This window comes from Aedes albopictus, chromosome 3, assembly GCF_035046485.1.
Source record: "Aedes albopictus strain Foshan chromosome 3, AalbF5, whole genome shotgun sequence".
NCBI lineage: Eukaryota > Metazoa > Arthropoda > Insecta > Diptera > Culicidae > Aedes > Aedes albopictus.
The window spans coordinates 151,581,807-151,870,164 of NC_085138.1; the positions used below are offsets into that span (position 1 = coordinate 151,581,807).

Below are 288,358 nucleotides of genomic sequence, written 5' to 3' on the forward strand. Positions count from 1 at the left end.
AGAGCAAGCAACAAAAAAGAAAAGCAAACCCATTACAAACTTACTTGCGTTACTGATTGAATTTAGCCGCGTAATGAAGTGACCCCAGAGGGCGACACACACGGCACGGCACGGCGGTTGTACTACTCAAAACCCGTAGCCGTCCAGTTGTCTGGCCTGTCTGATAATGGCTTCCGTGGCTGATCCTTGACTGACCCCGCACTGATTGAGGTGGTGCCCCTCGCAGCCGCCAAGAAGCGAGCCCGCCGTAGGCGGGAAGATCCAACCGCCGTCAAGTAGCACGCGATTATTACTCGCGCTGCTGCTAAACCAAATCGCTCGCAACGCACAGACAGGTATGGGTCGACCGGCAGGCTGAGGGCACCTACTATTATGATTATGCAGATTTCGGTTCGTTCTGAGCTGGCTGAGGATACCAAACTAAATTGCTAGTTTGGTGTGCGATCCAGGTAGCCGGTGTCGGAACTTGTTTTGGGTGGGCTTTGATTTATTTATTTTATACATTTTCCGCGCGGCAGCGCTCTTCTGATTTGAATATAGTGCGCACACAGGTGGTCGCCAGAGCTGCAAACGGTGGCCAGAAATGATTATAACTCAATTTATCACCCATAGCGACCGTGCTTGGGCAGGCGCAGGCCGCCTACCGTATGTAGGGGAGGCTGGGAAGATAATTTCATGATGTGATCCCTTGAGGAATGGTTTCTTATTGTTTCGGCAGATAATTGAATATTAAATGCTGATTGTAAGTTGCAGTTCTTAACTTAATCACCTTTGTCATACATGCTGAATTTTATTTTCCAAATTAATTTTGTCAAAATCCGTAAAAAAAACTCACCCAATTTCCAATGAAATTTCCTGCTGTATTTTTAAAACAATTCCTGAGAAAATCAGAAAGAGAATCTCCGCTAATGTAACTTATAGGCGCCACAATTCCCAAACAAGTTTCTGCCAACAATCCACCAGAAATGTTTTAAGATATCTCAAAAATGCTAGAAGATATTTTATGAGGTTTGTGGGATTAAAACGTTTCAATCAAATTGGAACTTTTGACTTTAGGGTATTATCCAGAATTCACAATAAAACAACAGTATGGAACGAGCTCACCAATGTGTATGCATCCTACAGGGGGTGCCCAAAATGTTTGGGATAGGCAACTTTTTTCTCTCACAAAACAAGTTCAACATGCTGTAACTTTTCATAGAGTGCATCAAAAATTCTCAAATTTAGACTGTTTAGTGATTATCACCCTATTATATGAGCATCATTAGTACAAAGTTGAGCTCGGTTGATTAATATTTCGCGAAGCCAGAACCGTTCTCGTAAAACTCAACGTTTTAGACAACTAATTTTTTGACTGTCATATCTCGGAAAGCAGTGAACCAAATTGAGTTAAATTTTGAACGTTTATCGCCATGTTTTTTTCACCCCTTCACTTTTTGAAGGAGGGTAACATAAAACTAATTGAATATTTGCTCCGGCCTAAATTGGATTAAACACAAACTGAAGTTCTAATGAAAGATTTTTGCACAGTATAATTAAAGTTTTTTGAGCCCCTACTAAACGCTTTTCTTTGGAATACCTTTGGAAAATAGTTAAGAAAACTTGTTAAAAACAATGGGAATCCTTCCACATTTCAGAATAAGCTAAATCTCTCATTCTCTTGCCCTAGCATTTTTTTTCCTCGAACCGATTTACCGATACGGTTCAATATTTCTGCCAAAATGTGCCCCTGGAACGTATATGTTCAATTCAGTCGTGAATACCACATTGATTCCTCATAGCTAAACGCGTGCGGAACTTTCAACAATAACAACAATGTTTGCAATTTTCTTAATTCAATCACTTCTGCCCGATATTTTGCTAGAGATTCCTTTCCAAATTCATTAAAGTTATTCCTTCATGACTCTGCCAACAAAGGCCTCTTGATTTTTTTTTTTTTTCAAAATTACTTCTAACGTCTCTCAGGAACGTAGAATTCTTCGGGGACTCAAAAACTTTGAGAAGTTAAGAAAAAAAATCATTAGAGTAACAAAATCCCAACTGTGGATATCTTCAAAGAACTCTGTCACTTGTTTTTTTAAAAACTGTTTTGAAAGTTCTGCCATCTACAGTAGACATTCGTTGACCCGACGCCAAAAATTTTTCAAAAAAGTGTCAGGAAACTCATACAAAAGATTTTATGATAAAACTTTTTTATCGTAGTGATAGTATATCTAGTACTGTTTTATAAAAATGTGGTACATCACACTTACATATACACTGAAACAAAAACGAGAGTAAAAACCCTTCAAATGTCATTTTTTGTCTAGACATTCGTTTAGCCGTGGTGAATGAAAAATTGGTTTTCAATAGATTTTTTTGCAATTTCGTGAGTATATTTCGAGAGTATACCCCAAGGCATTTAGTTTATGATGTGTTAGCAAGAAAATTGACCTTACAGTTTATTTATTTGTGAAATACAGAGAAATATTATAAAAAATGTCCCAATAAGGAGAAGCGATGATGAACAAATTTATTTAATAAAAATGATTTCTGTAAATACTCAAACGTAAGCTTGATTAGCCGTTTTGAAAATATGGCACAGAATTATTGTTAGAAATGTTCAAATTATTGCATAAAAAGTCATGAAAAAATAAGTATATTGGGTTTTGGTTTGTTTAACCTTAAAATGGGATTGATAGAAGCTAAAATAAATAGTTCTGCGTTGAAATAAAAACGTGCCCTAATGCCTGTGGAGTATACCTGTTTGATTACCTAACATTACCAAATGAGTTAGAAGACTGCTAGGGGTATTAGGGGCATAATGGACACCCGGGGCGAAATGGACACCCCTGTTTTTGCCGAAACCGTAGACTTTTATGTAAAACTTTGAATGCATAAGTGTAAAGGAACAAGTCATTGTTCTATTTTTCAAAAATACCATTTATATTGCTCCAAAATAACCTAAATATCATGGAAATTGAAATATGTTTTTCATATGGTGAAATTCTTATAATTTCGAAGCAGCATCAAATAAGGTATTGTGAGTATTGGAGTGTGTCCACCATAAGAACAAGTGAATTGTTACCTTATCTACATGTATACGAAGATTTAGCATTGGATGAAGTATTTTATTTTTGATCAGAATTTACTTAAAATAGCAATTTTAATGTTGTAGTCGATTCGGGGCGAAATGAACACTGGCAATTACGAATGGATTTACGCGCATTGCATACTGTTAGGCGTTTTCTAGAGTTTGGAAAAAATCAATCCAACTATTTTAGCCAAAAGTTTATTTAATTAACTTTGATGCTATGTAAACTCATCTAAGATGGAGTATTATATCTGTGGTATTGATCTCCGTAGGCAAATTACTTAACTGGTCGATGTAACCAAAGAATTAGCATAAAATATGCAGGGGTGTTCATTATGCCCCGATGGGTCTCCATTTCGCCCCGTACCTTTCCTGCCAGCCCTGAAAAACACACGGTTTACAATTCATTATTTCTTCACAATAAATACATCCTACCTGCTGTTAATGATTGAAAGGCGTAGGAAACAAGTTGAAGTTGAAAGCCAACTGATAATATGATTAGTTTTACTCTGCTTTACAGGCCTAACGTACACATTTGCTTAGGGTGTCCATTATGCCCCTAATACCCCTAAGTGAAAGAACTGCAAGAAGTGTCAGAATGTTTGTACCCTGTTTATATAAAAGCAGATGATCATACAAAAATGCAAGATATGGTCAAACAATTGGCTTATTTCATTCAATCTAAAGAAATAAATTATAAATGAGTCTTAGTTTTGAAGCACATTCATTTTTAACATGATTTATTTGAAAAGAACGTCTAAATTATGAAACAAGTAGTTCATGCTAGAAATTTGAATACTTTCGGTGCCATTTCTCGAAATGTGAGCTGTCCAATGTATATTACTTCAGCCACAATATAGTCTAGAAGATATTTGGAGCTATGAGAAGACGTAATAGTAGGAAACGCTGTGATTTATGCAAGTGAAACCATCATATTTCATCAAAACAATCCTTAAATACGTGATTTTTTATGGTTTGCGTTATATTTTCTAGTAAAAAACACTGTTTTTCGTAAATTTTCAACCCGCACACGTCATGAAACTTTCATTGGATTCTTTTTAAATACTTTCCATAAAAATAAATACATCAAATCTCAATTTGGAAACATTTACATACATGACATATTATATGAGATGCATGTAAAATTAATATGGCAACACTTCCGAAAACGATCAAATTTATGATTTACAAGCCGATCTATAATGCAGGTTGCCATGCAAAATGATTTTGTTGGATATTTTTCGAAATTTGTTAGTTTTTTATTATGGAATTCTAAAAATTGTACAATTCGTCTAAACGAATGTCTAGGCAAAAAATGACATTTGAAGGATTTCTACCCTCGTTTTTGTTTCAGTGTATATGTAAATGTGAAGTATCACATTTTTATTAAACAGTACTAGATATACTATCACTACGATAAAAAAGTTTTACCATAAAATCTTTTGTATGAGTTTCCTGACACTTTTTTGAAATTTTTTTGGCCTCGGCTAAACGAATTTCTATCACTGTATACCACTGTGAAGCTCTCAAGAAACTACAACAAGAATATCCGCAACATCCAACACTTTCAGAGATTCCTTCATATTCCATTCTCCTAAACATGTGTCCACGGCTGATTGACCTCTACCACAAATGTCTCTTGAAGCTCAGCTTTAAACATATCCTCAAGCTACTAATACATTGTGCTAATGATTGCTATAGGTATTACCTGAGAGATTTCTTCAGGAGTTCTTACATGAATTAAATCAGGATTTTTATTAAAAAAAATATAAAGATTTTTAAAAATTGTCTGTTTGGTTTATTTCTATTGTTTTGCTAAAAAAACATTTCTACAATTTTATAAACTTTATAAATGTATATTTTAAATGAAAATTACCCTAAAGATCATATTTTTGTACCCATATTATTTAACATATAAAAAAATGTAAGATCATACATAAGTGAAATTCATAGCATGCCTGTTTATATCTAGTTATTCACACCAATATCAAACAAGGCAAGATGCTTCGTCTTCATTACAGTACGTGGCGCTGTGTATCATTTTATTTGCTGCTGTGGAGTTCCTGATGAAATTCCTTTTCCTCATGAAACACCTCTTGTTATTTATCCAGGAATTCTCAAATGATGTCTTCATTTCCAGAGATTTTTTCCAAGCATTCATACTGTGCTTCTCCTAATAATTTCTACTGGGATTCTTCTAGACATTCCTGCTAGGATCCCTTCAAAAATATGTCAGCTATTCCTACTCAAAGTGTATTTGCTAAGATTCAGTCAGAAAATCCTGCAGGAGCTTATGCAGCACATTTTGATGGAATTTCTACAGGAGGTATTCCTCAGACTTTTGCAGAAAAACTCGTGTGATTTCTCAAAAAAAAAATCTTGAAAATTTCCTTCTGAGATTTTTGGAGGAATTTGTTGGCAATTCTTCCAAAAACTCTTACTAGGATTTGTCCAGAAATACCGAATCAGGTTCCACCAGAATTTTCTTCAGATATTCCTCCAGAAATTTCCCTGTTTAATTTTTCCAAGAGTTCTTTCTGGGATGCCTACAGGATTTTTCCAAAACGATTTTTCAATGATTTCTGCAGGAATTCTCTGGATTCCCCCCAATATCTTTCTAGATTTTTTTACTAGAATTTCTACAATTATTCCAAGTGATTAGAGATTCCGTTGAGGATATCTAATGGATTTTCAACATAGATTTATCCAGGAATTTCTTCAAACTGTATCCAGAGTTGATTCTAGGAGGGGAATAACTACTATTCTATAAATCATGCTTATTATTTGAATGGCTAAAAGTTGTTACCAAAAAATAAGTTTCGCTAGATCGTGGTAAACATTACGTTATATCGAGTTACGTTATATCGAGGAACTACTGTACCTGAAATTATAATATATACCTAAAGTTGTGTTCATAAAAAGGCAGTGAAAGCCGATTTTCATACAACATGAAAAACTTTGGCGTGTAGTTACTTTTTTCTTTTTTTTTTTTTTTTTGTTAAGAGAGTCGTTACCTCTACGGCATTTATTTCTGATTAATTTTTTTCTTCTATTGATTGATTGAGCTAAAAGTTTGACAGCGACCTACAAATGTGTTGAATATTGTTAAAGCAAAATTTAGAATTCTCGAAATACGTGAAAAAAGTTAAAACTTTGTGGAACCAAATAATTACATTGTAAATAAATTAAATTAAAACTCAATGTTCCGGTAGGAACAAATATTTTCGAACGTTATTCGAACACTTTCCACATAGATAACAAGTATATGGACGTGTAAGGATCATAATTATAAACATATTTGTAGACTAAAATAATTTAAAACAAACACTACTATTACTTTCAACAATTACGCATACCGTCAAACGGGGTTACTTGCAACAGCGGTGTAACTTGCAACACAATGACATACATTAAATGTAAACTATTTTCTCATAATAATGAAAGCTAATATGATTTACTATTTCCGTTATCGAGATTATGTATACCGAAGATTGGCTTAGTACAGAAATCAGTTTTGTTTCTTTGTTTATTGTTTAGCTACACTGTTGAAACGGTTTGCTCATTTTATGCTATAAAAACAAGTACGAAAATCATGCTTTACCTCTCTCCTATGGTAAGTGCGATGAGTCTGATGACTTTACTCGTAGTTAGGGTCTCTAATAGTAAGCTAAGCAAAACGATAAAAGTTTGATAAACTTATCGACTAAGTAATGTAAAAATTCATTATAATATTCAACAACCACTATGGGGTAACTTGCAACAGTTGAAATTGACAAAACTTTCTAATATTTATTTTCATTTCACGATATTTCTGAAAGAAATAATCGAAAATGATCATTCATTCATTACGTAACGCGCTCGTTTTCTAATGTCGGCACATTTTTTACATTTTTTGCACGTGACCTTCAAACATTTTTCAAGCATTTTCCATGCTTTGCATCAAAAACTCATAATATGAATAAGTACTTGAATATTAGTGCAGTTTAATGGTAGCTAAATTAGGTTCATGTCATGTGTTGCAAGTTACCCCACAGATGGTGTAGATGGCATGTATTTCACATCTCTTGATTAGGTGTCAACGTATTTTGGTAAATCAAATTCTGCACAGTATTCTACTCGTGGTAATTAGTGTACACGATGCTTTACAGTATGTTTCAAATGTTTAGATTTCCAATGATATTGCTTCAAAGTCGAAAAGTGTTGCAAGTTACCCCATTTGACGGTAGTGTTTAACATTTTCCACGCGCTGTGAAAATAAAAAAAAATCTATAACAAAATTCAACATATTTATTGTTTGCTGTCAAATGTTCAGCACAAACGGTCATAGGAGAACATTACAACACGTCAATATTGGCCATCTTGTATGGATATCAGTTTTCACTGAACATAGCAGAACAACATACCTAGAAATGTTTTTTTTTTTTTCATTTTTTATAGACAGTTGTAACCAAATTCCTGGGAGGTTTGTTGACATTAACAAGTCAGATTGTACCGATGTTAATATATTTTTTCTTTTATTTCCAAGACCTCTCACGAGGGGGACAAAAATGAAAAAAAAAAAACAAAAAAAAAAATTTAAAGAAAACTGTTGACAATTGAAAATTGTACTCTAATACGTATTGGTGGAATAGTTTTCTAAAATTGCAAAAAATGTAATTTTACCCTAGTAGGATGTTGGGGTCAATATAACCCAGAAAGGCACACTGAACGTGCACTACGCCATTGTGGTGCGAAAATATTAACATCTTAGCAGGGTTAATTTGATGATTCTAAAGTAATTTCCAACTAATTCCAAGCTATCTTGCATGAATAATTAGAAAATTTAAGCTTGTTGAACAGTTGGTTTTGAGGTCAGGATGTCAACGTTTACCTTAGGAATACTTGTGGAATCAATACATCAAAATCCATTCTGTGGATTAATCCCGGGGCGTTTTGGGATATTTTTTTAAGAATAGTTCATGGATATAGTACATGCATTCAACCGATTTGTTTTGCACAGGTCTGGTTTTTGCTATGAAATTTTGTACACTGATAGTTCTAACCGTGCCTGAATGTACAAAACTTCATGAAAATCGGTTAAAAATTGACTGAGTTATAGCGAAAACCAGACCCGTGCAAAAAAGAATTTGGTGTATTCCTGAAGGAATCTTTCGGCATAATTTAAAAAATCAGAAAAAGGAACTTGTAGACAAGCCTTAATAAAATTTTGATTTATTTCCGGAAAACTGCTATTTGAAAACTGCTTTGGTGAGTGTCTGGTAGAAATATTTCACATTGCGGTTTGAAAAAAAAAAAAGAAATACATTTTTTAACATTTCAAAGAAAATATTTTCAAAGAATTTTTAGAAAAAGAAATCCAAGAACTACGGTAAGTGTACCAGTTATCGCCATAGTGGAAATTAAGAAAGTTTTCAAGATTTGACCTATTATGCAAGTTTTAATTGCCGAAATTTAATTGTATCTTATTATTAAAACTCTTAAAATGATGCAAAATTTTGAATTATTTCAAATAACCACTATGGCCAAATAGGGAACCATTATGGCGGGTCAGGTAAGAGTACCCTTCTTCAGCCTATGCCCCTATGTTCATTATATTTCCAAAACAGGCGATTAAGTCACCAATTCATACCATTATTTTTCTAAGTGAGCATGCAACTACCAACAAAAAACACAAAAATTTGAAAAAAAAAACAAAACAAAACGCTTATTGCATATATATTTTGTTTTTGGTAGAATGTAAATGGGAGCACTTTGCTTAAGATGGGTTCCGTTCCTCTACCAATAACATTTTAGAAAATTCTTGGGGAAAACATTCAGAAATATAATATGTATGTAGATTTGGAATTGTTTTGAAAAAAAAATCTTAGAATTATGAAAAACCTGAGGGATAAAAATAGTATTCTATACGAGCGGATACATTGGATAGACTTTATCAAAACTTGCTCATTAAAAACATTTAGTACAAAAGTGAAGATACCAAAAGTAGAATGTTTTTCTTGGAAATAATAAATAAATTTAAAAAAAATATATACTAAAAAGAAAATTTCACACAAATGTCAAGAAGAATCTATAAAGACACTCTTTCAGACATAATATTCTTGAAGTCATTTTACCATAATAGGGTATTGGTTCCCTTATTAAGCATGTGGCTCCCATTTTCATACCACGAAAAACGAAGGGTTGAAGCGTTGTTTGTTTTGTTTCATATTTTTTGTATTTTTTGATAGAAGTGAGCACGCATGAAAACAAAAAGAACGGAATCAATCGGTGCCGTAATCGCTTGTTGTCGAATAGGACGACTATGAGAGCGTGAGATTACTGATAGCATACATACCCTACTTTTGTTCGTTTTTTTTTTTCTAAAAATCTGAACCCAAATTTTGAAAATGTAATTTTTAGAATATTTTAGAATTTCGCTCTGACTTTTTTTTTAAATTGGAGGTATGACTTCACATATGGTACTATACTATTTCCAGTTATAGTTTTAGTTATTTTTGTTTCAACTGTTCCAGTCGACGTGCTTATAGAAACTCTAATTTTTTCAGCACATCCTGAATGACCCAAGTCGCCACAATCTCCCCTATAATTTCGGATCGGATCCGCCCCTCCGAGCGATCCGGTAGGTCCAATTTTCTTTGCTTTATGTGTGTTTATTTAACGCTCACGTCCCGCAATGAAATGACCGCCGCTCGCCGACGACTCTAATTCGTGGATGAATGATGCAGATGCGCCGGCGAGAGCTTCTGGGCTTCTCCTTCGAAATCGCCAACGTCTGTGTGGTCAAAGTTTCGTTTCGGTAGCGGACGTGAGGTTGAAAAATGAATTTCCTGGCGTCGAACTTTGTTGGCGGTGGTGGTGATGCATCCTTCGTTCGTCCTCGTCTACACCCAAAAGGACAGGTAACATTATGCAAATTGAAATTTGCTAAAAGCATCCTAATAGTCGTACTTTTGTTGAGCCCATTGAGCCTGGGACGGAGAACAAAAAGGAGTATACAAAGAATAATCGCATTCACCGCTATTGTGTCGCAGGACGTCGAATATTGTTACTGTCACCGCTGCTGCTGCCAGGGTCTTTCTCAGGACGACGTCTGCGCTGCATGTCCTTTCCATTCATGCCTCTTCTCACTCACTACTGATCTGATGATGCATATGCCACAAACGGCGCAAAGGATAATGAATGAAAAGTCCTCGACTGGTCCTGACTCTACCGTTGCGTACCCTCGTGTGCAAGATCATACACTCCGGGTTCGGGTCGCAAAAGAAAAGAACCAGCAGGAGGTCCCCATTGACTAACAGCAGAAAGAGAGACTGTGTCCCTTTCATCCCGAGCCCAACAAAACCCAAAACACACACAAAAAATATCCTAATTATTAAAAACTTTTCCCCCCGTAGGGCTACTACACTACACACAGTACACAGTCAGCAGTCAGTGGTGCAACCAAAACATTCGGCACAAAAGTGCACACACGAACCATAGGTATAGAAACGGCCGACGACTGACGACTGCTGCTGGTGTGACACAATGTTTCCAATTGTTTGACATTTTATCGGGACCAGCCTCCGGTCCTTCCCTGCGCGCACCCGAGAGCAATTGATTCAATTACTTGCCAGCCCTCTGGCTGGGTCGCTGGGTGCTCCTTTTCGAGCGAGGTCTCCTGGTATGGCGCCTTTTCCGTCATCTTGGGAGACGGAATCCTGCAGATTCCCGAGATCAAAATATTGCTCCCGCGTAGTACAATGGGATCGATAGCCTTCGAGAATAGCGAGTTCTAACGAGTTCCATTCCCATCGACGGGAGATTTCCGACTTTTTTCCGTTGAATATCTTTGCATCAGAGGTGATTGTAACTGTAGTGTTACGGAATGCATCATTCCAATCGAAGAATAATTAACAACTTTTCTATTTTGACCCCCGGTGAACGGCGTTGGTTCCCAGAGGAAACGGTTTGCAGACCAAGCTCTTGAGCTTGGTTGTCCACCTATTGCTACTTCTCCAGTACTTCGCCAGATCAGTTACACTGCCAACACTCCCGCAAAGAGCTAATGAGGTAGCTACTTGTGGTCTGGCTTGGAGCTAACAATCATCGTCTTTTGAAGCAGAAATTTTTCCAAGCATATAATAAAGCTTTTTTCTACGTATTTCTATGGTTTTGATGCTCAACAGCATAAGAATGGTCAAATATGATGCAAATTACTTTTTTTCTGGATACCCTAGGTTATTCAAACTGTTCTTGAGTTTAGATCCAAAAGTCTACGGGTGTAACGGTAACTTCTCCCATTATATAAAGCTACGATTTGTAATCCATCATGTTCAGTAAGTCTTCTGAAAGTTCAATAGATAGTATCAGATCGGTCAGGATATCCTAGGTCACCCAAACTGTTCTTGAGTTTAGATCTTAAAGTCTACGGGTGTAACGGTAACTTGTGTCATTATACAAAGCTACGATTTATAGACTATCATGTTCAATAAGTCTTCTGAAAGTTCAAAAACGGTATCAGAGCAGTCAGGATACCCTAGGTCATCCAAATTGTTCTTGAGTTTAGATCCTAAAGTCTATGGGTGTAACAGTAACTTCTTTTATTATACAAAGTTTCGATTTTTATTCTATCATGTCCAGTAAGTCTTCTGAAAGTTCAATAGACAGTATCAGAGCAATCGGGATATACTAGGTCATCCAAACAGTTCTTAAGTTTAGATCCTAAAGTCTACGGGTGTAACGGTAATTTCTTTCATTATACAAAAGCTACGATGTATAATCTATCATGTTCAGTAAGTCTTCTGAAAGTTCAAAAAACAGTATCAGAGCAATCGGGATATACTAGGTCATCCAAACTGTTCTTAAGTTTAGCTCCTGAAGTCTACGGGTGTAACAGCAACTTTTTTCATTATACAAAGCTTCGATTTGTATTCTATCATAACCAGTAAGCTTTCTGAAAGTTCAAAAGACATCAGATCAGTCAGGATATCCTACTGGTTATTCTGGGATATCCTAGGTCATCCAAACCGTAAGTATTCATAAATCCAAGATGGCTGTCAAAACATTTTCAACTTCAAATGAAAGGTGTATACTTTGTATTCATAGAAATGTAAAGTTTTGTACATAATATAACATGATTTTTCGAGATATGATGCGATAAATTAGGTGAAATTTGATGAACAATCGTAATTTTTGTCACCTTATCAGCCCTTTGCTAAGCGAGGGGTCCATCAATTCAACCACTTGGTTTTCATCCTTTTTTATCATTTTCTAGCGAATAAGTAATAAAACTTTGAAATCCCAGACTTTATGTAAATGGCCGCCTGGTTTCAGCGAGAATTACCCATGTATAGCTTTGGTTCTATTTTGCATTTGAATCGAAAGTTGTGACACCCAGAACCTGTTCCGGAACAATATCGGTAGTTTCGAATGTAGTCTGAGCCAATTTTCTTAATAATTAATTGTTCACCAGTAAAGGTGCCATTTGATGTGTTGAAAGCATGGGTTTGGCTGACGTTTATATTTGACCACTTCCGGTGGGACACCCGGAACCAGTTCCGGAACTCCACTGGTTGAGATAAAGTCTGAGACTACTTTCCTGCTAACCGTTCATCAGGCTATCGAAAAACACGCGGTTTGATGTGTCGCATGTATGGATTTGATTTACTTTTATATTTGGCCACTTCCGGCGGGACACCCGGAATCGATTCTAGAACACTACCGCTTCGGATATGGTCTGAGACTATTTTCCTGCTTATTATTCATCAGGTTATCGAAAATACCGCAGTTTGATGTGCCGCATGCTAGGCCGCATGCATGGATTTGTGTAGCATTTTCATATCAGGCCCCTTCCTGGGGTACCGGTCCGGAACATCTAAATAGCCATAACTCCGGAACGGCAGGACTGATCCGAACCATTTTCAATAGGAAACAATGAGACCTGATTCCGCGTCGAATGAACCGTCGGTCATTAAAATCGGTTGACGTTTACGGATAAAAAGTGATATGAGTTTGTTTTGTACACACACACACACACACACACACACACACACAGACACACACACATACATACACCCACACATACATGCACACAGACATCACCTCAATTTGTCAAGCTGAGTTGATTGGTACATGTGACTCGACCTTCCGTGCCTTCTATCAAAAAGTCATTTTTGGAGGGAACATATAGCCTTTCCAGTACACTTAATGTACGAGAAAGGCAAAAAATATCAACTGGGGTCATCCAAACTATTATGATGTAAAAATTTTAGCATCAACAGCAATTGAAGTTTCTGTTATTGTGTTATCTATTATACTTACTGGAGCTCACAGAACACAATCAGAGACTATGGCATAGCTGTAGATTCAGAATTGTACACTACCCTGCAATATACTACAAGGAATCTAAAGCCGTAATAATATCTTGTTTGCTATTTTTAGTTACATAACATTAGAAACCGTATTGATTTAAATATTTCATAATTTAGCGTTGATTACAATTAAAATAAAACTGAATCAACAATTCATCACCACAACACTCGATTCGTGGCTAAAGCTGTAATGCTTATCCTTGGTCGCGTCCCACATTTGTGATTTGTGCTCGAGATTTGGTGCTGGTTCTTAGTTATAGAGAAGTTTAGTAATCCTGAAATATCTCAAAGGTATTGTAGAATGTCTCTGAGTTTCACAGAAGTTCAGGGCTTGTTGTTCCTCGAACTACTTTGGTAAGTAAAGTAGATTATGTAACAATAAACGAAGTGGCAAAAGCTTTTATCACAAGTGTAGTTACTATTATGCTGTGGTCTCCGGAGTAGTGTGGTTAATCTGGAATATTTCAGAACTATCTTGGAATGACTCATGAAATGCCAGGGGAATTACAAATTACAGTTGGATATGTATTGTTAAAGTTATGTATTGTTAAAGTTCATTGTGCGAATAACTACTGTTACTGTCGAGAGCTAAACTTAAGGATAGTTTGGACGACCCTCAATGTCCCAGAGGTTCATAATAATATCTAGTAGACTTCAGGTTGGTTCAGCCACCGCGATTCATTATGCAACGTTACACAGATATGGCTGCTGTTACGAGTGTAGACCTGAAGTTCTAAATTATTATTAGACAGTTCGGCTGACCTGTAATATCCCTATAGTGTCTATAAGTGACATTGTAGATGGCAAAAGCTTCACGGATCCCAGCAGATTATGCAATGCTATTATTTATGACTTCAGATGGCTCCAGTAACCGCGGTTGATTATGCAACGTTATTCAGTATAACCGATATGGCTGTGGCTACGAGTGTAGATCTGAAGTTCTGAACTCCAAGGTAGTATGGCTGACCTGGAATATCTCTATTGTTTCTATAAATGTCTATGTAGATATCAAGAGCTTCACGGATCCCAGTAGATTATGCAGTGCCATTAGTTATGGCGAAAACACATAAAACTATTTTTGTAGATTTGAAGGCCTTCACTCCAGGACAGCTAGGAACACCTACAACATCCCAGAATATAAAACACCTCTTGATATTCTTGACGAAGGTTTAATGAATACATATGGACGTAACCCATATTCAAATTCAGGTTTCAGAACAACTGGTATGCCAAATGTTTCGTTTTTCCAAATTCCATGGTAATCAGGATGTTCTAGGTTGTCAATAAGTCTCAAATACAAATATTTCAATTTTTCCTTAATAGAGGACTCAACTTGCAACAACTTTGACGAAGACAGTATTCTGGTTTATTGAATGGGTGAATCTATGCAGCCCTTTCTATGTTGAGGTCATATATGACCCCTCCGGCTTTGGGTTTTAGCATTATTTTTTATCGTTCTTGGATCATTTCCGAACTAGCGCTTAACTTCGATTTTTCCCCTCTTTCTTTCCATTTTCTAGGTTGCAAATCGTTCTTCAAGCGATCGGTCCGGCGGAACCTCACCTACTCGTGTCGGGGCAACCGGAACTGCCCGATCGACCAGCACCACCGGAATCAGTGTCAATTCTGTCGTCTACGAAAGTGCCTCAAAATGGGAATGCGACGCGAAGGTAAGTCCCATCCAACAAATACCTATCACTATATGTACCTTGTCATTTTTGTTTACGTCACTTGATACCTACCGACCGCCAGTGGAAAGGTGCCAAACGAGTAGGTCACAGGGCGAGAAAAGTGCTGTACGCCCCGCGAGGTCAGGTTATATACGAAGATTGACGCGAAAAGCTACTGGGGCTGTCATTATTGTTTTCCACATTGCGAACAAGGTGTCTAAAAGACTAGGTACACCAATCACTTGAGATATTCTAAGATTTAAGACATCCCACCCACATTCTTATCAATGCAAACATGTCAGTCAACGTTTCTGTAATCCAATATGGCGAACCACCTGACCTGACGTATCGACCGACCTACCTTTCTACTCACCTTGATTGCCACACACAATTGACACGTCAACGCGCGACAAACACCAAAGCCAATTTGCCAATAACCTCCCGTTGTGTCGTATCTGTTGTCCATTTTTTTTGTTGGAGGAAAACCGCAAAAAAGGCGAATAAGTATCGGCGGGCTCACTTGCAATCGCTGCTTCGATTGATTGTCATCAACTGCGCCTACATACGATGGGGGCAAAACAGAAGAAAAGGTAACAAACGATGTCAAATGATATTGACAAAATGACAACCACCTGATTGCCGGCGGTCGGTGACGTGCGTTGCGATGGTTCGATGATTTCAAATCACTGGAGTGTGCGAAACAAAACAAAAGGTGGAAAATACGTTCCCGCTTTATTATGTAGAAAGGTGACGAAACAAGGTCGACCTTGTTGAAGGCGTGTGATGTGTTCGATGCAAGAAAACGTCAAAGTGGGCAATCATTCGAAACATTAATTCTCTCCCGAAGCTGAATAAAACGTCGACGACGACGATCAACGACGCCAGTCAGAGTCAGGGAGAGAGATGACACCTTGATGAAGCGGAATAATTGTGATTGCTTGCTTCGCGGTGTCGAGAATGCGAAACAAGTTATTATGCCTAAGCCATGAATCGGGATGAAGTCATTATTCATTGTGGCTCTTCTGGGTCTGTGGTTCTGGTTGTTGTTGTTGGCTGTTTGGTAGAGGTATGTAAATCATAATGTTATTACTGCCGCTGAGTCTTAACGTGGTTCCAATTGGAGAATAATGCATGCGCATTAATAACGCCCCATTCAAGCCAGAGCTCGACGTATGAGGCAGGGACTGCTGCGTGGTTGAAACGGATGGGATTGCATTTGTCAACGAGGTGGTGACAACTTTTCACTACTGGCAGCACTGTTTTGTTTGCTAAGAGGTGTTTTGTTCACTGATAGCTGTTGTTGATGTTTGAAAATAGTACTCATGAAACTTAAAACTTTTTTTTACAAAAATTTCGAGTTTTTAATCTTTATTAATCTGTTTTGAGACTTTTAGGCTTATAAGATGAATTTCAAGATTCTTTCTCTCAACCACTGAACATATTTTTTTGTTAATCCTTATGTGGCTTCTGAATATCAGTCAAGATTGTTGTTGAATCTTTTCCACGAACTTCAGGCATTCCTGAAATGAGTTTTTGGAAGATTCTTAGTGAAAGCTCTGATCAACTCATGAAGAGTTCTGTAGATAATAACTGTCAAGTTAATCAGTGATTTTTCCTATTCTTGAGACTCTTACCATTAGAATTTTGATTAACTCCACCCAACAATCTGACAATTCCAGTGGAGCCTTTTTTTGAGATTTTCAACGATTTTTTTTAAATGTAAAAATAAATAAAAATAAACGCTGGAACGAGTCAAACGAGGAACTCGTCAGATTTTGAAAACAATTTTCTCAGAAATTGACCATAAACGTTATTCTGATTATCAAAGAAGTATTCCTCCGACTTTTTATGAGTATGCCAGGAACTCTAAGATAAATCTATGTGGAAATACCAGTTATGTGTAAAAAAATTGAAAAAAAAAAACATTCATTATGGTTGTCGAGCCGAGGTTACTACCAAACTATCCAACAGAAATCACTGACTATACTTTCACTTTAATTGCCATAGTAATGTCAATTTTCAGCCTTTTTGCATGGTTTTTCTTTATAATTCTAGACGAACATTTGAAAAGGGCCTATCTGCTTTTTGTAAACAAACATGTTTCTGTCTCTGTAGGGCCCATCTCCATCCACCCACGCACATCAACACCCTTATCAGAAAGAGTGTTCTTCAAGCTATCTGTTAAGGGTGTTGATGTTCGTGGATGGATGGAGATGGGCCCTACAGAGACAGAAACATGTTTGTTTACAAAAAGCAGATAGGCCCTTTTCAAATGTTCATCTAGAATTGATGTCTGGAACTGGAAATTTTTCCAAAATCGCAAAAAAACGTTTTTTTTCTTTTATTTTTTTTTTTTGTTTTGCCCATCATTTTAACTTAAAGGCTCGATAATTTTTTACCAATTTTGGAAATTTTAGGATGCAAACTTCTTTACTATCTAAAAATATCTGAAAATATAAATAATTTCATTTAAAATATGTATTTTTATTATGGTTTTCACCAAAAACTGTCAAAACATACTTAAAACATGATTTTTGGTAAATAACAATGTCGAAACATTTTTGATAAAGGAACTGTTTATTTGCAACATTCTAGGACAACAAGAATATCTTTAAAAACATGCTCAAATATTTTTAATTGGTCAAGCCATTGAAATGTTATAGTGCATTTTTTTACGGTTTTTAGTAGAAATAGGTGAAATATTTTTTTTTAATCTCATATACTAATATTTTACGAAATTTCGGAAAAAAAACTTTGAGATGTTAGCGCCACCACTAAATCTCAATATCTTTGTCTCAAACACGAAGGTTTCTCCTTTGATGTAATGTGAATCTAGAAAGGTTCACGAATATTAATTTTCAAAAAGTTTTGAAAAATTGGCCTCACCCTGAGGTCTACCGCAAATTTACTAGAAGGTACTCCGGTCGAGAGAAAGATTTTTATAATCTATGCAGGATAGTCCTTTTTGATTCAAAATGGAATCCAGCAAGAATCCTTCCAGATACTTACGAAAAATAATGAAAGATATTCAAAATTCCATAATCATGTGAAAATGTTTTCCCCAACATCCGACAAGAAATCAGCAAAGTCTGTATCATCAATGACTTCGCTAAAACAAAATCTAAGAGTAACCCAACTTGTATTTCTGAGGTTCTGCGAAGGTCCTGAGAAAGGATCTATCACTCGAAATCAGTAGACCAAGAATTCTACCGATACGTGGTCATATGATATTCCAAGGGTCTTGCATGGAATGCTTTCATAGTTCTTTCCAGAAGTCCTGCAACGGTCATGTGAAAATGGAGATCAAAAACAATGCTAGCGTTCCTCCAGGCATTTCTCCAGAAAAGCATTTAGGGTCGATTTCTTCACCTCGGCTTAACCGGTAAGCCAAGCTTACCCATATAGTTAAGCCTGGTTTAACGCTTAAGCCAGGGTGAAGAAATCGGCCATTAGAGATTAATTCCTTAATGAAGTATCTATGGAATCTCACAGGTACACATTAAGATATTTCTTCAGAAATTCCTGTAGGCACTTCTCCAAAGATTCCTGTTGGGGTTTGTTGTGAAATTTCTCTAGGCGTTACTCCAGTTATTCCTCAAGGAATTCTGCCCGGGATTTGTTTAGGAATTTCACTAGGGATTCTTTTATGGATTTATTCCCAGGGATTCCTCTAGAAATTTCTTAAATTTAGGAGTTCATTTACAGAGTTTTCCCACGGATTCCTCTGGAGATTTCTATATGAATACTTAAAGTGAAACTGGATGCATTTCCCCTTTTTTTGGAGGAATATTTTTAAATTCTGTTTCCATACGTATTCAAAGGATGATTTTTTTCCAGGAGGAAAAAGTTTATCAGTTTTCCTGGAGCCCTTTTTTTTTTAATTTTATTTTAAAATGATTTCCGTAAAACTGAAATAGTTATTTTTGTAACGAGTTGCAAAAAGTTGATTTTTTCAGCACGAGACGTACATTTATCCAACGAGGCTTGTCGAGTTGGATAAATACGAAGAGTGCTGAAAAAATCGAGTTTTGCAACGAGTTCCATACAAAACTTTATGCAATGATTTTTTTCATAATGCAACCCATTTGAGTTGCATAATGTTCATAATGCAACTCAAATTAGTTGCATTATGAACATTATACAACTATTTTTCATTATGCAACTCGTTTCAGTTCGGAAAAAATGGTCATTATAATACCAAAATGAGTTATAGTAAATGTAAATTATGATACTGAATTGCATAAAACATTTTTCATCGGTATGTAAAAAAATAAGGAAATGCATCCAGTTTCACCTTAAGAGACTCTTCCAGTGTTTTCTAAAGAAATTCCTCCAGGGATGACATTTAGAATAGTTTTTAGCGTTGCAGTCTTTTCGAGGTCAAAAACAACTAAATGTGTTCTTCTTCCAACATTTAGTTGTTTTTGACCTCGAAAAGACTGAAACGCCAAAAACTATTTAAAAGTTTTCAAAGCAGTCGTCGTAAATATCGTCGTCGTAAATATAGTCGTCGTAAGATATTTACCTTGACATTTCTCCAGAATTTTTTCTATGGAATTGTTCAGGTGTTTCGGTAAAAATTTCAAGAATTTCTCCAGTGATTTCTCACGAAACTCCTCCAGGGGTTTTGCCAAGAATTCCTTCCAGCATTTCAAAAGGGATTCCTCTACTGCCGTAATTCTGCAAAGTGACGTAAGCGGCATTGATACTTTTGGCCCATTTTTTGGTTATTATGCATAAAATTCTTGGTCATCCTCTAAGTTTCTTTCCATAGATGATAGATTAGGACTAGATCTTGCATTCTAAAACAGCAGGCATGCATCAGTGTTATTGTTACAACAGATATTATACATAATATACCAAAAAATATCGACATTTTGAATGGCGCTTACGTCACCCTGCAGAATTACGGCAGTCTAGAGGTTTATATTGAATCTCCCTGGGATTATATTAAGAACTGCTCCAGCTATTCTTAAAGGAATTCTGTTAGGCATTTTTTTTAGAAATCTCATTAGAGAAACCTCCAGCATTTTTTTTGGGGATTATTCCTGGAATTCCTTTAGGGATTCTTCTTTGATCTTGAAAATCGTCTAAGGATTTTATCAGGGATTTCTCAAGATAGTTCTCATGAGGCTTGTCTAAGCACGCTCTAGCGATTCTTCCAGTGAATCTTCTAGAAATTCCTGCAGCGATTTTTTCCAAGAATCCTTTGTAGTTTAGCTCAAGAGATTCCTTTAGAGGGTTTCTTCAGGAATGCCTCCAGTGATTTCTCAAGGAATCCCACGAACTCCTCTGTGTATTTCTTCAAGGAATTCTCTAAAGATTAATCCAGGAGTTTCTGAAGAGATTTCTCCAGAAACTGCTTCAGTTATCCTCAAGGTACTCCGCTCAAGATTTATTTAGGAATGTCTCTGAGCATTGCGTCAAGAGTTTCTACACGATTTAATTTAGGAATTTGTTTAGATTTTTCCCCAGAGATTCCCAGAGAAATTGTGCTTTATGTTGATGTTTTAGGCTTAGAAAACTGTGAAAATAAAATCGGATCTGCTCATGCTCCCGATGAAGTTTAATCGTTTAATCCTTTAGGGCCGGAAGGGTCATATACGACTGCAAAACAAAATCGTTGAATTAAATTACCCACTCGATAAGGGAAACTATATTTGCGGCAAAATTATTGCAAATCTACTTTTCTATTAGGTAAAAATATGAATTATTTGGTTTTGGACATCATTGACATCCTAGAACACCTTGAATGCAACGAAATTTAAAAAATGGTACTTCGACTGGAAGTTCTTAAGAAATTACTCCTTAGATTTCTTCAAAAGTTTCCCTGGGTTTTTTCAGATTTTGTTCCAGAGATTCATTTAAGAGCACTTCCGTAGATTGCTACGGTGATTCCACTGAAGATTTCTTCCATAAATTCATTTTGGGATTCGTTCTGAAATTCATTTGAGGAGATGCTTTTATTTATTTATTAGTTTCAACAAATGATTTGTACAAATTTTTTTCCATGGAGTTTTCCATAAATCCATTTAAAAATTTTTTACAAGTTCTACAGAAATTTCTTCGGAAGGAATCCTAAATACCTCTAGTGATTCTGACAGAGATTCCTGGAAGGATTTTTTTTTAGAAATTGCTTCTGCGGTTTCATCAGAAAATTTGCTGAATTTTTCAGATATTCTTTCAGAGGTTTTCCAAAAGTACTTCCAGAATTTTCACCAAAAATTCCTTCAGGAACATATGTCGGAATATTTAAGAATTCTTTGGAAAATTGTCTCAAGAAATTTAAAAAAAAAACTGAATATATGTACATTTAGAAATTCCTAGAGAAAATATTTGAAATTTTTCTAGAGCAATTCCTGGACAAAAAATCCTGAAATAATTTTTGAAGTTATCTCCAGAGCAATCCCTAGACGAATGCCTAGGATAAAACCTAGAAGAATAGCTGAAAATGACGTTATGGTACTCCTCTTTATTCTCAGAGAGTCTTTTGCAGAAACAATGCAAGTAATTCCAAGGAGACAATTTTTGAGAAATTTCTGGAGGGATTCCTAGAAAAATCCGTGGTGGTAGTTCTGAAGGTATTTCTCAAAATGTCTTGTATGTATCGCAAAAAAAAGTACTGTTGAAAATCATGAAAATTTCCTTCAATAAATTTTTGAGGGATCGCTGGCGGATATTCCGAAGGAATCCTTGGAAGAACTCCTGGGAACACCTCTGAAGAAATACTGAAAATAATTTCTTATACAATTATTAAGGGGATTCGAGCGCAAAAATCCCTAAACTACTATGTATCAGAAGTTTCTGAATTAAGTCCTACAGAAACAAAAAAAAAACATGGAGGGATTCTTTGGAGAATCACTAAAGAAATTTAAAAAAAACAAAATTGAAGAAATTTTTAAAATAATACTTGGAAAAACTGTATCCATTTAAATTTTTCTTTTTGAAAAATTTCTTGAAAAATGCAAATAAATAGATTCTGCCCAGCCAACACGAAGTCGCATATGGTGTAGGATAGGATGCTAAAGTGGAGGCCATAGGAGTACATGCTCCCATTTAACCGCGTGTAAAGTATACGCATATCGCATCCACTTTTGCATCCTATTCAACAGCGTATGCGATCGTGTGTTAGCTGGGTGAAGCTGAAGGTGCTGTAAAAGTAAACCTGAAAGAAAGTCTTGAAGAATCTAAAGCAATGTCCTGAGAAATACCTCGAACTAATGAAGAAACCTCTAGTGAGATTTCCTGAAGAATCTCTTAAGAGTTATCTAGGCTAGATAAATTTCCAAAAAGAAAATGCCCGGGAAAAACTCTCCATAAATTTAGAGTTATACCCAAAGGAACCTTTGGAGAAAATAAAACAATAATTTCTGAAAAAGTTTTCTTTGAGAAATTTCTAAGAGAATCTTAGAATCTTTGTGAGAGAAAAATCTCCTGGAATTGCATCTTCTGAAGCAATATGTGGAAGAATTCGTGGAGAAACCCCTATCGAAATTCATAGAAAGCTTTCTTGAGAAATTTCAAGAAAAATATTTCAAGAAATACTAAATACAAATTTCTGTAAAAAAAATCTGAGAATTATTCTGGAGGAATTCCAGAAATGTTTGAAGAAATACATGAAGGAGTGCAAGCACGAACTTATGCAGCAATCCTGGATGGAATTCCATATATAATTCCTAATGGAATCCCAGGAGGAATCTTTAGAGAAATTATTGCTAAAACCATTCTAAGAAATCCTGCTAGAAACTCCTATCTCTAAAATACAGTATTTTTTATGAATCCTGAAAGAATCGCCAAAGAAATTTCTGGTGATGTCCCTAAGGGATAATCCTTGAGAATTTTCTAGAAATTTTAAGAACAAATCTTGCCAAACTCTTAAAAGGAATTTCAGCAAAAAAGTCCCTTCCGCAAAATTTATAGAAAATTTCGCGATATAATAATGCATGGAAGGATTGCGCAGTAATGACAGCATTGATCTGTTGTAATCCACGAATTTCTTGAAAACTCGGAAGACACACATTGACACTATATTTCAGGTCATCCAAACTAACTGGGAGTTTCGCACCTCAAATATATACTCGTAACATTAATCGTATCCGCTATAGAAAGTAAGGTCAGCTCATCAGCTATGGTTACTGAACCTGCCTGAAGAAAAGGTTGTCCAAACTATCCTGTAGTTTAGCTCTGGACATCTACAGCCGTTACTGTAATTATATTCGCTATGAAATGCTGTCCAAATATAACCTGTAACCGCCTTGGAATTGTTTGGCCCCTTCTAAAATTCATTTGGGGTGTTCCAGATCAATCAAACTACTTTCTTCGAACAGCATAACTACTCGTAGCAGTTATCAAATCCGCCTCACAGAGTAATGTTCCATAATTAACTATGGCTACTGGACCTATTAGAAGACGGAATTATATTATCATATTATTTTGAGACATTCAGGCTCATCCAAACTGTCCTGGAGTTTAGTCCTTGACATAACCAGCTTTACAGTACTAATTTTCGCTATGAACTGTTGTGCAAATATAATCTATAGCTTCCTTGTGATTGTACGAACCAATACAACGTTAATCTGGAATGTTCCAGATCAACCAAACTACTCCGAAGAGCAGAAATTCAGATCTACACTCGTAACTAGCAGAAGTCATATCAGATTCACATGTTTCACAATGTTTCAATGGGCTCAGCAATTCGTTTCTGATAGTTTCCAGGCGGCTCTTCTCAACTCCCTGCCCTGAGAATTGTTTACATTCCCGAAAATCAACCCAGCTATCCGCAACAAACAAAAACGGTAAAACCGTAATCCTCACACCGCAGCGCATTGTGTGTGTCACTCTCGTGGCTCACACGTCCTGAAGGAATCTCCCAAGGAAACGTCCATCAGCCGGTTGATCCTTCCACCTCATGCACACATCCGCAGTAAAAACCGAGCGTAGGTACGGCACATCATCCATAATCGGTGTGAAGCATCAAGCGTCCGAATAATGTCCTTCAGCTCCCTAGGAAATCCACCGCCACCGCCACTCGCCAGGAGACCTCCGGAGGTCGTGTCCCTTTAACCATATCTTGCTCCTTTATTAATTTATTCCAACGGTCAGTTTTGCTTCTTGACCGCTGCTGGCTAGCATAAGAGGAAGGAAACCGGTTCCCACCAGGCTCTTCTCGAAGAAGAAAGCCGGTTCCGTTGTTGTAGTAAAGATTCACCCCTTTCACCCTCCGGATTAGATCGCTGCTATACTTCGCGAGACTGACTGACTGACCAATGGTCAGTCCTTTTTCGTGTCTTTTAATTTTCCAGATTATGGGTGATGGATCGGAGGCAGGGAGAGAAGAGCGGAGACACCCGACCATAAATCTTCCTTCGGGAACAATAGAAAATAGTTCCCGTCGGTATTGTTCTTCCTCGCGCTCTGCGCCCGGATGAGTTTCCACCCAAGCACCCAAGCAAAAAAAGGAGTCCCATTTTACGACGGTCCTTTCCGTTCGCGTAAGGAAAACGGGATTAAATCCGTCCTCGCCTCACTCTTCTATGTCTCAGGAGGAATCGTCCGTCATCAATTGTCTGTCTATATTTGCTTTACATATTTAAAATCACAACGATTCGAGAAGGGTTCCCCCACGGCAATCCATTAGGCAAGGATAATTTTTGCGTCGACACAGACGGCCATTGAACCGCGCGGCCCGTATTTGCCTAAAATATTAAAAATCATAACGATTTCATAAATCACGGATCCTGGGAAAACCGGTGTACCGGCTCTGGATGATGGAACATGCATATCATTCTACTGTCCGACCTGACGGCAGCGTTCCGCTAGATACGTTCTACGACGATGGTACAACTTCCGAAGCGGAGCAGCAGAACGAAGAACCGCTCGTATTGCGTTTCACATGCAAACTTCTCGTCGTCGTTGTTGGGGAAGTCCACTTTAAAACAACTACCGTGGTAATAGGTAACTGTTGCACTTCCACACGTGCTCTCGACTGGCGCTGCGCGCCTTGTCGTAGATGCTTATCGCTTTCGGGATCACTCGACCCAAACCCAAGTAGGCCGTTCGTTGTTGTGATTACACCCCGTGAGATTTTTTAATATTTACTATCCAATGAATACTTGATGTCTCCATTGGGAGTGTCACGCTCGGTCTCAACTGTTGACATTTCGCTCCGCGACACCCAACCAATTGACAGTTGCACCTCATCGACCGACCACTTCCAGGTGCACCGTTCGTCCGTCCCCGATGTAATCTGACCTCAAAATGGAACCTTCCACTTTTTATCGATTTTCACACCGGCGGCGGAGTGTGTGTACCTATATTACTGTGATTGGGTATTGTGCTTAGGGCCCATATAGCCGAGGCGGTAAACGCACGGGTATTCAGCATGACCATGCTGAGGGTGACGGGTTCGATTCCCGGTCGGTCCAGGATCTTTTCGTAAAGGAAATTTCCTTGACTTCCTTGGGCATAGAGTATCTTCGTGCCTGCCACACGATATACGCATGCAAAATGGTCATTGGCAGAGGAAGCTCTCAGTTAATAACTGTGGAAGTGCTCATAGAACACTAAGCTGAGAAGCAGGCTTTGTCCCAGTGAGGACGTTACGCCAAGAAGAGGAGAGGAGAGGAGGGTATTGTGCTTCTTCCGAGAACAATCGAAATCGGAAACAGTGTTGCCTTTCTTCCTTCCATTCCAGAGTTCATATTCTTGTTGCACAGGCCCAAGGAGGTCCCCCGGCAGGAGGTCACTTGTGCGCGCATGGGAATTTTCCTACTTGCGAGCTCATGCTGGGCCCATACTCAGGAGAAGTCACGTGAAGTTTTGTGACTTAATAACGATATTGGTGTTACATGGGACTTTTCTTTTTCGCCTGTGTTTGGGAATTGTTGCGCTGAAAGGACCCCGTGCCAGGAAAGAATTCTGCGAAATGACTAGTTTCGGATCTGAAGGGGTTAATTGACGGGATTCTCACACCGTTTCGATAAAATACAGCGCTAATTGGTACGGTGGCATGCGAACTGGTGCGCTTTTGTTTGACAGTTTGGAAGAATCACTCTTGTAATGGAAGTTTGAACATTATTCTAACTTTTTTCAATCTATTTAATGGCGAGGTTCTCCTGGAATCTACAAATTTTAGTCATACGCTTAGGTGTTCTGGCGGAAAACTGAAAATTTGGAGGAACAGTGTTGGCGTAGCTATCTTTTTCCTTTTTTTCACTCATTCTCCTTGATAAACAAAAGGAAGAGCTGGATGAGAAAGATGCCTCTATTTTATCCTTCTATTTTTCGTGTTTGTTTAGGAGAGTGAGTCAGAGAAAAGCTAGATATGCCAAAGGAAAAATTACCCCTTGTTTCTGATGGGATTCGAACTCTCGACTCCATATCGCGAGACCTGTGCATTAGCCAAACAAGCCACAGAACAAGTTACGATTCTGTGCAATAGAGATTCAATCGTTGTTCGAAGTGTCACCTGAAAAACCTTAAGGTTTACTTTTCGCAACTCCGTTATCTCTTCCGGCTTAGATGTCTATTTTTTGACTGCGCAACCGTTCAAATCTATTTTTGTTTATTTCCTTATATACATCGTATTGATAATTTGTTCTTGAATACCGTCCTTATAAATTCATGGTTACACTGCCAAAAACTAAGCAAGTTATCAGATCGTTTGATGCTCGCTGTAAACCATTTCTAGTTATGGTGATTTGATCGCAACTAAACCTTCATATGAAGGGCCATATCGGTGAGGTCGAACTCTACATACGCCTCTGCTCAAAGCGTGGACGGCACTTGATAGCCATGTAGTAGAAAGTATGTACCAACAAGCGAAAAAAGAGGTGATAAAACAAAACTCAGTCCTGCAGCAAACATTCCCCGAACAGTGGAAAGGAACCCGTCGTCGTGTCGTGTCGCGTCGTAATCCGCACCGCATCTCCGTCTCATCCCAGCCAGGCTGGGCTTCCAAACGAGAACGAGAGTATCAAATATCGTGTTGAGTTTATAATATTAACATTATTATGTATCAGATTAAAAATAAATTATAATATTTTCCTTTATCCGTGGTGAACGCGCTTTTGCCGCGACCATTTCGGCTGTTGGCTTCATTTTTGCGGGATTTCACACACATAACGCACGCCGCGCCGCGCCGCTTCGCGCTGCGTCGCGTCGCCGCACTTCGTGAATCTCCGCGCGCGAGTTCCATTCATTGTTGTGCTTCGACAGCTCGAAAGCTGGGCTCGGCGCGAACGCTTTTGTTTTGTGCGGTCAGTTCCGAGAAATATGCGGGGAGATTCGTCGACTTTTCACCGCTGCGCTGCGGTGCGAAACCATTGTGAATAATTGCGTGTGAAAATTTATGAATAATTCAACCGATTCCGGAAACTGCGACCGATTCGTTTTCGGCGGAAAAACTATTCATCCAGTCCAATTGATTCCGGTTCTTGTCCACTCCACAGGCACAGCCCGCAGGTACGTAAATTGGCAATGTGTAAACAAACAGATTCATTAGATTGACCCTAACCGGGCCAGCAGGCGAATGCCATTAATCATTCGGAGTGTGCGATAACCCGCAAAATCATAATTATGATTAAGGCCGCACGGGACGACGTGTAATTTTTCCTATCTTTCCTCTCTTTCTAACAATTTGCCTCGCGATTTTGAAGAAGCAAATATCAATTTCCACTGCACTGACGTAGCTGAAACTTTAGTCGATTGTGCATCACAAGTGAGCAAATGAACGATCAAATTTCTAGTCAATAATATGAAGTAGAAGTTGAGATTTGCATCTTACTAGCAACAGAGCAATGGCGGACGATTCAACCACCGTCCCGTCCGGCCTTAAGCCATTTCGACGCACCTTCCGGTAACTCTTCTCCTCGAAAACCAATCGCCGTTTGTTTACTCCTAACCTAGCATAAACGTATGTCGACACCGCGCATATATCGACGCATCGACCATCGGTCGAGTCCAGTCGCGCTGGATATCAAACTGAAAGCCTGCTTGGATTCGATTGGCATTTACGCTAAGCATATCCAAGCGGGCTTAGGATCCGCGTTATAGGGAAGCTTAGGATTTACAACCGAACGATAAATAAACTCGCGCAAACCCGCTAGATGGTGCGCGGAGTAATAAAGAAAAATAACAATATCGTTTGTTTTCCTCCGCTCCGCTCTGAGTACCTACTGGAGGATGCTGCTGGGATTGCGAAAGGAACAGGCAAACCCAGTTTGTTCGCTTGGGATGATTCTATGCAAATTAAATTTAAATTTATACATTTTTCACACCGGGTGCAGTAGTGTGAAGGCGCAAAGGCACTTCTCGAAGGGTATATTTTTCTAGGAAAATACGGAATACCGAACGTATTGCCACATGCCGAGGAGTTTTCTTCAAGTGTTCTGATGTGTGTACTCAGAGCGGGTACTCACGAGGGATGGATTGACAAATCGGTGATCATTTTTATCCGCAACTGACGTACACACACACACACACACACACACGACTAATAAATTGAGCAACGGGAAAGAAATGGGGAAGGCGTGATTTCAATGAGTGATTACTCCTCGCATGCAATTGCGAGTGTAAATCAGTTGTTTCTAACTCTGAAACAACCATTCAGATTCCCACAAGATTTGGGCTTGGTATGTTAAAACGTCGACTGTCGAACGTCGACAAGGCATATAGCTACGTTACGTCACGTAAACTTCATCTTAGTCATGTAAACTTACTGTTATGATAGTTTACATGATATATCATGTAAATTTGTGATATATGTCATTTAAATACTCAGAGTCATGCTGGATCACATGACATATAATGGAAGTTTACATGAAATCTCATTACTTTTACATGATATGTTATGTAAACTTCTGTCACAGACAAACAGACGTAACTCTTAGAGGAAATTCATCAAAAACTTTTGCCCGGTGTCATTTTCATGAGCACACTGCCACCTGTTGGTAGAGCCGCGCACGACTCTGTCGGCCATGATGAATTTCGATTATTGACGTTTGCTGACACGCACACTACTACATAAATTGCCTGTAAATTTCGTTTGCATCATTCAGCAACGTGTACACTGGCAAACGTCAAAGCGATCAAACACTAGCGCATCTGGTGGAACGATCGCGCAAATCAAATGAAATTTGAATTGACCGTTAAATGCATGTGCCAAGCCGTTTTGCAGAGTGTTACGTCTGTTTGTCTGTGCTTCTGTGATATCTCACGCTCCAATTATGTGCATCATATGTCACAGAAATTTACACCCTTTTGTCGATCTGTGTAGTGTTGCCGCATTTTTATCTGTACTGAAGGCTTAAAAATCTTTTTTATCTGAACCAGATATTTGAAAAATCTGATTTTAAAATATTTTAAAAATCTAATTTTGATAAATGTTTCCTAAATTTCAAAAATCTGTACCAATCTGTACCTTTTCCTGAAAATCTGTAATCCGTACCAAAATTTTTGAAAAAAAATCTTCACGTTTCCAGATAAATCTGTACCTGTGGCAACACTGCATATAGGCATTGTGGTACAGATCAAACTCGATTATCCAGAGTCGCATTCTGCAGCTTCCCAAACATGTATCTGGCAAACGAAATGCTGTATAAATCTGTATTTTTTACGTTTTATCAATTCAACTCAATTAACAGATTCGTGCAGTTATTTATGCTTGGGAAATTTCAAAACAAGACTCCGGATCAGTCCTGCAAAATATCAGTCTCAGTGCCTGTTTTTCAGCCGAAAATGAATGACTGCGGCGGTCGTTTTCAGTTCCTCGATGTGAGAACTGGCAGAGTCCGAGAGCTCCATTCGTGAGCGACCCAACAATTCCCAATCATCCACACACTACTTATGCTGGAAGGCCATTCGTCTCAAGCGGTGGCTTGTGAGAGTGAGTGCCCTATACGCTACCACAGGTGAAAACATTCAACTACAGAAAATTGAATGGAAATTTAACCCTGTCAGCTCTCGCTTTCAACACGCTGCGTGCGAGTGTGAGTACCTATTTCATTTCACTCCCGTGTTGCTGATCGGAAAACAACAATGACAGGAAAACTAAAACGGAGAAATTGAAAAAAAGCTAAATAGCGCTATCATAAAGGCCTGTCGAAAAATTGCAGCACTGCTCCGGATAATTGAGTCCGACCTGTAGGAATAGGGCAACACTTGTAATCTTTCTCAGTGTCAGTTATCCACAGTGGGTTACACTCATTCAAAGAAGGTTTCCTGCTTAGAGGGTTTTAAATGTCGGCACAAGATTGAGTTGATTTTATTGTGCACTGAAAACAGATCAAGCTTATTATAAGGCAGGGTTGAAACCCAACCAGGAGTTTCGGGAGATCCAGGAGTTAATCGTGAATTATGACTCACTTGAAGTGCAAATTTTCGGTAATACCAATCCGTGTGGTCAAATTATGAAATTCAAATAACTCAACGTACATATGTACAGATGTGGATTTTTTCCCAATTTAACCAATAATTTACCCATCTGTACATATGTACGTTGAGTTATTTGAATTTCGTGAATTATGGTTAGGTTTGGTATTATGTTTGGTGTATGTATGTATCTTACTTTTGAAAAGCTTGACTCGTTTACTATCATATGAACCTCTGTTGGCTTGCTTTATATTATCCGATAGACAACTTTATTTTGTGTATACAATGTTTGTGACATTATAAACGAAGTATAAGGATTCATTCCCATAGTGTGCTTCCGATCCGAAAGACGTGAATGCAGCGTTCTGGAAACGGTGCTGCAAGAAAATACGGAAAATCAAAGCTCAAGAGAATCAAGTACTGGCTCGAAAAACTAGCCTGAAAATCTAACATTTGTCTTTCTATACTGGTGTATTGCTATAAATTACATTAAATGGTTTGCGAATGGTTCTCTTTTGTTATGTTGTGTTGTTTTACATTACATAAGTTATGCTTTGTTACATTGTTTTGTTATTTTGTTGTTTATTTCATCTGAGGTCTACCAGTGAAACGAGCATAAAAGCCATGTTAAAATTTGGGTAATCTCCGATTGCATTAGCAGTCAAAGCTTAGGCTCCCTGTCAGATAACTGGATTTAGCAAACATACCATTATTTGTGGCAACACTTTGAGCGGCATGATGGAACTTTGCCGAGCACTCTAAGTGCAACTCATCTAACTGAAGCTTGGAATGCATAACAAACATCAGCGTTGAATTATATAGGTAACTCAGAATCCAGGCTAACAGAACGAGTTCCTGTTGGTACGCTAAAATGGCTCTATGTCAAAGATGATTTTCATCAATCGTAATTGAAATGACTGTGTCCAAAAGAGCCAAGAGGAGTATATTCCGCTGAATAGAAATAAAAACGTATAAACACATTTCGTGATGAATCCTATTCTTTGATTCACGTTAATCTGACGTATGTGTCTATCCGGATCGACCTACATTGGCATTCCTTTTCTCACATTGTACATACCTAACCCGCCTTAAGTATAAGAGAAAACCCGTACGAAGGAGGGGAGGTGGGCTCGAAATTTCTTATTTTTAGCGTGACGTACTAAATGGATGCCCTCTAACTCTTAAAGTATCCTAGGTTATTGCCTTGGTTATCGTTGATTGGCGTCCAGCAGCAGTTTCTTTGGCACCTACTTTGTTTCCTTTTTCATGATTTTATGCCATTTTTTACGTTTAAATGATTTGACGTTCAAATTGAACTTTTCTATTGTTTTTCCCTCATTGGAAATTAATCACAAACATAAACAAAACAACACACGGATAAAATCCGAAATTGAAAACAAAACATAAAATGCACGGAAAAATATATTATGGAAATGTAAATGTACGCAATCATTGCATTACGATACATTTTATTGTAGCTGATACAATGTATGGTACACGAATGGTATCTTAAAATATCCTATGGATGATTTTTATCCGGCCAGAGTTTCCTATATGACACATGCTCTGAGTCAGTCATTGGATTCGACTGATGAGAAGTTATACAAGATATCCCAGTGGCAACAAATGGGTATCAGTGTGAGCTACTGACACGAAAACAAAGCAACTGTGGACAGCAGTTATCTAGGGTCCACGTTACTAAGGTCTTCACGTGTGATAGATCTTCTAATAGTGATAAAACCGTGTTGCGAATCCGGCTCTCCTTAGTGATGTCGTCCAACTAAGTGTGGACGGTCCAAATATAAATTGGAAACTGCTGAAGGATTTCCGTGGCGTTATTCGATTTGCTGAGTATTGTTAGTTGTGATCTACATGCTGTCCTTAATGCCTTTAAAGATGACGTGAAGCACTCCGAGTGGCGAACTCAAGAGTTCAGCAACTGTTGCCTTTCAATATCCAGCGCTTCTCGGCCGGAAGTGCAACAAATGAGTATCGCCAGAACCTTGATGGGCGGATGAAAAGAATCAACGTAGACGATAACCTTAACAATCTGTGGAAATTTATCAAATAAGCAGTGAAAACGACACCGCAAAATTCTAGCAAGTGACGGATGAGAAGAACATTTCCAGAAGCGTCTGGTACCTGACAGAATATGAAGCGATACAATGAAAGAATAAGCGGTATAAGAACAATAGGGGGATTCACTTAACAGCGTAAACTGATTAAACTGATTAAACGTCGCGATCACCAAGGCAATCTTTGATTATTTCATTCGCAAAGTCATGAAACATTTCAAATAAGCAGAAAATCATGGCTTACGCAGCAATTTAATCTGTTTAGTGAGTACCCCTAATGTCATTGCTGAGAACTTGAACAATGCTGTATGGAATAGAATAACATGTGGTAATTTTACAAAATCGTTAATGCCGTGCGAAGAAAAACATCATCCTCTCTAGGCGAAGATAACTGTAAACATACATTTTACCGACTCGAAAAAGCTAGTGATTTGAATAATTGAAAAGCTTTTGCTACATTCTGCAGCATTGAAATCCGTCTTTGAAGTACCACATAGCTTTTGTGGGATGTGAATTGAGGGTTGGCTCAACAAGTGAATCTGACAAAGTGAAAATTCGATGGTGATCATGAATAATTCCTCTTCCTTTGTTGCGGTTGCCTTCGTCATATGCAAAACGAGCAAAATTTCTATTGCCAGTGCTGGTTATTGATAGTCTACATCTTTTTGCTTCCATCCGATGAGCCTTTGGCAAAGGTAAGTTGGACTATCTGTTATTATCGGTTAGTTTCCGCCTGATATGACAGGAATTAGTGCGTATGACGAAGTAAATTTCTACTCTAGCTTCTTTCAGTACCAACACATGAGCTGTTTACCACACTTTTCGGGACAATAATTGCCCAAAAAGCATGTCATTTCAATAAATTTCATAATGGTTCAGATTAAGATTACAATTTGATTAAATCAAACGAAAATTTATGTAACTTCCTTGGGCATAAAGAATGTCCATACCTGCATAGTGGTCCAGATTTGAAAATACCTGGTAAAAATTGTCAAATCATAGCAGTCTGCTAGTTTTAGCCTATATGAGTGTATTGGAACATGATTAAGCGCTCAATTTCATTTTAAAGGCATTTTAATTTTTGGTCGGTTTCTTCGACCAAAATCCGAACAAAATTGATGTTTTTTATACAATTTTACTATACACATATCATCATGGCGCTATTGTTTTGGCAGCTCTTAGCAGTTGCATTTTTTTTCTAACCGATTCTGCATACATAAACGAGCATTTGAACGGAATCTCCCCGCGGGGAGTAGCGGGGAGCGATTTGTAAGACAGTTTAAAGTCTAACTGTAAGAATTTCTCGTACTAATGACATGTAATGCCAATTTTGAAGCCAAAAGTGTTATTTTGATCTCTTGCTTCATTGCAGATGTATGATACACACAAGAACTTACAAATAAACTTTTGAAAGCAATTGTATTACTTATATCAATAGACTTTTGTAGTGGTTGAACTTGTTTTATTATTATTATCTTTATTATCGAGATTTTCAGCCAGGGGCTGGTTCATCTCCGAACTTGAACTTGTTTGTGTTTTTTATCAAAAATTCAGCACTTTTTCATCAGCAGCTATTCAGTGCTGTAACAAGATACCAAATCAACATTTCCGAATTTTTTAAATGCCAGTAATTGCTCCTGGTATTATGGATGAATGCTCAATGTACTGTATCCCATATAAGTCATGTTCAAACATTTAGTTTCTGCCAGCTTTTCTCAGAATTGGACCTCTGTGACCTGTCACACGATGTAAATACATGAAACAAGCTCTCAGTACATAACTGTGAAGGCACCGAGAAGCAGATTTCGTACCAGTTTGGACGTTACGCCAAGTAGAAGAAGTATCATATAGTTTTACAAGGTCTTACATCTACATATATCTTCCGTCCTTCCTGTCGGCCCGATCGACCATTTGAGGCATGACGGAGAATCGTTTACCCATCCGTATTTCACCTTTTATCATACCTTTTATCCAGTTTACCAACTCAACGCGTTGCGAACCGAGAAGATCCGCGCGAAAAAATCACATCATTAATCACTCAATAAATCAACAAACGACCTGAGAGCGAAACCCTGCCCTGCTCTGTGCCTCGAAGAAAAATCCAACACCCCGTTCTTCGGTCCGTCCATCCGCCAGGACGTTCGAATCGAATAGTTAAGATTGTAAGTCTGTTACTTTTCACACAGTCTCCGCCACCAGAAGATCATTAGACACATTACACACTGGAATTATGTAGGCACCGTCGTCAGTCAGACCGTCGTCGCACATCGAACCAAACACACCCTTTGGCTGATGGGACCGAACCGAACCGAAGTCAACAACTTCTCTCAGCTGAGCAAAGATTCCGGCTCAACGAAGACGACGACGTTGAGGGGGCATTTAATTGATTCAATTACTCGCTATGATTAATTATTCCGAAAACTGTCGTTCAGCTCTAAGGGATACACAGACTATACAGTACGGAGTGCCTTTGGTGCCTGCATCAAGCTTCCAATAATGGGTGGAACGAACTCTCCGCTACATTTCTACGCACATTCAAATGTGGGACTTTCTCTGGAACAGGCGAGAACTTCCAAATACCATCTGACGATGATGACGACGATGACGACGACGGCCAGCAGCCAGCGGTGAAAATTGCATCGCTTCTCGTTGAGAATGAAACTCTTACCAGCGTCGTCGTCGTCGTCGTCATCGTCGTCAGCATCGGCAGCCAACTGGCAGTTCAACAGCAACATAAACCACCGACGACCGACCGTCCGTTGCACTGGGACTGAAGAAGCACCGAAAAGTAGTGGGCGATGCAGGAAGACGCGGGAAGAGCGCACACTCACACACCAACCGGCACCGGGATGCACACCGTGAGAAAATTCCTCGGCTTTTATGATGTACAATCTTTCGTGATGTACGCGAAATATCCGAGTTGCACTTTTCTGGAACTGTTGAGGGTCGGCGAACGATCGGTGAAGAGCATTCCCTCGTATCTTCTCTGAACCGCACCGTTTTGAAACGCTCATCGCGAAGGAACAGATGAGGAAACGAAATCGCGAGCGATCGTGCAAATCTGGACGACCCGCCACCACCACACCGGAATGTGCGGTGGGTGGTGGAACTGGGAGGATGCCGGTTGGTCCCGGTAAATGATTTGTTAAGCAAGACGCGCAATTGGGCGCTACACTGCTGGCTGAATCGACAGGGACGAATCTGGTGCAACTTCGCGGTAGGAACTTAAGAGAAACTCTTCCGAGTATCCGAGTACGAATTCGATCAGCTCTGAAACCGATACCGGTAATTCGATCACAGGGGAGCATCCCCCTTCCCTTGCTTACATCCTGATCTACAACGTAGTTGTAGATCGTCCAACTGTCTAGCCGAGTTAACCCCACCGCTGCGCTGCCAGCTCCCAACAGGGCAGACGACCAGCGCGCTGCTAGCGCTACTGATCGCCAATCTGCGATACCGTGCGACGCGATGCGACGGCTGCTCAGCTTATCCACTTCGGTAGTGGCGTGATATCCAGTGTTCAGGAAATTCAATTTATGACCCCAGCAGCCAGCCAGATTTACACGAACTTGTCCGGGCGGCTGGAAATGAAACTGCCTTTACCTGCCACACTGATTTTTGACGTAGGACTACGTCTTTATTTTCTACACCGGGGTACACTTTGCAAAAACCAGAAATCGAGCATGTAACGAAATTATGAAAGATTTCAAACGTTAATAACTCAAAAAGTAATCGATGGATTTTTCGGATTATAGCTCGAAACGATAGGAAAACTGCACAACAATTTTCTACAATACTTGAAAGTTACTATTTTCAATCATAAACTATTGAAAAATTGAAAATTGTTGACCCATCTTTTCACTGACCAATCACGTGCAAGCAGAATTTTGGATTTTTCCTTGCGGTATAAAAGCATTCTGCTTCTTCTCATCTTCCATCAGTCTTCTTCGATGCCTCGACGAGAGCGCATCAGCGAAGCGCCCGTGGAGTATAAATTAAAATCTTCTTCTCCTTTTCGCTCAGTGTTCTTCCGTGCGTCGTCGAGTGCGGAGGGTCGGCGAGAGCGCTTTTGCGTTTCGCTTGCCCATTCTTCACCAGACTGTCGAGCGTGGCAGACGGACGGACGCTGCCAACCGAGCAGTAGCGGCGCCGGTGAAATCAAATTTTCGTCGTCGGAGCGTGCGTCATTTGCACTTGCAACAACGGAGCCAGCACCATCGTCGAAGAAAGTGATCAAGCAGATTTGATTTTGCGAAATCAAATTTAAACAGTCCTTCTAAGGGCTAGAAATCGAATTTTCCACAGGAGTTGATAACGAATTTTCAACAAGTGCCGACATTTTAACAAACAACTGCAAAAGCGCCGCTGGGCGCGGTAGACTCACCGCCGGCTACCGAGCAGGTAGCAGTGGCTCATTCGCCTTTTCCCAGTGCAGCAGCGGAAGGGTAAGACTGCAACTGGGAATAATTATTTACTTCATCGGAGCTAACCCGGTCCCGCGTGAGTTACAATTTCGACAGGAGCCAGCATCTTCGATGACCAAATTCCTTCTGAAAGTGGACCACATTTGAAATCAAATGTAAACAGTCCTTATAAGGGCTACAATTCTGAATTTTCTGCAAGAGTTGTTACCGAATTTTCCTAGAAAGTGCCAACATTTCAAAACCAACTTGTACGAAGGCGTCGTGTGGAAATTAAATCGCGCTTTCTCGCATCTATGATAGATTTTAAATTGAATCTACCGAAGCTGAGTTATATGAAATAATTAAAATAAATTAAATTATATAAAGAACATTAAAAATCATCAATTTTCTTCAACTCAGAACATTTGAAGAAATGAAAATCATTGACCGGTGTTGCCAAACTTCAATATAATTTTCCACCGCAATAATTTGAATTAATTTTTACTGATTTGGCCAATAAGCCTTCAAGAAAATCGTATAAAACATAAACAGTCAAAGATAATTTATGAATAATGCGCTGTCTAGATATTAGAATTAGTTTAATAATGTTAAATAATTATTAACTTGTGCTACATCTCTTTGATTGCAGGTAAAACTGCATGGCATCACTGATTTTGACCCCTCTCTCATCTAGCCAATCACGTAAGAGAGGGGAATCCAAAATTTTTGCGGCGTATAAAAGCTAACTGCTTCTTCTCATCTTCCATCAGTCTTCTTCGATGCCTCGAGGAGAACGCTTCAGCGGAGCGCGCTCGCGGAGTATAAATTAAAATCTTCTTCCTCGTTTTCGATCAGTATTCTTCCGTGCGTCGTCGTGTGCGGTGGGGTCGGCGAAAGCGCTTTTGCGTTTCGCTTGCCCATTCTTCGTCACACTGTCGAGCGCGGAAGATGGTCGTTCGGACGGACGGACGGACGCATCGCTACAAACCGAGCAGTAGCGGTGGTTCCGGTGGTGGTGAAATTTTCATCATCGGAGCGCGTCATTTGCACTTCCACCATCGTTGAAGCAAGTGATCTCCAAGATTTCGAGTAGATTTGATTTTGCGAAATCAAATTTAAACAGTCCTTCTAAGGGCTATAAATCCAATTTTCCACAAGAGTTAATACCGAATTTTCCTAGCAAGTGCCAACATTTTGAAACAAACTACTGCAAAAGCGCCGCTGGGCGCGGTGGACGCACCGCCGGCAACCAACAGATGGCGGTGGTTCATTCGCATTTTCCCAGTGCAGTAGCGGATGGGTAAGACAGCAACTGGGAATAATTATTTACTTCATCGAAGCTAACCCGGTTCCGCGTGAATTGAAATTTCGACATCGCAGCCAGCACCATAGTCGAACAAATATCTTCAGCAAGTTGATCACACTTTGGTTTCGCGAAATCAAATTTAAACAGTCCTTGTGAGGGCTACAATTCTGAATTTTCTGCAATAGTTATTACCGAATTCCCCTAGAAACCAACTACTACGAAGTCGCAGTGCGGAAAATAATGATTAACTTTTGAGTGATATTTCTAGGTAGGAGACTTGGCAGCAGTCTTCGAAAATTGAAGGTACTGCCTTTCTTCTCGCCAGTCGGTTTCTAACTACTTTCTTCTTATTCTTCTATCTTTTGACCAACCAACGTGCCCTTCTCGCCGAACGCCGTTCTTCAGGCCCTTCTTGACGAACCGTGCCAGTATAGCAGCAACAATAATATCGTTTACCGAAGAATGGGCCTCCGATTGCCCCAGTCCTTTGGAGACCCACGGCCTCTTGGTCTTAGCATGGGAGCAGCAACAGCAGCGGCATCGGCTTCACTTTGCCATTGGAAAACCACCATCTGAGTCAACGCCACCGATGCCGTTCTGGATTTGGTTAACATAAATAGCAGACATTTTACTACTCTGAAAAATTGCAAATTTAATGAAGTAATGAGCATTATTTTCCAGCCAAACTTCAATGTATATTGTGTCCGCAAAAATCAAAATATTCGAAAAATCTAAACGAAATGTGTAAGGTTTATAGAAATACTTAGTTCAATATTTAAACATTGGCAATCCAATCCACCAATAAGCTAAAGCTTATCGATATACATGTTCGAATGTTTTGTGCATCTCTTGATTTCTTATAAAATTCACGGTATCAAGGCAATTATTTAACGGGAAAGATTATCAAATTGACAAGTTCGCTTATTAAAACATTTTAAAATTAACTACTTATTGGTCCGCGTTTTGTCGCATCTATTTATTACTGTATAAACCTGCAAAAGCAGAGATATTGTGCGTATGGATGTGACATCTACATCAATTTTATTTGCAAACTATTAGCGCCAATAAAACTTGAAGGTCTCGAAAACTACGGTTGGCCCACTGAAATTCTTCTAGAAAATTCACTCACTGTAGTTTCGAGGACAACAACATAGTTCAATAAAAGAGAAACTAGCGATTACCTGGCGGGCCGCTGCCGATAGATGACGAACCAAGAAAACCCAGAGCTGGGTTAGTATGCAGGTTTAAATAGTTGATATGGAATGAATCGGTTCGAAAATAATTAAATTCTTACCGTTTCAAACAAAATGTTCTATACTTGATCAGAATTTGATTTAATATAATGTTTCATCTTGTGTAGGGATTAATATACTGTTCTACAGTTTCGTAACCAACTTTGGTGAAATTTCTATCGGTAGTTCTGAAAGGAATTTTTGGAAAATCAGATAGGGTATTGGTTCCCTTCTTAAGCATGTGGCTCCCATTTTCATCCTACGAAAAACAAAGGATTGAAGCGCTGTTTGTTTTGTTTCTTATTTTTGTATTTTTTGTTAGAAGTGAGCACGCAGGAAAACAAAAAGAACGGAATCAATCGGTGCCGTGGGTGAATATGGGAGCGTGAGATTACTGATGGCACTCGTACCCTATATTCTCCCTGGTGCAAAAGTTACAAGAGCAATATTTATAGTACGCAGTTCTATCATATACTGTTCTAGGATATAATATCTCTTCAGCATGATTCATCACGCTATTCAAATCATAGTAGTCCTACGTCACCCTTCCGTACAACCCCTAGGGCTATACCCTTGTAGTTTTTTGCGTTCTTTCGGTCTTCTTCGGCGAATCAAGCTAGGACCATGCTGGCTGCTGCTCCAAATGATAACAACACAGCAGCGGAAGAATCCCAACACCAACACCCCGTTGTAGTACTGACCTTCTGTTGGAGTGAGGCGTTGCTGGAGAATTGGAGCGCGCGATGTCTGGACTGTGGGGGGGGGGGGAAGGTTTGCGATTTTCGTCGCTGATAAGCGATTGTGTGGCAAAGGGGGCGAGATTTACCGAGAAGTGGGTACTTTTTCAAGTGAAATGGAAGCCTGAATTGCACAGTAGTTCAAGTTTGAAAATAACTGGCAAAAATTACCAAATCATAGTGGCTAACTTAGTATTAGCCCTAGTTAATGTGTAAGAATCATGTTTGGGCATACGCGTCATATTTATGGTATATCTGGTATTTCTGGTTTGCTTACACCATAATTTGGAGAAAATTGCTGTTTTTTAACATTTTGACTATGAAAAAACTCATCATTGTGCTATAGTTCTGGCAACTATTGGTAGCTATAATCTTTCTTAACACGTTCTTAGCGAAGTAGCTCTTCGATGTAAACTGTTTTTCCTTATCTGTTTACTCAATCATTTCCAGTTTTACTATCTAAAAGAAATCCTGGGAGACGTTACGACCCATATAAATATTTTAGGGTGTCCATAAATATCGATATAGACCGCCTGAAACGCCTCTGCTCCCCCGGAACTCCCTAAGAACCCATGAAATGGCACTGAAACCCCCTAAGTGCCACTGATGCCTCTTGGTTGCCCCTGAGAACCCCTGAAACCACCTGAAACCTCCTGAAAGTCTAAAAAAATCGCGTGGCCCGTGGCCATACATTGAAAAGCACTTATACAGTGTCGGACAAAACAATAAGACCACCGGTCCTATTTCATACAAAATGCTTAAGTTTGACGATATGGTACTCGGTTTCTAGTGAACCAATTTGGCTGAAATTTTGGCAGCCGACTTCGATTTGTGGGAATTTTGATTTGTAATTAATTGATTGAGTTCTGTTCACTACCTCCAAAGTTACAGATATACGGTACGACAAAACTCTGACACCAAATTTTTAAGCTGAATATTTGTGGTCCATTAAATAAAAATGTCCCCAAGTTTGAATGGCATCCTTAATTTTAGTACTTTTTTATCGATCATAAAGTATCAGATACTCTCATATATCCTTTGATAATGGCAATCTGAAAGTGGTCCTATTATTTTGTCGTTTCGTATATCTGTAACTTTTGATGTAGTGAGCAGAACACTTCCAATTAAATACAAATCATAATTCACGTAAGTCCAAAATTTCAGCCAAATCGGTTCACTAGAAACCGAGCATCAAATCGTCAAACTTGGCCATTTTGTATGAAAAATGGCTGGTGGTCTTATTGTTTTGTCCGACACTGTATATGCAACACATCGATATTGAAGGTTCTCTTTCTTTAGATGATCACTCTGAAAAACATGTTCACTTCTTCCTAGCACTTTTGGTTCTTGCGAAATTCTTGTGGCCCGTGAACACAGATTGGAGACCACCGAGTTTTGCAACACAACTATATTGTAATCAGTGCTCCGTGAGGCGTGAATCGACAAAAAAATCATTTTATCTTCCATTTCTTTTTTTTTGCGTGGTCCGTGACCATGGAGTGGAAACCACTGATCTTTGACATGCATCTGTATTAAGGATACTGCTCTTTTAGACGACATTTGCAGTACTTTCTAGCACTGCCGATGCTTTAGAAATTCTCGTGGCCCGTTACCATAGGTTGGAAACCAGTGATTTTTTCAACATTTCTATATTACAGATACTGATCCTTGAGATGATCAATCTGAAAAACATTTGCACTTCTTAGTACTTCCGGGTCTAGAGAAATTTTTCCGGCCCGTGACCCCAGATTGGTAACCACTGATCTTTGCAATACAACCACATTGTGATAAGCACTCGCTGAAGTGCAGAATCCGAAAAACCTTTCTACTTTATCCTCTTCGATTCATGAGAAATTCGCTTGGCCCATAACCGTAGGTTGGGAACCTCGGAACATAGCAAAACTGCTGAATTATTGATTGTAACTCAATAACTTATAACCTTTTCAGAGGTTAGAAACTAAGTTCCCTTCGTTTTGAGTGTAAATTGGGGTTTAAGTGTAGTTATTTTACGGACCATTTAAAAAAAATGACTGAAGAATTCTAAAATGAACAGTAAAATTTTTAATATATTTTCTTCACGATTTTTTATATTTTTACGTAGGGTTTTTTATCTTATGCCCGTCTAACTATGCACCGGCCAATAATGATCGATTTTGTTGTTGCATCTCACCTATTAATGTCTTACGACCAATTTGGTATCAATTACTTTTTTTTGAATCAGCTTCCATTTCACGAAAAAAAATATTGTAAAAGAACTACTATTTCACTGTAATTCAAAATGACCCTCGAATTCTCTTTCCGTCAAGTCCACATCTATTTTGGGCACAACCCGAATTCAATTCCCGGCATACCTACTAGGGAATCGCGCCACTTGGACGGTGGCTTCTATATTCGTCTGTTTTCCACTATAACTCAGTCAAATTTGAACCGATTGACACAACTTTTGGAATGTGGTGAGATAGATATAGTATCTACCCGTGTACAACATTTCAAGTCAATTGGTTCAAAATTGACTGAGTTATAGTAGAAAACAGACGAATATAGAAGCCACCGCCCAAGTGGCGCGATACCCTACGTGACACTATGGTCAAAAATAATGATTTTACCGTAGATGTTTATTCGAAAAGTCGGTCAAATTTTTCGCAATCGAAATCAAATCTATACTGGAAAAACTTGTAATTAGAAGGCACGAAATGTTGCTAATCGACAAATTTAGAGATGAAATTTGTGAAAAAAAAATATCGCGGTCTGGTGGGATTCAAATCATATGCGTAAAGTACGTTTGGACAATAATAATACGCCATCACAGTGCAAGGAGGAAATCTTTCTCAGTGGTTGTGAAATAAGATGTTTCGTATCCACGCACACAACGAAGACATATTGTTGTTTACATTTGGCGACGGAGAAAAAACGATTTATTTAATTAATTTAACAGCTTCTCCTGCATTCTGCAGCAGTGAAATCCAACTTCGAAGCGCCACAGAACTTTTTTGGGGGTTTGAATTGAAGGTTGGTTCAACAAGTGAATCTAGCAAAGTTAAAATTTGACGATGATGAAGAACAATTGGTGTGGTTGTCTTCGTCGTACGCAAAACGAGACAAATTTTCAACTCGTGTAGCAGCTGACTATAGATAGTCTACACCATTTTGTTTCCATCTGGTGAACCATTGGCAAAGGTAAGTTGGAATATCTGTGATTATTGGCCATTTCCCGTCTGATATGACGGAAATTAGCGCATATAATGGGGAAGGTATCTACCCTACTTGAATATTATGAGTATTTTCTGCTCTGTGGCCCAATGACAACCAAGTAGTTATTATACAGTTGAGGTTGAAATGCGTATCTGTCGTAGGATGCAAGCTCATCGTTGGAATTAAACCTTGAATTAAACGAAACAGTATTTAACTCGATTTTTTCAGTTACCTAAGCATGCTTGGCCATCATACATACAGACAAAATGGTATTTCTAAATATTTTTAGCAGAGTTCTTGAAAAAAAAAGACACGGAAACCGTCTTCAGCCAGAGGCTGTACAGACTGGACGAAACTTAAGACTAGACAAGGGACACACGGAGCATGCACCAGTGGATATGGTGGAGAAACTATTCTCACGAAAAGTTTCATTGGCCGGAGCGGGAATCGAACTCTCACCCCACAGCATGGTGCGATTAGAAGCTTGATGACCCTAACCGCACGGCTATGAGGCTCTACAAACAAACACAAAAACATTTTTTTTAAATTTTTGCCCGAAATTTTATCAAATTTTTGGCTAATTTTTGACTGTTTTTCAAAATTTTCTACGAGCTATGCTCTTCAGCCCTAATAATAGAGTAATAAAAAGAAGTAGAAAGATAGAAGCTATTTGCCATAAGAAAGAAGATAGAAATTATAGGAAAGGTGGAAAAAGCAGTTAGAATACACAATATAGATAAGGCAAAGATAGTAGATAGCGGAAATTAAAAGGATAGAAAAGATAAATGTAGCAGAGATGAAAGAGAAGGCAACAAGATAGAGACTATAGAGAAAGATATTGAAGGGATAAAAGTTAGTAAAGGAATATAATTTAAAAAAAAAAAAGAAAAGACAGAGAAGGTAGAAAATATAGAAAATAAACAGAAGATAAAGAAGAGAGAAAAGATAGAGAAATAAATAAAGTAGAGAAGATGAGCAAAATAGACAAAGTGATAATTAATGATAGAATTTAGTAGATGGAGTATGGAAAGGTTAAGTAAGAGTTGGAAAAATATTATATGAGCAACTGAAATGGAGGAGAGACAGTTCCCTGTAATATAATTACTGTAGACGAAACCAGATGCATGAGGATAACTCTCGCCATCCCCAAAGGTCGCCAGGCGTAGAATTGTTCCACATTTTTCCCATGCTGAAATCTCCCTCCCATCAAGGTACCAACCTTCGCATCATCACCGGCATCCTTCATAAATCGAGGGTAATCGCTTTCGTATACACATTTCGCCGAAGACGAACACCAGAAATTGATGATTATATTGTTAACAAGACTACACACGGTCGCATCGGTCGGTACGACACCGAAGAGGGAGCCTCCTCCATACAAGGTAGATGTATCGCATCTCCCCTCTTTCGATGTGAGCGCAGTACTTTCCCGGCCAAGTCACGGCGGCGATGCTGTACGCGGAAACATTGTAAAACAATTATTGTGTGGGTGATCAATGATGATTATGATGTTCATCATATCTTGACTGTTGTTCCCTGCTCGCTCAGGCTTGCCCCGTTGTTGGCCCGTTTGTGATGACAGCCCGGCTAGGGCCAGGCCAGGCCAGGCGGGGGAATCTCTCCACGCCCGAAGAAAACGAACTCGCGGTAAAAGCCCCATTCAATAACCAACATTATCTCGATGTCAATCATAAGTGATCTTTTTCGCTCGCTCGTTGTTGGTTGTATGTAAAAATGTTTTCCATCCGCGTGCTTGGAAGTCTCCCACCACCACCGCCACCATCAGAGTTATTATCATCCAGGCTCATCACTCTTTTCGTAGATAGCTGTCAACTTCAACCTTTCCACTGGCTGGCGTCGTCGTCATCGTCGTCGGCGATAACGCAACGCACACATGACTCGCTTTGAACACCGTTTGAAGAGCCCTCTCCACGCAATCTCCGGGGACCCGGAGCCGGAGTGTCCGCGTGTGAAAGATTGACAGGCCCCTGTCCCATCCGCAACCCGGATCACCGAATCTCGAGTGCGCCACCGCATCGGTGTAAACGATGATGTTTGCATCTTCTATTGTCCGGCCTGAGTCCGGAACTTCACACCGACGACGACGACGACGACGACGACGACGACGACGGGACATGGGATGACTTATCGCCGCAAACGGGCACGCATCTGTCCCATCGCATCGTCCGGCGCGGGAACAAAAGGCCGAAACCGTTACGTCCGGATAAGGCTCTTGTCTGGTCGCCGTCACCGCCATAGGTACTCCTCGTGAGATGCAACGACGACGAAAAGGTGTCAAAACTGACCAGCGCGGACCAGACCGGGCCCATTAAATGTTTTGACCACTGGCCATCATTACCGGGTATTGTGCGATCCAAGGCCGAACCGTCTACCTCGGGAAGCAGCAGGAGAAAAAAACTTAATTAAAATAAAATGTCCATTTTTAAAGTGACAAAACAGCGCAATAAATACCGTACACATTCCCGAGGAAGGGTTGCCTTAAAGGGGTCGAAGGGATCATCATCGAGGCGCGCAGGTAGCTAGCTGCAAGTGACCCCTTTTCATCCGGACACGCATACACGCATCATCCCGAACGCAGCCGAGAATAACAGTTGTACCTTGGTTAGATTAGGCCTTTGTGCGCCGACACCTGAAACTAATAGATGATGTTCATCAATTTGACCTTCGGGGATTCGACCGGCTCAGGGATTTACATGGGAATTTGTGCAATTAAGAGGCTACGGATGCACAACGCTCTCGGAGTTGGTCATGCAGAAACACTACGCGTTCACCATTGTGCATGTGCGATGAAGAGTTATGAGCAGTAATTAATCTGGAGCGACTGCGGACCCTGATTTCTGAACAATCCGACGGACGGGCAACGGTTTTTCTGAAGAAGTTTCTCATTCCACAGACATTCCTCAAAGCCTCAATCCGCAGCTGGAGGCTGCCGAATTTTGCACCGTCGAACACACTCGTGCCACGCCGTATCGATCACCATATGATTAATGACGTACTATTCAAATCATTCAAGAACCATCAATAGCAGACGCGCGCGGGGCAGCCCAAAATTGAAAGGTGAAGAAAAATTAAGGGACTTGAAAATCCAAACACCCCAAACGAGCTGAAAAGCGAAAAAAAGAATCCATTGACTGCGTTGTTCCCCCCCTTCGTCAAATCGAATCGTTGTGGCATGATCTCATCATCATCGTCTTCATCTAAGACTCTCGGTGTGTGCCGGTGAAGTGGGTATGTTTACATCAAGCGAAAAATAGCTCTGGTTTGGTCACCTAGAGGTGCAACCCAGCTTTTCCTACAGTGAAAGTGGCAGATAAAAGGTCCTAGCGGTCCTAGAATCTTCCCTAGCACACTCTGTTGAGACGCGCAACGCCACCTCAAGCGTCGCAGAGTTCGAGTCCCGTCATGACACACTGCTTTGACATTTTCTTTTTTCTTGATTCAATCATAATCCATTCCATATCCGCCACAGCGAAAGGTAAACAGAGGATCTGTGCCAGACGGATCCACATCTCGCCACAGTCCACACATGCTATAGGCAGTCAAAGATGCCCAATCATCATTGCGCGCACATTCCAAATTCCAATAGGCCACTCGTTTGTTGTGTTCTTCTTTTCTTTCTCGAACGCGGAGCAAGAGAAAAATTCAATGAATTTTGTCTACAAACGCCCATGCATGGGTGGAACTGGACGTGGTGGTGGCGCATGCCTGCTGGTCGTCGTCGATTAACCGTTTTTTTTGTGTACCCCGGTCAAGAGCAGACATCCAAACCTTTAATTTGTTTTGTAGTAGAAACTACGGGGCACGAGGCTCTTTATGGATTGAAAATTTTCTTTAATTCAACGCCACCGCCACACGTTTAGCTGCAGAGTGGCCTATGCTAGTTACTGTTGGATGAATAAGCGATTGATTTTGTCGATTTCTTGCACGGATGATATTCGAGATCGGTTGGGGGTCGGTTTTTGACGTATTTCTTCAACTAGCAGGGTGATGTGACATCGCTTCCTAGCGCTCAGCGCAGGCAATTCGCAAACCAAAGCGAATCTGTGAGGCAGCAATCCTTTCCTCTACAATCAATAAACACACGAACTCGCGCGCAAGTGAATTTCACGGTGTTCAGTGGGCGAGCGACTGTATCATCAATTCGTTACTGTTCCTCTCAATTATTTGCATTTTGACGTAGTAGACGCCATTATTGACAGGTAACAACAAATCGTCAGTACTCTCACATACACACGGAAATGCCTGTTAGTCCTTAGCACCAGGGATATGATTTTCTTAATAAGCTTAAGGATTTTGTTTCAGAATTGCATTATCGATTTCAGGATTGTGGCGAGAATAAAGTTGCTATCTTGTTGATAATTTCTGAAATTTCGGGATTTCCAGTTACTATATGGCAACGCAGTTTGTGAGCCAGCCTTAAAAATCACTAATTCATAGAATCTCATGACGAAAGGATTCATGGAGATACGATTATGATATCTTTCAGAAGAATATCTGAAAAAAGCTTAAAACCCAAATCGGAAGTTAAAAAAAAATATATTGTCTCAGTAGTTTTTATGATTATGAAGAACAATCATCAAAATATAGCATGTACAGTAGTAATGTTTTTCAAAAAAAATCATACTTTCAGAACCTCAAGCAGCATTCTGTTTACTACAGATATTCTCTTTCTCTCACTCTCGTTCTGTCATTCTCATTCTCATTCTCATTCTCTCATTCTTATTCTCCTATTCTCATTCTCTTATTCCCATTCTCTCATTCTCATTCTCTCATTCTCGTTCTCTCATTCTTATTCTCTCATTCTCGTTCTCTCATTCTTATTCTCTCATTCTCATTCTCTCATTCTCATTCTGTCATTCTCATTCTCTCATTCTCTCATTCTCATTATCTCATTCTCATAATCTCATTCTCATTATCTCATTCTCATTGTCTCATTCTCATTCTCTCATTCTTATAATCTCATTCTCATTTTCTCATATTCTACAATGGTCGGTAAAAGATAAAGTTCGACCAAAACTCTTTTTATGTGTTTAATCGAAGTTATAGGTTGCCTAGATATGTTATACACTGAAGTTTTTTTTTACGACGGTAATGGTTCCGCGTAAAAAAAAACCGCGTAAAAAAACCGCGTTATTTCAAGACCCGTCGTAAAAACCGCGTTATTTCAAGACCCGTCGTAAAAAAAACCGCGTTATTTCAAAAAACGTCGTAAAAAAAGTCAAGTCACGAGGTTTTTTTTTTACGACGGGTCTTGAAATAACGCGGTTTTTTTTAGGACGGACCGCGTAAAAAAAACCGCGTAAAAAAACCGCGTAAAAAAACTTCAGTGTATAGTATTTTTAGTGTTTAAAAAGGGGTATTCAAAAATAACGTAATTTCAATAATTTCAAAAACGGTGAAAATCAGTAAACCCCATATTTTTTGCGTTTTTTGTTAGAAAATCAATTCGAATTTAATTAAATGATCATCTTTCGATCAAATCCAATCGAGTTTGTTCAAAACGTGTGAAAAATGTGGAAAGATAAATTTTATTTCAGTAAAAAATGGAAAAATAACGTAAAATATATGAAAAAACATGACTTTTTTAAATAGCTCTAATTTGAAAAACTGCAAATTTCTGCAACATATTTAAACGTTTTTATGCAGCCCTAAGCATGATGTTTAAGATGTACTATTCGAAATTGCGGCGACACGTGACGACACGAACCGTTTTTAACTTAAAAATTACCAAAATTTGTAAGGTACAACATATGCAAATTTGAAAGGTTTTGTGACATATTAATTTTGCACCACACGTGCATTCAAACAGTCCAATAACAAGCTTTCATATGCTGGATAATCCAAAAATATATTCCATTCTCAAAATATATTATTTTACTTTTTTCGATTAATTCTTTTTTCAATTTTATGACTTAGGCCACTTTGACAGTGAAAATGTCATTGAAATACAAAAGCTGGTATGCTTTTAATTAAGAATCATAAAAGTACAATACAATAACTTTGTTATAAGGTGAAATAAAGTTTAAAAAATCAATATCGTTTTTTGAGAGTTTTGGCCGCCCCTTTGTATGGAGCCCGACTAATGTGTATTCATCTCATTCTCATTCATTTGCTCGGAATTTCTGCAAGATTTTCTTCCACGATCTCTGACAGGGTATTTTCCAGGATGTGTTCTCCTACCTGGGATCTTTTCCCCGAAAATTCCAGAATTCTTCTTGAGAATCGTCTAGGAAATCGTCTTGAAACTTCTCCAAAAGTTCCCCCGGAATTTTTACCGTAGTTCGTCGTGAGACTTCTCTGGGAGTTCCTTCTGAGATATTTAAGAGTTTTCCCGATATTTCTTCTAGTACTCTTTAACAGAACTTTTTTACTGCAGTCTCTCTTCCTGGAATACCTTCTGAAATAACTTCTGGAGTTCCTTGTGTGATATTAGAGTAGAGGAAGAGGTAGTGCTGCAGAAATCTATGATGAGCTGCAGTGGAAATTCCTGAAGGAACTCGGTGATTCGAGAGAATCTCTGGGGAAATCCACAAGAACACATCCCAAGAAATCTTCTGGAAGTTATCCCGGGAGGAAATTTCTTGAAGAACAATGTAAGCAATTCCAGGAAAATCAATGGAGGAACTCTGAGAGGAATTACATCAAGAAATATCGCGGGAAGTTCCCATGGGAATCTTCTGTACAAGTCTCTATAGAAACTCCTGCAATAATCCCGCTGATGTTACAACGAAAGAATGGCTGAGAGAAAGTCCTTTAGAAATCTCAGGATAATCCCAGTGATCTCGGAGGATCTCTTAGATATATCCCACGTGAAACTCTGATCCCAAGGTAATCACCTCTGGCAGAATTCCTGAAAGAATCTCTTGGCTTGGTCCCGGAAGTAACTCCTCGTGATCAATTCAAGGAAGAACTTATGGAAGAATTCTGAGCTAAAGTTGAATCGTCTTGACAAGCTCTAATTGAAATCCCGCAAAAATACCTGACATAGATTCCTGGAGGTACTCCTGGAAAAAATACGGAGAGAAACTTCGGAAGGAATCACGAATTACCTCGAAAAAGTTCTTTGGGAGAAATCTCACGATGAACTGTGGGAGCAAATCTGGGAAAACCCAAGGAATGAAATCTCGGCTACTAGAGAAACTTTGGGTAAACCATCTACAACCGGGGAAGAATTATTTAAGAAACATCGAACAGATTGAAATGATGAAATAGTCCTGTACATGGTTCCGAGAGAAATCATTTGATGAATTTCAGTAAGAATTTAAAAAAAAATCTTTAAAAAAAACCTAAGAGTTCGTTCGAGTATTCCATAACGTTTAAGAGGAGGGAGAGGGTCTACTGCGTTGTTACGGTTCATACAAAATTTTCTTTGGTGTTTTTGACAACCTCGAATCATTGTGAAGCATTGTAATTCGTCCGCGAATAGGTTGTCCAATATTCACCACCCTACGAAGGAGTCTGGTACCATGTCGCTCGCTGGCATCCAGTATCCCGTAGATGGCGCAGACGTACTCTCGTGAGGTATTGCTGGAATGTCATTCTCTTTGGCTAACCGGTCCTGTCAGGCCACGTTAGGTTGGAAATCACGACCGGAGGACTGAAGTCGACGTTGAACAGCTAGATTATGCTTTCCTCGATGGACGAAAGTCCGTAGCCTCATAGCTTCAGGCAGCAGTTTCCAACGAAATCTTTGTGTTAAGCTAATTGCAACAGTCGTCTAGAAAATCATCACTAAATCCTAAACAACGAGAATACTATTGAATTGATATTCCTTGTTGGCGGTCAGCTCCCGATCGAATCAGTTTCTGAAATTCGGGAACATCCAATGATCATTGGTCACCGTCATGCCCTTGTCACATGAGTAGTTCATCATTACCACGTGAAGATGTTTTATTCAACAACAAGTCGTCCGGCATGAGTGTACAACTTACCACGTTAAGTGCAACGTAGTGATTTTTGTCTATCTTGTCACCACGTCGAGTTGATCAACGATCGTACCACGATCGCGTTTCTTGTGGCTCTCTGACGTTTCGCGGTCCGACGAGGTCGTCCAGGCGTAATCATGTGCGACCATGCCAAGAACTTTGTTGGAGCCAAGCGGAAACTTCGGCAGCTATTGCATTTGTTCTAGCAGTTCCAAATCTAAAACACTTTAGCCAGAAATTATCGATCAAGCAGGAATCACCAACATTGGATGAGATCAAGAGGGCCTGTAAAGATCTAAAAAAGCACGAGATCCTGGTCAAACGTCTTGAGTGCGGAAGCGAGCAGGTACATCGATCAATCCTGCAGATCTTATGAAGAAATGGAAGGATGAATAAGGGTCCACCAACTGGTTAGATGGCGTCAAATGCTCAACCTAAAAGAAAGGACACAGACTACAGTGTGCTAATCACAGCAGGATTTCCCTTTTAAATACAGTGTACAAGTTACCGTCGCGTGTCCTGGCCAGCTGACTGAGACCACTTGAGGAGTCTTTCGTCGGCGAATTCCAGGCTGGTTATCACGAGGGCCTAAACAACGACGAATCAGATGTTTAAATCGAAGGAATAATTAGGACGTCTGTCGTGCGAAGGAATTCCCATCAAGTCCTTCAATCACGCATCAAATCAATCGATGAATAGAAAATATGCATGCAAATACCTCGCCGCATTCAACGCATTCCACGGAATTCCGCGCAGGCAAGGAATGCACTCTCTTTGACCTCTCGGACACCGAGATGTACATCTGCTTCTGCTGGCGCGTATTCCTCTCATCACTGTTGCTGCTGTTACTGGTTGGGTGGCAAAAGAAAAGATCCTTACCCTCCATCGAACAAAAGGGCGATGATGACGACGGAGGAACCGCACACGCAATAAGATGCAACAGTTTCCACCTTGGTTTCCACCGTAAATCGGCCAAATCACCGTGCACCGGGCGATGAGTATGCAGAATTCGGAAACGAGAGAGCGCGCGGCGAGACGAGCCCAGCAACCAGGAATGTATCTAATTAGCCTCGCTTCACACGTTTCCCTGTCGGTGTGGTACTCGGTGGCCGGCGCCCATATGGATCTATTCGGTCGGCCACCGAGCCTTTACATATTTAATGCGAAAAACCCGAAATCAGTCATGCAAAATATTTCCCCTGCGCCACCGGGGTCCCTTCTGGGCCCTTCGATTTTGGCAATAACGTTATGGGAAAACATGGAATAACATTTTTGCATAACCTTGTATTGTTTTCCGTCCCGTCGACGACGGGACTCCGTCGGGTCCGGGCCGGACAGAGGCTCTTAATGCGCTTACACTGCTGCACCTAGTCAGTCGGTAGTGGTCGGATGCCACACCGCTCGCGCATCCTACTTCCAGGAGACAGAAAAGGTCACATTTTGGCAGGTAATCTATATGCTTGCTTGCTGGCAGGCTACACGTTGAGTCCTCTCGTCTTCCTCGTCATCCGACGATGACGCGCCAGGGAGATTTATTTCCGTCATAATTCTTTCGCTCGCTCTGTGTAGCGTCTCCGTCGTACGCGTCATGCTATATTAAAGCCTCGGAGTCCTAGGAACTTGCCGAAGAGAACCTCGAAAATATTATCCAGAAAAATATCCCTTGACCGGGACCGAGCGCAGAGACAAGATACGAACGCGAAGATGTTCCCAAGCGACGCGGCGAGGTCATTAATGCGAGCTAATAACACGGTCCGACAAAAAATCAACTTTTGTTCTGCCCAGCTCTAAATTTCACCTTTTCTGATTGCTCCCGACTAGAAACTCATAAATCCGAAGTTTTGACCCTCCCCCTCCTGGGAGAGGGGAGGGGCATGGATTTGAAATTTTGAAAAATCGAAAAATTTCGATGTTTTTCGATCGCCATTTCAGCTAAATGCACGACATCAAAAAAGGAAAAGGTTGACCACGGAGCTTTAGGGTTTGTGCAACTACCAACAAAATTTCACGAAGATCCATCAAGTCATTCTCGAGAAACGATGTTTTTACGAAATGATGTTTTAAAGATTTCTTATATTGCACGCAAAGAATCCAACTACTATATGGCACAATTGTTGATTTAACCATGTCGTTTAGCATCATGGTGTCTTCGAGGAAGTTTTTCACTACAATAACGTGCTTCTTTTAACCTGTGGGTAAAAATGATCAATCCCCCTAAAAGTGAGATAGAAAATTTACTTTTTGAATTTTTCAAGATACAAGGTTGATGTCTTCACAAGAGTTGTAGAAAATGCTGTTCTGAATAACATTGTCGAAGACGCCAAATTCGTAACTCCGTTAGTTTTCAAGATACGTTACGTTTTTATTACCGGCGGTCTCTTGAAAGTGTTTTTTCCTCAATAACTTCTTTCACTTTTGATTCCACAATTCTATTCTCACAGTCTCCAATAGGTCAATCATTTTGACTTTCTAAAGGAGACAATTACTTGTACTTTCGCATTTGTATGAGGTAATTTGCTTACAATTGCCTATAAAGTAGTGCGGGGCAAAAGTTCGCACCTAACAGTCTCCACAAAATAACTATTAAGCGGAAAGACAATAATTTAGTTTTTCATTGCTTAACGATTCCCTATCATGTAACCTTCAAAAAATAGCACTAGATTTTATCGAGGTCTTTCTGTAGCTCTAGTAATAAAACTTTTAATGCAAGTACTTCAATGCGAACATTTGGCACATACTTGGGGAAAAAGTTCGCACATGATAAAAGATAGTTTAATGGTACAAAGTTCCAAGTTAATTCATGTTTATCCTCTCACTATAGCCACGAAATGTGTTTATTTCTATTTATAGCATACAGGAATACGGCTTGGTTTTCAGTTTTTGTATACAATGTATTTAATGAATACTTCCAAATACTATAATATAATAGTTGTTACCCAGACAACCAGTCATCGTATAAGGTGATAAAGTGGAGGCCATATGCGTGCATGTCTCCATTTAGGCACATGTAAAATGTACGCATATCGCCTCCATTTTAACATCGTATACAACATCTTATACGATGACTGGTTGACTGGGTAATAGCCCTAGTGTGGCCAACATGATCCTGGCTAGCTTTTTCGACTTCATTCAATTTTTTTGATGATTAATCTAAAAAAACGTAAATATATACTAGAGTGCTTGACCAAATATCAAAGCGAGGAGGTGCGGGAAAAGAGATATTCTAAACATAATACCCTACATATCATACCCATTGACACATGGGCCGGGACGAACTGCTAGACATTCCTTCCAAAGTAAGACGTGATAAGAAATTTTTGTCTCACCGACTGAGGTGAGAGGTAACCAACCATGCTCACCACTATACGCGACGGCCAAATTATAAGTTTTTGATCAAGTTTTTGATTTATGCAAGAATGTAGAAGTTTCTTCAAATTTTTAATGCTTTTTTAATATTGGAGGTCTAAGTTTTTCTTAAGATCAAATTATCAACTTGTTATTTTTTTATATAAAGCAATGAATGTCCACAAATCTCTGAATACTTTTTTTTACTTGTAATATCATACATTTGTGTTTAAGACTAAAATCTCGTATCCTTTTATTTTTTCGTAATTATGGCCGTTTTTATATGAAAATAAGAGGCGAATGAACCTAGGTTTAAAACCTCTATAATAAAAAAAAATATGAAAATACCATATTTTCAAAATTTACTTAATCACCTTAAACAAAAAAAATCATTTTTTAGTTTCTTCGTCATTAAAAAATGAAAATTAGAAATTTTGAACAATGCTAATAAATTGAAAATCAACTTGAACCATCATAAGATAAGAAGTGCCAAAAAGAAAAAAGCCATTTTTAGAAGAAACCCAAGGATAACTTTCTTAAATTGGATTATTAAAAACTCTCTTATTTTACATAATATTGACAACATAGCTAAATCTAATAGTTTAGATGTAAAGCTTTTAGTTAAGCTATAGATACGGCACTGGACCATGGTGTAGTGGTTCAATGTTCCATGGTAAAAAAAGAAGAAGAATGTGGATTAATGCCACGTGTTCAATCGATTGACTTTTGTGCGGAGCCGTGTTATCTAGGTGGCCATGAAAACAAGTACATTCTGTGTAAACATGGCACCGCCCAAACGCCAAATAAGTGAACTTGTGCAAAAGTTCATATTTTTTTGAAATTCAGCCATTTCATAGGAAACCACGTGGACGTTATATTTAATGGGTTTGTCGTTCTTTGGAAAATATAGGATATATTTTATTTTTATGTTGACATAACAGTTATTAATTTTAACCCTTTGGTTAGGGAACATTTTTGAACTTTATAGCTAATGGCTACCCGAGCAAAGTCTGATAGCAAATTGAAAACTAATTTTGATGTTGTGATATTGCAAATTTTGATAACTCAGGTTGTTGTCGTGTTGGTCGTTTTAACGGTTAAAACATCAAAAATGAGAGCAGAAAAATGTTCCTGTGACAGCAAATTGAAAACCATTCCTGCTATCGATGATAGCAAATTGATAACTGTTTTTGTTATCAGCGCTAGAAAAATGAAAAATCGACAAATGTAGAGTTTTTCGTTTGATATCAAATCCTAAATGCAATAATACAATTGCACTAATGATATATCCCTAGAATAACTTCACATAATTTACTGAAATATTTAAATACTATCGTAACACTAAATATTTACATCAATTCAAAATGACAGCAAACCGAAAGCAAAATTTGAAATCAAATTAAGTAAAGATATAATGATATCAAAATGTGATATCAATTTGTTGCTGAATACAAATCATGTTTTCGATTTGCTGTAATTTTGTTGTTGGACTTTGCTCGGGTAGGATTGTTTAGCATATCTGAAAATAACTTATAATGTCTTCTAAAGCGTATTTCTTTTTTTATCATCTAAAAATTTATGTTTTCACGACCTCTCAGCCCAACAAACATTTTTGCTCTACAAACCACTTTTAAGTGAACTTTGGCTTAAGAAACTGTTATTCAGCTAGCATTGTTTCTTGGGAGATGTAATTGTTTCTTTTGTATTAAATAACGATTATTTACATGTTACAAAATTTTCCCTAACCATTCTATCATTGTAAAATAGTTTTGCGGAATTGAACACTAGCATTATTTTTCCAAAAGTTATACGAAAAATGAAATTTTCCTGAAGAATATTTAAAAACCAAAACATTTCAACAGTAATCACAAAATCTCAGAATATTTTTGACTCAAACAATGAGAACTTAAATTGGCTTAAAGCAAAAATATAGTAGTGTACGGATGTTAAAAAAAATAGAAAAAAGAGAAATTCATAAAATCACGAATTAAAAAGTATTTTCAACCAAATCACGTTTAAGTCGATTTAAAAAGACGAATAATGATGTTGAGATCCAAATAAAAAAACACATTCCGTTGCTATAGTGAAAATATAAACATGAAATAACTTGAAATAAATGGACTTTGTACCATTAAACTATGTGCGAACTTTTTCCCCAAGTATGTGCCAAATGTTCGCATTGAAGTACTTGCATTAAAAGTTTTATTACTAGAGCTACAGAAAGACCTCGATAAAATCTAGTGCTATTTTTTGAAGGTTACATGATAGGGAATCGTTAAGCAATGAAAAACTAAATTATTGTCTTTCCGCTTAATAGTTATTTTGTGGAGACTGTTAGGTGCGAACTTTTGCCCCGCACTACTTTATAGGCAATTGTAAGCAAATTACCTCATACAAATGCGAAAGTACAAGTAATTGTCTCCTTTAGAAAGTCAAAATGATTGACCTATTGGAGACTGTGAGAATAGAATTGTGGAATCAAAAGTGAAAGAAGTTATTGAGGAAAAAACACTTTCAAGAGACCGCCGGTAATAAAAACGTAACGTATCTTGAAAACTAACGGAGTTACGAATTTGGCGTCTTCGACAATGTTATTCAGAACAGCATTTTCTACAACTCTTGTGAAGACATCAACCTTGTATCTTGAAAAATTCAAAAAGTAAATTTTCTATCTCACTTTTAGGGGGATTGATCATTTTTACCCACAGGTTAAAAGAAGCACGTTATTGTAGTGAAAAACTTCCTCGAAGACACCATGATGCTAAACGACATGGTTAAATCAACAATTGTGCCATATAGTAGTTGGATTCTTTGCGTGCAATATAAGAAATCTTTAAAACATCATTTCGTAAAAACATCGTTTCTCGAGAATGACTTGATGGATCTTCGTGAAATTTTGTTGGTAGTTGCACAAACCCTAAAGCTCCGTGGTCAACCTTTTCCTTTTTTGATGTCGTGCATTTAGCTGAAATGGCGATCGAAAAACATCGAAATTTTTCGATTTTTCAAAATTTCAAATCCATGCCCCTCCCCTCTCCCAGGAGGGGGAGGGTCAAAACTTCGGATTTATGAGTTTCTAGTCGGGAGCAATCAGAAAAGGTGAAATTTAGAGCTGGGCAAAAAAATTGTCGGACCGTGTAATGTTTCACGGAAATTCGAGGGTCCACACACTGTGCGGCGGCCGGACAGGAAAAAAGTATCCGTTTACAATTTATTTAGAAAACCTTGTCTCGTCGGGCTTTTGTTCTGGCGGTTGATGCGAGCCTGCACAGTGAGCGAGAGATGGGTAGGTACAAGTTCGCGGTCTTGTCGTCGTCAGCCAGGACATCCGATACTTTTCTGTTTACGTCTGTCTTCGTCGCCTGTTGTTATCCACGTCCAAGTGGCGTTTGTTCCAGCGTAAGGGTTCTCGATTACGCTGCGGTAATTTTAGTAATTAGAAAAAAGAAGCGATGCCCGGGCAATGATAGGGACCTCTGTGAACCACACGCATGTTAACACACGGTGAACCTCTGTGTGACCCGCTTTTTTTCATTCTCTTGGTGAGAGTCGGCAGAGTGAGTATGGGTCCCGTTATTGGAGGTGCATCGCTGGGTGCAGCGGGAAAAAATGTGACGTATCATGCTGGCACGCTCCACCAAAGTCCACTAGCGTGCGCAGGGTTCTTGCTTAGGGGGGGCACCATAATAATGGTGCAATATATGTATGATCATGGTGCAAAATAGAATTATGGTGTTACACCCAATATGAATTCCCAAGTAGGGGTTTCAACATGTTGTGGTGCTAACATCGCCAAGTACTTCATATTGGGATTCTGGAGAAGGCTTTGGATGGTGATAATTTCAAGGCATTACGAAACTTTAATATGAAGGCATTATCTCGGCTTTTATAAAATTTTATAAACGTACTAGCTGTACCCGGCAAACTTTGTCTTACTGCGTTTTTTGACGTTTCAAGTTTCTAGCCAAGACCCCGGTCAAAATGTATGGAAGATCGATTTTCAAAAACTTTAAATTTTTCCATGTTTTTTGCCTCATAAACCATCCTTCGGTGAAAACTAATATAACAAAACTAAGACGACCATAATCGGACCTTCCGTTCGCAAGTTATGCGCGGTCCCACGTATGCCACTGCATTTTTATATATATAAGATCAAATACAATGGAGAATATCGAGAAAATTATCAATTATAGAAAAACAAAATATTGTTGTTGTGAAAGAATTTTGATCCTGGACAATTAGTGATGCTAGAATTGGAGAATGTCAGAATTCCTAGATAGAACATCTTGATCGGAATCCTTGTTGCAATCTACAGAGGATTTCTTCAAAGATTCGTGCATGATTCCTCCAGGAATTCCCCCAAAAAAATCTTCCAATAATTCCTTCAGAAATTCCTCCAGGATGTCTCAAATATTTCTCCAGGAATTCCTCAAATAATTCCTCCAAGAATTCCTCCAGCAAATACTCTTCCAAAATTACCTCCAGGAATTCCTCCTGAAATTTTTTTCAGGAAAAATCCTCTAGGAATGTCTGCCAGAATTCCCCCAATATTTCCTCCAGGGATTCCTCTAGGAATTGCTTCACGGAATTCCCCAGAAAATTCTAAAGGAATTTCTGCAGTATATCTTCCTGGAATTCCTCGAGAAATTCCTACAGGAGTTCCTTCAGAAAATTATCCAGCAAATTCTCAACGATTTTCTTCAGGAATTCCTGAATCCATGAATTATTTCAAAAAATCCTTCTTGAATTCCTCAACAAATTCCTCTAGAAATTCCTTCAGAAATTTCTCGAAAAATAACGCCAGAAATTCCTACAGGAATTCCTCCCAAAAAAATCCCCCAAGAATTCCTCATGAAATTCCTCCAGGGATTTCTCCAGAAAATCCTCTAGGAATTTCTGCCAGAATTTCTCCAGAGAATCCTAAAAGAATGTCTCCCGGAACTCTTCCAAAAATTTTGCGAGGAATCTCTACAGGAACTCCTCCACAGATTCCTCCAGTAATTTCTCCAGGATTTTTTTTTCAGGAATTCCTCCAGGGATTCAATAATGAATTTCTTCAGAAATTCCTCCAGATATTACTTTAGAAATTCCTCGAGGGGTTCCTTCAGACATTTCTTTAGAAATTCCTCCAATATGCAACTAGTGATTTCTTTCAGGAATTCCTCCACGGTATCCTGCAGAAAATCCTAAAGGAATTTCTTCCAGAACTCTTCCAGGAATACCTCCAGGGAATCCTCCAGGAATTTCTTTAGGATTTTTTCCAGAAATTTCTTCAGGAATTTCTCCAGGGATTCATTACTGAATTTCTTCAGAAATTCCTCAGAAACTTCTTCCAGAAATTCCTTCAGGAATACCTTCAGAAATTCCTGGAGGAGTTCTTTCAGACAGGAAGACTCATATATTTCTCCAGAAATTCCTCAAATAAATCCTCCAGGAATTCCTCCAGTAAATACTCCTAAAATTCCTCCAGAGATCCCTCCTGACATTTTCTAGGAAAAATCCTGAATGTCTGTCTGTCAGAATTCCCCCAATATTTCCTCCACGGATGCCTCCATAAAATGCTAAAGGAATTTCTCACGGAATTCTTCCAGGTATTCCTCAAGAAATTTCTCCAAGAATTCTTCCATGGATTCCTCCAGGAAATTCTCAAACAATTTCATCAGGAATTCCTCCAGGGATCTCTCCATTGATTTCTTCAGAAATTCCACTAAAAATCCTCCAGAAATTCCTAAAATTCCTCCAGCAATTCCTCTAGGAATTTCTGCCTGAGTTCCCCAAGAATGTCTCCCGGAACCCTTCCAAGAATTTCTCGAGAAACTCCGCAAGAAATTTGTCCAGGAAATCCTCCACGGATTCCTTCAGGTATTTCTTCAGGATTTTTTCCAGCAATTTATCCAAGAATTCCTGTAGGAATTCATTCATAAATTTCTTCAGAAATTCCTCAAAAAAATCCTCCAGGTATTCCTTCACAATTTGCTCGAGTAGTTCCTTCAGACATTCCTCCAGAAATTCCTCCGAGATGCCTCCAGGGATTTCTCCCCGAAATTCATCCATGAACTCCAACAGAAAATCCTAAAGTAATTTCACCCGAAACTCTTCCAGGAATTCCTCCAGGAGTTCCTCGAATGATTCCGCCAGAAATTCCACCAGGGAATCCTCCACAGAATCCCCTAGGAATTTCTCCATGCTTTTTTTCCTGAAATTTCTTCAGGAATTCCTACGGGGATGTAATAATAAATGTCTTCAGAAATTTCTCCAGATATTCCTTCAGAAATTCCTCGAGAAGTTCCTTCAGACATTCCTCCATTAATTTTCCAGGAAGCCTCATATATTTCACCAGAAATTCCTCAAATAATTCCTCTGGTAAATACTCCAATAATTCCTCCAGAGATTCCTCCTAAAATTTTCTTTTAGGAATGACTGTCAGAATTCCTACAATATTTCTTCTAGGGATTTCTCTAAGAATTGATCCTCGCATTCCTCCAGATAATCCTAGATGATTTTTTAACGGAACTCTTTCAGGAACTCCTCCTAGAATTCTTTGAAAAATTCCCCATGGATTCTTCCAGGAAATTCTCGAGGCATTTCTTCAGGGATTCCTCCGAGGATTCATCCATGAATTTCTTTAGAAATTCCGCAATAAATCCTCCGGGAATTCTTTCAGAAATTTCTTAAGGAAGAGCGCCAGAAATACTACCAGGAACTCCTCCAGGGATTCCTCTTAAAAATCCTCTGGGAATTTTCACCAAAACTACAGGGATTTCTCATTACATTCCTCCAGAATTTTTTCTAGGAGTTTCCCCAAATGATTTCTCCAGGAATGTCTGCCAGAATTTCTTAAATATTTCCTCCAGGGATTCTTCAAGGAATTGCTCTACAGATTCCTCCAGAAAATCCTAAAGGAATTTCTACCGGAACTCTTCCAGGATTTCCTCCCGGAATTTCTCGAGCAATTCATCCATGGATTCCTCTAGGAAATTCTACAGGAAATTCTCAAGGACTTCTTCAGGGTTTCATTCCTTCAACGATTTATTCATGAATTTCTTCAAAAATTCATCCAGAAATACCTCCAGGAATTACTCCAGAAAATCCTCTAGGAATTTCTGTCAGAATTCCTCCACACAATCTAAAAGGAATGTCTCCCGGAACCCTACCAAGAATTTTGTGGGATACCCCCATGGATTCCTCCAGGAATTTCTCCAGGATTTTTTTCCGGAATTCCTTCAGAAATTCCTCCCTCCATGGATTCCACCACAAATTTCTCAAGGCATTTATTATTATTGACTTTTTATTATGGGGAAATTCAGCCCGAGACTGGTTCATCCCCTCAAGGCATTTTCCAGGAAATCCTTCACGGAATCCTCCACATAATCCTCAATCAATTTCTCCCAGAAGTCTTCTAGGAATACCTCCAGGGATACTTCCATGGAATCCCCATGAAATACCTCCAGGGATTGCTGCCGGGATTCCTACAGAAAAATCTCTAAGAATTTCTGCCAGAATTCCTCCAATATTGTCTCCAGGGATTCTTCCAGAAATTCCTCGACTAATTCCTCCAGAAAACCCTAAAAGAATTTTTCCCGGATCTTTTCCGGGAATTTCTCTAGGAGTTTATCCAGAGATTTCTCCATGGATTCCTCCGAAATTTCTTCGGGAATTCATCCATGAGTTTCTTCAGAAATTGCTTAAAAAAATCCTTTAATAATTCCTCGAGGAGTTCCTCCAGACATTCCTCCAGGAAGCTTTAATTATTTGTCCAGAAATGCCGTAAAGAATTCATCCAGGAATTTCTCTAGTTATTCCTCTAAGAAATCATAAATGAATTCCTCCAAAAAATTCTGGAGGAATTTATCCAGAAATACCTCCCGGAATGCAAACATGGATTCTTCCAGAAATTTCTCCAGAGATTCCTGAAGAAAATCATCCAGGAATTTCTCCAGGAATTCCTCCAGGAATGTTTCGCAAAAAATACCTCAAAGAATTCTTTCAGGAATTCCTCCAGGAATTCCTCCATGCATACCTTCAAAAATTTCTTCACTAATTTCATCTTGAATTTCTACAGAGATTCCTCCAGGAATTTCTGCAAGAATTCCTCGAGAAATTTCTCCAGCGATTTCTACAGACATTTTTTCAGTACTTTTTTTCTGGAATTTTTTAAGGAATCTCCAGAAATTTCTCCTGGAACAACTATAAAAATTTCTCTATTAATTGCTCCAGAAAATCATCTAAAAAATTCTTCATGAATTCCTCCAAGAATTCCTCTAGAATTAATCCATGAATTTCTCCAGAAAAAAAACCTCTCCTGGAACTGTTCCAGGAATTCCTCGAAAAATTTCTTCAGGTATTCCTCCATGGATTTCGCCAGGAATTTCTTCAAGAATTTCTTCAGGAATTCCTCAAAAATCCCTCTAGGAATTCTTTTGCTCGAGGAGTTCGTTTAATCATTCCAGGAAGCCGCAAATATTTTTCCAGATTTTTTTCATAGAATTCCTTCAGGGAATCCTCCAGAAATTCTTCCAGGAATTCCTACATTTTTTTTAGGAATTTCTCAATAAAAACCTCTAGGGATTCTTCCAGAAGTTTCTCTAGTAATTCTGCAGGGATTCATCCTTGAATTCCTTTACGGATTCCTTCAGGAATTCCTCCTAGGATTTCAACAGGGATTTCTCCAGGAATTTTCCAAAGCTTTCTCTAGGATTTCTTCTATGAATGTCTCCAGGGATTCAGCCAAGTATTCCTCCTGAAAATCCTCCAGAAATTCTTCCAATAATTCTCGAAAGAATGCCTCCAGAAATTCCTCCAAGATTTTTTTCACGGATTCTTCCAAAAATTCCTTCAGGAATTCCTCCAGAAATTGCTCCACAAATTCCTCCAGAGATTTCTCCAGTAATTTCTGCAAGGGTTCGTCATAGAATTTCTCGAGTAATTCTTCAACAAATTCATGCAGGAATTTTCCAAAAAATTCTTCAGGAATTCCTCCAGCAACTTTTCCTGGAATTTCTCCATGAATTATTTCATGGATTCCTTCTGTTACCCCTCCAGTGTTTCATCATGTAATTCCTTCTCGGAGTCCTTCAGGAATTCCTCCAGGGATTACATCAGGGATTTCTCCAGGAATTTCTCATAGCTTCTTCCAGGAATTCTTCTAGAAACTCCTCCAAATGTCCCTCCAGAAATTTCCTCAGGGATTCCTGCAGAAATTCCTCCGGACATTCTTCCAGAAGTTCCACCAGGAATTCTTACAAGGAAACCTCCAGGCATTCTTCCAAGGATTCCTCCAGGAATGCCTTCAGAGATTCCTCCAGAAATTCTTCCAGGAATTCCTCCAGGGTTTCTTCCAGGAATGCCTTCGGAGTTTACTCCAGGAAATTCTCCAGGGGTTCGTCAATGACCCCTGCTGGAACTTTTCAAGAAATTTATCCAGGAGTTTTTCGAAATATTTCTCCACAAATTCCTCTATGAATTCTTTCACGAATTCCTCTACGGATTCCCCCAGCAAATTCTTCAAGGATTCCTTTAAGAATGCCTCTAGGGAATTCCTTCAATAATGTTTCCAGCAATTCCTTTAGTAGTTCCTCCTGCAAATTCTACAGGAATTTCTAGACTCCTCTTCCAGTTTTTAAGAGCTTCTTTCAAGAATTCTTTCAAGCACTTCTTTAGTAATGCCTTCTGGGATTCCTCTAGAAAGTCCTTCAAGGATTCCCCCTGAAATTTCTCCAGGGATTTCTCCTAGAATGCCTCCACGGATTACTCCAGATATTTCTCGAGCTGGTAAAGTGATTCTCAAAATGATCCACGGAATGCTATTTTGATGCGCGAATCACAAAATGGTATATAAAATTCAATTGTGGATGATACAATGAACACCAAGAAGGTGTATAGAATTTTAATGAGGTTTGTGATGTGAGTATGCATGCGTGGCAAGTAATTGCATTTTGATTTAAAGAATGCTAAGGTAAAACATGAGATTTGGAGATGGTGTAAACATAAAAATGTTGGTGCTGCATAAAAATCAAATTGCGTGAGGCAATAAAGGTGCATAATGTCACCGTGGTGTATAGGATCTTCTGATAACACTGAGTTCATTGGTATGGTGCATTGAATGCTAATATGGAGCATGTCATTCAAAGATGGTGCTTGATGTCAGTATGATGCATTAGAGTTGACATCGTACAAGAAATGATATTTCGATGTACGAAACTTCATACAATAATAATGGTGCAATAGATGCTTAGATGATATAGTGAACGCCACGATTACGCATTAAAAGCTTTAGTAATGAATGAAATTTAACGATGTTGCATAATTTCGCAATTAGACACATATTTGATTCAAAGATGGTGCGTGAGATGTTGCCTAGATGACTCTGTGAACATCATGGTGGTGCATGATGTTTGTATGGTGCATTAGCTTCACCATGATTCTGTTATACTCGTCATGTTTCATATAAAGGTGCACTTGCAATTCGTGCAAAGGTGCAGGAAACTCAATGTGGCACAGAAATCAACATGTTCCAGGTACGTGGAATACTATTTTGTATGTGAAATGCCAAAATGGTGCATCAAATTCAAATGTAAACCACATCATAATGGTGCATAAGATACCTAGATGGTATAATGAATGCCAAAATGGTGCATGGAAGGCTTGGAAGAAGGCGTATGATGCTTGTGAGCTGCATTAGTTGTTACCGTTATTCAAAGATTATCAACATGTTGCATGGTTAGGTGCACGAATTGCAAAAATGGTGCATAGAATTCAAAATAAAAGTTTTTTATGTGATCCTCACAACATAATGGTGCATCAGATGCCTAGATGATATAATAAACGCTGAAATGGTGCTTGGAAAGCTTTGATGGTGCATGAAATTGAATGATGGTGCATATCAGTATGATGCATTAGATTCCTAGTTGATTAAAAGATGCAATAGTGCATGAGATTAGCATAATGCGTGGATACCTAGATCATTCCGTGGACGCTTTGAAGAAGGTACATGATGTTAGTGTGCTGTATTAGTTGTCACCGTTATTTAGCGACACTCGACATTGTGTATGGCTAGGTGCACGAATTGCAAAAATGGTGCTTGGAATTCAATGTGGTGCCGAAATCACCGTGGTTCACGTACATGGATTACAGTTTTGGAATACGAAATGCCAAAATGCTACATGTTATTCGAATATGGTGCTGACTTCACTGATTAGTTAAAATATGGTGCGTGAAATTAGCCTAAAAATGATTATGAGAACATCATGGTGGTGCATGAGATACTAAGAAATTGTATGTATCAGGGGTGCATGGATCAGGTACATGGAATACAATTGGGTGTACGATATGGCAAAATCGAGCTTATGAAATTCAAATGTGAATTAAATGACGCGTGAGATGGTGCTTAGATATTAATTTGATCATCATGGTGGTACATGGAATGCAAAGGAGCTACATGATGTCTGTATGGTGCATTAGTTTTACCATGATTCAGTTATACTCAACATATTCCATATGTAGGTGCACGAATTGCAAAAATGGTGCAGGAAATTCAATGCGGCACAGAGATCAACATAGTCCAGGTACAAGGAATGCTATTTTGTATGCGAAATGCCAAAATGGTGCATCAAACTCACTATTGAACCACATCATAATGGTTTGTTTGTTTGTTTTATTAACGACCTTTTAACTCAAGTGAGTCATTCAGGTCGACCAAGCATACATATTTTATATAAACTAAAACTACAATTCAATTCTACTTTTATTTTTAACACGTTTGTAATACTTCTGCATCCATGCGAACCACTTGTCTGCATCTTCATCGAAGTCCGGTTCTTCGGGTATTTCAGTGGTATCCATATCGTCGTCATCGGTAGAATTCTCATTCTCATTCTGCACAACGGATTTCACAGCCGGCTCTGCTTTATTGTCTTTTTTCTTCCGTGGTGGCGATCTCTCATTCGACGGTGGTGGTGATCTATCATCGACCCGGGATACTACTCGCTTAGACTGTTGTTGTGGAAGCCTTTGTTGCAAATTTTGGAGCTCATCAGTGCCTTTCTTCTTTACAACCTTGGATGTTACAACGGAGGGGGTGATGGAAACGGTTGGATTGGCCAAGTTGGTTGATGTGATCTTGTTGGACGCTGCTTGTGCCAAGCTTTTTTGTTGGCAGTGCATGATTTGCCAGTGTGTACCAGCTGGGTACAATGCCGACACGTTGCCGGCTGGGATAAATACGAAATATACGTTTGTTCACCCTTTATTGTGACGTAGGATTTCAGGTGGTTTTTTAGAACCATTTGCACAATTCGCACTCCGGAAGGAATGCCTCTGCCAGCGAAGTGCTTACCCCATACCGCTTCGTTCACAGTATGGACTTGACCATATTGTTGGAAGAATGTAGCAATGTCTGCATTTGAGACATTCTCCGACAGGTCGTGAACCTTTATCTCGATTCTATCGTCGTCCATTGACAAACGAACTTTGTACCGCTTACCAGCTACCTCAAGCTCGTGACGGTCGTTATGCTGCTCTACCACCTTTAGAGCAGTCTCCAGATCATTGCATTTCACATGCACACAACACTGAACGTGGTTCATTTGCAAACGTTGAACTTGTGTCGGTCGGAGCGCAAGGCTTCGAAAGATGAAATCATGTACATCTTCAAAACTCGGACGCTTTTCAAAGTTTCGAAGATCTATTTTGAAGGTGTTTTGGCGAAGAGTAACAACCATTGTTACAATAATAACGAGGCAAAACAGATGCCATCCAAACAACACGATAATAGAATCGATAATTCAACGCGCGCGGTGCTTAACGGAAGCACGTCCGAATGCAGCAAAGGCTTCAGCACAACTGATAATGGTGCATAAAATGCCAAGATGATATAGTGAATGCCAAAATGGTGGTTGGAAAGCTTTGAAGAAGGTGCATGATACTAGATGATGCATTAGTTGTCACCGTTTTTCAAAGCTTATGGTTAGGTGCACGAATTGCAAAAATGGTGCATATCATACAAAAAAAATGTATTTTAAGTGATGCTCACGGCTCAGTGATATGACAAACGCTGAAATGGTGTTTGAAGAGCTATGATGGTGCATGAAATTTTATGCCGGTGCATATCAGTATGAGGTATTAGATACTTAATGGATAAAAAGACATTTCATGCGATCATCATAATACGTGGATACCTAGATCATTCTGTGGACATCATGATGGTGCATTGAAAGCTTTGAAGAAGGTGTATGATGTTAGTGTGCTGTATTAGTCGCCACTGTTATTCAGTGATACTCGTTGTTTTGTATGGCTAGGTGCACGAATTGCAAAAATGGTACTTAGAATTCAACGTGGTGCCGAAGTCACCATGGTTCACGTACATGGAATACAGTTTTGGAATACGAAATGCCAAAATGGTGCATGTTTTTCAAAAGTGGTGCTGACATCACTGATTAGTTAGAAGATGGTGCGTGAGTTTAGCCTAGATGATTCTGAGAACATCATGGTTGTGCATGCGATACTAAGAAATTGTATGTGTCAATTGTGCACCATAGCTCAGTGATTCTCAACATTGCGTGGTAAGATCCAAGGTGCGAGAATTGCAAAAATGGTGCATAGATTTTTTTTATAGAAGGGGGGGCAAGTGCCCCCCCTTGCCCCCCCCTGTGCACGCTAGTGCCAAAGTCGGCCGGCCGACCGATTCCGTCGTGACGTGGCATTTTTGGATGGCTTTCTGCCCACTCCCTACCAACCACAACTTTCATCGGACAGGCGCGCGTTGAAGCGGAAGGAAGGGTCTCTTCTTGAATGAGGTTAACAGGCGTCCTCCACCGCCGCCTCAACGATGCCGATCAATAGCCAATCATGTGGGCATAGAGCACTTGCCGCACAACGTGCATGATGAATGAGATTATAGTTTTCTGGCATCGGGTAGATCCACGTGATGTGGTGGATTGTCAAGTACATAATTTCACTGTGTTGGATTATACTCGCAACATATTTAAGAATAATAAGAATGAATATATAAATAAAGTATTATTTTCTTCAAATGTTTGCCTTAACCGGTACTATATTGAAATTTTAAAAATCCAACGAATTCTCGACGTGCTTGATGGTCTAGTGGATACCGTTTCTGATGATTCGTATACAGAAGGTCACGGGTTTAATCCGTGGCCCATCCTTGCCCCAACTTTATATCTTTCTATCTACTACTAGAACATAAGCTGAACAGGCCGGTTATCTTCCTTCCAACTTAACAGCACTGTTTCCATCTATCATATCACGCCCACAAGTTGTGCAACCAGCAACCTTCTCTGCATCATCTTCAGCATGATGATGAGATCATCAGCTAAATAAGACAGCGTATCAATTCTCGATAACGTTTGTCCGTGAATTTCTTGGGTCCTGCCTTTTTTCCAATCTCAGATTTCCAAAGCCTTGCAGTTCTCCATTCCAAAACGCTCCAGAATGCTCTCTGGTCGATCGTCATGATACGCTTCTTTCGCTTCTGTTGTACGTTCAGTCCGATGAAACTTCAGATACCGCATCTCACATTCAGCGGACAGCTTTCTCTACGTGCAGGTGGTAACCTTATCCGAATTATAATATGTTGATGTTGCGGTCAGACTAAGGCCTAAGTGTCCTCTGCTGTACGTAGGAGTCGTCTCCTGTCTACTCGAGCCATGGCTGTGTGCCTACAGTTCCGCATTCTGCGAAGAGTCCGCCGATCTTCCTCCACTTGATCGACCCACCTAACTCGCTGCGCACCACGTCTTCTTGTACCGGTCGGATGACTCTTGAGAACCATTTTAGTCGGGTTGCTATCCGACATCCTGATGACGTGACCCGACCACCGTAGTCTCCCGGTTTTCTCTGCATGGACGATGGTTGGTTCTCTCAGCAGCTGATGCAGCTCGTGGTTCATTCGCCTTCGCCAAGTCCCGTCTTCCATCTGTACTCCGCCGTAGATGGTACGCAACACCTCCCGTTCGAAAACTCCAAAGGCGTGTGGATCCTCTGCACGTAGGGTCGGTGCTTCGTGCCCAAAGAAGACAACCGGTCAAATCAGCGTTTTGTAGATAGTTAACTTCGTGTGACGGCGAACTTTGCTCGATCGTAGAGTTTTGTGGAGTCCAAAGTAAGCTCGATTTCTTGCCACAGGCCGTCTCTGAACTCTCTGCTGGTGTCATTGTCGGCGGTCACCAGTGAGCCCAAGTACACGAATTCTTCAACCGCCTTGATTTCATCACCGTCGATGGAAATTCCGGGTGGCGGGCGCGGTGATTCTTCCCTGGAGCCCTTTGCCATTATGTGCTTTGCCTTCGACACATTAATGACTAATCCGATTCGCCTGGCTTCGATCCTCAGTCCCGATATACGTTTCCGCCATCGTCTCAAATTTAATATCATCAGCGAAACCTAGCAGCTGAACGAACTTCATGAAAATCTTCCCACTCGTGTTTATCTCCGCTCTCCTTATTACATCTTTTAAGGCGATGTTAAACAACAAGCTCGAAAGGCCATTACCTTGCCGTAACCCTCTGCAAGATTTGAAGGGACTCGAGAGTGTCCCTGATACTCGAACTACGCACATCGCTCGATCCATCGTTGCCTTGATCAATCGTATCAGCTTATCCAGGAATTTGTATTCGTGCATAATCTGACATAGCTGTTCTCGATCGATTGTATCATACGCCGATTTGAAATCGATGAACAAGTGATGTGTGGGCACGTTGTATTCGCGGCAGTTCTGCAACACCTGGCGGATGGCAAACATCTGATCCGTTGTAGTGCGTTCACCCATGAATCCAGCCTGGCATTGTCCCACGAACTCTCTTGCAATCGGTGATAGACGGCGGCATAAAATTTGAGAGAATATCTTGTAGACAGCGCTCAGTAGTGTGATGTCGCGATAGTTCCGCAATCCAACTTGTCCTTTCTCTAGATGGGACACACGATACCTTCCATCCATTCCTCCGGTAATACTTCCTCCTCAAAAATCTTGGTAATGACGAAGTGTAATACTCTCACCAGTGTTTCTCCGCCGTATTTTAGAAGCTCGCTTGGTAGTTGATCTGCTCCAGCGGCTTTGTTGTTTTTCAACCGGCCAACCTCCTCCTCAATCTCTTGGCGGTTAGGGGCTGGAAATCCTTCGTCCTGCACACGTACTCCTAGATCTGTTACAACGCCACCTTTGGTGCTTACAACCTCGCCATTGAGGCACTCACCGTGATTCAGCCGCTACCTCTCGACCACCTCACGCTCGCTCGTGAGAAGATTCCCATGATTGTATCGGCATATGTAGGCTTGTGGCACAAAGCCTCTGCGCGAGTGGTACAGCTTCTCGTAGAACTTCCGTGTGTCCTTGGTGTGGTACAGCTCTTCCATCGTTTCGCAATCTCGTTCTTCCTGCTGACGCTTCTTCTTCCGGAACACTGAGTTCTGTCTGTTCCGCGCCTGTCTATAACGTGCCTCATTCGCTCTCGTACGGTGTTGCAGCATTCTCGCCCATGCTGCATTCTCGTCGTTTTTCAACTGTTCACATTCACCGTCGTACCAGTCGTTTCTGTTCTGTTCGGAGTCGCGAAGCCTAGTGCCGCAGCTGAGGTACTACCTATGGCGGATCGGATGTTCCTCCAGCAATCTTCAAGTGTAGCTGCGCCAAGCTGCCCTACCGTTGCACAGTGGGAAAAATCGACCCAAAAAACGGATCTTTTAACGCCGCTGGTTTCGGTACGTGAAGTTGACCATTTCTGGCGTAAAAAAATACGAGAAATCGATTGGTGCTAAATTCATTCACCGCACGGCACGGGAACTGGTCCATTTTGCCCTATTTTGCCTTTGCTTATACAAGAAGAGAGTCAAAATGTACTTTCAAACAACAAGCACGACTGTAGATCGTTGAAAATAGCTGCACGTATAATAAGAGATTCATAGCAATCATAAAAATATATTAAAGATCCTTTCAAATGCTTATTTTGCCCCATATGCCCCCACAATTGCTGGAAATTCACACTTTTACCTAATTATGAATTGATTTTTATGTTACTGATTTGAAGCTGATATTTTTGGCATGAGCAAAAAGCGCTAGATCTATTATTACCAGAATCATCTTCGGGAGTTGTTCAATTTGACCCATTTTGCCCTATTTTCATAGAAAAAGGAGATTTAAAACGTATTTATAAGAAACACATACTGCTAAGGAACGTTAAAATTAGTTTTTGGTGCATTTGGCAGCTAACAGTAATCATACTCGTATATGAAAGATCTTTTCCCTATTTTACCCTACATGCCCCAAAAACTGCTGGATGATAACATTTTTAGTATTGTTTTGTAACATCACTCTACATCATCGTTGCAACATGAAGTCATTTTTGATACATTTATCGATTAGCTTCAGAATCACGGGAGGATACAAACAGCTGTTCATTTTACCCCAATTCGCCCTGATTTTTTGCCATCTCATGAATAAATTGATTTCTCGTGTTTGCTTATATCCGAATCAATCGACTTCTGGTACTGAAACCAATGTAATCAAAAGGACAGTTATAATATATGGCTTTTTCCAATTCTTGCTTTTGGTGGGGAACTGAGAGCATAATAAGCATTAATCTTTATGTTAATATGTGGCAAATATGCTCAGAATTTATTAAATGTAGCATATTTAATATATACATATTGGTACTTTAAGACGGCCCAGTTAATCAGTTTTGTTTATATTTTTGGCACATTTTATAAAATACTTATTTTACCCTAATTCCCCAAGAGAAGCTAAAATTACAAAAAAAAGTCGTATATATGACTGTATTTTAGATTACATCGGTTTCAGCACCAATGAAAATAAGGAAAATTAATATACTTATTTAATTAATTTATTTATTAGCTTATTATTCATTACATCAAAAAGCAGGGTGAATTGGGGTAAAATGGACAGCTGTTTGTACCATTCCGAGAATGAATCTAGTATTAATCGATAAACCGCATTCGCATATATCAAAAATGATCTCATTTATGTTTTGCAATCAGTGACATTGCAAAACCATACAAAATATGTTATCATCTAGCAGGTTTTGGGGAATGTAGGGTAAAATAGGGAAAAGATCTTTCATATATGCGCATAATTACTGTTAGCCAATTGCACCTAAAACTAATGTTAACGTTCCTTAGCAGTATCTGTTTCTTATAAATACATTTGAAATCTCTTTCTATGAAAATAGGGCAAAATGGGGCGAATTGGACAACTCCCGAAGATGATTCTGGCGATAATAGATTTATCGCTTTTTGTTTATGCCAAAAAAATCAACTTCAAATCAGTAACATTTAAAATATATTCATAATTAGGTAAAAGTGTGAATTTCCGGCAGTTGTTGGGGAATATGAGGCAAAATAAGCATTTGAATGGACCTTTATTGCATTTTTATGATTGCTATGAACTCTAATTATATCTGCAGCTATTTTCAACGATCTACAGTCGTGCTTGTTGTTTGAATGTACATTTTGACTCTCTTCTTGTATGAAAAAAGGGCAAAATGGGGCAAAATGGACCACTTCCCGTGCCGTGCGGTGAATGAATTTAGCACCAATCGATTTCTCGTATTTTTTTTACGTCAGAAATGGTCAACTTCACGTACCGAAACCAGCGGCGTTAAAAGATCCGTTTTTTGGGTCGATTTTTCCCACTGTGCGTTGGTAGGGCCACTGCTAACCGATTCTTTAAGCACTGATAAATAGTCGTAGCAAGTTCCCAAATTATCCCCCCCCCCTGATCAAATGATCTCAGACCCTATGTAGAAAATTGAAGAATGGGTAAAGCCTCTAAAATTTCAAAGTGGATCATCTCCACTCAGCCCTTACCTGTAGACGCCATCGTCCGATGTAGTAACTTCTCACTCTCAGTCGAGTGTTTCCACTCTGTTTTGCCTTTGCCCCATGTGCTCGTCCGCACCGACCTGTCCTGCACATGCATATAGGTTAAGCGCATCAGTCGCAGGCTTACGGCAAGGTGAATACAGACTAATTTAACCATAATTATATATCTGTTATGTTGTGCATTTTACAGCGCATCGCCCATGCTGCTGCACTGCACTTCACTCCTCTTTGTCCTCCTTGCAACCTTTTTTGCCGTGATCGACTCGTGGAACACAACCCCGAAAGTTTTGCGCCAGGCTGCGCTTCGGAAAGTGAAGGAGTAACATGCTCACTGACACCGGAGGAATCTCTTCCCCGGTTTCACTGAACAACGCCGTCACTACCGCACCACCAGCAGCCCCACGCCAAACGGGGCCAACAACAACAACAACACCAACCAGAACAACACTGACTGCCGTCAGAAGTCAGCAGTGCAGTGAAAGAAGTGAAACTGAAATTCTTCTTGGCTTCCCTATCTTCTTTCGGTCCAGTACCTAGTAGAAGGAGGGGGAGTGAATCCAGGGGGGCACTCCGGATGGGATAATATCGGTCGAGAAGCGCTCGTCCACAGATAGGACCCGGGTAATAAATAAAATAACAACCAAAACAACAACGTTCCGGGCGGCAGCAACAGCAGTTCAGCGCAGCTCTGCCAGGAGAATCAGCGCAAGTAGGAGTACCGGGGGCCGATTTAATGGATAAAAACACGTTCATCCACGTGCCAAAATGTTGGCGGATAATGTCAATTCGCCTTCCCTAAATGTTCTGCACTTAGGCAACGAGTACTAGTAACCAGTGAAAATGGGCATATCGTCGGTTTCCTGCAATAGGGGCACAACTCAAAATTTGTCATTTTTGAGATTTTGAAGGCAAATGATGAAAAACTATGTAAACTTTCATCTCACAAAGACCCGTTCCGAAATTCGTTGAGAAACGCGAGTTTTTCTCATTTTCACAAATTTTCCGCATTAAAGGCACAACTCAAAATCAGTCAACTTTTTCAATAGTAGATGAAAAATAGTAATCGAAAATTCATGAAACAGAAAGTCCGTCAGTCCTTTTCCATCATACAATAATCAAAATTCGTTTACTTCTGCCAAATGATGAGAGAAATAAGTGAACATGCAGAAGGTGCTTCAACATTGCCAATTTTCAAACGCTCATTCTGAAAATTCACATTTTTTGAGTTGTGCCCCTATTGCAGGAAACCGACGATATCGACTCATAGAGAGAAAATCTAGCATGAGCATGAGCATGAGATGACCATACAATTCGTAGTTGCTACTCCGTTACTGACCAGAACAGTCAACATTGCACAGGGAACCAGAAGGATGGGGCCTGGGTGTAGCTTTCCATCCTCAATGTGCAATTTTGAAGGTTCAAAACTTTATATTGTCAGTACCGGCGCCGGCCACGTCCTTACGGTCATCGGGGAAAAGAAGGAATGTTGGTGTGACATCCGTTGCTACTAAAGACCGTGTGTACCTCCGCATCCCCACGGTTGTCTATCGACTTATAGAGAGAAAATCTAGAACAAAAACGAACGAGATCGCATCGAGATAGGGAGATATCGAGATAAGGAGATATCGCCATGTAAAGAGGAAAAATGTGTGCAGATTGAAGAGACTGATCAAACTTTCGAAAGGGAGAGATATCGAGGTGTAGAACATCGAGATGTGGAGAGTCGACTGTATTAGTAGTGTTTCACTGTTATTACCAAGAAATAATGCGTGTTACTCCAATGTGTTACTCTTGATCAGCAGCTCAGTGCGGTGGTGGTGAGAATGTTTCGAAGGAAATCTTCGGTTACCAGGGCAAACTCACCCCTTACCAACCCGTACCCCGTACGCCCCACCAGGCCACGCGAAGGAAATGAAATATGTGTAGCAGCAGCACACATCTATAGATCTCGCGGATCGGAGAAGGATCGGATCGGCGAGGCGCGACGCGACGCGGGAAGAAAACGGTTTTTGTGTATCGATAACGCGCGCGCCCCGAACGATACTGTTCTTCCAGAAGGCGATATCTGCGCGCGTACAATACTTACGTTTTTTTTTTTTTTGAGTAGCGGGCGGGTGTGAGAGAAAGGAACATGCGAACAACGACGTAATCGTAATCGAACAACTCTCGGTTGAAAGGATGGAGGAAAGTTTTTTTTTTTCGCTTTTCCTCCTCTGACTGCGGAATCTGTTACTGCAGTTGTTGTAAGGCTCGATTTTTTTTTCTCAGGGATTTCGTGGAGATTACGCGCTGCTGCTCGGGGGATGCTGCATGGATCGGATAGGTGTTATCTGCGCTGTGCGATGTTGGTTGCTCTGTACCCAGTCAGTGGGATTATCGGTGAACAGGGCAGTGCGGAGGATAAGAGAATTGTGGGATAGGAAGATTTATATCTGCGGTAATCTGGAGTGGTGATAAGTACACCGGGTGAGCAGTAATTCAATACTGCTGCTGATAGGAATGCTGGATTGGCAGCTACAGTGCACGTATCTGGACATTTGGTGGCAGTGTGCAAGGCTATTTGGCTCTGTACTTAGAACGGGTCTTTATTGCGTTAACCCTAATAGGATGCTGGAGTCAATATGACCTAAACAGGCACGCTGAACGCGCACTACGCCGTCGGTCGTGGTGCGAAAATCCTAACATCTTAGGAGGGTTAAAAGGTCTATACAATCTCTACAAGAATTGCTTCTCAAGCTTTTTGGAATTCCATCCTTTATCTGCGCACATGAGACTACATGCTGACTACAAGTTAGTTGTCAATCAGGATACCAAATAATTATTAACTGGTTTTATTTAAGATTGTGTAAACTTAAAATTGTTCTAAGCAGAAAATTGTTTATAATTTTACTACTTTGATTTGAATTTACCTGAATATGGCATAGCCTAACGATCATAACATTTTAAAAGGATTTTGGGAAGGTTTCAGGGGGGTTTCTAGGAATTTTAGAAGCATTTTAAGGGGGTTTCAAGATGTTTCACGAGGTTATTTAGGGTTTCAGAGACTTTTGGGATTCCACAGGACTTTTGATGGGATAGGGTGAATACAGGAAGATTTTAGAAAAAGGGTGTCAGGATGGCTTCATGGGAACTCCAGACAGTTTTTAGAGTTTCAAGAGAGTTTGTGAAAGTTGTTGGGGTTTCAAACCCTGGAGACCCCTAAAATTCCCCTGAAACCTTCGGATCCCCCTTGAAATCACCCGAAACGCACTCAAACGCCCTGAAGACCCATGAATCCACCCTTAGAGTTACTCGAATGAAGAATAGTGTGTCAAGCTCATCGTCTTACATGATGTGTGGTACAACGAGACACTCTTTTGGCACTTGAGTTTGGATAAAAAAAAATACACATTAGGCAACCATGTGCATATGTCCAAAAGAAAACAAAAAAAAAGGAAAACAAACAAAGCTGGATGCCTTGCTTGTGGCCCATCAACATCTGAAGCATCTCCAGTTTATCAGCAACAGCCATTTTTACTTGGTGGTGCACTGACAATTATTGGTGGCTCCAGTAGAGGCACCTGAACTTCTCTGAAACTTCTCGTAATGCACACATACCTAAAAATCAACCTAAAATCCCATGAAGCCCCATTTGAAACTTGTATGAAATCCCCTTGAAACCACCGGAAATGCTTCGAATCCCAATCTGAAACGCCTTGAGATTTCCGGAAATGCCCGTGAACTTCGCTGAACGTCCTGTAAATCCCCTGGACGTTCTTTGAAACCCAACGATACGTTTCTGAAATTCCCCTGAAACCCTTTGAAATGCCTTGCAATGCCTCCGAAAACTCCTGAATTGCCCTTGAAAACCACCTGAAACGTCCCTAAAGCGGCCCTGGAACCTTTCTGAAGCCCCATGAGGATATCTAGGGCAGTGCACATGGCGGTTGCTATGATATTTCTTTCCTTGTTTCTGTCAAGTCTTTGAAGTTTCGTGACCTTGTTGTTTACGATCTGGATATAGAAAAAAATCGTTGGCTTTCTCGGGTGGGCTGATTTAAAACGACATGAATGGTTCGTGCGCACTTGGTAAATATGTCAATTTTTAACTGTTGAGTGGGTTTCTGAGTAAACCCGAATTGTGAGATTCACGACAAGACATTTCGCTTGTGATCTGGGCAAACTTCTACTGAAATTGTAGGGAATCACGTGAGATTCTGGTAAGGTGATAGTTCGTACTACGCGTTTTTGCCGTCATTTTATTAAACTAAGATAAGATTGCGTGATTAAGTTCATACACGTGGGTTCGTACACGTTAAGACGTATTAACGATTTACTGGTGGGATTTCTCCTGGAGTTCCTTCCGGGTTTCCTCTATGAATACCTACTAAAATTCCCCCAGGAATTCTTCCTAGACTTCTTTCCGATAGTCCTCTGCTCTGGAGCTGCTGTTGGGATTCCTGTAGAATTCCTTCCCGGAATTTCTCCAGGGGAATGTTTTTCCAGGAACTCCGGCATTTCTTCATAATTTCCTTCCTAGACTCATCCAGGAATTCCTTTTGAGATTCTTCCAGGAGCTCGTTCCGCGATTTCTTTCGGATTTCTTCCAGAATTTCTACAGAAGTTCTTTCGGGAATTCCTCAGGGGTGAATCCACAATACCTTCAAAGGCTCAAAGGCTTCGTGATTCCCGTAGAAATTCCTCAAGCAGTCCTTCTGAGATTCCTCTAGAAATTACTTCTAGCATTCCTCAAGCAGTTCCTTCCAGGACTTCTCCATTTGAGGATTACACCTTCTGAGATTTCTCAAAGATGTTCCTTTCAGGTAATCTCCCGGAGTTCTCTCCGGAATTCTTCCAGCATTATTTTCTAAGATTGACCAGGAGTTCCTCCTGGGAGCCCTAATGAGTTTCTTCTTTCATTTCCTAGCACCTTCTAGGATTCCTTAAAAGTTTCTTTACGAAAATGTATTCTTAGAGGCGTCCCGGGACTCTTGAAGTAAGCTCAGTACGAATTCCTGCAGGAATCTCGGTACAAATTCCTAGTAGAATCATGAGCGGAATTCTTAGAGGAATCTCAGACGGATTTTCTATCTCGGAACGAATTTATGGAAGAATCACGAAACGAATTCTTCAAGAAATCCCGGAAAAAAAAACCTTGAAGGAATCTCGGAAAGAATCCTTGAAGAAATCCAGGAAAGAATTCTTGAAAAAAAAATTGAAAAAAAATCTCTGGCGAAACAGAGTTTTCTAACGGTTATCATGAAATTATGTTGCCCGAATAGTTTGAAACCAAGTATCGGAAACTGTCGATTTACTTTTTGAGAATTACAAAAATAGTTTTAGATTATGTATTTCTGAAAAAAATTGGCGGTATGTTTCAATTGTTTTGTGGGACATTTTTAATAAGAAATTCGCAATCAGATTCCAGAAATCGTGGAGTAAATTATCAAGAATCTCTATTATTATTATCGCCAAAAGCATAACCCAAAGTTTCAGAAGATTCCTATTTTTTTTTTTATTAAACTGGAGTTTTAAAATTTGGATTTACCTCAGTTATTGTTAGAGGAATTCTTTTGAAAAAAAATCAAGAACTATATAAGAAAACATTTGAAAAATTCACGATTTCCTTCAAAACGTCTTGAAAACTCCTTCGAAATTCAAGAAAATGCCAGGTTTCACTTATAAAACTACAAATCTGAAATCGCACAAAGCATTTTTTTTTTGAAATTACCCTTGGTATAAAACTGGGTCTCACACTAGCAATTGTATTGGTATTCTTATCTTATCCGCTGGACACGAACACTAATCCACTACTGTCTTTGTATTTACGCTGGTGGATTGCCTGGAAGGCATGGAATATGATCCACAGCTTTAGAAGAATACTCAGTAAATCGGGGTCAAATCAATCATACTGGAAAAACTTGTAATTAGAAGTCACAGAATGTTGCTAAAAACATCGCGTACTGGTGGGATTCGAACCCACGACTCCGTATTCGCTAGACCGTCGCTTTAACCAACTAAACCACAGAACATGTAACGATTCTGCGAAATATGAAGCCACTTTGAGGCCACATCATGAACACTCCATTTTTCACAAATCCATCTCTCTTTCCGCTAAGATGCCAATCCACAACACACTCGCGTTTGTGCTTACTAACTACAAGTGAGAGCGAATAGTTTTTTTTTTTGGAACTAAGACTTACTCTTGCACTCCGCATACCTAGCCACCAAGCAGTCTGTTTGCTGGTGACTAATTTAATATGCGTCTTTACTCAAAGGGTCTTTTCTTCTTCTATAACCACTACTACTACTTCATTTACTTCTTTATCTTCTTCTTCTATGTAGTACTACGTTCCCTCTGGAACTTGGCCTGCCTTTCTTCAACTTAGTGTTCTTTGAGCACTTCCACAGTTATTAATTGAAGGGCTTCCTTTACCTGCCATTGCATTAGTTTGTATATTTCAAGGCAAGTACACAGAAGTGCAAGTGCAGGGAAATCGAGAAAAAATCCCAATTGCAACGGAAATCGAACCCACGGTCTACGGATTGGCAATCCATAGCCTTATCCACAGGGCTGGCTGGAGATCTCAAAGGATTTATAAGCACTGAGTAAAAACTTGCATAAATTTGTAAATTTCAAACTAGGTAATTGAATAAATACTCTGACGCAAGATTACATCAAACTTTGAAATATTGGCTATTTAAAACACGAGGTCACAATCTGTGTCACCTGAAATTAACCTCTTACACGCACTCACAACCCACCCCAGCCCTGCATCCCACCCCGAAGTACACCACTGCCAATACATCGCCAGCGACGAACCCTTCGATTACAGAACATCTCCGCACAGTCAGCATCGAACGAGCCTACCTCACATACATATTGGTACTCAATCCGACCGTGCGAAGCGCAGTGCAGGGTTCAAGTGGATAAAGCAGCATACTCGCGAGGTCTCCAGTCTCCTCTACTCAAGTCCTCCATCCAGCAGCCACAGTGGCATCAAAGCAATCTCGACTCAACTCGCTGCCTACCTAGTGCCTATGCGATGACCCATCGCCGCATCGGACGGAGTATAGGGTCTCGAGATCACGCGGTGAAGAGTGTGCTGCTTGCGCGCACACACACACCGAAGAGACCCCCAGCCGTAGCCCCGTGGTGGAGTCAAGTGGAGTTTTTACGATCATCGGTTCCATCGAATCGCCCGGGTCTTCGTGTAAAGATATGAGCAAGTCGTTTTCCAGTTGCTGTTGTTGTTTTGGTGACCGGCTTGGCACCACAAGCAGCGCAGTCATCTGTGAGATGTGTGTAACTCGAAATCGATTATCCCTCGAGTCCGCAAGAATTGAAGAAGCTGCGCCGTAGCAGTCAGCCAGTCGGCAGTTAGTGTGTGGTGTCTTATTATTGCCTACGCTTGCTGGTTCCTTAGAACAGACGTGGATGATCGCCGCCGCGCCGTCAGAGACACAGGCTGCCGCGGAAGGTAGGCTTTTTACGAGCTACGACGGGTGAACCTTGGTCTAGAAATTGCCAGGCTCGGAGCCCTACGGTGGTGGTGGGCGGTAATCGGCGTAGAATGCTCCATGAGTAATAAAAATGCAACCATGTGTTTCAGTCTTTTCGAAAGGGGTCACTTTTTGCCCCAATGTCCCTACACCCGGGGAACGGGGCGCTGAACACAATGAGGCAAGTGTTTTGATTGATGTTTTTTGTTGTTAGTCGCAAGCGCACTACTCCGCAGCGAGATGCCGAGATTTATTGGATATGACATAGGGCACACAGCGCGGGGAGGTGCTCGGAGGCTCCTCCGCGCAACTTCTTAGAGAGCCTCTCAAACGCTCGTGCTGTGTACTTGATCGTCGCGTAGATATGCTGCGCACGCCAGTGAAAGGTTTCTTTCGTCGTCGCTCGCTACAACCGGACTTCCTTGACCTGAGTAGGTGTTTGAAGCACCCCGCCGATGACGACGCGCGACGATGAATCTTCAAGCACCTGCAGCTCCTCATAACGAACCACTTCAGCGCCTGCCCCAAAAAAAGAAGCAAATCAAATTTGCATACACCAATATTTGTCCCAACTAGATCTCCAAACAAAAAATGAAAATAAACTTTCAGCCTTATTTGAATTTAGTTCATCAAAGCGACTCTCGCTCTCCCCTTACGCGGACGGATCACATATGTTCCGTAGGTCATTCACTCCCACAAGTAAGCTCCTTTCTCACAGCACCACAATCTGCCCCCAAAATCCTTCGCGTTCGCGCGAAAAACACGCAACAGATAAAGAAAATTCGAAATTCAACAACCGTACGGTTGTTACTCGCTCCCACCACGTCGCCGCGTCGTAGGTACGCACGAAAATCGAATTCCTTCTGCTCCTGGCTCGACTGGCTCTGAGGTTGCCTGCCATATGGTGTAAATTCAATTTTGGGCTACTATACCACAGAGCTGCAGAGTCCCAGCAGCTGAGCTGTGGGGTGCCGCACCGTGAGCTGAGCTCCAAATAATCTTCGCGAACGCAAGAGATAAGCCGAAATGGGGTGGTATGTGCAAGAAGACGAGACGGAGCCTGGTATACAGAGTACGAATCAGTTGATGCTTTGTATCTGATTGGTTTCGGGAGATTGTTCTCCAGGTATAGCAATTTGCATCGAATGCCAACCGGAAAATTTAAAGATTTTTTTTTTTTTGAAATTAGACTACAAATTCGTTTTGTTTAGAACGATTCACGCACGGGTTCTTCTTAAAACCATGCATATCTACTCCTTATAAGAGTATGTTATATGCGTTATATGAGTATCTTATAACATACAAAACAGGATTAGGAAACGAAACAAATAGTATTAGTAGGAGTACTATGCCTCAAGCAACACACATGTTATATAAAAGCTACGACAGTGCAAGTTTTGGTTGTATAGAAGTTTATTTGAGGTTATTCCAACATAATGTTAGTATTACGTCTGATTAACTTCTCAACAAACAAAACTTGCGCTATCGTGACTTTTATATAACAAGTATGTTGCTTGAGGCTGAAGATGGGTACCGTTCCGCTTATTTTAGTGATATGTAGTGAACTGCTGAGCGTTCGGCAACGGGGTTTTAACGAAATTCTGTAAAAAATTACCAAATTCCGGTAAAATCTTATCGTTTATCTGTTCAACTCTATCAAAGTTCTTTAAAATTCGAAAGCTTTACCGATTTTTTCCTGTAAAATAAACTTAACGTTTGAGATTTCGGTACAACATTACCGAAGTCGGTAATTTTTTCTAAGTTTGTACCTGAAAATTGAAGGATTGTTTGTAGAGATTTCAGATAGAATCCACTCAGGAATCCTTGGATAAATTTCGGAAGAAACTTCTGGAAGAATCTTCGAATGGAATTCTTGAGAGGACATCCTAAAGGAATAGACTGGAGTTTGGAGGAGTTCCTGGAGAAATTTCCATAAAGAACTTCCAAAGCAGTGCTGTAATGATTTTCAAATTCCAGCGCCCCTATAGCGATACGCCCCCAATGAAATGATTTCACTATCGCGCTGAATTAAGAATTATCCCGGGAAAACTTCTTCATGCATTATTATTTCACGAAACTTTTCTATAATTATCGCAGAAAGGTCATTTTTGCAGGAATTCCTTCTATAAGCTTAGCAACAGTTCTTCTTAATATTACTATAAATTCTCCAGGATTACCTCTACGGACACTGTCAGAAATTCTTCATTTTCTGGAATGTTTACATAAATAACATTCTCGTTTTTGCAAGATTCTTAGAACCATTTTAGCAAAAGCTCATCTTATGGTTCTTCTTAGTATCCCTTCGGAATACATCCCTGTCCATGAGTTTCTTTGCAAGTTCTTCCAAGGATTCCGCCAGAGAATCTTTCCGGAGTCCCTTCAGGAATTTTCACTAGGACTTCTTCAGAAGTTTCTCAAGGAATTTCTCAAAAGATTCATCTTGAACCTGGTCCACGGTTTTCCTCAGAAACTTTTTTTCAGAATTTTTTCTTTCGGGTTTTTCCAGAAATTCATTAACTTTAATAGGATGTTGGTGTCAATATGACCCAGATAGGCACGCTGAACCTGAACCCAACGTTTTAGGAGGGCTAAGGAATTCTCTGGGGGTTGCTTCATAAATTCCTCTAAACGTTTAAAAAAATGCAATTCCAGGAGATTTTTTTTTTCATAAAGATTCGGAGATTCTTTCAGAAATTTCTTTAAGGGTTTTCTTTAGAAATTAAAAATTTTATTCAAAAAACTTTCAGAAATTATACCTTGATATTCTCCAGTGTTTTTTTTTATGTTTTACTCCATATATTCAGGGGTTTTCTTGGGCATTTATTTGGAAATTCCTCTAGAAATTCTGAAGAGATTCTCCTGAAACTTCCTCTAGTGGTTTCTCCAATAGTTCCTTCAAGAATTCATCCGAAAAAAAAACAAAAAAAATCTCAGTTTTTCAAAGGCATCTCCCTCTAGAAGTTTTTTTTCAAGAATTTCTTCAAACAATCCTCCAAGGATTTCTTGAAAATTCCTTCAAGGATTCATCCAATAACTTTTCTTTGCAATTTTGCAATTCTGCAGGTATCTCTCAAAACATCTCAGGAGATATTTCCAACCCAGCAGGAATTTCTGAAAGAAGGCCTGAAACAATGTTTGAAGATATCTTCGGTAGAATCCCTTTATAAATCTTAGGAAGTACTTTTTACTAAGGGTATCCAAAGAAGGATATTTTTAAGAACTTCTTGGATAAATATCAGGAAAAACTTCTTGGGAAGCCCTTGGTGGAATTAATTTAGAAAAATATTGAGGGATTTATGAAAAAAAGTTCTGGATAAATAATTTTATAAAATCTTTGGAGGATTTTCTTAGAGTGTTCCTGAAAAAAAATGTGGACGGATTTCTGTAAAAAAAAATCCTGTAAGAACACCCTTGAAAAAATATTTTAAATTTTTTAATGAATTTCCTGGAGAATCTGTGTAGGAATTTTGGATTTATCCGAGGAGGAAATGCCAGATCATGGAGCAATATCTGGAAAAAGTCCTGTAGAAATCTCAGGAATTTCTGCCTGAATCACTTAAAGTTGTAATGCAAGAATCTCTGAAGTATTCCCTGCAGAATATTTTGGATGATTCCTTGAAGAAACTTTTGAACACTGTGAACTGAATAAATTTCTGGAGAAATTTTCTGAAGATACTACTTGAACAGCTCATCCAAAAATCTTTGAAAGTATTTTCAAGGAAACCCTTGAGGAAAAGTCTGATGGAATCGCTGGAGGGATTTCCAATATTTTTTTTAGACAAATCTCTAGAAGAATTTCCATAGCTGTTCCTGATGGAGTTTCAGAAGGAACTCATAGAAATCTACGTGAAAGAATTCTTGGAGAAATTGCCGGAGAAATTCATCAGGGAATATCTGAAGGAAGACTTGGAGAATCTTTAAAGAATCTCTTGAAGAATTAAAAAAACGCGGGTGAAGTTTCCGAAACAAATCTTGATAGATTTTAAGACCAACTTCCTGGAGGAATTCTTGAATCTACGGATTATTTGTGGAAGAAATCCGTAGAAGATTTCATTGAACTTGGAAACCGTAGACACGTTTGTGGAGCAATCTCATTAGAAATTATTGAAGGAACTGCCTACCCTCGGATACTCAATCAGTAACTTGGAGTAACCTCGATGACACCATTGTTCCAAAGCTATCTCGAGAGCATTTTATATAATAATTCTCGAAAGGCAATTCTGAAGTAATCTCTGCAAGGAACTTCTGGAGAAAACAACTTTTTTAAAAACGTTCAAGAAGAATACACGAGATGAATTACTGGAGGAGTACTCCATTACTTTACAACATGCTGTATCGCATACGTTGCCAGTATGCAAAATAGGAATTGAGAAAGATAGATGCTAATACATTCAAACTACATAGCTTTTTCAAGAGTCATTTGTTACTTAGAGCGTATAGTATATTGCTTACCAGAATATCTGCATCTATTGGCTTCTAGCTTGGTGTACTTCCATTTCATAACTCTCCAAAAACGGAGAAACGCATTGAAAGGTTGAAATAAGCCCAATTCCCTGATAAGTTTAACCCCGTGGATAAGTTTCTACAGGCAGTACCCAGGTTTCTACTATGCTGTATGCCCTGTTGTTGCTTTTACACTACAGTATAGCGCACACATATTTTGCATCATTACTGAGCTTTGAATGATGAACGGGAGATTTCAATAGTAGAGACATAACCTTGTATCCAATAGATCACTAAAATAACTAAAACGGCCGCTATGAAATGAACAGATAGCGCCACCGTAGTCTTGTGTGTTTGATGTAACTCGACTGCTGTCACTGTGTTACAGTCCATATACGGTGGCTCTTTTGTTTTGATGCGGTGAATAGCGGAAAAGTTGGCTTCAATGATCCATTCCGAATGTTTTAAACAATTGATCGCAAAACTTATCAACCTATAGTAACACAGAACGGGGGAGGGGATTACTGCTTCCCCGCGTTTGTTTGTTGCAGGAGGAACTCGCCGAGGAATTCACTCGTGTGCAACATTCGACGCTGGAGGTATGTGTGTTTTTATGTAGATTCATGCAAAACAGAACTAAAATGTTGATATGCAAAAATTCACAATGTCACAATTGAGTTGTCCAAAAAAAAAGTCTCACGAAACCTACTGCAAGCCTATCCATATACGTGAGAACAAAAGATGTTTACAAAGTTCTTACAGATAGATTAACACGGGAAATCTAAACACAAACCACTACCACACAGGAATTTGGATTTGTCAATAATCAGTTTCTGGTAGGGATCAAGGATTCTAACACACACGCGTTTCTGTCGTTTGACAGTTGATCGAGAAGTTCGATCATTAGGTTTCTTCTCGAGCATCCGTCAAACAGCACTTCGCTTGATCTCTACCCGAAACTGCGTCGGTTCCTTCTTCGTTTTCTGGTGAGGCCAAAATGGTCTCATCTATGGTCTGTTCTGTTTGACAGTTAATCGATAAGGTTGATGTCCAAACTGCCAAACGACGTGGGCCAAACGTCAAACTGTCCTATCCCTACCAGAAGAGCATGATTGTGATGCCATTAGAGCTCGTGGAAAGCTGAATAACGACTAAAACTTCAACGCGTTCCTGCAATTCCGCTTATTTTGAAACGTGAACTACGGGAATCTGCCGTCCGTGGTTGTCGTGATGACGAAGATCCCCTCGCCGGAGAGTAGCTGTCAAAGTTAATGAATTCCTCCGCCACCCAGCCCCACTGTTCCCGAAGGGCGCCACCTGTCCGCCAGCGGTAAACCCACGCCAATACCGACCTACTACTGCCTGCCTGGCCGCGTCGTCGTTATCCGATTTGTTCCGACATGAGTACTGCCAAAGTTCGTGTCGTTCGGAAATCAGTTTGCGCGCTTGTTTGAACAAATTAAAAGAAAGGCGAATGGGTTCCGCCCCTCTCCGGTCAGGCCGGCCCATCCCGATTCCGGCCGACCGGCCGGCTTCGTAAATCGAAAAGAAGGGCGAATAAAGTAAATAAAATAAAACACATGAATCTTGATTCCACGCGCCGCGCACTCTGGGAAGCAGCATCCCACCGCACCGAAGTTCAGCAACGTTTCGCAAGGAATGGCCTTCCCAGCAGTCCCAGAGAGATGCAGACCAACAACAACAACACGAGGGACGTCCGTAAGATGAAGATTTCAGCTGTTGTGCTCGGAGCTAATTTCGTGAGTTTCGAGTTTATCCGAACCTCGGAAATAATTAATTATTTGCTGGCGGTACTTGGTGCGCCCGCCAGTAGTGGCCGCGGCCGGCCATCATGGACCCATATCGTTCCGTTTCGTCGCAAGCAGACGAGCGCGGGCAGACGAACAAGCAGGCGTGATTGTCGTGCTCCAGCACTCGAGGTGAATTCTCGGGAAAAAGATGTTAAAAACAAATACCCCTCGGCACGACGAAGACGACGCGACGCGACGGAAGATCCATCGCAGCAACCCGACCGTCCGTCCGTCACGAGCTGTCAAACCGGAGCGCCATCTCGTGGCGTTGGTGGTGTTTGCATGCAGCGTGCAGACCAGGCAGGGGCACCTGTTGTCTGCTAAATGCACACCGTTTGGCACGCACACGGCCAGGGGTCACACCGGAGCGAACGGGATCAATCGCCGGGGTCAACGGAATATATTTTATAAAAGCACAAAGTGTCTCCGCTTATCTAAATCAGCAGCTACCTGTTCGAACAGGGTGGCCGCGGCCACGCGTGGGCTTGTAATTTATTCGTTTTATATTGAGCACACTTTTTGCCAGGGAAATTGTCAGTTATTACAAACTCCGGTTTCCGTCGCCGTTCCAAATTTTGTCGGTTCCGCTGAATTGCGTCCGCAGAACGCCCACTATTGATGGGCCGTTGCCGGGAACTTTTCATCGCGATAAAGCGGCGCTTTTCACGCGTTATTATTTTTCCATCGACGACGCCAATCTGTACCCCCCGAAAGGAAAAAAAAGATGGCGGATCGTGGCACACCCCTGGCAACTAGGGGTGGGCGAATTGTGTAAAACGACGTTTTTTTTGTGGCACTCTTATCTACCGGCGGTGTTCGGGCAGGTGAAAAATCAGCGTTTTTTCGCGGACGAAACAATCACGTTGCGACGGAACAAAGTCCTCCGCCGGACCGCCGGTTATTGGTGCAGTCGGATGTTGCACATTCACTTATCTTGTCGGATGGCACCGCGCCGACCGGTGAACGGAAACGGTAGTTGGTGCTGCCACGCGAACAAAAGGGCTGTGGGCTCGCTTCGCTTAGTTGCATCGGTTCAATGAAATATGGTTGACTTTTTTTCGGAAACTTCAATACTGAAATCCATTAAAGTCAGCTTTAAAGCTACATTAAAGCTCTAATGATCACCACAATCTCACTCGCTTTCAGAAAGAGATGATGAACTGACTTTTCGCTTGTGTCGTTTGACAACTGATCTGCAAAACCGATCATCAATCTTGCAGATTAACTGTCAAACGATAAAGATGCTAAAGATTCAACAGGGCATACAGGTACTGGCAGCCGGTACTCCAGCGGTGTAAGCTGTAAGCGCTGACATGTAAATAATGGAAAATTCATATGTAAACAATGAAACATGTAAATAATGGAAATAGAGCGTGTTTTGGTGGTGGTGACCCCTTCTTATCGTTCGCTATTCGGCTTATTCTGCCAAAACTGCACTGTTTGACAGTTAATCGATAACATTTGCTTAATCATCTGTCAATCGACTCCTTTCCAGAAAACGAACAGTTCGCATCTCTGGTCCATCACCGCAACATTGTATCACCACAGAGTCCCACCTCATTCGTAATTGAGGGGTGATCAAGGGTACCGTTTGTTCGCACCTTTCCGCAGCTCATCTTGTTACTGATTCCAATTTGCATTGGAATGATCATCACCTTCTTCGATGAGCGGCGGAATCGGCCACGGCCAAGCAGTGCGATATCATTATCGACTTTGGGCCATTCCGCTGAGCGAGCTGAGATTGGATTCGTCGGTCCCATTATCCCCGGAGTAGTAATAACTTGGATTATTCCCGACCAGAAATAGGAATCTCGCACTCGGACGTTCCGGCGAGCGACCGCAAACTGACTGGTCCGACTGCTCTGTTCCATCGTAATGGTGATTATGAAATTGATTTTATTTAAACCAATTTGGGACCGGTGCGGTCAGCTTGGCTGACTGGCTGGCTTGTTGCACGTGTTACAACCCGGGTCACGGACGTGATTTCAATCAATTCGATCCGCTCGGATTCGCATCTGCCAGTGCGCAGATTCCTGCGATTGCGGTTTTGTCGATTAGCCTCCGCCGCCGATGACATTAAAACGATAAGTTTATATCGTTTTTCGACTGCGCGGCGTTCACCGCGTTACAGAAGTCGTTACCATTAGGTAGGGGTGGGACACAATGGCAAACATTGTTGAAAACACTACTACCTACTTCCATTACAGAGAAAAGATAAGCTCGACGACTACTCATTATGCCGAAAATAGCAGCACCAGGCAAGCAGAAGAAGAATCTAAAGTACATTAGGTAGTTCCATTATGGGACGCTACAGCCAGCCGGCATAAACGAGGGGTCCTCTTCTTGCCGTTGGTTGCGCGCCGCCTTGAGGAGGAGACATTATCTTAAAAACCTCGTCCACCTGCGCCCACAGAAGTCTCAACTTCTGTGTGGAGTGGGGATTCGGGTAACAACCGGGAAAAGTTTTCCATGACTCTTGAGAAAAAGCATTACAACAAGAATTGTGGATTGTGGGGCGGATGCGAGTCGGGCTGTTATCCAAAGGTGCCTCGGTGCGTCATCGTCGCCGTCGTCGCAAGTCGTGTTCTTTTATGATCTGCTGCATTTAGGTTTGTTTTATTCAACGTGAAACTATGATTCTTTCGAGGAGTATGAGTACTTTTGCTAAAGGAAAATCTACTTTCACGCTCGATAAAGTTGCATTCTTAATGATGGTCGGTGGGTCTTTTAAAGAAACATTTTAAAGGATGGCGTTTTAGACGGAACGTCCAACTACGAGCTGAATAGAAGCTGTACAGTTGGCACCTTACAAGCACTGGTCGACTTAGTAACGTGGGTTATGTCGTTTGACAGTTAATCGATAACATCGATCAACAGTCTTATCGACAGATTTGTTCTGGAATCGATTTGGAGGTGGATTGGATGTGATTGTTTACATCGTCCGGCCCAAGTCCTTCATGCGAAACGTCACTGACCGTTGACGCTTCACCTTATCGAGCTACCCTGGATCGAGACCCTGGATGATTCGTGGACAGTAACAGGTCGTCAACGTCATCGTCATGTAGGATCGTCGCAAGGATCGTTACTAAATCGTTTGCGGACTTATCCGCTTCTGCTCGGTGGCCAGTTTCACATTCCAGACACGACTGGCCTGCTTCAGACCGTACAGCATCTTTCTCAAGCGACAAATCTTTCGTGGATTCTTCTGAACAAACCCCTCGGGCTGTTCCGAGGAAATCTCTTCACCTGGTAGGTCTCCTCCTTAACAAAGGGTGGCAGCATTCGTCTGATGGATCCACATGTCGAACTGACCGACCGTGATCATTATTTTCTTCTTCAGCAATCGCTTGGACTTCAAGGTGTCACCAGGACACAGGTTCGTAAGCTCCCAAGGGATGTTCAACACGGAATTCTTCCTCCATGGAGCGATACTAAATAGAACTACCTCTCCCCGAATTTAATCACCTCCTAGATTTGAGCTATCGCCAGAGAAACGCCTGGAAGAATTTGGAGAGGAAAACCTGAAGGCAATTTTTGGATGAATTTCTAAAAGCAATACCTGGACGGAATCCTGAAGGGATTCCTCGCCAAATTCTAAGAAAAATGTCAAGAAGAATCTATAGAAAAATTCCCCGACAAATTTCCTTGAAAAGTTCTCAATGACAGTCCTCTGGTGTAGTTCTTTGACGAATTCTTGGGGAGCATCGAAAAAAAAACGAAGGAATTTCACAGTTCATCTCAGAGCAACCTCTGGATGAATCCACAGAGAAATTCTTGGATAAAATCCTGAATTCCTAGAAAAACATCCCACGATTTTGATGGAGAAATTCCAGAAGGAATTCGCAACGAAACCTTTGATAATTTCAAGAGTAAATTCTGGTGTCATTTTTTGAGAAACTTCGAAAGAATTTTTGAAAAAATCCTGGAGAAGCTCCCTGTAGAATTCCTATGAATATTCCCAGCAGTATTCCTGGAGCAACTCGCATAGTAATTTCTGGAAGATTTCCCAGAAGAACCGATGAAGAATTCACAAGGAAATTCTTTTCAAAATTCTTGGAAAAGCACCTTGGAATCTTTTAAGATGAATTCCTGAAGAAATACTCAAAGGAATTCCCAGGGGAAAAAATCTAGGTGAATTACTTGCGGTATTCCTGGAGGAGCATGCAGAGTAACTTCTGGAGAAATTCTTGGAAGATTTGCAGAGGAATTCCTGAAATTAATTCTTTACGAATTCCGGAAGGAATTCTTTAGGAATTCCGGAAGGAATTCTTACAGGTATTTCTGGAGTAATTACTGATTAAATTTTCAGAGGAATTCCAGATAAATCTCCCACTGCCTGGTGAAATTTCTAAAGAAATTTCTGAAATAAAAAACAAAAGAAGTCATCGTTGTACTCGGCTTCTGCAGCATCTTCCTTTTCTCCGTCAGCTCCATCAGCTAATTAGATTTCTTTTGGCCCGGTCTTCTACTCTCTCTGAACTCGGCTCATCACTAATCAGCATCTTCTTCATTGTCCGGCTTCCCGAAAACCCATGCTCTGGAACTTCTGCCAAAAACTGTTTCTCTTTCCTTTTAAAAACATCATTGCGAACTATCTGAACTGTATTCGTCCTTCTTATGAACACTCAATTTCTTTGCGACTGGCGTGTAAAGCCAATAAAGATTCCCAACTCAGAATTTGCATCCTACTTCCGCCTACGCTGCTCGGGAACGTAGTACAACATCTTGGAGATAAAACCGGACAGATCCAGCCGTCATCTAGGACTTCTCCAGGAATTCTAGCAAGAACTCTTGTGAGGACTTATCCATTGAATTATCCCAGAAATTCTTCATAGGATTCGTTCAACCAAGAATTATGTCCAGAGCTCCACAAAAATTCTACCAATAATTCTCCTTGAACTACTCATGATTCGTTCTTGAGTTTTTCCAGGATTTTTTTCTAACATTGTTCCAGGCATTATTTCAGGGATTCCTTTAGGGATTGCCTCAATAAAATCTCCAGGAACTTTTGCAAATCCTCTTCTAGTTCTTTTTACAATTCTCGATTAATTCTTTCAAGAATCACCTCTGGATGTTTATAATCCTTTGTTTTTTTTTTCTAAGGACTGCTTCGAAAACTTTTTTTTTCAATATTTTTTTAGGATTCTTTCAGAAATTATTCTAAGGATTCCACTTGCAAATTCTCCAATAATTTCTCAAGATTTTTTTTTCTAGGGTACCCCTCCATAAAAAGTTGGAAATGTTTTCAACGAATCCGCTAAAATTCTTCAAGGGAGTTTTCCTAGAATGCCCTCAAGGATACAAGATGGAAGTCCCCGTGATTTTTCCTAGAATTGCTTGAGGAAAAGTTTCAAGAATACCTCATGGAATTATTTCGAGAGTCTTTTTTTTTTAATTTTTATTTCTGTGTACTGCTATTTCTACACTTATTTCGTTCTTGGAATTCACCCTAGGATTTTTTTCGGAAATGCTTCCAATGATTTATTCTAAAAATTTGCCGTGGAATACACTGCAAATTCATGTTAAGATTCCTCCTGGTATTATTTTAAGAATTTCTTCAGGGTATTATTCTTAGAATTCCTCCAGGCATTCATTTAAGAACCCCTCACGAATACTTCCAATGATCGTTTCTGAAACCATTTCAGGCTTTCCTTTAGTTTTTTTCTAATCCAAAAGATTCTTTGCAAATGTTCTTTCAATAATGTCTCCTGAATTCCCCCAGATTTTGTGCTGGATCACGTCCAGCGGTCAACGGTTTCTCCAAAAATTTGTAAAGGATTTCGATAATTTTTTTTTTTTTTCAAAAATTTCGATTACTTGAAAATTTATTGAAGAACTCTACGAAACATTCTTTGGAAATTCCTTGGAGGAATTCCTGGCGAAAGGCTCGAGGAAAATCTGGTGGTATCTTCGTGATAGCCTTTGGACGAGTTTGGCGACAAATTTTTGGAAAATTCTAAAAAAAATAATTGGAATTGTATGAAAAATACTTGGATGACCCTTTTAAGAGTTTTTGAAAAAAAAACTTGGAAAAAATCCAGAAGGAATCATTGGAAAGCTCCCTAGCAGCATTGCTGAAGGAGTCTTTTGGAGATGTTTAGAGAACTTGGTGGGGAACTCTGTTGATTTTTTTTCAAAGAATTGCAGAAGATTTTTTTAGAAAATCGTGGGGTTTCCTCGGAAGAATTCCTGCAGCAGTCCTTGGAAGCAATCCTACAGGAGCCCCGATTTTTCTCCCTTACTGAAAGATTTCTTGAGAACGTCCTTGAAGGTATTCTCATGGACAAAATCGTGGTAGAGTCATAAGAATAATTCCTGGGAGAATCCATCAAGCTTAGTTATTTTTTTCAAATCCTGGCAAAATAGGTCCTAGTCCTAGAGGAATCTTTGGGAAAATTTCTATAAAATTAATGGTAACAATCGTTGGAGAGACTTCTGAAAAAAAAAATCCTGAAAAAATATTACAGAAATCCTTGGATGAATTCTTGCAGGCATCTTTGAAGATGTTCCTGGAGGAATCCTTGAAAAAAGTTCTGAAGAAATGCTTGTGGAAATTTACCTAGATGATTTCCCGAAGGAACAACTGGAAGTGTTTTTAGTAGAGCTACCGGAAAAATTTTCCGAAAAACCCGCGAGAACTTCTGGCAGAATTCTCGGAGGAACTATTGAAGAAAAATCCGGAAAGTCTTTTGGAAGAACTTTTGGAGGTATTCATCTGAAATCCAAAGGGATCTCTCCAAGTATTCTACCAACGATTTCTCTTGAACTCTCCTAGGTTTCGTACATAATACACCCAGAAATGATGTCACAGTTTCTCCAAGAATTTTTGGAAGGATTTCTCCAGAATTTTATCGAAGAGCTCAATTTCTTGAAAATTTATTAAAGAATCAGAGATTCCTTGGAGAAATTTTTGGTGAAATCTTCGAGGAAATTGTGGTTACCTTTGTGACAATCGTTGAAAGAGTTTGGAGAAGAATTCTGAAAAAATCCTTTGAAAATACTCGGATGACCCTTCTGCGTATTCCCCGAGAAATCCTGGGAAGAATTCCTGAAGGGATCTTTGGAAGTCTCCCCAGAAAAAAATCTGAAGAAGTTTTACCAGATTTTCGGAAGACCTGAAGAGTTTCTCCGGGTAAATTTCTAAAGAATTCCAGATGGAATTTTGGAATTTTTGGAGAAGCCATTGGACACATTTCTAGAGGAGCCCTTTAGAGGATTTCTTTTAGATTTCTTGAAGATTTCCTTGGAAGTATCCATGGAGAAATCCATGGAGGAGTCCTGGGAGAATCCATTAATGCTAGTCATTTTGCTAAGTTTCGGTAAAATATGTCCAAGAAAAAACTTTGCAAAATTTTCAGTAAAATTTATTTCTAAAGTAAAGTAAATTCTGCAATAATTATTATAGAAATTATTGGATAAGCTCCTGAAGAAATCTTTGTAGATGCTGCTGCAGTATCCAGTAAGCGATCCTTAATAAAAGTTCTGAAGAAATCCTTGTAGGAAATTATTAAGTCTTATCTACCTCATTCCCCAAAAGAACAACTGTAAATATTAAAAAAACACTTTCTGGTGAATTTTCTGAAGAATGTTTTCTGGAAAAATTCCCTGAATACCTAGTGTAAGAACTTTTGACGGAACTTCAGGAAGAATTCTCGAATGCGTGCTGCTCGACTGAAAACCGAAAGAACTTTTGAATAAACTCCTAGAGAAACATTGCAGTGAGTTTATGAAGAGTATTTGAGAAATCTGGGATAGTTCTCTGGAAAATGTTTTTAAAAATTCATAAAGGAACTGAATAATTTTCAAAAACTTCTGGAACAATTTTTAGAGTATCATTTTTTGAAAAAATCGCAAGAATTTGTGCAAAATTTCCAAAATTTCCGGGGGAACTTTGGGGAGAATTCGTGAAATAGTTGCTTAAATAATTCCTTGTGGAACTTTCGGTTAAACTTTTCAAAGAATTCAAAAAAAAAATGGAAAAAATGCCGCAAAGAACTTCTGAACGAACTCCCGGAGCAACTTTTGCAAATATTTCTAGAAGAACTTTTAAGAGAACTCATGGAATTACTGCATGAATAATTCCTGGATGAACTTTTCTAGGAACTTCAGGAAGAACTCTCAACTGAATTTCTGTAAGAATCATCAGTGGACATTCTGAATGAATTGCCAGAGATGCATTTTAGAGTAATATCGAGAGAACTTTCCTATACATTCTCGAAGGAATTTCTTAAAGAACTTCTGAATGTATATAATTTATATTTAAGACGGCAGCATCTTGACAAACCCTAAAATTCTCGAAGGAATTTCCAAAAGAGCTACAGAAGCGATTTTTGAACATCTTTTTTTTTTGTTTTGAAAAAATACTGTCACTTTTCTACCCTGTCCATAGTAGAATAATGAGCACGAGGATGTTGATGTATGGCTCTTGTTCCTTTTCCAGTCCGATTGGGGGTGCATTATGAGTTGCCGTTACCCGATATCCAAGTTTCCGGGTCCGTTAGAGCATATGCTCCCGAAGAGGATCAGGTGTCAGCCGCTCTCGGGGGGAAAAGCAACTGACAAAAAAATTGCAAGTGCCGGGGCTGGGATCGTATCTATGACCATGACCATGCACTTATGAAGTGAACGTGTAGTCACTACGCCACGGGTCCCGAAAAGTTGTCGGATGAACTTGTGAAAAAGTTCACTGCTGGGGAACGTTTTGAGATAAGAATCCCGAATTGCGGATTCCAGTAGGAGCATTCTCGGAAGAACTTGTTGACGAATTCCCTCAAATCTTTTAGAAATAATACCCGGAGGTCCAACGATCCTCTTGCAACATCTGAAAGAGTTCTTTGATGAACCTCTTGGTGAATTCCTAAAGCAACTTCTGAACGAATTTGGTGGAATTCTTATTGAAAAAATGTTAAGGGTTTTCCGCGAACCAAGCGGGCGGCATTTTGCAACAAAAACAAAGTCTTGTCATTTTTCTTCTCGCTGGACGCTGCTGCTGCAGCCGTCCAAACCGATTCGCGCAAGCGAGAAAAGTGTAATGAGTCTTGTTTTATTTTTATTGACATCATTACTCATCTTCTTGAGAGAGAGGTGATGGCGGCGATGTCGGCGGTCAAGTAGGCCACGCGGCGGCGCGTTGATGTTATGACCCCTTGGTTACAAGCCGCAGATTCTCACGCTATTTGCCCGCCATTCTGTCAAAGTTCGCCGTGGATCAACATGGCGGCTGCTCTGTGACCGCGTTGATAGCGACCCAACTTGTTATCAGCCGCCTCCGGCTCAGCGCCTCGTTTTTTTTTTCTTCCTCCACATACAAACACTGATAAGCCTCGGTTTCAAAGTACAACTTCTGCGCTTGCTGCGACGACCGTAATCATCGCTAATGGACGGCTTAGTACGACTTTTTGTGGTTGAGCAAGCTTCGACCCGCGCGGAGTGGATCGGATCACAATTACAACATAATACTCGCGTCGCGCAGTAGGCGAGCTGTCAACCAATTCTGCTTTTTGCCTTCTTGATGTGGCCTGCTTCGTTCGTTCGAGCTTACCTTCAAGTGGAGCTCATGGAAATGACAGTAATGACGACGATGGCGATGCGCCATACAAAAAAGTACCCTTGTTGGAATATGAATATTTAAATCGATGGCTAAACAAATGAAATTGAATTACAATATCGCGCACAGCTCCGCAACGAAATGACAGTCCTGGTGGTGCTGGTACTCGACTCTAAGAAAACACTTGCGCGCGCATGCGTTAATCGATTTTCAACACATGGCTCTGAATTGCTAATGAGCAGATTATCAATTCCAACGACAGCGATTGCGTCTCTTTTTTGTTCTGGGAACCCTTCAGGGGTAGCTTGTACAACACATGCCTTTGCCTGTACTCCAAAAGGTGACAATCATTCTAACCTCATTTTCTTTTCACTTTTTCTCCGTTCTTCTTGCAGCCGTGCAACGAGGTCGCGTTCCACCGTCGCAACCGCCGGGCCTCCCCTACGGCCAGTACTCGATACCGAACGGGGACGCCGTCACCGGTTTCAATGGGCACTCGTATCTTAGTTCCTACATCTCGCTACTGCTCCGGGCGGAACCGTACCCCACCTCTCGGTACGGGCAGTGCATGCAGACGAACAACATCATGGGCATCGACAATATCTGCGAACTGGCAGCACGGTTACTGTTCTCTGCCGTTGAGTGGGCCCGCAATATCCCCTTCTTTCCGGATCTCCAAGTGACGGACCAGGTCGCGCTACTGAGGCTTGTCTGGTCTGAACTGTTTGTGCTGAACGCGTCCCAGTGTTCGATGCCACTGCATGTGGCACCCCTGCTGGCAGCTGCCGGCCTCCACGCATCCCCCATGGCCGCCGATCGTGTGGTCGCCTTCATGGACCACATCCGGATATTCCAGGAACAGGTCGAGAAACTGAAGGCGCTGCACGTTGACTCTGCCGAGTATTCCTGTCTGAAAGCAATAGTCCTATTCACAACAGGTAAAATGCTGGACTATCTCTTCGGGGATGTCCACGCACTGCTTGCAAAAACCAGCTCCACACTCCAAACCTTGCAATCCGAATCCGATCTCATCCATCTGGTGCAGATGCAAATGTACCATCTCTCCTCTCACTCACTCACTAACACAACTAACAATAGTAGCTTATCACCAAATACTTCCATAAACACTACCAATAGCAGCAGCGGGAACTCCTCGCTCAACAACGTCTCCGGGTCGTCCTCGTCTGGATCGCTGACGGTGGCGGTTGCCGAGAAAGCCCCGACTTCACTGGCGTCACCCTCCGTAACGACAACGGCGACTGCCGCCAGTGAAGCCACATCCGCCGTCAGCTCCAGCAGTTCGACGACCCCGTTGAACAACAACGATCTCAAAACCGCCAACAACAATCTACCTCCGGTGGCCAGCAGCGAGTCTGGCTCCACCGGAACAGCAGGTAACGCAATCACAGCAGCCGGTGTGGGTGCCCTTTTCGGCAGTAGCGCACAATCCAAGACCCCGCCCCTGCCGGCATCGCTGTTCAGCTTCCAAGCGACCCCGAACCGGTCCTACCACGGCACGCTGGATGACTTTGTCAACCTAAGCAGCAGCAGTCCGTACGGAGTCGGTTCGTCGCCGTTCGGAGCGGCCGGGTTCGGTTCCGGGGGAATCTTCAGTCCGTACGCGAACGGCAGCCTGCAGGGGACCTCGGGGTCCAAGTATCTCAACAGTAGTGCCGATTACAAGTTTTCTCCGTACAGTCCTTGGAGTAGACGATAGAACGATAGAATGCTAGAATGCTAGATGTATAGAGGCCAAAGTCGCGGTGTTATGACGGTTCGACTGGTAGCACTTGAAGCGTTGTAATACTTGTTACCAAATTAGCTGTAAACGTTGTAATTGTGCTGTATAAACTTCCTACATAGCTTGTAACGTATTATTTATTGCTGTATTTATTTAATTTATTCGTTACGTTTAGTTAGATGTAGCTTATCGTGACCGTATTGTACCGAACCAAAAATGCAAGAACAATAAATCGTCGAGTTTGTTTTCCAGAAATTGTAACAAAAAAACTGTCGTTTCAATGTAGATTAATTAGAACACAGATGCATTTATGGTTTCGGTTTAGATTTCTTTAAAAGTAAACTCAAATGCACGGTAGAAACGGTGTAGAGGTAGTAGGCTGTAGTACAAAATCGCGTCCGCGCGAAGCCTGCTTAGATCGTTTCCGTCTCGTCTCGGTACAAGTCGTCATAAAACAAATCGAGAGCATTTGCAGTAGGCAAAGAAATTAGACCGTCCGTTCGTCCGTCCGTCGAATCGAAGTCGTCGCGTTGATTTCGGGTTGTTAAGTCCGTTGCTAGATCTTTAAATTGGTGCTCAATCGGATTACCTCCTCGATGGCATAAATCTTGTGCCGGTTCTTTTTCGCCCTCCGTCGTTGTTGCCGTAACCATTCAGGAAGCGATTCACGTCGTCCGTCGTGTCGGAGAAGAAAACGAGCAGGAATTTTCTGCGCGAAAATTCCAAATAAACACCGTACGGATCCGCTCTTCTTTATCTCCCATCCCTGTCAGGCAGGGTTGCCGTCACTTGGTTAACCCTTTCAGTACCATGTATTTTTTTTTTTTTTTGAGAATTCAAGTTTTTTTTAATCATTATCCTCAAAAAGTGGTATTTCCAGCAAATCGGATCAAAGGAGCTTGATTTTATTCGATCCAACGTTTCGACTCATGCATTGGGCCTTCTTCAGGGAAATTAAAGGAATATTGAGGGTTTGATTCTATGACAACATGTCTGAACACATATATTACTGAACACTTATATATTTTAAAATGTTTTGATCATTTTCTGGCAGGGATCCATGTTTGAAACCTGACCAACTATCAAGTGACACAGGCCAGACGTCAGATCGTTTACCAACGGCGTAGCCAGTTTTTTTTTCTATTATTCTGGATCATTCTCCTAAACAAACACGCGATACAGAGGGATGGAGGGAGCGGCCAGTCGCCCCTGGTTTCATTCCGCTCTTTCTCGCGTTTCTTTAAGAGAATGAGCAAGAAAGAAGAAAAAGCTGGCTACGCCGTTGTCGTTTACTCCTTACTGATTCTAGAAGACTTTCTCAAATGCAGTTATCTGAAATATCTTAGGAAAACTTCTAGAGGAATCGCTGTCCCTTGCTAGAATTCTCTAAATGCCAAGATTTGATTTCTAGAAAACTTGTTTAAATAAATGTTAACGAAATCTTATCTCCTATATTTCCTTGGTTGAATTCTTAGAAGAATTGCAGATTGTTTTTTAAAAAGGGTTCTCGGCAATATTTGCAAATCAAATTTTCTAACAACACTTTGTGAAACGCCCAACGAGTTTTTGTACAGTGCTCCACTAAAATATTCTACTTTTGATTCCGGAACTGGTTGAGAATACTTAAAAAAAAGTTGAAATTTTGAAGTTCAATTTTTGCAATTCAGTAGACACGAGATTTTTAGTAAAAATTCACATCCAGAAATTCCTCCAGAAACACCAATTAATTGAAAATTTTGTTTGATCATTTCACGGATGCCGTTTGGCTGAATATCACTTGGCCGAACGCCATTTGACCGAATGCCAATATGTAATTGTTCTTTCGAGTTCTACTGTTTTGGGGAAAGTAAGGATTGACACTTTAGTTCATCAATCCTTTTGCAGTCAATCGGTATTCAACCAAGCGGCTTTCGGCCAAACGACGTTCGGCAAAATTATCCTTCCGTCAAATAGTCTACAGCCAAACAGCATTCGGTCAAATGGCATTCGGACAAATTACCTGCAAACCTTGAGAAATAACCACTCGAATGATGATAGAACTTCATGCAGAGATTTCTGACGGATATCCTCTTTCGGAGCCACCAATGATTTCTCTGAAAACATCCCAAATAATAATGTACCAAAGAACTCAGACTTACTTCATGAAAATTATTACAGATTGCTACGAGATGGAATTCTTCCAGCTTGATGCCATCAATGGAGCTTTACAGACAATTACACAGAATAAATAACATCTGATATTTCTTCTGAATTTCTCAACCATTTGGCTGAATATCGCTTGGCCGAACGATGTTGCCGAAAGTTGTTTATTCGAGTTCTACTGTTGTAGGAAACGTCCGCATTGACACTTTAGTTCATCAATCATTTTGCGTTCAAACGGTATTCGACAAAACAGCATTCGGCCAAACGGCGTTTGGCAAAATGACTCTCCTGTCAAATGGTGTTTCGATTTTTCGTGCATTTGGTCAAATGGCATTCGGTCAAATGACCTAGCACCCTTGCGAAATAATCACTCAAATGATGATAGAACTTCATGCAGAGATTTCTGACGGATATCCTCTTTCGGAGCCACTACTGATTATTCTGAAAACATCCCCAAAAACAATATGTATTAAAGAACTCAGACTAACTTCATAAAAATTAGAACAGTTTGCTACTAGTAGAAATTCTCCCACATTGATTCTATCAATTGATCTTTGCAGAAAATTACAACATATTCAGATTGAAACACGTCTGATATTTCTTCTGAATTGTTTTGACCATTTTCCCGAATGCCGTTTGGCTGAATATCGCTTGTCCGAACGCCATTTGACCTAATGCCAATATAGTTGTTTTTTTCAGTTTTACTGTTGTAGGGAACATCAACAGCATTGGCACTTAAGTTCATTAATTCTTTTGCGGTTAAACGGTAATGGATCAAACGCCATTCGGCCAAACTGCGTTCGTAAAAATGACCTTCGTCAAATAGTGTTCGGCCAAACAGTCTTCGGTCAAATGACATTCGGTCAAATGGCATCCGGTCAGAGGACCTGGAACCCGTGAGAAATAACCGTTCGAATGATGATAGAACTTCATGCAGAGATTTCTGACGGATATCCTCTGAATTCTGAATTCTGATTATTCTGAAAACATCCCCAAAAACAATATGTATTAAAGAACTCAGACTAACTTCATAAAAATTAGAACAGTTTGCTACTAGTAGGAATTCTCCCAGATTGATTCTATCAATTGATCTTTGCAGAAAATTACAACATATTCAGATTGAAACAGGTCTGATATTTCTTCTGAATTTTTTTGACCATTTGGCCGAATGCCGTTTGGCTGAATATCGCTTGTCCGAACGCCATTTGACCGAATGCCAATATAGTAGTTTTTTTTCAGTTTTACTGTTGTAGGGAACGTCAACAGCATTGGCACTTTAGTTCATCAATTCTTTTGCTTTTTGGATCAAACGGCGTTCGGCCAAACTGCGTTCGTAAAAATGACCTTCGTCAAATAGTGTTCGGCCAAACAGTCTTCGGTCAAATGACATTCGGTCAAATAACAGTCGGTCAAATGACATTCGGTCAAATGGCATCCGGTCAGAAGACCTGGAACCCGTGAGAAATAACCGTTCGAATGATGATAGAACTTCATGCAGAGATTTCTGACGGATATCCTCTTTCGGAGCCACCAATTAGTACTCTGAAAACATCCCGAATAATAATATGTTTTCAAGAACTCCGACTTACTTCATGAAAGTTAGAACTAATTACTACGAGTAGGGATTCTATCAATGGATCTTTACAGACAATCTCCAGGTTCTCAAACTGAAATATTTTCTGAGCTCCGTCCTGAAACTCCGTCAAAATGTCCGAAAATCCTCCCAAAGTTCCACCAGTTGTTCCTATCAGAAATCACAAAATTTCATCTGTAATGATACCGGTTGGGTTTACTTGAGTACCACACTTATTCAACATACGTTTAAGTAGCTCTGAATGACCCTAATTAGGTTAGTGCTGTCATGGTAAAATCAAAGTTGGTTACTCATGTTTTCTAAATTTCAGCGTCTTCTTAATTGCTACGCCCCCTCCAAGAAAATGACTATTATTTTTTTTCTGTAATTATCGCAGAAAGGGCATTTTACTTGAATTTCTGAACTGAAGGGATTCATTCAGAATTTATTAAAATGATTTTACGGAAAAAAGATTCTTGCAGGATTCCCTAAAATGATTTTACAAGGAATTGCTCAAAAAATTTCATTCAAAGACCGCTTCTGGAATTTTCCTTGTGACTTCTTCGGGAGTTTCTCAAGAAATTTCTTAAAATCAAAATCATCTTGAAAACTGGTCCACGGGTTTCCTCAGAAATTCTTCATGAGAATCCTTAGAGAATTATTTAAGAAAAAAAAATCGGATTTTTCTCTAGTAGTTTTTCTATGCCATTTCTCCAAAAGTTTTCCAAAACAAAGTTTTCACGAAAATCTTATATAAATTTCTTCATGGGTTTCTCTAGGAATTCCTCCAAACGTATCTTCGAAAGATGCGATTCCAAAAGATTTTTTCAGAAATTCTCTCAGAAAGTCTTCTCGGGTTATCCTGTATAAATTCAGAAATTTCTCCAAAAACATTTTCAGAATATGTTGATTGATTTTTTTCTAAAGTTCCTTCTAGTATACTCATTTATTCAGAGATTTTCTCGTTCAACTAGAAATTTTTCAAGAGATTTTGCTGAGAGATTCTCTATGGAGCATCTCCTATTGCTTTAATTGTTCAAGGATTCCTTCAGATTTTTTTTTTCAAAGATTCTCTTAATCTGCAGAAACTATCCCAAAGTTTATTCCTTAGCAGTTTTCAAGGAATGCCTGCAGATTTCTTCAGTTGTTCTCTAAATAGTTCCTCCAGGATTGGTTTTGTTTCTGCAGGACCTCCTCGAGTATTGTCTTCTGGTTTCAGTGATTTTGGTGAACAAATCCCTTCAGAAATTTTATAAGAAATATGTCCTATGATTTATTTCTTAGGTATCTCCAGGTATCAAGGATTCCTTCAGAAACCCCTTCGGGGATGACATAGAAATTTGTTACAGGATTTCTTTAATATTTGCACGAGTACCTTTGTCTGGGATTCCTGAAGACATTTTTCTATAATTCCTTCAGAATTCTTCCATAGATTTTTACAAAAATCCTTCAAGAAATTTCTCAAGCATTTTTTCTTGGAATTACTTGCAGCGTTTCTCCAGAATTCTTTCACATTTTTTTTTTGTAGGAATTAAGGAGTTATCCTAAGGAGTTTAGGTATTCTCTTAGCTGTTAGAGTGTTAAGAATGTTGAGAGTTTTAAGAAGGGTTTCCTATAGGCATTGCTCCAGAGATAACTTCAGAAATTTCTTCAGGATTTTTTATTCCGGAATAACACTAGAAAATGTTCAAGAATTTCTTCTTAAAATTTCCAAGAGGAATTTTAAGTGATTTCTTGAGACAATCCTCCGGAGATTTGCTTGCAAATTGCTTCAGGGTTTACTTAAAGTGTTATTCTGAAAACCCCTGGAGGTACATCTGAATGAATTATGCAGGGATCTCTAATGAAATCTCAAGGTGGATGGTTCAGATAGAATTGCAGGAGCAATCTGAAAATAAATGGTGGAATGAATTTCTGCAGGAACCACTGAAAGGTTTTCTCAAGAAATTCTTGTGGAAACCCTTGAAGGAATTTTCAAACAAAACCCAAATAAGGATTTTGTAGAAATTTTTAGATGATTTTCTGAAAAACTCCGTGCAAGTACATTTAAAGAAATCTCTTTCTGAAATTTCAGAAGAAATCCCCAAAAGTCTGAAGAAGTTCCTGAGGGTAAAATATCTCCATGAAAGAATTTCAGAAAGAATCCCAGAATGAAAATGTGAAGGAATCCCTGAAAGAATTTCTGATGATTTTTTGTAGAATTGCAGTAGAATGCCTTAAAAATTTTAGGAAGCACATTTAAATGAATCTTTGGAGGAATATCGGGACAAAAAATTCCAAGGATACTCTTGAAGGAATCCCAGGAGGAGATCCCAGGAGAAATACATGGAGAAACTTCTCATGAAAATTTCTGAAATATTTGAGGATAAGTTTCTTATAAAATAGGTGCAGGAATTTTCAAAATGTATTTTGAGGAAATGTCGGATAAAATTCTGGGGAAATACATGGACGAATATCTGGATTTTTTGTATGAACTTCTGCAGGAATCTAAGAAGGAATTACTGCCAGACTTGCTGAAAGTGATAATGCAAAAAATCTCAGGAGGAAATCCAGTACGACTTTCTTGAAGAAATTCCTGGACACATTCATATGGGAAATTCCAATAGAATCCCTAAAGCAATTTTGAATAAAATCAAAATCTTAATGATTTTCTGAAAGAACCGCTTGTTTTTTTTTTAGAAGCCACTGACAGAATTTATGAAATAATTTTCTGTATAATTTCTAAAAGAATCTCTGTAGACATTTCGGAAGGCATTTCTGGGGAAATTTTCGATAATTATTTCAAGCGAAACTGTAGAAGAATTTCTTAAGTAGTTCCTGGTGGACTTTCGGAAGGAATCCATAGAAACCCTTACAAAATTCCGAAGAAATTTCTGAAGAAGTTCATGAGGAGGTGCCTTTAGAAAGCCCTGGATAACTTACTTAAAAATCGCCGGAGGAGTTTCTGAAATAAATATTGGTAGACCAAATCCCTTGCCAAATCCCTGTAGTAATTTCTGAATAAAACTGAATGAAAGAATATGTAGCTAAAAGCAGTCCTGAAGAAACATGTGAATGACTTCGTAAAAGAATCCTTCGTTATGGCTTCCTGATTTTTTCTAAGGAAAAGCCCCTCCCTTGCCGCCTTTTCTGTGCACGGGCCTGGAGAGCGGAAAAATTATCAAAAAAAAAAACATCTAGGCAATATTCATGTATCTAGTAGAGCGGAATTTCTAATTTCACTAAGAAGCATTTTCTAACATATATGAGAGCGCAAATAGAAATACTTTTGTTTCAATTTGCAAAGGCACTCATATTGGGAGCTTTTTTCATTTTCTTTGGATCTAACGAGCTGGTAACTCATTGAGTAACTTGGAGGTAACCTCGAAGGCACCACTGGTTATGTACAGGCTGTATAAACTGCTGCAGTTTCTCCCATGTTTGTTTCAGACAATCACAGATAAACGGCCCCAGAAGCATGGAGTTATATGTAAATGCCATTCGAGAACTTCTGGAAGATAGAAATTTGGGATTATTGAGCTTCCTCCACAGATTTATGGCGGAAATCCTCTTTTGGAGCCACCATGCATTCTTCAACGAACATCATTTGACCTTCATCCAGCCAATATACATTTTTCACCTTCGGAAAATCACAAAACAACTTTTTTGTTTTCGGATTTTGATGAAAATTTCACAATGTCCCGAAAAACTCCTCTATCTTAGGATTCCGGGGATATGGGTACCTAGTCCACATGATTCGTATACCTCAAGATCCCGATGAGATAGTAGAATAGTTTCTTCGGAAAATTTGTTAAGCAGGCAAGAAACTATCCAAAAGCGGTGACATTGTTTCTAGATTTGTCCGCCAGGCTGCGTTTGTGTTAAAAATATTCAAACCGCTATATCTCAGAAACCTGATGGAATTGAATGATGCCGTCTTCGAGGAAATTGTTCAGCAATCTGAGAACTATCTGACGAAAGTGTCTGTGGTTCGTGGTTTATCCGCTAGGTGGGATCAAGTGTCAAAAAAGTTCCAACACGAATATTTCGAAACTCTACTGGGCTAGAAGTGTGAAGTTTTCAGCAAAGTTGTTCGGCATACTGAAAACGGCGACTTTGTTTCGAGATTTGCCAGTGTTAAAATTTTAAAAAATTCAAGAACTTACCGGATAAATCCCTAAACAAATTCCAGGAAAAATGCCTACAGGAATTGCAAAAAAAACTATTTTGAGTATGTCCTTAAGAAATCCCTAGAGATATTCGCGGCGTAATCTCTGGAGATGTTTCCGGAAGGCTTCCTTAAGGTATCTCTGAACAAACTTCTGGAGGAATATCTGAAGACATTTTCGTAAAAACCCCTGGATAAAATCTGGAGAAAATTCATGATAAACCCTTGGTTGAATTCCCAGAGAAATCTATGGAAAGTTTCTGAAAAAAAAACCTAGAGGAACTCCTGGGTAAATCCCCGATGTAGTTTTGGAAGAAATCTCGTGTCTCTCCTCTCCCCGAAAACCTGGAGAAATTCTAAGAAAAAAATTGAATATACTCTTGGGGAAATTCCTAGCGAATACCTGTGAAAATGTCTGAAAACAATATTGATGGAATCCCTACAGAAATCCATAGTATTTCTCTTGTTAGGAATACTTTCACTGATTTCTTTAGGAATGCTTTTTAAGAATTCTTCTTTCAAAATTCAGCGATTGCTTCAAAAATTCAGAAAGCACTACTCGCAGCATTTCAAATCGAATCGAATTTTTCAGAGAAGTATCCACGGATTTTTAAAATATAAGATTAGATAACAGATTTAGAGTATAACAGATTTCTTCGAAAATACGCAGAGACAATTTTCAAGAATAACTTCAGGAACTCCCTAAGTGATGTTTTTAAGAAATTCTTTAGAAAAAAAATCCAAGGATTTCTCCGGGAATACATCAATTTCTTCTGCGGTGATTTCTTAAAACTTTCAAGGATATCTCTGAATTTCTTTTTTTTTTTTTGAGACGTTTAATCGAGACGCAACGAAACGAATATTTGCACGGATATATCAATTGATGTAGATATTCCATCAACCATTAAACATTTATCTAGATATTTTTCAGAGACTTCATCAGGAACACTTTCTTCAAAATTATACACGGATTTCTCCAGGAAACCTCTCGAAAATTTAACTTTTGAAGGGTGATTGTTTTGAACATTATTGGAAAATATACAGTATTATGGCAGAATTCAGCAGATATCTAATTGAATGGGTAAAGTTTAAAAAAATATCTGACTTTATTCTCTTACTGATGATTTAGACCAACTCTGGGGAATACATTTGAAATTTCATGCAATGCTCCAAATAAATTGTATGCCATTAATTTTATTTATTTATACTAAGATGCCCAATCAAATTACTTTACCAAGAATAAGGTTGAAGATATGTTCCAAAAAAGGTATGTTTCAAGACAAAATCTCTAAAATTCTTTGAAGAATTCCCGAAGAAATTCATGAAGAATTTTCGAAGGAATCCCTGGTTAAATTCCCGAATTAATTTCTGGAAAAGCTATCAGAAGGATACCTAGAAGAATACCCTTAGTAACATCTTATTCATACAAATTTTAGTGGATTTCTTTATTCATTTTCTATGACAAAAAATAATGAAATCCATGCAGAATTTCAAAAAATCCGAGAGAATTACCAAAAGAATGCTCGAAAGAGCTCCTTAAAGTATCATTGAAAGGATTTACGAAGGAAATTTTGGAAAATTCATCGAAAGAATTTCCGGAAGAACTTCAAAAGAAATTCCTTTAGAAATTCCTGAAGGAATCCCTTGAGAGTTTTTCAATGAAAACCCTGGGAGAAAAAAAATGTAAGAGTTTCAGAAAAAATCCCGTGATGAATTACTGAAAGAATTCTTGATGGTAAGTCCATCATAAATAAAATTAAAATTTAATTAAAAAACTAGAAGTATTATCAAAAGAGTCCAAAAGTATAATTGGAAAAAAATCTAAAGGCAACTCTGAAAAAATTTCCAAAAAAAAATTGTTCGAGTGAATTTCTAATGAGTTCCTGGAGTTATTCCTGGAAGAATCTCTGCTCTGGAGTAGTTTCCTAAAATAGTAAGTCATTTCTCCCGTAATTTCTTCGGAATCCCTGGATCACACATGATCTAGACTTGGTTCTATGTAAATGAACGATTAGATAAATGTACGACTCGTGCTGAAGGAATGTGTTTTTGCAACTTATTTCATAAATATCTAGTTGAGTGCTTCAATCGAGTTTTATCAATAATGTTATCTCAAAACTTGTTTCAACAAAAATTTCTTCAAAATTTCTTGTAATTTTTGAAAAAAAAAAGCAAAGGAAATTTTGTTCTCCAGAGTTGCGCATTTTAAGTCATCAGTTTTGAAAGGGTTAAATGCAAAACAAAAACCCGGGAAAAGAGTGAAATATGCACTCCCTTGTCGTTACCTGGCTCTGCTGGCTCTGCAAGATCCGCGCTCAAGATGACGCGGCGGTGATAGAAGCTTCGGAGAGGAAGCACCGAAAAACGTACCTACCTACAAGGAGAAAAACAAAACAGACACGCGAAACATGAATTCATGTCTCGCGCGCGCGAAATTTCCATCTTCATCAGCGGAGACGACTGCGACTCGAGACGACTGCCGATCGTTGCTGCTGTTTCAGATTATTGCAGTGTCAGTCGTACATCAAGAAGCCCCTACCCGTCACCGACATAACCTAAAACGTGCCTGGAAAATCTTCTGTAGAAGGCCGTGATTCACGGAGGAATTTCTGGTCACAGGCCTGCTTAGATAGATATTGGAAACCCTCGGTCTCGCCAGGCAATAAAAACCCAATCTTTGTCCAGCTCTAATTGAATTTGACAGTTAATAGCGCTGACACGAGAGCGTTGTTTTTGTCTCCACTCGCGCTCGGACAAAAGACGCAACCTACCTAACTTGGTCCGTGCACAATGCGCATGGACTCCGCCAGTGATGCAATGATCCTTTGCCTTCGCCTGCGCCGTAAAATCGCCAGCTTTATACCCCTGCTAAAATTTACTGTATTAATAATTTCGCCTTTTACGATTATTGTGATGATTATGTTTTATTGCGATAATACTCACACGTCGACTGACTGCCGCACAGTTAGTCAGTCATCGCTGTTGTCTCCGCTGCGCTGCCATGCCGGCCGCCTCTTGAAGGGGTGGCTTAACTGGCTGCTGCATGCAGCTAAGAAGGATTGGCTTCGGTGCCGAACCCGGGCTGACCTTCCGCACCTATTTTCACAATTTTATGAGGCGTTTGCAATGCCATCCGTTAGTTAATGCTGCTGCTCTTTTCCACCAGCCAAGTAGATAGGACTTCTCCGCATCTTTACACAGAGATTGAAGTTGAAGGGATAGGGATTTTTCGTTTGAAAAATTAGCAAAATGCTAGCTACAACTGCAATAAAAATGGTGACAAAGATCATCCACGCCGATAGCAGTAGGCGCAAAATGCCGACGTACTAAAATGTACAGATACCTAATTAGTTGTAAAGAACAATAGATCAATGAAACGAACTTTTATTCGGAATCATTGATAATTTCGAAGATCGATACCAATGCTTATAAGAATCGTTTTTTTTTTCAAGTAGAATTTGAGAATTTCACCGAAATTAATATAACTACAATTTAGATGCGTCCACTACCAGGAAGCTCAGTGATTCGTTTGAGCTTTTTGGTGTGGGGGTATGTGGTGGGTTATTAAAAATATACTTAAGGACAGACTTGTTAGAAGCTCAAAATGGCCGACTATTGTATTTACCAACTCACAATTTTAAGCACTCACATCTTATGAAAAACAGAACCAGCGCCTCTGATTTTCTTATTTTAAGCTAATTATAAGTGAGCAAGAGCAACATAAAAATTACATTGTTGTTGTTTGAAGTTTGCTTCTTGAGATTTGTGCATTTGAAGTTCTGGTGCACTGTTGAATCGGAATTAAAAGACGTTTACCCTTAACGTATAACTGATTACATATCTGAAAAGGCTTGATTATGAATCGCTTAAAACAAATAATTTGTGCTCTCTGTTTTGTTTTTGTGCATCGCACCTGGTTTTCACTCAGCTCCAGGCTTATGTTTCACTGACAATCGTTCCAGAAACCTATTGACGAACATTAATATGATCCGATAATGTATAATCATTAATTTTTACAAGGCGTGATTCCATAATTTGAGATTTTAGCATGTGATTGTACATCTTTTTGCGAACTGTTAACACAGATGTGAGCACTAGACTATAACACCAGGTTCACAAGGTAACCTATATAGAAGTTCCCCTTAAAAAAGTAAGGTTCTTGAACTAACACCACTTGGACTACACCATAATGCATAAGTTGTAAAGATTGATCGTTGCTGTTCTTTTATGCTGATGATTGATCTGAGCTATTTCAACCGTAGCCACTGTCCAAGCTAGACAAGTTCAAACTCTTTACAATCAAGCAGAGCAAGAACAACAGCAATAGAAACAGTTTTGTATCAATCAGTATCGATTGGAAAACGCCAAATGCAAAGATACATTCTTCTTCTTCTTGGCGTAACGTCCTCACTAGGACAAAGCCTGCATCTCAGCATAGTGTTCAATGAGCTCTTCCACAGTTATTAACTGAGAGCTTCCTCTGCCAATGACCATTTTGCATGTGTATATCGTGTGGCAGGCACGAAGATACTCTATGCCCAAGGAAGTCAAGGAAATTTCCTTTACGAAAAGATCCTGGACCGACCGGGAATCGAACCCGTCACCCTCAGCATGGTCATGCTGAATAGCCGTGCGTTTACCGCCTCGGCTTTGTGGGCAAAGATACATAGAATACACTACTGTTAAAAACGCATGTTGTGAACCCATATAGATAGATGGGAATTGAAGAACAAATCAATTGCATCTTTATAACATCGCCCTTATTTAGTCTCAAGTAGCTAAAGCCTAAAGAAGGACAGCTGATAGTCTCGGAGAAACACAAGTTCCGTTGCACCATTGCTCCAGTTAGCGCAGCAATTACATGATCTCTCTCTCGTTTGTCGGGTGAAGATCACTGCGTCCAGATTTTAGAACTATTGTGATATACCCTTTTGCTGTGAGGTACGCAAGTTATCTCAGTAACATTTTTGTCACTGAGATACCTAGGTATCGACTGAACTCAAGACCATCTATTATTGATGAATAGAGATCCTGAGTTACAGTATGTGACTCCCCCATTCTGGCGAGACTAGCTTTATGAAGCCAACCACGTCCTTGGGAGATAAGATCCATATGTCAACAGGCCCTAAAAAGGGCTTGCTGAGAACTTTGAACCTACGTTGAGTGAGTGCACTTCAATAGCAGAGGATGTGTTCTGATGTTTCCCTCTCCTCGTCATAGAAGCAGCAATTTGAGGTTTGGATTGCTCCGATCTTTTGTAGATGGTATCTGCAGGGGCAGTGTCCAGATATTAGACCGGTGTAGATGTTGAGAACCCTTTTGTTGAGACCTAATAGTTGTTGGGTTTTCTTGGGGTTTATCGTTACGAGCCTTTTGGATTGGCTCGTATGGGGAAGTGCATTCCAGTTTGATGTGATTTGACTGACCATATATTTGTTCAGTTCCCTTTTTACAGAGCAGTCTGAGATCCCGCAGAAGGGCTCAGGGCCAATGAACCTTTCATTGGATCCATTCCTTGCTAGCTCATCAGCAATCTCGTTTCCCTCAAGACCCGTATGTTCTGGGATCCAATATAGGTAGACTCGATTGCGTATGGATAAGTTTTTCAAAGCCAGAATGCATTCCCACACTAGCTTTGAGTTACAAGTGTAGTTATTAAGCTACTTAAGTGCCGCTTGGCTGTCAGAGAAAATACATATTTTTGCAAACCTATACTTTCTCCTCAGGCATAATAACACGCATTCTAATATTGCATATATTTCCGCCTGAAATACTGTGGGCCACTGTCCTAAGTGAACCGAGATTTTTGTTCTAGGGACATAGATTCCGGAGACTGTCAGATTATTCATTTTTGAACCATCTGTGAAAGAATTTATAGAGCCTGTTGGAACGCTAAGTCTACCTCCTTCCCACTCCTGGCAGGAAGAAATGAACACATCGTAAGGTGAGTCATAATTGACTACCGTTTCCATCCAGTAACTACAAATTTCTATTGCGAATTTATGGCAAATTCATTTAATATGCTGAGGTGACCCGTAAGGTCTCCCGACAGCAGTGTTTTTGTTCTCTTTAGCCTTAGAGCACTTTTTTCCGCTTCCAGCTTTATGAATTGATCTAACCGGGGCAGGTGAAGCATTGCGTCTAGGGCCAAAGTGGGTGTACTACGAACTGCACCAGTGATGGCTATGTAATCGGTGCGTTGGATTTTGTTTAGCTTAACCCTTGCAGCAGCCTCATTAGTTTTAGGCCACCAGACAAGGGAAGCATAAGTAGTCCTGGGACAGACAATGGTTTTATATATCCACATGATCATACTTGGTTTTAGGCCCCATCTTTTACCCAGGGTTTTTGAACAAACCCAAAGTGTATTCAGACCTTTCTGCACAACTGATTGAAAATGAGAGTTCCAATTCAGTTTTGCGTCGAGTATGACACCTAGATATTTTACTTCGCTTGAATAAACTAGTTGTGTTTGATTCAAGAAAAGGGGTTTCAGTTGGACCTTCCTCCGTTTGGTGAAAGGGATAATGGAAGTTTTTGTAGGATTTATGCTTAGTTGTTCCTTTTGACACCAGGAAAAAGTGTGATTTAGGGCAGATTGCATTCTTTCCACGATAACTCTTTCGAATTAGCATCGTACAATAATGACAACGTCATCAGCATATCCAACCACTTCGAAGCCTCTTCTCTCTAAGCTGTCTAGAAGCTCATCCACCACCAGTGACCACAACAAAGGAGAAAGCACTCCGCCTTGCGGACACCCCCTTGTTGCTTTAACAGTAATGTATGAACCGCTAAGCTCAGAGGAGATTTTTCGATTAGCTAGCATAGTATGTACCCAGGTAACAATGCAAGGGTCGAATTTTCTCCTCAACATTGCTGACCCTATAGACGAATAAGAAGTGTTATCGAATGCGCCCTCAATATCAAGAAATGCTACAAGAGCAATTTCTTTTGCATTAATTGTTTTATATGTAGTGCCGAGATCGTAAATTTCCCACTTTGATAAGTGCATTGGTTTTTTGACAAAGGCATTGCTTTCGTAAATTTGTGATTTATGTACTCACATAGTACCTTTTCCATAATTTTGAGCATTACAGAGGATAAACTTATCGGCCTGAATGCTTTGGGGTTGGTTTTATCTCTCTTTCCTGCCTTCGGAATGAAGACAGCCCGGATTTGACGCCAATCGTTGGGTATATGCCCCAAAATCAGACTCGCCCAAAAAATCTCAACCAAGAGTGGAACCAGTGTTTTCTCCTCTTTTTGGATCAACGCTGGGAATATTCCATCCATGCCAGGAGACTTAAATGGCTCGAAAGATCTCACAGCCCTCTCAACCCTGGCCCGAGTGAAAGCTTCCTTTGCAACCTTTATTGCGTCTTTTTTAAGATCCAGAAACCCATGATTGGATCTCTTGTGGATCTGAGACAGCAATTCCAGTGCCTTGGTCGCCGATGCTCGACTCAGGGAAATGGATCTTTAACAATTCGCTCAGTATATCGCTAGGCTCTTCAGTGAGCGAACCATCCGTCTTTCGGAGGCTACCCATACCATTGGAATGGTCTTTTGAAAGAGTTTTTTGGAGTCTGGCCACTTCGGGTGTATTCTCTATGCTTTCACACATTAGAATCCACGATTTCCGTTTGGCTGATCTTATTTATTTGTTGTAGTTCGTCAGGGCCTTTCTGAATAGGCTCCAATCGCCGGTTCGCTTGGCACGATTGAATTCCCTACGCGCAGTTTTCCTAAGCTTCTCAAGAGTTTTATTCCACCATGGAGCATCTCTACTCGAACTAATTGATTTAGTTGGACAGCTCTCTTGGTAGGCATTAAGGATTTTGTTTTTAATGGATTTGGACGCATCTTCCAATTGTGTAATGGACTTAATGTGACTTTCTATTATGTGCTCTTCGGATTGTAGGATAGCTGAGTAGGATTCCCAATCAGTTTTCTTAGGATCTTTAAACGTTTTTTCTATCGTTAGACCCCATTCCCATTCGAAGATGATGTGTTTGTGGTCTGACATTGATATTTCTTCAGAAACATGTCAGTTTTTTATTTTATCAGAGATAGACCGACTACATAGAGTCAAGTCCAAAACTTCCTGACGAATGGAGTTTTCAAACGTGGGCTTGTCACCAACATTACAAATGTCAATGTTCTTGGAAGAGAGAAACTGTAACAGGTACTCACCTCTGGTGTTTATATTTGTACTTCCCCATACGGCGTGATGTGCTATTTCTGGAGGAGGGATTTCGTCCACGTCACCTGGGAAGTATGCCGAGACCATCAAGATCTCGCTACTCCCTCTAGCGAAAGGTACCTCCATCCTGACAGATACGATGTCCCTTTTTATGAATTCTGAAATTGGAAAGTATTTACAGTTGTTATGTAATAAAATAGCCGCTCTAGGAGAAAGCTGGCTGTCATCATATACCAACTTACATGAGTGTTGTGGAATACCTTGTATTCTGGATTTATTGACCCATGGCTCTTGAATGAGGGCCACGGTTAGATTCTCTTTGGTGAACCTCCGACAGAGCACACCCGTGGCGCTCTCAGCATGGTGGAGGTTCACTTGCAGAACTGTAGTCGTCATTTCCGGGGTTCCCGCTTTTTTCCGGACGACGACTATCCGGTTTTGGATGTTGCGGATCATCAGGGTGGTTTGGTACCACTAGAGCAGGGAGTCGCATGTAAGCTTCGAGCTTTTCCTTTAGAGGCGGACTGACTAGCCTTTATGGTGCTTTTGGGGTGAGATTTACTGACCTCGCCCGAACAGGAGGCCTCCTCAGATTGCTCATGGGTCGGCCTTCCAGTCGGATTGGCGGTATCGACAGTCGGTTGATCTGTAATCTTCCTTAGTTGGATTTCACCAAATCGGTAGTTGAGGGTGTATTTGGACTTCTTCTACTTTTCCATCGACGCACCCCCTACTGTGAAGATCCATTCGACATGAATGTCTTTCAGAATGGATCGTTTCACAATACGCCAATTAGTTGTTACAATGTCATTTTGAGAGCCTTTATTCGGTCGTCGTCATAGCTGGAGCTTTGTGGGAAGAATGCTCGGATCATCTCTGGACGTGGAATCGCCACTTCGTCCATTGCCATCAGCTCTGCACCTTCCCAGGGTTTCATGGATGGGGATATTCTCTTTAACCACTCAGCAGTCTCTTGATCCTTACAGATTAGAACCATATAACCGGACTTGTAGATGAGGTTGTTGAATTTGGGTTTTATTGGCTCGTTTCGCTGTTGAACTACTCTGAGCAGGAGTGCTTCTTGTAGAAGGTCTAGCTGGGCTGTAGTGAGTTGAACGGTGAGAATGTCTTTGGGTATTATCCCGACCTTCACGATTTTGGCTATATCACTATAGCTGATACCAGTTGTTTTCCTCATGGATGGGTTTTGTTGTCCAGAGACGTTTTTCTGAGGCGCGCTGTTTGAGGACTGTTGGGCGCGCTCTCTCGGATCCAGATGGTGCTTCACCCTTTTTTGTTTGGGATCTTCTGTGGCGGATTTGTCTAGGTCATTTCTCGAGCGTTTTGAGGAAGTGGGCTCGCTCTCCTTATTCAGGATTATGGACAAGGCCTCATTCCGGTCTTTTCCCTTCTCCCGGAGAGTTCTAAGCTGCTTCCTCTGCGAGCGTGTGAGTGTGGGGAATTTCTTACTCGGAGCCCCCTTGACTTCCGTAGAACCCTTGTTATCTTCGGATCCTTTGCTATTTGCTAAAGATTCTTGGGGGTTGATAACGATCTGTATACCATCATCTTCGTTATCTTCCATGTCCAGCAGGTTGGAGTCGGTCGATGAGGGGTGTTGTAGATCTGGATCAGCTTTGTCGATACATGTGCTGCTCCGGGAGATAGGCGTTGAGGGGCAGGATATTTCCATCTTCTCCTGCGAACTACTGAGTAGCTGGTCTTCGGTAAGGCCAAGCTGACTCAGAGTATTCTCCACTTCGCTCTCACACGACTGAGAGAGGCAGTCGTCACTTTGAAGGTTGTTTGTAGAATTTGTACTCATTTTTGGTCCCACGAGTAGCTAGGGAAATAAATGTCCGCTGCACCAGTGCCCCGCCGTAGTGCAGTAAGGGCTGCTTATTGGGATGTTCGCCCTGGTGCACCCCAGGCTCCGTTCGCGGTTGAGCATGTTTAGAACCCCCTCAACCATTCAGCCCTCGGCACGGGTCGCATGACACCTTGGCATTGGGGTTTATCCATTTTTGCTTTACACGATGGCCATGAATAACAGCCATCGCAACCTTCCTCCTTTACCAGGGCTTAGAACCTGTAGCTCAAGTTCTTAATAGATTCACAATCTTTCGGACATGCAACTACTGAGAACCATCATTACTAGCGGAGTTAGACAATTACATGATACTATGGAGGCCACCCTGATAGTTCACAGGCTCTGTTAACGAATAACCAGGAACGATGAAGAGCGGCAGAACTTACCATGTCTTACTTCGATAACACATTACAAAATGGCACAACGGGCAAATATTTAGTAATGTTGTTCACCTGGCCATGTGCAAACTCCATCATGGGTGCATAACCTAATTTACAAGTCCTACATAATACAAATAACTTTGACGCCCCTTTATGGGTCAAAGCTTAATGTCAACGCCATTGTCACTCTATTCCGTCATCAATCGCGGCCCATAGAAGCCCGAGAATAGAAGCCAAAACATCAACAGACTCTCCAAGCGCACAACAAAATTCCATTTGTTTAATCCCGTACCTAATGTGATTACAAACTGTCAAAAAGTCCACCATATCATCACACCGAGAGGATAAGCAGACCCGCTCTATGACAAATATTGTCACAAATCGTGTATCCTGTCTGCGCCCGTTTCGAACTGTAATAACAGAACACTGTGCATTGTTTGCCTGGCCCAGGCCAAAGCCCCGGCTGACCGATTCGGTTCAGCGAAAACTTACTGTGCCACTTCCTTTGCCCCTCCTCCCACCCAACCAAAGTCGCATACATCATAACACGCAATTACACCGATGTTCGAACGCCGATATGCGCACCCTCTAACCTAACCTTAATCACCTTAAATATAATAAAATAAAATAATCCCCTACGGTCGGTGGGTCTGCTGCTTCGGTGGTGGCTTCGTCCTTCCCGTATTGGTAGGCGCCTTGTAGCGTGTCGTCACGGCCATGCATGACGACGATTATATCGCCCGCCACCACCGCGCATCGGTCAAGCTATCATCGTCGTCAACACGCACCACCTCCTCTGACAGTGAACACAAAACATGTCTCGCCTGCCACCGCGCACCGGTCGCTGATGTTGACACTGACTGTGGCGGTCAGCGACCGATGCCCATCCGGAAGCACCCAGCCCAGCCATCAGCACCGAATATTGTCATGTTTTTCCAGCGCGAGGTTTTTGTTTTCGCTGATCTCGAAGGCCTCGGACGGCCTTCTATCATGCCCCCAGAACAGAAGTGCAAGTGCAACTGTGTTGTTCCGGCCGAATTTCTCCACGGCTCGTTCGGAATAGCTTCGATGATCGGACCGGGCCAACGACGACGACGCGTCGGTGAGCCACCCACCAGACAGAAACAACAAACAAAATCCTTTTTCTGTAGCGATGAGCGAGCGCCACCTGCAGCAGTACCGTTGAAATCCGGTTATGTGTGCACTGTGCAGTGCAGGCATTGTCGATGCTTGCTTTGCTAGGATGGAGGCGCCAAACGGCGACGGTTCGGCTGAGTAGCCGCATCGTAGTAGGCCAATCGTTGTTGTTTAAGGTCTTGGGAGAGCGGGGTTAAATGCGACCGGATTTGTGCTGTCAGTGTCTCCGTTATGATTCCGGGTCATCATAATTACTATGAGTTCACGTCTCTCGATGACATTGGCCATGTTGAACGCTAGACTGCATAGTCTAAGGCCTTGAGTGTCCTCTGCTGTACGTAGCAGTCTTCTCCATTTGACGCGGTCCATGGCTGTGCGTCTCCAGTTTCACACTCTCCTTCACCACGTCTCCTTGTGCCGGTCGAATGACTCTCAAGAGCCATTTTAGTCGGATTGCTATCCGACATCTTCATGCCATGACACGCCCACCGTAACCTTCTGACTTTCGTGGTATGAACAATGGTTGGTTCCTTCGACAGCTGATGCAACTCGTGGATCATTTGCCTTCTCGAAGTCCCGTCTTCCATCTGCACTCCACCGCAGATGGTACGGAGCACCTTCCGTTCGAAAACTCCAAGGGAGCGTTGGTCCTCTTCACGTATAGTCTATACCTCGTGACCATAGAGGGCTATCGGTCTAACAAACGTTTTGTAGATGGTTTATTTCTTGTGACGGTTGTTCGATCGTAGAGTCCTGCGTAGAGTAAGCTCGATATCCTGCCACAATGCGGCCCTGAAGTTCTCTGCTGGTATCGTTGTCAGCGGTCACCATCACTCGAACCATCGTCGTGTCAGTTTATCCGATGATCCGTATTCGTGCATAATCTGCCATAGCTGATCTCGATCGATTGTGTCATACGCCGATGTAAAAACAATGAACAAGTGATTTGTGGACACGTTACATTCGCGGTATTTCTGCAACACCTGGCGGATGGTGAACATCTGGTCCGTTGTAGCGCGTTCACCTATGAAACCGGCCTGCTATTTTCCCACGAACTTTCTTGCAATTGGTGATAGACGGCATCATAAAATTTGAAAGAGTACCCTGTAGGCAGCGCTCAATAGTGTGATTACGCAGCGGCATTGTTGTTTTTCAACCGGCCAACTTCTTCTTCAATCTTTTGGAGGTCAGGGGCTGCAAGTCTTTCATCCTACGCACGTACTCCTAGATCTGTTACCATGCCACCTTCGTTGCTTGCAACGTCGCCAACAAGGTGCTCTTCGTAGTGCTGACGCCCCCCTCGTCCACCTCACATTCGCTCTCGCGCAGATTTCCGAGATTGTCTCATCACATTCCGGCGCGCTCTGTGCGAGTGCTTCTACTTCTCGTAGAGCTTCCATGTTTCCTTAGCGCGGCACATCTATTCCATCCCTTCGCGATCTCGTTCTTTCTGCTGGTGCTCCGGTTTTAAGAAGCACTTACGATATCCTTCCTTATGCCGCACTCACTTTTCTGCAGCTACGGCAGGTATGCGTTGTATGCGAGCAGCTATCAACAACGGAGTCTTGAATGTTGTTTGCCTCCTTTTCTCCGATGACCACTTGGGAGTTCAGCTGCCTCGCACTCCGCACGGCATCACACACAGCAAACGTGGCAACTTTAGGGTAACAGTTATGTTGTGTTTGAGGTTATCCATTTGCTGATAGTTCATAAGGGCCAGGCTGTGAGCAACCTTAGGAAAGATCCGGAAATCCATAACTCCGGTGGGAAGTTCATTCGTAAGAAGGCTGACAGGCCAACATTTCTGGACCCATCTTGATGAGTTCAGCTGTAATACCATCCTTACCAGCTGCTTTGTTCGCTTTCAGTTGATGAGTGGCATCCTTAACTTCCCTCAGCGTAGAACCGTTGGCCTGTCCTCTGCTGTATTGGCGTAGTCGTTCCCTCCGTTGTCGTGGTCTCCCGTGCCTATGTTCTCGTGAATTTTGTTTTTTGCTGAACTTTCAAACCCAATGAGATTAGGCCAATGCTAGCAGTAGCGTACGGTGTTTTTGTACAAAACAACTCGTTTGTTATCTGCCTTTGCTTTGTCTACGGAAATCAATAATAAAACAATGTTGGTAGCAGCGATGTTTCTCTCTAGCACCAAAGCAGTTCAAAAGTAAGGTACTATAATTATTCAGCACGTTTTTCCCCTCCGAAGCATTTTAGACCGATTCCCCTTCTACAGGAAGCCACCTTCGTAGCAAAAAAAAAAGAATCCCTAATCCTCAGTATGCCATATTATTAATTTCTGGTGCTTGGTGGCTTTTGTTGCCCTCCTGCCTAGCTGGCCTACTGCGTACCGACTGGCGACGTGGCGGGCGGTGGTTAGCCACTGCCTTCTTGACAACGACGCACGCAACGGCGAGAGAGCATTATCAATTTTCGGTTTGTGGCTTTCCACCTCATCGAAGTTGGCTTTGGGTGTTTTGGCCAATCGTTGTCGCCCAACGCCGTTGCGTTGTTCAGATGGAAGGAGGGGGTGGATGAGTGTGGTAACTTCAATGCCAGAGTGAATGTTTTTCCTATTTCGCTCTCTCGGTGTCGGTTAGGCCACGACCGGTGTGACACCTTGCGTTGTGGTAGCCCGGTCTCCGTCTACATATGAGACGTAAGAGCCGCGCTTTTCAGGGAAGTCAGGCCAGTCGGCGCTTCCTCGTCTACTACGATCCATTTCAGCTTTTGGGCTGGAAGAAGCGCGGTGACGTCCACTGTGCACCATGCTCTATAGATGGGACGGTCACCAAAACCAGAGGTGTTAGTTTTTCTTCCTGGCAAATGAAAAAATAATAAATATATCGATTATATTTATGGAGCGGAACGGACCAGACAGCCTGACGAGGAGGACGAACGTGATCCGGTCGGTGCTGTTGGTGTCCTGTTTCGATTTCGGTGGAGGCTTCACGGCCAATATGATTTTCACAGAGCTTCCCGCTTCACCAAAACGAAAGCGAATATGTACTGTACCTACGAGCTACGATGAAACAGAGAGTGTAAATTCCGTGAAGAAGCATAGCAGTAACTGTTATTGTTTCCAATATTTTACGCTTAAATTTTTGCATAAACCATCACCATCGGAGAACAATGGCGCGGTCGTCGATGGGACCGTTCTTTTGTAACTCTATGCGATGAAGCCGATGCCTGGTGCATTTTACACGGTATCATCGTCTTCGGATTTGCTTCTGCTCTCCGGTGTGAAGTATTATGCGGATTACTTGGACAATATATCATACATTGACGGTTATCGATCAGTTGGGAAATAAATGGTTTGGTGGGAAGTTTATAAATTACTGGAGACGTATGCTTCATACGATGGCTACAGTACATAGTATGAACTGCAGATTGACTGTTTGTAAAATTGTGATTAGTAGTTGTAATCAGTGCCGCGAACTAGCTTTCGTCCATGATTTTCCATATCTCTGTGCGGTCATTACTATCGATGAACAGGTGATGTGTTAAGACGAGGGCCCATATAGCCGAGGCGGTAAACGCACGGGTATTCAGCATGACCATGCTGAGGGTGACGGGTTCGATTCCCGGTCGGCCCAGGATCTTTTCGTAAAGGAAATTTCCTTGACTTCCTTGGGCATAGAGTATCTTCGTGCCTGCCACACGATATACACATGCAAAATGGTCATTGGCAGAGGAAGCTCTCAGTTAATAACTGTGGAAGTGCTCATAGAACACTGAGCTGAGAAGCAGGCTTTGTCCCAGTGAGGACGTTACGCCAAGAAGAAGAAGAAGTGATGTGTTAAGACCTGGTGTTCATGGCCTTACTGGAAGATTTACCGTATGGTGAAGATCTGGTCCATTGTCAACCGGCCGTCGATGAAGCCGGCTTGATAACTTCCCATGAACTCATTAGTTTCAGGTGACAGACGACGGAAGATGATGTGGGTTAGTATTTTGAAGCAGTATTCAAAACGGTGATCTCTCTGAAGTTCTCACATTCCAAATGGTCACCTTTCTTGTGAATGGGGCAGATTACTTCTTTCTATATTACTTCTCCGGTAGCGGTTCGGTTTCCTAGACCATGACTATCAAGCGGTGCAGACAGATGGCCAACTTTTCTGTGCTTATCTTGATGAGTTCAGCTGCAATACCATCCTCACCAGCTGCTTTGTTGGTTTTGAGCGAGGATGCGTTGAGCTTCTGGTAGAACTTCCGTGTTTCTTAGGAATGGCACAGCAGTTCCATTCATTCGTACTCCTCTTCTTGCAGGCGGCGCTTTTTCTCCCGAAAGAGGCGGGTCTGCTGTTTCCGCTTCTGTTTGTAACGTTCCACGTTCTGTCGGGTTCCTTGCTGCAGTATTACCGCCCGCGCTGCTTTTTTCTCTTCCAAAACCGCTATGCGCATCTTGTAAAACATATACCTGAACTAAGAACTACCTTTAGGATTGTGGATGCGCTTTTAGATCTGTAGATCGAGGGAGTTGTGTTTTGCAGAACACCTTAGAACAGTTAACCCTTACTCAACTATGAAAAAATGTCAAAGAAAGAAGCACTTGTTAAAACTCCATAATAACCCATACCATTCCAAATGAAACCCCTCAATCTAAAACAATCTTTTAAAAACGCATTTACTTCCAAGACGATGGGCCCTGCTGTTTGCCAAGTCTGCACGTACAGTAGATAAATCGCATTATCCCTCATCTTCCCCAAAACTGAATCCCTCACCACGTTGCGACCAACAACCTCCCGCAGCTAATCCCAATCTAGCCGCAGAAAGCATTCCACTCGCAAAGGGTTTTCGGAACATTTTCATATTTCATCACCACGCTTCATCCCTAACCTCTCTGTGTGTGTCTCTCTCGGCTCGGCTCGCCAAAGTGCAATCGCAACCAAATCAAATTAAGAAGATAAACAAAACAATAACATTCGGCTTGAGTGGGTCCCGATGAAATTTAACCCTTTCGGGTTTTTTCGCGACCGAACAACCGCGGCCTGACGACCACGCGCGCGGAAATGAGGGGTGTCTGCTGATGCCTCGTCGCAATTTCCGGAAAAGCCGCAACGCCGCAAGGCCGCGGTCTGTCATCACGCGGGTGGAAAGACACGTGTTCCGGCGGGATGCTGCGTTGAGTTGGAGGGGGTGGTGTTTGATATTTTTATTTAATTTCAACGATATTGTTATCATTATTTACCTTCCGGTTATGTGTGTTCTAACATGGTGTGGTGGTGAACAAACACGAACTCAGTGGCATGGTTTCGATACAGGAGAACACTGTTTCAAAAATTTTATCAGTATGATGTGTTCTATTTGGCTACCCTTTTTTGTTGTGGTTTGCAAATTCGAACTTGAATATTATTGGTGGCATGTTTGGGCGAAAGGGTTAACTCGTGATTTAGTCCGCATTCTGTCTTATATGACTGCTCTTCATAACCCAACTAACAATCACTCATTTTACAAGCACATTCACGACGAATTAATTCAGCATGATGCTGAACAACAGTTGGATAATTTTCAGGCGCAACCTTTGTTCGGGTTTTGTTCACCCAAATTTGGAGAAACTTTAAAGCATAGGGTTGTGTACCAACTGATCTGTTTGTTGTTAAATCGTTTTACAACTATATAGTTAAGCTGTTATTCAGCTTTAGCAAAAATGATTAAAAATGAATAAAACACAAAGCTTTGCTGTGGAGCGGACCTGGTGTGATGGTTAGAGCACTTGACTATCACGCCGAGGACCTGGGATCGAATCCCGCTCCCGACAAACTCGCAAAATGTGAGTTCTTCCTTCGGAAGGGAAGTAAAGCGTGGGTCCCGAGATGAACTAGCCTAGGGCTAAAAATCTCGTTAATACAGATAAAAAAAAAAAAAAAAAAAAAAAAACAAAGCTTTGCAATTTCCACGAGAGTTTTAGATTGGCACTTATGCTTTGAACAACTATTGTGAAATAATAACTACATATAAATTCATCTAAATCGAGATTCGAACTCGAGACTCGTCGATTGCCAGCCGCATGCCTTCCTATCTGCGCCATCCTAGAGATGATGAATTGAAGCGTTCAAATCAAAACATAAACTTCCCGTGGTTTAATAATGATCACACTTCGACTCCTATTCAGCAGTGGCGAATTAGCACAGAACATTATGGTTAACAACTGAACAACATATTAACTCAGCTGCTGTTCAGTAAAAAAAAACACGTGTTTTCATCATGTTCTCTGAGTCGAAGTATGGTTGAAACGAAAGCGCTTATTTGACTTGTGAAAAACACATTATACAGATGTGCCATTTTTTACATTAACTTAATAAGAAGCCGAAAAAGGTCTTGTTAAACTATTTTGTAAAGGAATTACTGTAAGCCGAATAAAAATCATATTAAACGTTTCAAAAGTGTTTTAAATTATCATTATAATTACCGATACGAAAGGCTGAACATTGGCTACTTTTTCAATTGAAAAAGCATTTATACAGTAAAGTGTCCAGCATAATTTTAGTTCAGCTACCATTACTTTATAAAGCAAAAAGTCAGCATGCATGCTTGTTTGCGGCTAGCGATTGTTAGTTGGGAAATGCTCACAGAATATCCAACACTGCTTAGAAATTTATTTTTCGAACATTTCCTCTAAGCGTCTATAAATAGAAAAAAAGAATAGAAACACTGGTGAATATTACAATTTAAGGTTGCTCCACATGTGAGAAAAATCTTGATTATGGTATTGGAAACTTCTCCTCCTAGGCTGCGTGGCCAAGAGATTAGCACCCTCAAACTTACTCTGTAAGTTGGAGATTCTGCTAGAGATTCCATTAGAAATTCCATCAGGGATTTCTTTAGTTTTTTTTTCAGAAATTTCTCCAATGATTCCTTGAGAAAACCTTCCACCGATTCCCTCAGAAACACTTCAACTGGCTCTTTAATTTCTCCACCTATTCTTTGAAAGCTTTCTTCATTCCGTCGAAAATTGTCTTCAAGAATTTCCTCAAAATTTCAAGAGGCAAGTTTGCTTAAGAAAATTTACAAAAATTCCTCGAGAAAAGCTTTCATAGATTCCCTCAAAAATACCATAACTAGTTCCTTCGGAAAATCTTTAACGGATTCTATCAAAAGTTTCTCCGATACCCTAAAAATTTCTAGGGATTCTTAAAGAAATTCTATGCATTGGACTCCTTCAGAAATTCCTCTGGATACCATTTCGATAATTTCTCCAGGAATTCATTCGGGAATATTTCCAAAACTTTCTTCAGAAATGTTCCCAGAAATTCCTTTGCGGATTCTTGCAAATGATTTTCCTCGCATTTAATTCGAAATTTCCTTAATGAATTTCTAAAAAAAAAATCACAAAACATATAAATAAAATGGATTACTTGAGAAATTCTTGAAAAAATTTCTTCAGAAAACTCCTAAACGATATTTTTAGAAATTCGTCTAAGGATTCTATAAAAAAATCTCTGTATATTATGAAGGCAACCTTACGCCGCTGACATCCGATAGCGCACAACTTCGTGCTCTTTTTCGTCAAAAGCCTTCCAAACACTGCTAGATACAAGTTACCAAAATGGAATTTTCCAGGGGTTTCTTCCGAAATTTGTCTAAAAATTTCTACAGAAGTTTCTTCAAGTATTCCACCACGAAATCTTTCTGTGATCTTTTAAGAAACTCTTCCAGGATTTCATAATAATATTCTTTCAGGGATTCGAAATTTCTCCAGATGGTTTCCAGATTTTTTTTTCCAGGAATTTCTCCAAATATATCTTGAGAAAACCTTCCATAGATTCCATCAGAACCACCTCAACTCACGCATTTAACACCCACCTTTGTGGCGAATCAATTTAGCATGATGCTAAATAATATTTGGATAATTTTCAGGTACAACCTATGTTCGGATTTTGTTCAAACAAATTTGAAGAAATTATAAAGCTTAGTGTTGTGTGTCAATTGAACTTTTTTTTTGTTTTTATTTACGTATATTTTAACATAACGCTAATTTTACACTTTGTCAATTGAACTGTTTGTTGTTAAAAGTGTTTAATGATTACATAGTTAAGCTGATATTTAGCTTCAGCAAAAATTATTAATTATAAATAAAATATTTTTTTTTATTATACAAGAGTTTATGATTGACACTAAGGTTATGAACAACTATTATGAAAAAATAACTACACATAAATTTACCCAAATCAAGAATAAAAACTCGAGACCCGTCGATTGCCAGCCGCGTGCTTTTCTATCTGCGCCATCCTAGAGATGATGTATTGAAACACTAGAATCAATACATAAACTTCCCGTGGTTTAATAATGGTCACACTTCGCCTCCTATTCAGCAGTAGTGAATTAGCACAACATTAAGGTTAACACCTGAAAAACACATTAATTCAGCTGCTGTTCAGTAAAAACACATGTTTTTCATTCTGTGTTCTAAGTCTAAGAGTGATGAAACGAAAGCGCTTATATGACTTGTAAAAATCACGTTCTTCAGATACGTGTGCTAATTTGTACAAAAACTGAACCAGAAGCAGAACAAGGTCCTGGTAAACTATGTTGTAGAGGAATTACTGCAAGTCGAATAGAAATCTTATAAAACTCTTGGAAAGTGTTTTAAATTATCATTGTTAATACCGACATGAAAGGTCGAGCACTGGCTACTTTTTCAATTGGAAAAGCATTTGTACAGTAATATGTGCAGCATAATTTTAGTTCAGCTATCATGACTGTTATAAAGCAACAATTCAGCATACATGCTTGTTTGTGGACTGCGATTGTTTGTTGTGTTTGTGAAATCTTTGACGGATTCCCTCATAAAGTTCTCCACCGATGCCTTAAAAACTTCTAGGGATTCTTTAACCCTCGAGCGATCGCGCTGTTGTATTTTGTACAACACGTTGAAAAAATCTCGCTTTTTGTACTCAGCATTAGTGTGGTGCTGACGCAGGTAGTCAACCGCGCGAGTTACGGAAGGTTAAGAAACTATTTTGAAGACTCCTGTAGAAATCTATCTTGGTATTCAGGAATCGAGAATCTTTCCTGGATTTTTAAATATCTTGCGTTTAGTATCATATGGGCGTACCTACAATGATCGACTTCTCTTCATCGATTTTCTATTTGGTTAATAACTTGGCCAGCAAATCATTTTCGGTTGTTTTTGTTTTAGGTGTTAGTCCTAGTCGTCCTTTACAGAAGCACAGCGAGAGATTATTCAAATATTGGTCGTATCTCCAGGAATAATCCGAAGGAAAAATCGGTGAAGAGAAATCGATTATTGTAGATACGCCTGTATGAAGCTAAACGCGAGATATAATCCTTCCATAGAATTCTTTGAAAATTACTCGAAATTTTCCATTAGAAATTCTTCAAAAGATTCCACAAAAAAAAATTTCCGTAAATTAATTTATACAAATATCTTATGATTGCTTTTGAAATTCTTTCAGGGATGCCCCCAGATATTTATCTAAAGTTCCTCCCAGCAATGTATCCAAGAAATCCTTTCAAAATATTACATAAATTGATTCAAACATAGCTACATGGATATCTTTGGAAAATCCTGTGGGGATTACTTTCAGAAAATCTTCCATAGATGCTTCCTGAAATTTATCCAGGGAGGATTGCGATCATCTTTTTCGCATAAACGTGCGCTTCCAAAGGATTTTAGTTAATTTGCATTATGGCATACTACATACGATGATAATACGACTTCACTTGACACTTATCTTATTATGCCAGTTTATTTCGCAATGCCGTATACCATTAAATCCGCAAATGTGAAAATAAACTCGTTAAAGTGTGCAGAAAAACACGTATAAGCTAGAATCTTCTATGTAATCGTTATGCGATTTGATATGTGAAAACAATGAAAAAGCTACTGTTTGACTTCGGATGCAGTGCTCCAAGAGAGTGAACATCTATCATTATGATTGTAAAGCCACATTTTTTGTTTTGGGACCCTGACAATTGAGTGAAAACTGTGCAGGAAATCTTGTTTCGTCGTTTTTTTAATTCCAGATTGTATTGCTAAACGCGCACATCGCAGATAAACCAAGCGCATTTAAAAAAAAAACACTGAAGTGAACTAGAATATTATGATCATTATTCAGCATGTTTCATACTAGTGTTTGGTGTAAAGTGGCAAATGTGGCTCGGTAATATAAAGGTCATTAGTTCTGAGCTAACAGAATTTGTTTTTGTTCTCGAATATTTTTAAGTCGCATAAGATGCTATATAACATCGCAATATTGCACATCCTGAATCGCAAAAGATTTTGATTTAAGTCATACAGCGTTATGATTGTCACACCAATGCACGTATATCGCTTCCACTTTTGTACGCATAAAGCACTTTTACTGCATCTTATGCGACTTTTACGCATAATTGTGCGTATAATATGATCATAAACTTTATTATATGCGCAAATTTGTTGTCTGGGCACAAACTTCTCCAGATATATCACTAAAATATATTCAATCCACAAGAAACAATCTCATAGAGTCCACGAGAAATGATGAAATTGACTCCTTCAAGCTCTGCACAAAATGTTTCTACGAACCAAAAAATACATACTTCAAAAAGTAGAAAATTCGCATGAAATACATAGAATGTGCATGTATTTAGATATTTAATAAAGCATTTGTGGTAGAAATTTTCATAGATAATCGTCACAAAATTTTCCACAGCCTTCTTCAAAAGTTTCCGAGGCCTAATTCTGTACTGCAAACGTACTCCATCTGCGTGGGTACAAATGGTACCTAGTTAGCATTCCACTCGCGATAAACCGACCGTGAGCCGTACTGCCGACGACGACAACGTTCCAACGAACCGCGTGAGTTGCAGCATCCTTGTGACGAAGACGCGAGTTTTTTTTTTCACAATCCGTTGTTCTTTAAGTTCCACCAACCGCACAGTCAGTTAGATATCGATAATGCGAATTTCATTGTTTCTTTCGCAGAAGTCTTTCGGTGGAGAAGAAGGACACATGGCGAATCGCTTTTTTCTCCGAGTTCACCACAACATTCTCTGAATTGTGTGCACGACAAATTCGCGCGCGCAAAGGTACAGGGATGCTGAGCCGGTCGTCGTCGTCGTCCACGTAGAAGGAAATAAATCTTGCAAATATGATTAATTTGCATAATGTAATAATGTGGTGCTCTTGCACACAGCATCGTCCATGAAGGTGGAAGGTTCTTGCCAGGCAGGGATGTGAAAGTAGCATTCAGTCGACGCCGCAACTTTACATTCGCGTGCATCACACATATTGCTCGCTGCCTGGTTGAGGAAGCACGGCGATACGGCATATCGCACGAGATTTGCGTGAGCAAATTAACAACTACCTTGCGAATTTATCGCTGCAGTTGGAGGAGAATTGCATTTGCCGACGTTGCGTTGTGCGGCTGCCTGCAGAATATCAATCGCAGAGAGAATTCCGAAAAAGCTGACCGACTACCGACACCGACCGTAGTGGTCTAGCTGACGAAAGGTCAGCTGCCGCTGCGCCGTCCGGGATGATCTCTGTGTTGCGGGCGACATTCCTTCGGTTAATCCTAATCCTGTTTATCGATTATCATCTCCCGACAAGCCATAAAGAAACCTCGCAGACAAAAGCACATCTGCTGGACGGCACGATTCAAAAGATTTTGACGCAATCTCAACAGATGAACCCAGGTCGAAATCCGAAGAAGCATATTTCAATTATCGCTTCTTCCGATCATCATCCAAACCACTTGGGATTTGGTTACTTCCACAGCACTTCGAGCTGACCGACCGTTGTCCGTCAGTATTCTTCCTCATTCTCCTGGTGGAAGACGCTGGCAGGCAGCAAAAACAAGCAGATTCAACTCAGATTAACTTATCGAGCTTAGCGCGTTCGGATCTCTCGAAGAAGTTGAAAGAAAAATAAACACCAACATTACGATGACAAAACGGATTTAAAATACCTTATTCCGACTCCGACGACTCCGGCGAGAGGAACGGGACCGACCGACCGACCAACAGACCAGAGCCAGCAGCTGGTGATGAATAATGACACAACCATTCCGGGTACAAAAGAAGCTCTGCATAAATAGCTACACAACTGCTTCCTTCCACCACCACTGCGCTGTAGGACCCGGGGACTCCGAGTTGGCGCTTCAGCCGAAGAAGAAGCTGTTTGTAAGCTTGTTTTCCCATCCCGGTGCTACCGTTGTTGGTGCAGTTGAATAGAACCTCCAGCTCGACGGATGCCCCGTCGTAATCGGTTTTGTTGTTAAAAAAGTTAATCACATTAGTCCTCCGACTGTGGGGAGTCGTAATCGGGAATCAAACGGGTTATCCAGCAGGCAGTTAGTGAGTCCTCCACAAGTTCCACATTATCTAGGGGCATTTATTGGTGCTATAAATCACACCCCTGTGCTGATGATGACTTCTGCCTTGGGAGCTTACTGCTGCGGTAGGTCTGCTGAGATTATCGTTGATAGGGAAGTCGCCATTGACTGAGATGACGGATGCTGCGAAGATGTCATCACAGTATCATCACCGAGAGATGGATGGCCCTTCTGATCGAAGTCGATGTTAAGAACTACCTACAAACATTTATTTGCACTACATACAATTTGGATAACACATAGGCTCAGTGTACCAGTTATGGCTATAGTACCTCAAATTCGCCATAGTTGATTTTCAACCTTTAAAGATACAAATGAACAAGAAAAAAATCGTGAACAACAGATCACGAACACAAAAGATGATTGCAATCATTCAAACTTCACAATTTGCTCAAATTATGGTAGAAATAAATCATTTTCCTTAACTTTTCGGCCTCCTTGCACCCTATTTCGCCATAGTGTACCAGTTATGGCAACTCCCATAAGGAATGCATGTAAATAGTGCGAAGTGGAACCCAAATTAACAAATGTGTCCATAACTGGTACAGGGTTCCTATCATTGGCACACGCCGTAATAAATACTAAAAGTAGTTTTGGCTACGTTTCTATATTTTTCCTGTAAAGTATTAAAACAAATCAATCATTTGACTTATTGTTTACATTCGTCGGTCTTCTTCTTATTTTTGTAGAAATAGTTTTTCTTAGGTGGTGCGATAACTGGTACAGGCACCCTAATCAATAATAAGTAGAACTCTGTCTCACAATGCTAGAGTCTTTTCGGTTTCATATACTGACATCTTTAAATGCGTTATAGGGGATTTATCTAATTCCCGTCTATTTAAGCACCGGCCAATAATGATCGAATCGTCTCAGGGCCAGTTTGGTGTCAATTACTAATTTATAAATTGACATTCATAATGCAAAAAAATATTAGGAGAGAGTTAAAAATTTCCTAAACTAACAAAATTGAACAATTATCCCTCGAATTCTATTTTCGTCTACTCCACGTCTATTTCGGGCACAGCCTGAATTCAATTCCGGTCACATTTCCACGTGACACTATGGTACACTGCCCATGATAGCATATCAGTCCCATCTTTGCTGGGTTTCCTATTCATATGGGACAGTTATGCGACCAGAGGCAGTACACAGGATGGTCAAAAATTATGATTTGATCATAACTGTTTATTCGAAAAGTCAGTCAAATTCTTCGCAATCTAATCAAATCCTGTCTTCACGATTGAGCCGGAAAGTTTTGAATTGAGATAGGGTCTGGGACCGTTTGGGCAGTGGGGTCGACTTTGGGCACTTGCTGCTATAACACAGGGAATTTCAAATCAATTGTTTTGATTTTTGAGATACGTTAAGGTTCATACAGTACCTAGCCATGTACAAAAAATCATGCCAATTGGTTTGAAATTGACTGAGTTACAGCAACAAGTGCCCAAAATAGGTCCTCCTGCCCAAATGATCCCAGACCCTAGATGTAGCTTTGTGATAAACACAAAAATATTTCAATGAGCCATTTAACGAAGTGACAAAATGTTGATGATGATATTGATTTTCACGGGTTAGGACGCATGCTCCTGTCAAAAATTCATTCATAAAATCGGCTCGTAATATGGATTATTAACATTTTGGCCACCAGATCAAAATACGCCATCACATCACAGTGCTACGAAGAAATCTTTCTCGCACACATTTGCTTTCATCCTTCTTAGACGAAGAAAACTACAAACAAATGTTTTACCGACGAGGAAAAGCGATTGATTTGATTAATTGAACAGCTTTTGCTGCATTATGCAGCAGTGAAATCTAACGTATAAGTGCCGCAAAGCTTTCGTGGAGTGTAATTTAAAGATTGGTTCAACAAGTGAATATGTAAAAGTGAAAATATAATGGGAAAAAAGAACAATTCGGCTAGCTGCCGCTTTGATGCGGTTGCCTTCGTCGTACGCAAAACGAGAAAAAATATCAACTCGTGACCGTGAGTGAACTGAAATGGAAACGTAAAATTTTGCTTAATTATTCGCGTAACCCTTTGAAGCCGGAGTTTTTCCAAGCGTTATTATGGAACCTTTTCTACGTTTTTCTGTAGGTTTGGTGCTCAATAGCATAATAAGGGCAGAATATCATGCAGAATATTGTTTCTTGATATCCTAGCTCATCCAAACTGTTCTTGAGTTTAAATACTAAAGTCTACGGGTGAAACGGTAACTTTTTTCATTATACAAAGCTACTATTGGTAATATATCATGTCCAGTGAGTCTTCTGAAAATTCAAAAGCCAGTATCAGACCCTAGGTCATCCAAACTGTTCTTGAGTTTAGATCCTAAAGCAAGGTTGCAACCATTCATTTGCAAAGATTTACATTCATTTGCTATTATCTCAGTTCAGAAGCATGCTATCGTAGAACAATGTATGGATGAATTTAACCTTGTAGTTTTATCTGAAAGTTTGCCGAATATCATTGGGGTCGCAAACGCATTCCAAAGTCGTGAGCGAGCTGTGAAGGCAACTTTCCACAGCGTGAATGAAATTTACATTCACCGCGTGGAGAGTTGCCTTCACAGCTCGCTCACGACTTTGGTATACATTTGCGACCCCAATGATATTCGGCAAACTTTCAGATAAAACTACAAGGTTAAATTCATCCATACATTGTTCTTCGATAACATGCTTCTGAACTGAGATAATAGCAAATGAATGTAAATCTTTGCAAATGAATGGTTGCAACCTTGTCCTAAAGTCTACGGGTGTAACGGTGACTTCTTTCAGTATACAAAGCTTTGTTTTGTAATCTATCATGTCCAGTCAGTCTTCTGAAAGGTTACTAGACAGTATCAGATCAGTCGGAATTTCTAGATCATCCAAACTGTTCTTGAGTTGAGGTTTTAAGGTCTACGGGTGTAATGGTAACTTCTATTATTATACAATCTGTAATGTAATGTAATGTAATCTATCATGTCCAGTAAGTCTTCTGAAAATTCAATAGACAGTATCAGATCTGTCGGGATATTCTAGGTCATCCAAACTGTTCATGAGTTTAGATCCTAAAGTGTACGGGTGTAACGGTAACTTCTTTCATTATACAAAGCTACGATTTGTAATCTATCATGTCCAACAAATCTTCTGAATGTTCAATGGACATCATAAGATCAGTCGGGGTCATCCAAACCATTATGATGTTTAATATTTAGCATCTACAGCAATTGATGTTTTTGTTTAGGCTATATAGAGTTAGGTTGCATAATCTATTACACTTACTGGACCTCACAGAATATAACCAGAGATTACGACATAGCCAAATTATCAAAAAATATTGAGTAACATTACTATCTGAACCGAAATCGCCTCATGTCACAGTGGTTGTAATTATCAATTAAGCTTCATAAAAGTAAGGAAGCCCATAATATCCCAAAAATATGCAATAACGCTTTTTGTTCCTCCAACTACTTGGTGAGTACAGTGGATTATGTAACACTACCTAACATAGTGGCAAAAGCTATTATCACAAGTGTAGACCTGAAGCTATGGTCTCCGTAGTAGTGTTGTTGATCTGGAATATCTTGAAACTATCTTGAAATGACTCATGATATGCAGAGCGATTACAGATTACAGTTTGACGCTTATTATGAGAATAACTACTGTTACTATCAAGAACTCAGCTTCTGGATAGTAACTTTTTTCCGACTCTCAATGTCTCAAAGGTTCATAGTAATATATAGTTGGTCAGGTTGGTCAGTTACCGCGATTAATTATGAAACGTTAATCAAAATGCTGCCGTTATACGCATAACTGTCCCATGTTATATGGGATTCCCATATAACATTGGACAATCGGGCGTAGAACGGCAGTATGTCAGATATAGTTGATGTTACGAGTGTAGACCTGAAATTCTGAACCCAAAGATAGTTTGGCTGACCTGGAACATTCCCATAGTGTCTCTAAATGACATTTGAGATTTCAATAGCTTCACGGATCTCAGCTGATTATGCTATGCTATTATCTATGGTGAACACATAAAGTTTCTCTTGTAGATTTGAAGGATTTTATTATAGAACAGTTTGGACGAACCTAAATGTCCCAAAGGTTTATAATAAACAAGTAGACTTCAAATTGATACAGTAACCAACCACGGATAAATATGCAAAGTTACTCAGAATAGCAGATACGGCTGTTGTTACGAGTGTAGACGTGAAGTCCTGAACTCCAAGGTAGTTTGGCTGACCTGGAATATCCCTGTAGTGTCTCGAAATGACATTTGAGAATACAGAGACGAACCAGCGAAGGGCTGAAAGTCTCTTAAACAAAGACAAATTAATCAATCAATCAACATTTGAGAATTCAAGAGCTTCGCGGATCCTAGCAGATTATGCAATATTATTATTTATGGCGAAAACATAGAGATATTCTTGTGGATTTGAAGGACTTCATTATAAAACAGTTTGGACGATCCTGAATGTCTCAAAGATTTGTAATAAGCTAGTAGACTTCAGGTTGCTCCAGTAACTGCGGTTGGTTATGCAACGTTACTCAGTATAACAGATATGCCTCTTGTAACGAGTGTAGACCTAAAGTTCTGAACTCCAAGGTAATATGGCTGACCTGGAATATCTCTATAGCGTCTAAAAATCACATTGTAGATGTCAAGAGCTTCACTGATCCCAGCAGGTTATGCAATGCTATTATTTGTGGCGAAAATACAAAAAAAAATTATTCTTATAGATTTGAATACATTTAAACGTAACCCACATCCAAGTTCAGCTTTTAGATCAATTGGTATGACAATTATTTCGTTTTTCCTAATTTCTTGGTGTTCAGGGTGTTCTAAGTTGTCAATCAAGCTCCAAATACAAATATGTTTATTTTCCCCCAGTAGAGGGCTCAATTCGCAGCAACTTTGCCAAAGACAGTATTCTGTTTTATCGAATGGGTGAATTTATACAGCCATTTCTATGTTGGGGTCATATATGACCCCTCCGGCTCCAAAGGGTTAAATACCAGTGCTCTCTGGGCTGGTATCTTTTTGCCTCCATCTGATGAGCCATTGATAAAGGTATCTGTTAATTCTTAGCCATCATTTTGACCAGTACATAAGCACGTCATCATACCAATATCATAACAAAAGAGAGAAACAAATCAAGGATTTTTTTCTGAGGTGAACTAGGAGTTTCTGTCAGAACGGCATCAGAAGCTCCTTCCTAAATTTCTCCAGGGACTCCTGCACGTATTCCTCTAGAAGTTCCTTCGAGGTTTCCTACAGGGTTTTTCTCAGAAATTACATCAGAAATTCCTTCTGATCCCTTCCAAAGAAATTCAATCGGATTTTCTATCGGCATTTGTGGAGAACTTGTAAGGGTCTTTGGGATACCTCCAGGAATTTCTTGCTGGGTTCTTCTGATTCCTTCAGGAGTTACTCCTGGAATTCCTCAAGGAGTTCATGTTGGGATTCCTACAGTAATTCTTTCTGAGAATCATACAGAAAATCCTTCAGGGATTAGTCCAGGAACTACTTCTAGTATTTCTCCAGGAGTTCCTTCGCGAGTTAAAAGACAATTACACCGTCTTCGACCTTGCGGCCTCTACAGACTGAACAATACTAACATTTGACAATGGACAACACATATAAACACTCAGTGGCCCAGTGGAGAGTTTTTCGTTTGACGAAAAGTTTTCCCCCACTGGAGCGGGAATCGAACCCACACTCCGAGGCTTACGAGACACCTAAACGACTGACGCCGCTAACCGCTCGGCCACGAAGCCCACAGTTCCTCTCATAGTTCCTTGTAGGATTCCTTCAGGATTTACTTTTGAGATTACACTAAGAATTTGTACTGCGATCGCTCTTGAAATTCTACCCGGGATTACTCTAGAAGTTTCTTCTGGCATTCCTCCTGAAAAATTTGTTGAGGTATTTCTCCAGGAATTCCTTCCAGACTTTTCCAAAGACTTCCTTGAGGGATTTCTTTGGAAACATCGTCCGGAAATCCTCTGGAAATTCCTTCCGACATTCCTTCTTGAATTCCTTCCGGGATTCCTTAGAGATTTTTTTCCTTTCGGTAATTCTCATAAACTTCTTCCTAGATTTCTCTACGTAAAGAAAGATTTCTCCAGTAGTTCCTTCTAAAATTCATGTAGGTCCTTCTGGAATTCCTTCGGAACTTCATTTTGGATTTTTAAGAGATGTTCTTATCCTCCAGAAGTTTTTTTCGGTATTCCTTTGTGAATTTTTTTTTGATTTTGGTATAGAATTACTGCAGCATACGGTAATTCTTCCATCCTTATAAAATTCCATTCTTATAAGGAATTCTTGCTAGCATTCACTTAAGGAATTTCTCCAATAGTTCTTGCTGGGATTCCATTTTTTTTTTTTTCAGGAAACAAGAATCGTAGAAGAAATTCCGAAAGGAACTCGTGAAGGAACTTCTAAAAGAAACTCAGGTTTTTTTTTAAGAAACTCAGAATATACTCGTGGAAGAATTCCGGAAGGAATCCATGGAGAAATTTTGGAAAAACAAATCATTGAGATGCCATCTTGGATCTCGGGAGGATTACTGGAAAGAGCTCCTGAAGGGATCCTAGATGAGACCTCTTCAAGAATCTCAGAGGAAGCTTCTGAAATAATCCCAGAGGCAACGTCTGAACAGAACCTGGATAAACCTCTGGTAGAATCTTAGATGACCCCTAGAGAAGCATTAGAGAAATTCTAGTATTAGTGTTTGGAGAATTCCAGGAAGAATTCCTGGAGACATCTCGGAAGGTATTCCTGAAAGAATTTTTGAAGGAATCGCGGAGCTGCTCGAGGAACACTCGAGGGATGTTTCGGAGAAAACAGAGCATACGATATAATTGTAGGTAAGAATGAAACAGTTTTCGAATATAGTGTCTACTTCTTTTGAACATGATTTTTGAATACATGTTTGTAGTAAAAACTGTCAAAACAAATATTTTACCCGTAATCTCGAGGGTTCTTATTGGAGGCTCCTGGTTCGGTGCAGACGATGAAGAATCCTCCGGATAGCTATTCGAAATGCAAGTTGAATCAAGAAGGTATCAGGATAACCGTGCAAGAGGAACAAGAGAAGGATTCCTAGATCTAGCAGATATGTCCGGTAAACCGGCGGTTCCGATAAAAGATGCAGCAAATTCTTTGTAGACAGAGATGAATATGGAAGTTGGAATGCATCTAGAAATTTCTCTTTAAGGATTTTTCCAGAAATGTCATCAGAGTCGTTGTTTTCGGAACTACTTTAGAAATACCTCTTGGAATGCCCAGGGCTTCTCACAAGATTCCTTCCATATTTGTTCACGCTGTTTTTCCTGGAATTCCTTTTTGAACTTCTTCTGGGGATTTTTCTGGATTACCACCGACATTCTTCTTCTTCTTCTTCTCTATGGCTCTACGTCCCCACTGGGACCCGGCCTGCCACGCTTCAACTTAGTGTTCTTTGAGCACTTCCACAGTTATCAATTGAAGGGCTTTCTTTGCCTGCCAATAATGCATGAATTTGTATATTGAAAGGCAAGTACAATGATACACTATGTCCAGGATGTCTCCGGATTGTCGGTTTATAGCCTTAACCACTAGGCTAACTGGAGACCACCGACATTATTCCAAGCTTTGAACGATTCTTTCCGGGATTATTGCTTGAGAATCTTCCACCGATTCCACCGAAACTTTTGACCCCGGAGTACTTTCTGCCTTTTTCCATACATATTGTCTTGGAATTTCTTCCAGGACTTATTCCGAGATCTCCAAAAATAAGTTCTCTCCGAAGTTGTTGCGGATTTTTTTCTAGAGTTTCTCTCGGGGTTTTTTCATACTTTTTGCGATTCCTGCCGGTGTTGCCCTTGGGATTTCCCCCCAGGATATCTTTCCGGGATTTCTCTCAGATTTTCCACAGGAGTTATTTCTGGATTTCCTATTAGAGCTCGTTCAAAGTTTTATGAGGGATTCTTATGAATTTCATACAGGAGGTCCTCCGGGAATTTTTTCCAAAGTTTCTTCTGTAATTTATTCAAGAACCTTTAAAAAATTTTGTGACTTTTCTTCTGAAGTTTCTCCCAGGTTTTCTATAGGAGTTTCAACCGGAATATATCCTGAATGTTCTTACGAGGTGTCTTTTGAAGTTTCTTCCGGTTCTCTCAGAAGATTGCTCCCGGTGTTTGGTCCTAGGTTATTTTTCAGAGTTTCTCTGGGCATCCTCTTAAGATTTCCTCCAGATTATCTTTTGGGAATTTTGCAGGAGCTGTTGCTGATATTTCTCATGGTGTTCTCTCCGTGGTTTCTTTCAGAGATTCTTCCAGGCTTTTCTTCGTAGTTGTTTATAGAATTTCTTGCAGTGACCATTTTGAGATAATATTTATGGTCGATTTTCTATTAATTATTCCCAGACCTATTCCCAAAATTCCTGACGGAAATTGTCCCGAGATTATGGATGCTTCTTCTGAGATTCTTTCTAATAGTTGCTCCCGGAGGTCTTGTAAGGATGTATCCGAAAGCCTCTAGGAATTCCTCTTCAGAGACGAATGCCCCAGAGGTAAAGTCTCTATAAAAAAAAAATTCCTCTTGGAACTCCTATTGTAATTCCTCTTGGAATTCCTCTTGGAATTCCTCTTGGAATTCCTCTTGGAATTCCTCTTGGAATTCATCTTGTGATTCCTCTTGGAATCTTCAAAGAATTCCGCTTGGTATTCCTCCTGAAGTTCCTCCTGGAATTTGCTTGGAAGTTCTCCTATGATTCCTTCCGGAATTCTTCCTGAAATTCCCTTTGGAATTCCTACAGGAATTAGTCCTGGTTCTTCCTTCTGGAATTACTCCCGAAATTCCTTCTGGAAATACTCCCGAAATTCCATCTGGAATTCCTCCTGGGATTCCTTCTGAAATTCCTCTTAGAAGTCCTCCTGGAATTTCTCCAGGGATTACCTCTGAAAATTCTGGAATTTGTGGTATTCAATCTAAAATTCCTTCTGGAATTCTTTCTGGAATTCCTTCTGAGATGCCTTTTGGAATTCCAAATTGTGAAAGCGATCACAACCTACGAAATTTCTTGAAAAATGTCTGAAGAAATCCACGTGAGTTAATGCTGGAAACAAGTATGGGAAAAAATCATTCATTTATTACGTATCCCTCACTCACATCCACGCACAATATGATGCGAGTGTGCTTCTCCCCCAGCCAAGCAAAATCTTTCCACTTTCATTGCCCATTCTTTCCAATCGCCGAGCACCTAGCGACGCAAGCAACGACGGCCGAATGAATCGCTACCGAATCTGAGTGCCGAAGGCGAACGAACCAAGATTGAACGAATGTTTGCGTTCAGAGTCGGGTGCGAGAGCATTCATGTTGGAACGTTCATTTAGCGTTCAGTGGAAGCATTCAGTACTGGGAATTGAATCAGTGAGTGCGTTTTGATTCAATCAGCTGAATGCCACTCGGTAGTTGAGAGAGCGAACGTTCTTTTCGTATACACCGATGCAAGCTGATTCATTTCGCTCACTATTTGTTTATCTCCTGATTCGCTTCGGTGGCGTCGGTTGCGAGCCGTTCGTGTTGCGTTCGTTCTTAATGCGCCGCGCTCTCACTTAGTATTGGGTTGTTGGCGTTCTTTTTGCTATTTTGCATCGCCGGCATTCGGGTGAGCGAATGAGTTTTCCCATGCTTGGCTGGAAACTAAGTTAGATCTGTTAGAGAAATCTCTGGAGAAGAAAAAAGTTCTGGGAGGAAATATTAAGGAAATTCAAAGAAGAACTCTAAAAATTTCTTAAACAAATCCGAGGACGAACTACGTGTGAAACACCGCGCGGAAATCCAAGAGAAATGTTGGAAATCTTTCTAAAAGAAAATCATTAGAAGAACTTCTGCAAGAATCTCACAAAAATCCCGAAAAAAAAACTGTTGGAAATCTGTCTCGGAAAACCACTGAGGGAAATTCCTGAAGGAAGTAAGAAGGATCTCCGGAAGAAAATCAACCAGAAACTCTGGAAGCATATCGGGGAACCCTCTGAAAGAAATTGCGAGAGCAATAAGGATTTCTGCTGATATATTGCTGTGTGCTTTCAAAACGCAAATATCAAATGCGGGAGCACCAAATGCGGTAAGATTTTCTAACAAGTAACCCGATGTCAGTGGGAGCTTTCGAATCCTAGGTTGGCGGTGATATTGGCTGTGGTTGCTACGTTTTGGCAACATGTGTTACCGCGTTTGAAGCGCATTTGGGCACCGTTTGCATCTTGAACGCACACAGCAATAACATCCAGTAAATATCGGAACGAACTTTGAAATACGCTTAAAACCACTGGATGGAAACTTGGGTGATACGATGGAGCGAAAAACAAAAACTCCGGCAAACCTCAAGATAAAGAAACGTTTGATAAATTCAAGGAAGAACTTGTAGGAAGAATTATGCAAGAAACTGCGAAACGATCAAACGATCAACGATCAGTTCTGACTATACATGTTAACGGTTGCTCCTCCGTGATTATTCTGAACTGGTAACAATTGCACTGAGATCCAACTGAATAAGGGGCTGGGTCATTCCACTTATTCTCAAAGTGTAGTTTTAGCAGCTCATGCATTTTTGATCAATAACGGCGCCGGCCAAGTCTTTATTGTCAGCTGGGAAGGGAAAGCAATATTAGATTGTACTGGTTGTTGCTACTAGAGGCAGAGAGCACCTCTGCGTCCCCACAACCTGCACGGACTGGGGTATTAGTTGGACGGAAACGATGGGAGAACTGGAAGTCACCGTTTTGTCGGTGATACGAATTGAAGTTAAGTTTATTATTTTCAACATTCCCCCCTGGAAGAGTCTAGAAAACCCGGCCGGGGAGTTTATTTTTCCTGGATTCTAATTTCGTTATCCATCCATCCAGATTTCGGCTCGCGATACGCATCCGCTTCGGGGCGTGTTGAACTTCTGGTAGAACTTACGTTATTCTTAGTAACGGCACAGCAGTTCCATTTCTTCGTACTCCACTTCTCACAGGCGGAGTTTTTTTTTTCTTCCGACAGGGGAGGGTATGCTATTTGCGCTTCTGTTTGTAACGTTCAACGTTCTGCCGGGTTTCTTGCTGCAGCATTACCGCCCGGGCAACCCAGGTACTGTAGATCGGGGTCGAGCTGATCATTGGGTCGAAAATGATCAGACATTTTTCCGTTATATTGTAGCATTTAGGTTTTCTTTCAAGTATCGTGTTGTTGTAATTAGACACGATACGATATTTGTAAAGAAACTACCTATTTCAAGTATAACTTTTCAAATGGAATTAGTTTTACTCCGGTTTATGGCGCTTACTTTCAAAAGTCCCCACTAACTCACCCAGATGGGGTCTCCAGTTAGCCTAGTGTTTTTTTTTTATTAAACAAAAACAATTTTTACAAGGCCACTTATATCTAGAATTACAATTAACAAATGTTCATAGCCTTTCCAAAATGCTTTTCAAATAACTGTCGACTATTCCATCGTTTATCACGTATTATGTTTTGTAAATGGTACACCGATCCTGAGTCAAAATGGGACAAACTGTATGCTATCGCTTCAGCACAGAGATACAATCCTGCTTTTTGTTTGCTACATTTTTTGTTTATCTTCGTACATAGCAGTTCTTCTGGATCAACAACTCCTATCTTAATTTTGTCTTGAATGACTTTTTAACCCATTCCCAATTACAGGGGATGGCCAAAATGTTTGGGATAGGCAACTTTTTTTTCTCCCACAAAAAAAGTTCAGCATGCTATAACTTTTCATAGAGCGCATCGAAAAATCTTAAATTTTGACTGTTTGTCAACCTATTATATGTGCATCATTGGTACAAATTTGGGCTTGATTGATTAATATTTCGCAAAGTTAGAACCGTTCGGGTAAAGCACCTTTTTTCAGACAACGCATTTTTGAGCTGTCATATCTCGGAAACCAGTGAACCGAATTGAATGAAATTTTGAACGTACTCTAACAATATGTAAAAGCTTCGCAAACAATTAAAACATAAATACTTTTTAAACGTTGAAAAAAGTTATCATGGATTGACACTTTTTGGACTTTTCTCGAAAAAATGTATTTTTTTTTTACATTAATGTGAATAAATTTTAGTGTTGATATCCAAAGATTTTCCACTTCTGTTCTTAAATTATCTCTAATCAGATATATTAGAGCCTATTTAGATTGAAGGAAGAACACATTTAATAATTTTTGTGTGGTATTGTAAATTTTACTTATTTTCCTCTATATGGGTAAAAATTTCAACCCGGTGTAACTTAATTCGCCGTAAAAAAAATATTACATTTTATAACGTCGTATTGTGTATCAATATATTGTTGATAAACGTTAAAAAATTCATTCAATTTGGTTCACTGGTTTCCGAGTTATAACAGCTCAAAAATGAGTTGTCTAAAAAATAGTGTTTTACGCGAACGGTTCTAACTTCGCGAAAAATTGATCAATCGAGCCCAAGTTTGTACCAATGATGCACACATAATAGATTGACAAACAGTCAAAATTTGAGATTTTTTGATGCACTCTATGAAAAGTTACAGCATGTTGAATTTTTTTGTGGAAGAAAAAAAGTTGCCTATCCCAAACATTTTGGCCATCCCCTGTATATTTAGACGATATACACTCTTTTATCCGGTGTTTTGAAGAATCTACCACTCCACAAGTTTCACATTAGGTGAGGACAAGACTATGGGTCGCCAATCCGGAGACGGTGGGTTCGATTCCCGTTCCGGTCAGGAAAACAGTCTCGACTCCCTGGGCATAGTGTATCATTGTGCTTGCCTTACAATATACAAATTCATGCAATGGCAGGCAAAAAAGCCCTTCAATTAATAACTGTGGAAATGCGCAAAGAACATTGAAGAGAGGGAGGCCAACTTCTAGTAAGAACGTCGAGCCATAAAGAAGAAGCAGAAGAAGAACTCACCCAGATCTGGAATCACCGCAGCCTCAGCGTGATTACCCATTCAAGATCGTGTTGACCGGGGAGAAATGCCACCCACAGCGCACACAAGTTAATTGGTCGACATTCGTTAATCGCAACCGATCGGCGAGCGATTATATTGGCGTGAATAAATAATCGCCTGTGCGAAACAATCTCAATAAATTTCATTGCTCGATTGCCCCAGCTCCGGCTCCGCGCATCGGCTCGGTGGTCACAGGCAGTCTCGTTCGTTCATCGCTTCGCATCTCATTCAATGATGATGCGCACGACGACGACGACGACCGTGATGATGCTGCTGGTCCAGTCCCGGTGTGGTGGCTGATAATGCGGTTGACCGCAACCAGCCAGGTTTGCTCGCGCTCACTCTCGTCGGTAATGATGATGCAAATTTCGGACCTCGTCCCCTCCTGCACCTGCACCAGTCTGCTGCTCAGCTCACAGCTTTGGGGCTCCATTTTCGGCAGTTATTATCCGCTTGGTGTATGGTCTCACTACCGACCGCCTGGACTTACCACCGTGATGCTTCCCTGCAAGGAATGCTAATGAGACCCGGGCCAAACGGTTTATGTATTTTTATTTTCAATTTTCGTCCCCACCAATACTGCACCAGTCGGAGGGGTCGGGGGGATCGATTTAGCATAAATCACAGCGGCTGCGTGCTTCCCGTGTGTGCCCCCGGTCGGTGGTGGAATGGCTTTTGTTTGAGGCTCCGGTCGGTCAAGTCATGTGCCCCGCGCGCGGACCCATACAAGGGGCTCAAGATGGGGGTTTGTTCGCCTATTAAATGGCTTTTAATCGATTTAATCAGTCGTATGGCAGGCAATTTGTATGGTCGTAAAACGCGATCGTAAAATCACTGTGGTGACACTGTCGCACTTTTTATAGTGTTCGATCAAAATAGTCAATTCGGAGCAGCACACGCTGCGCTGCTATGCTGGGGCTCCGATCCGAAGGCTCTGGAACTGGCTAATGATGATGGGCCATCGATGCCGCCATCGATGTTTTTATCTAGCATTTCTGTGTCGTTTGCACCTTATATATTTTCCACCGTTTATGAATGGGGCCTGAGGACTGAGATATACGGTTTGGGGCAACGAAAATAACTGTGCGCACGCGGCTTATGGATTCGGACATTCGGGCCCATATTGGATCGTCCTCGTGAATGGCTTGGCAGCGAAACAAAGGCCAACGATTTTATGGGGTCGTAAAAACATCGCTTCGATGCAAGCTTTCGAGAGGATCTGTTTGATAAGGAAGTGTTGCCAGAACGTGTTTGAAAAATGCCACAAGGTCCGATAACAGTATCACCAGTAATGTTCTGCAACAATAACACTGCTCGACAAAATTTCAAAAAATTTGGTGTTATGGGATAAGAAAAAAAATAACAGGGGTTCGGGACCCCAGAAGTGCCATAGTGAAAGAATTTTTGAAAAATATTGGACCGATCCTTCACAGTTCAAGACCGAAGTTTGTATGGAGAACTTGGGGTGTTCAATTGATACGCGCATAAGAACGTATGGTGCATATATTTAGGCGTTTTCGGTATTCAGGTTTGCTTCGTTATCGTCTAACGCCTAAATATATGCACAGCCCGTTCTAACGCGCATATCAATTGAACACCCCAAGTTCTCCATACAAACTTCGGTCTTAAGGACAGACTTGTTAGAATCCCAAAATGGCCGCCACAATGGCCGATTTTGGTACCTACTCACGATTTCGAGGGCACAAATCTCTTCGTAAACAAAACCAGCGCACCTGATCTTCTTATTTTAAGCTTATTACGAGTGAGCAAGAACAAAATAATGAAATGCACGGTTGTGTGAATCCTGCTTCTTGAGATTTGTGCGTTTGAAATTCTGATGCACTGTTGAAGCGGGATTTCAATACGTTTGTCCTTAAACTGTGAAGGTCCGGTCCAATATTTTTCAAAAATTCTTTCACTATGACACTTCTGGGGTCCTAAACCCCTGTTATTTTTTTTCTCATCCCATAACAAAATTTAGTGTTGAACGGTGTAATAGCATGAAATGAAATTTTTAGTCTACGGCTAAAAAGTTATTCTGTCCTTATTCCACATTTCAACCCTGGAACTTTTCAAAAAAAGTTGTATAAATTTTTAGAGTAACAACAAGACCTCTTCCTCTTCTTATCGTAACGGTCTCACTGGGAGAAGCAATGAATCTAGTAGACATTGACTTACCCCTGGAAAAAAAACTGGAAAACCGGGAATCATCAGAGAATTTTATTTGCAGGAAAAATCTTGGAGTACTCAGGGAATTTTACAATGGAATGAATAAAACAGTTTTCGAATGTGTAGCGGACCTGGTGTGATGGTTAGAACACTTGACTATCACGCCGAGGACCTGGGATGGAATCCCACTCCCGACAAACTCGCAAAATGTGAGTTCTTCCTTCGAAAGGGAAGTAAAGCGTGGGTCCCAAGATGAACTAGCCTAGGGCTAAAAATCTCGTTAATACAGATAAAAAAAAGTTTTCGAATATTTTTATTTATTCTTAACCGTTTAACCTAATTTACAGCTCTTTTGTCCACTGGACAACATTGTGCGATTAAAACTGACAGATGAACTTTTTACAGCGCCTAAATTTTTTCTATTCTACTATATCGATCTAGTTGCCTTTGCGCTGCTGTCACTTTTCTACCCTATCCATGGGTAGAATGATGAGCACGAGGATGTTCATGTGTGGCTCTTGTTCCTTTTCCAGTCGGATTGAGAGTCTATTATGAGTTGCCATTCCGCCGATATCCAATTATCCGAGTCCTTTGAAGCTATGAAAGCTCAGAAAAGGGTCAAATGCCAACCTCTCTCGGGGGTAAGAGCAACTGACGAAGTGCCAGTCTTTGACGTTTCGTGGCCTTGTTGTTTACCATTCGGACTTAGAAGAATTCCGTGAGTGGGAAAGTGTGCTGATTTGTGATGACACGGTGGCACCCCTCCAGGAGGTTTTTCTGAATCCCAGGAATCTTTCTGCGATTTCCTTAGAAGTTTGTTCCAGGACTTCTCCAGGAGTCTCTTGTAGGATTCCTTTTTTTATTTGTTTATTTTGAAGCAGGGAAAAGCCCCTGGGAGTGTCCTAGGGAGTTCTTGATGAGATTCTTCCGGTGGTTTATTCAGGATTTCTTTAGAAGTTCCCTCTGGAATTCTTCAAGGAATTTCTTCTGTGATTCCTAAAGAGGTTTCTTCTGGGATTTCTTTAAGAGCTCTTGCCAGAATTCCGCCAGGAAGTATTCCCGGGATTCTTCCAGAGGTTTTTTCCTGGTTTGCTTGAGGAATACTCTCTGAGACTGTTGCAATTGTAGGAAGTGCTGGCGGAAGTATTTCAGGAGTTCCTGGATTTTTTTACAAATTCCTTTCGAAATTTCCATAGAAATTATTTCAAAGTTCCCTCAAGGATTATCCAAGCAATTATTCCTGAGATTCTTTCAGGTTTTTCTACCTTCTCCACATTTTTTCCTAGGAGATCTCTAGGATTTCCTTCTGCGATTCCTCAGGAAGCTATATCTGAGATTCTTTTTGGGGTTCCTTCTGATGTTACCTCTGGGGTCCTTCCAGGAGTTTCTTCTGAGATTCCTAGCTGGATCCATCGCAGGAACTCCTTCCAGAATTTCTTCTCAAATTCCTTCTTGGGTTTGAAGGGATTTCTCAAGGAGTTTCGGAAATCCTCCAGGACTTCCAACCGAGATTCTCCTAATATCTTCTGATGAAAACCAGAAGAAACTTGCTGGAGTATTTACTCAAGAAAATCTTGTAGGAACTTCATGAGGAAATCCGTAAACAAAAACTGCAGGAGGAACTTCTTAACCCTTCCCAAGTAACATTTTTGAGTCAAACAGACTAGAAGAGGATCTTGAAACCATCATGAAACCAAAATAAAAGGTAATAGGTTTTATGACAGTTCTCAAAACCTCTACAAGACTAATTGGCCATCAAAATGTTACTTGGGTTTGGACATAGGGAAGTGGAACCATCTCGGCAGGAGTCCTATTTTCGGCACTTTTCTGCTGTACAAAATTTCAAGTCAATTGGTTTGGAATTGACTGAGTTATACCGAAGAGTGCCCAAAATACCGGCCGCTGCCCAAGTGGTTCGCTACCCTATATGGCCCCAGCATTGGAACCGAGCATAACAAACGTGTTCAAGACTAGCGAGGTTGCGGCCACAGTAGTGAAACTAAACGGCTCCAAAGGGGTCAAATACTCCCTAATAAACTTTTGGAGGATTTCCATTGGAAACATCTGAAAGAATTCCAGAATGAGCTTCCAGAAGAATTCCAGAAGGATCTGCAGGAATTCCAAACGAAAAGCTGGTGAAATTCTTCTAAGTCCGGAAACTGACGGAATTGTTCTAAGTCCTAATCGTGCACGGCCACGAAACGTCAAAGACTTAGAAAAAAATATCATAGCAACCACCGTATACACTGCCTTATATGTAGTGTTTCCTTCATCTGAACATGAACATTCAGGTGTCCGGCCATTTGGTTGGGTGCCGTTCAGAATTCAGTGGCGTGGACTAACTCTGTATAGTCCATTTTACGAGCCGATTTTATGAATGAATTTTGACAGGAGGTAGTGTCCAATAACCCGTGAAAATCAATATCATCATCAACATTGTTGTCACTCGTAAAATGGCTCATAACATTCGAGCTGCTAATATGACATGATGTCATGAATGTTTCCTTCTTTCAAGCATAGACTTTTCTTTCCCCTAGATTAACCATGATCCATTGCACGAATTAATGCTGGCCTGCTTACTCTCACAGAAAATCTGACGTTTGAGCGGTGCCGGCACCTGCCAAACGTCAAATTTTCTGTGAGAGTAAGCAGGCTAGCATTAATTCGTGCAGTGGACCACAGGGCACCGCACTGTTTTGAATTTGTATAGGATTTTGAAGTTTCTTGGCCTTGTTGTTTAAATTTCTGTAAGAATGAAAGAGATGGATAGAATTTCATGCAGTGACCTATTGGGGGATAAGTTGGCGTTGAAACTGTAAATATTTATGTCAGAGTTTTTTCTTCTTCTTTTATTCATAGGCAGTCCCGTCGCGTTATATTGAAAACCATGACATGGTCACTTAAGGACAACAATTCTTGTTAGAATCCCAAAATGGCCGCCACAATGGCGAACTTGGGCACCTACTCATGATTTCGAGCTCACAAATCGCTTCATAAACAAAGCCAGCGCACCTGATCATCTTATATTAAGCTTATAACAAGTGAGCAAGAACAGAATCATAAAATGCACTGGGGTAATTCTCGCTGAGACCGGCTCACTATTTACACCTTGTCTTCAAAATTGTTTTAGGTGCCGTTTTTTTGAAAGCCCTCGCTAAAAAATAAGAAAAATGCATTTGGTTACTCAAATTGATGGACCCCCCGTTAGTTTGAGCAACAACAATTTTTGCAGACCCCTCGATTTTGGTCAAATGGTGGCTCACTTAAACCGTTATAACTCGAAAGTTTCTCCAAAAACCACCTCAAAACAAATTGTTGTTCAAAGGGGAAAGATAGAGCTACTATTTAAAATAATAAAAAGTTGGGTCGGCCATATTGATTTTGGCCGCCATCTTGGATTTTTATACCAAAACATTTTTTTCACCATGAGGGCAACCACCGATTTTCAAAATTTTTGCATTAATTGAAAGCTGAGACATATATACATAACATATAAAAGAAAATAGAGATGTCTTTTTCTTCTTTCAAAAGTTATCTGCCGTTTTGTAAATCCTGCCACTTATGCGCACTGGGCCCGGTGCCAGCCATTTACATAAATGCAGCGTTATTTCGCAGTGTTCACGAACACGAATTTAAATTCTGAGTCCAATAATGGAAAGCTGAAGGTTTAAGCTTTTCAAAGCACAATAAAAGTTATGAAAATAATGCCCGCATCATTGAGAAACAGTCAAAAACGGAAACGAACCTCCGATTTGACCAAATTTTGCGACACGCACCTTTGTGTATACATGCAGGCGTAAGCTCGGATGCTGTTGTATGTCGTTGACGGTGCGCATGGAAATGTATGGAGAAAACGTGGCTTAATTTACAAAACTGCAGATAACTTTTGATAGGAAAAAAAGACATCTCTAATTTTTTGATATGTTATGTATAAATGCCTCAGCATTCAATTGATGCAAAAATTTTGAAAATCGGTGGTTGCCCTCATGGTGAAAAAAATGTTTTGGTATTAAAATCCAAGATGGCGGCCAAAATCAATATGGCCGACCCAACTTTTTATTATTGTGAGTAGTAGCTCTATCTTTCCTCTTTTCAACAACAATTAGTTTTGAGGTGGTTTTCTGAGAAATTTTCGAGTTATAACGGTTTTAATGAGCCACCATTTGACCAAAATCGAGGGGTCTGCAAAAATTGTTGTGGCTCTAACTAACGGGGGGTCCATCAATTAGAGTAACCAAATGCATTTTTCTTACTTTTTTAGCGAGGGCTTTCAGAAAATCGGCACCTTAAACATTTTTGAAGACAAGGTGTAGATAGTGGGCCGGTCTCAGCGAGAATTACCCACTGTTGTTTGAAGCTTGCTTTATGAGATTTGTGCGTCTGAAGTTTTGATGTACTGTTTATTGTGAATTTCAAGACGTTTGTCCTTAAATTTATCATTCCCTTTTCGATCAAACGGCGTTTGTTGAAATGACCCTTACGACCAAACGACGTTCAATCAAATGGCTTTCGGTCAAATGGCAATCGGCAAAATGATCCGGTACCGAGTTTTTACTACATTTCTCTCGAAGTTTGTTCCGGCTCTCTGAGAAGATTCCTTCCGGTGTTGGTCCAGGATTGTCTCTCAGGGGGTCTCCTGGAGTCTCGAGAATTTGTCCGGACTACGTTTTGGAATTTCTGCAGGAGCTATTGCTGATATTTCTCACGCAGTTGTTCCCGTGATTTCTTTTAGAGCTTTTTACCAATTTTTCCTTGAAGATGTTTTCAGCATTACTTGCAGTGATTCTAAGATTGTTTTTTCTGCAGATTTTTTCCGGATTCTTCCCGGAATACTTAACTGAAATTGCGCCGAGATTCCGGGTGCTCCTTCCTTCCGGATTTCTTGCAGGTATTTTTTCTAAGAATTTATGGCTTAAAATATCTCCTTGGATAACTTATCAAAATTTCTTGGAAGGAATATCTGAAGAATTAACAGAAGAAATTCAGATGAAATCTTGAGTGAAACTCCACAAGACCTATTGGAGAAATTTCGGGACGAGCTTCGACATGTAATCCTGAGAAAAATTGGGACATCTTGGAACAAAAATTCTGGGAGTAATGGGTAAGGAAATTCAAGAAGGAACTCTGAAAACCTCCTAGAGAAATTCAGAGAGAAACGAAGAGCGAAATCCCGCGAGGTATTCCAAGAAAAATAACGGAACACTCTCTAGTAGAAATCTCTGGTAGAGCTTCTGCAAAATTCTGAGAGAAACTGTTGAAAAGCGATCCCGGAAATTCCTGGAGGAACTTTTGATAAATCTGAAGGATCTCCGGAAGGAATCCAGTGAAAAACTCTGGAATCATATCGCCAAAACCTCTGGGAGAAATCCCGGGAGATACTCCTACCCCGAGAATAACTCCTATGGTGATCTAAAAAACTCTGGTAGAAATCTCATAAACAGCTCTCAGAAATCCCTAAAGAACACCGATAAAAATCTCGGAAGGGACTATTTATGGGAGCAAATACGCAAAAAATCAGGATGGAATCTTCAAAGAAAACAAGATAAAACCAGGAAAAAAACAGAAAACCTCCAGAAAAAAAATGATAAATTCAACGAAAATCTTGTGATAAGAATTCTGTGAGAAACTGCGGAAGAATTTAAAAAAAATGCAGTAGAAATTTAAGGTGAAGATATGACGAAGCCACAGCCCGAATTTTCAAGAGCACAAATCTGAAGAACCACGTGTCGGTTTGCGCTGAAAAGTTGATCGATTGGTTACCCGCTGGTGGTGACCAATCGATCAACTTTTCAGAGCTAACCGTCCAATGGTTCTTCAGATTTGTGCTTTTGAAAATTTTGGCTGTGGCTTCGTCATGTATTCACCTTAAGGAGTAATCCCGGAAGGGATTCAAGTTAGAATCATCGATTAAATTCCGAAATAAATTCACGAAGAAATTTTGAAACTAACTTTGGATATATTTCCAATTAAATTTAGCAAATCTCTGAAAGAATTCAAAATCCTCAAAAGAGTTCTTGAGAAGTATTAGTCAGAATGGCCAAGATAATCAGTACCACCCGTGTGCAGTATAGTCATTGGTGGAAACAAGCCGTGGCAAAGGGGGGGGGGTGGTTTCCAGGAAATCATTCAAACTTCTCAATATTTTTTTCAAGAAAAAATACCAGGAGTACCAGTGTGTACCAGGAGAAGTGCACAGTGTTCTTCAATTCTTCCTAGTATTCCTTTAAAGATTCCATAAAAAATATTTCCCTTAAGAAATTTATTCAGTAATTCCATTAAGAATTCCTCTAGGATTGTGGTTTGAAAAATCAGCAAGCTTCTCACTCATATCTTGAGAAATTGTACAACAATTCTTGAAAGAATTTCTCCTAAGGTATCTGCAGGATTTCTTTCAGGGCATTCCCTGAAAGATTTTTTTCAGGATTAAGAATCTCCACAGGTTCAGGGATTCAGTAAATCCTTAAGAATATCTCTTCAGTAATATTTTGTACAATTTCAGTTAGATTTGCTGAAATATCTCATGAAAAATCTTTGAAGGAATCCCAGGAAATATTACTGACGCAACCGCAGGAACATCTCCAAAAAGAACCTTTGTAGGATATTCTGTTGGAATCCATGAAGGAATTTCTCAAGGAACTGTATGGAGGAACTTTTGGAGTAAATTGCGCAGGATTGTTTTGAAGTTAGCGGAATTTTATAAAAAAAACATCGGTAGAACGACTTTTAAGAAAACCCTTTGCAGAAATTTCTTAATAAAACCTTAGAATACTGAAAGAGTCCATGGAGATAAATCTGAAAAAAAATCGTGAAGAAATTTCAAAAAGGAATTCATGTAGGAATTTCAATAAAAATTCATAAAAGAATTTTCAAAGAAACCTGCTGATTAATTCCTGTAAAAAAATCTGATTGTATTTTCGAAGGAATCACAGAAAATTTTTGAAGAAAATTCTGGAGGATCTCCAGGAAAACTTTTCGGAAAACGCTTGGTGAAACTGCGAGAAAAAAAAATATTGAGAAACTTTAGAAGAGTTCTTGAAGACATTCTTCAGTAGAGGAGATTTTCTTTGAAAAAGGGAATTTGGGAAATCTCATGAGAAATTTCCATTGGAACTGATATAGAAATATCTAGGAAATATTCCTGGAGTATTTTTTTAAATCCGTAAAAAGATTCCTAGAGGTCCTTGGAAGAAATGCTGGAGGAATTTCCGGGAAAATATGAGAAGAAACACTACTGAAATTAATAATGGAAGAATCTGTGCAAGAATTTTTGCTGGATTTTTCAGGTGAATATTTTATGCAAATACAGGGGATGGCCAAAATGTTTGGGATAAGCAACTTTTTTTCTCCCACAAAAAAAAATCAACATGCTGTAACTTTTCATATAGTGCAGCAAAAAATCTAAAATTTTGACTGCTTATCAACCTGTTATATGTGCATTATTGGTACAAATTTGGGCTCGATTGAATAGTTTTTCGCGAAGTTGGAAGCGTTCGGGTAAAACACTATTTTTTAGACAACTCATTTTTGAGCTGTCATATTTCGGAAACCAGTGAACCGAATGGAATGAATTTTTTACCGTTTATCAACAATATATTGATACTTAATAAAACGTAATAAAAGGCAATATTTTCTTACGGCGAGTTAAGTTATACCGGGTTAAAAATTTTACCCATATAGAGGAAAATAAGTCAAATTTACAATACCACACAAAAATTACTAATTGTGTTCTTCCTTCAATCTAAATAGGCTTAAATATATCTGATTAAAAATAACTTGAGAACAGAAGTGGAAAATCTTTGGACATCAACACTAAAATTTATTGACATTGACGTAAAAAAAAACATTTTTTCGAGAAAAATCCAAAAAGGGTCAATCCATAATAACTTTTTTCATCGTTTAAAATGTATCTATGTTTAAATAGTTTGTGAAGCATTTGTATATTGTTAGTATACGTTCAAAATTTCATTCAATTCGGTTCACTGGTTTCCGAGATATGACCGCTCAAAAATGAGCTGTCTAAAAAATAGTGTTTTACCCAAACGGTTCTATTTTTGCGAAAGATTAATCGATTGAGCCCAAATTTGTACCAATGATGCACACAAAATAGGTTGACAAACTGTCAAAATTTCAGATTTTTTGATGCACTCTAGGAAAAGTTATAGTATGTTGAACTTTTTTGTGAGAGAAAAAAAAGTAGCCTATCCCAAACATTTTGGCCATCCCCTGTATTTTCGATTTCTCAAAAATCCCGAGGAAATCTCTGGAGGAGTTCGTGAAAAAATAGCTGTTTGAATTCCTAAAGGTATATTTTCAGAAAAATTAAAACGCTGCTGGAAGAATTTCTGAATAAAAAAGATAGACCAGCATAAAGCAAGGAAAACCTCAATAATAATGCATGCCCTTATAATTGAGATTTTTTTCAAGAGAAAAGATTTCTGAAGGATTTCCTAAAGGAAACTCTAGAAGAATTTCTAAACTAATCCCAGGCAAAGTTTCGGAAGTAATTCATAAAAAAAAACTTCCTAAACGAAAATTTTCTGAAAAAAAACTTCAAAGGCAGATCTGTGTGAACATATGGAACATTAGCGTGGTTCAAAAAATCGTTTTTGCTCCACACCGCTTATTCGATTCGTAACCGGATTCTATGCCTTCTCCCAAAATTTGAGCTCATTTGGTTAAAAATTGAGACTGCACAAGCCCTTCAAAGTTTGTATGGGAATTACTATGGGAAAACGATGTTTTTCTTTCAGTCGACCGTAGAATTTTCCCAAGTGCCCTAGAGGATTAGTTGACCCTTGGTACTTCTAGGTTACTCTATCAGCTACAACTTTGCCGAAGACCGCATTCAAATCGCATGCCTCACGAATTAGTTTATCCAGAATCGAAATCTTTACTCATGATGCTTAAACTAATCGGTGGGCATCACTGCATTTCGCAGTGAAACATAGTAGCCATGATTTCAGTGTGCTATCTTTGGCGCCATATGCAGCAATGTTGCCTGCTTGGAAGCTGGAGGATCATTGCTAAAGTTTGCCCAGTTGGATACAAATCGATAACTAATTAATGAGGCGTCCGATTTGAATGCGGTCTTCGGCAAAGTTGTAGCTGATAGAGTAACCTAGAAGTACCAAGGGTCAACTAATCCTCTAGGGCACTTGGGGAAATGCTAAGGTCGATTGAATGAAAAACATCGTTTTCTCATAGTAATTTCCATACAAACTTTGAAGGGCTTGTGCAGTCTCAATTTTCAACCAAATGAGCTCAAATTTTGGGAGAAGGCATAGAATCTGGTTATGAATCGAATAAGCGGTGTGGAGCAAAAACGATTTTTTGAACCACGCTAATGGAACATTTTCTGATGAAATCAATGGAGGATTTGTTGAAGAAATCCGTGAATAGTTTTCTGAATGATCTTTTCCGTAATATCTGGAGGAATCTCTCGAAGATTTTCTGAAGGAATTCGCCCAAATGTATTCTATTCAGATTCTACTATATTGAACTAGTTGCCTTTGCGCTGCTGTCAGTTTTCTACCCTGTCCATGGGCAGAATGATGAGCACGAGGATGTTGATATGTGGCTCTTGTTCCTTCTCCAGTCCGATTGGGGGTCCATTATGAGTTGGCGTTAGACGATATCCAAGTTTCCGGGTCCGTTAGAGCATATGCTCAGAAGAGGCTCAGGTGTCAGCTGCTCTCGGAGGGAAGAGCTACTGACAAAAAAAATGCAAGTATTATTGAAACCAAACTGACCATGAAACATTGGGCGAAGTGCAAGAATAAACTCGATCATTATTGGCCGGTGCTATGACGGGAATTAGATAAAAACCTTACCACTAAGCAGTACTGTGTCTATCTATGCAAACTCATGCGTACACGGAGACAAATTTCGTTCGTTTGAAACAAAAATATTCATGTTTATTCGATAAACTGATAAAATATTTAAAACTAAAATATTAATTTTTAAAACTAACTCATTTACATATTCATTTATACAATACCCATTGAAGAGCCCCCCGTTCCGCCGTCGAGAACATAAACAAAACTCTCAAGTTCCAGCTGCAGCACCAAACAAGATTTTCTCTAGCAAAAAAAGTCAAGTTTCACCGAAAGTTTCCATGAAATCCCATTGATTTCGGGAGCGTATGTTATCTACACGATGTTGGCATTGAAAGTGCCACGTGGGAAGTGGGTTTTCCTAGAGAAGGAAATGACTTTGTAAATTTAATTGGAAAACAAATATTTCCGTAGGGCCGACCTGCCACAAAAAAAAAACAAAAAAATGTACATTTGTTTCTAACATAACCTGTCAGAAGATGCATGTTTGTTTCAAAGATGGATTGAATTTGCTTCAAATGTGACGTTCGATTTGTTCCAAACAGTTTTACTTTTGTTGTCAGAAAAAATTGACAATTTATTTGAGTTTACCTGAAATATTTTTGATTTCACCATGCTTTTTTCTGCGTGTATGGCAGAGTATTGCGGACTGGCAGCGGCAGAGATTCACATTGGTCAGTGGTTGTCGATCGAAAATTTTAGAGTTTTTCGATAAGATCAGTAATTCTTGGCGACACTGCCAATTTCTCTCCGCTCATCATCATCATCATCTGCGAATGTGGAACCAATATTCTGCCCGTCACTCCGATCCGAGGGGAGCCATAATTGTCAAACATTTATACATCGTTTTATTGCACTTAGCATAAATTATAATCTCATTAAATTTGATCTTTCCGCCCTGGCTCTCTTGGTCAGAGAGTTCTACTATTGACACCGACCAAGAATCGGCTGATCCGAGCCGACAATGGTCACGACAACGGGAAACAACGACAATTTTCTCAAAAGTATACACATAAAATCGAATGCGATGACTTGGTCGGCGGTCGCGACAGACGGTCGGTCATACTACTCCCGAAAGAGCACGGGGGCCATAAACCTGCGTGCGATCTGCTCAGGAACTGACCGCCGCGGCCTCCGATCGGCGTGATTTTAACGATCTCTGAACCACGTTCAGCCCATAATCGTGCACTGACTGTGTGTAGTCGACTGTCGCTTGACCATCACAGTTCCGGACCTTCAGTGCTGGGGCCAAATCCCGCCATAACAATAAAACCGAAATAAAAGCAAAATTTGAATAATTTTTCCATAACATAAAATCGATTAAACGCTGAACCTGTTTGTTTTAATTGAAAATTAATATTGGCCAGATTTGTCTCCACTTGCCCCCCTCCCCCATCCGCGAGTTGAAATCACAGTGAAATCACATTTCACCGAACGCCGACAGAGGGACAGAGAGGCTGTATCGGATTTCCTCCCAAGAAGAGGAGGGATCATCGCCCGTTTTGGAGCTTGTCAGCTTCGAGCTTTAAGTATCCATTAGGCACTTAATTTACAGCTTTTTATTCGTTATTTTTATAGTTTTATGATTGCATTATTGGGTGGATTATCGAATGGGGGCCCGAAATGCCCGACATAGGTGGAGTACCCCTTTCGGACGTCCAGAAAACAGCCAGTATCAATGTAAACGGTGAGGAAAGGATGAGTATGGAAATATTATCTTTATGATAACTGCCACTATTAGCCGGCGATGGGGGTTTAAGCTTTTGGGCATACTTCGGCGATTACGCACTCGGGTTAAGTTGTTTGCTTATGCACACGGTTTGGTGCCACCGAAATCGAACTTGAATCGAAATGAGTGAAATTTTGAAGAACTATCAACCAAATTCTACTAGTTGAGTGTTAAAATTATACCAAACCGTATCATTATCACTCTCTCAAACGAAATCCACCCCTCAAAAGTGGGGACCACTGGCCGGTCGTGTGCCGCCCATTTGTAGCTTCATTTGTGGCTGAGTGTAAATTTCCACCGCCGCAATTGTTACCACTGACTGACTGCTGAGTGCTGTGTGCTGGGAGACCATTGAGGCCAGCAGTAACAATGGCGCTGGTAATTAGGAAGGTGGGACTGTTCGAAGAGGTCGCACGTGCCGTCGTCACCATCGCACCGTATATTTACTTCTACGCTACAGTCAGTCGCCTGCTGGTTGTTGCTGGCTATTATGGGGGAGTCGATATAAAATGCTTCTTGCAGATTCGAGACGCGAATGAGAATTGGAAGAGTTCTAGATCCGGGTGAAAATTTACTTCGTCATATGCGCTAATTTCCGTCACATCAGATGAAAAATCTATATATCCACAGCCACTCCATAGAAAAATGATATAGTGCAACTCCAATCATCGTGAAACTTGGTGGGTTTGTAGTTCATCGACCCGTACTTATTTATTTCGTCATTAGGGTGGCCAATTTTCAGATAGAGTGGTCCTAAAAATCAAGGTTTTGAAAAACTTAAAAGTTTCAAAAACTCGTATCTTTTGAACCGGTTAACCGATTTTAAACTTCTTTTTTTTTTTTTTGAAACCTATTGGATTCTAGGTTTCAGGAAAAATACGAAGAAAGGGCCACATTGTGTTTAGGTGCATAAAATAAACAAGTTTAGTTTTTAAAAATCACCCTATCTGAAAATTGGTCACCCTAATGACGAAATAAAAAATATACGGGTCTAATTATTTTCGAAAACTACGAATCTACCATGTTTCACGACAATCGGAGTTGCACTATATCGTTTTTCTTTGGAATGGCTTAATATATAGTGGGTCAACGTTGTATGGGGAAAATTAAAATGTTATCGTATCAACCCGGGACAAAGCTTTTTCCATATATATTAGCGTCTAAAACAACTGTGCAAAATTAGAAAACGATTGGTTGCGTCCCCGTATTCCGCATTGCGATTGAAATTTGTATGGAATTTGGTATGGACAACGATTTTTTTTTGCATTTTAAGTTGATTTTTTTTCTCAAATCGTGTAAGTATAGCCTAGGATATGCCGAAAAACTTTGCCGAAGACCGCAAAGTGATCCGACGCTTTTGGAAAAAGTAACACTCTCGGTTATTCAGGTCAAAAATTGAGATTTTATTATTATATTTAACATGTTAAATGCTTAACACCATCATGACGATGTAATAATTTTGTCACAAGTGTCGGATCACTTGAAAAGATTTTGGGTGTTATTCTAAAGCGAATCTATGACATTTGGACGAAAGACATTTAGTCGAATGACGTTTGGTCGAATGACATTTGGTCGAAAGTACATTTGGTCGAACGGACATTTGGTCGAATGGACATTTGGTCGAAAGCCATTTTTTTGGAAAAGAAGCATATGACATTTAGTCGAATGGACGATTCGTCGAATGGACATTTGGTCGAAAGGCACTAACTGATGAAAAGAGATGTGAGTGGAAAATAATATTATGGATTTCGGTATCATAATTATTTATATGTTATTGAACAAGCAAGCCTCGTTGAATAAATGTACGACTCGTGCTGAAAAAAAAATCATCATTTTGCAACTTGTTGCATAAATAATCATTTTGGCTCGCATTCAGTTCATATGCAACACTGCGTCAAAGAATAGCCTATGTTTAAGGACAAACGTCTTGAAATCCCACTTCAACAGTGCATCAGAACTTCAGACGCACAATTCTCAAGAAGCAAACTGTAGTTTGACAGTGCATTTTATAATGCTGTTTTCGCTCACTTATAATAAGCTTGAAACAAGAAGATCAGGTGCACTGGTTCTGTTTACAAAGAGATGTGAACGCTCGAAGTCGCGAGTTTTGGATCCTAACCAATCTGTCCTTAAAAGAAGGAAAAATATCCGATGAAAAAGTCTGCAGCTATAACATCCAATTATCAAACGGAAGAACAGCTTGTATTCAAAAGGAGAAATTGCTTCTGAAACATTCAGTAGTTGGTACAGGAAAACGCAATAAAAAAAAACGTGAAAGACTAGCCTATGTTTCAAAGAAGGAAAAATTCATGATAAAATGACAGCAGCCATAACATTCAAACATAGTACAAATAAGAATTTTGAAAGAATAGCCTATGTTCAAGGAAGGAAAAATCATAGATGAAAAAATCACATCCATAATGCCCACTCTTCACTCTCAGCACAAATAATACACTTGAAAGAACAGCGTATGTTGAAAAGAAGGAAAAATATTTGATGGAAAAGCCAGTATGTTATACACAAAAACGCAATGAAATGGTGAAACTGGAAAGAAGAGCCGAAACCTACACTGCACTACAATGTTTGCTTTTTATGTTTGATATAATTAAACACGATCAAATTGCTATACAACTTAGCGTCCATTTGACCAAACGTACTTTCAACCGAATAAGTTCAGTAACATATAAATTATTATACCGAAATCTATAAAATTATTTTCCATTCAAAACTCTTCATCAATTAGTGCCTTTCGACCAAATGTCCATTCGACGAATTGTCTATTCGACTAAATGTCACATGCTTCTTCTTCCAAAAAATGGGTTTCGACCAAATGTCCATTCGACCAAATGTACGTTCGACCAAATGTACTTTCGACCAAATGTCATTCGACCAAACGTCATTCGACCAAATGTCATTCGACCAAATGTCATTCGACCAAATGTCCTAAAGCCTTCTAAAGCTACTTCTATCTCAGCTTAAAAGCTTGCTGCTCAATTGTACTTTGAACACACGATTTGATCTTGTACCGACTTTTCGACCCCTCTAAGCACCCTCTATCCAGTGGGTAACTGACACTGAGGAAGATTACAAGTGGCATTCGAAATACGCGTATCTGTCAAAGCAACATAGGGCAGAATTAAAACATACCAAACTGATTACACTCATTCGAACATGATTTGAATTAGATTGCGAAGAATTTGACCGACTTTTCGAGTACAAAGTACGGCCAAGTCATATTTTTTACCATATCATAGCCAGCGCCATGATATCACGAAGAAGGTGTAATGTGAATTGATTTCAGGTTGTGCCTGAAATAGACGTGGAGTAGACGAAAAAATAATTCGAGGGACAAAATTGTTCAATCTCATTATTCCTCCTGTGATATCTCCGCAAGTTTTTGTGGGGGTTCCTTCAGAAATTCTTGTTTGTATTCAGGGCTTTTATGGTAATTTCTGCAGGAACTTCTCTAGGGATGTGTCCAGGGATTTATGTAGTTTTTTTTTCAATAATTCCTTGTAAAATTTATCTGGAAGATTTTCCAGGGGACTGTTTCAGAAATTCTTCTTAGGATTTCTCCAGGAATAGCTGCTGAGGTTCTTATTCTTCTTTATGGCTCAACGTTCGCTTTAGAATTTGGCTTGCCCTCTATTCAAAATTAGTGTTCTTAGAGCACTTCCATAATTATTAATAAGGGCTTCGTACATTCGTACACTGTTTCGCAAATTCCATGATACTCTATGCTTCCTGCTTGGATTCCTCCAATAACTCTGCCGGGAATTCATCAAGAGATTCCATTGGAGGTCTCTCTAAGAATTTCTTTAAAAAAGTCTATTGGTTTCTCAGATATGTCTCAAGGAATTATTCAAACAATTTATCCAGGGATTCCTCTGGCGATTTCTACAAGATTCATCCAAAGATCTGTGGATTTCCCGGCGGTTTATTTTAGGATTCCTCCACGATTTCCTCTTGATATTCCTACAGGAACATCTCTTTCGAAATTTCTCTTGTGATTTTTTGCAGAATTTTTGCAAAGATTTTTCTAAAAATTATTCCTCTTTTTTTTTCAGAAAATATTTTCACAGTGATTCCTCCAAAGATTTTTCTAGGGATTCTTTTTCTAATTTCCAGGAATTTCTTCAGGAAGTATGCTTACTGTTATCGTGAGCGTTGTTTTCTGTCACTGGCGTAACCGCTCCCAGTATTAAGTTTGTGCCATACGTGGTCAGAGATGTTTTCGGCAGTTCAAACAGCGTAAGTTATGACATACAGCTGTGTTCATAAAAATAGCAGTGAAAGCCGTTTTCCATACAAAATGGCCATCTTTAACATACTGTAACTTTATTCTCATATGAGCGATTGAGCTGAAAATTTGACAGCGATCTACAAATATGAATATTATTATAGCAAAATCTGAGAATTTTCAAAGCACGTGCAAAGAAGTTAAACACTATGTGAAATTGATCAAAATAATAGCAGTGATTGTTTTAATTTTTTTATTTAGCAAAAAGTTTTTAAATTTTTAACCTTATACATTAACTTGTAACCAAGGCGGAAACTGATCGAATAGCGAGCGAAAATTTTTGTTGCTTCTTCAAGGTAAAGCTACATTTCAATTTATTTACACTGCTATTATTTTGATCAATTTTACACAGTGTTTAACTTTTTTTCACGTGCTTCGAAAATTCTCAAATTTTGCTATAACAATGTTCACCATATTTGTAATTCGCTGTCAAATTTTCAACTCAATCGCTCATATGGGAATGAAATTACAATATGCCAAAGTTGGCCATTTTGTAGGGAAAACGATTGTCACTGCTATTTTTATGAACACAGCTGTACACTCCCGATCAAAAGTTTGGGGTCACCCCCTCAAATATAATTTTTAGGCCCTTATCTCCGCCAAGTAGAGTCCGTTTTCAAAATCCTAGGTGTCATTCAAAAGATAATAAGTCAAAGATATCTTGAACATGATTCAAATGAAACTTTTACAAAATTATTTGTATGCAACATGCTAACCATAACATGCTAAATTTTCTAAAAAAAATGAATATAAACTTACGGCAGTGTCGCTGGAAAATGGGTCGACCAAATTTCAGGACAAGAGCAATAATATAACCTATTTCCTATTAGCTTTCAACTGCTTTTGATTCTATTTGGCTCATTTCAAAGATAATTAACTAAATGTACGTTTAAAGTCTTTAATTTAACGTATTCAACGATTTTTATATATAAAAATGTTTTGTAAAATTAACACATTTCACCACATTTCAAAAAATGAGGCAATTTTACGTTTAGTATGTAAATTTTAATAGATATGTGTGGTACAATGTCTATGCAATAAGTACCATTCATTATGTTTCAAATAAGCCAAGAAGAATTAAAATTGAATGAAAGATGACAAAGATATCAACAAATACAATACTTTTCCATGACCCCATAATTTTAGTTGATAAAGAGTTAATTTACTTAATAACTTTTTTTTCTCTGCCCTCAATATCTGCTCCAATATTTAAATACAAAACATATCACCCCACCCCCCACCTTTATTGGGTAAGAAATACACAATAAATATGTTTTTTCCTGAAAAATTGTTCTAGAGATAACGAAGCATATGAATAATTGAGAAATATTTTCTGCCTGCAAAAAAGTAAAGTTACTCCAAAAGTTTTCACGAAATCCCGTTGTTTTCGGACGCGCATGATCTACGTGATGTTGGCATAATTGTGAGTGTCACGGGGGAGGTGAGTTTTTCCGGCGAAGGGAAAGAATTTGTAACAAATGTTTTCGAAGGGCCGGTCTGCCACAAAAAAAAAACAAATTTTTACATTCATTTCTCACATAATCTTTCAGAAATCAATAAAAGATACACATTTATTTCAAACTAGTATTACATTTGCTTCATATCTGACGTTTGTTTTGTTTCAATCAATTATAGTTTTGTGGCTGAATTGACAATTGTCAATTTGTTTGAATTTACCTCAAATATTTTTGATTTTACCATATTTCTGTTTCTGCATGTTGGTTACATGTTTCTACAGCACGTGCTACGAAATTGTGTCATGACTGTTCAACGTCATTTGCCACGTAGCAACTGTTCACACAAACGAAAATCAACGGAAAATGTTGATTTGCAAAAATACCAAAAAAAGAGTTGTTTTCAGTGCCCGGTATCAAACAGCATTTTTTTTTCGACACTTTTATTTAAGTGAAGGCAAGTAGCCCATTTCTTCTTTTTTTTTCTTAGAGAAAAGTTGACATTTAGCTCTGATCGCTCCAAAAACTGAAAGCCGAAAAAGTCTCCCGGTACAAACTCCCAGCAGTCGAAAACATCCAAGTGAACCCTTTGGTCCCTCTGAAATGCCCTTCTTTGAGATCTTCAGAAACCCCTGAAGTCCCATCAAAACCTCTGGAACCCCCATAATTTCTCTGGAACATTCATGAAATCCCATGAAAAAAAAACGTGAAACTCATTTGTAGCCCCCAAAGAGCCTCTTACATCCAATGCAAATCCACTGATATCTCTTCAAATTATCGGTCCCCTGAAACTCTCCGAAACCAGTAAAAACCCCAAATTCCTCCGGAACACAAGTCTTAATGAGACCCTCTGTTGTTGAAACCCCCTTTGTTCCTTTAGCGGCCGGAAGGTTCATATATGACCCCAATTGAAACATGTTTAATCATCCACTCGACAAAGCTAGACTGTACAAACACTGGCGTGAGTGAGCATTGGACAAATTGGAGTGGGATTTGCTAATAAGTTACTCGTATTCTCGGTGAGACTCGAACTCACGGCTCCTACTCACTAGATAGGCGCATTTCCAACTACACCACGAGAAGACTCTGACTAACCTGAATTTAAGCTCAGCTATAAATTCTGAGGTTATTTTTTCCATCGATCGCACTTCTTTTGGATGAATTAGATGTCCATCCACACAACGCATCTATTGTATATGTTAAGCCTAGGCGAGAGCGCATTGTTTTAGTGTTTAGAATTTCGAGCTGAACTTAAATTCAGGTTATAGACTGTTTCAGAAATTATAAATACACTTTGTTTATTAAATTAAATGAACTGATCTAATAATTTTTACCAACTTCTTTCAGAGAATAGCATATTGTACTCCATATTTTTATATTTCCTTTCAATTGTCTTGATATTTTAAAGAACAGTCGAGTTATCTAACAAATAACTTAATTTTTCAAATTTGCATTTGCACAAAGGTGTTTTTTAATGATTTCAACATTTTTTATCACTAAATACCAAAAATTATCTTAATTTTTATCACATTCGCTTTCTCAACAAGTTGTCTAAGGAATGCCTTGATCAAAACTTGGGAAAAATCGAAAAAGGCATTTCCACAACATGTTTTCGGAGATCAAGTTTCTCATTTTTTAAGGTTTTCTACGGAACATAAGAACTACCACTCAGTTTCTTAGCTTTCCTGAACGCATTTAATCTAAACAAACTTATTTTTTCAGCTCATTCGATCCTTCAGATGGCAAAGCTTGCCATACCATAAAAATGAATGCAGTAAACAGTAATTAAGACATTCGTTTGCTTAACGTTTGTTCCTACTGGTGTTGTCTAGAAATTTGAAATAACAATTTTTGTCTTGAGAAGGACCGTAATGGTGGTTATTGATCAAATATTCCAGTAAAATTACTATTACCAATTGAGAAATATCTTTTATTATCGATACAGCAATTTTTATTATGTTTGGAAAATAAATATTTTAGCTGTGAGATTTTTTTCTTTTCTACTATGCTACATTTTTTGACCACTTTGTGCAACTTCAAATTTTAATCATCTAGTTTACAGAGCCCTATTTTTTAACTTTTACCAGAAACATCAACAAAATTGGTATTATTTGCTTCGTTAGCATGTTTACTATAAGAGCTAGAAGAAACTTTTTTGGATATTGTGCTCAAATTGAAATGGCAGGTTATCGTTAGTGTATTTATAATTTCTGAAACAGTCTATAGTCACTACATCTTCGTGTCTTCTCGTGGTGTGGTTGGCAACGCACCTGTCTAGTGAGTAACAGTCCAGTCTAACCGAGAAGATGCGTAACTTTTACGCAAATTCCACTTCACACTCACGCCAGTATTTGTAAAGTCTAGCTTTTGGAATTAAGAAAAACTTCCACTCGACTGGTTCAACCGAAAAATCGATAATTAAAAAATTTGATTATGTCAGTCGACAAAGTTTATTATTGTAAACTCTTTCTTCCGCAAAGAAATTGCCAACTTACTCCTCAACCAGGGAGAAAATTGAGTAATAAAGTTTGAGAGTTCATTTCCATCCTATAACATAATGAAAACCATGAAGATTGGAAAAACAAAAATTTTATATATGGTTTACACTCATAGGATAGCTTTCTTTATAAATATGGAATAGTTTTTTGTATCTTGGGATATTCTAGATGTTCCAAACTGTTTTGAAATTCAGTCTTCCAAATCTGCAGCAATAATTTAGTTCGTTTCAGCATCATCTTGTAACATTATAGAATCTGGTTGTTACCCGTGAATCTCTTAGCAACTCGTAAGCCACTCATTAACATTAATAGGATAACGAAGGTCATCCAAACTAACTTAGAGTTCAGATTTATACTTGTATCTGTAGTCATATCCGCTATACAGAGAAACATTGCATACCCCAATGAACTGTGGTTATTGGACATGCTTATATACTAGATATTTTATATACATTTGAGATCGCCCAAACTGTCCTGGAATTTACGAACCATTCCAAAATTCATTTGGGACCAACCAAACTACACCGAGAAGCACAACTTCAGATCTGTAACTTGTAGCAGTAGCCATATCCGCTATACAGAGTAACGTTGCATATTCAACTAAAACTATTGGACCTATTTGAAGACTGATATAAACACTCGACACTGAAGAAATCTGTAAGTCGCAGACGGAATAGGCCTATCTGTCCGAAGATAAGCAAAGTTGTGGATTTAAAAGAAATTTGCTCGTCATTTTTAATTTTTTCTTTCCCGAGATGAACTAGCCTAGGGTTAAAAATCTCGTTAATACAGACAAAAAAAAATTTCTTTAAATGTTTCATTGTTTAGTTTTTTTTTTGCAAAAGTGAATAGTGAAGTGATTTTTTTTAACTAGTGATTCAAGTGATATTTTCATGTTTGCTAAACTTTATGAAGATTCACTGGATGTTGTAGATAACATATCGCAGCATTGTATGATGTAAAATGTTACAATAACACCCGTAGACTTTTTGATGTAAACTCAAGGACAATTTGGTTGTCCTAGGACATCGGAATAAATATCTTTCACCATTGTTTGACATTTTTATTTTTACGGCCGCCAATACATTAACAAACCTGTAAAATATGCTTGTAAAATTCAGGTCCAAGGGAAACACAGTTTTCCTTCTAGAATTTAACCTTCACGTACCCCCGACAACTCATTTCCAAAATGCTAGCATTTCATCAATTTTCATTTGATTTTTTTTTGAAGTCACCCTCCATCGATCATATTTAAATTGGTGCAAGTTTATTACACTCAAGTGACCATGTTATATCCGGAACCATTCCGGAGATATTCCGGATTGTACTGGGGTCAGGGGGAGGGGTTCCAAATGGCTAAAAGTGATTATTTCGTATGTTATTGTGCTTGAAAGGCCCCATGGAACCTGTTCCAGGTGTTTCGGAGCGGCCATATCAGTTGATATATACTTCAGTCTATCTTTTCTGCCCCATGCTCTCGAAATCATGAAGATTGATACGTCGCACGGCATATTTTGACATAAAACCAGAAATGTCCCCCATGACGCCCCCGCGGAACATTTGCTAGATGTTCCGGGGCGGCCGTATTAGTTAATACAGACTTCAGGGTATCGTTTCTGACTCAGTCATTCGAAATCATGATATGCATCGTGCGGCATATGTTTTGGTTGAAAACCAGAAGTGTCCCCAATGAGGCCCTCGCGGAACCTGTCACGGTGATCCGGATGAGTCAACTTATTCAAATGTGGTTATCGCAGTTGTGTTTTATTGTGTACAATGAAAATTCTTCTGAAAATCGATAGTTCAACACGAAATAATCAGTTTTAGTCAAGCCCTCTGACCCCAGTACAATATCTTCGAAATGATTCCAGATATTGCATGGCCACTAGGGTGTAATGAACTTGCACCAATTTATGATCGATTGAGGGCGACTTCGAAAAAATTGGATGAAAACAGACAAAATGTCAGTGTTTTGAAAATAAGATGTTGGGGGTCGGATACGTGAAAGTTAATTTACCCCATTCTCCCCGCATAGACTACCCGAATGATTGTATTCATAAGCTCGCACTTTTCAACACGCCACCCCAAACGTTCGGGGTGGCCGTTCTGGGCGACTTCATAATCGGAAAAGGTTACGACGACAACGCCGCGCCGCCGGTGACGACGTTGTTGTGAGCAAACAAAATACCGGCACCGTTGTTCTGGCGGAAACCCCTGCTGGCTGTTGAATGAAGCTCGAGTGTAAATGAGCAAATATCCTCTATTATTGTAGGTAGGCATCAGGCAGAAGGGGTAATTTTTCCGGCTTGCGGGCGCAACTTGATTATTCACACCGCCATAATCTTGATTATTTTTCAAGGATCAACCAACACCCACCCGACTGGGGGTGGTAGGAGCAGGATACAAATTCAATTATTATTCTTCCAACAAGTGTAAAATGTCAAAAGCGTATCAAATTCGAAACAGAAGAAAGCGCTAATGTCAAATGTCAAAATGTGTTTGAAGAAGGGCACGGCGATAAGGAATGGGAAATGTCACGCAGACACACCGCCACATGTCTGATGTGAGAAAATTAAGGTAAGATGAAGTTTTTTCTCCCCGACTTCCAAGACGCTTTTAAGGCTATGATAGAACTATCACCTCTAACGTGTCCATATAACCTCAACCCCTAATGGAAAACGGCTCAGAATTATTATTAAAATCGAAAGGATACGGGGTTATTGTTTGCCATCTGCGACCGTGGGGGCGATGGACATTAATATGCAAATTTCACACCCTCACGCGTGGTGAAGCTGGCTGAGGCTCGGTTGAATCACGACGACGACGACGGCTTGAATTAAATTTGGCACGGCCTTGGCTTCCGTTTGCTTAACACGAACTGTACGGAAGTTTGTTTCACGCAGTTGACTATATGCGGGAAACCATAGAGAAGAGCAATCTTTATGGCTGCAAAGGTCATCCCGGAGATTAGTTTACGATAAGCCGTAAACAAAGCCGTTTAGGATAACGTCGTCCTTTTCGATGTTCCCTTGGACATCGTCGTTTCAGTAAGGGAAAGTGGGTGCCAGTCAGTGTGTGCAAACAGCTACTTGGACTGCATACAAACAGTTTAATTTATTAGTTTTAACTATCGCTCTGGCTCTCCGGCTTACCTACCAGGTTCCTTTTCAGTGCATGATATGGTGCTGCCACCAGAGTCTTTGTTATTTGGGAAAGATATTTCGATGAGGAGGAGGTGGGTCAAAGGATAACATTTTAAAACTTTCACGTTCGTTTCTTGACTTTTTCCGATGGGCGAGAGGGACGCAGGGCATCGGGCTCTATATCCGAACGACATTTTCGGGATAGCCAACAAATTAGTGTACCTGTCCTCAGATAAGGCTGGGATTCAATTTATTGTCAGAGCACCATTGTGCATTCTAATTGTGCCAAATTTGAACAATGGATAGATGTTACTGTTTGAAAGTTTGTGAGAAACTTGTGTCGGACGTTTTCGTCTAGTTGTTCCTAATGTTTCTACTATCATATGGTCGGCGTTAAGTCAGAGGGGACCAAGTAACAAAATTGACGAAAATTAGATTTTTAGGGCAGTTGGTTAAGAATTACTTAAGCTACTTGGAACATTCACCCAATTTTCTTAATGTTACAATCAACGAGAGTTATTGCACAATTTTCTTTTGATTGAACTGCAAAAATCGATAATAGTGTGCAGTCAGAGTGGACCATATGCTTGATGTCAAGAGAGTTGAAAAAATGTGTATTGGTTAAAATCCAATAAATTAAATTGTTAATCATCAAAATGTGATACGTTTCTCAACCGTATGACTCCCTAACGCATTTTCTGATGATTATTGATCAAGAAATCACGTGAAATTCCATTTTATTATGGTCAATATCGTATTTTACAGATCATCGTGTAGAAGCATATTGTGGCATTTCGCGTGAAGACAGAGTGGACCATGTGTCTCTACGAAAAATAGTTGAAATTATCTTATTCTTCGTAATCCTTTCCAAATCAAAATATGTTTGTTTAGTAGATGCTGGGCATCATATTGAAATGTACCAATACCCGTTTCGTGAACAAACTGATTTTACCGATTATTTAAAAAATGTGTACTTGGTTCACTCTGTCTGAACGAATTTTTGAAAAATGCCAGTCCTCTGAATAAATTATTATGAACTATGTAACTACAATATTTCAAAAACGTACCGAACTATGAAAATACATTCAAAAGTTGTTAGCTATTAAATGTTCAAGTTAAGAAATCTTAAATAGCTCATTCATTGACTACCCTTTATGAGATATTGAACTGTTGTATTTGGTCCACTCTGACTGAATATAAATATTTTAAATGGTAATCAACAGTGAAAAAACAGAAACATTAAATTTCAAACTTCCTGCTCACATTATACATAACTCCTATTACCCGTTGTCCTACTTGTGCATTATTTTTTCATCAAATATGTAAAAACTTGAGTGTGAACTGTAGTTGGATGAAGATTTTCCAAAAACCGTTCAGTCAGAGTGGACTAAGTACAATCAATTACTTAGCAATTTCTTGGTTTCAAGCTTCATTTTATGTTTTTTTCGTGACCAATACAGAGCGATGCTGTGATTAATAGTTAAGATTTATGGCAAAAATTCAAGAACATTTGTTGAAAAACTCAAATTTTATAGAGTTGCAAACTTTAAAGTCGTTTTTCTAAAAATTAAGTAGAAGACACATGGTCCTCTCTGACTTAACGCCGACCATATGATAGTTTCTAACTTTAAATTGCAGTGCACATTTGTTGACATTACACGCCTCAGCTATCAACTGCAAACGACAAAGTGTTATCTTTTAGAGGGTATCTGTTCAATCTACCGAAACATTCATTATGTATTGACCATAACGAAAAACCAATTCGATATTTCTAAATTAGCGTTGGGAAATTTTGAATCGATGTTCGTAACATCGATGTTTTTGTTTCGCTTAATCGATTTTTTGAATCAATGTTGAAGCCCCACGAAATCGACCGAATCGATTCTTTACATTCGATTTTTGTTTCGATTCAAAAATATAAAATTTCTTTTTTTACCATTAAAAATATGTACATAAAATCGAGGTAAAATGTGCATCGAGGTAAAATGAAAATCAAGGGTCCACTAAATCGAGGTGTATCTGTATATCTCGGGTTTCTTGGACAATCCCTCCCAGGAGTCTATGTGAATCTTTCTCAGGCTTCTGGAGGAATACTTTTTATGGAGAGTCCTTTTCAGAATTCTAGCGCATCCTTCTCAGAATTCCGAACATTTTTTTGAGAATCCCTCTCAGGATTCTAGATGAATTTCTCTTAATAATGTGGAAGATCCCGTCTTAGGATGCCTTTCAATACTGCTGGAGAATTTATCTCAGGATTCTGGAAGAATCCGCCAGAAAGTTTTAGGGATATCCATCTAAGCATTCTGAGAGAATACCGAGGAAAAACTTCTCTCAGGATTCTGAGGCAATCCATGTTGGTAGAACCACGCGAGACACACGCGTACTACTACACAAATCTTCTGTAAATTTCGTTTGCATTATTCAGGGACGTGTACTCTAGCAAACGTCAAAGCGATCGAACTCTAGCACCTCTGGTGGAAGGATCGCGGATATCAAACGAAATTTAAATTTATCGTTAAATCCATGTACCAAGGCATTTCGAAGAGTGTTACGCCTGTTTGTCTGTGATTCTAGGGAATCTCTCAGACTTGTGGCAAAATCCCTCTCTGAATTCTGTGGGTATATTTCCTAGGATTCTGAGGGAATCCCACACAGGATTCTAGTTGTATCCGTCTCAGAATTCTGCGTAAGATCCTTTAAAGTTTCTGGGGGAACATCACTAAGTACTCTTCCCAAGATTCTCTGAAAATTTGGCTTTCTGGGGTAATGCCACCAGGATTCAAAGAAAATTTCTCTCAAGATTCTGGAGAAATCCTTGGGGTTCTGGGGCTATATTTTTCAACATTCAAGGGCACTTTCTTTAAGAATTCGCAATTATTGAAGAATCTCTCACGAGATTCTGGGCAGAGTTCTTTAGGGAAATTGGGGTTTTGAAGAATCCCTCGCATAGATTTTGTGATTGCTCTTAGGGTTCGGAAGAAATCTTTCTCAGCAGTTTACGAGAATTCCAGTATGATTCTGTTTTCTGTATTCTGGAGCAGTTGCTCCCAGAAATCCTTTTCAGGATTATGGGAGAATCCCTCTGAGTAATCAGGGAAACTCCCTGACTTGATTATAGGAAGATTCTGTCGAGATACTGGTGTAATAATTTAAAATATTCTAGAGGAATCGCTCTCCGAGTTCAGGAACAATCCCTTTCAAAAGTTTAGGGGAATTCTTCCAAATGTCTTTCAGGAATCTGTGGTAATTTTTCTGTTTTATGTGGTAATACCTCTCAAAATTCCAGAGAAGTTTTCGTTCTTCATCAGATTTTCGGAAAAATCCCTCTTAGGTTTCTCTCAACAATCTGGAAGAACCCCTCTTATGATCTCTCTCAGTATTCTGGAAGAATCACTCGTAGAATTCTGGAGCATACCTTTCGGGATTATGGCAAACTTATTCGCAGCATTCTAAAGGATTCCACCCAGAATTTTAGGGGAATTCTGGGGGAACACTTAAAAGGATTCTGGAGGATTTCTTCTCAAGTTTCTGGGGGAATTCTATCTTCCAGAATGCTGTGAGAGTATATCTCAGGTTTCTTTGGCAAACTCGCCCAGTATTTTGAGGTAACCTTTCTCAGAATTCTGGAATCCTTCTTAGGGTTCTAAGCTACGCTTTTTAGGATTCTGGGTAATTTCTTTTAAGTTTCTTGGGGAATTCATCTTAGAATTCCGAAAATCTTTTTTGTTTTGTGGGAGTCTCTCTCACAATTCTAGATGAATTTATCTCAATAATGTGAAAGAAAAGCTCTTGAGATTCCTCTCATGATTTTGGGAGGATTCATCTTAGGATTCTAGGATTACGAATCTGGAACATTTTGAGAGAATCCCAAAGGAAAGCTTCTCTTAGGATTCTGAGACTATCTATCACAGGATTCTGGGAAAATTCCTCTCGGAACTCTGAGACAATCCATCTCATAGATATGAAGTAATCTCTCACAAGATTCTAGGAAAATCCTTAACAAAATTCAGAGTGAATTCCTTCCAAAATACCGGAAGAGTCTTGTTTTCTTTCCTAGATGAAGTTTCTCAGGATTCTGGTGTAATCATTTTCAGCATTCTGAAGAAATCTCACTAATAATTCAAGAGGAACTTTCAGAATTCTAAAGGAGTCTCTTTAAATATTCTGGGGGAATTTCTCTCAGCAGTCTGCGGGAATTTATTTCAGTATTATATGGCAATACTTCTAAGAGTTCTGAGGATTTTTCTTTCGATTCAAAAATATGAAATTTCATTTTTTTTTTAGAATGCACTTATTTAATGTTATATTCATTTCCGAATCAGAGTGTTCTAATATTTTGATATAGAATTTATTTAGACAAATAATGCAGCAAACGAATTATTTTATTGTTTTGTAATATTTTGTAATATCGAATCGATGTGAAAACATCGATTCAAAGCATTCGATTAAATCGGTGAATCGATTCTGCTGATCCGATTCGAATCGATTCACAAAAATCGATGTCTCAGCCAGATTTACGCAATGCTATTCTAAATCGTACTATGCAGCCTTTTTACGAATAACTGTACCATGACGTATGAGATTAGTGAAACTTTGTGAATATAATCGTAAACATAAGAGGGATCACATCAGGCAAGTCTTCATAAAACTTAATAATCGGAATTCCTAACCAGGGATGGCATTCACCATTTGCAAAGAGTTACATTCACTTGCTTCTCTCTCAGTTCATAAGCATGCTATCAAAAAACAATGTATGGATGACTTTAACCTTGTAGTTTTATCTGAAAGTTTGCCGAATATCATAAGGGTCGCACACGCATGCTTAACTCGTGAGCGAGCTGTGAAAGCAACTACTAATTTACATTCACGGCGTGGAGAGTTGCTTTCACAGCTCGCTCACGAGTCAAGCATGCGTGTGCGACCCTTATGATATTCCGCAAACTTTCAGATAAAACTACAAGGTAAAAGTTATCCATACATTGTTTTTCGATAGCATGCTTATGAACTGAGATAGTAGCAAGTGAATGTAACTCGTTGCAAATGGTGTATGCCATCCCTGTTCCTAACAGAACGGAACACGAAGAAGTTTCGAAGATACGCGCGAAGTTGATTAACAAATGATGCTCGTAAAACTTGTGAAGAAACCGATCTCCAGGCCATCCAGAGATCAGAAGTACATCAGATCCAACAACAGTGGTCTCCACTGCAGTATAAAAACTTGATCGTAAAATTAATTCTATCTGATGTTGATCCGTTGCCGTTGAGTTGGAGTTGAGTGAGTCAAATCAAGATGACTCGTGGTAGCACGAATGCGTAGGCTATCACTGTTACTGATTGCCATTAGCGAAAGGTATCGTACACAAAAAAAGCGTCAATATTAGCGATCATCAGTGCACCGAATCTGATCGTTGATCTGATGGGGATCTTGAACTTGGAGCACACATTGAGTGGAAAGAATTTCCTATCGGAAATGGATTAAAGCATCTTCGGATGAAACAACATTGGCTACCTGTTTAGAAAATTATATCAAGTTTGTATCATATTATGTTATGGTGTTATAAGAATTTTCCATAACTCTTTGTTTTATAAAATAACTAAAATCATAACAAAAAGGTCACTGATCTAAACAAGAAAATAACTTATTGTGTTATAATCAGATCAAAATAACAACAAAATGTGATATGAAACATAACCTCAATATTACATGTTTCTATCATGGTTTGATGTAACTTTCCAACATTATAATCTAACATGCCAGGGAATTAAAACTAAATAATATTACAATAAGTTATGAAACAACATTTATATCATAATGTCATATAATTGTGTTATAATAAATTCAAACAAAGATTTCAAACAGATTTATAACAATGAGTTATAAATGTCATGGTTTGTTATAATTATTTTTCTGTTAGAAAGTTCTAGTCGGGTATCGTTGTGACAGTTTGCATAACCGATCGAATTCAATGTGTTTGGTTTGTAATTGCTGTGGAGGATGGTTTACTAGTTGATCCCGACTGGAAAATTATATCAAGTTTATATCATATTGAGTTATGATGTTATAATATTTTTCTATAACTTATTATGTTATAGACTATATGCAGGATGATATTAAAATAACTAAATTTGTAACAAAAAGTATACTGGTCTAATCAAGATTATAACCTATTATGTTATAATCATATCAAAATTATAACAAAATGTGATATGATTTTTAGCCTCAGCATTACTAGTTTATATCAAAAATTGATACAATTTTGCAGCATTATTTTTTAAATGTCGAAGACTCAAAACTAAATTTTTAATATAATTAGTTATAAAACAACATTTGTAACATAAAGTGATATAATTGAATTAAAGTATTTTGAAAACACTAAGGATGTTGAACATGATTATAACACAATAAGTCATAAATATCATAGTTTGTTAGGATTATGTTATATGTTTGTTACAATTTTCTAGTTGGGATTACATTTTTAGCTGTATTCCTTCTTTATCTTTGTTTTGGCGTTACATTTCAGAAGTATACACAGTTTGCTTCTATGATTAGTTCTCTTTGAGCACGATTATCAGTTGAGAGCTTTAAATGTCTCCAGTTAGCCTAGCGGTTAAGGCTATGGATTGCCAATCCGGAGACGGAGGGTTCGATTCCCGCTCCGGTCGGGAAAATTTTCTCGACTCCCTGGGCAAAATATACACAGTTAGAAAAAATCACCTTCTTCGGTAATGTTTTACCGAAATCTCAACCGTTAAGTTTGTTTCACAGGAAAAAATCGGTAACGGTAGCAACTTTTACCGAAGTTCGTTCGATTTTGACAGATAAACGATAACATTTTACCGAAATCTGTTAAAAATCCATTACCGAACACTCAGCGGTTGAGATTTCGGTAAAAATTACCGAACGCGACTAGCTGTGTGAGTGTATCATTGCACTGGCCTCGCTATATACAAATTCATGTAATGGCAGGCAAAGAAAGCCCTTCAATTAATAACTTTGGAACCCGACTAGAAAATTGTAACAAAAATATAGCATAACAAATCATGATATTTATAACTCATTATGATATAATCATGTTCAACATCCTTGGTGTTTGCAAAATACTATAACTCAATTATATTACATTCTGTTATAAATGTTGTTTCATAATTCATTGTATTATAATTAAGTTTTGAATCTTCGACATTCAGGAAATAATGTAACAAAATTATAACAAATTATGATAGAAACCAGTAATTCAGAGGCTAAAATTCATATCACATTTTGTTATAATTTTGATATGATTATAACAAAATAGTTTATAATCTTGATTAGACCAGAGTTTACTTTTTGTTACAATTTTATTTATTTTAACATCATTCTGCAGCTAGTTTATAACATAATAAGTTAGGGAAAAATATTATAACGTCATAACACCATATGATACAAACTTGATATAATTTTCTAGTCGGGAAAAGCTCAAATAACACTAAGTTGAAGAGAGGCAGGCCTGGTCCCAGTGGTGACGTGGAGCCATAGAAAGGAGAAGAAGCTTTATGTGTCAATTAACCATTTTCTATTTGTATGTCCGTGTGGCAAGCACGAAGATGCTCTATGTTCAAGGAAGTCCAGAAAAGTTCCATTACGAAAAAGCTCATGGACCGACCGGGAATCAAACTGTTACCCTAAGCACGGTCTTACTGAAAACGCGATCGTTTACTGCTTTAGCTACATAGGTTCAGCTGTGCTAACGCAACCTATTATTCTCAGTCAGCAGGGATACCATTCGATTTATCTATTATTCGAAATCAACCTCCCGTTGAAGCCATTTATCTGGAACACTTTGTCCATACCTTTGCACATGGTGAGGGTGCTCGTATCATAAGGGCAGCTCAATCAACTCGGGTTATGAACGACTCGCGAGTGCACCATTAATCAACACCCAGAATGAAGTGTAAATATTGCGCGATTAGCTAATTATTAATGATTTATTCAATATCTACGAGCTGAGCTCGTTTCACACCTCCTGGATTGAGCGCGGGAGACCGGTACGATGCTAACCCGCAGATAACCCTAATTCATCCCAATCTACGAGTCCGATTGTGGTGGCTCTGCCATCATCGCATCGGTAGGCTCAGACTATGGATATGCCATTATACAAAGTTGAAAGCAAAACTTGTGCCATCATCAACCTTCCTTCCAGCTGACTCCAAGACAGCGAGCGCGCAAACATCATTGGGTGGGATATTCCCGCGCCCGCTGGGAGACTCTTCGGCTGATTAGCAGCATGAGATAACCTCAAGCCACAAAACGGCTTCGCACTTGGGTTTCTCTAAGCCAACCTGGTCCGGGTCATAGGGATGCTTATATTTCTCACCTTTTAACTCTTTCACTGGCTAATCGTCGCAAGCTATACGCAACCCTACCTTTCGACTTCAAACCATAAGCCCATATCGCAAACTTCAAGCTCTCGTCAGTTTCCTCCCAACGCCGCGCCGACTCCAATCCACCACCCATAAAAGCAAACCGCAAATAGAAAAAATGTTTTGACATGCTCACAATAGACCCCAAAAAGGTGGCGTAACCACCAACCTGACAATCCCCGGACCTCCGAAGATAGGCAGGCAGGCAACCAGCAATGACTTGACGAAAATGGCAGCTACAAGCCACGCGGCGTGGCGGCGAAGAATCCCAAGGAATCCATCAGCCAACGACGCGACACGCGGAGATCCAATCTTCACAATGTGATTAACACATTAGCTGATGGGAGCGCGCTAAGTTGAGAAGTGAGGATGCATCACCACGAAACCGCACGAAAGCGTGTAAATTTCAGGGTCACATGTCTACACATATCCACCCGACGACGACTGGGGCGGCGCGAGGATCAATCATGTCGGGGCGCACTTGCTAGCAGCTAGCCGTGTGCGCAGATGAGGTGACTTGAGGACTTGTGCTGAGGTCGCACTCGAGTCGACTTATCTAACCGACCGACCAACCGACCTGGAGATGAAGAGAGTTTCCCCCTGTACTCCACAGCGCGATAGGCGGAGGTGCAAAAGTCATAAATTTCACCACAGTCGGATCAGTCCGTACCAGCTTGCTAAAATCATAAATCGATTTACAATTTTACGATTGGTGAACTTCTTGGAGGTTGTGTAGCAACGATCAGCGGGGTCAGCATCTGAAGGATTTTACGCCTCTCCTACAAGAGGATGTGGGTCACAAGGGTCACGTGGGACATCTATCATCCATCCAGTTGCACATAACCTGCATGAATTTTTTTGTCACACTTTCACGTTATGTGCTCGTTCAGTGCAAGCAATCGGGTTAAATGGAATATCTCATCAATACAATACTGGTGAATAACCGTGTCATTTGGTTTGAGTGTGTTTCGATGTATAAATTCCATTTGTATCCCATTCTTTCGTATGAACAAAGACTTACTTGCCTTACCGGTCAGACTTAGGCCTGAGTGACCTCTGCTGTACATAGGAGTCGCCTCCATTCTACTCGGTCCATGGCTGTGCGTCTCCAGTTCCGCACTCTACGAAGGGTCCACAGATCGTCCTCTACTCAATCGACCTACTTATCTCGCTGCGCACAACGCCTTCTTAAACCGGTCGGATGACTCTCGAGAACCATTTTAGTCGGGTTGCTATCCGATATCCTGAAGTCGTGACCCGCCCTCCGAAGCCTCCGGATTTTCGCGGTGTGGACGATAGTTGGTTCTCTCAACAAGTGATGTAGTTTGTGGTTCATTCGCCTTCTCCAAATTCCGTCCTCCATCTGCTCTCCGCCGTAGATGGTACGCAGCACCTTCCGTTCGAAAACCCCAAGGGCACGTTGGTCCTCTGCACGTAGAGTCCACGTTTCGTGCCCAGAGAGGACTACCAGTCTAATCAGCGCGCTGTAGATAGTTCGTGTGACGGCGAACTTTTTTCGATCGTAGAGTTCTGCGGAGTCCAAATTAAGCTCGATTTCCTACCACGATGCGTCTCTGAATTTCTCTGTTGGTGCTGTTGTCGTCGGTCGCCAGGGAGCCAAAGTACACTAATTCTTCAACCGTCTCGATTGAACATTTTATTAAACATTTGTTGAAATTATTCTGCTAAAAAATCGAAATCGAAAACAGACATCACATGCATTTTCAATATGATTGTTGGGAGAGTTAGAAGTTTGCTTACCAGCAGTCACAGCACGATTCGTTTGGAGCAAATCTGGAGGCAAGTTGTAGGCAGGTGCGGTTGATCATTACTTTAGGATGGGTGTAAGTACATACAAATTCATCATTAATTTATGGAAGAATTGTGTTATCAGAATCAGATAAGCTACATGCAAAGTTACGGGATCAACATTCCGATTCATCTGCCAGGAGCATTTTTCGACAACTTTTTCCCGAGTAGGCAAATCCAGAAAATTGCTCCCGCAGCTCGAGCATTTCAATTTTCTGGTATACATACTTCTTAACAGGGCAACCGTGCTTGAAGTACCTGGTTGCCTTTTTGCTCTGCTGTCACTTTTCTACCCTGCCCATGGTAGAATGATGAGCACGAGGATATTGATATGTGGCTGTTGTTTCTTTTCAAGTAGTACTCCCACATTATGAGTAGCCATTTATGCATTTATACTCAGAAGAGGCTCAGATGCCAGCCGCTCTCGGGGGGGAAGAGCAAAAATTGCAAGTACCGGGCCTGGGATCGAACCCATGACCATCCACTTATGAAGTGAACGTGAAGCCACTACACCACGGGCCCCGGCACCATATCACTTTGTAGTGTTGAAAATCTGTGCTTCTACTCAGTAAGGTAGGGTATCGGGATGCTTCGTTGGCATAGTCCCCTCGTTCGGCCTATCTCAACGTTAACGAAAAACTCAAACAAACACGCATAACTAGATATCGGAAAAGCTATTCGGCAAACAACTGTAACATTTCGTTTCAATTTTAGCACTTTGGAGCATTGAAATTGAATGAAAATGTCACTTTGTTTAGCTTTTGTAGACTTCATGATTCTTCGGCTAAGTGAGTAGTCTATGCACATGATCATAAATGGCATGATTCTGGATGATTTCGAACTGACTTTTCAATAACTCAACATTTGATAAGACGGTCAAAGACGCTATTTTGAACTTGTATATTTGTTTTCAACAAATAATAAATATTTTACAAATTGAATGAGAGCCGAATATTGAGGACATTTTTTCCACTATGTACCCAAATCGTAGCCCATCAGTAAAGTGACGTCAACAACATTGCTTGCATAAGAACCAGAAAGAACGAACAGGAAGAAAGATTTTGTGTACGGTGACTGTAAAATCTAACACAATAATAGGGTTGCGTTGTTTTCGTTAATAAATTAAAAAAGAACTTTAGTTTAAGTAATTTACTTACAGTTTTTTGAAAATTTGGCTCCGAAAATGTAATTTACAAGTAAGATTGGTGAACAAACAGAGATAATACTTCAGCAGAAATATTGAAAAAATGAGATAATAAGTGGTTCTAGTGCATGGAAAGTAATAGGCCACTAATAGACTAATTTTTGTACCATAGACCAACGTTGCATACCATCGCATCGAATCTTTTCAACTTAATTAAGTAAATTCTTGAATATGTACGATAGTTTACTTCCAATTGGTGAAACATGCATTGCCTAGAGTGTGTAATAGGCTCAACATATTATTTCTAGTGCTATTAATTCATGAGTTATGGTCTAGGTTATGGTCAAAATTGTGAAGGCGGCTTGCAAATTAGGCCAAGGAATGGTACATATACCCTACTTACTGAAAATAACAACATTTCAGAATTTCCGGCAAAACGCGGCAGTCTTTTTTCCTGACAGTTTCCTGGAAAGAAGCTTTGATTCCATTTATGAAGTTCAAGGTCTCCCGCCTAAAACCAACAATTAAATACAGAGATGCTAATCGCGTTTGCCGGTACCCGTTGTTTTTTAGCAGGTTAGAGGCACTGTTTTGGTCCTTCATTAAATTCCAGGTTCAGAAAAGATTATAAAATTGTGTATAGTTTCAAATTTCCAAAACAATGCTTTGGAAGTTTTCTGTGGCATCATTCTTAACATCAGACATAACCCGTTAAAAAATTTCAACACAAATTCTTCAGAAATGTTTCAGTGATTTTTACTGAAATTTCCTTTTTTTGTTTTTTTTTATTATTAAATAATGAAGCAATATTTTCAAAATTGCTCTTCATGCACATTCAGAGGAAGGATCAATGTATCTCCTGATTTTTTTCCCTGGTGGAAAATGTTTTTCGTTTTTGAAAACCATTTTTGAACAAAATTTGGAAAAATCGGTAAACATTTTCCACCAGGAAAGAAAATCAGGAGAATCCTTGATCCTTCCTCTAAATACTCACTAAGAGGCAGTTAAAAGGTCCTTAAAATAAATTAATAAGAATAAAAACTCACTTGGACGAAGGATCAAGGGAACCGATGACTCCAAAGTTCTCCTAAGCAGGGATGTTATACATGCAGATTAATCTGTATTATATTGATTTTTGAGGTCTAGTACAGATTTCGTTGAAATACAGTTTTTTGAGCTAGATTTTTTTTTTACATGAGATACAGATTTCTTTCAAATTTTGTATAAAATACAGATTTAAAAAAAACGATACAGCTTTTCAAAAAAAATCATCTGTCATCCCTGATCCTAACAAATACTATCAGTAAACCGTTAAGGGATCTGGTAGCCACTTTGAATTTTATCAGAATAATTCCTAAAAGTTCCGCCTAAGGTTTTTTTCCTAATTTCGGATTCATTCTGCCATCCATCATTCAGAAATCCATCGCCCTCATCCCGAAGAAATCATCTCGGTAGATCAACTAGCAATCCATCCAACAATGTATCTGTTATTTGTAGAATCTCCACGAGTTCTTCAAAAACCTAAAATCTACAAAAATTCACATCAAAAAGTTCTAACGCGTTTCACCAGAAATTAAGTAAAATTAGCATATGAAATGATTCATAAATTTTGTCCGGAATTACTCCTGCAAAGATTTCAAAAGATTCTTCTAAAGAACCAGCCCTAAGCCAAATTAAAAAAGTGTGCAAAAAGTCAAGCTTGCTATTTTATAAGAAAAACATTTGCGATATGATGCGATTTGCATTCGCCAACGAATACGGTTTCACCCTTTTTCGTTTTGCCAAACCAACTTCCGGTACAAATTTCACACGAACTGACACGACAAGGCTGATCAGCCTTGTTGGGTATTCTTTTTCGCCGTTGTCGAGCAGTTGCCTTCCAGCTATTCATTTCTCTCCATCACTTTCGATGATGTGATGAGCTTATGGCAAAGGATCGTCGGCAGGGAACTTTCATTGGTGTAGCCTCGGTATGTATGCGAATGTTGCATATCTGTGTGCGTATCGAGCATTCGCGCCATAGCCTCTACAACCAACCCATTCGGTGAGGTTCGGCTGTTTGGGCGCGCGAGTGGCAGCACTGTCAGGTGTGTACAAAATCGTTTGCGAGTTACATCATGCTCGTTTTTCCACCTCTTTACATCTAGTTATCGATTAGCAGTGCATAGTTATATCACAAACGATAAAAATACAATACGATAAGCTGTGAAGAGCCATTTTCCAAAAATGGAGAATGCCCCTAGTTTATTTTTCGTTGGAAAGCCGCTCCTAAATTTATCAGAGAAAATGAAGGAAAAACGTTCTGGTACCGTATTGGTTTCCTTATTAAGCATGGGGCTCCCATTTTCATTCTACTCTAAACAAAGGAAAGAAGCGTTGTTTGTTTTGTTTCTTATTTTTGTATTTTTTGTTAGAAGTGAGCATGCATGAAAGCATAAAGAACAGAATCAATCACTTTCGTAAGAATTCTTAAAAAAAAAGTAGCCCCAGAAACTTATGAAGCCCCCTGGAGATCTCGATGTACAAGTTGAGGGATGTTGCAGGTACTTAGGCAAAATCAATTCGTCACGTTGCTTTTCGAATGCCATTTCTTTTTTCAATCTTCGAAAAACTGACTGTGATTAAAATACAGCTGTAGTTTAGAGTTCTACCGAAATTTTCAAGAAAAAAAAACCTACAGCTTTCGTGATATTCCGGGGTAAATTTTGACGTGATAAAAGTTTAAAAAATCAACTGTACTCTTGCAATTATATAAATTTGATTGAAGTTATTAGCAGCATACAAGATAGGAAAATAAAACCAATAAAAACACTATTAACGAGTAACAACTTTTAAACCATTTTGTTAAGTTCTAACAAAAATCTCAAATAGGGTTTTAGATTCCTGTTTTCTTAAGTTGTTATCAGTTAAAGGTGAAGTACAAATTTTCAAAAATCAATGCATAATACAGGTCAATCAAACTGCTCTATATATCTCAAAATCTGTATATCTGTCTCTTTATTTTAAAACAATAACGAAATTTATGTTTTGGTCACTTTTCAGCTGTCATTACTTCTTTAAAAATTGCTACAATGTAACCTATTTTGATTTTATCCTCCATCATTCTATTATGGTAAATGAGTTAAGGGGAATTGAACACGCTCTAAAATTATTTTGCTTAAAGTTACACTTTATTTTTAATTTTTTCATGTATGTTTAAAAAATATAAAATTATACAAGTGGATCGAACCTGGTGTGATGGTTAGAACACTTGACTATAATGCCGAGGACCTGGGATAGAATCCCGCTCTCGACAAACTCGCAAAATGTGAGTTCTTCCTTCGGAAAGGAAGTGAAGCGTGGGTCCCGAGACGAACTAGCCTAGGGCTAAAAATCTCGTTAATACAGATGTTGTTAATATTTTATTAAATTTCATAAGCAAGATTTTAATTGTTCAATGCATGGTTCTTATTACTTTTATCAAACTAAATATTTGATAGATTACAGTTGATGATGGACCTACTCTGTGCATGACACGCGCCAGTGTACAGAAGGAAGAATTCGACATGGCAATAATCAGCCAACTAAAAACTGCCCAACACAGCTAATGCAACAATCCATCCCAATATCGTACCATAAAACCCACTCAAACAGCCAGGTGTTAAGGTCAGTCCGTACAAAAAGGCCCTCTAACCGAGCAAAACGAACCAAAACACACCGTCGTCGTCGTCGTCGTTCGCACAGAGAAAGGTTACAAGAGTAACACAAATATTTATTATTGAATAAATGAAAATGACAAAAACTCCCGCTGCGCCGGCTCAAGTGGGACATAATAAGTTTTGCCGTTCCATTCCGACTTTGCCCGGTCAATTCAATCGACACGGGGAGGCTGAACCAGCCTCTCGAACCTCTCGAAGATCCTCCACAACCGATCTGTCTTCTACATACATATCTATACACACTCGAACAGATTCGTTTTTTTTTGTGGGTCACGACACCGATCGGTAAACTCGTAGGGTTTGGGAAATTAAGTTTAACACCTTGAGTTGCTGCTGCTGCTGCTGCTCCTGCCAGACTGGTTGCCGGCTGATTCAAGAGCAGAACTGAGGAAGTATTGAGGTGGATTGGTCCTAGCATAGCAACCAATGGGCATGATGCACTGTGGGCCTGAAGAAGAAAATTTGTGGCAAAACTCACAAGAAAGTTGATTATAGAAACCTGACTGAATTTCTCTGTTTCCTTCATAAGTCACATTTCAAAATCAAATAGACTCTCAAAGGTTTCAAAATCCAAAATAAAACCAAAATAAAATTATTTTGGTTTTATCATGGTCCTTAAAACCTCTCCAAAACTGTGGACTGTGATATGTTTCTCAAGTGGCGAGCTGCCCAAAAAATCTCATTTGTTTCTGTTTTGGATGACACATTTATCATGAGCGATGCATCCGAACTGACTGGATTTGTTAAAAATTGTTTATCACGTCAGAAAAACAGGATTTTTTGCATCTCTTCAGCCGTTGTAGTGTTTGACCCACAGTGCTCCTGCTGCAACGGTCATTTCCCGGGCTTCATTTCTTTATATGAAAAACATCCCGAAAAAGCGATAAATCTCCGAAGGTGTGTATTTGTTAGGGAGTCAGTCCAGTCGGGCGCAGCAGCAGCACCAGAAAAAAAGACCATCATTACTGACCAATATGCTACACCTTTTTGCTGCGCTGCTCTCCTCTCTTCTGTGTGCAGCGCGAAAAAGGACAATAAACTCGATCGTTTGTAAATTGGAAATACACAAAGCGTGACAGCAACTGTCGAGCATAAATATTGCCTGCCACGCGGTATTATCCAAACGAAACACAGAAGATGAGCCTCTCGAAGCGGGGCACTTTCCCATCCCGAGAGAAGGTCCACCCGTCGTCGTCATCGTCAGGAGACGAACTAATATGCGGCTATTGTGCGAGCTTAGGAAGGATCGTTTAGAGCCAGCAAATGAGACATTTTTATGAGTTTCTTTTGTTCGAACTACCAACCGACCGACGCGGCCGTCCTCTGCCAGATTGATTCCAGCGTTTGGTGGACTGTTTTGACAGCGTGCCTCCGTTTGAATTAGGTTCCTCGTTCCGGGAGACTGCGACCTACATCCTCAACCTTGCCTGTGCGGTGCACGATGAACAGTTTGATACCTAATAGCGGATCCCCAAATAGGTAACTTGATGACCTATGGCTCCATCAAGCTGATACCACTCACTCATCAAGCTTCTCTCCATCAGCTCTGCGGAGGAGCTGCTCACAAGCTTAATCCGATTGAGTTGAAAGGGGAAGGTTGTTCAATATGTCTCATTATTTGGCAATTCGTGCGTTTTTTGTTACATTTAACTCCCTTCGGGTCACCTGTTCGGAGAACGTCTGAGGGACATAGCCTGGAAGTCTTGCCGTGCGTTAGTCTTTTAAAGGTTTTCAGATCCGTCATAAAACCAAATGTCATTTATTTTAGTTTTATGGTGGTTTTAGGAATCTTCTATGGTCTACTTGACCATAGGATGTTTGGTTTTTCGCACCACGATGGCGTAGTGCACGTTCTGTGTGTCTCTGTCTGTGTCATATTGACCACAACAACTTACTAGGATTAAAAATGCTACTGATGGGAAAATGCTAGGTTGGAGGACTTATTCGGAAAGTTTTGGTAGACTTAGTCAGTCTATTAGTCTTAGTCTATTGGACGATCAACCGGCACGAGCTACTGGACAGCTAATATTTTCTGGATGACTTCAACTGCAAGTTCTTGAAGACTCCAGCCCCATTTAATAGAAGACTTACTCGGTAAGACTTGAAGGATTGAAAAAGCAACGTCTGGATGATTTAGCCGAGGGTTTGGCCGACAAATTCTGAAGGACTTGGTCGAGAGATCCTTTAACTTTGCCGAAACGTCCTGGAGTACTTGCCAGCATCCGTTGGACAATTTCCCGGTATGTGCTACCACAGTACTACAGGACAGATGCCCTGGATGATATAGCTTGCATGGTCTGGGTGACTTCACCGGCAAGTCCTAAAGGATTTCACCGGCAACTACTAGCTATGTTCTGAACGACTTCACCTGGCAAGTTCTAGAGGATTTCTTGGGCATGTTTTTGAGAACTTCACTAGCAATTACTAGGAGAATTACTCAGAAAATCCTGGAGGACTTAGTGGCAACGTCTGGATAATTTATTTGATAATTTCTAAAGGACTTAAACGACAGGATGTGGAGGGTCTAAGTCGACAAGTTCTGATGGACTTAGCCGAGAAGTCTTGGAGTACTTAGCCAGCATCTATTGGATGATTTCTCGGCATGTACTACAGGACAAATATCCTGGATGGCATAGCCTGCATGGTCTGGAAGACTTCACCAATAATTTATAGAGGAATTCATCGGCAATTTACTAGATGACTCACTTCACAACGCCTGGAGAACTTATCTGGCTTAGTCTGGAACATATAACCAGATAATCTTTAAGAAAAGTCAAGAAGGACGTAGCATCTATTGGAGGATTTCCTGGCACCTGCCATAGGATAGATGTCGTGAGATATATAGTTTCCGTGCTCTGGACGACTTCACTTGGCATGTTCTACAGGACTTCATTGGCAAGTTCTTGAGGATTTCATCAATTACTGGAAGAACTACTGGGAAAGGCGTGGAGGACTAAGTGGGTAACGTCTGGAGATCTCATTCAAATGTCTGAACGACTTATTCAACAAGGTCTAGAGGGCTTAGCTATGATAGGTTCAGCAAGATTCAGCCAACCAGTCTTGGAGGACTAAGCCTGAAAGTCCTGAAGGACCTAGCCAACATCTATTGTAGACTGTAGTAACGGCCTTTATTACAGGACTCCAGGGCTAATGTCCTGAAAAACATAGCAGGCTTGTATCGGGACGATTTCACTGGCAGGTCCTGGAGGACTCCATTCGTCAGTTCTTGGGGATAATTACTAGCCGTGGCCTTGAGGACTACACAGAATCGTGGAGTTTCGTTGGCAGGTTCTTTGGAACATCAATTGCTAGAAGACTTACTCGCCAAGGTCTGAAGGGCTTGTCCGACAAGTCTGAGAGCACTTGGACGGAAAATCCTGGAGGACTTACAGCTTTTTCAGGTGCTTGAAAACAATTCCAGGAACATATATTTCACAAATTCACCAATTGAAAAAAATAACAAAATTTAAAATATGAGAAAGAGAAAATAATCTGTCTGTTCGTATAAACTCCTGATTTAACTTTTGAAAAAATACAGCAGCGTCTGAAAGAATCTCCAGCGGAATTCTTAGATAAAACAGGCTGGATTTTTTTTTTGCAAAACTGAGAATCTTATCAGATGTTCGTCAAATTTTTTTCTACAAAAAAAAACGCTAATGAATGAGTTTAAAAAATTTGAATCGATGGGGACCTAAACAGAATTCTTTATGAAATCTTTGGAAGAAATCACTGAAGAATTGTTGGACACATTAATAACGGAATTCCCCGAATTTGCCAGGATATGTTTCAAAGTTGAAACACCGTCTAGAATGATTTGAAATTTCATGAAGAAATTTATTGTCAAATTCCAGGAATTTCCAAAAATTCTTTCTGGAGTATTTATAGGCATGGTATCAGATATTCGTCAGTTTTTTTTGTTTACAAAAAAAAAACTCGTAGATAAGATTAAAAATTGGTATTTATAAAAACCTAAACAGAAATCTTTATGAATTCTTTGAAAGAAATCACTGACGAATTCTTGGAGACGTAAAAAAGGAAATTCCTAAAATTTTCCAGTAAATTTTGGAGACCTAATATTTCGGAAAATGTCATAAAGAATTATTTGAAATTTCATAATAAATCCATTTCTTCCGAGACTCGTAGTACATGTTTTTATTTCTTTTCATATTGTTTCAGGAATTTTACCGAAACTGTTCGAAGTTTGTTAAAATTCTAAATTATTTTTCATCGGGAAGCCCTCCACAAACTCGGCCCTTGCATTTATCTTAACAAGGAATTTTCATGAAAATTGCCCTCACAACTACAAGGATTCAGCAAACAAAATTTATGTCTCCGTACTAATGGAAAATTACTCTGAAGAACAACCCTTCCTTGAATTATCGCAATCGTGGTTGCTTCGCAGACTTCTTCAATTCCACTGTTGTTTTTGATCTGACCATGAAGAAAGTCATCCGTGGAATACCTTTCGTGCAGAAGAAGTTTTGAAACTTTTCCGCTTTTGATTGTAAGAGGATTTGGCGACCACCAGCACGCATTTCCTAAGCATAAATCTTTTTAGGAAATTTGGACGGAATTCATGGGGACTTGAAAAGAATTCTATGTGAAATTTTTGGAAAAAATCACAGAAAAATTCTTGAAGGAATTTATAACAAAATCCCTTGAAATACACAGGAAATTTATAAAGTTAATATTTTGGGAACTATCGTCAAGAGTTATTTTGTGTTTCCTGAAGAAAATTATTATCAAATTTAGCAATTCCAGTTGTAGTTAATTCCGAGAGCTCGTGAACAATAAAACAAATTTTGTCTTTGCATATTTTTCAAGAATTTTACCAAAACTGTTCTGATTTTATTGAAATTGTCGATTATTTTCCATCACGAAATGCTCTAAAACTTGGTAAAAAATTTGCTGTGGAATATTTATTCTACTTGTAACTATTCCATATATTATATCAGTGATCGCAGTAGTGACTGCTCTTGAACTTCTATCAAAGAACTATTTAAAAGATCTCATTCAGATGGTCGTTACTAGAATTTATGACATATTTCTTGAAATTTTCGATAAATCACTCAGATTTCTCTGTGATTCTTTAACATTTTCTTGTGCAGGTTTACCGGATATTGCTGCTGCTATTCGTCTCCATAAAAATCTCCGAAAAATCACACTAGAAGTACAGTTCCTAACAAATCCTGCACAGAAGTTTTGTAGAGTGCTTGCAATAAACTAGAAATTACACCTACAAATCATTCAGAAACTCCCTCAGAAGTGTCTCAAGTTCAAAACCGAGTAGACGTTGAGGAACTGTGTCTGCGATTGGGTCGGTTGAATGCTCGTTTCGAGGATCCAGGAATAGGTAGGAAATGAACTCCATGATTTTTTTTTTTTCAAACGGTAGACACCCCCTGAAATAGCCAGGAAACTTTCTACGACATAACTGACAAGTCCTGACTAACTACAATGACCAGTACTGGAACACTTTAACGTGCTGTGCGGACACAAGTTCTCTGCTGAACGAAGCACTTGAATTTCTTGTTTACCTATTGCCCATCATACCAATAAACAAGCATGCCTACGTTGAGGCGTTCAGTGAATTTCAGGGGATCCTAGGGGGCTTCATGGACTCTCAGGAGAGTTTTGGAAAGATTCGGATTGTAAAGGGATTTTAGTGGGTTTCAGGGGGCTTTTATAGAAGTTAGGGCAAGTCTACGAGGGTATCTGGGGGGTTTTCTGAGGAGTTTCAATGCACTTCGAGAGAATTCAGGACGTCTCAATGAGCTACAAGTGGAGTGGACCTAGTGTGAATACCATGACTATCACGCCGAGGATCTGGGATCGAATCCCACTCCCGACAAACTCACAAAATATTATTCCTTTGGGCGGGAAGTAACCCCGAGTCAAAAATCTTGTCAATAAGGCTATGGGATAGGCTTCAAAGAGTTTTATAGGGTTTTATAAGCGTTTAATGAAAGTCTAAAGGGGTCTCATTGGTATTTTGTTACACTCCCGTTCAAAAGTTTGGGGTCACCCCCTCAAAAACATGTCATTATTTAAGGCCCATATCTCCGCCAATTTGCGTCCGATTTCAAAACCCTAGGTTTCATTCAAAAGATAATAAGTCAAAGAAACTTTGAACATCATTTAAAAGAAACTTTTTCAAAAAATGTTGTATGTAAACTTAACCCAAAGTTGCCAAATTTTCTAAAAAATGAATATAAACTTACGGCAGTGTCGCTGGAAGTTGGGTCGACCAAATTTTAAGATGAGAGCGGTAATATGACCCATTTTCTATTAGCTTTCAACTGCTTTTTACAGAACTTAGCTAAAAAATTTAGAAAAAGAGTTATTAAGTAAATTAATCCTTGATGTCATCGACCAAAAGTTTGGGGTCACCCCTCAAAATGCTGTACCGGCCAAAAGTTTGGGGTCACTATCGTAAAACATGAAAAAGTGATTTGTTGATATCTTCGTCATCTTTTATTCAATTTTAATTCTTCTTGGCTTATTCGAAACAAAATGAATGATACTTACTGCATAGACATTGAACCACACACATTTGTTGAAATTTACATACTAAAACTTAACGTAAAGTTGCCTCATTTTTTGAAGTGTGGTAAAATGTGCTAACTTTACATAACATTTTTATATACAAAAATCGTTAAATACGTTAAGTTGAAGACATCAAACGTAAATTTAGTTAATAATCTTTGAAATGAGCTAAAAATAATTAAAATTGAACTATAGATGACGAAGCTATCACCAAATCACTTTTCCATGTTTTACGAAAGTGACCCCAAACTTTTGGCCGATACATCATATTGAGGGGTGACCCCAAACTTTTGGTCGATGACATCAAGGATTAATTTACTTAATAACTTTTTTTTCTAGATTTTTTAGCTAAGTTCTGTAAAAAGCAGTTGAAAGCTAATAGAAAATGGGTCATATTACCGCTCTCATCTTAAAATTTGGTCGACCCAACTTCCAGCGACACTGCCGTAAGTTTATATTCATTTTTTAGAAAATTTGGCAACTTTGGGTTAAGTTTACATACAAATTTTTTTGAAAAAGTTTCTTTTAAATCATGTTCAAAGTTTCTTTGATTTATTATCTTTTGAATGAAACCTAGGGTTTTGAAATCGGACGCAAATTGGCGGAGATGTGGGCCTAAAAAAATTACATGTTTTTGAGGGGGTGACCCCAAACTTTTGAACGGGAGTGTATGTGTAGCTTTCCAGAGATGCAAGGAGGTTAAGGGGGTTTTATGAGAGTTTAAAGGAAATTTACCGAATTATCAGGGTTTTTTTTAATTTGTATGTTAAGGCGTTTCAAGACGTTTCAAGCGTCTATGAGGGTCTCAAGGAAGTCTATGAGGGTCTCCGATCTTTTTCAGGTGCTGAGACATGTCAAGTGGTTTAAAAAGGCCTTAGGAGGTTTCACGGAGCTTCAGGAGATTTCAGTAGAGTTTAAGGAGAGTCTATGGGGACCACAGAGGGTTTTTTTTATGCATTTCAAGGCGGTCCGTAGCGTTACCATTAATATCAGAGGAGTTTCGAAGGATTTGATGGGCTTCAGTAGAGCCTCGAAGATGTCAACAAGGATCTACCGGTGTCTCCAGGGAACTTAAGTAGAATATCAAGGAAGTCTATGAGGGTTCCCGAGGGCTTCTAGATGTTTCAATACATATCAAGTTGTTTCAGAGAATCTCAGGAGATTTTAAGAAGCTTTAGGGACTTCAGTAGATTGCAATGAAAGTCTAAAGGAGTCTCATGCAGTTTGATGAGGAGCATTTCAGTGAATTTCAGGGGGCTGAAGGGAGTTTCGTAGAGTTTAAAGTTGGACGGATTTCAGGAGAGTTTTGAAGGATTCGAGAAGGCTTCAGTAGAGCCTCAAAAAAGTCTGCAAGGGTCTGCCGGAATCTTCAGAAAACTTTAGTAGAGTTTCAAGGAAGTCTGTGCGGATTTCCAAGGGCTTTTAGATGTTTCAATACGTTTCGAGTTATTTCAGGGGGTCTCAGGGGGTCTCAGGGGTTCTCAGGGAGCATCAGAGATTTCAGTACAGTTCAATGAAAGTGTAAAGGAGTCTCATGCAGTTTTTTGAGGAGTTTTAGGGCATTTCAGTGGATTTCAGGGGCCTTAAGAGGGCTTTCGTAGAGTTTTGAGGCTAAACTATACTGACCTCAGGAGGTTTTAGAGCGTCTCAAGGAACTCCAGGTGCTTCAGAAGGTTTCAGGGTTCCGGGCATGGAAACTTTGTTCATAGTGCTTCAAATAATCACTAGTTATGTTTGTAGATCCAATGGCCTATACTAAAGGAAGAACTTGGATACTCTTAGACTCTCTCCCGCTTCAAGTTTTTTCTCCGCGCCTTTTCCGTCAACCCACTTTAACAAACCCTTCTGAACAAACACAAAAAAGAGAAAGATGGAAGACCACTTGATGGGGCACTTGTTATAATATGATCATTTAAATTTTCTGCCATACAAAGTTAAGTCAGTGTACTCAACGTGCTTTTGCTGATTAGCTGAGCGCAGGGAAGGAGGAACATCAGAGAATACAAATATGGCTGCCACAATGACCGACTTGGACCACTACTAACGTTTCCAAGAGCACCAATCTTAAAAATTCGTAAACAAATGCGTTCGGTTTGGAAAAGTTGCCTCTTTTTGCAAGTGAGCAAAGCCAGGGATAACAAGGGCGGCTTGGTTCGATGCTTCGTTCGTCAGATTTGTGCCTAAAAAGTTTGTATGAAAAATTGCAATGGGATTTGTTGATGTTTCACCTTAAGGCTATGGATCGCCAATCCGGAGGCGGCGGGTTGGACTCCAGTTTCGGTCGGGAAAATTTTCTCGACTCCCAGGGCATAGTGTATCATTGTACTTGACTTACAATATACAAATTAATGCAATGGCAGGCAAATAAAGTCTTCAATTAATAACTGTGAAAATGCTCAAAGAATACTAAGTTGAAGATAGACAGGTCAAGTTCCAGTGGGATCGTAGAGCCACAGAGAAGAGAGAAGAAGGGATGGGATATATCATGAAAATGTCATATTGTTATTTGCTAATTTCACTGTCGACGATTATGTCGTTGACATCATTAATTGTCCATAACTAACCAGTGATGTTCCTGGACGGAAATTTACAACGAAAACAGAGTAAATTGAAAAATATCATGACATTGTTTTCATGAAATTCCACGACATTTTCCATTCCTGGCTGGGCTTTATCACTTCGGGTAGATGGATGTGTTTTGGTGTATCTTGAACCACATTCCTCTTATAGCAACTCACGTGCGCGCACGCGATAATCGAAAAAAGCATTCAAAATATTCCTCCTCCCCTTCCCCCATCGCTCAGATCCACTACCATACGGACCAACCACCAACCATCTGAAGTGGATAATAAATTAGGTGTTTACCTTGTATTCCGTTGTCAGATCTCCACACTATACACGCTACGGTTGGCTTCTCTCTTGCTTATGCTTGTTCCTCCATCGTTGTTGTTGTTGATGACGATGATGGGTCCCTCTCTGATTCATTTTCCACTGTGGTGCAGTTGATGTTGTTCTTGTTGTTTGGTCGGGACTCACTTTGAAAAGTAACGCGTTTTTATGGCTTTAATCATCATCGGTGATTTCTTCCTGCTGCTGCTGCTGCTGCTGCTGCTGCTGGAGCCCTCCCTCACTCTGCGGATCTGAGCTGAACACCTACCTTTCCGCCTTCTTCCAGGGCGTCCGTACTTTGTGACGACCGTGCAGACAGTGCGGCTGCTGCTTCCTCGCTGTGGTTCCTGATGGATGATATATATCCGAAGCAGGAGGAAGAGAAGAGCAAAGTATAAAGAGATGGAGGGATTCTTGTTGTTAATGCTGTTTATAACATCAAAACATAACATACTACAAAGAAGTGAATTTAAGAGTTCATAAATCACTACAAATTATAAAAGCTGCGCCAAACAAATTGATCACTTTTAGAACAGCAGTTTTTTTTTCCTCGGGTACTTTTATGCGCACAGGGCCGCGTTTGTTGAGTGTTGGGCGCATTCGGAAACTTATAAGATGATCCCTTTTGATTTCTCAACAGATCGTTTGTTACACAGTACCGTTGAGGCAGGATTTGTATCAAAGATTCGAGAAAATGTCATTGGCTCACGCTTAAGGATGAGTGTTCCAAGTGTTTCAGAATATCCTTGTTATCCGCAAAGGCAAACTTCCGGATTAGATGGAAATCTTCAAATACTCCAGAATAATGTTGATAGCAAATCAGAACTATTTTGGAACACGTCTATAGCTCCAAAGCTCCAGCATCGCCTGAATCCGAGCGTATTCCAGGTGACTCACTTCTCGAATAATCCGGATGGTCGAGTGGATTGTTCAGTTCACCCTTCGTCCGAGCCCGATATTTCCCTCTCCGGTCCTGCTGTAGCTGATGTTGATTGTCTGGGTGACAATCCTGCTGGTTCAGGTAAACTTAATGAATGTATATGTCGCGCCGAAGCCAGGATGGATGCTGCTCTCCCTAATAGACGATCGGTTTTGCAGCCCACATCCCCTATCACACGATACGTAGTTCGCCCCACGTCGGAGCCCGATGGATCTTTTCCCGGACCAACTGACGATTATCTGGTGGACAATCCTGCTTGTTCAGTTCGCCCCCCGTCTGCTGTAGCTGATGTTGATTGTCTGGGTGACAATCCTGCTTGTTCAGGTAAACTTAATGAACGTATATGTCGCGCCGAAGCCAGGATGGATGCTGCTCTCCCTAATAGACGATCGGTTTTGCAGCCCACATCCCCTATCACACGATACGTAGTTCGCTCCCCGTCCGAGCCCGATGGATCTCTTCCCGGACCTACTGACGATTATCTGGTGGACAATCCTGCTTGTTCAGTTCGCCCCCCGTCTGCTGTAGCTGATGTTGATTGTCTGGGTGACAATCCTGCTGGTTCAGGTAAACTTAATGAATGTATATGTCGCGCCGAAGCCAGGATGGATGCTGCTCTCCCTGATAGACGATCGGTTTTGCAGCCCACATCCCCTATCACACGATACGTAGTTCGCCCCCCGTCGGAGCCAAATGGATCTTTTCCCGGACCAACTGACGATTATCTGGTGGACAATCCTGCTTGTTCAGGTAAACTTAATGAACGTATATGTCGCGCCGAAGCCAGGATGGATGCTGCTCTCCCTAATAGACGATCGGTTTTACAGCCTACATCCTCCATCACACGATACGTAGTTCAACCCCCGTCCGAGCCCGATGACTGCCTTTCCGGCCCTGCTATAGCGAACGTAGATTGTCTAGTGGACAACCCTAACGGCGAAATAGATACCCAGCACAAGTTATCCTTCTACTATCAGAATGTTCGTGGACTTCGCACAAAGATAGACAACTTTTTTCTTGCGGTATCGGCAAGCTGTTATGACGTTATAGTGCTTACTGAGACGTGGCTCAACGATCAAATTCTGTCCCCTCAGCTTTTCGGGAGCTCCTACACCGTATTCAGAAACGATAGAAATCGTCGTAACAGCCGTAAGTCACGTGGTGGCGGCGTGCTTATCGCTGTATCAACAAGAATAAGCAGTAGCATCGATCCTTCTTCTGTGCATTATTCTTTGGAGCAAATATGGGTGAGACTAAATTTGTCTGGCCTTCGAATCAGCATCGGAGTTATATACCTTCCCCCCGACCGGAAGACCGACCTAACAAGCATTAATAACCATGTTGAGTCACTGGAGTCTGTTTTTTCCAATTTGAGAGAAAACGATCTCGCTTACCTGTTTGGCGACTACAACCAGTCAGATTTAATCTGGAACACAACGTCCCGGGCATGCCCAACTGTGGATGCCATGCGATCTACTATGTCTATTGCTTGCAGCAGCCTTCTTGACGGATTTAACCTTCACGGATTGACACAAATGAATCACGTTTACAATCAGAATCGACGACTCTTAGATTTAGTTCTCGTGAACGATGCTGCCATCGGAAACTGTTCGCTTTATGAGGCACATGATCCCCTTTGCGCTCTGGATGAAAATCATCCTGCTCTGGAGCTTCACGCATATCTACCCAGGCTCCTAGAGTTTGACGATGTCTCGCGTCAACCCGAGTTTGACTTTCACAGAGCTGATTTTGACGGACTGAGCGAACAACTTCTTCGATGTGATTGGCGAGTTCTGTTTGCGACAGATAACATCGATGATGCAGTAGATAGTTACACACGAATGATCGAAACCATATTGCCTGATTATGTTCCCTTGCGCAGACCAGCTTCAAAACCTCCGTGGGGTAATTTTCGCCTGAAAAACTTGAAACGTAAAAGGTCAAAGGCCCTTCGATATTACTGTAGATCTCGCTGTGTAGTGACCAAACAGACCCTAACAAGAGCAAGCAACGAATATCGTCTGTATAATAGGTTTCTCTATAAACGTTACACAAGGCGACTGCAAAGTAACTTAAGCAGAAACCCAAAACAATTTTGGAATTTTGTAAAATCAAAACGCAACGAGACAGGCTTGCCCACAGAAATGTTCCTGGGATCATCGTATGCGTCTTCTGCTTCGGAAAAATGCAATCTCTTCGCTAGTCACTTCCAGGGGGCATTCAACGACAAAACAGCTACTGATTCTCAGATCGAAATCGCATGTAGAGATACTCCCCTTAATGTGTGTGAGCTTTCAGTCAAAAACATAACTAGCCAGCAAGTTGCTTCTGCGATCAACAAAATGAAATACTCCACTGCCGCTAGCCCCGATGGCATTCCAGCTTGTGTACTGAAAAGATGCTGCAATGCTTTAAGCCCCGTATTAGCCTCGCTCTTCAACATGTCTCTTCAGCAATGTCGGTTTCCGTCTAACTGGAAGCTCTCCATTATGTTTCCCGTGTATAAGAAAGGAGATAAAAGGTGTATTGAGAACTACCGCGGAATCACATCATTATGTGCCAGCTCGAAAGTTTTCGAAATCGTCGTCAAAGATATGCTGTTTGCTGCATGTAAACATTACATATGTACCTGCCAGCACGGATTCTATCCTAATAGATCTGTAGCGACGAATCTTGTCAATTTCGCTTCACACTGTATACGGACGACGGAAGATGGTCATCAAACTGATGCGATATATACTGATTTTAAATCTGCGTTCGATCGAGTGGACCACAGCATACTGTTGAAGCGGCTAGAGCTTCTTGGCATGTCTTTAGACTCTATTTCTTGGTTGAGATCGTATTTGTCGAACCGGAAACTTTGTGTGGTGATTGGCTCGGAAACTTCAACTATATTTACTAATTTATCTGGCGTACCACAAGGAAGCAATCTCGGGCCGCTGCTGTTTTCACTTTTCATCAATGATCTGTCTCGTCTGTTACCTCCTGGATGCAAGCTTTTCTTTGCCGACGATTTAAAACTCTATATGACCATCAGAAGTTTAGATGATTGTCTAAGGTTACAGCATTTAGTCAACACCTTTGCTAACTGGAGCTCTATCAACATGCTTACCTTGAGCATTAAGAAGTGCAATGTGATATCTTTTCATCGAAAACTCAAGCCGATAATCTACGATTACACCATAGATAATTTGAAATTAGAGCGCGTTAATCACGTACGCGATTTGGGTGTTATATTGGACCCAGGCTTCACCTTTCGGATCCACTTTGAAGATGTGATTTCGAAAGCGAATCGACAACTGGGGTTCATATTTAAAATCTGTGACGAGTTCAAGGATCCGATGTGCCTACGTTCACTGTATTGCACCCTTGTGAGATCCTCGCTGGAGTCTAATGTTGTCGTTTGGTGCCCATATCAGACAATTTGGATCAACAGAATTGAGGCAGTTCAAAGAAAATTTGTAAGACGTGCTCTTCGTTCCTTGCCTTGGCGTGATCCTGTAAACCTGCCACCGTACGAGCAGCGGTGCCGCCTTCTTGGTATTGATACCCTGGCCAGCCGGAGGTTTGCTCAACAAGCCGGATTTGCTGCGAAAATTCTGCTGGGAGAAATCGATTCACCTGAGATTTTATCGCGACTGAACATCTACGCACCCGAACGGACTCTACGACAGCGTAACTTCCTGACGACCGAAGGCAGCAACACAGTTTATGGCCAACATAGTCCGATTAGTGCCGTAACAACTGCATTCAATGAAGTATTCGATTTGTTCGACTTCAACCTGTCTGCTCAGGCATTCCAGCGAAAGGTTCAGCAGCGGAGGCATCGTGAGCTGTGATAGCATTATTCGACATTGGATGCAGCGAATTTGAATACAGGCGAGAATCTGTCCAAATATGTTAACGTAAAAAGCTTATCTACATACATGTTTTTTTTTTATTTTCAGTAACTGCTTGAGTGACCTGTTGTTTGTAATGTTTTAATAGTATGAAATTGTTTGTATTATAATGTAGATCCTTGGAAGTCAATCTCTGTAATGTTTGTCGAAAAGATACGGGGTTTTTATGCCTTTTGGAGACTGGCAATCACTTTTCATGGCTAACTCCAGGAGGCTTTTCCCCACCACCTTCATTAAGACACGAGTCAGATGAAGCGAATAAAGAATAAATAATAATAAAAAAATAATTAGCTACACTCACACAAAAGACGCTTATCCACAGCAGATCGATACGTTCATTCCATCTGCACAAGTGCTCATGTGCATGTCGGAGTGTTCGTGAAATAGCTGTTTGGCAAAGGTTCACTTTGGTGCGTGGATTGCCGTTTGGTAGGCATATGGTAACATGATGTTAGCCGAGTAAACTGTATAGGAATTTGATGAAGTTGTAGAACTTGTAGAGAAAAGAAAGAAAGTAAATAGACAGATACAAAGCTTAATCAAATGAATGGTCCTGGGATTGAATCCAGGACCTTCTGCCTATGAACCAGAAGCAATAGCCACTAAACTACCATGCCTTTAATACATTCTTACCTAGATCAAGGTATTGAACAATTGGGATGTGAATTAGCTCTTGATAACACCAGCTATGTTACTTGTTTTTGGGGAAAAAGTGCGTGTCTCTGTTAGATATATCGAATATACTCAGCCAACGCTATCTCACTTTTTCTCTCAACTTTTTCAAAACACAAGCGAACACTTGTTCAGGGGCTGTCGTTACACGTCATTAATCGACTGTTGTCTGCGACTGGTTGGATCTGCGGTCGACATAGCGGTTTTGCTGTCATCGACCCAGCATCCAGATCATCAGTCGGTGTTATAGTCATTTGACCGCAGCTAAAGGTGAGTGTGAGTTGTCATCCAACTCATCTACCCCAAGGACGTGAATGTGATGACGACCTAGACGTTCACCAGAATATCTAGTGGGGTTACCGTGCTTTCCATAACCTAATGAAATTATTTTTAATTCGTTGAGGGTGTGTTTGCGGATTTCTGGTTTCTGACTTCAGCAGCATCCGTCCGGACTGAAACGAACAAACGAACAGAACAACCGACCGAACGAACGAGGCCCAGGGGTCGCTTTTATTGGGGTGATTATCGCCTTTTTTACGGTGGTTGAACGTCTGCTTGCAGCTTCCGCAAATATGCGTGTTTATTTTCTCGGCTCCGGCGGCGATACGGACACGGGCCTTCGGAGTAGGTATGTAGGGAGGGGTGGATGAAAATTCTGCACCACATTTTTTGGGGTGCGAGGGTGCCACAGATTACCGCACCACTAAAAGAAAAGAGTTGTTTAGGCAGTGCCAATGTGGCTTTGCAACTGCTGTTCTGTGGCATATTGAAATATGGTGCGATTTTTAGTTTCTCTGAGTCAAGTTCAAGGTTGACTTTTGTATAAAGAACTACCATTCATTCCTGGGATTGCATTCCAACCATTGTTGCGACATTACTTTTCTCGATGTCCATAGAGTACCTTTATTCAGTGTTTTAATTTTCGTCGGTCTCCGACAATGTTCCTCCAGTTTATCCTACACATCATCAAGTGAAACCTGCAATATGTATTTCATACGTTTTACAATTCTAGTATTCTAGAATCCCTTTTTTGTACTTAGCATATTTCATTTGTGTTTTGCATCCTACAGGATCATTGCTGGCCACACGGTCCATATTCTCAGCTGAAAAACCTTGTCTCTTCATTGTCACACGTCACAAGTGTTCCAAGATGCACAAGCTCTTCAACAATTTCAAACAATCCCCCATCAATTACTCCAATTCCCATCTCAATCCCCACCTTAGCAATACCACCACTTGGCCTCTATCTGCAATCATGTACTTAGATACACTCCCGATCAACAGTTTGGGGTCACCCCCTCAAAAACATGCCATTTTTTAGGCTCATATCTCCGCTTATTTGCGTCCGATTTCAAAATTCTAATTCTAATTCAAGAGATAATAAGTCAAAGAGACTTTGAACATGATTTAAATTATTTGTTTTTAAATGTTGTGTGTAAACTTAAGCTTGAGTTGCCAAATTTTCTAAAAAATTATTATAAACTTACGGCAGTATCGCTGGAAATTCGGTCGACCAAATTTTAATTGATTGATTTGTCTTTATTAAAGCGACTTTCAGCCCTTGGCTGGTTCATTTCATTCATCAAATCTCGGATACTTATTCAAAACGACGTATCAACATAGGATTTGCGTGTATTATACGTCGTTTTGAAAAAGTATCCGAGAAATTCATGATGGAGCGGACCTGGTGTGATGGTTAGAACACTTGACTATCACGCCGAGGACCTGGGATCGAATCCCACTCCCGACAAACTCGCAAAGTGTGAGTTCTTCCTTCGGAAGGGAAGTAAAGCGTGGGTCCCGAGATGAACTAGCCTAGGGCTAAAAATCTCGTTAAAACAGATAAAAAAAAATAAAAAAAAATCATGATAATACTGAATCAACAATTTGCCGCCATAATACTCGATTTGCAGCTGCAGCTCTCCAACGTCGGTCACGCCCAACACTCGCCAGATCACGCTCCACCTGGTCCGCCCATCGTGCTCTCTGCGCTCCACGCCTTCTTGTACCAACCGGATGGTTAGCAAACACCAGCTTTGCAGGGTTGTTGTCTGGCATTCTTGCAACATGCCCTGCCCATCGTATCCTTCCGGCTTTGGCCACTTTCTGGATGCTGGGTTCGCCGTAAAGTGCAGCGAGCTCGTGGTTCATCCTTCTCCGCCACACACCGTTCTCCTGTACGCCGCCGAAGATCATCCTTAGCACCCGTCGCTCGAAAACTCCGAGTGCTTGCAGGTCCTCCTCGAGCATCGTTCATGTCTCGTGTCCGTTGAGAACCACCGGTCTTATTAACGTCTTGTACATGGTACATTTGGTGCGGGGGTGAATCTTTTTTGACCGCAGTTTCTTCTGGAGCCCATAGTAGGCACGACTTCCACTGATGATGCGCCTCCGTATTTCACGGCTCACGTTATTATCAGCCGTTAGCAAGGAACCGAGGTAGATGAATTCTTCCACCACCTCGAAAGTATCCCCGTCTATCGTAACATTGCTGCCAAGGCTTGTCCTGTCTCGCTCAGTCCCACCTACCAGCATGTACTTTGTCTTAGCCGCATTCACCACCAGTCTGACCTTTGCTGCTTCACGTTTCAGGCGGGTGTACTGTTCTGCCACCGTTCCAAATGTTCTGGCTATAATATCCATGTCATCCGCAAAACAGACAAATTGGCTGGATTTCGTGAAGATCGTACCTCGGCTGTTGAGCCCGGCTCGTCGCATAACACCTTCCAGGGCGATGTTGAATAGTAGGCAGGAAAGTCCATCACCTTGGCGTAGTCCCCGTCGAGATTCAAATGAACTGGATAGTTCACCCGAAATCCTTACGCTGTTCTGCACACCGTCCATCGTTGCTCTTATCAGTCTAGTCAGATTCCCGGGAAAGCTGTTCTCGTCCATAATTTTCCATAGCTCTGTGCGGTCGATACTGTCGTATGCCGCTTTGAAGTCGATGAACAGGTGATGCGTTGGGACCTGGTATTCACGGCATTTCTGGAGGATTTGCCGTACGGTGAAGATCTGGTCCGTTGTCGACCGGCCGTCAATGAAACCGGCTTGGTAACTTCCCACGAACTCATTTACTTTAGGGGAAAGACGACGGAAGATGATCTGGGATAGCACGTTGTAGGCGGCATTCAAAATGGTTGGTTCGTCTCTACCAAATTTTAAGATAAGAGTGGTTATATAACCTATTTTTCTATTACATTTCAACTGTTTTTTTACCAAACTTGGCTAAAACATCTAGGAAAAAAGTTATTAGGTAAATTGACTCTTGATGTCATCGACCAAAAGTTTGGGGTCACTTTCGTAGCTCAGGAAGTTCGACCGGGGTCTTCTTAAACTCAACCATTATTGGTTTTTCCACTGCTTGGCCGTCATTCACTTCGACAAGCCTATTCCTGATTGCCTCGTGATATTTACCACTCAACAAATTTTCGAAATACTCCGTCCACCTAGCTGCCACAATTGTTTTGTCTGAGTTGGCGAATTTCCTTCCAGGCGTTTCTAAAAATGCTCGCCATCGGCGCAGTCTTATTCTGCGCACCATTGACGGTTGCATAAAACCTCCGCATATCGTTCCTATCCATGCTTTCCTGTGTCTCAGTAATCACACTCTTTTCGTGAAACTGTCATCGGTTCTCGCACTGGCTATCTACTCATAACAAACTTCTACCACATTCCTCGCTCAGAGAACACAAATAAGGCTGCCACAATAGGACACACTCAGGAAGTACTAGATTTGTAGTAATGAGCTGAATTTTTGTATGGTGAGAAGGTCAATTCTCCGTTTCTGCAAGGAAATGGTGCAAAAAGCGTGGGTATTATGATTCATTGAATAATTTGATGCTGTTTGAGCAAAACTTTGGGCAACTTTGTTGTTGTTGTCTCCATTTCTTGCAATGTAAACAATACATTTACCCAAAGTTTTGCTCAAATAGCATTAAATTAGGCAAGAAATCATAATACCCACGCTTTTTGCACCATTTCCTTGCAGAAACGGAGAATTCACCTTCTCACCATACAAAAATTCAGCTCATTACTACAATTCTAGTACTACACTGAACGTGTCCTATGGCCGACTTGTACCCCTACTCACGTTTTTAAAGGTGCCAATCTTGAAAATTCGTAAACAAATGCGCTCGATTTGAAAAAGCTGCCTCTTTTTGCAAGTGAGCAAAGCCACGATAAACAAGTGCGGTTGCAAGCAAAATTGCAATGAGATTTCTTGTTGTTTCACCTTAAGGTGAAATGGGAGCGCGTCCAGGTGCATGTTTGCCTCGCATTTTCGAGAGCACCGATCTCGTCATCCACAAATTTCCCGAAAACGAAAATGCTACTCAATGTTTAACACGAGTGAGCGAGGCAACTCATTGCTTTTTCATCTCTGTTTGTTGTTTAGATGACGAGATCCGTGCTTTCGGTATTTGCAAGGCAGCCATTGTGACGGCCATCTTTGGATTCGCTCATATATGTCCTTAACTCCCGTTGTCGGGTACCGTGGTTCGTGATAGTACAATAAATATTTGTTTCCGGTACCGAAACGATATCAACATTACTCCCACACTCTTGCTGCATCTTCTCCCAGGTTTTACAACCGAATCGACCACGTCGAACCAACCGCTACTACAATTTGGATTCGTAGAACGACGATGACGACGGATGCGAAATGTTTGAACATTGTGATTGTGAACGCCCCCTTTCGGATTATAGCTCCGTTGTTAACCTCCCTGATCTTGTACGCCACCGACTCGTTCCGACGTCGTCGACGTCGCCGACGACATCGTGGCTGTTTTTATGGATGATGCGCGCATAACAAGTGCGCCACCCCCAGAACGCCACGACGGCTACGACTCTGCGGTGGGACACCATAGAATGTATCGGTTTGGGTTTGGTTGGTCTTCTCCTGTCTTCTGGTGATGGATGGCGGTGTGCTGGTAACTACGTACCTACGAGTCGCAAGGATTGCGAACACAAGCTTTTTGTCTTCCGGATCGAGGCGGAAGTGAGCGCTGTGAGGTGAGGCACGGTGAGACACCAACTATGGAGAACAGAGACCGATGAATTTAAGGATTGATATATGGCCCGTTTTGGTAGAAGGTTTACAAGAGCTGATAGTGCGGCTAGCCAGAAGAGAACTGTGTCGCACTTTCACTTGTTTTCCGTTAGTTATGGGTGTGTGCTTTTTTTGAAATATTGTCAGAGTGATGGGTTTGAGGTTATGGGCTGGCTTTAAGATACACATTGATTGGCCGCTTCAATAAATTTTAGAAATGTGAAAATAAAATCAGAGATGGTAGAGGCATTTTCTTTATCTTCTTCTATTTTTTTTATTTGCACACAAAAAATGGCTGAAAATCCGCATTTAATACAACACTGATTCTCAACAAACATTATAGGGGTCTCCCGTTAGCCTAATGGTTAAGGCTATGGATCGCCAATCCGAAGACCATGGGTTCGATTCGCATAGTGTATTATTATGCTTGCCTCACAATATTCAGGAAGATTTCTGTGTTGCTGCTTCATTACAACCTCTATGGAAGAATGAAGCATTTCACACAGCAGTCGAATACTCATTGTTTGTTCATGAAAATCATAGACCCAACGATTGTGAGTACGAGGAAGTCTTTGATTACCATAAAGCCAACTACGATAACATTAGACATAAACTTAATAGTATAAATTGGCAACTATTGTTAAAGAATGAAGGATGCGTCGATACTGCAGTTGAATTATTTTACAACATTATTTTTAGAATTATTCTTGAAGAGGTACCTGTCAAGAAAAAAAGACGGAACCGCAACTCAAAATTTCCAGCTTGGTACAATAGACAAATAAAAAATTTAAAAAACCGAAAACAGAAAGCACATAAGAATTACAAAAAAAACCAAACTAACGAAAATTTGGAAAAATATCTAGACATCTGCGATCAACTCAACTTGGCCATCGACGTTGCATTTGAAGAGTACAACACGAACACTGAAAAAGAGATAAAGTTGTGTCCGAAGCACTTCTTTAATTACGTACAGTCGAAACTTAAATCTAATAATTTTCCATCTTCAATGTATTTGGACCAATGCGTTGGCAATAACTCGGAAGATATTTGTAATCTCTTCGCATCATTTTTCCAGAACATCTCTCTCTCTCTTTTCTTGGCGTAACGTCCTCATTGGGACAAAGCCTGCTTCTCAGCTTAGTGTTCTATGAGCACTTCCACAGTTATTAACTGAGAGCTTCCTCTGCCAATGACATGCATGCATGCGTATATCGTGTGACAGCCACGAAGATACTCTATGCCCAAGGAAGTCAAGGAAATTTCCTTTACGAAAAGATCCTGGACCGACCGGGAATCGAACCCGTCACCCTCAGCATGGTCGTGCTGAATACCCGTGCGTTTACCGCCTCGGCTATATGGGCCCTTCCAGGACATATATACTTCTTATTCCGAAGAGGATCGTGACCGTGATTTTTTTGAATACATACCTGAATACCCAGCGGATGTAGGTGTCAATCACGTCAAGGTACACGAAATACTACACGGCCTACAAAAAATAGATGCTTCTAAAGGTGCTGGACCTGACGGAATCCCGCCAATATTTATGAAAACTCTAGCGACTGAGCTTACTGCTCCATTATTCTGGCTCTTTGAAATATCTATTGAGTCCCGCACCTTTCCAAAAGCATGGAAGAATTCTAACCATCTTTAAATCAGGAAAAAAATCAGACGTACGTAATTATCGTGGAATAGCCATTATTTCTTGCATTCCTAAGCTGTTTGAAGCAATAATTAACGAAAAAATATTTATTCAATTAAAACACAGAATTACAGATAAGCAGCATGGATTCTTTAAGGGACGTTCTACTGCTACAAAGCTTATAGAATTCATTAACTACACGTTGAATGCCATGAATAATGGCAACCACGTAGAAGCTCTATACACCGACTTTAGTAAAGCTTTCGATAGGATTGATATTCCATTGTTACTCTTCAAATTGCAGAAAAATGGAATAGAACTCGGGCTTCTAAAGTGGCTTGAGTCGTATCTCACGAACCGAGAACAAATAATAAAATTCAATGGAAAACAATCTAATCCAATTCAAGTCACATCTGGAGTTCCTCAAAGTTCCCATCTAGGTCCCCTTTTATTCATACTGTACGTAAATGACATTTCCTTCATTCTTGAAAAAGTCAAATTACTTATTTATACTGATGACATGAAGCTCTTTTTGGAAGTCAGGAATAACCAAGATATAAGTATATTTCAGAAGGAAATTCATATTTTTTACAAATGGTGCTCTAAAAGCTTATTGCAGCTGAATGTTAAAAAGTGTAATTTAATAACTTTTAGCAGAAAACTAAGCACACCTACTAGCGCAATTACTCTAGGAAACCAAGAAGTAGAAACATGTGAAAGAGTTAGGGATCTAGGAGTTATTTTGGATTCTAAACTAACTTTCACAGACCATTACAATACGATCATCCATAGAGCAAATAATATGCTTGGGTTTATAAAACGCTTCAGCTACAATTTTGAAGACCCGTATACAATAAAAAACTCTGTACATATCTTATGTGAGGTCAATTCTGGAATATTGCAGCGTTGTCTGGTCCCCTTTCAGAATAACGCATATCGACAGGATAGAATCAGTACAAAAACAATTTCTATTATATGCTCTTCGGAAACTAGGTTGGACAGTATTTCCTCTTCCATCATATGAAGCACGCTGCATGCTTATAAACATTCAGACATTAAAAGAGCGTCGTGTGATCGCCATGATCTCATTTGTAAATGATATTATTTCGCAACGAATTTACCCATCTGAAATTTTATCTAAATTCAATTTCTATGCGCCTACACGGCGTCGTAGTCGAACACTTTTTAAAACTTGTTATAATCGGACGGATTACGCTAAATTTGGACCAATTAATCAAATGATGTCAATCTATAATGAACATTGCGAAATGATTGACTTTACAATGTCTCGGCATAGTCTGAAACAATATTTCAATAACAACAGAAATAGACACGCATAGTTTGAACGAACTACTTTTAGACCCCTATGAAAAAATAATAAAATGCATTAATTAGAAATAGAAAACAAAAGTTATGTATATGTTTATGTCTATGTACTAGTCTACGTTGGATTGACGAAATAAAGAAATAAATAAATAAATATACAAATTCATGCAATGGCAGGCAAGGACAGCCCTTCAATTAACCTTTCTTAATGCATCTTGTTGAGAACAGCTCGCTGACGGTTATGTACGATTTGGTCTAAAATGACCCTAATGCACAAGGGTTAATAACTGTAGAAGTGTTCAAAGAATACTAAGTTGCAGAGTGGCAGGTCAAGTTCCAGTGGTAACGTACATACAGAAGAAAGAGAAGAAGAAGAAGAAGAAGAAGAAGAAGAAGAAGAAGAAGAAGAAGAAGAAGAAGAAGAAGAAGGAGGAGGTTTTGGGACCATTTGGACAGAGGGACCTATGTATTTTGAGTAATTGGTGCTATAACTCAGTCAATTTTCAACCAATTGACTTGATTTTTTGAGCAAAATAAGAAGCAAACAGTATCTAGCCAAGTATTAAAATTTGTTAAATTGATTCAATCGGTAAAAACAAATTTAAAATTGGTCAACGGGTTTAAAAGCTCCCATTTTTTTTTTTATTTTAAGCTTAAAAAATCTTGATATTTTGGACCACTCTGTTTTAAAAATAGTCATCCTGATTGCAAAATTTAAAACATGGGCCTGTAATTCCACAAAATATCTTGGAATTCGGAGATAAACTGTATCGATTTTATAATTTCTATGTAATGGATGCATCAATGGTTGAGGGGAGTTTTGTTAATTATTCCACGTCAAGTAGTCAATATGAAAATAATTTATTCTTTTTTTTTTGTTTTTGTCTTTGAAACTACACTGAAACCTCCATTTAAGTCGGTGCATGGCTGACCGAAAATAATTTCTACCGTGCAAGCAATGACTGAACTATACAGTTTTATATTTTTTGACAAATCTTCTATGTCATGCGGAGTATTAAAAAATATAAAAGTATTTAGTTTTGTCATTGCTTGTACGGTAAAAATTATTTTCGATCAGCCATGCACCGACTTAAATGGAGGTTTCAGTGTATTACATACAAATTTTCATCCTTCAGCTTTTTCTAAAAAAAATCAGAAAGAAATTTTAAACTGTTTTGCAAGATATTTTTTTGAATGTTGAAACTACAAAACGAGGTCACGTCTTTACGCTATCCACTTCTTTACGGTCATCGAAGATGGGAAGCAATGATAGTAAGACGGCCGTTGTTATGGAGCCTAAGTAGCTCTGCATCTACACGATTGTCTCAGGAAGAGTTTTCTGTTAGTAGAGTAGCTCACCTATGGTCGATCTAACAATCGATTTGAACTGACAATGGATCAATCGAAAAATAACCTTTATTGATTCTGGTCGACGATGTTGCCAAATGTACCAAATGTAAATAATCAGAAATATTATTTGGCAACACTTCCGTTTACGATAAACTTGAAATTGATAAAATGTCTTTAGAAATGATGATTTCAATAAATATGTACATTTCATATTTCAGCAGATTTTTCTTATCCAATCCAATAGCCCCATAATTGATGAATGGGCAACACTGTCACAATTTTTAATAATATTTTTCTATTTGACATAGCATCACACAGCACCTCTGAATTGCATCGACGATTTTTTTTTTCTATAGTTTGTACAGTTGGGACTTAAGTTCGATGCGAAAACGTTCGATAAACACGATGAAATCAAAAATATCATATCATATCCGACAACAAATAAAGTTGTGAAAGACGGGCTCGGTTAGGATGGTGCTTCGAATCCAGTTTGACTTTCTATTCCGCAGAATCGTAATTTGTTCTGTGGCTTAGTTGGTTAAGGACAAACGTCATGAAATCCCGCTTCAACAGTGCAGCAGAACTTGAAACGCACAAATTTCAAGAAGCAAGCTTCAAACAACAGTGAATTTTATTATTCTGTTCTTGCTCACTTGTAATAAGCTTCAAATAAGAAGATCAGGTGCGCTGGTTTTGTTTACAAAGAGATTTCCCGGGCAGATGAGAATATCTAAATCATATATCAAATCGAATATCTTTTGCTGTCATAGCTCGATGTGATTTTGATGTGTTGTTCAAAAATTCAATGAATATCGCACGAATAGCTTAAAGTGATATGATATCAGTTTTTGTTCTTGTCGAAATATCTGAAAATTTCTACATAAGAGCAAATTTAGCTCTTCTGCACGAAATGGAACTCATACACCCATAGAGATGGCTCAATGTTAGTGAAATGCCATGAGCCTCTTTCTGAGCTGTGGAAACGAAGAATGTCATGCTCTTATTTCCATGGTATTCTCAACAGTGAGCCACAGTTGTGTGGTAAGCATCGGCGCCTCTGAATCCTAAGGTTGTAGGTTCGATGCTGGATGTTGGCATTTTTTGTTTTAAGAAAAGAGTCGACGAATCTTGTCTGCTATTTGTTTGATCTTGTAATATCTTAAAGAGCTATTATTGAGCTATTCACCATACTAGATTTTGCTATTATTTCTGATCTTATACCTCTTATATGAATCAAACCAATATCAGCTTTTGTTCTTCAGTAATTCAGTCAGTAATAACTGAATATGATTTTCATTAGATTTTTCCACCTACTCGGGGAGAGAATCGAGTTAAGTACTGTTCCATGGGAATGTACCAGTGAAGGGGCGCTGAAATCGGGAAACCTTAACTCTAGCTCTGATTTAACCATGATAGCACTTAATATAATTTATCACAACTCTTGTCAGATATCTGTCGAAGTATTACAATGACCTTTTTTATAGAATTCGCTTCAAATTTTGGAATTCAATCAGCTGAGCACACGCCAAGATAGTATAAGGCAGCTACCAAAAATATCAGAAATATTTTACAGTTCTGGTTCTAGGGGTTTACTTTTTAATACAATATAATTGACAACAATTTGCTTTAACAACTTGAATCTTTTTCATTGCATAAGAAGAATACCGCATAAATCCACCGTCAGCTATTTTTGTTTTTGCGAACGCCACAAAAACACCCGCAATGCCATTTGAACCCCAAATACCACACTCGCAACAGAGCAGTCAAAAATAAACAAATCAACACCACGCGCGAAGATAATGTCAATTATAATTTATGCATTCACGTATACCGTGGTATAGCCCTACCTTTGCGCAAAACGTACAAGAGAAGGAGATGGTTCAAATTGTTGTAGCATAGCTACAAACAAACAAATGGGAGGAATCATCACATTGGTACCTACCAAAAGTACGAACCAACAACGTGCTCCCGACGACGACGACGTCGGTGGACGGAGAAGTTGATACGCGAATGTGATGATCAGCAACCACGTGGACCTCGCCGACAATGATAGAATGGAGCGCAAGTCCCATCCTTCGATACGAGCGTCGTCGCAAGCGACGACTTACTTTTTTCGGGGAAATCTCGGTGAACGGAACACGGTTGATGTTATTTTTTCCTCGCTTGCTCAAGTCTAGAGGAGGTTCAACAAAAGAACATTTACACCACCATTTTTCATTTGTTATTTCCAATTCAAGTGGTGGTGGCGCGCGATAAGGCAAAACTTGAACCGGAGAGGAGCTGACTGGTTGGGCTGCCCGCTTCTGGAACGCTTGGAATGTTCGACTCGACGTGCACTCGGTGTGAAGTGAACATGTAAGTTGGAATTTTTGAATTCCAGCTGGTACCGATGCGATGACTGGGTGCTGTTGAAGGGATTGGGTTGTTGGGGCGAGTTACGGGTGGGTACTGATTGGAAGAAGAGTTGAAATTTCTGCTCGTGCCTAACGAAGTGCAAGCGGTTTGATTAGTGAGCCTAAATTGCTGCTAGGCTGGAACTAGTTTTTTGTAGAACTACGCAAAGACATTGAGTTGACGGTGTCTTCGTATTAACTGATCAATCTTGATAGCGTTGAAATATTGTTATTTTACAACTATAGGGAACGCTTTTTGCTTACAACTGTGAACTTATTCCATAACAGCAAGCTGGGAAGCAGTTATTGCCCCAGTTGGGTTGTAACATTATGAAAAAAAGAGAATTATCTAGCTTTGGGATTTTGAGTTGAACATATAATGAATAGAAATGATTCAATCCAACATATCATGCAACCGTGTGTCCAATGTTCTGGAATGTATGGTCTGGATCGATATGCGGAGATTTTTTGTAAATATCTACGGCACCAACCGACACTGCACTGATGCTCGGAGAACTATCCAGAGAAAAAAATGCAGACCAATTAAATGAAGTTGAGCAGAGAAGATCAGAATTAATCTAACAGCGGGATAACGATGCTATTCATAAATAAAACACTAAAATAGTGTAGTGCATGTTTGTTTGTGTTTTCTTTGCTAATAAAATTACAAGTTATTGAACAAATTCACTAGGGCCGTTTTATACTAGGTTTTTTTGAATTCTATTGTTCTTTTTATGTTATTTGCCATAAGTTGTTCAAGCCTAGACTTGAATGTCGTGAACAAGGAATGTTGAGTATAAACGAGAATATTTATTCATAACAATTGCAAGATTTTGAATACCTCAAGTTACGACATCCGTTATCCTCATAATATCTCCATCATTCACGATTGCCTCAGTAATGATTCCCCTCGAGAAAAATATGCCTTTTTGCCCTTTTTGCTCCGATCGTTCATGCACAGATTCAACTCCGAATCACCCTCACCCGAAATCTCCACAGTTGAACGTCGCGAGTTCGTCCGTTTTTCGTTTGCAAAATTCTGCATAATAGATTCTGTCCCTCCTCGCCGTACAATCTCTGTTTTATGTTGCAAAAGTGTATCTGCAATTCACCAGGACAAAAATCCTGGCTCGGGAAAATTATGTTTATTGCTACCGTTGCGTTGTTACTGGATTTTGAACCATATGGAGGGTTGCATTCAACTTCCCTCGACGTTTTTTTCTCTTTTCCCAAAAATATGTATAATGCCATTTTTCAAAATATATTGCTCATGGAAAATGTGCGTAATAAACGGTGAAACGTCCTGTCCAGTCAAAAGGTGGCATTCGAGCAAATGTTCTTTTCACTCAACTTTATAGGCGACCCTCCCGGTAATAGCAGAGACCACCATCGCAGTCCAAGTGCTTACCAGCAGCCGTCATTACTTCCAATAACTTTCGATTACTGGCTCCTCGACGCGCGGATGCCCAATCGGTTGCTCAATAGATCTAATCTTAAGTCGCTTACCCTGTGAACTTTCGAAAGCCGCGGTGGTGGTGGCCGGTATGCGCGTACGCCGTACACTCATAATCTAACGTACATCTGAAACGTAAAGGGCTTCACAGTGGTAGCTGTTGGTGCAAAAGATGGAAATCCAATGCAACCAGCTAAGCTGCACCACCAACGGAGATAAACGGATGTGATTTATCATTATGGCCAGGCATGCAGGACCATTAGGCGTCGTCTTCGTCGTCTAGTTATGGCCGATTTGCTCATAATTCAGCACTAATCTGCGGAGATCAGGCACAGTTGAAACCGGTGAAGTTACCCAATTAAGCGCATTATGGTAAGTGACTGCGATTAAGGTAAATTAAAATGAAGATTTCGAAAAGAATATTACCCGAATGTTAATAAGTCATTATAGGTTACTTCGAGTTGAGGAGACAACCAGAAGTAACAGCCATTTTTGAATCGATTGTGGATTTAAACAGCGGACATTTTTCTTTTTTTTTTCATTCCCAACCACTTAACCAAATTTACAGTTCTATTGTTCACTAGAGCAGTACGTGAGCGGTTGCACACCGAGAAAAAAATCTACTCAGTAACTGAGTTGGTCTTACTAAGAAATTGAATAATACTTTGTTTTCTTAATCAGTTTCCGGTAAAAATGGGACAACTCATTGGCAATGGGTTGTCCCACTTTTAGCTGAAACTGAGTAAGAAAACAAAGTATTTTTTCTATTTCTGAGTAAGACCAACTCAGCCACTGAGTAGAATTTTTCTCGATGCAATTGACAGCTGCTTTTACACTTTGTACAGCGCCTTCATGTATTCTAACGAAGCACAAAATCAACCAGTTCGATAGTAGCGATAGTTCGATAGTGTTCTGGGTTCACTTTTCTACTCTATCCATGGTTAAACGATAAGCACTATAGCATGTTTTTCCTTTTTTAGTCCGATGGTACCGTCATAGTCACGGGCTCAGAAGATAGCCAGTGTCAGTCGCTCTCGGGGAGAACAGCAACTGATGAAAAATTTCAATTGCCGGAGCTGGGAATCAAACCCACGCGTATCCGCTTATGAAAGGAACGTGTGGCCAATAGGCCCCGGTCTGTGATTATGATTATCTGAGTAGTTATTTATAAAATTGAATATTTTACATGGAAGCATGGTAGGGTGACAAAGGGTATTATCGGCAGGTTTGTTCTCTTCGTCATGGGAGGTTTTTCTGGGCCGAATTGCCTGAAATTTTGGCATATAACTCAGCTTGGTTGGGAAGGATTTGAGGCCAACTTTGAGATCAACAGGTTTCAAAAAACCCCCCATGGGCGATGACGAAGAGAACAAAACTGCCGAAAATACGTAAGTTCCCCTATACACATTATTAATTTGCATCACATTACAATTAGAATAACACTTAATCAAGAATAATTCGCAACAGAATTTGGTTTGTGACTGCCGCTCTCCATCCTCGGTCACGCTCAATGATCGCCAGATCCACCTGGTCCGCCCATCGTGCTCTCTGTGCTCCTGCTCCACGCCTTCTTGTGCCATCCGGATCAGTAGCGAACACAAACTTTACAGCGTTGTTGCTCGGCATTCTTGCAGTATGCCTTGCCCACTACTGTATCCTTCCGTGTTTGTCAGAAAAGTGCAGCGAGCTCTTGATTCACCTTCACACACTGTTCTCCCGCACACCACCAAAGATCGTCCATTACATGCGTCACTCGAAAACTCCGAATACTCGCAGCTCCTCTTCGAGTATGATCCATATCTCATGCTCATAAAAGACCACCGGTTCACCTTCCACTGATGATGCGCCTTCAAATGTCCCGACTCATGTTGTTGGTCAGCCGTCAGTTAGGATCCAAGGTAGACAAACCACTCGACTACCTCGAAAGCATCTCCGTCTATCCTAATATTAGGGGCTGTTCATAAACCACATACACCTTTTGGGGGGAGGGAGGGGGGTGTTCTGGCCAAAGTCTACGCTCCATACAAATTTCAAATTTTTTGTATGGACAAAAGTCTACGAGGGGGAGGGGGGTCTGAGATGGCCAAATTTTGGTCTACGTGGTTTATGAACAGCCCCTTACTTCCTAAGCAAATTTTGTGGTATGGAATATATCGTAAGTTTATAAAAGCTTCACTAAGAAAAGGATGGAGAAATATCTAATGAACTGGTTTAGACCAATACCTTAATGTACGCCTAAACGACGGTACCGCAAGCCGCATGACTACAAAGCCCAGCAGTATCGCCAAAAATAATGGAGTGATTTGTGGAAGCACTGCAAATTTACAGATAATCTTAAAGAGTCATTCTCAGGATAAAAAATGTGTTAGCTATCATGTATACATTATCTCGATTGAAAACGTTTTAATAGAATTTCTTAAGAAATTACATACGGAGCACTAGGAGGTTAACCGATCGAGTGTAGTGTTCTTAGAAGAGGGTTTTGGGAAACCATCACAAGAACTTAAAAATAACACACTAGATTAAAGTGAACACTGTTTAACAGTTAAAACTTACTCGGCTATTTGGGATAGTATGAATAATAATGTACAAAATTTGATTGAAAACATAGAGCATCTGTAACACGAAAAAGTTCAAAAAAGTTAAATAATAACGGCAGAAATTTTTATTACGACTTTTGAAAAAGGTTTCCATATACAGCTATACTAAGGTGGCCCACACTTATATGAAAAACAAAAATTTCGAAAAATACCAAGTCTTACCTCCTTAATCAGTTGTTTTGGACTTCCAGAAGCTTCGTTCAAAATTTGAGCAAAATCGGTTGAGCCTAAGGGGACGCTCAAAACGCTTGAAGTTTGCCGCTAGGTGGCGCTGTAAGCATTCAATAATCAAACCCTTCGGTATTATTGTAGGTGAAAACAGTGCTGTAATGGTTCATTACGCAACGCAAATCAGTGAGATTTCATTATTGATATTATTCCTTTACATGTATTGGGAATACAACAAAAAAGCTTATACTCACTTTACCTAGGGTATAACTTTTTTCACAGACGTCGGATCACTTTGCGGTCTTCGACAAAGTTCTTTGGTATTTGGTCACCTACAATAATTTAAAAGAGTGTATTTATTGAACGCTTACAACGCCACCTAGCGGCAAAATTCGAAAACTTAAATTTTCTGCATTCATTTCGCGAAGTTTTCCCATACAAACTTCAAGCGTTTTGAGCGCCCCCTTAGGCTCAACCGATTTTGCTCAAATTTTGAACGTAGCTTCTGTGAGTCCAAAACAACTGATTTAGGAGGTAAGACTTGGCATTTTTCGATTTTTTTTTTGTTTTTCATATAAGTGTGGGCCACCCTATTGTTTACCCGAAAAACCAGCGGCTCGGGAAAACCGAGAAAACAGCTAAAACTCCGGGAAATCAGAATCACCGGGGATAAATCGGGATATACACTTTAACTTCTTTCCATACCATACGCTGGGGGGAAACAGTTTCAAAATCTGCATATAATAAAAAGTGCATGTAAAGAGAGGATTTTGTGCTTAAATTAAGTCAGGGCTCTAATAAGGAAACTTAGTTCACGAGAACAAGTCTTGCTGCTGAGGGGTGTTTCCAGAAAGTTTCCAGGGAGCTTAAAAAGAGCAGGTTACAAGGGATTTTAGGAGCCTTTAATGGGCTTTCCGACAGGTTTTGTTGGGTTTTCAATGGTACAGTCGACTCTCCAGGTCTCGGTATTGAAGGGACCATCGAGATAGGGAGAGATCGAACTGAAGAACCAATTTGCAATGCATACTAGATTGAAAAAATCTCCGTTACTAGGAAAAACCGTACCGTACCGGTCAGGCTAAGGCCGGGGTGGCCTCTGCTGTACATAGTAGCCGCCTCCACTCCACTCGGTCCATGGCTGTTTGTCTCCAGTTCCGCACTCTGCGTAGAGTCCGCAGATCGTCCTCCACTTGGTCGACCCACCTAGCTCGCTGCGCTCCACGTCTTCTTGTACCGGTCGGATGACTCTCGAGAACCATTTTAGTCGGGTTGCTATCCGACATCCTGATGACGTGACCCGCCCACCGTAGCCTCCCGATTTTCGCGGTATGGACGATGGTTGGTTCTCTCAGCAGCTGATGCAGCTCGTGGTTCATTCGCCTTCTCCAAGTCCCGTCTTCCATCTGCACTCCGCCGTAGATGGTACGCAACACCTTCCGCTCGAAAACTCCAAGGGCGCGTTGGTCCTCTGCACGTAGGGTCCATGTTTCGTGCCCATAGAGGACGACCGGTCTAATCAGCGTTTTGTAGATGGTTAACTTCGTGTTACGGCGAACTTTATTCGATCGTAGAGTTCTGCGGAGTCCAAAGTAAGAACGATTTCCTGCCACAATGCGCCTCTGAATTTCTCTGCTGGTGTCGTTGTCGGCGGTCACCAGTGAGCCCAAGTACACGAATTCTTCAACCGCCTCGATTTCATCACCGTCGATATGAATTCGGGGTGGCGGGCGCGGTGATTCCTCCCTGGAGCCCTTTGCCATCATGTACTTTGTCTTCGACACATTAATGACTAATCCGATTCGCCTGGCTTCACTCTTTAGTCGGATGTATGTTTCCGCCATCGTCTCAAATTTACGAGCAATAATATCAATATCATCGGCGAAACCAAGCAGCTGAACGGACTTCGTGAAAATCGTCCCACTCGTGTTTATCCCCGCTCTTCTTATTACACCCTCCAAAGCAATGTTGAACAGCAAGCACGAAAGACCATCACCTTGCCGTAACCCTCTGCGAGATTCGAAGGGACTCGAGAGTGTCCCTGATACTCGAACTACGCACATCACTCGATCCATCGTCGCCTTGATCAACCGTATCAGTTTGTCCGGGAATCCGTATTCGTGCATAATCTGCCATAGCTAGGAAAAACCGACAATAAACAAAATTTAACGTCACTTCGCCTTCGCAGAATTTTTTGCACTTAGGAAACGAGGTCTAGTATCCTGTGAAAATGAGCATATCGACGTGTAGAGAAAAAATCTAGAACAAAAACGAAGTTTATCGCATCGAGATAGGAAGATATCGAGATGAGGAGATATCGAGATGTAGAGAGGAAAAAAGTATGCAGATTGAAGAGACCGACCAAACCATCGAGATAGGGAGAAATATCAAGATGAAGAACATAGACATGTAGAGAACCGACTGTATTACAATGGTTTCAGGGAAGTTTCAGATGCGATTCAGGAGGGGTCTCAGAAGCCTTTGAAGGTCGTTACAAGGGATTTCAGGGGCGTTCTAAGGCATTTCAGGGTCATCTAAAGGGTGGTTTTTCTGGAAGGAGTCTCAGGAGTTTTAGCGCATTCAGGAGTATTTCATAAGGATTAAGGAGATTTCAGGAGCATTTCTCTGAAACACCGTAAGACCCTCTCGCAACTCCGCTGAGGTCTCTTGGTACCTGGAAATCCACGGAGACGACATTCAGACATCCTAACGCCCCAGAACGCCCCTGGTTCTCCCTGAAACTCCATAGGACCCCCTTAAAACGCCCATGAGATCTCCTGGTATCAATATTAGATATTGTTATATGAGTAATTCTCGCTAAGACCGGCCTACCAATAAACTAAAAAACACAAGTACCCACAAAGTGGCTTATCTAGTCAAGATCTACCCACCCAAAAAGTTTTATTGTAATCTGAGAGGGTGATCCGAATACGATTTGGGGTAAAATTCGTCTATTCAATGTACAAAAAAAAGTTACGTTTCAATGTCCTCCGTAGATAAAAACTGTAACCCTTCTGAATCGAACAGAACACCAAATCTTCTTCATTTCGATCTACTATAACCAATGCGATACCCGCATATTCAAACTTCAATAATCTTCACCCATATATTAATTCATGACGGTCCAAATGCATTCTAAATGCAGACAAGTGTGACAACTTGTTCCATCAACACGGGTTGGTGGCGACGGCGGCGCTAAGAATGTTTCAAACATTCTTAAACGATTATAAATAGATTAATGAGTTATTTAAGATAAAGTCCTCCGTTCCCGTATATTGTACGTACATGGTGTGAAATGTATCGCACCGGCATTAGAGTGGTGCTACCGCACGGAGGAGATCTAGAGATGAATCAAGAAGACGCTCAGCACGCGCAGTGATGGTTGTGGAAGTCGGCGATGCAACGGTCGCTTAACCGCCCGTGACGAAGGAGTTCTCTGTTGCTCCGAATGCGCGCTCGCTTAGCACCCGACTAGTTAATTTATATTCTGAATGTGCGCGGTAGCGCATGGGAGAGAATGAAGGGAATTAAAACAAGCTGAATTTGATCTATTAGTATTAATATGGGCGTTGGAAGATAGAGATGAATGGGTTTTCATCGCCAGTCTTCTGCCACAACTGCTGGAGTGCGGGCTAGTAAATGCCGTAATAAATGTTTCGATGGCAATGTTCCATAGGTTTAGGATGGGGCGAGGATCATAGTCAGAGATGAGGAGACGAAGAATTCAAATTTCACAAAGGTCCATCAAAGCAGACTGGGTGGGTGCTCATCACCGGAAGATTAGCCTGGTAATCCGCCCCGGCTCTGATGTGCAAAAGGCTGCTTTGATGTGCAGTTTTTACCACCCACCCCGCTCATCAGAGCACCCAATCCGGAGGGTAGGAAGGAACGTGCTAGTCGTCGTCGTCGTGTATGACAAGGGATGGTAATTGAAATTTAATAAAGTCAGCATTTATTAAATTTAATACTTTTTGCAAGCACACAAGATTCATCACAAGACGACGACGACATTCTGTTTGACGTGGGTGGTTGATGTAGTTTTGTGCCACTCACTTCATGCAAGAAGCTCCTTCAAACAGAATAAACCCATCCTAACGGTGGTGCGGTGGGCATCTTGTGCAGAATCTTATAAAATATCAATTACATCATTATTAAGACGAAATATGACTTGAAAAAGCATCGTATGGGATGTGACGACGAAGCAGCACCGAGGATAGTTTGGATCCTCATTAAAATCGATGAATAACAAGTTCTTTTGCCGGTTGTAAAGAGGCTGTTTGGCGAAGAAGATGAATCTCGATTGCACCAAGGGGCGATATAATAAAAGAATTGATCGAATATCCTCGGTCATGCCATAAGTCAGAGAGGATGTTTGTTAGAGTGGTATCTACAGAGATACCTGCCAACACGCTGTCAGAGTTACAGCCGGTAAGCCGACAGCATAATTTATTAATTAATTGGACGGGTACCCCCGCACCAATGTACAATAAAAAGGTACTTTATTAAATTCATTACCCACGGGATTATGGGATGCAACGATCCGAATGCACAGCCGGAACCGTCAAGTAAATATTGGAATTTTATTGTTGGTTGGTGCGTCTGTGCAATCATTCGGTGTAAAGGTGCACTGATATTGGTACTAGGGATGGCAATACCAGACACAAAACCATATTCTATTTTGTGCAACGGTAATTTGATGAATCTACGAATCCATGTGTTGTAGTCGTCATGTAAGTTAAGTTTTCAAAATTAATTTGGCGTATAGCATAGAAATCTACTTCGTCATATTCGCTAGTTTCCTTCATATCAGCCAATAGCCAATAATTACAGATATACTAACTTACCTTTGCCAATGGCTCGTCAGATGGAAGCAAAAAGATCCCAAGTGAGAGTATTAGCTGAACAATGACTGGTTAATGGTGGAAGTGGCTGAATACAATGACAGCTGCATATTGGTCTGAAGTATTGCTTGTTCAACCTCTTTAATCAGCAATACATAGATAGCTGCATATCAATTCGAATAGAATATTATTAATCTCTGTAATCAGCTTTGAAACGTACACCAATATGTAGAATTAATCATCTGTTGTTCAACCTTTAATCAAACAGCTTTTGACAGCTGACCAAGCAGTGTTTTCGAAGAGTCCACATAACTTCTGCAGCTTTAGTTCAACTTTTGTTCTTGATTATATAGATACAACAAGCATTGCTCTTGTTATCGAGGATATGTATACATTTGTGTGTATGTGATAAGATGAGTGACTATAAATCAGGAGTTTCGAGTTCAATTCCCAGTTTTCCCATAGATTAATTCATACATTCCGAAGCATCTCTTCTGAGAATCGAAAGCCGTTTAAAAATGTTTTTTTTTTTTTGCTTTCAACAAAATTTAATAAATTTGCTGACTAAGCGCATATTAAGCCTTAAATCAGCCTTTCAATGAACCTCAAACCAGCTTAAGGTTGGATAAAATCACTAAAATTAGATGTTTAGGGGCTGAATAAAGGATCGTACATCTTGTGCACAGCATTTGTTCAAATGAAGGCTGCTTTAAAATAGTTGGAAAAACGAATATTCAGCATCAAATTGTTACCTGGGATGTAGATCAACAACCTGCACCTGTAGCACTAAGTAACATTTTTAGTTAAATAGATAGACTAGAAGAGGTTCTTTGAATTGTCATAGAACAAAGAATAATTTTAAGTTTTACGACAGTTCTAAAAACCTCTACCGTCTACCCCCGTTGGTTTGACCTCATCTAATCTGAACACTTTTTAATTTGACCCCCTCTAATCTGCACATCGTTCAAACTGAAAATGGTTCAAACGTCATTTTGCTCATGGAACGGGATGAAACGGAACGCAGAATCAAAACAAAACAGCGAAAAGGGTTACCATCAGTGTGTTTTTCGATGCCCACAGGGTTACTAGAAGTTCAAATTAAAAAATGAACCCCGTTGGTTTGCATGAGGTGTCGTTCAAACCAACGGGGATAGACGGTAAAGATCTTTATTCACTTATTCCTCTTTACATCACTAGGATCTAGCCTTCCCCTATTTCTCATGGTTTCTTTCAAAAGAATTTGTCCATTTTACCAATTATTTTTTCAATCAACAAGTTCCATCTATAAGAATCCTACAGTGCTATCAGTAATCAATAAAAAAAAGCGTGCAATCAATCGTTGATAAGCTAACTTTTCCGCTACTCACCGCATCAAAACAATTAAGCTACCGTATATGGGGTGTAACACAGTGGCAGTAGTCGAGTTACGTCAAACACATAAGGCAACAGTGGCGCTATCTGTTCATTACATAGCGGCCGTTTAAGCTATTTTAGTGAACCGTTGAGAGTCTTCTTTCCCAAACCTCAATCCATGCACATGGCTGGGGGAGCATAAATTTAAAATGTGCATAAATTAAAAAATGCATAAAATGAGGGAAATTTGTGCATAAATTAAGTTTTGGGCTTTAATAAGGGGCTCAAGTTCGTGAGAACAGGGCTTGCTCTTGGGCATTTGAGGCGGAACTAAGGAGGTTTCCATAAAGATCCCAGAGAGCCCATAAAAGGGGGTTCCAAGGGGCTTCAGAGTTGTTTCAAGGGGTTGTTTCAGGGGATTTTGGATGCCTTTAAAGGGTGTTCTGTCAGATTTTGATGGCGTTTTCATGGGATTACGGGAAATTCAGGGGCATTTCAATAGAATCTAGGGGGTTTCAGAGACGTTTCAAGGTTCTTTAAGGGAAATTCAAGGGGTATCAGGATCCTTTAAAAGCCGTTAACAGGGGTTTGAGGGGCGTTTCACGGCATTTCAGAGTAATTTCAGAGAATTTCAGGGGGTTTCAGGAGCATTTTAAGGGCGTTCCTAGAAGTTTTATGGGCGTATGATAGCATTTCAGGGGCATTTCGTGGTATTTCAAGTCAGGATCGTATCAGGGAGTTTCAAGAACATATATAAATCAAAAAGCATTTCTGGGGCTTTTCAACGGACTTTGAGATGGGTTCCCTGAAAATCCTCTGCAACTTCCTGAAACGCCTCGAAGATCCTCCTAAAACCCTCTCGAACCCCATGTAACGCACCTGAGACGCTCTGAAACCCCCGAAATCTCCTCCGTAACGCTTCCGTAACGCCTCTGAATCCCACCGAAAATGCTTTGAAGCTTTGCACCTGCAACGCTCTGAAATTCCGAAAATTCTTCCGTAACGCCTCTGAATCCCGCCGAAATTGCTCTGAAACTTCCTGAAATGGCTCCAAAATCTCCCTAAACCCCCTCGGACCCCATGTAACGCACCTGCGACGATCCGAAACGCCCGAAAACTCCTCCGTAACGCTTCCGTAAGGCCTCTGTAACCCACCAAATATGCTCTGAAACTACCTGAAATGCCACCAAAATCCCTCTAAAATCCCCTCGAAACCAATGTAACGCATCTGAACCCCCAAAAACTCCTCCGAATCCCTCTAAGACCCACTTGGACCCCATGTAACGCACGTGAGACCCTCGAAAACTCTCGAAAACGTACCTGTAACGCTTTCAAAACCCGTCGAAAATTCTCTGAAACTCTCTGCAATGCTTTCAAAAACCCCCTCAGACCCCTGAAACCCCCCCTGAGATCACCTGGTACACCGCGGAAACCCCTTAGGACCCCCTGAAACTCCCGTGTGACTTCCATCTGGTCGCCGTTGCAATAGTTACCGTCATTATTAAACTTTCTTATGCAATTGGTTCTGAGCAGCTTTCCCTCGTTTTATGCAGGGCATAAAAAAAGGTTCTTTTAAAAATTAAAATACATAATAGTACATTGAACATGTTTTATATCTTTTGAAATATGTTCGATCTGAACTCTTAAAAAGAGATACAAATGTAGGCACATATATTCACAGTAACCACCACTTTCTGACACAAATCTTGAACTACAGCCATCTTATATGGCTTGAACATTACCATACAATTCAAAGTCAATGACTCAGAAAAAAGTGACTGCCTCATAAAGTTTTCCGGCATCTTACTTTCCCGTACTTATAACCGAAAAATTTGTCGCTTCTTCGCAAAAGAAGTGAAGAGTTGTTCCCTCTCTAAACCATTTTTCCCAGAATGTATGGAAGATTAAATTTTTGACTTTTATGAACAACGCAACGTAGATACCTTCCCTTTGATATATCTTGAGTTGAGAGTCTCCCTGTGTGAGCCAAAATGCCTTTTTAATAAAGTCAGGCCTTTATTTCCTGGAGCGAGTGCACTCGGAAGGCGCATGTGGGAGAAAAAAGGAAACTGATTTTTCCATCAGCTGAAAAGCGGGGAAAGGGGTTAACAACAGTAAAACTTTTCTTCCGATATTTTTCCATCCGAACTAAATGGAAATGTTTTTCAACGATAAATTATGTATGGAAAAACTCCCATTACTGGCAGCCCATGGCGACTGTGGCGGCGGCCTTTTGGCGCGGAAGGGTATTTTGACTTTTTAATCTTTAATACCTCGTCGTCCTATCCCCGAAGCAGTCTCTTGAAATCGGTCGGCGGTTACTGGTTATGGTTCATTTAATTCTGCCCCTGTTCCGGAGCTAGTCCCTGATGCCACCCGCCACGTGGTATTTAGCGGCGCGTAGGCTTATCTGCTTTAATCTTTTGTTCCCGTAAATGCACGGCCTACTCCGGACGGGCGGCTGGCTAGGAGGATGCTTGCCGGAGTTTGGACCCTTTTGTTTCCGTGGGTTGCTTTGATGTTTTTGTTAAAGTTCCTCCCGAAACATCATCCGTCACGGGTGCCAGCACAAGTTTGACAGTTGTACAAATCTAACCTTGTTCTGTTTCTGAAGCGAATTTCTCGCGCTCGTCGCCTCTCCGTTGAAAAGTGGTAAAGTTTTTCACTTTTTTATCGCACTGATTCAAGGCGGATAACAAATGGAAGGAATCCGCAAAACACTTGCTGAAACAATAATAAATTGTGGTTGGTTTTTCATCTGTCCCACCCCGCGTCATGGGAGGAAGAAATTCAATCAAGGGGAATTACACTTGATGTGATAGCTTCCTTCCATTACTTATTGTCGATATTTACTGACACGTTTCAGTGCTGGACAAAAGAAGCCAGAGACCGTCTTTCGACATGTCAGAGGCAAAACCGAACCAAACATATCACACACTTAATTTAAAGGTTATGTTTATGGGCTAGATTTGCTGTCAGCCTTTAGGAGGCGATGGTGATCCTGGCGAGGGGTGCATTTTTTATGAGCTCGCTTCGCGTCTGGGAGCATTTACTCGTTTGACGTTTGGCATTTCCAGCAGTGCACCCACACCATTCCCGGATCGGGAAGGAAGAATCCAACCTCAAATATTTATTAACATAATAAAACAGTTGGCTTCCGAGCTCGGCGTTCCTCGGGCTGCCTAAGTGGAAGGCTATTTTTTTTCCTGTATAGAGTTGGCGTTCCGAGATTGATTTCGGATTCACCTTTTTTTCTCTCGGCCATAGATGATATGGGGCGTCGCGTCGGTGGAAGAAAAATATCTGACAAATTGTCTTGCGTTTAGAAGATTTATTGCGAAATACTCTCACCGTAATCCCTTGGGTGTCTGCTCTCAGTTTCAGAGGAATAAAGCTGGGACGGATGAAATGGACCGGTAGTTGCCATGAGAACGCCAGTGCAAAAAAAGAAAGCGAAAGTATGTAACTTTAATGATTCCTTTTTATTGATTTACGATTTTTCCCACTGGTATATCATATTCTGCACTGAACTGCCTTTTCTTTGAGGGCTTCGAAAATGTCTGATGATCATTTGTTGTGTCTGTGATGACCACTGGAGAAGCGATCACAATGAGCGCAATGAACATAGCCTTGGCGAATCAGTTGATTCTTTAATATGTAATAGGGTACAAACACCGGTTTTAGCCAGTCTAACGAAAATAGTTTTTCAAAAGTACCAATAAATATATGAAGATAGCCAATGAAAGGTTTCAATTTATATTTTGTATGTGTCTACAGTCTATTCAATAACTTCAAAGGAAGGAATCATGCCTTTTCTTTACCGCTCTTAGTCAATTCTCCATTTGCACACGCTTCGATCTCGACTAACCTACTACGATATTTTCTGCTTGTTGCTGCTGACAACGTTGGCATCAATGAGGTACAGATACAGGTGGCGCAGATAAACATTACAAACGCAGATAAACATTACAGGTGGCGCAGATAAACATTACAAACCACTGGTTGACTCTTTTGTTCTCCCGCTGATCAAATGCATCTCAGTTAGTGACGTCACTAATTGAGTTGCATTTGATCAGCGATAGAACAAAAAAAAACAACCAGTGGTTTGCAATGTTTATCTGCGCCACCTGTATCTGTACCTCATTGCGTTGGCATCGGTATAAACTGAAACCAAAGAATGATAATACCAAGAATGCCCACTCTGCTGATGCGCGAGATGGCACCACCGCAGCGCTATCTGTGGATGAAAGTTCAATCTCATGCGGTAGTGTGTGTTACAGATTATATGCGGATACCAAAACATACGCACACCACCTTCTCTTACAGTGAACTTCCATCTTGATACGCTTAGAGAGCGCCCCTTGTCTTGTCGCTTGAATTTTACATAGAAAAGACAAGAGGTGTCATTCTTTCAATTTTTATTCTATGCTGAAACAAAAAAAAATATAATCATTATTTTACAATTACATTACTAAACCCCTACGGTTTCAATTTTATACATATTATGCATACATGTACATAGTTCATGGGTATAAACAACAATAAAAAAAAAGACATCAAACCGATCAACCACTTGAACAAATGAATATTTTCATTGGTTGTCACGTGTCTGTCACAACTCAACCGGCGAACCACTTTTCAAATCTCCCATTCAACAAAATTCCGACATAGCCCGCCTAACAAATCGTTAAAATTGTTAGCTTCCAAACAGATAACAACGGCGATAATTCCTTGCTGTTCTGACTGAGACGGCGCAACTAAGACAACAAACACAAGGACAACAAATCACTCACTTTCCATTAGTAGAGGAGAGATTCACGTTCAGCGGAACCACTTGAACAAACGGCCGTCGCATCGTCGTACAGCAGGTCCTATGTCTCATTTAATTCAAAAACCATCGGGCGGCTTAGGCCGTGCCGTATCGGCCCTACCGACCGAGCCACAAAAGAGTCCATAAATCACGGGACCAGCGCGACGCGCATCATCATGAGCAATTTTCGGGACCCTTACCATTGCTCTTTTTTTTACCTCGGAGGGCCTCTTGTTCAGCTCCTGACGTTTGCCATTGTCATCTTGTGGCAGAATAAAGGACTTTATTTTTAGAAGAAAACTGCCGTCATCGTGGCGTTTTTTTCGCTTTCATTTCAGATGAAGTGAGACATCTTCCCGGTCCCGGCTAACATTCGGCCGCGTTCAATCAGATAAACATTAGCGACGAACGCATAAGCAGAGCTTGTTTACATTTTTTGTACCCCTCGCCAGCCGGCGGCTGTCAGTTTGGATTTAAGGAAGTTGAAAAAATGCCGGACTTAATTGCGCTCAATTGAAGAAGATGGTGATAAGACTAAATACTAACGCGAAAATAAATATAAATAATAATTAATGCTCGCCGCAGTAGGCGTTGATGCGGATGGGTGCGCACTGAAACTCCTTAAAACTTAAATTTGACGTCTCCCAGTCGTCAGATGGAATGTCGTAAAGAATGTCGCGTGCCCGCTTCGGCTTGGGCGAAACACTTGTGTCACGGCGACGACAGTCACTCACCCCACAGAAGGCCATGATTTTCGGAGAGCGATTTCTCGCCACCACGAGTGGATTATCAAGAGTATCTAGACCTAAAGTCTCTTGAGTAATTAAAATTTATTCGAACTAAGTATGCGCTGTCAGTTGGGTCCCCCTCCCGAGGAGCCACTTAACTCGCTACTGAGATACGCGGAATTCTCACTGGAGAAAGTTACAAATCTTTTAAATACTTTCAAGCCACTTGACTTCTAATGGGTTAACCAATAAAGTAGATACGGCGACATCTGTTCCAGAAAAACACACGTTCTGACACGAGACTGTCAGTCTACTTAGGGGAAACCCTTTCCCCCATTTCACTCAGGAAGACATGCGATGACGGCTGAGAGTTGTCACCTGCTTCTCTTAATCGCCCTGTCATCCTGATCTAATTGGCCGTGACTAAAATGGGGAAATTTACGCGCTAGCCTACTGCGTATTCTGTCATCGAAATTATGAAAGTTTCAACACAACTGAGGGATTTCAATTCGTTTTTCATGTCAGCATTGGACGTACGAATGTACATAGTACGAATTAAGCCCGCCAGCAGATCATGCTGCAGACTCTTACGTAACTTGCTCCAATAACCGCGTAGACGTAGACATGTCCGCCATACGGGCGCCCCAAGCGATGTCAAACCATGATCGGGGTGATAAAATTCAATTAAATTGTTTCCAATTTGCCGCCGTTCTAGTAGATGGTGCACTGGCCTAGAGAAAACTAGGAACAAAAAGCGAAAGACAAGCCGGGAATTAAGTCTAATCGCCTTGGCTACGCGGTCTTCGCCTTCGCTTCTAATCGAAACTGTACAACAATTAAGTCACGCTCCGCACTCCCGCAAACGATCGTCCCCAACGATCTCGTCCAACCATGCCATAACCAGAAAGTCTCTCAAACATTAAAACAAACATTCTTCGTTTCATTCAGATCAATTAAAGAAAATTGTCTCTGATTATAAACACCCATATGTAGGTCGATAAACGTCCACACGGGCGAACCGAGAACTAAAGCAATACGTAGTCATGGTGATGAAGAAGCTGGTTGAGTCGCAGTCAGTCAATGAAGCGAATTTCCATTCCACGAGCTCCGTCCGAGCGCCGAGGAAAAAGATCAATCTTGACGACGTTGTTTCGTCTCCATGAATGATCATGATCGTCACCGCCCATATCTCGCATCTCGCTGCGAAACCAGTAAAAATATTGAAGAAGTGGCGAGTGGCGTACAGGGTAGCGATATCGCTCGAGGTGAACTTTGATCCTATGAGTGAAATCGTCGAAAAACACAGTAAGAAATCATAGCAATCTATGAATTTGCTGTGCTCCACCATCATGGAATGTGCGCTACACCGGGCGCTTGGTTCGATACTTAATTTTATTTACTAGCTCGTTAATTGATTTTTATTGGGCAGATGAATTGACGGGTAATTGAATTCACTTTTCGAGACTTCCCGATGACGGCGGGACGCGACACAACACGGTGCGAGTGCACTTTCGAGTATACATCGTTAGTCAAGCACTGGACCCTGATGGATGCCATGCAAACTTAGAGGTATTTACAACATTTACTAAATTTATCTCAGAGTCATGAAAATGCGTATTTCCTCTGCGAAGCGAACAAGTTCATCGCATTTCAGAAAATCAATACACGGAATATGGTGGCATATGGCATGAACACTTCCACAACTCTTGTAAAGGTATATCAGTTAAAGATCTCCATCCTGGGCGGCTGATCGCTTTGACCTTAATCTAGGCTCATGGCAAATACCAATAGAATTTCTTGGCTTCCTTGTTGAGGCTTCGTTACCACGAGCCTCTGGGTCTGCCCCTGAAATGCCGGTAGACGCCTTGAAACGCCTCGGAACCCCTTGTGAAGCTTTCTGCAACGCCCTGAAATGCATTGAAACATATTGAGCTCTTTGAAACTCCCCCGAATTTCTCCTTCAAGAGAACCTATAAACGCCCAAAAAACCCTTTGAAACCTTCTGCAACGCCTTGAAACGCCGCTCAAACCCTCCTGAAGCTTACATGAGAGCCTGTGAATCCTCCCAAAGCGCCTCTGAAACCCTTTGAAATGCATTGAAATGCATCTGAAACCGTCCTGAAAACGCTCTGAAAACCCCGTGAAGTTCAGATGAGAGTCTATGAATCCCTCTGAAACCTTCTGATATGCCTTGAAACGCATCTGAACCGCCCCTCCCGAAACCCCCCGTGAAACTATTTCGGGAGCCCGTGAAGCCTCCTAAAACACTTAAAAGCTTCTGAAACGCATTGAAATGCTATGGAACTTGAAAATTTTGATATGCCGCGAAATGTTATGAAACGCATCTGAAAGCCACCGTGAAGCTCATCTGAAAGCCAGTAAAGCCCCTTAAAATCCCTCTGCAATCTCCTAAAACGTCCTGAAACGCCTCTGAAACTAAAACCGACTTGCGATCTTCTGTGTCGGATGCTCAGTCGGCGTCTACGGATTCCACGCATGGTCTGTATCTGTATTTCGCTTGTATTGGAGTAACAACCCGCTTAAGTACCTGCCGGCCGATGATTTTCTGTTGGAAATTGCTGGAAACAGAGCATCCAATACATTAGGCTGCCCTGCAACTCCCGATACGACTGGGAAGTACAACATCCTCCTCGACACAGCTGAAGTCCTTTTTCCATCGGGTTCTTGGTGGGCTTACACCCGGCCAGGTAAACTTCACTGCCTTCGGTGTTGCACGCATCGGTTTTCATAGAATACAGCTCATCCTGTACCGCCTGGTTCCGGAGGTCACCGTCATCACAGGTACTAATTTCAGCATCCGTCTCAGGAATGCCTGAAGGAGAATAAGGGCCAACAGTACTTGCTCTTAATCCAGTAAGATAATCAAGGAATCTACCCGGAAATCGGTACTCCTCTTCGCTGCGCCTCTCGGTTTACTCGCGTCTAAGAAGACAAGTTCAGAGCTGATTGCAAAAGTAGCGCGAGGTTGGCTGGTTCCGCTACGTCTTCTTCGTCGGTCAGTGCCATCATCGGTTGTTACTTCATTGTCAAACAGCTCTACCGGAACATCGTCATCGTCAGATTGGTCAGCTTTCCCTGGATTCCGAAAGGTTTGTTCTTCTCCCTCTTGCTCGTAGATCAAGATCAAGGCATTGTTGCCTCACGGAAAAGAGCCGGTAGCCATTTGGCGCGTATCCGACCAGGAGCAATTGTCGACTGTTTGCGTCGAGCATCTTCCACCGTTGACTCGGCATCCAGGCAAAGGATTGACATCCAAAAACACGCGCCTTCTACAAAACTGGTTTCCTAACATACCATAGTTCAGCAGAGGTAACGCTTCTTGGAACCGCCGAGGTTGGGCTTGGGTGCTTCGGTTTTAGCTTCACACCAGGACAATTTTGGAGCGCAGGACTCGATCAGCTTGGCACGTACTTTCCCGATGAGTGTCCCGTTAAACCTTTCTGCCACTCGGTTTAACTGCGATGAGTAGGCTACAGTTGGCTCGACTTGAATGCCCTTGCCCTTGTAGTAGGTCTTCTGACTAGTGGAGAAATACTCACATTCTTGGTCCACCGTAAACTTTGAAATCTTCTTGTCACAAGCCGCTGTTGCCATCGCTTCAAACTCTATGATTTTGTATTCAAATACCCCCAATTCCTACCTAATCCTTATATCACTATAGCGAAATGCGAGTAGTCATCAATGAATGACACGAGGTAGCGATGTCCTTCCCATGATGCAGGCTGACTTTTACCGATATGAGCGAGACGTCGCGTCGGTGCCAGAGATTCGCGCTCTTCAGCCAAGCTTGCATTGGCTCGTGGCTTTGCAATCTCGATGACGAAGAGGTTGCCCCACATATGCGCCGCCGCATTTGTCTCTCCGTTCTTCATCACTGTTACATAACTTTTGTTGAAGATGACTTCCACGCCAGCCTTCGTTAGCTTCTTCACGGACATGATATTGTCCCAGAGAGACGGACCATACAAAGCATCATTTGCATGCATCGTTACGTTTACGGTTGCTCATGCCACTGACTACACCTGATTCCTTAGCCACCAGGGATTCTCCAATTTTTGCCACGTTATTATGCAAACTTCGACCACCATGTGGTTCCTGACCCCCGAGTCCAGCAGGAATTCGACCATTTTACTGCAGTTCTGCTTGCCTGCTCATCCGTCCGTATGGTCGCCGTCGGCGTTTGCCACAGGCATGCCACTTCCCGTTGAACTTCTCACCTCCTTGCTTCTCCCGTTGATCCCCGGCAAGCGCAGTTGGTTTTTCATCAACTCGTACCGCATCTCGTTTTCCGGTAGGTTTTCTAGGGTTTTCTAGGTTGTAAGGTGATCAAAGGATTCCGGGAGGATCAAACTGAGTTCTGCACACACGCATCGCTCTCTTCCAGGTTTGAAGCGGCCACTCAGAGTTGCCGAATGAGGTCCTCAAACTTCAGCAGTTGGGCGCGCAACAATGTCCCTCTCTTTAACTGCAGACGAGCGATCTGCTTTCGAATTACCGTTTGCTTATCGGCAGACTTCACGTGGCAAACGTATCTTAGAGAACCCTAACATTTCCTTTGTTGTAGACTTCTTCCAGATACATCACAGATACTCGTCCGAGTTAGGGCTCGCCAGCAGGGACCTCGGCTTCACAGTTCATGTCCTTGAACCTGGCTACTTCCCTAGCTTTTGCTGGAATCTCCACGCGTAGCTACAGGACATTTGGCCCCTCAGCTCCTATGTCGTGTGCGCTTCTTATGCACTACAGCCAGCGTACACGAATTTCGAGGTGGGGCACCAAATGCGATGTAGTTACGCGCGTGGTCCCACACCTACGAGGCTTTCGGGTAGACTTGAACGCGGAACTTCCAGGTGCCATGACAGGTTTCAGGAAACTACTGGATTCCGTGAACGGCTGCTTCCTTATTGCTATCGCCCATAATCTCTTGAGTATGGTGGAACCACTTGAAAGCGAAAATTGATATACGCAGCTTGAACGGTTAAACTAATTTTATTAGTTACTTGTCAGGAAGACGACCCGCCTCTTTCGGGAGAAAAAGCGCCGCCTGGAAGAAGCGGAGTGTGAAGAAATGGAACTGCTGTGCCGTTCCCAAGAAACACGGAAGTTCTATCAGAAGCTCAACGCATCCTGCAACGGCTACGTGCCGCGAGCCGAAATATGCAAGGATAAAGACGGAGGCCTCTTGACGGACGGACGTGAGGTGATCGAAAGGTGGAAGCAGCACTTCGATCAGCACCTGAACGGCATGGAGAACGTAGGCACGGGAGCCCACGGCAACGAAGGAAACGACAACGCCAGTGCAGCGGAGGACGGAAATGAACCAACTCCCACGCTGAGGGAAGTTAAGGATGCCATTCCCCAGCTCAAAACCAACAAAGCAGCTGGTAAGGATGGTATCGCAGCTGATCTCATCAAGATGGGCCCAGAAAAGTTGGCCGCCTGTCTGCATCGGCTGATAGTCAGCATCTGGGAAACCGAACAGCTACCGGAGGAGTGGAAGGAAGGGGTAATCTGCCCCATTCACAAGAAAGGCGACCATTTGGAATGTAAGAACTTCAGGGCGGTCACTATTTTGAATGCTGCCTGCAAAGTGCTATCCCAGATCATCTTCCATCGTCTGTCACCTAAAACAGAGTTCGTGGGAAGTTATCAAGCCGGCTTCATCGACGGCCGGTCGACAACGGACCAGATCTTTACCGTACGGCAAATCCTCCAGAAATGCCGAAAATATCAGGTCCCAACGCATCACCTGTTCATCGACTTGAAAGCGGCATACGACCGTATCAACCGCGCAGAGCTATGCCAGAATCATGGACGAAAACGCCTTTCCTGGGAAGCTGACTAGACTGATTAAAACAACGATGGACGGTGTGCAAAACTGCGTAAGGGTTTCGAGTGAACTGTCCAGTTCATTCTGGAAGGTGTGACGCGACGAGCCGGGCTCAACAGCCGGGGAACGATTTTCACAAAATCCGGTCAATTTGTGTGCATTGCGGACGACATGGACATTATTGCCAGAACATTTGGAACGGTGGTAGAGCTGTACACCCGCTTGAAACGCGAAGCAGCAAAGGTCGGACTGGTGGTGAATGCCCCAAAAACAAAGTACATGCTGGTAGGCGAAACCGAACACGACCGGATCCGTCTGGGTAGTAATGTTACGATAGACGGGGTTACTTTCGAGGTGGTGGAGGAATTCGTCTACCTCGGATTCTTACTGACGGCTGACAACAACGTGAGCCGTGAAATTCGGAGGCGCATCATCAGCGGAAGTCGGGCTTACTTCGGGCTCCAAAAGAAATTGCGGTCAAAAAAGATTCACCCACGCACCAAATGCACCATGTACAAAACGCTAATAAGACCGGTGGTCCTCTACGGGCACGAGACATGGACCATGCTCGAGGAGGACCTGCAAGCACTCGGAGTTTTCGAGCGACGCGTGCTAAGAACGATCTTCGGCGGTGTGCAGGAGAACGGTGTGTGGAGGAGAAGGATGAATCACGAGCTCGCTGTACTTTACGGTGGACGCAGCATTCAGAAGGTGGCCAAAGCCGGAAGGATACGGTGGGCAGGGCATGTTGCAAGAATGCCGGATAACAACCCTGCAAAGCTGGTGTTTGCAACTGATCCAGTTGGCACAAGAAGGGGTGGAGCGCAGAGAGCACGATGGGCGGACCAGGTGGAGCCTAGGTTATACTTGAAGCTCGTTGCTGACTATCACTATCTACTCGGGGTCGATAGTGCCCCGAGTGACCCATGGAGGCATGAGGTAGAAAGTAGTGGGGACCAGAGCTATGTTGTACGCTTCTTCCATGTTGTCAACTCAATGCTTTGATACCTAACACTCTAACTTGACTTAGATAGGGCGATGCACTTCCCAAAAAATATTCATGACTTAACGATCTACATTTCTGTTCTATCCTATCTATCTGATAACTGAAGTCTTTTTTCAATTTTGTCTTTTCATCCCTCCTAACCATTAAAAACGAGTGTAAATATGTGTACAATTTAACGCATTGTTTTGTCTGTAACCTCCTCAGAGCGCTCTCCAACCCATACACTCCTTCGCGACTATCAGTAGCGCACGTGCTCTCATAAAGAAGAACAAATTTGCCGGAAAATCGACACCGGCATCACATCACACTCCGACCCCCGAACTCCACCGGCAAGCCCGGATTTGCAGCAGCAACAATTCCACACACTAGGCTGTCGCTGCTTGCCTCGCCTTGCCGACCGAGACGAAACTAATTAAATATTTTAATATGATTTTAATTGTTACCAAACACCCTTCTTGCCGTGTATGTAACTACAGCACCTACCTACTAGGCTGAAATCCACCATTCGGAAACTTTTCTCCAAAAACTCTGACACACACTTCTTTCGGCACGACCTTGCGTTTGACAATGATGGGTGAACGTGTGAGTCTCTACGTCAGCTATTTCTCCTCTCAGCTGAACGTTTGCATCATGCCCCATATCATCTAGAACATACTTTAGGAGAAGGGGTTCGCCTTTTTAAAACTCCAACTTGGGCACGTTTTACGAGCCTCCTTGTGGCGCTTTTCATGCTAAAAACCCACATTGTATCTTCCTCACATTGTCTTATCCTCACTTAATGGAAGCGAAGGGTTACTGCCATCGCCGTCGTCATATGTAAGACATGTGTTTTACACCCGATTACGATCATCATTATGATTAGCAATTTTGCCGTCGTTAAAATTATTGTTTAACTGCGATGGTTCCCCATCAAGGATCTGGCACTGGCGTAGCACGGCGCACAGTGGTCTGAGGTTGGCCAAAAGTTGAAGCAAATCGAGGTACACTTTATTCTCAAACTTTTGCTTGAACCATTACCACTGTGTAGAGCAGTGTCTTGGAGACACATTCCTTCAGAGAAAGGAGCCCAAGCTAATAATCCACCATCTGACACCGAGCAGCGTGAGATCTTTGATAGCCTTACATACGTGACGTGAGGAACAACGCCTGAACGGTGAGGGCACCTCCTGCCTGATGCCAGCCTCCGAAAAAGGGTTCGACAGTCAAGTGACAAGAAGTTTTTAATAGTTTCCCACCCCTCCCTTTCCTCATCCGTTTGGTTAATTTTCTGTTTGCTGTAAGCTAATCCGGAACGTACGGAGTTCCTCTAATCAAAAGTATCTCTGTATGTGGTAGCGACCTGATGACAGCACTTGGCTTGCGACATTACACTACCTAGGTACATACAGCTGGTAGTTACCGACTGGGAAGTAGTGTGTTTAGACAACGCTCCGATGTCAGTTTGCCATTCGATGGCAAACTCTCCAAAAGTCAGCAAGTCTAATTTCGCCGTAATGAATGTGTACTTTCACCCGGTAAGGACACACTCGAGTCTCGGTTACAGAGCAAATTTGTTTTGGCCTTTCTCATAGAAATTCTTGATGATGATGATTAGTCAGACCAGCTAGACATCCAAGCATTCGGTAGCAGGCAGGACTAGATTGATGGTGATGGCGATGTAGCTTGGCACGGTCCAGTTGGGGCATCTCAGTCTTCTTCTGTGATGGGCCATCCATTTACCATACCCACTCGTATACGGGAGCAGTGACTCATAAAACTAGATGAATGATATTACTACTATTGCCATTTGAGAGCGAGAGCCAACTCCATCCAGCATCATTCTCATACCATTCGTCTTCGGTAGCTGACCGAGCTGTCCGATGTTGCGATATGATTATGTTTAATTACCATTATTGCACCCTGTATCATTCAGTATAGTGTGCTTGTGGCCGTAAAAATGCTAGCTCCCTTGCATACCCTCTCTTAGTCTGGTTCGTATCAAAATCCCACAATGCAGTCGTCGGCATGTATTTCGTTCCCATGTGAGATGTCCAAGATCGTGCACCAGGGAAGGGATAATAGATTATTACGATAATTAAATTTTCATCATACTTCATCACCAAGCGCTCACTACTATTAGCTAAGATGAATTGGAATGAGTTGGTTGCCTTCAGCTGGACAACCTGAATTTCAAGGATGTGTATTTGAAGGATTGATACTGTTGGAGTTGTTTTCGATACCAACAAATCAACTACTTCAGCACATCTACTTATACAGTAGACGTTCGATAAGTGCTATGCGGTCAACACTCCTCCGGACGGATTCAGGCCTTGTCTCCTACATCTGCAACGCCGATCAGACCCAGCTCCTTGTCAAATTTCTTGACCTTGATTTTGTCAAGACGTCCGCCACCATCTCCTCCGACGTACAGTACCTCTACTCGATCACTCGTGAAGCTGAAAGCTCACAAGTGTAGTGGTACCGCGTATCTATATGCTTCGTCCTCTTTCTGTGTTGGTCGAGGGCCACGAAATCGTGGCAGCTGCTGTTGTCCTCGAATATCACAGTTGGCTTGACCTGCTCCTCGTTCAGCTCCTTCCGAAGCCAAACGATCGCATGCGACGCTTCAGAGAGCGCAACGTACTCCGCCTCCAATGTAGTTTTCGGCACGCAACGCTGCTTCCTGCTAGACAGATTGACGGTGGCTCCTTTTATACCTACGAAAATCCGTTGCAAGATCTTCAGTCACTGCTGTCTTCCGTCCAGTCGGCGTCGCTGTAGCCGACCAGCTCGAACTTCTTTTCCGCTTTGCTTAATTTCAGCTTGTATGTGCCAGGTAGCGTAGGATTCTCTGACTCTCAATCCAATCAATGTCATACGGGTAACTGATCTTACGGCTTTGAATCGCAAGCCGTAAGTCCGGTCGATTGTTTGTGGCAAGGTACAACAACGAACCGATCAGACTACGATACTCTTGTTTGTCGTTGAGTTCCGTTCCGCCTTGGCTCAGCTTAAAGTAGCCCGAGTCCATGGGGTATTTGGAAGCCTTCGCTTCTTTCTTCCTGGAACGCTTGACCAGTTTCCTGATGAAATTCTGCTGACTGACACTGTAGAAACCGTTCTCATCCTTGTGTACTCGGATTCCCGGAAAAAGGTCATTTCGCCCAGTCTCATTATCTGTATCTAATTCTGCAACACTCTCTCGATTATGGTAATCTCCTTCTCTTGCGCACAGGCTACCAAGATCAAGGTATTTACATATTCTAAGGTAGTCTTAGATGTCAAAACTGGCTGAGCGGCCATTATTTTTTCACCGTGAGAAATTCTGAAAACAAACACCCCCCCCTCAGCAAATTCCTTTGAAATTTGGCTTCCTCTGCTTTTCTCCACAAACTAAATGTCCTGCTTAACCTTCCATTATATAAAAACCTTGACCAAGATATCGTCGACATAAAGCAAAAGGTAAATACATTCTCCGCTGGCTAAGCCATGCTTACTGTAGGAATAAGATGTAATATCCGTATGCAAAGCCTTTTCAGCGCCACGTCCACCTGCTGCAGATTCGCTTTTTGTTCTCCGCCTTTCAGACTCCAAGAATTGCTTTGATTTTACCAAGTCGAGAGCTAGTTCATTCACCGGCCTCTGCTCGAGTGCTGAATACAAAAGTCGATAAACTTCTGGAGATGCTGCTCCATATCGCCTACTTCTCTCCAAGTAGTTATTTAACTATAAGTTCTAAATCAATTCAAGGAAACCTAGTAATTCTGGCTGAAGTACGTATTAGCAACGTTACTTGAATTATTCATTACGTAAATTTGGTAATGCATGTTTACATGATGTTTATTATTCTTTATTTCTTTTCAGCATTACTTCATTCCATTTTTGGTTACTAACGTTTTCATTTTCTTTTTCATTTGCAGACATTATTATTCTTTCATCTTCATACTTACTGATTGTTTTGTTTTGATAACTTTCCTAGAAGATCCATTCAGCTTATGTTACTCAGCCAAACTGCACATCACTAACAGCTGCTTTCACATCAAACTAAAACGCACAAACACATGCTTCACTAAACACACAACCCAAATTCTTCGGTGACAGGTGGTTATACACTAATTTCTACAACACTTCCTTGGACCTTTCCCAGAACTTCCAATTTCCTTTCATCTTCCATCAATGCTTCTACACCAATCCACATTCTAAGCCGCTCGACATCATTGGACTAACTTTCAATATTTCCATTTCTTCCAGATGCCTGTGGCCTGTCGGACGTAGCTCACATTGAGTCGCTACAGGAGAAGTCGCAGTGTGCCCTGGAGGAATACTGCCGGTCTCAGTATCCCAACCAGCCGACCCGTTTCGGAAAACTGTTACTGCGGTTACCATCTCTGCGGACGGTGTCATCTCAGGTGAGTTTCACACGTGCTTCCTTCGAATCCGTAACCTTATGGCTAACCTGCCGATTTCTTCCCATCATTCCAGGTGATAGAGCAGCTCTTCTTCGTCCGGTTAGTCGGCAAGACGCCCATCGAGACGTTAATCCGTGACATGCTGCTCTCGGGCAGTAGTTTCTCGTGGCCCTATCTACCTTCGATGTGACACACCGCCGTGTGGCGTCAGTTGACAACGACATGATCTTCACTGATGATGGGCGGCACGTCGTCCACGGTTGTGGCCGCGGCAACTCTTCAACATCAGCAGCAGCAGCAACAGCAGCAAGAGCAACAGCAAATTCAACAACAACAACAACAACAGCAGCAGCAGCAACAACAACAACAACACCAGCTGTCGCAGCCACAGCTCTCACAAACACAAGCGCAGGTCGCTGCTTCATCTTCTTCCGCGCTAGGCGCGCTTTCGCCGTCGTCCACTTCGTACTACAGCAGTTGCTGCTCGGACGTTGCCGCCGCTGCCTTGTCCTCCCTGATGGCGACCACCAGCCAGTTCACGCAGTTTCAAAGCTCTCTCAACTTTGCCAACAGCAACAACAACAACAACGTTAGTCATCACAACAGCAATAGCAATTGTAGCAGCAGCACAAACAACAACAACGTCAATAGCTTGGATCATCTATCATCAACACTGGAGAACCAGAACGCAACGCAGCAGGCACAGGACGATCAGGAAGCGGGGCAACAACGCCGACAGCAACAACAACAACAGCAGCAAGAAGAACTACCAGCTATCTTGATGGGTGCTAATATTCTAGAGAATAGTAACATTACAAACATAAATCTAATTGATAACGATAGAAATAATGACTCGGACAGCAACCACGATGGTCATCGGCATCGCCGACAGCACGAGATCGAAACCAACGTTTCGGTCGTCGACGATGACATCCCCTGAACTCAATGAACCAATCGAAGCAAGCCGGTTTTTGCTTTTCAGCTTCTCCGGCAGAGTTGGTCATTTTTAGTAGTTTTTTTTTCAAAATTTCAATATTTCTCCTAAATGCTCAACTTAAATCAAACATGGAAGAAATTTTTCGGTGCCATTCTCGATTAGATTGTCAAAACGGAAAGTGCAAACAAATGTAACCGACGGATTTCTCACAGTAGTGGAAATCCACCACCAAAATGACAGCACCGATTCTCATTACTAAAAAAAATGAAACTGAAACGTACTTCAAAAACTGACGAATGCAATACAAAATGTGTCACGAATCGTGTGAAAATGTACTATTTTTAGCCGAATATATTTATTTATTTCAAAATGTACAAAACAAGCTTCCCCATCTGTCCTGTGGCCCTAACAGGATGTGTTAGTTATATACTTAAATGGAACATCAGACAGATTTTCCCATCATCTCAAAACAGACGCAAGCAGTAGCAAGAAGTTTGATATGTGTGACACTTTTGAGCTGCAAGTCAAAATGTTACTCCGATTTAAAGGGACTTTTTTAAATGAAAAAAGATTAAACCGTGCATCCCTGTTAGTTTGAACGCATTAAATCTGAATATTTTCAAACTCCCTAACATCTGGACGTCGCGTCGTTCAAACTGAAATTAGCTCTGGAATGAATTAAACACAGATTGAAAAAAAAACAGCAAACAAGTTTATTAGAACTTTTTTTTTCGATAGAAATTCAAACTAAAAATAAGCCCCGTTGCTAAATGAGGTGTAGTTCAAACTAACGGGGGTACACGGTACTCGAGAAAAAAACTGAAAATAGTCCTTGGACAATAAGTCAAGCTGACATTGCAGTAAAAAAAAGTGTTGCACTTACCGAACGTCTACTGTACTTTACAATAGAAGAACCAATAGCACAGAACAAGCATTGAAAAGCAACAGCAACAACAACAATTGCAATCTTACGGCCGTCCATAGACTCTCGAATTCTTTGTACATAGAGCAAGTAAAAAATCAAACGCAAAACAACATCCCCCATTTCTCCATTCGCGAGAAGCGATATCTCCCGAATCGAATCTCACAATCCAGTTCGCTTCCATTAAAACAGTGTACCACCTTTCGCGTAGGACATCTATCATCACAGTTAAAAACATCTCCAAGAAAAAACTGTACAATTGTACATTCGAAGCCGGGCAACCGGAAATCGTAGTTTTTATAACCGTTCAAAAACAACATGTTAAAAACAAGTAACACAACAAAATGCATTATGTAAAAATTTATATGGATGTGACTGCGTTTGTTCAAACAACAGCAAAAAAAAACTCAAGTTAAAGATATTCGCAAACTGTGAAACAAAAAAATCATATTACAAAAAACAAGCATAAAATGTAGTTAAACAAATGAAAAGAACATAAAAATGGAGCCCCCGCCCGCCGCTGCCTCCACTGTAAATATAGGAAACGCCCTCTCACTCATGCGGGAAGTCTTTGTACGTTGTCTTGTTCGAAATCAAAATTAATTGTTTAGCTCGTGGAAATTTGTGGAACGCCAGCAAGGGAAACAAAATCCATTGATTTGTTTTCTAAGTTTAGTCAAAAATCGTAAAACGAAATTTACCGTTTCGTTCAAAAGGATGCAATATTGAGAAACGTAACGTACGCCGTACTTCTTGACCCCCCGTTCAAGTCCTTCTCAGTTCCGGTTACGATCGTTATTCAAACTGAATGAACGCAAAACAAAAAAAAAGTCTAGTTAAATCCGAATGACAAAGTTACGCCCTATTTATCGGGAAGCATGGGAAGCTACCTGCGGACAAGTGTGACGCAGTAAATTTAAACGATAAGTAAATTTGAATGACGACGATGACGAGGATTAAGGATTAGTGGAATCATATTGAATGGGATGGAAACGAGAACACGAACCGGAAAGAAGTATGTTAAGCATAAGCCAATAAGCAGTGTAATAATCTATGAGTATAAAGCAAAACAAGAAAGCATATTATGGACTTATAAAATTGTGTATATAAAAATAAATTATGAAAGAATGAAAACGATTTGCATTGATTTATGAAAGAAAACGGAACATGATTACCCTGTCTATCACAATACAACCTTTCTTCGTGCTCGGTTCCACCTGACAGCGTGAAGTTTGTTTTCGACATTTTCATCACCAGCTCGACTTTTGCTGCTTCGCGTTCAGGCAGGCGTACTGCTCAGCCACTACTGACCAGATCGTACCAAATGTTCTGGCGATTATGTCCATGTCCAACCGTGTCATCGACGCTTTGGAAACTCCACCAAAGTAGCTTCCCGGATGGTCCTTACCACGCCCTTCGTCTTCGTAAGGCTGGCAAGTCGAACCACCAGCATCAACAGCTGGTACTGCGTGCACCGCGATTCATCCTGCTGTAGGCTCAGGAAGAAGTTTCTGACAGTGTGGCCTCCACCTACCCCGACCTTGCCGAGGACCCCTTTCCAACCGGGGGCTCGGATCCAACCCAGTAGATCGACGTCATGACAGCAACGCTACCAGGATGTTCTCTCCGTAGTCACTTTAGCGCTGTAAGGGTCAATTTCGACCGCAGGGCACCGGCATGACCTACGAACTTACTTTCAGTCCTGGGCACCCAGGCCTGTGAGGCCACCATGCACGAATTATATACCGCATCCATCTATTGATGAAAACATGCAGCCGTTGCGTGTTCTGCACTGATACACACCAGGTTTCACTGGCGTATAGCAGCACAGATTTCACGTTCGGATAAAGTTCGGGTTTCTGACCTACGAAGCCGACTGCGAACCCTTGGACCACCTCTTGTATAGCGTCTGAACTATCAATTTTTCGAGTTCACCTCTTCTGTAGCTCCAAGACGATGTTGATGATAACCGTTGAAGCGGCATTCTAGTCAAACTCATCTCTACACATCCTATGGACAAAATTTCCCGGAGTCGTGTCCTCCCAGCATGTGGCAAGCAAAACGTTTTCCGCCTTGTCCTCTAAACCAGCACAAACCGGACATTCCAAATGTTACTTCCACATAGCGCCTGTTAACCCAACTGTCTACCTTCGAGATCAATCTGTGGCTGTGGGACCACCTTCCTTTGGTGGAACTGTCCCACGCGCGCTGCCATTTGACGTCCTGCGTATGTTTCTTGTGCCGCCCATTTCGAAGCACTCCATGTCTTCCCTGATAAGGATACCACAAGCGACATAGTGATGACGCAGAGAGCGTCGTGTGACACGGTACGGTACGTACGGTACGCGTTCGCAACCCTCAGGCACAATAGCCTGTAAGCACTTTCCAGCTTACTACGGTAGCTTTTAGTACTTAGCGCCGGGCCCAAGTCGGGCCACCATACCTTAGTATGGGCGAGGCGTCACGTGAGTGTTTGGTTTGTTAATTGGTGGTGCCGAAGTGATTTTGTGTTTAAATGTGCGGAAAAGGATACAGGACAGGTAGACTTTGCTCTAGTGCAGGTTTTTCCCTAGCAGACCCACCTGGCATAGAAATAGGGCGTTAGTAGGCGAAACCACCCTGCAGGGTCATGACTACCACCACCTATCTCCTGGCTACCACCGAAAGAGCTTCAAAAACCCACCACCAGGGTTTGAAGGGTATCATTCAGGCGGCCATAAGGAGGGCGAATTTGGGGCCATTGCAAGAACCCCGAAAGGAAGAACAATGACCGATGCCTCAGGTCAAGAACCCCGAAGGCAGAGACTAGAGTTCCACTCGTTCACTTGCTCGAATACTGTTGGAGAGATTAGAAGTGACCAAAGTTCGAAAACCAAAAAAAGTTGTGAAGTTTGAAAAGTCAAGTGTTAGTGGAAGAGTATAGGAAGAGGACAAAGGAAGCGGAAGTGGACATCAGGTAATGTCGTGAACCACCTTTGTCCTAGAACCGTGGTTTCAAATACATATATACTGTTTCGTTTATATCAGGATCCCATCGTGTTTTGATATAGAAATCACTAGATTTCTATTATAAGGCCTACGTCGTCCTAGTGCCCCATTTGGAGCAAATTCCGGCATCGTTGTTGGCCGACGACCGATCCGCTAATATCGGTAGCCTAGGACGCGTAGGAAGGTCCGAGAAAACTGCAGCCCAGAACCCCTAGAACCGTGCGAAAAACGAAAGTGGCCAGACGTGGCCGAAACTGTGAAGTACAAAAGGAGGACACGGCGGCCATTGCCAGGCCACGAGCAGCACGAAGTCAGGTGGTTAGAGTAAAACAAAGGGGCCCGAAGAGAAAAAGAAAAGGTCAGATTAGTGAGTAAGAAAGTGGGAAAAAGTGAAAGATAAGGAGAAGCCAGGAACATTGTAAAAGTGCGAAATTTCCCTGTCCCGCGGTAAACTTAGGTGAACGTGCCGACCTTGAGGCAGTTGAGTCGGGGAGTCTCTTGGACGCTCCCGATTGGCTGACCCGATACTTACACAGTGCCGCTATAGCTGTGGAGGCTCTTATAAGGCATAATCAACGTGGCTACCGAAGGTAAGCTTATCGTCGAACATCACACCCAAGTGTTTGACGGAGCGCTTTGAAGTGATACTGCAATCGTCTCCTACACTGATCGCCGCTTGCTTCTCCGACTTTCGCTTGTTCACAACCACCACCTCAGTTTTGTGATGAGCCAATTCCAGTTTCCTGGATCTCATCCATGCCTCCACGACCTTGAGCGAGTGGGTAGTAGTCAACTCCACTTCTTCAAACGATTCACCGTAGACTTCCACCGTAATGCCGTCAGCGAAGCCGACGACCTCCACCCCCACAGGGAACTCTAACCTGAACACCTCGTCTTACATGACATTCCATAACACCGGACCCAGGATGGAACCCTGTGGGACTCCTGAGGTTATGATAAAGTACTTCCGACCCACGCCTGTGTCGTAAACTAGTACTCGATTCTGGAAGTAACTTACGAAAATCTTGTACAGCTACCCGTGCATCCCCAGACGCAGGAGCACATCGGCAATAGCCGGCCAACTGGCTCTATTGAATGCGTGCCTTACATCCAGAGTCACTATACTACACAGTAGCGAATCCCTCTACCACAGACAAACAGACGTAACACCTTGAACAATTTTCATGGAAATCCATCGCCTAGTTCACACTATCATCACCTGGTGTAAAAGTTGCACGAATCACTGTGTTGTGCAATATCGTCAACAGAAGGCGCTAGTATGAAACGTAAAACGCATAGAAAAACGATGCGCGCGCCTCTGGTTGTGAAAGCCATAACTATGAAAATTTAAAACGATCGTTAAAAGCGTGGTCGATGGAAATTTCGCAAGTGTTACGTCTGTTTGTCTGTGCCTCTACTCTTATGCTTGTGCGCTATCTCTGCGGTTTGATATCGAAAATCAATCGGCTGTACTGTGCGGTGGAAAGTAATCATCTAACATTTTTCCACGCTAATAGTCAGCTTATTTCTACGGCACTAATCTGCGAAAAGTGTCAGCGAGTTCTGAAGATGTCTGCAATCATTTATACAACGCACCACAATATACAGCTTCAGGTCATCCGCATAGATCAGCTTCAATCCTTCGTCGAAACCAAAGCAGCATCATTGAAGAAAATAATGAAAAGCAACGGCCCAAGATTGTTTCCTTGCGGAACTCCGGACTTGTTGGAAAACGATAATGATACACAGCCGTCGATCTTCACTCGAAGCTCTCGTCCTGTAAGGTATGACTCCAACCAAGACACCAAATGCGAAGCGACACCGAGGCGAGATAACTTTCGTAGAAGTATTCCGTGGTCAATTTTATCAAACGCTGCCTTCAAGTCGGTGTAAATAGCGTCCACCTGTGCATTTGCTTCCATTCCCCTCAAACACTTTGATGTGAAAGTCAGCAAGTTGGTAGTGACCGATCGATTAGGCATGAACCCATGTTGTTCAGTGGAGATATAGCTTTTTGTGGCATCGAAGATGATTCCACATACTATTATCTCAAACAGTTTGGAGACAGCTGACAAGATAGTGATTCCCCGATAGTTTGCGACATTATGGCAATCACCACGTTTGAAAACAGGTGTCATATACGATTGTTTCCATATGCGTGGGAATTTGGACTGCTGGAGTGAGCGATTGAAAATATCACACAAAGGTTGTGCCAATGCAGAAATACAACGGCAGATGATAACTGCAGGTAATCCATCGGGACCGGGAACATAGGATCGTTTTAGTTTTCTAGCCGCAAGTGAGACCATGTTCGGGTTTATAGTGAACATTCCTAGATCAACGACGTCGACGGGAACATCACGGACAGCGTCTGCAATCTCCCGTTTAGAAGCGGCGTTCAGGGAAAAAACAGATTCGAAGTGTTTAGCAAATAAATGGCTTGATCCTTGTGCAGACATCGTACGAGGGCGTAATAATGACCGCTGGTGGCCGCCGACAACGATACCAGCAGAGAAATTTAGAGACGCATTGTGGCAAGAAATCGATCTTACTTTGGACTCCGCAGAACTCTACGATCGAACAAAGTTCGCCGTCACACGAAGTTCACTATCTACAAAATGCTGATTAGACCGGCAGTCCTCTTTGGGCACGAAGCATGGACTCTACGTGCAGAGGAGCAACGCGCCCTTGGAGGTTTCAAACGGAAGGTGCTGCGTACCATCTACGGCGGACTGCAGATGAAAGACGGAAATTGGAGAAGGCGAAATAATCATGAACTGCATCAGCTGCTGAGAGAATCAACCATCGTCCACACCGCGAAAAGCGGGAGGCTACGGTGGGCGGGTCATGGTTCTCAAGAATCATCCGACCGGTACAAGAAGGCGTGGAGCGCAGCGTGCTAGGTGGGTCGATCAAGTGGAGGATGATCTGCGGACCCTTCACAGAGTGCGGAATTGGAGACACACAGCCATGGGCCGAGTAGAATGGAGACGACTGCTATGTAACGTACAGCAGAGGTCACTCAGGCCCTAAGGCGAAACTGGAAGCATTTCCTCACTTTTTGTTTTTTGATTTTTTATTAAATAACGAAGCAATATTTTCAAAATCGGTTTACGTGCACATTTAGAGTATGGATCAAGGTATCTTCTGAATTTTTTTGTAGTGGAAAATGTGTTTCGTTTTTGCAGAAACCATTCTTGAACAAAATTTCACATAAAAATGATTTCTGTAAAAATAGAAAACATTTTCCACCTCAAAAAAATTCAGAAGATACCTTGATCCATACTCTAAATGTGCACGTAAACCGATTTTGAAAATATTGCTTCGTTATTTAATAAAAAAATCAAAAACCAAAAAAAAAGAGAAAATGCTTCCAGTGCCCCACACAATGCATACGTTTGCGTGTGCGTGACAGTAGTTTTACACATTTCCCATGGAAAAACTGTCAAAAAAACGCAAACCCCGACGGAACGGACGCTATGTGTTCCAAGCTTTAGTCTGATTAGTGAGGTAAGGTCGTATAGGAATTCCTTAGAGGAAATCCCTGGAAAAAATCTTGTGGGAATTCCTGGGGTATGTCGTAGAGGAATTCCTGGGGGAACTCCTGAAGGAGTTTCTGGAGGTATTCCTAGAGAAATTCCTCAATCTCATCAAGGAATTCCCCTCGGAATCCTCCGGCAATTCCTTCAGGAGTTTTTCCAAGGATTCTCCCAGAAACTCTTCGAGAAATTTCTATATGAATTCCTCCAGGAATTCTTTCAAGAGTTTTTTTCTTATTTTTCTTCAGAGCTAACAGAAGTTCTAAATGTGGCCTGCCAATCGTGCGCAGAGCTAGAGGGCTGTCCATTCATTACATAAGAGTTTATAAGGAGAGGGGGGTTTGAAATCTTATGGGCGCTGTCCATAAACTACGTAGAATCATTTTTGGCCATCTCAGACCCCCCCCTCCCCCTCGTAGACTTTTGTTCATACAAAAATTTAAGAATTTGTATGGAGCGTAGACTTTGGCAAGGCCCCCACCCGTCCCCCCTCACAGTCTACGTAGTTTATGGACAGGCCCTGAGGTACTCAAAAAATGTTGGGTTCCCTACAACAAAATCTTAAGGGGGATGGATGTGGTTGTCGAAAAATCGTTAAAATTCCCTTACTTACAAATGGACAGCCCCTATAGTCTCTTCTACAACGTAATCATAACCAAAGTGTCCGAAATCCGTTGTATTTTGGACATGCATTGGTCACCCCATAATTGTGTAATGGAAATATTCGTAATTCGGAACGTTTTCTACGATATTTGTATGCGTACGTTACAATAATTAATCATCGTCAGCATCTAGAATCTGAATCCAAAAAGGTTCAATCAAAAAGGACCCGTCCGTCGAACCGTTTGACAAATTGCTGGTTTCGCAAACACCGGACTAATTCGCCACTTTTATGCTACCAATTTCGCTAATGATCTCAGGAGAAGATTTTCCCGATTTGTTTGAACTTCCCAGAGACTAAATCATTAATTTGGCCTTTGACAGACCAGGGAACTATAGACAGGAGAAAGTGTCCTTCTCAATATGGTTATTTGTTCAGTCGGTACTGGCTTGGTTTGGTCCTGCTGTGTGATTGAGGCAACAATACGATAGTGTACCTAGCAGCACATCAGGACATGAAATCAGATAACCCTCCGCACCGAAAGTCCATAGCCCACACAGTAAACACGGGAAGGGAGGGATCGATGTCAATTGATTTCCGTGTGTTGATTCGTCGCCCGATGTGATTAGCTGCTAGCTAGATGGATGAATCGAAGGCATGAGAGATTTTCGGCTTGGGAAATTTCAATGCAAGAAAGCGAGGAAAGTTGATTTTATCGAACGCCTTTTGTTGAAGGGGTATTGTCTTATTACCAGTTAGGATTTCGTAGGTGTAACAAGATGGACAGAGGTGATTGTTTGGAGAAAGGTTCAGTATCTGGTATGTAATACAGGAGTCAAAATGATTAATGGTGCTGCGGATAATTAATGATTGTCGTGAATTTTGAGAATTATAGGAGAATAGACAAATTTCAAATTTGATTTGAAAAATATATTGACATGAGGTAAAATTGAGTAACGATAAACTTGCATAGTTTTGAAAACTACTTCGATTACTTTCACTGTTTTGCGCTGCGGAGTCCACTCCTCTTCTTGGCGTAACGTCCTCCTGGGACAAAGCCTGCTTCTCAGCTTAGTGTTCTATGAGCACTTCCACAGTTATTAACTGAGAGCTTCCTCTGCCAATGACCATTTTGCATGTGTATATCGTGTGGCAGGCACGAAGATACTCTATGCCCAAGGAAGTCAAGGAAATTTCCTTTACGAAAAGATCCTGGACCGATCGGGAATCGAACCCGTCACCCTCAGCATGGTCATGCTGAATACCCGTGCGTTTACCGCCTCGGCTATATGGGCCCACGGCTGCGGAGTCCACATTCTCTTTGTTTTATTTTTCGACATTTAATTTCAATGGTAGCCGATTAACCAAAGACAAGAGTCCAACTTTCAACAATGAAAGTGCACAGTTCACACTCCGGAAGCACTGGTTAAGACATTTTACGCGCAACTTAAGCTGAGAAGCAGACTCTGTCACAGTTGGAACAAAACGCTCGAATGAAGCACACCAACACTCGAACAAATTAAGTGTATATCCTCATGGTGGAAATTCATTTCAAAAAATGCCGTAGAGGAACAGAGCCCAAAATGCCAAGATGGGGTAAAATGGCCCAACTCATAAAACCATTCCTAGGACTTGATCATTACTATAGGTGAATGGTGCCAAGATATGTTTGCATTAAACTAGGCCGCCAAACCCACGGAAAATCTTTTGATTTCCCAATGAAAATTGGCAACTTCCGGTTTTTCGTGCTTGCAATTGGGTTCTTTAGGGGTATTCAGATTATTGCATAATCGGAATCTCCGTCCAAAAATTAGTCGAAATCCAAAATTTCATAATTTTTGGTGCCCGGGAACTATTTTTGAAATGCATTTAAAGATTGTATGGGGATTTTTTTTTATTCGGGGCGAACTGTCACTTTATCGATTGAGCTGTCATTCTATCCACGGAAATTAAAACCGTTTTGTTTATTTAACCATCAAAACAAAGGAATAGAAACGCAGTAAAATCACCTTATACTCAGAAAAATGAGCTCTTTCCATTAGGCTAAAGAACATGGCAATATTTAATTTACTAAACAACCCAATTAAGGTTTTCGGGTGATTTTATTACCAGCCATGTGTTTCCAAGGAGATTGAGGCACCCATGGAGGCGCATGGTTGTTGATGTCTACGCTATCCATATTAGGGATCATTCAAATATGACGACCATCGTTTAGCGGGGAAGGGGAGTGACACTCCATGTATTGAGTATACGAAAAAAAAAACGGGACAGAGGGTGAAAGTGAGTCAAAAATGGCAGAAAACTTATGGACGTAATTTTTTAATGTTTTCATGAAGTGGCATCTTACCCCATGGCAGATGGCCTTTTTGCACCACTTCCGTTTTACGAACCAATTTTTGAAATCGATGAAAATGCAATAATTTAGTGAATATTTTTACTGAAGCATCGAGCAAATATTGTCTAGTTGCTGTTACCACTTTGAAAGCCTAACAAATGAAACTATATATCATTGAAAACGATGAAAGTTCCAAAATGGCATCTTACCCCACTTTCCCCTATGTATTTTTAAGAACACGCTTAGTGATCGAGGAGAAGACAAAGATGCTTTATCGTTAGGTAGCCGTTCACAAATTACGGAGAGAAGGGTTTTGCAGAACGTGACGACCCATACAAAAAATGGTGAGGTCCCATACAAAAAGTGTTACATAGGGGGGAGTCATATCGGACCCATACCGAGTACCCGCCGGCAACGGCAACTGGGTCGCGGATGGGACCAGAAAAATGGCGGCGATATGGACGACGGGTAAATACCCCGTCCAGGAGTTGGTGTCTACTACCTATGAGGGCTTCGTGGTCGCCAAATAAACGGGGTCTTCTTCTGTAGCTGTTATGCGCCTTCGCGGTGGCCGATCGAGCGGTTCACGCAAATGCTGGACCGCTTAACGACCGTGCTAACAGGGCGAAGGCCGGTGGTAATAGCGGGTGACTTTAATGCCTGGGCTGTGGAATGGGGAAGCCGTTTCACGAACCAGCGGGGTCAGATCCTGCTAGAAGCACTGGCCATCTTAGATGTCGACTTGGCTAATGTAGGTACCAAGAGTACCTTTAGTCGAAACGGAGCGGAGTCAATTATGGACGTGACCTTTTGTAGTCCTGGCTTAACAAGTAGTTCGAACTGGAGAGTAGATGATAGCTACACTCACAACGACCACCTGGCGGTTCGCTACAGTATCGACTACAACAATAGCAGACAGCGGATAGAAGAAGAGGCGGCTAGGCCAAGGCCAAGCCCTCGAAGGTGGAAGACATCATACTTCGACGAAGGGGTATTTAGGGAGGCGCTCCGCCGTCACCGAAATTTAATTGGTTTACACGGCGACGAGCTGGTAGCGGTGCTCTCACGTGCGTGTGATGCGACCATGCCTAGGCGAGTCCACCCTAGAAATGGGAGACCACCAGCTTATACTGGTGGACCGACGGGATTGCGGACCTGCGCCGCGCCTGCCTACGGGCTAGGCGGCGGATGTAGCGAGCACGATCAGAGGAAGAGCGAAACGAACGGCGGGTGGTGTTCGCCGCTGCAAAAGCCGCGCTCAAGACCGAGATAAGAGCAAGCAAAAAGGCCTGCTTTGAGGGTCTCTGTCAGAGTGCCAATACGAAACCGTGGGGTGACGCCTACAGGATCGTTATGGCCAAGACGAGAGGTGTGATGGCTCCTTCAGAGCAATCTCCAGAGATGTTGGAGGGGATTATTGGAGGATTTTTTCCGCGTCATGATCCTAGTCCTTGGCCTTCTTTCGTAGGACAGCCGGGGACTGGGGCTGGCGATGAGGAGAGGGTCACCGATGAAGAACTTGCGGGGACAGCTAAGTCCCTTAGCGTAGGTGAGGCCCCAGGTCCGGACGGAGTTCCGAACCTGGCCTTAATAGTAGCTATTGCAGAGGCTCCCGAGATGTTCAGGTCTGTGTAGGATTTCTTCACTAAAAAACAATAATAACGGTTTCTTTTCACATTCACAAATTATTTATTTTTCTCCAATAAAACTAACCAACCGTACTCTATCACATCATTCTCAAAACTCCCTTTCTGTTCAACCAGCCCAGCCATTCATCGTTCACCTTACTCTTTTTCTCCTTTGATCCGAATCATCTCTCTCTCTCTCTCGCCAAACAGCACTCTAGCCCCGAGTGTGATTTCGATAGCTTGCTTTCCGTCAATCGCAAGCACGGAAGTATGATTTCGGTGTGCATGCAGTTTCTCAATGGGTGCACCGATGGAAATTGTTGTGTGCTTTCGGAATCGAAATTCATTTTAATTAAATAATGTATCGCTCCCTACTTCTACATCCTTCTCCTCTTCTACTCCTAATTTACATATTTATTTATACATGACCTTAGCATTATTATTATTTTTAAAATCAATTAACCTATATTGCTTTACATTTTGAGTGCATAAACTATGAGCGGCTAACTCTGAAAAGAAAAAGAAAATGTTATGATATATTTAAAAAAATACTCACCGTTTTTTTATTATGTGTTTCAGCCCGTGCGTTTTGTTGATTGCTGCCCTGAAAATTCTGAACTGAAAAATAAATGTAATACGAAGCAAGTTATCACATATAGCACATGCCAATCTCAATCCCGCTTTTTCCCATCATCAAAACACATCCTCACTGGATCCAAACCTCAACATTTCATTTCAAGGAGCGCATATTTTAACAAGAAAATAACAACTCACAACCTACCGACATACGCCATTGTAGGATTTCTTCACTAAAAAACAATAATAACGGTTTCTTTTCACATTCACAAATTATTTATTTTTCTCCAATAAAACTAACCAACCGTACTCTATCACATCATTCTCAAAACTGCCTTTCTGTTCAACCAGCCCAGCCATTCATCGTTCACCTTACTCTTTTTCTCCTTTGATCCGAATCATCTCTCTCTCTCTCTCGCCAAACAGCACTCTAGCCCCGAGTGTGATTTCGATAGCTTGCTTTCCGTCAATCGCAAGCACGGAAGTATGATTTCGGTGTGCATGCAGTTTCTCAATGGGTGCACCGATGGAAATTGTTGTGTGCTTTCGGAATCGAAATTCATTTTAATTAAATAATGTATCGCTCCCTACTTCTACAGTCTGCTATGCAGAAATGCCTGGACGAGGGAGTTTTCCCAGAAGCTTGGAAGAGGCAGAGCCTGGGACTATTGCCAAAGGCGGGGAAACCACCCGGAGACCCGTCGGCATATAGACCAATATGCTTGATTGACACGGCGGGGAAGGTGCTCGAAAAGATCATCCTCAATAGAATGTTGAGGTTCACCGAGGGCGAAAATGGTCTTTCGAGTAACCAGTACGGCTTCCGGAAGGGGAAGTCCACCGTAGACGCTATCTTGTCGGTTACAAAAACCGCCGAGAAAGCACTCGAGCCTAAGAGGCGGGGAATTCGCTTTTGCGCAGTAGTGACTCTGGATGTTAGGAATGCGTTTAATAGCGCCAGCTGGTCTGCTATTGCCGATGCGCTCTTGCGTCTGGGGATACCGGAGTACTTGTACAAGATTCTCGGAAGTTACTTTCCGAATTGTGTACTAGTCTATGACACGGAGGTGGGTCGGAAGTGCTTTCACATAACCTCAGGAGTCCCGCAAGGTTCCATCCTGGGTCCGGTGTTATGGAATGTCATGTACGACGAGGTGTTGAGGTTAGAGTACCCAGTGGGAGTGAAGATTGTCGGATTTGCCGACGACATTACGCTCGAAGTCTACGGTAAAACGATCGAGGAGGTGATGTTGACTACCGACCACTCGATCAAGGTTGTGGAGGCGTGGATGCGATCCAGGAAACTGGAGCTGGCTCACCACAAGGCAGAGGTGACGGTTCTTAACAACCGGAAGTCGGAGCAGCAGATGGAGATCAGTGTAGGTGAGTGCACTATCCTGTCAAAGCGCTCCGTCAAACACTTGGGCGTGATGATCGACGATAAGCTTACCTTCGCTAGCCACGTCGATTATGCCTGTAAAAGAGCCTCCACAGCTATTGCGGCACTGTCCCGGATGATGTCCAATAGCTCAGCGGTGTACGCCAGTAAGCGCAAGCTTCTGGCTAGTGTTGCTACGTCCATACTTAGGAATGGCGGCCCGGCGTGGGGCACCGCGCTAAGTACCAAATGCTACCGACGGAAGCTGGAAAGTACTTACAGGCTTATGTGCCTGAGGATTGCGAGCGCGTACCGTACCGTGTCACACGACGCTCTCTGCGCCATTACTGGTATGGTGCCTATCAGCATTCTTTTTAGTGAGGACATGGAGTGCTTCGAAATGCGCGGCACAAGAGGCATACGCAGGACTGCCAGGATGGCCTCTATGGTCAAATGGCAGCGCGCGTGGGACAGTTCCACCAAAGGAAGGTGGACCCATAGATTGATACCGAGGGTAGATAGTTGGATTAATTGGCGCCATGGGGAAGTTACATTCCACCTGACACAGGTCCTTATAGGTCATGGTTGCTTCCGACAGTATCTACACCGTTTCGGGCATGCGGATTCTCCCGAATGCCCAGTGTGCAATGGTTTAGAGGAAACGGCGGAACACGTTTTGTTCGTGTGCCCGCGTTTTCGCACAATGCGTGACCGCATGCTTGCCACATGCGGGGAGGACACAAACCCGGACAACTTGGTCCAGAGGATGTGTAGGGATGAGTTTGGCTGGAACGCCGTTTCAACGGCTATCACCCATATCGTCTGGGAGCTACAGAGGAGGTGGCGCGTGGACTCGGAGAGTGGCTAGTCCAGATGCAGTACAAGAGGTGGTCCAGGGGTTCGGAGTCGGCTTCGTAGGTCATACCGGTGCCCTGCGGTCGAGATCGACCCTTACTACAGCGATTAAGTGGCCGCGGAGAGGAAGTCCCGGTAGCGGTGCTGTCGTGGCGTCGGTCTACTGGGTTGGATCCAAGCCCGCGTTTGGGAAGGACTCCCCGGCAAGGGTCGGGGCAGCTGGAGACCCTGCTGTCAGCAACCTTCTGGTGCAGCTGATAGGGCCTGAAGGGTAGTCTATGGTGATACCCTTGCCTTCAGCAGGTCAGATCGGGTTCCACGTGGACATCAGTTCTTGATGTCTGCAAAGCAGTTGGGCGCGGGCGGTGTTGACCCTGCCCGCCTTCCGAGGACAAAGGGAGTGGCGAGGACCACTCGAGAAACTGGCTAAGCGCCAGCATGTTACCGTGGTGGACTCTCCAGAGCGAGTAATCCATGTTCGTTGCTGCTAGGCTACGCAGCTAACCTTGAGGGTGCGATGTGCTCTAGCCTCTCTCTGAAGCAATATCTTCTTGGTGGTTCCGGAAAGACGTAGGGTTTGGCGACCATAGGAATGGTTTAGTGGGTACGAGGAGAGAGTAGTCCTGGCTTTTACTTTTGTTGTAGAAGACGGACTCAGACCTACACTACCCTAACCTTCTGTTAGGGTGTCTGTTGAGCAGATTATCCCCCTATGGTTTAGAAGGAAAAAAAAGGGGGAGTCTGGGTTAAAGAAGGTCGATTCATGCGTTACATAACATGCCGTACGGGTGAAATGATCCTCGACAACAAAAGTCTGGCGAAAGAGGTCCTTGGCGAGGGTGTCGAGGTGAAGGTTCTTACGACGAAATCGACACTGAAAGTGAAGAACCTAGACGAGATCAACGAACCGGAAGAACTCGTCACGGCACTGCGGCGACAGTGAGAGGAGCAGGTGGCCACCGCAACCGTTCGGCTACGGTAGGGCCCGGCAGGGACACAAGTGTGTGGTATCGAATGCTCCCTCAGTAGTGTGGCTTTAGCGTGTGCGTAGTCTTACCCCTCAGTATGCTAACGGGTAGTTCACAACACACCCCTAGTAACTCCTAACTGTCAGCGCGGTGCCGACCAGATCAAGGTTGGCCATGACTCTGCCTCTTTCTTCGGTAGACTGTCGGACGCGGTGGACGTCTTTGGTGCGCTCCGCAATGTACCCAGTAGAAATCCTCTACATGTAGGATTACTAGTACCCAGCACGTGGAGATTGAACCTGCACAATGGCGTACCTGCCAGGATTTATTGCTGTTTCAAGCAATAAATAAAAAAATCGTACTGGTACTGAAACAACAAGGGTAAGTGAAAAATAATTAAAAGTGATCAAATAGGTGAATCTGATGCAGTAAAACAGAAAAAAAATGTTTGCGTGGGCGATTGAATTTGAACATTGATGTTCATTTTTCAAAACCAAATTTTGGAAGTTTTGCGCTTGTGAAGCGAAAGATGCTCTGGAAGAGCATCGGAAGAAAGCGGTTCCCACTGATGTGGATGGAGACCTTTGGGCGCTCTCGAAGAGCGCCGGAATGTGTTGCTAAATTGAATTGGCATGGTCCACGTTAGGTTTGGTTTCGGCTTGCAAAGTCGAAGGCGCTCTGGAAGAGCGCCGGATGCATTATGTAATGAATTCGTTTCGGCTCTGGAAGAGCGCCGGAGTTTGTTCGATTTTGGAATGGAAAATCGTCTAGCGATGTGCCAGGTGTTTTTTGATCCGTTTGATGTGACCAAATATGCTCTAGAAGAGCATCAGATCAAAATGGTTGCAGCTGATGTGCCGGGGATGCTCTAGAAGAGTATCGGAAGAAAATGGATTCAGCTGGTGTGGCTGAAGATGCTCTGGAAGAGCATCGGAAATTATGTTGCCTGATGTATTTGTTAATGCTCTCAAAGCATTGCGGTAGGTGATGCTTGAAGAAGAAAGGCAAAGGCTTGGAATGTAACAGGTGTGTGTTTGATATTTTGCCGGGTAGGCCAAACACGAAATTAACAGAAGGAGTAAGTTTTGACGCATTGGAAATTTTAGCCTGAAAAAGGTTCATTTTGGGCTCTTTTGAATTTGCTGGTTTGGGCTAGTATAGCACAGTTATAGGTAGTACGCAGATCGCCAGAAATTTCTTGGCCTATCTCGATGCGAGGAAAATTCAGGCAAGGAATCGCTCAAGAGATGAGCAAGCGGAACGCCGAATCAAATGGGGCTTGCTGTGTTAAATTTCTTGACCCTTTCGGTCACAGCAAAATAATGCACTGAACGAAAATTGCTTGAGCGATTCCGTTTGAAGTGCATACCTCACATTATCCGCTAATGTCTACAAGAACTTGTCATTCATACAATGGGTTTGAATTGCAAGTATGGTAGAAGAGTGCTTAACCTAGAAATCTGATAAATTGATTACAGATTTTGAATGATTCCCCGAAGATGTACAAGAAATTTACAAACGAAAAGTAACTGCATAAGCATGAAAAATTAGACGCCTCGAGCTAGCGTTAGCAGTGTGTAGTGTCGACACAACACTATTAGAGCATTGTATTCTGTGCTTTCAGACTGCCGGAAACGCCAACGTTTGTTAATATTCCGAAATTCTCATCGCAAATTCAAGGAATAGTAATAGCCGGGAACTGCTAATTCGCATGAATTTTCGTGGATTATTGGAAAAAGGGAGAGTTTCGTAGGAAGTTAGTGAATTAAAATTATATGGCTTCGTGGTTATGCGGCTAGTGTCACCATTGGCGTAACTAGGATTTTTTCCTGGAGGGGGCCCAGGGGGGGCCTGACTTGAGATGAATTTTAAGCGGGATGGGCGCCCGATATGTGAATATGCAAATCAGTATTGTAGTTTTGAGTAATCAAAATGTCTGTTTCAGATTTGTTCATAGTTTTGTAAACTATATGAGTACGAACAATTCCTCCAAGTTTTTATTTCCATAGCTTAATTCAGTGATTCCATCTTGGCTTCTTCCAGAAATAATCAAGACTTCATCTAGGGATTCCACTAGACATTTTTTCGGGGATTTGTCCTGGGATATCTTTAGGGGTTCCTCCAGTAATTGTTCCAGGGCCTTTTTCGAAGTTTCCTTCAGGAATTTCTCCAGAGATCCTTTAAGGTATTTCTGCAGGTATTCAGAGATTTCTACAGGGATATCTCCATATATGCCTTCCAAAATTCCACTAGAGATTGCTCCAATAATTACATCTGGAATGATTCGAAGTATTCCTGCAGGAATGTATTCCAGAAATTCTTTTAGAAAATTTCACTTAGAGATTCTTAAAAAACACTCCAAGAATTGCTTGAAAAATTTGTACAAAAAACCTTTAGGGATCCTAGTTTTTTTTATGTGTATTAACGAGATTTAAAAATCTCGTTAATACACATAAAAAAAAACTAAAGCCCTAGGCTAGTTCATCTCGGGACCCACGCTTTACTGCCCTTCCGAAGGAAGAACTCACATTTTGCGAGTTTGTCGGGAGTGTTCTAACCATCCCACCAGGTCCACTCCACTAGGGATCCTAGTATTCCTTCAACAAATACTGCATACATTGATTTCTTCATTTTTTTATCCAGGAATATTCCTACAAAAATTCTTCCAGGTATTCGCTAAGAAAGCTCTCCTGAGATTCCATAAAGAGTTCCTAATGGGGCTTGCTTCCGGGATTCCTCAAGAGTTCCTCCAGGGCTTCACCGGAAATTTCTTCTGTTATTCTTACAAAAACGAATTCCGAGATTATTTTAAACATTTCTAGAAGAACTCTTATTGGGATTCCTTCAGAAACTCCCGCAGGAATTAATCAAGGATTTCAGGATTTCCTCAGGAGTTTCAGCGGTTTCTTCAGTATTTCCCCTGAGAATTCTTCAGAAAATCCACCTGGAATTCCCTCAGAAATCGAATTTTGTAATTCATCACGAATAAATCTGGAGATTCCTCTGGGAACTCCTTCGGAAATTCCTCCCGGTTTTTTTTCAAGAATTATTCCAGGTATTCCTCCTGGCATGCCTCTAGGATTTCATTCAGGCATTTCTCCAGAGACTTCTGCAAGAGTTCTACCAAGAATTTCTCCAGTTATTATCCCAGGTATTTCCTCAGGAATTACTCCAGGAATTTATTCAAGTTTGGATCCAGGAATTCTTCCATGAATTCCTCCGAAAATTCTTCCAGGAATTTCTTCTCTAGGGTTTCCTCTGCACATTCTTCCAGGATTTATTTCATGGATCCCTCCAGGAATTCCAACGATGATTCCTGCAGTAATTCCTCCAGAAAATCCTCTTGGAACTCCACCAGAAATTCCTTTCTGAATTCCTCTAAAAATTTCTCCAGGAATTCCTTCAGAAATTTCTCCATGGATTCCTTCCAGAATTCCTCTAGAGATTCTTGCAGGAATTCATTCAGGGATTCTCAAGATATTCATTTAGGGATTCCTCCTGCAGTTCTTCCATGAATAGTTCCACGGGTTTTCCCCAAGATTTCCTATAGAGATTTGTCCTGGAATTCCTCCTGAGGTTCTCCCAGAAATTGATTCAGGATTTCCTCCAGGTTTTTTTTTTTGCAAGAATTCCCCCAGGTATTCTTCCAAGTAATTCTCTAGAAATTCCTCTAAGGATGCCTCCAGGAATTCCTCAAGAGGTTACTTAAGTATTACCCCAAGAATCCCTTCAGAAAGTCCTCCAGGAATTGATCCAGGAACTCCCATAGGAATTCCTTCAGAAATTACTACCGCAATTCCTTCAGGAATTCCTCCTGGAATTATTCTGGGAATTCCTCTATGAATTTCTCTTGGATTTTCTTCAGAAATTTCTCTTGGAGTTTCTTCAGAAATTTCTCTTGGAATTTCTTCAGAAATTTCTTTTGGAATTTCTTCAGAAATTCCTCCATTAACTGCTTCAAGAATTTCTCTCGAGATTCCTCCAGGAATTCATTCAAGAATTCTTTCAGGGATAGTTCCAAGGAATTTCCACAGAAATTCCTTTACAGATTAATCCAGGAATTCTTCCTGGGATTCCGCAAAAAATTTACCCAGAACTTCCTGCATGAATTTGTCCAGAACTTTCCAGGCATTCCTCCTGAGGTTTCTTCAGAAATTGCTTCAGAGATTCCTCCAGGGATTTTCCAAAAAAATTTCCCAGGGATTCTTCCAAGAATTTCTCGAGAAATTTCTCTGAGGATTCCTCTAGGAATTTTTCAAGAGGTTTCTTAAGAAATTTCTCCTGGAAGTTTCTCCATGGACTCATCCCGGGATTTCTCCAGCAATTCATCTAGAGTTTGCTTCGGGAGTTCTTCTAAAAACTCCAAACTCCACTAGATTGCTCCCAGAATTCTTCTGAAAACTCCTCCAGAAACTCATCTAGAAATGTATCCAGAGATTATTTCTGGCATTAGTTCAGGAATTTCTCCAGGGATATTTTAAGGAAATTCCCCAGGTATCCTCCAGGGATTTCTTAAGGAATTTCTCGAGAGATTCCTCCAGGAATTGATACAGGCATGTCTCCAGGAATTTATCCAGGGGTTACTCCAGACATTCCTTCAGAAGTTCCTCCAGAGATTTCTATAGGGATTCCTCCAGGCATTAATCCAGGATTCCTTCAGAAATTACTACCGCAAATTCTCCAAGAATTTATCTAGAAAATCCTCCAGGGATTCATTTAGAAATTACCCCAAGAATTCCTCCCGGAGTTTATCCAAGAAATATTCCAATAATTCTTCCTGAGATATCTCTAGGAATTGCTTCAAATATTTTTTCAGGAATCCTCCAGGAAATCCTCAAGGGATTCTTTTAAAAATTTCCCCTCAAATTCTTTCTGGAATTTATTCAAGAATTATTCCAGGTATTCCTCCTGGCATTCTTCCAGGATTTCATCCAGGCATTTCTCCAGGGACTCCTCCAGGAGTTCTACCACGAATTTCACCAAAAATTACCCCAAGTATTTCTTCTGGAATACTTTCGGTAATTTATTCAGGAATGGATCCAGGAATTCCTCCAGGAATTTCTTCGGAAATTCGTACAGCAATTCCTTCAGGAATTGTTCCAGGAATTCCTCCAGAAATCCTTACAGGGTTTCCCCCAAGAATTAATCCAGGAATTTCTTCTCCGAGGTTTCCTCTACACATTCCTCAGGAATAATTTCATGGATTTTTCCAGAAGTTCCTCCGATGATTGCTCCAGTAATTCTTCCAGAAATTCCTTCTGAAATTGCTCCTGCAAGTCCTCCAGAAATTCTTCTGGAAATTTCTCCTGGAACTTCATTAGAAATTCCTCTCAGAATTCCTCTAGGAATTTCTCTAGGAATTTCTTTAGGAATTTCTCTATGAATATATTCAGAAATTTCTCTATGGATTCCTTCCAGAATTCCTCTAGAGATTCTTCCAGGAATTCATTGAAGGATTCCTCAAAGATTTGATTAAGGGATTCCTCCTGGAATTCATCCATGAATAGTTCCATGGAATTTCCCCAAGATTTCCTATAAAGATTTGTCAAGAAATTCCTCCTGAAATTCCACCTGGAACTTGTCCGGAAGTTCCTCCAGAAATTTGTTTCAGGGATTTCTCCAGGATTCTTTCCAAGAATATCTCCAGGGATTCTTTCAAGAATTTTTGTAGAAATTTCTCTAAGAAATTTTGCGGGAATTCCTTATGAGGTTTCTTCAGAAATACTCCAGGAATTCCTTCAGAAAGCCCTTCAGGAATTCATATAGGAATTCCTTCAGGAATTCCTCAGAAATTACTACCGCAGTGTCTCCAGGGGCTCCTCAAGAAATTCCACCAAGATTTACCGTAGGTCCAGGAATCCCTCCAGGAATTTCTTCGGAAATTCCTACAGCATTCCGCCAGGAATTTCTGCAGGAAATCCTTTAGAGATTGCTTCCGATATTCTTTCAGGAGATTCTTCAGGAAATTCTATAGGAATTTTTCCAAGGAAAATTCTTTCAGGTTTCCTCTAGGAATAAATCCATGAATTTCTACTCCAGGGATTCCTCTAGAAATCCGTCCAGGAGTTATTTCACGGGTTCTTCTAGAAATTCCACCAGGAATTCCTCCAAGAATATACCAGAAATTTCTGCAGGGATTCCTATAAGGATTCTTCCGTGAGATTCCTCCAAGAATTTCTCCTGGAATTCCTCCTGGAATTCCTCCAGAAATTCCTCTAGGAATTCTTCTAGAAATTTATCTTGGAATTTCATCAGAAATTTCTGTAATGCTCCAGGCATTACTCCAGGAACTTCTCCAGGGATGCCTCCTTCAGAAATTTATCCATTAACTTCAGAGCCAAGGGCTGAAATTCTCTATAAAAAAGACAAATCAATCAATCAATCCATTAATTTTTCCAGGGAATCCGCCAGGAATTTGTCCAAAAAATTTTCTAGGATTTTCTCCAGAAATCCATTTTGGAATTGCTGAGAAAATTTGCTTATGATTTCACAAAAAAAAAATGTGCCTATGATGCTTCGTTCTATGATTTTTCAAAGTAGGTGATGTCTGTGGAAAATGTTTGATTTTCACTGGAGTTTTCCGGAAAATTAGGCTACCCTGATTTTTTTCAATTAAGTTTTTCAAATATATATGATCCCTACCTAACTTCATTAACCTTCAGAAACTTCATACCAATTTGTACGATAATAAAAAAAAACCCTAATACTTCAGGCATTAGTCCAGAAACTTTTCCAGAGATTCCGCATGGAATTTTTCCAGAAGGTTCTCCCGGATATCTTCTAGAAATACATCTAGGAACTCCTTCTGTGATTTCTTGAAGAATTCCTCTAAGGATTCCTCCAGGAATGCATCCAGAAATTCCTCCAAGGATTCATCTAAAATATTTTTTAGTAATTTCTGCAGGGATTTCTGATGCGGATTCTTCCGATTTTTTTCCTGAAATTCCTAGCATAATTGCTTTTCGGATTCCTCCAGGAATTCATCCAGGGATTCCTCCAGGTATACTTTCACAAATTACTCCAAGGATTCCTGCAGGTATTGCTCCGAGAATTCTTGTAATGATTTCTTCCGAAATTTCTCTCGGGATTTTTTTTTAATTTATTCAGTGGTTAGTTAAAAAATTACAGTATTCCGTTCATAATGTTTTTCAGGGATTCTCCCTAGGGTTTTTTTTAGGATTACTTGTAGATTTTTTGAATAATATGAAGGATTTGTAGAGGAATTCCTCCAGCGATTTGTATTGAAATTATTTTAGATAATTTTAGAGGGACATAGGAGCCAAGAAATCATCCAGGAATTCTTTCACAATTATCTCATGAATACCAAGTCTTTTACAAGTCCAATCATAAATACCTTCAAATTTACGATTACATCTTGCAGCACCAACTATTAAATATATTAAAACTTCCTCAATGACCATTTGAATTTGTGCGTTGTTTGACAGACGAAAAAATACACCTGGCCCACGAAATAAAAGAAATTAATAGTGACCGACTAGAAATCACCTCCAGCATGGTTTTAATGAATACACTCGCGTTTACGTGTCAGCTACGTACATCTATTCTCACTAGGAATTCACAAACTTTTGCTGGAATTCCATTCCAAATTCAACCAGAGTTTTTTTCCACATGATACTGGATTTCCATAAAGAATCACTTAACCATATTTTGCAGTAATGCTGCTTGAAAATTCAAAGATTCTTAAAGATACCCATCCAGGAATTCCTGGAAATTATCATTTAGTTTTAATTTCTCAGCGATTTAAAAAAGAAGATGTACAAAGTATTGCTTTTTATATAATTCTGATTATATAATATTTCCAAACAAAACTAACTAATTACATAGACCATTTTGGACAATGATCTTGTAAAGAGTGACAAGTTGAGAATTGTCTCCAATAACTGTCAATTTAAACACATATTATGCCAAATAAATTTCTATTACTGTACGTGCAATTGAAACCCGGAATTTTCGACTAGCGAAGTTGGATTTTTCTCTAAATCCGTGCGTCGGACCTAACTTCGGAAGTGGTGCACTGTATAGCTGTTTGCTATACAGCGCACCACTTCCGAAGTTAGGTCCGACGCACGGATTTGGAGAAAAAATCCAACTTCGCTAGTCGAAAACTCCGATTTTCAACTAAATTGAGAATATAGATCTATGTTTGTCACAACGACAGTGGTTTTCAGATTTTTTCTAATTTCCATATATAAAGTCATTAAAAATTTCTGGGGGGGGGCCTGGCGGATTCTGGGGGGGGGGAGCCTGGCCCCCCTGGCCCCCCCTCTAGTTACGCCAATGAGTGTCACCAAGCTTCAGTCGCATAGTGCTGTGGAGCGTGGGTTGAAAGCCCGCTGAAGCTAATAAAAAAAATCGTTTGTGCTACTGGGCGTTGCATGCTGGTCCATTGTCTAGTGTCATAATTCTTTCAAAGAGCGAATAGCTCAATGGAAGCATGAAACGTGTCTATGTTTATAAATGGAAAATAGTTGTGATCAGGGGCGTACCATTTCGTTTCAATGATACACTTTCATGCAACATTTGAATGAGTCACTTCAAGTGTTTCATACATTTTTCTAATGACTCGGTCGTTAAAAAAAACTTTTCCACTCATCGTAGCGCTCGGTAGTCTCCCACCCGGTTGCATTGCACTCAGCGAAATAACCTTAAGATTTCCATAAGGCCCAACTTATGAAAAGGCCTTTAAATAATTCATAATGATTCGGATGAATTTCATAAGGTCACTCTATGATGTAAAATCGTCTCACAGCTTGGCTTTTATTCATGTTTAGCAATATGGAATTCTCAAGCGTCGGTAGCCGTGTGGATAAAACACGGGCTCGGTGATCCCGACGTCCATGGATCGAATACAGTCTGCATCATTTTAAGATTTTTTTGTTCTTTTCATAAGTCTATCTTATGAAATTTGTCATAGCAAGCACGATCATTTTTCATAAGGTATTCTCATGTCATCCATAAGAATTAGTTATAGCAAATTTTCATAAGGTATTTCGATGAATTTCGCTAGTTTTTTTCGCTGACAGTGATGCCACATACACAGATTTACCTCGAATTACACAGATTTTTTCCCATTTTCGCCTACAGATATATGTGATCACAGATCAAAGATTTTTGTAATGAAAAAGATTTTTAAGATTTTTAAAACAATGACAATGACTTTCGTGAAAAAAAAAGCTTTATTATAATTTTCAGGTACTCAAACTTAAATAATAGATATTAAATCTTCTAGTTGGATGGCCTAGGCCAAGCCTCAGGCGCATTGTTTTCGACGTTCTTGTGGTTTCTGATGATCTTCAGATGCAACCTGGGAGTGTTTTGGTCGACGTTATTCTAAGAACATTTTTTCCGTCTTTTTTTAAACAAATTGTTCAAAAATATTCGATTTTGGAGACCTTAACCTATCACAGATTTTTACTAAGATTTTCTGAAATTTCTCACAGATGAAAAAGATTTTTTTGACCAAAATCACAGATGAAAACCGAAAAAAATGTGGCAACACTGTTCGCTGAGTGTGCTTGTGCTTCACCCGTCAGAGCATTAGTGTCTCACTGGTGCGCGCTAGTCTCTCAATGGTTACGGGCGCCGGTTAATTGGATTTAAGTGGTCGAATTTGTTATCCTCTTTCATAAAACATAATTATCATTCTATTGGCGTGCACCACTATTTAAAAATGTGGTTTAAATAGTGTTTTTAGCATGTTGAAGTATTTCAATGACTCATAAATGAAACGAAAATCCAAGTGTATCATCCCATGTTTCATACACACTTGTTTCTGTAGCAGCACCGAACGAGTGTGTTGCTGGGTGAGAGATGAAGCATCACAGCAGTCCGTTCGCATGGGAAACGATTTGCTACAGTCGTCGTACGTCATGTTTTCCTTTCGAAATTGCACGACCCTGGTTGTGATTAACTTTTTGGTTATAGTTTATGGGGATTCGCCGAGAAATAGCCATCTGTTTTGTTTCGATTGACGACGCAGAAAAAGTTATAGAAGAGTGCCGATGTATTGCTATGTTGAAGTCGAAGAAGCGTGGTTTGTAGAACCCAGAGAACCTACCTGGATGCAAGTAACGATATAGAAGTGCACTGGCTGGCATCAATCAACTGTTCTGTTTTATTTTTCCAATATTTGTCAGAACTTCTAGGGTGAAAAATATAATTTGGACATGTATATAATTTGGACATGCACGGCGACGTATGCCTTGTTCCGGAGAGCTAATAAAAGTAGATACTTCTCAATATCGATTATTGGATCCAATAGACCCTATTCTGATGACTTACGTTGAAAATACGCTTAACAATTAAGAATTTACTTCAAAATTATCGAAAATGTAAATTATTTCACTAAAACCCCTCAAATGCACAGGTGTGCAAGACGACATACACTTCACAGTCACATACAATATTCACCCCAAAATCGTTGAAATAATAATTGTAAGAAATTTAAATGCCTTATTGCAATGAAAAATGGTCAATATAGAAGCATTAGGCAGCCAATCTCTTAACATTCATCTAGAACGCTTAAAATAGGAGGTGTCCAAAATGCATTGCATGGTTTCTACTGTTAACGTTGAACCATTCGTCATTGAAATCATCGTCCTCATTAAACATTTGAAAGCAGTTTTTTCGTTCAAATCAAACATATTTGCAACGAGAATGGATTCACTGTGTTTCACATCAGGAATAGAATACAGTGAATACATTTTTTTTGGTCGTTGTTTAGATTTACAGCGAAAAAACTGCTTTTCTATTTCCGAAAAATGATGACGGATGCTTGAGCCTTAATATATTTTGGTCATCTGACGAACTACATGGGGATGCTGTGCGATTGCATACTTGGAGGCGTATTCTGTGGGTCTGGAGATATTTTCTCGATTTTAACAAAAACTGTAATAGTTATCAAAATAAATGCCTGTTAAGGGCGGACGGGACGGTCGAGAAAATATCCGCCATTGCTCTGTTGCTACTAAAATGGTAATCTCAGATTCTACTTCATATTTTGCAACAAAAACCTATCATTGTGTATGCTCACTTGCAGTGCATATGCTGATTGGTTTTCAGCATCTTCAGTGCGATAGGTCTCGAGATTACCATCTTCAAAATCGCGAGGCAAATTGTTAGAAAGAGAGGCAAGATAGGAAAAATAACACGGCGTCCCGTTTCACCTTAAGCGGAGAAATTTGATTATTTGTAAGAAAATATTTGTTAATTTATGCTACTTTCATGATTTAGCAGTGTTCATGGCTAAACATTGAGATAATTGTCCTGTCCAAATTATATATACCTGAGGGTGTCCAAAACATATATTCGCGGTGTCTAAAATGCAATTCTTACAGGCGATCGGAAATAGTGATTTTCTCAGCTTAAAATGCTTTCGTTAAGGTTTTTGTCACCACACTCAAAATAATCCACACGTCAAGACTACGTGGAAATTCACGTAGCGCTAAAAAAGAGTTCATTTTCTAGAAGTTACCTGCCGCCGGTAATAATCACCGGAACAAAGGCAAACACTAAATTGGGCTTCTGTTACCTTCATCTAGTTACCCAGTACATGCTACGTGAAATTCAAGTAGCTGCGTACGTTCATTCAAACAGGTTCATTCTTTGTTTATTTAGTGGTGAACTTGCGTGTGGACAATCGCCAAGATGGCGTCTGTAAAAAATAAATTCTGGGAGTCGTTACAATAATTATTAAATTCGACATCAGTAAGTGCCTTTTCATTGATTGTGAGCATTTTTGCGCATATCTAGTTAATTTTTCATGTTTCTACAGTAGAGCTGTTCACTTTGAAACTTTTTTTCTCCGATTCTCCGTGACACATCAAATTATCAATCCACATGTAAAACCAAGTCTTCAGTCCAAAATTGAGCCAAATTGATGAAGATTTAAAGGTGTATCAAATCGATTTTGTGTTTTTTTAGCCGTTTTCTCAGAAATTTACTCAGAAATTCACAAAATTGCTCCGAAAAGATGCCGAAGATACCGTTAAGATATAGTTAGAACAATACTCTACAACTTTGCCGAAGACACTACGGTGTTTAAATTGCGTATTTCGAAGTTATTCAACAATTTTAGTTAAAAAATCACGAAAAAACACGATATTTTTACGATTTTACATATAAAAGTCATGTAATTTTACATTGTTTTACGTGACTAAATTAATTAGCAATTACTCCTTTGTGTAACGAACATTTCGTCCATACATCCAAATATAGTATATTACTTTAAAATCTTTGATACATCGTTTTTGTGTTGGAATTCGTTTTCATTGACTAATTATCAAAAGTATGTCACGTTGATACTAAAAATCGCACAGAGTTACCAGCACGAATTAAAACAAAGTTACCCATGATTAAGACGTCATGCCATCGTATTCTAATGTCTTTTGATTCAAGTATCAGAAATGGTGCAGATGGTAAGGCTCGAGCTTGCGGATCAGAAGGTCCCAGGTTCAAGCCTCAAATACATGATAAACTTTTTTTTTCTTTCTTTGTAGCAGTTAGGATGGTGAATCTACCATGACTCACACGCAATCTCCCAAAGAATAATGATCGGGACCTGCCAATTAAGCCCATTCGAGGACTAGCTAGATATTTAGTTTATACTTGTTGACAATAAATCGTGTTGACGATATCAGCTGGGCGAAATATTGAGCATCTGTTTGATAATGATCAATTTAGCTAAAACAATTCAATACGATGATGGAACTGCTTCTGGATGCAACATTTTACAGACAACTGTGGGTGGAGCTTACTTGTTATCTATCTACCCACAAATCAGCACAACTACACGATGAAGGGAAACTTCATTCTTACTATGCACTCTACGGTTCCGAAACAATGCTATGATGCCAAATTGCAATGAGATGCAGTGCGTAGTTTCATCAACTTATAGCAGGAAAAAGACGAACCAGCCCCAGGCTGAAAGTCTCTATAATAAAGACAAAAAAAAAAACTTATAGCAGGATCGAGACGCAAAGAAATGCTATTCCAGGACTCGAACCTTGAATCTTTGAATCCACAATCTCATGCTCAACCAACTGCACCAAATTTAAACTGATGCAGATGAGACAAAGAAATGTAATGACGTTTAAATCATGGATAACTTTGTTTTATTTTATGCTGGCAACTCTGTACAATTTTTTGTATCAACGTGCCAAACTTTTGATAATTAGTCAATGAAAACGAATTTCTACACTAAAATGATGTATGGCCGAAATGTTCGTAACACATAGGAGTAATAGCTCATAAAATTAGTCACCTAAAACAATGTAAAATTACATGACTTTTACATGAAAAATCGTAAAAATATTGTATTTTTTGGTGATTTTTTAACGAAAATTGTTGAATAACTTTGAAATACGCAATTTAAACACCGTAGTGTCTTCGGCAAAGTTGTAGAGTATTGTTCTATCTATATTTTAACGGTATTTTCGGTACCTTTTTGGTGCAATTTTCTGGATATTGAAGTACATTTTCGTGAAAATGCTCGAAAAAACACAAAATCGATTTGATACACCTCTAAACCTTTATCAATTTGGCTCAATTTTGGACTGAAGCTTTGTTTTTGCATGTGGATTGATAATTTGATGTGACACGGGTAGGTCAAAAAAAGTGAACAGGTCTATTCTACAGGAATGGTTTGCATTTTTGCTGTATTGAAGGCGTGAAAAATGTCGGCGGAATTATCCTTCATGCGTCAACAGGAGTGCCCGCATCCTTCAAAGAGCATGCTGCAGGAATCTAACTAGCGCCAAAGAAAAAAATACCAAAAGTGTACCAGAAATAGTTTTTCAAGTAAATAGTGATTCAACTTTTCAAATAAATTAAACAATTTTTGAAGGGTGCGAGAATAAGTGTCTTTGTCTTTTTACCACATTTTACTCCAATAGTTATTTACCTACATTATTTCCCAACTGTATACAAATCAAGTTATGCTTAAAATTCATCAGTCGGAAGATAGTGTAATTATTTAAAATACCGTGACATCACCTGATTTCAATCACTTTTTTTGTTCCTAATTCCGTTTACCCAATTCGTTTTTGACGGTGTTAACGGACTTAGGAACCGAAAAAAAGTGATTGGAATTAGGTGATATCACAATACTTAACCAAAACAAAAGCAAAAGCCCTAGCTCAATTTTATCTGTAGATACCGTAATTGTGATATAAATTCCAAATACAATTTACTGAAGTGTCCAGTGAAAGGTACAGTAACTGCTACGTGGAATGCCGGTGGATAAATAGTTCATGAGTGGCTCTAGAGTTCATTCCTTGCTATCTATGTTCCACGTAAGTGCTACGTGGAAAGTGCGATGGAAAAATACTACGTATGTTTTCACGTAGCTATGACGTTTGGATTTTTTGTAGTGCAGGAACGCAAAGTACAATCATATTTTAAGCGTATTGGTAATTTTGCAAAATAATCAATTGCTTTCTAAGGAAGCTAGGGGACGATTTTTCCAACGTTGTCCTCAGCCTGTCCAAAATACATGAATTACCCTACACAAAAGGACAAAAGAAAAACACAAAGTAACATATGCGCAGTCGGTTGCCATAATATTTTTGTAACTAATCAGACACTGCAACTTCAATAGTTTAGGTCTAAGGTAATAAAGAAAAGATTGCTGCCTTTCGATTTTTTGATGGACTTTATAAATTAACTCACAAGGTTAACTTTCGAAAATGTTCCTTATGAAGGAGTAGCGATGCGACAACGGTTAAATGTCAAACTCGTGGTTGACATTGGCAGTGCTTCTAAGTTAGATTTTGCCCATCCAGTGAACACCTAAGCATCGGAACAACCCATCTAACGGCCCTAACGAACGATTCTGCACTGTATCACGATGCTTCGGGATGCTGATGTAATTTTCAATTAAACCTTTAACATCTAGGCGTTGCATTTGTAGTAGGGTGGGGCGGGGCAAGATGGGTCGCGGGGCAAGATGGGTCAGTGCCATTTTCGGGCGCATTACTTATGTTTTGATTATATTAATAATTTTGTTAGATGACCAGCATGAATATACAAAAGTTTGGAGCATTGATTGAAAAATTATTCACTCTCATTGGAATTAAAAAATAAAATGGTTTTTAGTCATTTTTCTTATGCGATACATTCCATATAATCCCCATATAAACGGCCGCGGGGCAAGATGGGTCACCTTCAATTTTGAACGTATTTTTGGAGCATTCCAAAGTTATTTATTTTTTATTACAAGACTATCTCATAAATGACTTCAATCAAGCGGAATGAACGCTCAAAATTATAACATAAAATTATGATATTTTTTAGTGAAAACATCGATTTTCAAGTCACCTTAGAACCACTCAAATCGTAAAGTTTTTTATATTAAAAATAAATTTACAAAATGTTCACTAGTAGCTCTTGTTTACTCAGTATGGATATGGAGCATATATGAATGCCGAACAAATCTCATATTTTGACGTTTTTCGTTGAGAAAATGTGAATTATTCAAAATGTGACCCATCTTGCCCCGCACTTTTTTCACGGTGCAAAATCGATCACTTTTTAAAATTGCTTGTTTAACATCATATTTTGTATTTAATTAACTTTTTATCGACTTTTTGCATAGCTAACTAGTGTAATAAAGAGTAGCGGACGAATACAAACCAATACGATTTGTATTTACAAAGTTATGGTTATCCATCCTTAGGTGACCCATCTTGCCCCGCCCCACCCTATGTATGGTATCTTATATAGAAAATTCATTTTTAGTAGTGAGAGGATCTATATGAGTCCATAAAATCGATCATAAAGAGCGCAGTTATAGTATAGAACAGATACTTATTTGTAAACAAAATTAAATTTCGAAATGGAATTCGTGCATTTGTCACCATAGTTCATAAAAAAAGTTTTTAAAAGATTACAGCTGTTTTTTTTTTAGAGGAGGAGGAGGAGGATGTGTGGTATCGAATGCTCCCTCAGTAGTGTGGCTTTAGCGTGTGCGTAGTTTTACCCCTCAGTATGCTAACGGGTAGTTCACAACACACCCCTAGTAACGCCTAACTGTCAGCGCGGTGCCGACCAGATCAAGGTTGGCCATGATTCTCTGCCTCTTTCTTCGGTAGACTGTCGGACGCGGTGGACGTCTTTGGTGCGCTCCGCAATGTACCCAGCACGTGGAGATTGAACCTGCACAACAAGTAGTCTTGTTATAGCTACCTGTGGTGGACGCAAACAAGTCAGTCAAACTAGGGATGCTCAAGGTGTGTTGGTCAGTATACCAACTGTTCAAGCACGAGACACCGGAGGTTTCCTTCAGGTGTTTGGAACCAGGACACAAGTCATGGGACTGCAAAAGCCCTAACAGGAGCAATCTGTGTAGGAGATACGGCAGCGAAGGCTATGAGGCACAAGGCTGTACGAGTCCACCCACGTGTTTGATTTGTTTTCGGGAATTTCCGTGAACGGGAGGTTCAAGGTGCTCGGGCCTTCAGAAGAGCTGTAACTGACAAATCACAGATCAGGTAACGCACCTGAACCTGAATCACTGTGACGCAGCCCGGAAATGGTTTGTCAAGCAGTTTCTGAGTGGTGGCCGATATCGCCATCCTAGCAGGCCCCGAGTAACCGCCGGTATCGGAAATTGGGTCGCGGATGGGTCCGGAAAATGGCGGCGATATGGACGACGGGTAAATACCCCGTTCAGGAGTTGGTGTCTATGTAGGGTGGAGCGGGGCAAGATGGGTCGCGGGGCAAGATGGGTCAGTGCCATTTTTTGGCGCATTACTCATGTTTTGATTGTGTTAATAATTTTGTTAGATGACCAGCATGAATATACAAAAGTTTGGGGCATTGATTGAAAAATTATTCACTCTCATTGGAAATAAAAAATAAAATCGTTTTTAGCCATTTTTCTTATGCGATACATTCCATATAATCTCCATATAAACGGCTGCGGGGCAAGATGGGTCACCTTTAATTTTGAACGTATTTGTGGAGCATTCAAAAGTTATTTATTTTTTATTACAAGACTATCTCATAAATGACTTCAATCAAGCGGAATGAACGCTCAAAATTATAACATAAAATTATGATAATTTTTTAGTAAATACATCGATTTTCAAGTCGCCTTAGGACCACTCAAATCGTAAAGTTTTTTTTTATATTCCAAATAAATTTATAAAATGTTTACTAGTAGCTCTTGTTTACTCAATATGGATATGGAGCATATATGAATGCGGAACAAATCTTATATTTTGACGTTTTTCGTTGAGAAAATGTGAATTACTTAAAAGGTGACCCATCTTGCCCCGCACTTTTTTCACGGCGCAAAATCGATCACTTTTTAAAACTGCGTGGTTAACATCATATTTTGTATTTAATGAACTTTTTATCGACTTTTAGCATAACTAACTAGTGCATTAAAGAGTAGCGGACGAATACAAACCTATACGATTTGTATTTACAAAGTTATGGTGATCCATCCTTAGGTGACCCATCTTGCCCCGCCCCACCCTACTACCTACGAGGGCTTCTTGGTCGCCAAAGTAAACCGAGTCTTCTTCTGTAGCTGTTATGCGCCTCCGCGATGGTCTACCGAGCAGTTCACGCTTAGTTATGTTGGACTATGACAGGGTGAAGGCCGGTAGTATTGTTCGTACAGTTGAAAATCGGAATTTTAACCACGCGAAAATCCATTTTTCTCCTAGCCGTGCGTCGGACGCATGTCGGGCTGGATAGAGGACCACGTACGCTGTCTAGCGCACTATGTCCGACGTTAGGTTTTTCGTATGGATTTGGAGAAAAGGCGATTATCGCGTGACTTACAAGCCAAACGAATTCAAGTCTTTTCGGATATAGATAAGACAACCGTAAGCAAGCTTTCGCAGCTAGAACATTATAGTTAATAGTTTTTTATTACTTCATCAGAATATTCCTACATTTTACAATTTATGAGAAACATCTCTTAGTCAACTAAAGCGCATTCAACCAATTCACAGTATGGTCCATATTAATCTGTTTTCTTTTTTATTCTTACACTCTAATGACACATAAAATGAAAAGCTTTAGTACTTTCAGGATCACTTACACTAAAGAGAAACTTATAAGGAGCATCATTGTGATTTCAAATTATAAATTGTATGAGAAAATCCTTTTGCTATCGAAGAAACATTTCATCCAGTGTTGCCACATTTTTTTCGGTTTTCATCTGTGATTTTGGTCAAAAAAATCTTTTTCATCTGTGAGAAATTTCAGAAAATCTTAGTAAAAATCTGTGATAGGTTAAGGTCTCCAAAATCGAATATTTTTGAACAATTTGTTTAAAAAAAGACGGAAAAAATGTTCTTAGAATAACGTCGACCAAAACACTCCCAGGTTGCATCTGAAGATCATCAGAAACCACAAGAACGTCGAAAACAATGCGCCTGAGGCTTGGCCTAGGCCATCCAACTAGAAGATTTAATATCTATTATTTAAGTTTGAGTACCTGAAAATTATAATAAAGCTTTTTTTTTCACGAAAGTCATTGTCATTGTTTTAAAAATCTTAAAAATCTTTTTCATTACAAAAATCTTTGATCTGTGATCACATATATCTGTAGGCGAAAATGGGAAAAAATCTGTGTAATTCGAGGTAAATCTGTGTATGTGGCATCACTGATTTCATCTGACTGAGTGAGTCGGCTGCTGTAAAATGTTTCTTTGAGGCAAATACGATTTTTAGTATGCCAAGTAACCGGCCATGCATTCGGCATACACAGCAAGGGCACAAACCAAATAATAAGATGTTCTGCGTTCTGTCGGTAGGGGACACTTTGTTATGCGATGTTGTTCAGATGGGCATTTCGCCTACCAAGTAGGCAACCACCTAGGCGTTCAACGTGTTTTAGTGTACTAAATCGTTTCGGTAGTTCAAAGAATACAATCTCGCAAAAGCACTGTCTATTGTTTCAACTATCGAAATTGTTAAAATGCGCCCTAAGGAGAGAACCGCGATTAGTGAAAAAATATTCTACTGGGTATATGAAAAAGTATTGTTTAACCTTATATCCATGACATAAAACTTGTTCTATAAAATTAGTAACAGTGTAATGCTATTACCGTTCCATTTTAAACTTTTTATGCTATCGTTAATATTAGCACATCGTATCTTTTCTAAAGTCACTTGATATTGTTACCCTATTGTGTTATGCTACTATAACAACTCTCTACAGATCATCATCTTCATCCCAATCTCCAAGCAAAGAACTGACAACTTCTTTTGATTTGGTTTTGTCCCCTTCATCCTCCTGTGATTCGTCTTGATCTTTCTCCTCGGTGGCATCTTTTTTACTCTCCGTCGTCGCTTTTTCTTCGGTATCCTCCGCAGGCTTGGTTTCCTCTTGACTCTTTTCCTGACTCTTTTCCGCATCCTCTACCTTGGTAGAGGTTTCTGCTTCGCTTTCTGACGCCGCTAACAGCACCACCTGCGTTTCGCTTTCATTCATACTGTTCTCCACGGTACTGTCAGCCGCAGCACTGTTATCCGCGACCTCTGAAGTTTCCATGGGAGTCTCCTCTTCTTCCTTCTCCTTGGTCTTTTCCACCTTCTTTTCGCCTCCCACGACTTTCTCCAGTTTCTTCTCCAAGTCGACGTCAGCGTCCGCTTCGGTCAGCTTGGTTTCACTGTTCCAATCATCCAACAGTTGGCTGATTTCCTTCTCGCTTGACTTTTCTGCAACTGCTTCCGAAGCTACTGCCTCGACTGGCTTTTCTTTACTAGCTGCTTCCTTTTCTGTGCTTTTTGGAGGTTTCTCGGTGGCTGGCGGCGGTGATTTTTTTGCTTCTTCTTTCTGTTCCGCTGCAACGGGCTGTTCCTCCGTATCTTCTGACCAATCGCCTTCCAGCTCGGATATCAACTTTTGCTTCTCGCGCTCTTTAGCCGCCTTCTGTTCCTCTTCGTCCTCGGTATGCTTCGAATCGTCGGCATCGGCCGCTTCACTCAAATCAGCTTCGTGTTGACTGCTCTCGGCGTCAACGTCCATGTGTTCGGTATCCTTTTCCGAGGCTTTCTCCGAGGGTTGCGTCGACGCTTGGGAAGTTTCGTCTTCATGCTCTTCGGTGGCCTTTGATTCATCTGCTGCTGCTGCTGCTGCTTCCACTTCGTCGTGATGTTCCATTTGTTCACTGGATACGGTTTCTGTCGTCGTCACTGGTGCGGTTGTTGTGATTGTACTATGGGTGCCTTGGTCGTGTTCCGCTTGGGTGTACATAACCACGATGTTTTGGTCCTGTGTGCCCGATGGAGCGGTCGAAATCAGATGAGTGCCATCTTCCAGTTGAATGCCGGCTCCACTAATGAAGTTATCGTCGTTCAATACCATTACTACGTTGCCTCCTGAAAAATACATTGATAACGTTAACAGATTTTACTAAGTGAATTACTTGTTCATGCTTCTAAACTAAGTTCCAATTATAAGCCAAAAACTCATTATTGCACATAACCTATTAGAAATATATTACCAAACCAAGCCAAATTTTGCTGCTACACTTGCATACCATGCTGTTACCTTTTTTTATTCTTCAATCACTTAACCTAATTTACAGCTCTATTGTCCAGTAGGGCACTGCGTGAGCGATTCCAATTGGAAGCTGTACATACACTTTGTACAGCGCCTGAATGTATTATATTTCTAATTGTACTACATCGAACTGGTGGCCGTTACGCTGCTTTCACTTTCTACCCTATCATGGTAGAATGATGAGCTCGAGGATGTTGATGTGTGGCTGTTGGTTGTTCCTGTTTCCAGTCCGATTGGGGATCCATTATGGGTTGCCATTCGCCGATGTCCAAGTATCCGGGTTCATTTGAGCCATGTGCTCAGAAGAGGGTCAGTGTCAGCTGCTCTCAGGGGGAAAGAGCAACTGACGAAAGTGCCGGGGCTGGGATCGAACCCATGACCATCTGCTTATGAAGCAAACGTGTAGCCACTACGCCACGGGCCCCGGCAGCTGCTGTTACCTTGGTCGAATACCATATCCTCATAACAATATGATGTTTCCTCTGCATGCAAAAAGCAGAGGACACCTCAGAAATCGTTGGGATTCAAGTCTCTACGTTCTGAAAGCGTTTCCAAGTTTTCCAGTTGATGAATAGTGAATTTCAGAGATTACAGATGTTCAAACCCAAAACCTTATCCTGGACCACTTCAAATGCCTCCTTTTCGTCAGAGCATCAAAATACATCGATGTTCGAGCAATACCTACATACTTCTTTCAATTTTTGAGCACGAGAAATCTGAAGCATCATTCACGCTGCAGTCGTTGATTGACGAGTATCAACCTGAGGAAAGATCCAAGCATCATGGAGCAGCAATCTAGTTCGTAGTTAGCGATACATGCCATCAGAAATAGGAAGGGTGCAGCGTCACATAACAGTTTCAAGAAGCTAGAAAGTAAGAAGCAGGAGCACATTTGGCAATGTGACCAAATGTACTTCGTGAAGAAATGCGCTTTCAACAATCGCCTCTGCAGAGACTGCAACCGTGTTGGCCATAAGGAGGGGTATTGTACATGCTCCAAGAAACCAGCAAATTTGGCTATGACCACTCAATCAACCTTTAGTAAGAAGGAAAAGAATGGGAGATCCAAAGTTGAAGCAGAAGGCGTGTTCGCTGTCAACCAGTTGAACACCAGAAAAGTAAGCGGAAGTTCATTCCCGTGGCGATCAACGAAGTAACAATCCCTCTTCAGCTAGATTCGGTAAGCGATATCTCCATTATTTCGGTAACCATTTGGAAACAGCTGGACACGGTGAGTTCGAATATCGCAAATAAAAAACGAAGCGAAGCATTCAGCAAAGCAGAAGTTTCATCATATATGTGCGTAATCTGCGTAATCTGAATCTGATGGGATTGCTTTGAAAGGCCAATTCAAATTGGTGCCTTCTAAGCGAGAAATCGATGGAGAGATTCAGCAATTGATATAGCTGAGTCTCAAGCCAGGAAGTAAACCAGTTTTCTGCCAAAAACGACCTGTTTTGTTTCATTCCGTGACGATGGTTGATGTATAACTTCATCGTCTTCAAAGCCTAGGAATAATCGCACTTGCTGCTTTCTCGGAAGGGACTGTTCATAAACTACGTAGACCTAAATTTGGTCATCTCAGACCCCCCCCCCCCCCTCCTCCCTCGTAGACTTTTGTCCACGCATAGTATTTTAGCTATAGCCGTATACAAAATTTTAAGTCAATTGGTTTGGAATAAAATTGACTGAGTTATAGCGAAGAGCAAGGATGTTTTCGATCACCTGGCAATCATTTGACTCATTTTTCCAAACCTTAGTTCAGAAGCCTAATATTACAATCAATGTGGTGTTCGGCAAACTTGTAGATTAGTATTTTTCCTACAATTATCACCAAGGACGCTATATTCTAGCTCTTATGTGTACGCTGTGAGAGCGCTAGTACCACCTACTCATACTAAACGATCGAAAATCCGATCGTTTAGTATAAGTAGGTGGTACTAACACTTTTACGCCGTAAATATTAGAGTTAGAATATGGCGATCCTATTGATAATTGTAGGAAAAACATTAATCTACAAGTTTGCCGAACACCACATTGTAATATTAGGCTTTTGAACTGAGTTATAAACAAATGAATCAAATGAGTACCAGGTGATCGAAAACATCCTTGGCGAAGAGTGCCCAAAATACCAGCCAATGCCCAAGTGGCTCGCTACCCTATCGCATACAGTCGTTTGGGTGCTTTTACAAGGACGCCTTGCATCCAGTCGGCCGGAAATGTCGCGTTTTTTCATATTTTGCAGCATAACTGATGCAGCGGTTGTGTAGACACTATGAGGTCAGCTCTGAGCATCTCTCTCAGCTGATATGCGATCGACCCCCACGGCTTTGTTCGATTTTATGCTACGGATGGCTGATCTGCACTAATGGAACTTCGGCGTTGACACGGGTAATGTGTCGAACTCTCAGGGCCGATTTCTTCACCTCGGCTTAACCGGTAAGCCAGGCTTACCCATACAGTTAAACCTGGCTTAACGCTTAAGCCAGGGTGAAGAAATCGCCCCTTAGCGGATCATGCTGAGGTGTTGATGGCGTGGCCGATACTTGAAAAAGGTTTCCAAAGTGCTCGAATCAGCGTTTTAACTGGTCAGCCGGGTCGGTCAATAACTGTCCAGACGTATCTTTTACGGGCATCGTATCATTCATCTTAGTCCCACTAAGGCGACGTGAAAATTGTAGAAGAGATGGATGTCGCCGGTATTTGCGGCTTTTTCACCTTTATCGGCTAGGGAGTGCACCCACGCTCTTTTGTCCCGTCTACACGAGCGTTTCACTTCCTTCTCGAGAGCCGAATAGCGCTGACAGGCTATGGGTTTGACGCCTCGTGTTTTCGCTAGTTCTTACACGGCTTTGGCGTTCCTTTACTCCTCTATCTTCCTCCAGGTATCATCTGCGATCCACTGCTTTCTCCGGGTACGTAGCTCACCCAAATTATTCTCGCCGGTGGCGATGAAGGCGTTCTTAACCCTAAAAGGGATACCTGGGGTCCATTGGACCCCAGGCGCCTTTCAGAGCTCGTCTTTGATGGAACACAATCAGCGAGGTGACGAAACTGAGACCATGAAGGTATCCCTTTTAGGGTTAATGGCACTCCATTGATCTTCAACGCTTCCACCTTTCAGAATATCAGCTGCACGGTTCGCGTTAAAGTCGCCCATGAGGATCTTGATATCACCTTTCGGAATCTTGTCCACGACAGCATTCAGTTGACTGTAGAAGTTCTCTTTATCTTGCAATTCGGCAGAATCGGTTGGCGCGTAACATTGGATCATGGTAAGATTTCGAACCCGTGTTCTGAGACTGGCTACAATTACCCTCTCATTAATGGGTTCCCACTTCATAAGCACAGCGTGGGCGTGAGCGCTAAGCATAGGAAACCAACTCCACGGTGGCGAGGAGCGTGTTCACCTCGTAGGCCAGAGTATAGCAGAATTTGACCCGACGCCAATCTGTGTTCTCCAAAGTTCGGCCAACGGACTTCGCTCAGTCCTAGGATCTCAAACTTCATACGACATGTCTTATTGGCTAGTTGTGCCAGTATACCCTGCTGGGCTAGAGTTCCAATTCTTGTCCGTTGTTTCGTGTTCATTTACGGATTCTGTAACGGTTTTTGTGTTTCGGAAACAGTAGGTTGTTGGCCTAAGGTCCCCTATCCACCGTGGTGGGGCTGCCATCTTAGGTATAGCTTCCGGTGGAGGAGCGTTTCATACTCAGCTGCTGGATGCCAGAACAGGCGCTGTTTGAGCCGCACCTACTTGGTGAACAGACGCTCGAGACGAACCTCCTTAATATAGCTGAAGTCAGAAAGACAACAGTGCCCAGGCTGCACTACCTTGACCTGCTTGACCCGTGGAAGCATGAGATAGGACCTTGTGAGGACCAGAACTTTTTTTTTTTTTTTTTTTTTTTTTATTTGTGAATTTTAACTTATGCTAATTCTTCACACAAAAGGACCAGAACTATGTTGAACGCTCTCCTTTTCGATTCACCGTTTTGCAGCCCTGCAACGACTGTGTCCAAAATGCTCTAGGAACATCATTTGTAGAAAATAATTGCAGGTTTGGGCAATTATCCCACTCGTAGGGATTTCATTGATTCATTTATAAAAAAAATAACAGGCATTTTTAACAAATTCCTAAACTAGGTAATCTTTTGAATCTTAATCTAAATCACCTCATAACTGAAAATTCAATTCATGCTCATAGGACTTAATTCAATATGCATAATTCCAACAACCATATCAAATGAAACGATATAAGCATAGAAGTGTTCCCCAACAAACGCAACACAAACCTATGCGCACGTGGCGGATGCGATGTAGCCAAGGTTGCGAAAAAATCGCAACATAGATTGCATACTTGAAGGCGCAACCGCACCGGGGTATGATCGAATAGAACATAGTATGGAGGGTGACATATTTTATAGCAAGCTATGAAGCGGCTGTACTAAACTAAACTTTATGAATCCCTAACTTTTTTTACGTAAAAAATTATATTTCGTCAAATTACAAACTCTAGATTAGTGAATGTTTGGCCGGCAAAATATTTGGACCGAGCATAAACTGATTTTCGGTTTCGTTGAATACCAACGTAGCCGATTTAGTTTGGTTTTTGCTTTCGGCAAGCACAGTCGCATGCAGATGTGCTCTCTTGCCGGTGGTGTGTCTTTCACAATAGCCTTTGCAGTTCAGGCATTCATCACACGAGCTTTATTGTTTAACGGTCGGTTGTTGTTGGTGCTCGCTTACACGGTATAAGTCATGGATGAAATTGTGAATACGGCACAGTTTCGTTTCCCTACAGCAGTTAGCCCCAGACCATCATAAGCTGAAATTGGCAAGCTTTTTAAAGCAACTGGACGGGGATAGAACTGCCCAGGAAATATCCCTTTTCTTTAGATATACTTCTCAGGAGGCAATGACGAAGGGATGGAAGCTCAGGTAAAATATTATCTCCTGGGCGACTATTAAAAACACTACCCCCGGCGAAGACTGGCGCTTGAGCCTAGCTATTTAGCACTGTAGTTGGAGATAATTCCAATGCAGAACCCGTAGCTTCCGGGAAGGTAAGCCCAGCTCCCTGGGTTAGTGGATTGATGTCAGGCGCTGTGAGCCAGCCGTAAAAAAGACTAGCACCGAAAAATCAACAAGAGAAGAATGTGAACCGATACCAATGGCGACGACCACAGCGACGAAAAGGCACTTGCAATTGGAAGCTCGGTACGTGGAACTACAGATTTCTCAACTTCATCGGGAGCACCCGCATACTCGCCGATCTACTGAAGGACTGCGGGTTCGGAATCGTAGCGCTGCAGGAGGTGTGTTGGACAGGATCTATGGTGCGAACGTTCAGAGGTAATCATACCATCTACCAGAGTTGCGGCAACACACGTGAGCTGGGAACAGTTTTTATAGTGATGGGCGACATGCAGAGGCGTGTGATCGGTTGGTGGCCGATCGATGAAAGAATGTGCAGGTTGAGGATCAAGGGCCGATTCTTCAACATCAGCATAATAAACGTGCACAGCCCTAACTTCAGCAGCACTGATGATGATAAAGACGCATTTAACGCGCAGCTCGAACGCGAGTACGATCGCTGCCCAAACCACGACGTCAAGATCATCATAGGGGACCTAAACGCTCAGGTAGGCCAGGAGGAGGAATTCAGTGCAACGATTGGAAAGTTCAGCGCCCACCAGCTGACAAACGAAAATGGCTTAAGCCTCATCGATTTCGCCGCCTCCAAGAACATGGCCATTCGTAGCACCTTCTTCCAGCACAGCCTCCCGTATCGTTACACCTGGAGATCACCACAACAAACAGAATCACAAATCGACCACGTTCTGATTGACGGACGGCACTTCTGCGACATTATCAAAGTCAGGACATATCGTGGCGCTAATATCGACCCTGATCACTACATGGTGATGGTTAAACTGCGCCCAAAACTCTCCGTTATTAACAATGTATGTACAGTACCGGCGGCCGCCCCGGTACGATCTAGAGCGACTGAAGTAACCGGATGTCGCCACCGCAGACGCGCAGAATCAGGAGGCAACGTTGCCGGGCGAGGGTGTGCTCGATGTGGCCCCTCTAGAGGACTGCTGGAGTATAGTCAAAGCAACCATCAACAACGCAGTCGAGACCATTATCGGGTACGTAGAACGAAGTCGACAAAACGATTGGTTTGACGAGGAGTGCAGAGCGGTTTTGGAGGAGAACGACGCAGCGCGGGCGATAATGCTGCAACCATGGAACCCGATAGAATGTGGAGCAATGCAGCAGACCCGTCTCTTCCGGGAGAAAAAGCACTGCCTGTAAGAAGCGGAGTGCGAGGAAATGGAACTACTGTGCCGTTCACAAGAAACACGTAAGCAGGGATAGGGTGCGACTCAAAACTCTTTGCGTGCCGCACACGCTGCTACGAGACAGCACAACAAACCAAAAGGAGACGAGTACGTGCAATCGGTTGTGTGTTGCTCGCTTACTTTGCCGCGCGCTGGAGCTCTCCTGTCTCTCACGCTTTGTCGTATGCACTCTCTAGGTGCTTGTCTCCGTGCTTTGCACTTGGCTTGATACTACGCATGATTGGGAAAATTTCGAAATCAAACGACCCATCACTTGTCAAACCTTGACAAGCTTAACAATTTTGCCGGAAACACAAACTCTTCAATTCATTTATTAAGTGATTTTTTCTGTTTGGTGACAAGCACAGTCCCAAGCACCGTGCATTACTCCCTGCGTCGTAGAGCTAGTGCTGCGGTTTGTCTCTCGTACAATTACGAAAGCTCTCACTCATACGTCTCTCGTCTCCCGGCAAAACGGGAGACAAGCACTTGAGATTGTGTGAAGCACACGCTTTTTTTCGCACCGCACGGTGCATGCCGCCAATCCCTGCACGTAAGTTCTACCAGAAGCGACGCAACGCATCCCAAAGGCTACGTGCCGCTAGCCGAAATCTGCAGGGCTAAGGACGGAAGCCTTCTGAAGGACAAACGTGAGGTGATCGAAAGGTGGAAGGAGCACTTCGACGAACACCTGAATGGCAAAGAGAATATAGACACGGTGGATCTAGGCAGCGGAGGAAATGACTATGTTGGTGCAGCAGAGGACGGGAACGAACCAACTCCCATGCTGAGGGAAGTTAAGGATGCCATTCACCAGCTCAAAAACAACAAAGCGGCTGGTAAGGACGGTATCGTAGCCGAAATCATCAAGATGAGCCCGGAAAAGTTGACCAGCTGACTGTACCAGTCACTAGTCAAGATCTAAGAAACCGAGTGGAAGGAAGGGATAATCTGTCCCATCCACATAAAAGGCGACAAGTTCATGTGTGAGAACTTTCACGCGATCACCATTTTGAATGCCACCTACAAAGTGCTATCGCCGCTATCGCAAATCATCTTCCGTCGTCTTGCACCTAAAACTAATGAGTTCGTAGGAAGTTACCAAGCCGGTTTCATCGACGGCCGGTCGACAATGGACCAAATCTTCACCGTACGGCAAATCCTCCAGAAATACCGTGAATACCAGGTCATAACGCACCATCTGTTCATCGACTTAAAGGCGGCATACGAACGACAGTATCGACCGCACAGAGCTATGGAAAATCATGAACGATAACAGCTTTTCCAGGAAGTTTACCAGATTGATAAGAGCAACGATGGACGGTGTGCAGAACAGCGTAAGAATTTCGGGTGAACTATCCAGTTCATTCGAATTTCGATATGGATATTATTGCTAGAACATTTGGAACGGTGGCAGAACTGTACACCCGCCTGAAACGTGAAGCAGCAAACTGGTGGCGGACTGGTGGTGAATGCGGCTAACTGAAGAAACTGCGGTCAAAAAAGATTCACCCCGCACACATAGAACAAAGTGAGGGTGATCATGCTGCAGCACGGGATTCGGTAGAACGTGGAACGATATAAAAGAATGCGGAACAAGAAAACCCGCCTTTTTCTTGGAGGCGTATTTTTTTTGGAAATGGTAGAAGTGGAGTGCGAGGAAAGTAACATGGGAGTTCTACCAGAAGCTCAACACAATCCGCCACGCCTTTGCGCCGGGAGCCGAGATATGCAATGAATATTATGCATGGATAAGGACAAGAGCCTCGAACACTTCGGAGAACGTAGGCACGGGGAACCGCGGCAATGAAGAAAACGACTATATTTGAGCAGCAGAGGACAGATATGATTCAACTCCTTCGTTGAGAGTAGCAACCAACAAAACAGCTGGTAAGGATGATATTGCAGCTGAACTCATTAAGATGGGCCCAGACAAGTTGGCCACCCAGGGTGGCCAGTGAATTTCAGATTTTGATTTCCCGGTTTTCTCCCGGTTTTTTCCCGAAATTTTCAATTTTTTCCCGGTTTTACTTGTTTGTTTACTTGTGTTGAATAAAATAATCCCTATCGGTTCAGGAGCTGTTCCAGGATAAATTTCAGAACTAACATATGTTTGAACTTTCAATAATACTCCTGGGTGAACTTCAAGAGATTATTTTGGATAAAATTCAGAAATAATCTCTTAAGAATTTTAATTCCTGATGACAATTTTGCAATGCCAATGAAACATAGGTTTCTGTAAAAACTGTACATGTACATTTTTGCAACTGTAAAGTACTTTCACATTTCTTCTCATTTTTAGTTTGAACGTCAAAACATCATTTCCACTAGAATTGATACAGTATGCCTGATACTTGTGTTAAAATTTTGAAGATGTTTCATATCAACTTAATATAAACAACATGTTCAGATTCAGCCATTTTTGGCACACAGGCTTCTTTGAAAAATATTCAAACTTTACATGGAAAGCAGTTATATTACAGAAATTCTTGCATGAATCGCCCAAGAAACCGTTTTTCTTCGCAGTACGCAGTTGCGAAGGAATGACAATTCAAATGGCTGTCACTGTGGATTTTTATTCCAGGAATTGGTCTAAAACTTTCTTGAGCGATTCCTTTTGAACACGAAACTGGCCTTATTGCTGAATTCCTTTGAGCAATCGTTAATTCCTTTTAACAATTTTACATTTTTTTTTCAGAAGCCTATAGGCTTTATTGTTTTGTGTTCGTCTCTCATGTTCCATATAATAACATTATTTGTTTTAGTAACACTTGCCAAAAAACTGCTTAGAATTACGTTTGGCCAAGTAAAAATACTGATTCTAGGTTTCAGTTTAGTTGTACATAACTGTTGTTAAAATTTAGCCAACGACAACGTCCTATTTACTCTATTTAGTCTGTCTTTCATCAATTCCTTGTTGCTGCTGTTAAAATACATTTCCCACAATTTCAATTTGATGTAGACAAGTGAAAAGAAACATGTGACTGCCCTTGTTAGTTTTTGTAGCATTATTGTATTTTGGTGACATCGATACAAGACTAATTCAGAGGAAGATTGCCCTTTACTAAAGTTTACTGAAACTCTTTACATTATTACGCAGGAATTATAAATTATTGTTTCTTCTTGATTTGCTGAAAACTAAGAATAAAAACAGTTATAACTTTTAAAATGACTTAACAGATCGACTTCAGCAACCGATATTATGATTTTAAAATTCTCAACATCTAAATATAACGCAAGTCGTATTTTCAATAAAATATATCGAAATATTGCAACTTCTGTTAAACCAGCAACAAGCTTGGCATTACGGATTATTTTCATGGATGATAATAAAGTGATTAATAATTAGAAATAATATGGAATTATTCCTGGATATGCAAAATTTTCCCGGTGGCAATCTGAATTCCCGAATATTTCCCGGTTTTTTCCCGGTGATTCCGAATTCCCGGCTTTTTCCCGGTTCTCCCGGTTTTCCCGGTTCGCTGGCCACCTCTCTGCACCAGTTGAAAGTCAGAATCTGGGAAGCCGAGTAGCTAGTGGATGAGTAGAAGAAAGGGGTATACTGCCGCATCCACAAGAAATCCAAGAAAGGAATGTGAGAACTTCAGAGCGATCACCATTTTGAATGCTGCCTACAAAGTCCTATTTTAGATCATCTTCTTTCGTCTGGCACCTAAAACGAATGAATTCGCTCCACTGTGTACAGCAAAAGTGTTTGCTGGGTTATCAATCCGGTTTCATCCATGGCCGGCCGATATTGACCTTACCAAAGTTGGAAGTTCTCGAGCTATGCACACTGAGAATAGCTACTACATAGCTAGTCCCAAGACCCATTTATGGATTGTCTATGCAATTTAGATTGCTCCGGTCTATCGCGGAGTAGCAACTACGAATAGAATTACTTGCTTCTCACTTGCTTCAACTCAACTAACTCGTGCAAGCCTAGTATAACAACGCAAACTAGATGGAAGAATGGAATGGAAAGGAATTTGCTACTAGTTATTCATTGGAAACAGACGTTTTCGATCAACACAGTAAGTAGTTTTCACCCTCAAGGTTAGTAACCTATATTAGATTTATTAATTAAAAATACTTGAAAATAAAAATTCAACAGGCAGTAACTTTTGTTCCATGAACACAATTCCTAAACTACAAATATAAATATTGTGCAAAATGATCTTTACCGTTTCCGCTGTTCTGCAGTTGCGAGAAAATTTCCTCCTTCTGGCTCTGCGTCAGCTGTAGTTCGGTGCCGTCCTCGGTGATCAACTTGGTCAGCTGATCCGGTCCGCTGGCCGTGACCGTGGCCGTCGTAGTCGTTGTTCCCGTTTCGCCATGCACCGTGGCCATCTGGTGCTCAATGTACTGACCCTGGAAGTGGTGATCCTCCAGGGTGACCACGTTGGCACTGTCCACCAATCCGAGGCTGGTTGCAATGCCGGACGCGACGTTGCTCAGTGCTTCCGCCTCCGAAGACGGTTCGAGGGTGATCTGTTGCAGCTGGATCTGCGATTTGCCGCCGATTTGCGACACGGTTTGCGCCTGGCTGTGGTCGATGACGAACGGAATTCCGGCATTGTTCGTGATACTGATGTTCGACAGAACCTTGATCTGTTTTTCTTGGCTTGTGTTGGTGGTGCCGGAGGCCTCTTCATCATCCTGAACATGGTATTCTTCGTCGGAGAAATCGATAACGCCATCTTCGCGGGCCCTCTGCTTGTGCAAGTTCTTCATGTGTTCGTAGAGGTCCATTTCCTTGGCGAATACCTTGTTGCAATAAATGCACTGCTGGAGATCACCCCGTTGGTGGTTCTCCTCTTCGTGTTTATTCAGAGCGGCCGCGTTCATAGCTATGTGGCCACATTCAGAACAGGTGGGGAATTTCATGGTGGATTTGATGTTGTGCTCTGTCAGCCAATGGTAGAACAGATTCGGGTTGCGTTGCTCGGCCTTCCAGCCGCAGTGTTCGCAGATGCGCGGATCGATTCGCTCCTTGTGCTTGACGATCAAGTGATTGCGGAAGGCTTTGTAGCTGGGAATGCTGATGGGACGACCGTCGATGCCGCAACGGAGACACAGCCAGGGGCCGGTCATGTTCTCTGCTCCCTTGGCGATCAGGGCGTGCATGGTTTTGGCATCGATCTTTTTCGGACCTGGAGTGGAAGTGGCCACCGGAGCTGGAGCTCGAACCACTTCCGTTGCCTTGCGCACCATGGAGATATCCGCCTTGAGAGGTGTTGCCGTGCGGACTTCCATCTTCACCGGATGGCCCTGCTGACCGCTGGAAGTTTGCTGCGAAGGAGACGTTTTTTGCATAATCTTCAATTTAATATTCTTGTTCTTCTTCACCAAATGAGGGTACTTTTTCAATACCTCGCTGATGATTTTTGCATGATCTACATTTCCGGATTCATCTTTGACGGTGATCTGTTTAACAGTTGCGGAAGTGCCCGGAGAGATTTTCTGCTCTTGTTTGATGACGATTTGCTTCGGAGTCTGAGGACTGGACTTCATCGGAAGCTGCTGTGGGGTACGCTGCGGTTGTTGTTCCGCTTCTTCTTCTTCATCATCAAAGTGTGTATCATCAGCGAATCCCGGAGAATCATCATCTTCCGCCGCTATTTGGCTTCTCAACCGTGCAGCTTCCGTAAATTCTTTTACCTCTTCTAAATTGGGCTTCTTCGCTGCAGGAGCGGAAAAACTAGCTGGCGCTGGGCGTTTTGTTACACTGATGTTTGTGTAACCTTTGCGAAGTTTTTCAAAAGGAGACGTTTCCTCTTCTTTTTTGATCTGATCAGCAGTCACCAGTGGTTTACTTTCGTATGAAATGTCATCGAACGCTCCTTCCAGCGTTTCTGTTCCCGTTTCGTCAAATCTAGAAGGACCTGCTTGACTATCCTTCCCAGCTCCGTACTTTTGTACCAAAGTCCGTGGCTCCGGGACGCTCATGGACTTGTTCGCCGTATACCCGGCGGCTATAGCGGTCAACGCCGGATTTACTTTAGTTCCCGGTACTTGTCGTTGGATAACTCGCGTTTGCGGAGGTTGTTTCATCGACCCGTAGCTTCTCGTCACGGAAGCCGGCATCTGATAAGTAACCCCACTCGGGACAGCAGGGCGAGGTCGCCCAGTTGGAGCTTGCTTGTTCAGCACGATCGGCTGTCGCCCGCCTTGTACCATCCGGGTGGTCTGCTTATGAGCTTCCAACAACTTCAAAAGCACGGTCATATTCATATCCCGAGCCGTCTTAAGCAATTTCTCGTACATATTGTACTGGAACTCCAACGTCCCGGTGTACATGAAGTTCACAATCGGAACGATTACATCGGCCTGCAGATCCAGCGGCATGATCAGCACGTCGTCGTACATCTCGCACGTGTTCTCCAACATGTTAAAATAATCCGTGCATGCACTCAGCACCAATCGGTGCACCTTGAGCTGGGAGTTGTCATTGAACTGCAACGTCAGATCGCAGTGATCGGTCTTGTTAAAGAAGTTTTGCAACTTCTGCAGGAAGAACACTCCCCAGTTGTCCACTTTAACGGACTTGGTTTCCGTTATGCGCGTCATGTTTGCGATTCGTTTTACGCGGGTTTAGTCACTTTCGATGTTTTCTACGGTTTGAATTCGGTATTCAATTTGATAGGGTCACATTAAAAATCTGAAAAGAAACAGAAGAAATATGATCAGAAAACCAATGGTTTACGTTTGCGGTTTTGAATGAACGTTTCAAGGGTAGATTTTTGAGTACAAAGAAGAGACTCGGGCAAGTAGGATTCGTTTCCCCCTATTTCGCCTGTGATACATGTATAAATTGGTGAGCTCGTTTCATGGTTCATGAAAGAATGTTATTCTCACATATCGCAAAACCTTGGGATAACAAGTGATAGGAGCCGCGTTTGTCCACGTAGATTAGGAGCACATTATCACTGGACACAGGGATGGATATTTATCGGTGAGTTCGTTCCATCTTAAAATAATGCGATACGATATATATGTAACTAAACATTTTTTTCCTGTATTTACTTAACAAACATAGAAAAAAAAACGTCATGCCAAGTGGCGGCACAAGATTCACTTTTTAATTAGGTATAATTTTTTTTTTCATTCACAGAATAATCGTCATCTTCGGTGTCGAAATGTGTAATATTTTAGTCAAAATGAAAACAACTCTCTACTAACAAAAACTCCTCCCCGTGACAGACTAGGAGAAGCAGAGATGATCTCGGCCTCTATATATATATATATATATATATATATATATATATATATATATATATATATATATATATATATATATATATATATATATATATATATATATATATATATATATATA

At 40.8% G+C, this 288,358-nt stretch overlaps 2 protein-coding genes across 6 annotated transcripts in view; one reads left to right on the forward strand and one right to left on the reverse strand.

Moving 5' to 3' along the window:
* Nucleotides 1-14,946: 14,946 nt before the first annotated feature.
* LOC109404407 (steroid receptor seven-up, isoforms B/C) lies at nucleotides 14,947-237,603 on the forward strand. The gene is made up of 4 exons (XM_029871920.2): nucleotides 14,947-15,092; nucleotides 97,225-97,767; nucleotides 237,243-237,400; nucleotides 237,474-237,603. The coding sequence occupies exons 1-4, from the start codon at nucleotides 15,074-15,076 to the stop codon at nucleotides 237,588-237,590; spliced, it is 837 nt and encodes a 278-aa protein (XP_029727780.2). The 5' UTR covers nucleotides 14,947-15,073; the 3' UTR covers nucleotides 237,591-237,603.
* Nucleotides 237,604-272,008: 34,405 nt separating this feature from the next.
* LOC109404398 (centrosome-associated zinc finger protein Cp190) overlaps nucleotides 272,009-288,358 on the reverse strand; it is a 42,499-nt gene continuing 26,149 nt past the window's right edge. For 4 of the 5 annotated variants that reach the window (XM_029871921.2, XM_062859657.1, XM_062859656.1 and 1 more), the window contains 2 exons: nucleotides 285,204-287,680; nucleotides 272,009-274,488 (listed from right to left, as the gene is read on the reverse strand). In XM_029871921.2, the coding sequence (XP_029727781.2) occupies nucleotides 273,320-274,488; nucleotides 285,204-287,589 (3,555 nt within the window). In that variant the 5' untranslated portion in view covers nucleotides 287,590-287,680 and the 3' untranslated portion in view covers nucleotides 272,009-273,319. The remainder of the gene's footprint in view (nucleotides 274,489-285,203; nucleotides 287,681-288,358) is intronic. The other variant, XM_062859658.1, reaches the window with a different exon arrangement.

Coding starts and splice junctions, on each gene's coding strand:
- LOC109404407 (XM_029871920.2), top strand. Junction 97,768..237,242: donor AATAGTCCTATTCACAACAG/GTAAAATGCTGG, acceptor CATTTCTTCCAG/ATGCCTGTGGCCTGTCGGAC. Junction 237,401..237,473: donor TGCGGACGGTGTCATCTCAG/GTGAGTTTCACA, acceptor CCATCATTCCAG/GTGATAGAGCAGCTCTTCTT.